The sequence below is a fragment of the Aedes aegypti genome, chromosome 2 (assembly GCF_002204515.2).
Source record: "Aedes aegypti strain LVP_AGWG chromosome 2, AaegL5.0 Primary Assembly, whole genome shotgun sequence".
Classification (NCBI taxonomy): Eukaryota; Metazoa; Arthropoda; class Insecta; order Diptera; family Culicidae; genus Aedes; species Aedes aegypti.
Genome location: NC_035108.1, coordinates 376,732,970 through 377,021,327, shown reverse-complemented (window position 1 = coordinate 377,021,327; position 288,358 = coordinate 376,732,970). Strand labels below are relative to the sequence as shown.

At 37.2% G+C, this 288,358-nt stretch overlaps 2 protein-coding genes across 2 annotated transcripts; one reads left to right on the top strand and one right to left on the bottom strand.

Annotated features, from left to right (window-relative positions):
- The first annotated feature begins 37,877 nt into the window (after positions 1–37,877).
- On the top strand, positions 37,878–54,582 carry LOC5572468. The gene is made up of 2 exons (XM_001660364.2): positions 37,878–38,778; positions 54,113–54,582. The coding sequence occupies exons 1-2, from the start codon at positions 37,975–37,977 to the stop codon at positions 54,371–54,373; spliced, it is 1,065 nt and encodes a 354-aa protein (XP_001660414.2). The 5' UTR covers positions 37,878–37,974; the 3' UTR covers positions 54,374–54,582.
- A 14,832-nt stretch (positions 54,583–69,414) lies between these two features.
- Positions 69,415–190,561, bottom strand: LOC5572466. The gene is made up of 5 exons (XM_001660362.2): positions 188,497–190,561; positions 106,629–106,802; positions 78,158–78,267; positions 77,588–77,734; positions 69,415–71,799 (listed from the first exon to the last, which is right to left on the bottom strand). Exons 2-5 carry the CDS (start codon positions 106,800–106,802, stop codon positions 70,752–70,754), a joined length of 1,479 nt encoding a protein of 492 aa, XP_001660412.2. The 5' UTR covers positions 188,497–190,561; the 3' UTR covers positions 69,415–70,751.
- Positions 190,562–288,358: the final 97,797 nt, after the last annotated feature.

Sequence of the window (288,358 nt, the reverse complement as noted above, 5' to 3'; positions counted from 1 at the left end):
AATAGATTGTTTATGATTATCAGGAATTACTGATGTTTTCCTGAGAAATACTAGGAGCTTCACTACAATTATCTTAAAGATCACCAAGCAAGGGTGCATTCAACAAACTCTTCAGAGAGTTCAGCAATAGTTGTTCTAACTTTTCTTTGAGATTCTTTCTATATTTTCTCTACAGATTCCATCAACAAATATTTCATCTCTCGGAAGTTCTTCAAGGATTACTTGAAAAATTCGCAACAAAAATTATACAAAACTTCTTACAAGAATAAAATTATTCTTTCAGGTGTTACTCTAAGGATTCCTCTCAATATCCCACAAGGTTTTCATAAGCAATTAAACAGGAATCATTTGGGAAAATGTTCTTAGAGATTTCCCAAAGAAGTTCCCGTATTATTACAATATTAAGCAGAAAATTCTCCAAGTGTTTCTTTAGATTTCTTTTGGAATCAATATGCTGTTGCTTCTAGCATAGCTTCAAAACTCTCTTAAAAATCAAATTTTAAAACTCCTTGACCTGATGATGTAAATTCTATCAAACATACCTATATAGTTCCCAGCGGAAAACGTTCGGCTGTTTTTTTTTTTTTTCAAAAACTCTTCCACGGAAATACTCAAGGGTTACCCGAGCAATTTGTTCAGGGATTTTTTCAAAGAACTATATTGAAAAACACACAGAGATGTCGTCCTAGGTTTCTTCCGACAATTTTACCATTCATCTTAATAATTTCCAAAGATTTCTACCTTTAAGCAACACTAGTGATTCTTCGGGAGATATTTTAAAGATACTTTTCAACAGATTTACTAAAGGATTTTGCAATTTATTTTTGAATTTCTAAAATAAAAATCTCCAGAAATTCCATCAGGTATTCTTTTAGGTTCTATAAATCACACTGTATTTTTTTCGAATGTTTGTCTCAGGATTCTCCTATACATTACAACAAGAAATCCATCCACTCTCCATTACTGGACTCAAACTACTCCAGGAATACCTCAATATATTTTAGGAATATCTTTACTAGTACTAGAGTAATGAAATTAAAACAAATTTGATGGATTTTTGTTCTCTAATTCGTATTTTTGTATATATTTATTTTTCATACCAGTAAACTTCAATGGTTCTTTATCTCTATGTGAGTAATTTATTCATGTTTATAAAAAAATCTGCTGACTTCGTTTTGAATTCTAGGCTTTAGAACAAGAACAATTATGACATTAAGAAAAAGTCCATATGGACTTGACAAATCGTATGATGTTCAAATAATATGTACCAACATTGAAACAATCCTTTCAAGCACTAGAAAAAAAAATCAACTAGAGTCTTACGATGAGTTACAATTATGAAAACGTGTACTCAAGTCATGAAAGATCCCTGAATAAAGCCTTTATCTTATATAGCATATAATCTTTTTAGAAACACATATCGTCAAAGATATATCCATTTTGTCAACAACTATTTTATTACAAAAAAAAACAACAAATCAACATCGAAATATGCCTAGTGTAATTCTTTTTTTAATAGAACTACCCGGGAAATACGGAAATCCCGGGAAATACGGAAACCCCCGGGAAATACGAGAATCCCCGGAGACAGAAAATCATTTCCAGGGAAATGAGAATCCCGGTAATTACCATTTCCCGAGAAATGTTCCCGGGATTGGAAACTCTAAGTAACATAAACAAAAAAAGTTAAGGAAGGATTTGTAAAGACATGTGTAAGATAATTTTTGCTTAAATTGAATACAAAAAAATATATTCCTGCCGGGAAATTTCCAAATACAATGTAGAATTTCTGAAAATTATGACGAAATCCCTGATTATGTACCTCACAGAAAACTAAGTGTTTTTCGGTTCAACTACAAAAAATCTTGTTTCATTTTATATCTTTTTTTATAATGGTCAATGATTGGCGTTATGACGGATGGAATTTTCACTGAAGGTGTTTGTATCAAACACCTTAGAAAATATTTTGAATGAATTCCGAATTTCATGATACTGTGGCGAACAGATTGAACTATACAGAAAAAAAATATTTAAATTTGAATGTAGTGTAAACTGTAATCTACTGTAATAATCAATCAAATTCATGTGTTGTTACAGCATCATGTAAACTTAAATGAATATACATTTAATTTTTAACTAAAGATGCTTGAATATTACATGATCGTGTAAATTTAAAGTGAAATCGATTTAAAAATAATGGATTGGTCGTTGAAATTTAGGTTGATTTTGATGCTCCAAACATGTGCATGAAAATAAACTTAAATTTACAACATTTTTTTAGCTGTGTAGGAACCATTTTTTTTTTCTTACTTGCGGAAATTCAAAGCAACTCTTTGGAGGGACTTTTTTTATTATTGTGGTAGAACTGTAGAAGTTTCACGCGAAAATATTGGCGGTATTATTTAAGAACATTACAAAAGATGTTCTTTGGTAGAAGTCGATATATAAAATTTTATTGAAGTTAAATTTTGGAGGAAAACATGCATGGCTTTGAAAGTTTGTAGAGGAATTCCCGACGGACCTTCGTCAGGACATGATGAACTTTCGGGAATCATAAGTATAAAAATTGTGTAATTTTTGAGCAGCTTTTTGGATCACGAAAAGATTTTTACCAGTAAAATGTTTAAGCAGGAAGAAACAACAGATGAACAACGAAAGATAAGTGATTATTTATCATCTTTTCTCTAGAGATGAATGATTACAGGATAAATTGAAACCTCTCAAATGAATTCCAAAAAAGAAGAACAATATCCCAAGAAGTTCCCAACTTCTTCAGAAATTATTCCTGAAATCTAGCAGATATTCTTTATTCCCAGACTTTTGCTATTGAGCTTCTAGGAATTCCGCACTGGAATTGCACAAGATTTCAATCCCAGAATATTTTGCCAATCCCTTTTCAGTTTCCAGTTATTTTGCCCAGTGTTTTCCCACAGATTCTTTTATCGCTTTGCTGATTCGACAAGCAAAAGTTTAACTGGGGATTCCTCTAAATATTTGAAGGCAGAAAGAAAACTTTTTGCAAAAAATTCTTGTGTAATCCGAGGATTTAAAGTACATTTGAAAAAAGAAGGATTTTTGGCGAAATTTGGGACGTATTTTGGAAAATATCTCAACGACTTTTGATGATCTTCGTGAAAGAATTTTTGATAAAATTTGAAGAAATTCACAAGTGAAATTTATAGAACAACTTTCGGTGAAATTTCTCAGTATAAGGCTTAACATAATCAATGAAATTTTGTAAGAAATGCGAGGGAGAACTTTTGACGTTTGAAATAATAAGTATGACTCTTTTTAATGTATTCAAATCCTCTGAGCAAAATCACAATAGAGAAACAAAAAAGTAGAATGGAGTAGAAAGATGGCGTCTTCGCTAAAGTTGTTCAGTAGCTCAAGGACTATCATTATATAAGCTTACAGATTCAAAATTTTGCCACCAGGCGGCACTAGTGAGGATGAAGCTTTTGTTTTGCGGTTACCTTAGGATCATGGCCACTTAGAAAGATGGCGTCTTCGGCAAAGTTGTTCAGTAGCTCAAGGACTATCTAGCTGCGCCTGATGGCAAAATTTCGAATCTCATAACTTTTATAATGATAGCGCTTGAGCTACTGAACAATTTTGCCGAAGACGCCATCTTTCTAAGTGGCCAGGATCCTGAGCTATCCGCAAAACAAAAGTTTCATGCTCACTAGCGCCGCCTGGTGGTGAAATCTTTGAACCTCATAACGTTTATAATGATAGCGCTTGAGCTACTGAACAACTTTGCCGAAGACGCCATCTCTCTAAGTGGCCAGGATCCTGAGCTATTCGCAAAACGAAAAATCTATGCTCACTAGCGCCGTCTGGTGGCAAAATTTTGAATCTCAAAGCTTTTATGATGATAGTCCTTGAGCTAGTGAACAACTTTGCCGAAGACGCCATCTTTCTATGTGGTCAGGATCCTGAGCTACCCGCAAAACAAAAATTCTATGCTCACTAGCGCCGCCTAGTGGCAGAATTCCGCAACTCAATGACCACCATATGTTAGCCCTTGAACTACTGAACAATTTTGCTGAACATCATGATCTTCTATTTTGAATACTTTTTGAGATAATGATCATTTATAAAAACGGACGTTAATCTGAATTTCGGTCGTAAAAAAGTGGTCGGAAAAAAAACCGTCGGTTAAAAACGGTCGTAAAAAGAGGTTTGAGTGTATAACATATTTCATATGTTTGTTTTTATATGACGCCTTATAATATTACAAAGCCAATAGAAATTCCAAATTGATATCTGATATCATCCATTTTCTTCTTCCTTTACAGAAGCCACTCCGTTTCATCCATCCTCAAACAACCAGTGCGTGTTGGCCGAAATCAGTTCATGATTCCACTGCTTAAACCCCACAAAGCTCCTTCCTGTGGTCCCGTTCCTCTTTTGTCCAGTCACCCCAAGGGACGTGATTATTGGCACCTGTGCTTTGTCATCGTTGAGGACATCCGATCCGGTCGTTGCTTTCATTCCCAGGCAACTGGGTCTGCTGTCCTCTCCAACGCACAGACCCAGATCAACCAGGTATCGAACACAGTAGTGGGAACAAAAATCAAAGTCAAAACCCCGAACTGGCTTCGTGTAGTCCGGCGTGCGGATTGAAACGATTTTGCTGGCGTTGGCGTTTTGTGTCGAAAGCACGTTCAGCTTTGCGATGAATTGAACAACAAGAACGACACGGCGACATAAATATCGACAACCTAGCCAAGTTACACACGGACACAAGGAACAAACTTTCCAAAGGGGTTCTTCATCCTTCGGATAGTTCGCTGGAAGCGATATCGTTTACATATTAAATTACCAGTTGGGCAGCCTAGCAAGTCGGTGGGGTCCAGAGCAGGTATGCTGGAAAGGGGGGTGGGGTTTGATTTGAGCAATGTCATGACAACCGACGGCGTGTCCTTTTCAAATAGCTCTTATGGATAGCTACCTACCTACCAGAGGATTTGTTGGTTACGGTTACTACTAAGGAGAAACAGGAAAAGAGGACCCAAAAATTGCGGGGCTTCTGGGAAGAATGTCTCGATGTGGTTGCTGAAGAGGTGCCCATCCTTTGGCTTTTGCGGTTCATTGAGGGTCTCGATGTCGAAGGGGAGCTGTTGTTGATGTTTGTCGCTTTAAATTCAAATGAGGGATTTGGGTCTCCCATTGAGTATAAGTAAACAAATTAGTTTGATTTGTTTGGCCTTTGGCAAGGGAAAGCGACACAAACTGCTATTCAAGAGTTGATTTATTTGCCGATCCGGAATGTGTGTAGAACATTTATAAAGATATTTGTCAAGATACATTGATGGTCATTGCAACATGTGGAGAAGCTTATAAATAAGCATAAAATACAAACATCTTCTAAAGAAAACACACACATAAATTTCTCACCAACGACAAACAAAATAAATACCCTGAGAAATCGAGAAAATTTTCTTCACGAAAAGATCCTTGTCCGACGGGATTTGAACCAACGACCCTCAGCTTGGTCTTGTTCAATAGTTACGCGTTTAACGCTACGGCTATCTGGGCCCCATATGATAATACTGCAATGTTACTAATAGCTTAATTTGTTTTTGCCAGCTCAGAACACTTAAATTTAGGAAATGAATGTGATATTTATAATGATATCAACGATGAATTTATAAAACAATCAATTCTAATAGTTTACTTGAGGTTTTCTTCATTTAAACACAGAGAGTCAGTGGCAGTTGAAAAAAAAATTGTAGTTCTTTCCTTTACAATTCCTTACCACATCAATATGACACCTGTTGCATAACTTCTATTGAATGAAAGAAGTCTGTCACCTCAATATGAATCCATGTCAACCGAGACCAGAACAGCTGTTGCTTCCTCCAATGTGGCATGCAAAGAAAAGTTATTCATTTAATCTTCATTCATGGTCTCTTACTCAACGTCTTTATTTACTGCGTCTTCCAAAGCCATAACTAAGCCACTCATTACTCACATACATCAGCAATGACTGAGTCAAGTGTCTCAATAGGTTCCTCCCCATTTTCACCCCTTCAGTACATCCATACGACGTCGTCTACAGTCTCCCAACTATGTTTCCCGGCAGATCAACAAGAAAACTTCCAAACAATTAAGATTAAAACTGTATGTTGTTTAACTTGCTAATAGACTGCATGCAGCACCCATCGACAACGAGTATTACCTTGCGGCGGTCTCGAAGCGAATTTGTGCCACATAAGACAACCGTAGCAAACACCCACTTGAAAACTTGACGAGCATCTTCGTTTCTGCATAGATAGGTTGGGTTATGCTACTGGGACGATGATGAGCTGGATGGAAGTCGTACTCTCTTTTCATTTTCTGTCCTTGTGTCGGCGTCGACTGTTGTGGTTGCAATTCCAGTTCAATACGTCATACCACAAAATCCTGTGCCAACTTTAACTTATATGTGAGCTGAAGAAGAAATGCTATGCATGAATCGGTTGAACGAAAATGGATTTAAGTTAATTGGCTGCAGATGTTGGTTTTATTAGGCGGCATCCATTTATTACGTAACGCTAAAATTGAAAATGGTTGACCGTAACGCTTTTTGTATGTAAATTTCCGAATTTTTTTTGAGCCGTAACGCTTGAGCCAACTCCCCCTCCGTCTAGAGCGTTACGTAATTTGTGGACGGCGCCTCTTCCTTATTTTAATTCTTTATTAGTATAATTCCAAACATTACATTCATTTCTTATATCTAGGTGTTAGACAACACTATCATCCTAATTTGGTAAAACAAAATTAAGATTATGCTAACATTTTGTTAACAACATATTTCATTTAATTTGCCGTAGCAGTTCAGATTTTTTACAGGAGAGTTGATTTCAGAAGCTCATAAGAGAAAAAAAAACCTTTTTACTTGACCTACCTTAACCTAAATATATAACGCATTAATCGTGGCAATAGAAGATTGCAACGATTTTTGCCTGAAATTATTAATTATTTTATTTGACATTTGTTCCAATGTTTCAACATTGGATATTCTATGTAATTCATTGGTACTATACCAGAGAGGAAGCTTCAGAATCATTTTCAAATTTTTATTTTGAATCCTTTACAGATGTTTATGCTACGCATACAGCATGGCTGGCCTGAAAATTTGTTTGATGATCAATATCTTGTTCTTAAGACAAAGTTTTGATTTTCTATTGATGGAGGGATAAAACCATTTTACATGTTTGTTACATTTGGCTTGAATGCGCTCAATGTGATTTTTGAAAGTTATCTAGCATGAACCCTCTATACTAAACTTCATCTGACCAATTTATTGGAACCCCTCTCATCGTGACAACATGTCTACTTGAAGGTTTCAAACAAAGAGCTATTGGTTTATGTGGGAATTTTATAAGTTGAATTTTGGAAGCAAACTCTTTTGCAGTCTACTACAGATGACACGCAGGCTTTGTCCTTTAGCGGAGAAGCCTGTTTCATACGCAAACAACGATTTTTGACATCCTTGAAGTAATTCAGGTAAGTCAGATGTGAAAATATTGTATTATATTGGTCCCACAATGCTACACAGCTAAAAATATGTTGTAAATTTAAGTTTATTTTCATGCACATATTAGGAGCATCAAAATATACCTAATTTTCAATGACCAATCCATTATTTTCCAATCGAATTCACTTTTAATTTACACGATCATGTAATATTCAACCATTTTTAGTTGAAAATTGAATGTATATTCATTTAAAATTACATGATGCTGTAACAACACACGAATTTGATTTATTTTTACAGTAGACTTCAGTTTACATCACATTGAAAATTAATTGTTTTTTCTGTGTACTTTCAGGAACACCAGCTCTTACAGGAAGTCTTTCAGACTTGGAGTTCTGATAATTAACCTGAAGTGTACGATTTGACAGATAACTTTGGATTATTCTAACAATGTAGTCTCCCAGGAATTTTCGAAAAAGTTTCGAATAATTTCGAAGTCCTGAGTAACTTGATATTTAATTGGTCTAGTCAGTCCTAAGTTGAAATTGTGCGCGCTTTCAAACTGCATGGCAAGTTTTTGAGATTTTTCGCAATTAGTTAGTTATAATTTGTTTTCCTCTTTCAATGCCGGTATTGGCTTCTGAGGTTTTTTCAAAATTTTAGATAATTTCCAAAAGGGCTTAAAGTCAGGATTCAACTGAGAAGTTTATTTTCAAAATTTTGTTTCCTAATTGTGCAAAACGTTTTTCGTGATTTCTTTCTGCAAATCCTGCCATATAATTTTCATAGCAAGATCGAGAATGCGTTGCAATTGCCTTCTCCTCGCGTTTTTAAGACGAATCAAGAGTTTAAGATCATCGTCTATAATCACGGTTTCAAATTTTACTTCAAATTTTAGAATTGCAATGGTCCTGGCCTGAACAATGGAATTTGTTAAAGTTTCAATAGCATTGTCAATATCAAGTTTTGTTTGTAAAGAAATGTTAACATCAAGATTAGAGTCAATATATGTTTCATATATATTCCAGTCGGCTCGAAAATAATTGAAAGTGGAACTGACAGGATTGAGAATCGCTTCAAAGGATATTTGAAATGTAACAGGGACATGATCATAATCAAAATCAGCATGAGTAACTAATTGGCTACAAAGATGACTAGAGTCGGTTAAGACTAAATCAATCGTAGATGAATTTCTAGAAGAGGAAAAACATGTAGGGCTATCAGGGTATTGAATTGAGAAATATCCTGAAGAGAACTCATCCAATAAAATTCTGCCGTTGGAATTACTTTGAGAATTATTCCATGACCGATGTTTGGCATTAAAGTCACCAATGACAAAAAATTTTGACTTATTGCGAGTGAATTTTCGCAAGTCAGTTTGGAGCAAATTAACTTGCTGTCCAGAGCATTAAAAAGGCAAATAGGCACCTATGAAAGTATATTTACCAAGCTGTGTTCCAACAGAAACACCTATAGTTTCAAAAAATTTAGTTTCAAATGACGAACAAAGTTGATGTTTTATACGCCTATGAATGATAATTCCGACTCCCCCACATGTCCCATCAAGTCGATCATTACGATAAACAAAAAAGTTAGGATCTTTTTTAAGTTTGGATCCAGGTTTTAAATATGTTTCAGTAATAACATTTGATTCCATTTGATTTGAATCCATTAAAATGGCTATTCGTAGTATGAAAAGAGGAGGAGTTTAAATTACCTGCTACGATATCGGCATCGGATTTTCCTTGGGTAGATCCATTTGAAATTAAAAGATTCGAACGTCTATCTGACGAATCAAAATTAGTTTGTGAATAAGCATGATTATAATCCACCTAATGGGTATGATTCTTAATCAAGCGATCGTTAACTGAAAAATGAGCATTGTTCGAAACAATACCAGGGAAATTCTAATAGGGACCGTTATCGTAACGGAAATTATCGTTGATCTGCCTAGCACGAGCCTTAACGACTTTCTTACGCAAAGGGCAAGCCCAATTTGACTTATGATTGCCCCCGCGATTTGTGCATATAAACTTATCGGTATCTTCCTTCACTGGACAGACGTCCTTATCGTGAGAAGAACCTCCGCAAATCATGCATTTAGCATCCAAGAAGCAGAATGGGTACTGAAAAGTTGAGACGTTCGGCTTGGTTAAAGAAATGGCTTTCTTGCTCCCGACTGTTCGTGGAGCGTTTCCCATGCTTGCTAAAAGTACTGTTTTATTGCGTTAGGTAGCTTAAAAAACTTTCCAAGAGCAGGAGAATTTGTGTAAGCACAGCATGAAGGAACCGTTATGACTCTAAATGCGGACACTTAAGCACCGGACTAACTTCAACATAATTTATATAATTAATGATATCTGTTTTCATAAGGTACTGTGATGTTCCACGACGGTAAATGTTTGTTATTTAGGATGGTGTAATAAAAATGACGATTAATTATGTAAAAATGCATATTTGCATATTTAAAGCAAAACCAAGAGATGTGTCTTGCTTCGAATTCCGGACACTTCTTTTTGACGAAATATTTGCATTTTTCGTATAAAATTCAACTCACCATCTCTAAATTTCAGGATTTTGAACAGTTTACTATACTGCCCATAACTGCAAAACAGTCACATTCGACATTTTTGACAAAATGGAGTTAATACCATGTAGAGTCATCAAATGATAAAAACTTTCGATCAACTTACTGAAATCTGTGAGATTGTTCTAGAAAATTCGAAAAAAAATATCAAATTGTTTTGTCACATTGGTAATTATAACCGCATAACAGTCACATTGAGATTATAAATGAGCCTCGTAATGTGAAAACAATGAAATTTCTGTCAGAATTATTTTCTGACAATTCACCTAGTATGCGATATGAGTTGTACAAAATATCAGCCTCAAATAAGCATTTTTGAGTTCTTGGTAATTTTTAGAAATTTTAGTTTCCTCCCATACTGCTATAAAATGCACACTTAGTATTCCATTTACTCAATGCCTACTTTTGTCGAATGTTACAAATATGCAGTTATGGGCAGTATACGTAATCACAAAATTATCGAGTCTTGACAAACTCAGAAGCTACCAGAAATGTGAAAGAAGTTTGGGCTAAATCGATTCTCTCACTTCATGTCAACCGTGAGATGCAGTCCAACACGCAATGCTATGTGTAGAGTATCGGTACGCATTTTGTTCTTATATATTTGTTAATAATATCTTGATGCCTACAGCGATATCTTAACATACAACTAAAGTTGAAGAATAGTTTTATGCATAAGTAAAATTCAAATTTAATGTATGAAAAATGTAAAAAATAATCATAGTGTCCGGCTTTCGAAGCGTCCGGCAATTCGAAGCAAAACGGAACGATGCGCACTGATTGAAGTTATTTTCCGAATTACAGCAGTTCTATAGCATGTTGGGTATACAAGTAGACGAACCATAACAGCTTTCACAAAATAACTCTTGAAAAATTAATCCATATTGTGGTAAGTTCAAGTATCCTACGTTCAGTGCGCATCGTACCTTCGTGCTGTGCGTACACGAATTGTCTCTGCTCTTGGAAGTTTTCTTAAAAACTACCTAAAGCAATAAAACAGTACTTTTCAGTGCTACAAAAACAGTACTTTTCATTGCTAAAATTAAAAAACGGTACTTTTCAGTGCTACTAAAACAGTACTTTTCAGTACTATTTTTTCTACTATTGATCCCTTTACGATCCTTGTTTGGACCCGTGCCTTCGATTTTTCGTTGGACCCGTTGGCGAAAGCTAGCGGTGGTAATCCTTCTTGGACACCGTCTTGGGAAAAAACCTTTCGAAGGTCACGTCTTCTTTCGTTTATTAATTAAACATGGTATCAACAACAAACAAAAGGAAGGGTGAATCTCTGAATTCACTACTTCCTTCCAAAAAAGTGGGTTTTAAAACTGTCACTACACGTGGCAAGAATGGAAGAAAGGACGCTTCCCCGGAATGCGAAGTTTCTTCCAAGGGTGAAATGAATAATTGTATCGAAATGAGCAATCAGTTCGATGCTCTAGACAAATTTTCCGAACACCAAATCGAAGCAGCCTCTAGCCCAGGCTCTTTGATTCAAGTGAGGAAGCAAAGAGTGCCGCCAATCGTGGTCAGTTGTTCCGAATTTGCGGGATTTAGGCAGGAGATCTTGAACTCCATTAGGGGAATCAAGGTTTCCTTCCAAATCGCAAAGAAAGGAGACTGTCGCGTTTTGCCGGAAACTCTTAAAGATCGCGAACTTCTTCTCAGATATCTTGAAGAGAAGAAGCACAAATTTTTTACTTATGACGACAAAACTGAACGTTTGTTCAAAGTCGTCTTGAAAGGTCTCTCAAGTGATTATAAATCACCTGAAGAGATCAAAAATGGAATAAATGATTTACTTGGATTTCCCCCAGTCCAAGTAATCATTATGAAAAAGAGAACCCAATCTGCCATTGTTCGGAAAGGGCTTTCTCAAGATTTTTATTTAGTTCACTTTAACAAAAAAGAACTAAATAATATTAAAGCTTTAGAAAAAGCAAAACTTTTGTTTGATGTCCGTGTGACATGGGAACATTTCCAGAAACCTGGAGGAAATTACCAGAACCCCACTCAGTGCCGTCGGTGCCAAAAGTGGGGTCATGGTACAAAAAATTGTCGCATGGATGCTAAATGCATGATTTGCGGAGGTTCTTCTCACGCCAAAGACGTCTGTCCAGTGAAGGAAGATACCACCAAATTCATATGCTGTAATTGCGGGGGCTAACCATAAGTCCAATTTTTGGAATTGTCCTTCTCGCAAAAGGGTCATTGAGGCTCGTGCCAGGCAGATGAAAGATAATATCCGTTACGATAACGGTCGTTTCCGGAATTTGCCTGGTAGAGTATCGAACAATGCTCATTTTTCAGTTAACGATCGCTTGATCATGAATCATACCCATCAGGAAGATCATAATCATGCTCATTCACAAACTAATTTTAATCCGTCGGGTAGCCGTTCGAATCTTTCTATTTCGAATGTATCTACCCACGGTAAATCCTTTGCCGATATCGTAGCAGGAAATTCGAAATCCTCCCCTGTTCGATCCATGGGTACCCATTCTACTTGTTTCAAATCAAATGGAAAAAACCCTACTGCCACAGGTAACTCCGCTTCTTCGTCTACCGGAAATTCCAATGGGAAATCACATGACATGTCTGCCTCTGATTTTAATTTTCTAACTGAACAATTGAATCTAATGATTGATGCAATGTTCAAAGCCACCACTATGACTGAAGCAGTCCAAGTAGGTGTAAAATTTACAAATCAAATTGTTATTGGATTACGTTTTTCTAATGGATCCAAATAATAATTTAAATATTTTAAATTGGAATGCTCGTTCTCTGAATGGTAAAGAGGACGAGCTGTTTAATTTTCTTACGGTTAATAACGTGCATATAGCAGTTATTACCGAAACGTATTTAAAACCTGGATCTAAACTCAAAAGAGATCCTAACTTTTTTGTTTATCGTAATGATCGACTTGATGGGGCATGTGGGGGAGTTGCAATCGTCATTCATAGGCGTATAAAACATCAACTGTTTTCATCATTTGAAACTAAAGTTTTTGAAACTTTAGGTGTTTCTGTTGAAACACAGTTTGGTAAATATACTTTCATAGCTGCCTATTTGCCTTTTCAATGCTCTGGGCAGCAAACTCCAAACTGACTTGCGTAAATTGACTCGCAATAAGTCAAATTTTTTTGTCATTGGTGACTTTAATGCCAAACATCGGTCATGGAATAATTCTCAAAGTAATTCCAACGGCAGAATTTTATTTGATGAGTGCTCTTCAGGATATTTCTCAATTCAATACCCTGATAACCCCACATGTTTTTCCTCTTCTAGAAATCCATCTACGATTGATTTGGTCTTAACCGACTCTAGTCATCTTTGTAGCCAACTGATTACTCATGCTGATTTTGATTCTGATCATGTCCCTGTTACATTTCAAATATCGCAAGAAGCGATTCTCAATCCTATCAGCTCCACTTTCAATTATTTACGAGCCGACTGGAATATATATAAAACGTATGTTGATTCCAATCTTGATGTTAACATTTCTTTAGAAACTAAACTTGATATTGACAATGCTCTTGAAACTTTAACAAATTCCATTGTTGAAGCCCGGAGCATTGCAATTCCAAAATGTGAAGTAAAATTTGAATCCGTGATTATAGACGATGATCTTAAACTCTTGATCCGTCTTAAAAACGTGAGGAGAAGGCAATTTCAACGCACTCGCGATCCTGCTATGAAAATTATATGGCAGGATTTGCAGAAAGAAATCAAGAAACGTTTTGCTCATTAAGAAACAAAAATTTTGAAAATAAAATTTCTCAATTGGACCCTGGCTCTAAGCCCTTTTGGAAATTATCTAAAATCTTGAAAAAAACCTCAGAAGCCAATACCGGCATTGAAAGAGGAAAACAAATTATTACTAATAACTACAAATGAACTTTAACACTTCACTTTTTGCAAAAAAAAAAAAAAATACTAAAATCACTAAGGTGAGCAAATACCTTTAAACTCTAATATGTGTTGCTTATCTTGACAGATAGGCCTATTTCGTCTGCGACTTACAGACTTCTTCAGTGTCGAGTGCTCGACTTGAAGAGAACATCGCATGGATCTATTATTTATACTAGAAAAAGTGTGTGGGTATGTTAGAACTAGATTCTACCTGTAATCGTATACAGGAGGTCATTTTTTAATTGTGTACCTAATCAAATGAAAGGATTGTCAAAATTACAAATTCCTGCTTGTTTGGCAGGTGGTCATCAATGTGTTTATGTATTGTGTGTGTGAAGGTTAGGTATAAGTCTAAACAGCCAAGAGTACCCATTTCCTTGATCTTTGTCTAGTAATTTATTGTGGTTTTGTTTGAAAATTTCTATGCTTTCCGCTACGTCAAGCTTCCAAGGATTTGAAATATGTCGTAAGAGTTTGATATTTTTTGTGTTAAGGAAATGTTGTTCATTGTAAATATGTTCTGCAACTTTTGATTTGAAATGGTGTACATGTCCTTTTTCTGTGTCTTTGTGTGCTTTAGTAACTTCTGCTACGTGTTCTTTAAAACGCGTATTGAGAGTCCGTTTTGTTTGTCCTATGTAAATTTTATTGCAGTGGTCGCATGTAATTTGGTAAACGCCTGATTTATACAAACTGTCAATTGGGTCTTTTGTTGAACCTAAGAGAGTTTGGAGTTGGTTGTTTCTACTGGTAAAAACTAACTCGAAACCAAACTTTCGTAGGATTGGGCGTAGCTTTTTTGTTTCATCGTTGTAATTGACGGCTATATGTTTGAGTGTTGGTTGTTCTTGTGTCAGAGTAGTAAGTGAACGTGTGTATTGTTCTCGTGTTCTTTTGTCGATGAGTTGTTGTATTGTTTGTCTTGTGTAACCGTTTAATTGTCCTGTTTCAAAAATGTAGTTAAGTACCTTTCTTCTACCAGTTTCACTGAGAGGGATTGTTAGCATTCGATGTATCATGTGATTGAAGGAAGACATTTTTTGTTGGTGTGAGTGATTTGATGTGTTTGGAATAATACGTTGAGTGTTAGTTGGTTTTCTATAGATTTCAAATGTAAGTGATGAGTGTTCCTTTACAATAAGTAAGTCCAAGAAAGGCAATTTGTTATCCTGTTCCACTTCGTAAGTAAATTCAATGTTTTTGTGAGCCTTATTAATTGTTTCTAAAGTTTGGGGTAAGATGTGTTTTTTAACTATGCTGAAAACATCATCAACGTAACGCCACCAGATTTCAGGGAGCTGGTTTTTATCTTCTAATCGTTTCTCTAAATTTGCCATAAAAATCTCACTTAAAAATGGAGAAAGAGGGTTTCCCATTGGGGCTCCATTTAACTGTTTATATGTTTCATCTCTAAAGGAAAAATAGTTTTCTTCCATGCAAAGTTTAGTTAATTTAATGTATGTACGTACTTGTTTTATCCAATCTGTGCCTTCATATTGACTAAGTAGCCAATCTTCTAATAGGCTTATGGCTTCTTTAACAGGAATGCTAGGGAATAAAGATTTGACATCGAAAGAAACCAAAACTTCATCATCGGCTATTTTTAAATTTTCAATTACTTCTGTAAAATGTTTGGAATTTTTAACTGTTTTACTATGAAACTGTTTTGGAAAATTTTGGAATTTCTGGACTAAATACTTTGCAATCTTGTGGGTGGGTGATCCAATAGCTGAAACAATCTCACGCATTTCATTACCAGGTTTATGAACTTTAGGAAGTCCTTTAATTCTTGGTAATGAAGGGTTAGATTCTTTCAGAGAGTTTACAACATTACCCAAAACCGGTTTTGCTTCTTTTAACGCTTTGTCAACACGTCTTATCATTCCTGGAAGAGGATCTGTTCTTTGAATACGGTAAGGTCCATGTTAAATTTTGTTCTGCATTATTTCTTCGTATTTAGATTTATCAAAAATTACAGTAGAATTACCTTTATCTGCTCTTAAATAGAAAACCGGTTTTGTGTTGAGTTGTTTGATTATGTTGTGTTCTTTGTTTTGGGGTGTAGTGTTCGTGTTGCGGATGATGTTGGCGGTGTGTGTTCTGATTTCCTGTATTTGTGAGGTCTGTAAATTATTATTGTTGATCGCTGTTTCAATGTCTATGACTGTTTGTGTCGTGTCAGGTTTTTTTGGTATAGCGTAGGTCAGTCCTTTGTTGAGTAGGGTCAATTGTTCATCTGTGAATTGTTCAGATGAACGATTAACCACTATTCCATCTATGTTATGTATGTTAGGTCTTTGAGAAGGACGTGAAAACTTTGGATTTTGATACTTTAATTTATTAAATTTTTCTGATAAAGATTTACGTTTTCTTTCTGATTCACAAAATTCTGCTATTTTTACTTTAGTTAGGAAAATTTGAAAATTATCTTGGAATTCTTTTGCTAATTTTAGATGTAGAGAATAGCATTTCAAAGTTTTCACGTTAATTCTACCGTAGAGTGCCTTTATTGATCGTCTCAATAATTGCATCTCTATGTCTTTAAATCAAACAAAACCACAATAAATTACTAAACAAAGATCAAGGAAATGGGTACTCTTGGCTGTTTAGACTTATACCTAACCTTCACACACACAATACATAAACACATTGATTGACCACCTGCCAAACAAGCAGGAATTTGTAATTTTGACAATCCTTTCATTTGATTAGGTACACAATTAAAAAATGACCTCCTGTATACGATTACAGGTAGAATCTAGTTCTAACATACCCACACACTTTTTCTAGTATAAATAATAGATCCATGCGATGTTCTCTTCAAGTCGAGCACTCGACACTGAAGAAGTCTGTAAGTCGCAGACGAAATAGGCCTATCTGTCAAGATAAGCAACACATATTAGAGTTTAAAGGTTTGCTCACCTTAGTGATTTTAGTATTTTATTTTTTTTGCAAAAAGTGAAGTGTTAAAGTTCATTTGTAGTTATTAAACATACTCTAATAATCCCTCCCAAAGTTTAATATAAAAAAAATATTACTAACTAATTGCGAAAAAGCTCAAAAACTTGCTATGCAGTTTGAAAGTGCGCACAATTTTAATTTAGGACTTACTAGTCCAATTGAAAATGAAGTTACTCAGGAGTTCGAAAATATTCTCAATCAAGAGAACGTTTTCGAAAATGCCTGGGAGACTGATTTGGAAGAAGTGAGAACTATTATTAAAAATTCAAAAACATGAAAGCTTCTGGCGATGATGGAATTTTCTATATCCTCATCAAGAAACTTCCAGAAAGTAGCTTATCATTTTTAGTTGATATATTTAACAAATGTTTTCAATTAGCATATTTTCCTGACAAATGGAAAAATGCTAAGGTTGTTCCAATTTTAAAACCAGACAAAAATCCTGCAGAAGCTTCTAGCTATCGTCCAATCAGTTTGCTTTCCTCCATCAGTAAACTTTTTGAAAAGGTTATTTTGAACAGAATGATGGCCCACATCAACGAAAATTCAATTTTTGCCAATGAACAGTTCGGTTTCCGCCATGGACATTCGACCACTCATCAACTTTTACGTGTAACAAATTTGATCCGTTCCAACAGATCTGAAGGCTATTCTACTGGTCTTGCTCTTCTAGACATAGAAAAAGCATTCGACAGTGAAGGTTTGATTGTAAAATTAAAAAACTTCAATTTTCCAACATACATTGTTAGAATTATTCAAAGTTATCTGTCAAATCGTACACTTCAGGTTAATTATCAGAACTCCAGATCTGAAAGACTTCCTGTAAGAGCTGGTATTCCTCAAGGCAGCATTTTGGGACCAATATTATACAATATTTTCACATCTGACTTACCTGAGCTACCTCAGGGATGTCAAAAATCTTTGTTTGCGGATGACACAGGCCTCTCCGCCAAAGGACGAAGCCTGCGTGTCATCTGTAGTCGATTGCAAAAAAGTTTGGATATTTTTTCTTCATACTTGCAAAAATGGAAGATTTCTCCTAATGCTTCCAAAACTCAACTAATAATATTCCCACATAAACCAAAAGCTCTTTATTTGAAACCTTCAAGTAGACATGTTGTCACGATGAGAGGGGTTCCAATAAATTGGTCAGATAAAGTTAAGTATCTAGGGCTCATGCTAGATAAGAATTTAACTTTCAAAAATCACATTGAGGGCATTCAAGCCAAATGTAATAAATATGTAAAATGTCTCTATCCCCTTATTAATAGAAAATCAAAACTTTGTCTTAAGAACAAGCTGTTGATATTCAAACAAATTTTCAGGCCAGCCATGTTGTATGCTGTACCAATATGGACTAGCTGTTGTAATACCAGGAAGAAAGCTCTGCAGAGAATTCAAAATAAAATTTTGAAAATGATTCTGAGGCTTCCTCCCTGGTATAGTACCAATGAGTTACATAGAATATCCAATGTTGAAACATTGGAACAAATGTCAAATACAATCATTAATAATTTCAGGCAAAAATCGTTACAATCTTCTTTTGCCACGATTAATGCGTTATATGTTTAGGATAAGTTAGGTTAAGTATATTAAAAACGTTTTTTTTTCTCTTATAAGCAGGTGAAATCAACTCACCTGTAAAAAAAAACTGAACTGCTACGGCAAATGAAATGTAATATGTTGTTAACAAAATGTTAATTAAATCTTAAATTTGTTTTACCAAATTAGGATGATAGTGTTGTCAAATAACACAGAACACCTAGATATAAGAAATGAATGTAATGTTTGGAATGATACTAATAAAGAAATTAAAAAAAAAAAAAAAGAAAGAAGAAAAAAAAAAAAAAGTATCCTACGTATGTTTCACGTTTTTGCGACAAAGTAGATCGAAACCGGATGGTGTGCAAAAGTACATTAGTTAGCATGTTAGCATGAGAAGGAATGCACGTCATTGAAGCAGAGCGACGATAGACGGGGAAAGCTTGGAGGCGTACGATGATTTTGTCTACCTTGGTCCTTGCTGATAATGTCGAGCAACTTTGTTTGTTTCAATTTTGGTTGAATAAGAAGGGAACATTACACACATGATAATAAAAATTTAAACTTTTCGTATCATGAGAATATCATTCAAAACAGTTTGAGGACAAGTTATGTAATACAATCACGTTCTCCCAAGGATAATTCATTATGTTATCAATTAGTTATAAGATTGAATAATGATCATAAACATTTGATGTTGTTCACTCGCCGATGACATCCTTGATCTGAAAGCTCGAAATTCATTGAAAACGAATGTTTTTCCATTGCAATGCATTTATAACAAAAATGAACAAAATGTATTCATGATAATTAAGCTTGTTGTTGCTTTATTTACGCGATTGTTGATCGACTTTACTTGGGATGCAGGCATTGCAGAATTTGCACTCATTTGAGTAGGAAGCACGATCAAAGCAATCAAAGAAAAACATCCCATCTGTTGCGGTCCACGATCGTCAATGTATCACAAGTTGTAACAAGTCTGATAAATGGAAGCAGCGAACGAAAGCCCCAAAGAGAGAGCGATGATTAAATCCCTTTTCCCGCTTGTTTACCGTATGGAGTAGGTGTTTTTCTTTACTGGCACGATAAACAATCCACGAACTTCCAATAGCAATAGTGTCGTCCCCCAGGTTTGGAGCATGTTTAGAGGAGTTTTATCATGCACTACTATCCCCCCAATCTGATCAAAGTTGTAGCAGTATACGATAAACAGTCTCTCATAAGACCAGTAGTTTTCTGGATGAGCTTCGACTGAGGTTATGTTATTGGAAACGATGTTGGCTAGGCAGTCTTTAGGGAATTAAAAACGCTAGTTTATTTTTTTTCACGACGTTTCGGTCCGTTTCCCTTCAAAAAGGTCCCAAACGAACCGAAACGTCGGGAAAAATCAAAAACTAGCGTTTTAAATTCCCTAAAAACTGCTAAGTCAACATTGTTTCCAATACTGGTAGTTTTCTGAAACGTGAACTATTATCGAGGAAGACCTACATGCTTTTGAGGCTTCGTGTATAAAAACGGTGAGTGGGGGAAAACTATGAATCTCGAGCTCGCCCAAATCTATGAAGAACCCAACATTCAGAAGATGGCCTGACAGCGTCCACTATCCATGGACGTTACAATGCAGCTATCTGAGCTGATCGGGAGATGAAAGTTACATTGCTCCCTTAAAGCTCAAGTTGTTACTTGGGATATGTTCCAAGAGATTGAAATTTAGAGTAAGAACTATCATCCTTCATTGCGTATTGAGGCATTTCAGCAATATTCCCTACAAGCTCAGAGGCTTCTCTTCTCTTTCATTGATAATGCACAACCCATTTTAGGCTGAGCCATAACCATGACAATCAATACAGACAATCCATATTTAGTAACAAAATTAAGATGCCCTTCACCCCTTCTCAAAAGTAGAACAAAATCCGCTTTTGTCTTCGTAAGGATTCAAATTAGCATTCCTTTGTGAAGCCCCATCGGAAGTTGCTGCCTTATGGTTGGCACACACAACATAAATGGAACCTGATTTCCATTCATCCTTTCCATCCTTATCCTCGTTGAAGGCAATCTCAAATGTCCCAAGAGCGCTGTATGTGCCACGAAGCAAAGTGAATCACATATTGTGTTATGAAGGAATAAAATCAACAGAGAAAAGACAGAGAAAAAAAAGTTTCATCCTGGACAGGAAGTCGGACAGATTGTTCAGCACGTGCTCGCTAGGATTCAACGCAAAATGCACCGACACATGGCTGGCTTCCCTGATCTAATAAAAAACAAGGATCGTAAGAAGCACACAGCCACACACACATACGTAACAGATTTCCGCTTAAATTGTGTGGAATAATCGAAGCGCGTTCTCTTGGCTGACTGGCTGAAGGCGGCAACTGGAAGCAATGTATGGCCGAACGAAAAAAAAAAGGCATTAAACGTCGTTTAAGAAGCATTTTATTTTTTGTCGTAAATTGCTCATCCCCGTCGGCAAAGGAAGTGCGATATGCATGAGGGATATTGATGAAGATGGCGGAGAACAAAACGTTGAGTGGGAGAGATTTAGGCGAAGATTCAGAAACATCGTATGGATTCATCCATCACACTTGTGAATGCTAGAGCATCACCTGCTGACGCTTAAAATTTCACCGTTTTTCTTCAGTGGCGGATGTCCAGATTCGTCCATATGATTTACAGTTTGAGGTAAAGTTGGCAAATTCTAGCATGCTTATCAAGCTCATTCATTTCTAGAATTTAAAGAAATCATTCCTGAAAAAAGACACAGGAACCAAAATAGTATCAAAAAGAGACCTAAATGATACCAGAAAGGAACCGAAAAGCGATCGAAAAAGTCCAATCAGGAACCAAGGGAACAAAAAAGAAACCAAACCGAATCAGGAGATAAGTTCAAATGAGGAATCATCAAAGAATTCAATCTGGTATTTCACTAGGGATACTTCTAAAAATTTTTTGAACTCCTTGTGACATTGTATTTTCATTTTTATTTTTTATATTATCAAAAATTATTTCAGGTGTTAGTCAAAATTTTCTTCAGATGTTATTTCGTAGATTTATTCAGAAATTTACTTTGCGATAAGTTTACATATTTTTCATATTAGAAGGAATTCCTTATCCTACTAAAATTCAGTGGTCACAGATATTCCCCGAAGGGTTTTGTCAGAAATTTTTCAAAAACGACATGAGTCCTTCAGGAATACATTTTTCTTCCAACGATTTCCCAAATTTAAACATCTTCAAGAATTCACAAAGTAGATTCTCCAGTCATGTCAACCTCAATATTACAAAACCTTATAACAGCTAAATTCGTTAAACTGGAATTTCCTAGAACTTGACAATTAACTGTGCAAGTGACTTTAGTGTCCATTTTGATTGAAAAAGAGGCTTTAGACACCGTCCATTTATAAACATACTTTTTAGAGACTTTAATTAAAATATTGATCCTAAAAAGAGACCTCCTAAGGGAAGATTCAAAATGACGTCCATCGTTTTTCTGAATTTCTAGACCACTGTCACACCTTCTAATACCTCAAACATGTAGTGTCACCTTTTCGTAGACCCCCTCCCCCAAATGATGGACGTCATTTTTGGTTGACCCCCTGCTAGCCAAGAGAATCGTTTGCAGACAATTGTACTATCTTGAGTAATAAAATAATGACTGCTTGGGCTATGATCTTACAACCGAATTACCGAAGGCTTAGTTTGTGGAACTGTTCTTCTAAAGAGCTATTTTTAAGAGATCAATCAGCAATTTGCATTATTAAAACAAAACTATATGAATGCTTTTACGTTGAACAAACAATGGCAAATTCCAATTCAACAAGCGATTTACCGCTCGCAAGCAATATCCTTCCTTGTCATTTCAACACACAAATGCCCGAATTCGGTCGGAGCCGTAATGCTCAAGAAAATAAACATCACAAGAGAAAATACGCACAATAACAGATCCTTTTGGAAATTGTCTTGCCATCCGGATAGACACGAATCCTCGATTTTACCAGCACCCGCCATATGTTCCGTCGTGTGTTTCTGCACAAGATCAGCGGCGTGTCGAAAGCGACTCCAAATATTTACATCTATGTAATTGGGACATAATTTACAGTGTCTAAACGAAAGCCAATGCGCACAGATCGACATCCTTTTGCGGTATGGAGATTACTGCCATCAGTCGGTTGGTGTCTGCCTGCCATCCTTTAGCTGTAATCCTTTTTCACCCCTTCCGTGGTTGAAATTGCAATGACAATGCTGGCGACAATGAGGATGCGCTCAGTTTGTGGTTTCCGGCCGAAGCTGGGCTGGCGTTGTCAAATAATTGCTGATCCCAGGCACTAAGATGGCTAGACATGTTTTCTGCGAAGCATAAGGGGAAAGTCGTGGTCTAAATGGATGGACGAAAACCGCTCTTATCGGTATCTTCTGTGAAGCAGGTCTCTGGGAGTGGTCGATTAGAAGATTGTGGTGATTGCTTCGTTTCTAGATGATGAAATCATTACAGAAACGGTCAGTATTGTGCTTTACTCTAATTTTAGGATTAACATGGATAATATCGAAACATCACTTGAGCGGGTTCGAAGCGAAGGAATGTAAGTGAAAAAAACCATGTTTTAAGAAAATCGACTTTGAAGTTTTTTCAGCAAATTATCATTCCATTCAAAGTGTCTTCTTCTTCCTCTTTCTGGCGTTACGTCCCTACAGGGAGAGATCGTAATCATCAGCTTAGTGTTCTCTAAAATGTGATGTAAAATTCAAATCCTTGATTATAGACGATGATCTTAAACTCTTGACCCGTCTTGAAAACGTGAGGAGAAGGCAGTTTCAACGCACTCACGATCCTGTTCTGGGGCTGGAAAAAGAAATAGGAAACAACAATTTTAAAAATATTTTCCTTCAATTGGCCCTTGGCTCTGAGCGCTTTCAAAATTATCTAAAATTTTGATAAAACCTCAGAAGCCAATACCGGTATTGAAAGAGGAAAACTAATTATTACTAACTAATCGCGAAAGAGCTCAAAAACTTGCTATGCAGTTTGACAGCGCGCACAATTTCAATTTAAGACTCACTAGTTTATTTAAAAATCAAGTTACTCAGGATTTCGAAAGCATTCTCAATCAAGAGAACGTTTTCGAGAATTCCTGGGGTATTGATCAGTAAACTTTCAGAAGTGGTAATTTTGAACAGAATGATGGTCCACAACAACAAAAATTCAATTTTTACCGATGAACTGTTCAGATTCCAGCATGGACAGTCGACCACGCATCAACTTTTACGTTTAACGATTCGATTAATATTTGGTTTAAAGGCTTGATGGTAAAATTAAATAAACATTAATTTCCCAACATACATTGTTAGAATAATCCAAAGTTATCTGTTCAGATTCAGATTGATTATCAGAACTTCAAGTCCAAAAAACTTCCTGTAATAGCCGGTGTTACTCAAGGCAGTATTTTGGGGCATATATTATACAAGATTTTAAAATCTGACTTATCTAGGTTACCCCAGAGATGTCAAAAATCTTTGTTTGCGGATGACACAGGTCTCTCCGCCAAAGGACGAAGCCTGCGTAGTGGATCTGTAGTAGATTGCAAAAAAGTTTGGATATTTTTTCTTCATTCTATCAAAAATGGAAGATTTCTCCTAATTAAACTTAACTCATCACATATTACACTTATAACATAAAATATCAACAGAAATTTAAAGATGAGAAAAAAGATCAATTCTTAAAAATTGAAGGTAAAACTGGCCATAAAGCTGATAAAAACTCTTCTTGGAAATTCACCGGGATGAGGAAGATAAATAACTTCTGAGATTCATAATGAATTTTTAGATATTCTGTCAAAAAATATCAACCTCCGAATTTCTTACTGACTGACTGCCAGTCAAACGAACAAATGGCAATATATTATGCAGATATCGGTAGGAAATCCACAAAAAATTGCGTATCAGAGATTACTCAAGGATTTTAATAAACATCCGTCTAGAAAAAAAAAATGATGGAGGTCTACCTAGGATATTTATTGACGTTTTCCAGGAAATTGTTTATACATTTTCTCAGGTACAGCATTAGTTTTGAGCTAGAAAATATTTTACAAGTTTGCCAAGAACCTTTCCGAAAAATTCTGATAACATGTTGTAAGGAGGATCCTGCTAGGTGACCTAAAATCCTTGGCTTTAGCGCCAGACAACGGAGTGGTCTACCAAGAATTCCGATCACGAGTGCCCGGCAAGCTATGCTTCTACCCAACAACAGTATCTTTCTTTGTTTTTCCAAAACTCCAAATCACTCCCAAATCCAAAATCCTATTATTTCCCAAATTCCGATTATAAAATTCCTACAATTTCCTAAATTGTTTAGATCAGTTAATGAATTAAGTTGCATAGAGAAATTCAAAAATTTATTTCAACTCTCGTTGAAAACAAAACTAGAGAAAATATGGTTTTGTTGTTAAAATTCTTTTTTTCATAGCTTCGATCATACAGTCCCTTCATCTACCTCCTGTAAGAGACAGCTACTTACTGGCTAACCATCGAAAGTTCTCCCAGAGCAAAAGCTAGCCTACGGTACCGAACTTCTCGATGGTCACTTAGTCCCTGCTCGTGACGTCACTCCTCTTCGTGTTGTTTGTTCTACGTGAGTCTTCCTATCCCTCTAACCCTGGTCTTTCCCCTACTAATCACAAAAATATTCCCTACTTTGGTGTGGTGTAATGGTGTGTGCCAGCGGGTCTCTACTTACAGTTGATGTCGATTCGGTCCTACCTCAACCGTGATGTTGCTTCGTTACCGATGGAGATCGTGCTGGTTCAACCCCGATAGTACACTGAGGCAAAAATACTTTGGTTTTCCATAAATCAAGACTTATGAACCAGCCAAATTATGGTTTCATTGCACGCTTAAACATTTCGAAAATGGAATCATAAGTTTCATAAGTGAGAGCTTTGAATTCTTTAACAACAATTACTTGAAATAATTATCATAGCAATCGCTAGAAGAACTACTCCGCTTTCGATGTTGGCTACAAGTTAATCGAGAATCGATCATATGTTATCAAAACATGTCAATTTTTGAGCACGCCTGAATTAAAGGCGAATAATATTATCGATTGATAATTCAAAATAAGATTTTGTCATTGCGTTTATTACCGAATTTCATTGATTGACTTATGAAATTCATTACTGAAATTCTTCACCAATATCATAAGTAAAACTTAAAAATTTCAACAATAATCGTTGTGGCGCCAAATCATAATTATTCCTTAAGAAATTATTAAGTTTTTTTGCCTCAGTGTAGCACATCGACTTGGCGTCTCACAGTGGGTGATATGAATAAAAAACATTGAACTTTACTACATGTAGCATCTACTCAAAAACAAAATCCACAAAGTTTACTACACTTTTGGAATGGATAAAAAACTTTTCGAACATGTAGTACTTACTACTTTCGAACATGAGCGGTGACTGAAGCTGCACGTTAAGAAATTTCCATTCAGAATGCAGAGTGATTCTGCACGTAAAGAACAATCTATTCAGAGTGACGCTTATGAAGGAAATGCATGGAATCTTATCGATTAAGCGAAAATTTGCACACAATCATGAAGGTGCTGTAATTTGACAATATTTGTAGTGTAATTTTGCGATTAGTCTGGTATTCTCTTTATGTCTATGATTTTATGATGATGGTACATCAAATAATTTTCTGGGTGGTTTTCGGTCTTCGCCAACGCCAATTTTTATTTATTTTTTTTTTTTTTTTGTGATATTAGCTTAACATCTATGAGGAGATCTTGAGATTACAGCTATCAAATTAGGAACCACATATTTTCTAGCAACAGTACTAAGATTCTGGTGAGATTGCGGTAGAATTTTGATACTCCCCGTTTGTGTTCTTAACAGCATGTTGAATTTCGGAAGTTCTAAGTGTTTCTGTAATATTCTCGTTATTTTGGTGGGGTTTCTGATAGTATCCTTGGAATTTCTAGAACTTGGAATGTAGAGATTTTTATGGGAATTGTAGTGATTCCATTGGTAGTCGTTAGAATTCAATGAGGATCTCCCCTAAAACACCTGGGTTACCTTTGAAATAATTAAAATTCTTATCGATTCCACAAAAAAATCACATTGAAATCTTTAAAATATTTACCGACATTCAAAAGGTTTATATTAAAGCTTTGCTTTGAAATTCCAACGAAACTGGAAATCCGACATCCCTATCGGAATCCCAAAGTTCCTACAGGAATTCCGGAATTCCAAAGGAAAACTGAGAATCTGAGATGTCAGTATTTACACGTAAAATTCAGATTTACATTATAAATATATGAATTCCTACCAACATCCTAAAATTCCTAGAAATTAACATAATTATCGTAATGTCAGAATTCACACGGATATTACAAATTGCTACTGCCGGTAATCATACCGGAATCTCAGCATTGGCGGGGCGAATGTTTTCGTAACCTCAAAATTCCTAAGCAAAACTCAAAATACCTTCCGAAATATCAAAACTTATATAGTTTTCCCATGATTTTTAATCAAAAGTAAATTATTCCATTCAATTCTGCAATCTCAAAGCAACCTCTAAAGCTAACTACCAGTAGCTTTGTAGTAAATGCTACCTTTATTCATAGCAATGCGTTGTTTGTAGTATGTTCGAAAGGTGTAGAAAGGAAAATGACACAAACATGTTCCACTCGTGTTCCACATATAGCGTTTACTACCGAGAATGTAGTAAACTCAACTTTACTACATTTTATTCATACGGCCCAGTGCGTTGAATGTATGGAGATGCGGGACAAAAATCAAAACTGAAAGATCAAGCTATTTGAGCGCCTTGATATGGAAGATAAAGTTGTTTCTGGTTAAAAGAGTTACAATTTGCATAAATGACGTATAATATACGCATAATCGCAAAACTGTCCCAAGCGCCAATTTCATTATTTTCCAAGAAAAACCTTGCAATTTGTACTTTTATTGCTCATAATGATGTAAGAAGTTATTTGCAAATATGTCTCTTCTCATTCGTAGCTGCAAAAGTGACTTATACGCCTTAACGCAAAAGAAAAGATTTTTTTTGCAGTTCTTCAGTTTTTTCATATAAATTTCAATAAAATCTTGGAAACCACATGTAATATATATTATTTTAACCATATACTTACTCTGGTGTAATGTCTGGTTTAGCCAAGACCATATAGTGTTGCAAGATTTTTGGATTTATTATCACAAACAACTCATTTTCATACGTGTGCTGGTTAAGGAGTATACCGAAAAATAGTCGAAAATCTCGAAGAGTTGCAGGGAGTTGCAGCTGTATCTTTCAGACCTCAGAGGACACTCTTAGAAACATGTCTATGCGTGATTTAGAGCGGAACTCGTTCGAACTTTTTTTGAATCGATAATCAAAGTTACATGTTAGTATTCCATAAGTTTGATTTCATAGGCAACTCAACGTGCCGATTTCTCATATTCAAAGTAAAAATTGATGTTCTTGTCACATCAAATATACTTTACAAACCTTCAGCTATGTTTTCTTTTAGATTTTAATTGAATAGATTGGTTTCAACACTCTCCGTGCTAGTTGAAAGGATAGCTGAAAACCCGCGGAAAAATTCAGTTTTTCTGCCACTCCGACAATCGTCACTTTCGCCGCTTGTTGTAGTAGTTGTAGTGCTTTGTATAGCTTTAATTACTTGTTTCAATAACGGATGCTATCTATAAACACTTGTGGATACTTATTATCGCCGGATAAAATAACTTGAAATTTGTTTTTTGTCTATGGAGCAACGCACTGTGCGTCTGCGGAATCTCGTGGAGTATCAGCGTGCTGATAACTCGGTTATGCAGGCGTCGGGTTTGGAAGTGGGTGAGGTGAGGCACATGTGGTAGCGGCGACGCTGGCGGGATCGCGACAGCACGCTCGATTCCGATCGAGCGTCGAGAAGGAGCGCTGTAGAGGAGACGCTGGGAAGGCTCCAATACCGTTTTGATTCATATTACGGATAGCTTCAAATTCCGGACACTCTACTTTGTATTGGAAACATTACACGCGAAATGTTTCAATTTTTGCTGTTCAAAAGTTCTCAATTTCAAGGCTCATTTTAGTCAACTTTTTCCATGAATATCTTTGAAAATTTATAATGCCCAACTACCTTAGATGTCTCTTTGGTTTAACGATTTCGATTGATGATTTGACTGTTCCATTAATGATTATCATGAGCTGTCCGGAATTCGATTCAAAGTGTCCGGAATATGAGGCAAAAGTGAGAAAGCGTCCGGAATAAGAATCATGAAAAGGCCACACATTTTGATTTATTTAAAATTATTGAAGTTGCTGAAGCGTATTCTTCACCCACCGTTCGAAAGTAAAGGGCTTTCGACGCTCGATAGCGCTAAGGAATCATACAGAATGATTTATTTTGTATGTCCTATGCTGGGTTATATTTCCCTGAGTCCTTAAGTGTCCGTAATATGAATCAAAACGGTACTACTCTCTCAGATCGTGTCGGCGTGGTTTCTCGTTCTGGCATCGGCAGGTGGTATTGTTTCGGAGGGCCTCCGACCTTGGGACGCGGACGTGAGTCGGGCTGATCACGCTGGCGTTGGGAAAACTATTCCCCTAAGGATCCTTCCAAGATTCAGCGTTCAATTGTAGCGTGTGACGCACGTGGGCCGAGTAATCTCTGCCGATGACCAACGCTCTCCGAATGTGCTTAGAGTGGTATACGAGACGATAAGCACACCCAGGGTAATCACGCCTGATACCATCACCGATTGATCCGATTCTTCATGGTTCTGATGCCACACTCACACCTTTCTCCAGCTACCTTCGGATTCCGATTCCGTGGCAAAAACCCCAAGGTGGATTCGCCACCGAGTTGCGGCTACACCAAGAAAAAATTCCATAAGGACCGAACACACAATTCCAATCATTTTCACTATATTACCTGTTCTTCGATTTCTCTTCTCGCACTTATTCATATTTTTCGACTCACGATCTAACTTGCCTTTTCTAGAATAATATAGTTCAATATAATTAATCACTTTACTTTAGTTCCTAAATTTAGCTTACATTTATTTACACTTTCAATTGCGTGACTTACGATTTGGTTAATAATTTTAATTTACTTGCAATCTTTAAAACTCTGTAATAATACGATTTAGTAGTTTAGTTAGTAATTCACAGAACAAGTTGCAGAATAGGGGTATCAGAAATAAGATCGGAATGCATTCACCATTATTTTACAATTTGTGAAAAATGTTTGTGTATTGATTCATTACGCAACTCAAAACAGATGCGTAATGAGAAAGCATTGCGTAATGAATCATTACAGCAAAGGTTTCAGTTTCGTAATGACTATTCTCGCACTGTATACTTCAGTGCAGGAAAGTATGTCATATCATGACAGATTGGCGTGATGGAAAACAGCCTATTACGATGAGAAATTACAAAAAAAAACAGTTCTTTCTCGGACTTCAAATTCGTGGGTTCACTCAAGGATCGGCTATAGTTTACTAGTAGACGGCACACAGTGCGTTGAATGTATGGAGATGTGGGACAAAAATCAAAACTGGAAGATCAAGCTATTTAAGCACCTTGGTATGAAAGGAAGAAAAAAATTATGGTCGAAAGAGCTGCAATTTGCATAAATGACATATAGTAAACCCATAATCGCTAAACTGTCCTAAGCGTCAATTCCATTATTTTCCAAGAACAACCTTGTAATTTGTTCTATTGTCGCCTATAATGATGTAAGAATTTATTTGTAAATATGTCTCTTCACATTCGTACTTGCAAAAGTGACTTAAACGCCTTTATGCAAAAAAATGCGCATATTTTTAAATTTTTCAAGTTTTGAACATAAAATTTTTATTAAATCTTGGACACTTCATTTAAAATACATTATTTTAAACATAAACTTGCTCTGGTGTAATGCCTGGTTCAGCTTTGACCACATAGCGTTGCGAGATTTTCGGATTTTTTATCACAAACAACTCATTTTCATGCTTGTGCTGGTTAAGGAGTATACCGAAAAATAGTCGAAAATCTCGAAGAGTTGCAGGAAGTTGCAGCTGTATCTTTCAGACCTTTTAGAGGACACTATGAGAAACATGTCTGTGAGTGATTTAGGGTGGAACTCGGTGGAACTTTTTTTGAATCGATTACCAAAGTTACATGTTAGTATTTCATAAGTTTGATTTCATAGCCAACTCACCGAGCCGATTTCTCATATTCAAAGTTAAAACTGATGTGCTTATCCCATCAAATATACTTTACCAACCTTCATTCATGTTCTCTTTCAAATGTTGATTGAATGGATTGGTTCCAACACCTTCCGTACTTGTTGAAAGCAATGTTGAAAACATGCGACAAAATTAAGTTTTTCTGCTACTCCGACAACTATCACTTTCGACGCTTGTTGTAGTCGTTTTAGTGCTTTATAAATCTTATAAATACACGTTTCAATAGGCGATGTTATCTATAAACACTTGTGGATACTTATTATCGTCGAATAAAAAAACTTGAAATTTGATTTTTGTCTATGGAGCAAAAAAAAACTATTTGTAGGGTCACAAAATATTATTGTTTTTAAGAAAAAACTTATCAGTTCTGAATAACTAACCTCAAATTACGCCAGTAAACACCAGCACCAGCGGACGTCTCAAGATCATCAAGATGGAAAGATACAATCTTTTCAATGCGCTCTTGGATGGAGGATAATATCTTTTAATCCATACGAAGATGATCTCTTTGATCAGATGGGATTGTAATGCCTGCTTCGAGGAAAAATTTCAGGAAAGATTTCCACAAAGATCTCTTCAGGTATACTTCTGGGATCTCCTTCCGAAATTTCTCTATTGATTCCAGCACCAAGTCTCTCAAAAAATCTTCCAGTGGTGTTCCAAAACATGGTAAGAGAAATTTCTTCGTAATTTGATCCAAGAAATACATGAGCACTACAACGATTTTCTTCACTATTTGTAAATATAAGAGATCTTCCAAAGTATCCTATTACAGGAGTGCTTTTAAGAATCATTCTACAGTTCTTAAAGAAATTGATTTGGGGATTCATTTTTAGTAAGACGAGAATTCCAATATCAGTTTCTTCAGTTTGCCTTTCAAAAGTTTATATATGTATTTTTTAAGGATTTCTCCACATTTGCCCTAGGAATTGCTCCAAAAATCCTCCAGGAATCATCCGAGGAAATATATTTAATACTCTTCCAGGAATTCTTCTTCAGATTTGATCTGGGATTCCTTATGAAGCTTCATTAAAAATCTCTCTAAAGATTTCTTTGACATTTCATGCGAAACTAGTTCTGTAGTTCTTTCAAACAATTTCTCGTGTGTGTTTCAAATAAAATCTTCATGGCTTCTTCAAAAGTTCATCTGAGATCCCACACCAGCCAATACTACAGTAAATATTCTAGTAATTCCAATCATTTAAGCAATTTATCCATGAAATCCTGCAAGGCTACTTTAAGAGACCAGGAGTTCTTTCAAAAAACTTTATGGGTGTTTATCATGGGTTACTTTCAAACTTTATCAAGTTTCATAAGATGTTACTTTGGGATATGCTTCTGAAATATTTCAAGCTTTTTTGAAAATTTTTACCGATGATTTTTTAGATAAATCCTTTTCTGGAGATATTCCTGGGAAATGGCTGTGGAACATCTTTGAGAAATTTCTCTAAATTCTCTGATGGAATCTTAGGAAAAATCTTTGGAGTAATTCTTAAATAAATTCTCTTATTGAAATGAGTAGTGTTTGGTCCTTCGACCTGGTTGCTTGCTCCTGCGGGGGCGGGCGACGAGGGCAGGATCAAACATGTCACGCGTCGTTCACGTACCACGGTGGAATAGTATCTCGGATCGCGTTAGTAGTGTTTGATCCTTTGATCTTGTTGAGAGGCGAATGGCCGCTTTTGCGGTTAAAGCCTCGTTAAACCAACTTTGATCTTGTCGCTTGCTCCTGTGGGCGAGTGACGAACACTTGTTCGGCGTTCAATGCTTTTATCTAGTAATGTCGCGAAACCGGTTAAGCGCATTCATTTCAAATTATATATTTATCGTTTACCAAAACGAATCCTTTACCCAAACCTTTCCCAAATCCAAACTCCCAGGTGGAAGTGCAGAGGACTTCGCGGCTTCCATAAACCAAATAACGCGTCAACATTTCCCTCCCATTCCCAAATTGACCTGCATTCGGACGCAGCCGGCGCCGTTATTGTTTGTTATAATAATGAGAGCACCAGTATTTACACATTGAGGATGCTACTGATCCTGAGTAGTGTCTGTTGGTTCCCTGTATAAGTACAGCTGTTCTTGCAATAACAGAGTAGCAACTGCGGGTGGTCAATCAAGCTCATGCTCAATAAATTCTCTTGTTGAAATCTGAACGATAATTTTGCAGGAAAATCTAGAAAAACGTTTGAGAAAATACTATTTGAAACCTTAAATATGTTGTAAACATGAATCTTGATGGAAGTTTGGAGAAAACGATGGCAAAATCATTGAATACATTAATGGAGTACTTATGATTTTCTTGAAAAAAATCTGAAAAGATCTTTGAAGAAATTCGTGCCGGTGGTGAGGTATCCACTATGGTTATCTTAAAATAATTCTGAATTTTTGGAGGTACTTCAAACGAAATCCTTAGGAAGCTCGCAAAAATTACAAAATAAACATCTGAAGAAATCTTCGGAGTTAATTTTGTAATTTATTTGAACCGAACTTTGGGAGAATTTATTGATTTTTAAGGTTTTTCTTCATCAAGAATTTCAAAATAAATTTCCACTCAAAAACACAAAAGTTGGGAAATGTCCAAATTTTCCTAGCAAAATCACTTAAAGCTGGATCTTATCTCGTCAATTTTCAGTAAACTACTGTATTTCTGAACAAGAATAAAAAAACAAGGACTGTGGCTCATTAATTGACATTTTTGCCATTAAACGACTACAAAACATATCAAATTAATTTCCATCATTTAAGTCTTAATTTTACAAAAGCTATTTGGTCATCGTTTATTTCAACAATCAAGTTCACATTAGCGACTTGGATTTAGACTGCGTTCACTTTATTTTTTAAATTTTGAATGGAACTCCGAACCGGGCCCCAAAAACTCTAGCTACGCCACTGGACCTGTACCTCTTTTTCGAGAATGTATGCAAAAGTCCAAGGGCTTAGTTTTGAAGGAAAACCTTGAAGAATGTTTGAAATATTACTTGAAGAAATAACTATTTAAAATCCATGGGAAATTGCATGGAGATACCATTGAAAAAAGTGTATGGCAAATACTTCAAAAGATTCCTGTACTAGGGAGTCGATGCCGATTATGGACACTTTGCGTATTATGGACCCTCTACAGAAAAACATAAAATTAACACTCAAAGCAACCTTATTCCTATGAAAATCCACCGGGGGAACTTCGATTGCATTGTTAGTCAGCAGTTTCAGGCAAAATATTTGGCTTGAGATGCATAAATACAGATATTTGAACAGTTTTGTAAATGAAACCACACAAGAGGGTCCATAATACGTATTTCCAAGTGGGTCCATAATAGGCACGTCGGCAGCGCGCCGGATTACATGGGAATCAAATGGAGGGTCCATAATTGGGTCCTAAAATGTTTAATGAATTCTTGTTTTTATTTAATAATACGAAAGAGCATGTTCTTGCAACTACTTTAGCATTTTTTTCTAACTCAAATAACGGCTATAACATTTTTAAACTTAAATTTTAAAAATGATTCCAAATATGAACCTTGACACTTGTGATCATGTTTGACATTCACAGTTTCGACAAAAATGCCACAGGGCATATATTTTTAACACTGGGGTTGTTCCTATCTGACATTTCAGCAGGGACACGCAAAACAAAATATACCCAAAATTAGAGTTTAAACCAAAGGGTGGGACAAAATCTCGAAAATCATAAAAACAATGTTTTTTGGACTTAAACAAATGAAAATCATTTAAAAATTGAGTAAACATGTGTTTTTGCCCTAAACTTAAGCGTTTGATACTAAAATTGGGACTGGGCTTTAGGACCCAATTGACTTCCTTGACCCGATAAAAATGTTAAAGCTGGTTATCGTAAGATTAATAAATACAATTACAATTACAATAGGAAACGTCAAATTTGTAAACATTCCTATTATGGACCCCGGGAGGGTCCATAATAGGCATTCGGACAACAGTTTTCCAAATGCATATTTCGCTGGAAAAATCGAATGATTTTGTATGTTTCATATGCGTACTATGAAGAAAAAACAATGAACTTGTTGTTGGACTCTGAGATATCATTGTGGTAAACAGAGGCGCGTCCACGTTCAGAACCATGGGTAGGACGAACGTTGTAGAATTTTTGGTGCACAGTGAGGCTAAAATAAAATTTATCCCTGTACTGAAAATTTAAAGTTACTATATTTGAGGGGTTCAAACGGTATAAGTGACATTTTGGCCGGTTTTTAGATGAGTGGAAGCAATTCTACAATGCATATAAATTACTGAATAAACGTAGAATAAAGTAGATTTTCATGACTAGGTTTATGTCCATGACACCCCTTTGCTTCTACCCCCCTCATTTTCATCTCGAAGATCTAAGGTTTAGTTGAGAATTCCTCATTATATAACGACAAGCATTACTGTATGATTTTTTCTAGGAATCAGAAATTCTTTCAGATATTTGCCCAAATGTACAGATATTGCTCAGGAAATTTCTAAAGGAGTTCATTTAGTGATTATTCTCCGAAGAATTTCTCCACGATTTTTTGTAAGAAATTTCTTCAAGTATTTTTTTTTAGGATAGCTTTCCTTTTACCTAGAGAATTCAACCTGGATTTTCCTAAAGAGAACTACAATAATGGAATTTTTCCAAAGATTGTTTCAGAAATCATCCGAATTTCTCCAAAAATTCTTTGAGTAATTTTTCAGTAAAGTCCTAACTCCTCCAAGTTTTTATCTAGTGATTCATCCATCGACTTTCTTGGGACATCCTCCAAAATTTCCGGTCAATACGTCTTCTGAAGTTAAATCAATAACTTCTTCAGCAATTTTTAGGAATTTCCTTTAAAATTGTCTTTTAGAATTTATATAAGATTTCAACTAAGATACCTTCTGCAATTTCTTCAGAAAACCGAATTTCCTTCAAAAATTCTTTGAGTTTTTCTCAAGTCGCCTTGATTTTTTTTTTCAGGAATTCTTCCAAGAAATGCCTAGGATTTGTTTTCTGAAAAATAAATCCGTGAGATATTGCTAAATAAAATCCTAGAGTAATCTCTGATAAAACTTGAGTAAGTATTGAAATCACCCTTAATGAAAGAAGATGTCTGAAAACTCCTGGACTCTTGAGAAAATTTCATAACATTTTCTAGATAATTTTCTGAGGTAATCGTAAAAAAATCAGCCGTATCTCGAGATAGCATTCCGCAGGATTTTCTAAAGAAATTTCTCGAAATATATTGAATAGAATATCTATTAAAATTTGTGTAGGAATAATCGGAGGAATTACTGAAAAATTGCTGTAGTAAATTGGAAACATTAAATAAACTTTTGAAGATCGCTTGGATTTTTTTTTTGAAAACCTTCTTAAAACCTTGGATGAAATGCTGGAAAAAAATACTAGAAAAAATAAAAGAAGATATGTTACACGAACTCCACAAGGAATTTCCGATTTCTGGAAGGGAACGTAAATGAATTCTTGAAAAAAAAATCCACATGAATAGGCGGAGGAACACTTGCAGGGTTTCTTAAAAAAGATATCTTCCAAGGAATATTCTTCATTTTTATATCCTTGATAAATCAATTTTATAGAACAAATTTGACAAAAATAAGACGAATTGCTTGTCTTTACAGCAAATGAAGTTGTTTTAATTTCCTCATATTTCTAGATAACAAATGGGTAAACAGCAAAAAAAAATGGATCTTTTATTTGCAAAGAAGTGACCCAGCTATTCTCAATTTTTTAGGAGTAACTGAAGATGCTTGAAAAATGTTTTAATGCGCTGAAAATCAATCAACTACTGCGATGGAATTTCTTCAACAATAAAATAAAAAAAAATAAAAAAAAATAGTCATAACCTGCTTTAAATATTTTCATGACTGATGTTACAGCAACATCACACTCGTGATGTGTATAATACGATGAGACTGGTATTAAATTAATACATTACTTCATCCAAAGATTTTTCAATAATCTTTTGATAATTCTCTTTAGATGTTCCAGAAACATCCCTAGAATTGCTTCGCGGAATTTCCACGGCAATTTGTCCCAGAACATATACAGGGTTGACTGTATATATTTTTAAGGAGTCATCTATTGAATCATTCAGAAAAGTCATAGAGGATTGCTGCATTTGTTTTTTTTAATTGTTTGAAGAAATTTATTGTTATTACAGTAAGCTGGCCAGGATTTTCTCTATAAATATTCTCACTCGTTCTTCTCACCATCCAGAAATTTTGGAGGTCATGTACCGACCATGTCACGCTTTACTAGGCATAATAATATTGTTGAAAACCTTATCGTGTATTCAATCCTCAACAGAGTTCCTTAGTGTTTTTTAAGCTTTCTGCTGATCTTATTTTATTTTTTGTTTTTGTTGAATCGTGGGTAGGACAATCCTTTGACTGTCCTACCCAGGTATTTTTATGCGTAGTACATGTCCTACCTGTCCTACCCACTTCCCGCGCCACTGGTGGTAAAGCGTCGAGAATGAATTTCAGCTACTAAGGGGTCCATTACTAGCATTGAAACCCTCCTAATTAGCTAGATGAATAAACAAACTCCGAGCTCGGAATGGAAGCAAAGAAAGAAAGAAAATCATCAAGACAAGTTTAGTTTTGGGAAACCTTACACATGTATTCAGTACCAGTACTAAAAAGCAGAAAAAAGATACCGATAAACAATCAATTACACAACTTATTAATTGTTGGTTGGGCAACGTCGTGAAATTTACGCAATTTCACAAATTATATCCACTAGAAAATTTCATAATTATAACTCTCATTATGAAATGTTTAAAAATATCTTAGAGAACGCTATCTTTCAATATCTTTATACCTACTTTTTTCTTCTCAATCGGAATACGGTATTGATTGAGCCACAACGCATTATCATTCCAGACTGCATCCTTCTTCACACTTGCTATTTGTCCCACGCTCCCTGCCCCTTCTCACTGTCGTATCGTGCAGGCTGATTGACCTCCTGATTGATATTTTGAAAATTAATATTTCACAACCGGTCGCAGTTTGGTATTCGTGAACGCTCCGTAGTAAACAAAGCTGATCGTACAACTACACAGTTCGCTTCAGCCGGCTGGAATAAAATCAACCAAACCGCTGATTAGATACCGTCAACATCTCACGCAAACCAACACCCAGCACGCGAGTAGCGGTTTTATCAGTTTAACGCCCCGGCTATTTAAATCAATACACATCCCCCCATTCGCCAGTCAGTAAGCATTCCAGCAAGTTGTCCAGCTTCGTTCTGTTTTTTCCAAGTGCTCACTAGCTAATTGAGAACGATGATGTCGTCGCGGAAGAAGATCACCCCCATGTTCAACGACTATCTGTATGAAGCCATTCGACGGATCGCCATCGAGCAGGGATTCACCCCAGATCTGTTTTCGGTTGACTTCGATGAAGAGACCTGTATCGAGTGTGACGGATTTGTGAACTTTGTGTTCAAAGCAATCATCAACGGGGACGATCGTGAATTTGTGCTGTGGTGTAAAGTGCCGCCTAATGATGATCAGCGATCGTTGGCTCTGTTCAAGCGAGAGGTGTTCTTCTATCGTGAGATTTTGCCAGCTTTCTACAAGTTTCAAGCGGAAAAGGGTATCTCCCGGGAAAAGGGAGAAGGATTCTACAGTGTGCCGAAGTGTTATCTGGCCCATTGTGATACGGAAAAGGAGGAACCGGAAGCAGCCATAATTCTGGAGTACGACGAAAACTATGAAAAGTGGGACTGGGATAAACTGGAACCCATCAATCTGGAGCACACGAAGCTCTTGATGGAACAGCTAGGTCGTCTGCATGCCATTTCCTTTGCCATGAAAGCCCAGAAGCCGGAGCTGTTCGAAAATTTCATATTGAAAGATGTCCTCGTCGCGAACAACGATCTGATAACGCTGATGAAGGAATCGTTTGATCGGGCGTTGACGACAATGAAAACGCGTTTCGCTGCAGAACAGGATAAGATTCAGCGGATAAAGGAGGACGTGTTTCGGGAGTTGACGGCGTGTTCGGATCCGGAAAAAGCGGAGCCGTACTGCGTTGTCAGTCATGGCGATTGCTGGATCAATAATCTTATCTATTCGCACGACGAGGTGAGTGATTGGCGCTTGACATGGGCCTTGAGCTTAATATGATTTGCTTTATTGGACATTTGGGAGATGGTACAAATCATTTCTAGTCTACATGTTCAGCTCATTTGCACGTAACTCAATACTGAAGAAACTATAAAAACTGGTGATAACACTGTGTAAACTGCCCAACAATTGTCCCATATGGATTTTCCAACCAACTCCTTGGTTCATCGCAACATACATGCTTCAATACATACTTAGCATGCTTATAAAAATTTTGAATGAAAGAGTTGTGGAAAAATATAAAGGTAGGTACTGTAGTCCCATATAGGGTGACCATTAGGGCGGTTCAAAATTTAAAAATGTTTGAAAATCCAATCTCCCATATGTTCCTTACCAGCCTTCATTGGCGTAGGAACGGGGGGGGGGGGGCTGGCCCCCTCCACAATCATCCAGGCCCCCCCAGAATTATTGATGATAATAAAAAAAAAATTAACATGAAGCAAAATCTTCTGAATCAATGTAGATGATTCTTGTTATTGACAAAAATCTCTTCAGAAGTTACATTATTTTATGCTGTACTCCTATAGTGAGAAAACCTCGCTTGTCTTACACAGCATCAGCGTGGTGGTTCTGTCTTCGGTGAATCGCGCTACAACCGAAAGCTGAACCGTCCGTTGGTTACTGTTAGAAATGGCTTCTTGTTGTGTGCAATTAGCGCAACTTTTTGACATCTCCGTTACAAATAAGTGCCAATATCCAGGAAGTTTGATTCCCAAAATTCTTTTTTTTTTTTTGATAATTCAAATAATGCTGTTTCAGCATAAAACAGCATATTCACAGCATTCTGATTAATCATGTTTTTGAAGGAAACCCTGCTCGAAGTGTCCGGTGATGATGATTTCCCTTATGGGAATTCACTTGTGAAATCCATACATTAACTTAAACTCGTATAACATAAAAAAAAATAATTGAAAAAAAAACAGACAAAACTACTAAAGGAGTTTCTTAGATAATACATAGCGGAAATTTTTGTCGAAATATCAGGTTTAACATTCAACTTTGGCATGGCCAAGTCTTTTGTTAAGATGAATGTCAGAAATGAAAAAATGTATCAAAATCGACCGTAGTGCTTTATTTCAGCAATAAATTCTCGCTTTAATTTTGATTCATTTTTTAAAGTATTTTTGTATGAATAAATTTATTGCTTAAGCTTTATTTTTACAATGAAATTTATTATTTCATAAATTATTTGAGTAATATCCTACAGATTTGTAGCAGATTTTTCAAAAAACGTTTCCATATTCTAGTATTTTAAAATTCTAGTTTAATCAAATTCTTCAAGGAATATTGAAGGGTAGCTTCAGAAGTTTTGCAAATCTCTTGGAAATAAGGAAATAATATTGTGGGACTTGCTCATACTTTCGCAGCGATTCCTCCTGGTGGACATAAATTCCTTCTATGTCTACTTTTTATTAGCTTATTGATTCCGGAAGATGTTCCCGGATTTACCAAAAATATGTTACTTACATGCATCAAAAGTTCAGTTTTCACACGCAATTCCTCCAAAAAATAATTGATTCAGCCAAATCTAATACTGAGATCTGGGATATTTTGCTAAAGTTCTATTGGAAATTCTTACGTGAATTTATAAAAATAGTTTTTTTCCAAAAATGTTACTAATTTTTTTCCGCAAAGTTTAACAAAAGACCTTAATAAATATTTCCAAAACACTTCACAAATTGTATCAAAAACTCTTCTATGTTTTGTTTATTTTTTTCTAGAAATTTTTCTTCAAATCCCCGGATTATTCAAGAATTGGAAAGAATATTGTTTTTGAAATATCTTTTGCCTTCGAATCTTCAGAGGAAATTTGTTGAAACTCACGGGACAAAAAGAAATAGGCATAGCGGTAAAGGAATCTGTAGAGGAACATATAGCTGAATAACTGAGAAGGGGGAACGATTTAATGAGGTATTCATAAAGCAATTTATATTGATCTTCCTTAAACACTTCTGTAGAAACAATTTTACCAGTTATTGGCAGAATCCAAACTCTTGGTTTGAACATTTGTGTGATATGAGGGCGAAATTTTTAGAGGTATTCTGGCTGAATGCTAGAAAACTGGAAGTCAAGGAAAGATAAATTTGAAGCATAATTTCTAAAGAAGATTCTGATGGACCTTCTTGAGAGATCTGTTTTATTTGTAATTTCATTAGGGAGGTTTTAACTATCTTGTAATTTATGGCTAGAGAAAAGATTATAAATTATCTTTTATTGTACCGTTGCCTATCTATTTTTCTACCTGCTTCAACATTTTGTTGTTTCTCCTTCCTTCGCATGACGTTTTGAGGAACTTCGTACAAAAATCTTTTCATACACCAAAAAGCAACATTTCCATGATTCTAAATAAAGGTGAATTGAAAGAATTTTGAAAAATTGCAGAATTCTTATACGTATGGATCTAGATTCTTAAAAGTCTATCAAGAATTCCTTAACAAATTTTCAGAGTAATGCAAAAGTTTCCCATACGATTCAAATTCATTAAAATTTTGATCACGAATTTTACCACAATAGATCTTCGATAACGTTCTTAAAAATACCGGCAATATTTTTACGTTCAACTCCTACAATAATACAAAATAATCGATGATCTACAAATTTGAAATTTCTAACGGTAGGAAAAAATGAGTTCTGCATCAATATGTTCAACATAGTATTATGAAACTTCGGAGTTCATATTATTTAAGATTTTAGTTACAAATACTAGATACATGGTCAACAAGCTTCAGAAATTCTATGATTTGTTTCTTGAATTTGACGACAGGAATACAGTATTTTTTTTTTTGAATTATATTTACGCTGCAATTAAAAAAAAATACCAACAAGGTTCTTTCTTATGTATGTGTTTAAATTTTCAAAAGAGTCAATCAATTTTTCAAATCTGATATGGGGTGATTCGTAGAGGAATTGGGGACGGGCCTGGTGTAGGGGTTAGAACACTCGCTTCTCACGCCGAGGGCCTGGGATCAAATCCCATCCCCGACATAGTCACTTATGACGTAAAAAGTTATAGTGACGACTTCCTTCGGAAGGGAAGTAAAGCCGTTGGTCCCGAGATGAACTAGCCCAGGGCTAAAAATCTCGTTAATAAAGTCAAACCAACCAACCATCGTAGAGGAATTGGTGAAGCAATCTCCTTAATAATATTGAGATATTCCAGGAGTAGTTTTGAGCCTAAAACTGTAGAGTGGATAATTTTTTGAATTTTATTTATGGAAGAATCCTGAGATTACCATTCGCAAAAAAGTGGGATTATTTTTAAAACCTTAAACAATACTTGATGTAACTCCTAAAGAAAGTTTAGGAATGAATTGCAAAATCTTAGTAAATCTGGTGAAAATTTTCTTCAAATAGATCCTAAAAGGAACGTTAGTGCGGTTCAAAGAAAAAAATCTCTGGAAAATAATCAGATGAATCTCCGGTAAATTTTTCGGAAGAAAATGAGGGAAACAATCATATAATTCTCTAAGAAACCCCATAACGAATTACTCGAGTTTTTAAAAGAACAGTTGAATGTATTATGCTTGGAACTTTATAGACATATTCTTTGAACATTTATCATGAATGAGAAATAATGAATGACATTTTTTTAATTGAATTATTTTTAATTGCTCATGAAATTCTTGTGGAATATTACGAGGAATTCTTACAGTAACACATGGAACAGCCAATAATTTTTTTTAATTTGGATAATTTTTGCTGCGGCTTTTTCAAACAATCCTGTAGATATACTTTGGGATGAACTTCACAAGCAAAGTTGGAAAAAATATTGGCGAACTCTCTGAAGAATTCGTGGAATGAATCCTTGCTTGGTGATCTTGAAGAAATTTTTGGTGAGACTCCTAGATTTTTTTGTACTATAAAAAATATCCTCAGCAATTCCAGAAAATCTCAAACAAATTGTTAATGAACACAGGTGGATTCTTAAAACTAACAATTGGAATTATATAATAACTACGTAGAAGACCTTTCAGGATAAACGATTGTAAGAATTTCTAATGCATTATCTAGCGGAATCCTTCAAACGATTTTTTTTAGCAGTTCGTTAGAGATTCTTCGAGAAATTTTTTGGTGAAATCAGAATGTCTGGGAATGATTTTGCGTGGCAAATCCAGGGTGAACTCAGTGAAAACTGGTACAGAAGATCACTGAAAGGTACGAATATGATTCATGAAGAAATTCCCGTATGAATTCTCAGAGGAGAGAAGAGGAGAGGAATCTCTTCATATCACATGGTTGAATACCTTAAAAATTTCGTGGAAGAATCACAAAGGATATTGTGAGTTTTTTCGATACCATTTTTGACAGAATTACAGAAAAAAATGCATTTTTTTTTTCGTAACGAAAATTAAAATTGGGTCCTTAAATTTTTAATGAAATCTTGTTTTTAATTAATAACACGAAAGAGCATGTTACTGCAACTACTTTAGCAATTTTTCCCGATCTAAGAAGGGCTGTATCATGTTTAAACTTTAATTTAATAAAATGGGTCCATGAATGAACCTTGACACTTTTGATCATGTTTGACGTACGCTTAGTCGACAAAAACACCACAGGGCTTTAAGTTTTAACACTGGAGTTGTTCCTATCTGACATTTCTGAACGGACACGGAAAACAAAATATACCCAAAAATTTGAGATTAAGCCAATGGGTGTGACAAAATCTAAAGAAACATAACAAAATGTTTTTCGAACTTAAACCAACGGAAAACATAAACAAATTGAGTAAACATGTGTTTTTTGCCTAAACATAAGCGCTTAGCACTAAAATTGAGACATGGCTTTAGGGCCCTATTTACAAATATCACGGATGTGCCGCGAAATAAGGCTAGATAACAAGTTAATAAAATCTGATAAAACTACGAAATTTGTAAAACAAGTATTTCGTAGGCCCCCCCTAGGCCCCCTCCAGCAAAAAATCCTAGCTACGCCAATGCCAGCCTTACCATAAAAATAGTGTTCTGTGATATTTTCAGCTCTCTAGGTGGTGATTTAAAGGTGGCCCAAAGACAATGTAGGTTTATATGGAAATTACTATGGAGAAATATTGAGATATATTCCAAACACGCTTGTACTGTAATATAAGAACAAACTTATTATCCCATAGTAAAAACTCATTCTTCAAACCATAATAAAGAAATTTGCTGAAGAGAGAATTTATTTCTTCAACAACATTGTTCATTAGAATTCGAAGAATAAGTTTTCAATATGGGATGATAAGTTTCTGCTTACATTACAGTACTAGCGTGTTTGGAACATTTCTCAAAACTTCTCAATAGTAATTTCCATTTTTAAAATTTGAATCTCCCTAGTGACCATCCCCTAGAGATCCAAAATCAGGACATTTTACAATTTCACAACTTCTTTGTACGTTTTTTTTCAATTTTTTTTTGTTGGGGACTTGTAGTGTAAAAGGATATAAGGTGATAAATTGAATAAAGCCCAACCTCAAATTTTCAAGAGCACCGTTGGTCACCACCAGCAAGCAAGTAATTTGATTGATTTTCAACGCAAACGGTTGTCAGATTCTCCAGTCTTGTGCACTTGAAAATTCAAAGTTTGGTTTCGTTTTATAATCACCTTAAATGTGTTTCTTGGAAAAGCTCTGTTCAAAGATGAGTATTCGGAATATTTAGAATTAGAGACAATATGTTTTTTACTGTCAAACCTCCATCAGTCGATATTTTAAAAAAACCATCGACTCATGGAAACATCGAGTAATGGAACAGAATTGTTTTTTAAGCTATTTGAAGGGACCATCATAGTCACCATGGAATTTTGTTTTTAATATACAGACACATAAAATGCACCATATTTTATGTGACGAACCACAAATTTCCCCAATTTTCAAAAACTATTGATTTAAAAGTTAAAGATAAGTAGAATTTTGACATAAATGCACCACCAGGACACAAAGTGATGTAGCAGAGAAACTACGCGTATTAGCATCTCGGTGTCTTCAGCGCATTTATTCATTGAGTGGTAAGGGCTAAATGCGCTGAAGACACCAAAATGATACAACGCATAGTTTGTCTGATACATCACTTTTCGTCTTGGTGCATTTTTTGTGTCAAAATTTAACCTATCTGCAACTTTCAAACCAACAGTTTTCACACAAAGTTTTCGAAAATTGAGAAAATTTGTATTTCGTCACAGAAAAAATGAAAAGAATCGGTTGAGAAACGGCGGAAATATAGCTCTCCGAATTTGGAAATTGTGTATGGGAAAACGGCTTTGGTGCATTTTATATGTACAATACTGTAGTAGGTTTCACTGTTTATTTATTATGTTTCTACCGGGATTTCGCCATGAGTTTCCCGGTCGGTCCAGTATCTTTTCGTTATGAAAATTTCCTTGACTTCCCAGGGCATGAAGTATCATCGTAGCTGCCACGCGATATACGAATGCAGAAATGGCAGCTTTGACGACTTATTATTATTATTATTATTATTATTATTATTATTATTATTATTATTATTATTATTATTATTATTATCTTTATTAACAAGATTTGCAGCCCGAGGCTAGTTCATCTCGGCGACTTCGGCAAAGAAAGCTCTCAGTTGATAAGTGTGGAAGTGCTCATAAGAACACTAAGCTGAGAAGCAGGCTCTGTCCCAGTGAGAATGTAATGCCAAGAAGAAGGTTTCTGTAATAAAATCTTCACTAGGATTTCTCCAGGAACTGCTCCAAGGACTCCTCAGGGAATTTTTTCCAGAGATTACTTCTGGGACTCTTCCTGATATTCTCCTTCAAAATTTTTTTCAGAGACCAGACCAAAGTCTGCTATATTTTTGACATTGCATTTGAGTTGGTTGTAAATAACATCTAAAGTTATGAACAGTTATCAACTTTGCAATAATTTTGTTATGTTGTGGTATGTCTGAAACACTTTCTGTAATAATTTTGCTATAATTTTAATAGGTTTTGTTATATTCTATATTCGTTTGGTGTTAATGTTGTTAGAATATTGGTTATTTTAAGTACTAACGTAATATGGTTTATAACAACTGGTGATATAATAAAATCATATTAGAGACTTAAGCAGACATGTCTTCAAAGCTTTCTCCAAGTTACGGTACGACGATTTCTTCAAGGATTACTGCAAATATTTCTCCAGTTATACATATCTCCAGAATTTCCTCAGGTAGTCTACTCGATATTCTTCTAGGAATTATTCCTGAGATTTCCTCCGGGTTCACTCCAGAAATTTTCCTGTAGAAATTTATTTTTAGTGGGGAACCGAAATCCGTACAAGGACGGATTTCAATCAATTTCTCAAGTGTACAGATTTTGATCCCACACGGTAGGGATTCTATTAGAAATAACTTCATGAATACCTATAGACACTCCTCAAGTAATGTATTTAGGAATTCTCTCAGGCATGTGGTCATGAAAATCACTACATGAATTATTCCAAGGATTTTTTTCATTTTCCAGAGTTTTCCTTTAAAATTTCTCCAGAGATTCGTTCTAGGCCTACAAAAACTTCTTCGGGAAATTCCTAGAGATTCGTCCATGAAATCCTCAAGGGATTTCATCAAAATTATTAAGAATTCGTCTAGAATTTAATTTACATTTTTTTTAGAGATTCCTCTAGGAACTCCTCTCTTAAAGAAATGTTTTTAAAACACCCTTGTTTCTCTCCTGAAGGGATTCCTGGAGCAATCCCTAGAGAAACCTTTAAAAAAAGACACCTTCACGTAAATGCTTCTAGTGGACGATTTGTCCTTTGAAGGAAACACCATACCAGATAACGGACTAGTAACCAACGCCCAATTGCACAGTCGAAACACGTTCTTGACGAAAAGATTTCCGGACTGAAGCGGGAATTGAACCCGCACTCCTTGGTCGATGCAGCTTAATGCTTTGTAACTTAAATTGGTGAATCCCCGATTGAATTCATTCCTAGAAGAATCTCTGGAGAAATTCTTGCAGGAGCCTGTCGAAGGATTCCCGAGGAAAACTCTGGGGGAATTCCTGAAAAAAAAAACACCCTGGGATATCAAATATGCTTTTTGGCTAGGCAGTTCTTATTTATTCAATGACTTTTTTTATAATCAATATTGCGCAGACGAAAAGTATATTTCATTGAAATATGCAGTTGATTGTCTACCAGCTCATCCCTGGAACAATTTCTAGAGGAAATACTTCGTGAAATTCCTAAAGAAAAAAACTGCAGAAATTTCTGCAGGAATCGCTGTAGAGGTTTATTAGAGAAATCCCTGGATGAGTCTCTGGAGAAACTACTGTAGGAATCTCTGAAGGGTTTCTGAAATAATTTCTGGAAGAATTCCTGGACAATCCTTGGGGGTATACCACGATGAATCACTGTTAAGATTTTGCTGGTGGAATTTGTAGAGAAATCCGTGGAAAAATCTTGTAGAGATTTTTTTCTGGATAATTCTTGGAGATATCCCAGGATATATCTCTGAAGGATTAAATGAAGAGATTTTCCAAAAGGAATGAATGTAGAACATTTACTGGAAAAATTTTCTTAGAGATTTTCCTAAAATCATCCCTGAAGTAATTCTTTGGGTAATTTCTGATAAAATTCCTGCATTAATTAATAGGAGAATCTCTGAAGGATTTTCAAGAATTTAAACTCTTGGAGGAGTCCCGAAAGATTTTTTGGAGGCCCAGAATTAAATAAGTTAATCCCTGGCAGGTTATCTGGAGACCTGATTAGAATAATTCATGTCGCGATTTTCTCCGGGGTAAATCTCCTGCAAGAAATTCTTGAGGGATTTGTGAGTTGTTGAACACCTTCAGGATATTCTGGTAGGATCCTTGGAGCGATCTAGAGAGGAATCCCTGAAGATACCTCCGGAATAATTCCTGGAAGAATCTTGAGAGGACTACTTTAGGATATCTTTGTATGTTTCCGTGCACAGTTAAAAATAATAAAGATTACACGTCATGTAAACTTCATTTATGCGATGTAAATATAACGTCATGTAAATTTAAGTCTGAAATCATGTAAAAATGTGTTATATTTCATGTAACCACACAGAATCCTGTTGGATTACATGATATATAATTGAAGTTTACATGACATGTCATGTAAATATCCATGATATTCCACGCTCCAATAAGATAAGAAAAATAGAATCTGATTGTTATTTTTTAACGGAAACCTCATAATTCAACATGATGAGCACTGAGATGGTAAAACATAATTTAACTGCTAAAAACCTAGATGGCCGCCAGATTTTCCAACCTCGAAATATATACCTGCGTTTCGGCATTACGTCCACATTAGAACAAAACCTGCTTCTCATCTTTTAATTTCGTTATTTTTCACATGCATGTTGGGTGGTAGTAAAAACGATACTTTATGGTTCAGAAAATCAAGGATGTTTTTTTGCTTCAAAATGTAAGATTTCCATTCTAAATTAATGCACTTTTGTCAATGTTTTACGTTAAAACTACAAATATAACAACAAGACTTACTAATGTCCCGTTGCCCAATCTACACACTTCATTCAATGAATGGTACAAAAATGTTTGTTTAATACAATCAATGTTTTTGGCTTGTTTTCATTTATTTAGTTTATTTATTCATTAATATTCAAAGATATGTCGTAGAATTATTCTGTTGTCAGAAATCGCATTATAAAAGAAAACTCCTGTCTAATAACCTGGATTTATTACTAATAAAGCTGAGTATAAGGCTCGGTTCCAGTAGGGACGTAACGTCAGGAAAATGAAGAATAATAAGAACAAGGGTATACGTAACCTTTTTTTTATTGGTGGTCACTAAATTCGACATGCTGAGTGCTATGAAGGTGACAAATTCATTCTTCTACTTAAAATCAAAATGGCGTCAAAATCCAAGATGGCCGCCAGATTTTTTCACTTAAAATTATATTCTTATTCTTTACTCGACTCGAATAAAACAACAAAGGTTGAAAACTTGTTTCTTTCTAGTACAAAAAAGATTTTTGTATTGATTGCACTCGTCATATGCGTCAAAATCGTAGAACATGATTTAGAAAACCGTTCATTTGATAGGGTAAATACCACTGCTCACCTAGTTTCTGTAGCCTATCTTACGCAATTTTTCCTCAGCTTTCTGATGGTGATCTCAGAATTCAAAACTAGCGGTGCGCTAATGGTGAAAAAACGATTTTTGTATCAAAATTGAAGATGGCGGCCAAATTCAAAATGGCCGCTAAAATTTTTTCGATTTCAAATGAAAGCTATACCCTTTCTCTATACGATGCCACTAAGTTTGCTTTGTGTTCCAAGCGAAATATGAGACATACCACGTGACAAAATACCCAAGATTTATCAAAAAATGGGCTTTTTCGCAAACTGTTCCGCTAGCTGGCGTACGAGGGGTCCACCAATTTGAGAAAACAGAATGGACCACCCTTAAGTTTTATCGAAAACTAGCGATCAATGACATAAAATTGGAATTCTAACGATGGGTGCCGATGGCGGCCTGGTTTCAGCGAGAATTGCTCACTAACGGAATTATATTTGTATAGAAGAGAGCTGAATCGGGAGTTTTATTCTGATTCTTAGGTGTGAATTTCACTTTTCATGGTCGTTTTATGAAAAAATATTATACTTTTAAAATTATTTGCGCATATTTATCGATCTACCGCAAATTGTAAGCGTGTTCCTCCGAATATTTTGATAGGTGATCTCAGAATAACACGTTATAAAAATAATGCAGGGCAAATAAATTCGATTTCATTACAGCAGTGTTCCCAATTTTGGTGATTGTCATTGTGCTTTAAGAGGTCTTCCCAATATAAAGCATTTTTTTCTATTGTGTTTCAAATATGACGTGGGGACTAAATTAGTAACTCTATGAACGCGTAGATTATTTTTCATATTATTACTGTATAAGTACTTCTGTCATGACGTACTTTAAACCTATAAATACTCTTTTTTCTCTTTTTAATGTATTCGAATCCTATGAGCAGAATCTCAATAGAGAAACATATAGGGCGGAAATGAAAGGACCAAGGTACTACCTACTTTTAAGTTTCTCTAAAAATTCTACTCATAGCAGTTCTATTTAAATTTAAAATGTTTTGTTCTAAAAAATCGGTGAAAAATGATTTTATGATATCTAGAACATTTTTGCTCCAAAAAAAATTGATATTTTTCAGCACAGAAGCCTGCTGACAATGCTTTCAAAGAACAAGTTTAATTTGAAAAAAATCGAATTTTCCAGCCATTTTCTAAAAATAATTGATTTTGACAATCTCCAACTATCAACCTTTCTAAACGTTGTGTCTTATTATTGTGAAATTCAATTATTTTGGAGGCTGTTTTAATTATTTATTTATTTTATTTATTTATTTATTTATTTGCTACATTCATCTAACATTATTGTCTACATGAATAAAACTTGAACTAAACAAACGCATTGGAAACAAGTAGTCGATATCTAAAAGTATGAGTACTAATAGAGAAGTCAAACAGATTGTACACACGATTGAACAAAGAACACATTACACGAATTGGCTCATTTTGACCATAATCAGTACGTCTTAAATCTAATCTAAGAAAGTCAGTGTGTCTTAAGCTACGAGAAACTACATTGATATTGATTTGCGAAAGAATATTAGGTGCATCAATACTACCTATTAGCAGTTTTTGCACAAACAATACCCTCTCAAGTTGTCGCCGCCTCTGTAATGTGTCCATTCCAAGGAGTCGACATCGGTTCTGATACGGCGGAAGAGTAGCGGGATCACGCCATGGAAGAAACCTCAACGCATAACGGATGAATCGAGATTGAACGGCTTCTATCCTAGATGTCCAAATACCGGTGTACGGGCTCCAAACCACAGAAGCGTACTCGAGCACAGAGCGCACTAGAGAATAATACAGTGCACGGAGACAGTGTGGGTCTCTGAATTCACTGGAGATTCTGAATATAAAACCCAGATTTCGGTTTGCCTTGGCAATTGTGATGGAGTAATGCTCTCTAAAAGACAGTTTCGTGTCCAAATGTACACCAAGGTCCTTGATAACAGCCACTCGATCTATTTGCTCTCCGCGAATATTGTAGTTCCAGATAATTGGATTTTTTCTGCGAGTGAAAGATATTATCGAACACTTATTCGTGCTGATTGTAAGTTCGTTGACTTCACACCAATCTGAAAAACTATCAACGTAATTTTGAAGCTCCTGGCAGTTTTTAGATGATCTAACGACGAGATATATCTTCAAATCATCGGCATACATGAGCCGGCATCCACGCGGTAGAACTGCACAAACGTCGTTGAAAAACATAGAAAATAGCAGTGGACCGAGGTTGCTCCCCTGGGGAACACCAGAACTGTTGGAAAAATAGCTGGATTGAGATGTTCCTATTTTAACAGACAGACGACGGTTCGTTAAATATGAATGCAGCCAGTTGACGAAGTTTGATGCGGCACCCATCCGTTGTATCTTTGCGAGCAGCAACGAGTGGTCTACACGGTCAAATGCAGCTTTCAAGTCTGTGTAGATGGTATCAATCTGAGCTCCACTCTCCATGTTTTGTATGCAAAATGAAGTAAATTCAGTTAGGTTTGTGACCGTTGACCTGCCAGCATAAAATCCATGCTGATCACACGAGATGTGATTTTTAATTTCGTGGAATAGCATATCGCTCACAAGAATTTCTAGCAATTTAGAGCCTGTGCATAATGAAGTAATGCCACGGTAATTAGATACGTTTCCACGGTCCCCCTTTTTGTACACAGGAAACAGAGTCGATTCTTTCCATTCATCTGGGAAAGCTGATTGTGCCATTGATAAATTACAAATTGCTGTCAATGGACCAGCAAGTGCAGTTCCACACATTTTGAATACAATTGGCGGGATACCATCCGGGCCTGGCTGATACGAAGACTTAAGTTTATTAATGGCGCTACCGATATCTTCTTCAGAAAACGTAATGTTTTGCATATTGAGTATACCCTCCGGAACATTCCGCAAAGCGGCAGTAATGTGTTGCGACGATGTCACGCCTGGTTTGAAAACGCTTGAAAAATGACATGCAAAGAGTCTGCATATCTCAGCCGGAGAAGCTCCTGAGTCAGTACCGTAGGACATAATGGCCGGAATTTTTCAACCAATTCCGAACATTTTTGCTGCAGTTTGTTGAGGCATATTTGTGCTTTCCTGCAGTCAAAGCACATGTACTTTAGACCTACGTTGTCTTTCAGTGCATTGGCACCAGCTCTAGTCAGATCAGAACATCGTACATGCAGAATTTTGTTGCATCCACCAAAGCAGTAAACACGATCGGTCTCGGCAACAATGCTCTGTACACACACATCACACAGCACCGACGTCATCTCGAACGGTCTTCGGTCGCCCTGTAGCGGGCTGGATGATGAATTCAATAGACTGTCTGTTGTTTGCTTTGCAATCTCCGTCGACAAGAAATTATATTTTTGGATAAAATCGTATCTTCTTAGGTTTATCGGTTTCGATTAATATCTCGATAGAGACAATGTCAAACACTGAATACACAGATATCACTTTACAGTTTATACGACAAAAATAACATGATTAAAAGTGCGTTCACATTCCGTAACTTTACGATACACACGAATCGCCGACGCCGACCATTACATACCATTATCACAACATTGTACAATGTAAGACAAACAATATACAGAAAACCGATTGCGATTTCATTGATAAATTAAAAAGATATTGCATGTACAAGGTGTCCACTTTATAAAATGAACAGTCCTTACTTATAAATCGAAGCATCACATACCATTATAAACAACTTGTAATTGTAATGATCGATTGTTTTTGATTGGAATCCTATGAAAAAATCAGTTTGGTGACGTTTGATTAAACGTGTCAGTATTGAACTAATCAATACATAGAAGGACTTAGAGAAGTTGTTACTGAAAAATGAACAGCATTCGAAAGCATTCGCCTGCCAGTTATAAACATCAGTTATAAGCAACAGAAAATCGATGAAGAGAAATCGATCATTGCGAAAATTGATTATTAGTATTAGTGTACAAGAAAAAATAAGTATTGAAAACAAAAGTTGATGCAAACTTCATCTTTTATTGGAATTTTCGCAATTTTGGAAACTGATATTACAATTCAATAGGAAACATAGGCCTGTTATGACTTTTAGGAATGCTGAGAATCTATGACAAAAGGTCGAAAGACAAAAGGTCGAAGGGACAAAAGGTCGAAAGACAAAAGGTCGAAAGGACAAAAGGTCGAAGAACAAAAAAGAAGGGACAAAAGGTCGAAAATGTATTTTCAAAGAAGGAAAAATTCCCCACCAAGCAAATCATTTTCGACCTTTTGTCCTTTCGACCTTTTGTCTTTCGACCTTTTGTCCCTTCGACCTTTTGTCTTTCGACCTTTTGTCCATAAACCACCCTCTAATACCCAACCCCGCCTTTAGACGGGGTACACTTTGGAATTTTGTGTATTTTTGCGTAGCTCGGAAATTAAAATGATTTTATTTTTGGCTTAAACCTTGACTCATAACACGCATATAAGAAAAGTTTTTTTTTATGATTTTTGAAACTTATTTGTATTATTGAAAATTGTTTGAAAAATTGTATTCTTATATAACCTACAAATGCCTGGGATTCATTCAACGTGTATTATAAAAAATCGTAACTTTTATATTTTTCTACGATCAACCTATCACAGAAGAAGAGCCTGATGTTATTGAAATAATTTCAAATCTGTTTTTCCGTTAGTTACACGGAAAATAAAAAATGTTCCAGAAAAAAATTAAAAAATTCACATTTTTAAAAGTATAGTAAAAACTCAAATTTTTATTATTGTCAAAAATCAGTAACCAGAAGAGGCTTCAAGAAAAAAATTAAAACGATAGGGATGTTCAAAAATAAAAATAATAAAAATCAAAAATCAAAACTCATAAATTTGCGAAGAAAAATAATTCATTGCCCAAACTGTGTTTAGAATGATTTAAGATAACGAAAAATAATATTTAGATCGAAAACAAAAATTTGGGTATTAGAGGGTTAAACTTCCATCCACGTTTTGAGCTAGCATTCATCTAGGCAATCGAAACCGAATAGTATTTTTGAAATATTACAGTTTGGAATCGAGAACGCATTTCAATGCGCAAAAACGCACGTTCAAGCACTTCCATACATTTAAGCTGCAATCCCATAATCGAATTGTCAGCCAATCGATTCCGTGGCGCAAACACCATTTCGATAAAACACCGTTCATCAGAAAACGGCACCATTTCTCTGTTTCACTCCACCAAACACAATAACAAGCATTCCAATAATGGTTTGTTCCTTTCCCCCCTTCACAGCACAACGCCGCCACCAGTGTCATCCTCACGGACTGGCAATCGTCCCGCTATGCGAGCCCCTTCCTGGACCTGGGTTACTTTTTCTTCATTTGTGCCGGTGCCCAGTTTCGCAAGGACCACATGGACGCCATGCTGCAGCACTACCACAACGCACTCAAGGACCTGCTGGATCGCCTGGGAGGTGACACCACCACGCAGTTCCCCTTCACTGCGCTGCTGCGGATAGTGAAACCCTATCGGGAGTTGCTGCTGGACGGATGATGGCGAAAAAAAATAGATATGGGTCATTCCATACCAAGTGTGCACCAGCACAACGTGTAATCGACCGTCACTGATTTCAACAAAATGTTGGTTGAATGTTGATTCGCTTGATAGATAGAAAAATCCACATTTTTTATGTCTATTGGACCAACCCTCGTAATTGGGAATTTGTCAAAAACCTATGATATAAATATATTTTGAAATAACAATTGCTTTTCATTTATTTCAACCTTCCAATTTCATGGTTTCCTGACATCCACTCAGGCCTGGATTATAAGAAGGAGGGCAACCAGGAAGCCCTCGAGGGTCTTAAATAATTAAAAGTTTTGAACACTATCCAATACACACATACAGTTAAACCTCCATGAGTCGATGTTCCATTACTCGATATCGACTCATGGAATTATATTAAAAATCAAATTTCATGGTTACTATGATGATCCCCTCAAATGGCTTTCCATAGCAATGCTGTTCCATGACTCGATATTTCCATGAGTCGATGATCCCTTCAATATCGACTCATGGAGGGTTGACTGTATGGGGCCCATATAGCCGTAGCGGTAAACGCGCAGTTATTCAGCATGACTAAGCTGAGGGTCGTGGGTTCGAATCCCACTGGTCGAGGATCTTTTCGGGTTGGAAATTTTCTCGACTTCCCAGGGCATAGAGTATCTTCGTACCTGCCACACGATATACGCATGCAAAAATGGTCATTGGCACAGTAAGTTCTCAGTTAAGAACTGTGGAAGTGCTTATAAGAATACTAAGCTGAGAAGCAGGCTCTGTCCCAGTGTCCCCGTAACGCCAGAAAGAAGAAGAAGGGTTGACTGTATTAAGTTTTCCCCGTCGACTTAGCCGCTACGGACTACTCAGAATAGTCAACGACGGTGGATCTATCCTACTCCGACGAAGATTTCCCCGACGGCGGAAGATCTCCCGATCCGATGCATTCCGGGCAGATGCCGAGGTCAGTCCTACAATTCCGGTAGAGGGGAACTTTCGATTCACAGGCGCCCCAATGACAATTTGCCGGTGCTGTTTCGCGATCTACTCGGCTAGTGCCCGGCGGAAGGACATAGCCTACTCCGACGCGATGTTGGTCGATAAGTGAAGAGGTCGGTCCTGCAATTCCGGTTGGAGGATAACTTCCGGTTTGCAGGCACCTCGACGACTTATTACCGATACTACGCTACGCCCGCTTTACTCGGTCTAATCCCCGGCGGAGGATCTAGCCTACTCCGGTCGCGCCCGTTGGTCTACTTCATATGCTCCCTTCAACAGACTGACTCGTCGAATGCCGAGGTCAATCCGACGAGTCTGGCTGCCCCAAACGATTCACTGTGCGGCCATAGTAACGCGTCTACATGCGTGAACGCGTTGCCATCAAAGGATTACCTATGGACCGATGCACGAGTTCATCAATTTGACGTTTGAGCGGTGCCGAATTCACTCGTTGCCATGGTCACATAAATAACACGGCACCGCTGAAACGTCAGATAATGAACTCGTGCATCGGTCCATTGTTGATATTCTGCTTTGCGGGCTCGCACACAGGGGTTTTCATCGCCGCTCCTGGTGCATAAGGGCTATCTTGCGTGTCCAAACCTATGCAGGTATTTCTTAAAGGAGCCATGACCAGATAGAAACTGCGTCAAGTGGAAATTGTTTTCTGTTCACCCACATCAACACATGCAATCACATAGACTGTCTTCGATGATATCGTACGATACGCACTCGACGAACGCATGACCATTAGGGCGGTTCAAAATCATCACTCGATCACACATGTTCCTTGGCTCCTTGCAATTGCCTTCCTTGCAATCGACCGCAGGTCAGTGGAGTAGGCCTTCGTGCCTCTGAAGATGGAGACAGTGAGGATATGCTTTACCATTAATTCTTCCAAAACGAAGTACATGGTTGCAGGTAGCGATAGAGATAGGCTTGGTGGTTATGATGCTGAGGTAGTGTTTGAAGTTTTTGAAGAGTTTGTTTACCTTGGAACACTTGTGACATGTGACAGTGACGTTACCTGCGAAGTGATAAGACGAATTGCTGCTGCAAATAGGGCTTTTTTTTCGACCAGAATAAAACATTGATTGCGGTGGCTCCCTTTGGGCACGAAGCTTGGACCTTGAAGGAGGAAGACTGGAGAGCCTACGGTGTTTTTGAGCGTTATGTGCTGCGGACAATACTCGGATGGAAACTAGAAAATGATATGTGGCGCAGACGCATGAATCACAAGTATTATCAATATGTAAACATTATTAAGCGTATATAATGCGGCAGACTTCAGTGGGCTGGTGCAAGAGTCGAAGGAAAGAAAATAATATTCAGCAGGGAATCAGGTAGAGGTCGGCGATTTCGTGAAAGACTACTCATACGCGGGCTGTACGCAGTGGAAGAGGACCTGGCAACCCTAAACGTTCGGAAAAGTATTGCCCTAGGACAGGACGTGACAGCTGAACTAAGACTTTGCCCCGTTGATTTTCAGTCGATGCTAAATTCAGTGTTACCGGTATCTTTTTTAAGCAAATCTTGTGAACAAATTTAAATATCAAGGCTCATAATTTGATTGTTTTTTGCACGATTCATTCATTTAGTACTATAGAGGAACCTATATTTCTAAAGAACCATGTTGAAATTCAAAACTGGCTATCTTATTTTTTTTAGAGAAAATTGACGTAGTTTCCATTATTTTGTTTACAATTAGGTATTTCTTATTCATTTTTGGATTGGAGGAACACATGCTTTGACTTAATATCGAATATAAATAGATTTCATGAAAATTTTCCAAACTTTTGATAAAAACTCTAATCTATGAACTGGCAACCAAGGTCGGTCTAGCAACAAAGTACCCTGTTGCAATCCAACTCAACGATGTGAATGAAAGTAGGCCTTTGTCAAAACGACCAATGAGAAGTGGTATTTTTTGGCAGGCAATTGGTTTCATGTTTGTACTTTGACCTGTTACGTCTTGTCTTAGGTATCGCCCAAGACCGACGTAGAAGGAGCTACAATACGACAGGCAATAACGTGACGCTACGTAGTAGTCATCAAATTACAAGGTGGGTAAATATTGCAATATCTTGATTCGGTCAGAGAGGTATCTGAAACATTTGCTTCAATTTTTTCAACACACTCACATAAATAAATAAATCCAAATAGCAAACAACCAATCATTAGATAAAAAAGTTTGAGATTGTGATTAACAATAGTTCTTCTGCTAGTAACGTCTAGCGATGAGCAAATTTGGATCGATGTTCCGAAAATCGATTTTTTTGTTCCGATTAATCGATTTTTTGAATCGATGTTAGGAGCACTCAAAATCGAGTGAATCGATTTTCTTCATTCGATTTTTTGTTTCGTTTCGAAAGTATTAGAATTTCATTATAGTTTTTTAATTAGATGACATAGTCTTGAATCAGCTTGAAGTGATTAATATATAATTTTTAATTTCAAACGTTATTCAATCAGAAGAATTTAACAATCATATACAATTTCTTTTGGTCTTATTTTGAAAGCTAGTTTTTGTAAATTTCCATATAAGCTTGACATTCGAATCGATTCAAATACATCGATTCAAATGTTTCGATTTAATCGGTGAATCGATTCGACATATTGAATTAGAATCGATTCAGTAACATCGATGTTCTGGTCAAAATTTGCCCAACGCTAGAAACGTCACTTTCACCTTACTGCCGGAGCAAGGGAAGATCATTCGTGACGGCTCGCTAGGTGGCGGTCATCCGAAGAACATTGGAATATATTTGGAATCAGATGATCATTAATCAAAATCGACACAGATTCTGAATATAGAAAAGCTTTTTTGAGAACTTGTGAAACAATGAATCAAAAAGCATCTGAAAACAACAAACAAATTGTCTTTTTACATATATCAAGTTAATCAACATTTCATCAAAATTTGGTTGCAATCGGTGAATCTATGACAAAAGGTCGAAAGACAAAAGGTCGAAAGGACAAAAGGTCGAAAGACAAATGGTCGAAAGGACAAAGGTCGAAGAACAAAAATGAGGGGACAAAAGGTCGAAAATCTTTTTTCGAAGAAGGAAAAATTTCCCACCATACAAATCGTTTTCGACCTTTTGTCCTTTCGACCTTTTGTCTTTCGACCTTTTGTCCATAAACCCTAATAGGTACAGCACAGGATGAAAAATGTTCGAACAAATAAATCATCGAAACCGAAAGTGGTCGTATATTAGTTATTTTTGTGCTTGTGTGGTGTTGGTTTCCGGTGGTGACACTGGTGGAGTCCAATTTGCTGGAAAATTATCTTTGTTTGTTTGGCCAGCATCATTTCGGGTTGGAATGAAACCAATTTGGACGGGCGGGGGAGATTGTCTTCCACATTTGAGATAAGTACCACTGTGGGGCCTTGCAGGGTTTTTCTTTCACTGGCGACGATAACATGGCGGGCGTGAAATTGTCCGAGGAACGTTAACGTCACAAACAGTAGAAGTTCAAGATATTGTAACAACTTTGGGATTCAGATAATGATTGGTCATTGAGTTCGATTTCTACGATGATATAATCCTGTTTCTTGTCATTACATCCCCACCGAGACAGAGCCTCCTTCTTAGGGGCGATCCATTAATTACGTAAGACAATTTTCGGGGGTTTTCAACCCCCCCTCTCCCCATGGTAAGATTTTTTGTATGAAAATTAAAAATAAATTGTATGGCGCGTAAGAAATTTCAAACACCCCCTCCCCCCATAAACTCTTACATAATTAATGGACAGCCCCTTAGCTGGGAACTTTTTTTTGCCTTAAAATTAAAATCGCTTATCTGTTTGGCGATAATTAAAATATGATTATCGCATGCAGAAATTTTCTTTAAAATTATGTGTATTTGTAGGAGGAGAAATATATTGACCGCTATTTTATCGATGGCTTTTTCCATATAAGCAGCTTAAGAGGATCGTTAAAATTAGGATTTAAATGTTTTTGAAAAATCCAAAGTGTAAATGTGAAAACACCAATCCAAAATATGCGGCAAAGTTGAGAGTTCTTTTCTTCTAACCACCTCAATTATTTCTCAAAACAGAGAATTCCTGTCGTAAAAATGTGGTCGTAAACGAACTGTCGAAAAAAAGAAAGATTGTTAAAGGAGATTGAAGTGTGGATTTTGTTATATTTGTGTATTTAAATTGATAATTGATGGCATCATAGACTTATATGGCAACAATTTGAATAAAATTTACTAGTAACATAAATATTAATCACTTTGTCCCTAAATAAACTTTCCATTTAAACACAAAACGCAAATATTTCCCAGGAGATGAAAACAGTTAATCGGGTGAATAATGGAGGGTCAGCCATTACCGAAAAGAAGATAATGGACTTCAAGCCCCCCAAACAAGCAAACCAGAATCCGTTTCCGCTTCCGCTCGAGTGGGCTTAGTCAATCTCTCCCAGGCAACATTAGTCAGTGGACTACCGAATTGTTATAACTCCCGTGGAAGCAATCGTACGGAACGAGTCCCGAGAAAAGAAGGCAAAAAATAGGGTGGCAATGAAATGAAAATGGGCAGCATTCCACACATATACGCGTGCCAACAGAAGATTTGGTAAAAAAATGCTTCAGTTGGCGCAATAAAAAAATGAGTTTGTCTCTACCGGGTCATGATTTGGTTTTTAATAAAGTCCGCCGAGTACAACACTGGTCGCTCCATTAGCGACAAATGAATGGATTTTCTTTTCCCCCAGGATTTTGTTTGTCAGTGCAATGTTTTGGAAGTGAGGAATTTATTTGGTGGGATCATTTATTCTTGAATTTGTTGGAGTGTGCAATGATTGTGCCTCGTATGCAAAGCGGCAACAATGAATGTGTAGAATTTGGAGAATGAGGCTGCGACGCATGCGCCAGTAGGACAAGCGGCGAGCGCGCCAAATATGACGAAGAGAGGGAGAATGAAAAAGCTTACCATTCATCCGTAATGTGATGTTCAATCCGATCAGACGTGTTTATAGTAAAGTTCTCTTGCGTACAGTAGTTGATTTGTAGTTGTGTTCTTTCCTACCGAAATCCTGGTTCCGCGTTCCGCTTCGGTGACCCTGCTCTGCGTTGTGGTGTGTCCACCTCTGCCCAACAGAATTAAGTATTTCACTTAGGGGTATGCTCTTCTTATGACATTAGTGACTGCTTCAAATAAATGAATTGAGAATTGTTTCAATCTTATTGATTTATTTGAATAATTCTTGCTGAGACCGACCCACTGTTTACACTTGGTACTTGTTCAAAATCTCCTGTCGAGTAAGTAAAGAAACTGCATTCGGTTTGTCAAATTGATGGACCCTTTGGTAGTTATAACACTGCGGAACACGTTTTTGTCTCGAGCACCAAAATACCGCTATTTACTCAATTAAGGGTTTGCTGAATCCATTGCCGTTTTCAAAAACATCATAGCACGTCTAGTTTTTGAGATATTGACTGTTGAAAAAGTAAAATTTTACAATTTCAGCTAACTTGCATGCAAGTTTGCCAGCTTGTACGGCAATTTATTCGCTTAATTTTCCACAGAATTCAAACTTCACGTGTATACAAATTATTATCAACAAAGTTTATAATACTATGCTCAAAAGTTATTTTTTGATGGTTTCGAGAAGTATTATATTTTGTCATATAAGAGAAACGAAGTATTTTGTATGGAGACTCAAAGCATGTTGGAAATATTGATTTAATCAATATTCAATCCTGCTATTTCAACCAAATTATATCAGAAATGAAAATGGTTTTATCGTTATGCACATTTTAAATAGAAATCATATTTAACAACCGAAAATTCACCAATTATAATCGTACTTACGCTTTAAGGTTTTAAAGCCTGAACACTAAAGGGCTCTTGTATATTTTTATACTGAACTGAATAGTTGAACTGAAAAAAAGAAAGGACATGTTTTATTGAACCTACATGGATGCAAACTATTGTCAAAAGCATTCAAGAGACTACTTGTTGCTTTGAAAGAACGATTGTAGATACGAGGTTCTACGGTTATTTTTTTTTTCTTGTAAATCAGTGCGCAAAATCAGGAGATTTCCAACTCAATGCATCTGTATTGCATGATTTGGCGAAAGTTAACAATGCGTCACATATTACACATATTGCAAAAAATAGCAGTGTTCGAGCCCTAAAAACCAAAACCCTGGAAGGGTAAAATGTCCTTTTTCTGCGATAATACATTGTAGTAACTGAGAAATGAATTGTTTTCGCTCCACACCAAGTTTTCCACCCATTTTTGTCTGCTAAAAAATGAAATTTACAAACCTTGCTGTCTTATGAGTTTTATCCTTAGTGCTATTGTCTAAAATGTCGAATCGAATGCTTAAAATGGCAGAAATCTACATTCTTTGGAATTGATCCATAAACGTGGAAAACAATCATTTCCTGGTCCATATTATGGATCACTAGTTCATTTCATCATCATTTATTCAGTTAACATCTACACAGATAACACTGAATCAACAATATCACGCCACAATACTCGGTTCGTGGCCGCATCTCTCCATCCTCGGTTCTGCCCACGCTCGCCAAATCGATACGCACTTGATCCGCCCACCTAGCTCGCTGCGCTTCCCACCTTCTGGATACTGGGTTCGCCGTAGAGTTGGGCGAGCTCGTGGTTCATCCTTCGCCGCCACACACCGTTCTCCTGCACACCGCCGAAGATCGTCCTAAGCACCCGACGTTCGAAGACTCCAAGTGCTTGCAGGTCCTCCTCGAGCATCGTCCACGTTTCATGCCCGTAGAGGACTACCGGCCTTATGAGCGTTTTGTACATGGTACATTTGGTGCGGGCGTGAATCTTTTTTGACCGCAGCTTCTTCTGGAGGCCATAGTAGGCCCGACTTCCACTGATGATGCACCTCCGTATTTCGCGGCTAACGTTATTGTCAGCCGTCAGCAAGGATCCAAGGTAGACAAACTCGTCGACCACCTCGAAAGTATCCCCGTCTATCGTAACACTGCTACCTAGGCGAGCCCTGTCGCGCCCGGCCCCACCAGCTAGCATGTACTTTGTCTTGGCCGCATTCACCACTAGTCCAACTTTTGCTGCCTCGCGTTTCAGGCGGGTGTACAGGTCTGCCACCTTTTCAAATGTTCGGCCGACGATGTCCATATCATCCGCGAAGCAAACAAATTGGCTGGATCTCATAAAAATCGTACCCCGGCTGTTAAGCTCGTCTCTCCGCATTGAACAACAGGCACGAAAGTCCATCACCTTGTCGTAGTCCCCGGTGGGATCCAAACGAACTGGAGTGTTCGCCTGAAACCTTCACACAATTTTGCACACCTTCCATCGTCGCTCTTATCAGTCTCGTGAGCTTCTCGGGAAAGCTGTTCTCGTCCATGATTTTCCATAGCTCTACGCGGTCGATACTGTCGTATGCCACCTTGAAATCGATGAAAAGATGATGCGTTGGGACCTGGTATTCACGACATTTTTGGAGGATTTGCCGTACAGTAAAGATCTGGTCCGTTGTCGATCGGCCGTCAACGAAGCCGGCTTGATAACTTCCCACGAACTCGTTTACTACAGGTGAGAGACGACGGAAGATGATCTGGGATAATACTTTGTAGGCCGCATTTAGAATGGTGATCGCTCGAAAGTTTCCACAATCTAACTTGTCGCCTTTCTTGTAGATGGGGCATATTACCCCTTCCTTCCACTCCTCCGGTAGCTGTTCTGTTTCCCAGATTGTGCCTATCAGCAGGTGCAGACAAATGGCCAGCCTCTCCGGACCCATCTTTATGAGTTCAGCTCTGATACCATCCTTACCAGCAGCTTTATTGTCCTTGAGCTGATGAATGGCATCCTTAACCTCCCTCGAAGTGGGGGCTTGTTGGTTTCTATCTTTCGCAGTACTGACGAAGGCATTTCCTCCGTTGTCCCGTCCATCATTGCCTGTGCTCTCAGCGCCATTCAGGTGCTCACATCTCGGCTCGCGGCCCGAAGCCGTTGCGGGATGCGTTGAGCTTCTGATAGAACTTACGCGTTTCTTGAGACGGGCACAGCTGTTTCATCTCCTCGCACTCCATATCCTCCAGGTGGCGTTTTTTTTCTCCCCAAAGAGGCGGGTCTGCTGTTGCCGTTTCCGTTTATAGCGTTCCACGTTCTGCCGGGTCCCTTGCTGCAGCATGACCGCCCGCACTGCATTCTTCTCCTCCAAAACCTCCTGGCATTCCTCGTCGAACCAATCGTTCCGTCGACTCCGTCCCACGTACCCGATGTTGCTCTCAGCTGCATCGTTGATGGCTGCTTTTACTGTTCTCCAGCAGTCCTCAAGAGGGGCTTCGTCCAACTCATCCTCTTCCGGTAATGCAGCCTCGAGGTGCTGCGCGTATGCCGCTGCGACATCCGGTTGCTTGAGCCGCTCTAGGTCATACCGAGGCGGCCGTCGGTACCGTACGTTGTTAACGACGAAGAGTTTTGGGCGCAGTTTGACCATCACCAGATAGTGGTCAGAGTCGATGTAAGCGCCACGATAGGTCCTGACGTCGATAATGTCGGAGAAGTGCCGACCATCAATCAGAACGTGGTCGATTTGCGATTCTGCCTGCTGTGGTGATCTCCAGGTGTATCGGTATGGAAGGCTGTGCTGGAAGTAGGTGCTACGAATGGCCATATTCTTGGAGGCGGAAAAATCAATTAGTCGTAGGCCGTTTTCGTTCGTCAGCCGGTGGGCGCTGAACTTTCCAATCGTATCAGGTATCAGAATTCCTCCTCCCGGCCAACCTGAGCGTTTAGGTCTCCTATGATGATTTTAACCAACCAACGAACGCCATCACCTAATTGATTGTATTGGCAAATGAACCCGTCCTCCTCATGATTCTATATTGCGGTGCTCATTTTAAATCCACATCCAGCGGCGGCGGTAACGCGCAGATAATATGCACGCAATTCAAACGCAACGTCAAAATTCAAGTTGGCTTGGATTTTTTCGTTCTTCAAGAACGCAAATTTTCCAAATTTGATAAATCAGAAACATTTGGTGGTTTTTATTATCACCGCGACGGTATGTCGATATTTTCACATAAACGCATTCCGTGGTGTTTTCTAGCAGAGCACAATTTTAGCTCTGTTGGTAAGCGCGTGGAGTTGACGATTCAGAGATCGTTTGTTCGATTCCAGATGTGTTTTGTTGTTTCGTTTTTGTTTTATTTAAAAAAAAAATGCTCTTCATCTGTCGAAGACACGATTCATATTTTTAGTCGGCTCAGTGCTCTCGAACGAAGATTTGCCCGTAACGAAGGAAACGTATTTGTTCGTCATGACGCCGAGCCTATGTGATCGGATCTCTGCGGCAAATCGTTATACGACGCTGCCCAGACAACCAGAAATCGCATGAACGTTCACGTTATAACTCGTTTATTCATACTAATCACATCAAACCCGCAAAACACCGTAGATAAACTCGTCAAATGGACGAGTTTCCTCGCATAAAACACTTTTTTTCTGAGTTCGTTTGTACATTTTGTTTCGTCCCGTACACTCGTACAAAGTAAGTCGAATCAATCCGTAGCAGCTGTCAAATCAACATTTGTTATCATAAGTTAAGTTGCATAAGATAACAGGTTAGTTCGCGAGAAAATTTATACACTCGTATTGTATGTTGTTAATCATCACATAATATATGCACGCATATCGCCTCCACTTTTGTACGTAGAAGGCCTTTTCGCGATATCTTAAAAGTGAAATTTTGCACATACAAAACCTCCAGGTGATTTCGTTATGCGTACATTTTGGTTGTCTGGGTGGTTGAGTGACGATGACATTTCATTTGACGGTGACGATTGTCTAGCCTGTTTACAAACGCGTGCTGTCCATACAATGGTCCGAAGTGAAAAGAGGCAGAGTCAACTTCGTGAAATGGTCGAACCAAAGATCATAAAGAGGAGAGAGAATAGGGGAAAGTCATGGATTGCTCTCTCGTGCAAATATCGATTATGGACCAAAGCTCGAGTTCACTATCTGACGTTTGAGCGGTGTCGTGTTATTTACGTAACCATGGAAACCCGTGAACTTGGCACCGCTCAAACGTCAAATTAGTGAACTCGTGCATTGATCCATGGACCGATGCACGAGTTCACTAATTTGACGTTTTAGCGGTGCCGAATTCACTCGTTGCTATGGTCACGTAAATAACACGGCACCGCTCAAACGTCATATAGTGAACTCGTGCATCGGTCCATAGCAGCAATGAACGTTAACAGAGCAAGCGATTATAGCACGAATGAACGCTCAGTCATTTTGGCTATTTCGATTGGGTGACCAGTATATAAGCGGGCTAGTGGCTTCTCCAGTGATGCTACCGTAAATTTCCTCAGCATTGGATCGACCAAAATTTTAAATCAAAATGTCATTAGAATCGTAATCTTATATTCTTTGAAGAGACCCAACGAAATTTTGGCGGAAAAATCTGAAAAGTATTCAAAATCAGTGAAACAATCAGTCAAATCATCGTGCCGCAAGCACATTTTTGTCAATATCTCTGCCATTTTTGAACCGATTTCAATAGTTACAAGCTTTTTTGAGCGCAAATAATGGCACGTACATGATTGATTTGAGATTTCATAGATTTAAGTAAGTTCAGGTGAACCCAAACTTTGGCACGATACACCATACTGAGGGGTGAACCAAAACTTTTGCACGATGACTTGAATGACTGTTTCATTGATTTTTAATACTTTCCAGATTTTTCCGCAAAAAAATCGTGAGCGTCCTGCAAAGAATATGAGATTACGATTCTAATGTGACCTTGCTTTAAAATTTTGGTCGATCCAATGCTGAGGAAATTAGATATGATTTTTCAGTGTGTTTTTTGAAAAATGGCACAACTTTAAGTACAAATTTTGTATACAAAGTTCAAAGAATGTTTTTGGAAAAATACATACGAAGTAAGAATAACTCTTTGCCTTACGAATGCGGCTTAGAGAGTTTCAATTGGACGTGTAATCACAGAGATATGGACTGATCACTTTATCATATTTTTTAGGGGGTGAACCCAAACTTATGCACGGGAGTGTATATTGCTTCGAGAATCTTTCAAGAACGGCTCCATATGTTTCAGCTGTGGTTATTTAAGGAACACTTTCTTCATGGTTTCCATTCGAAATTTGCCTAAGAATTATTCGGGAGAATTTTCTCGGTATTCCTTGATTGATTTCTAGGAGAAGAACTCTCTTTACCATAATATGCACTAAATAATTCTTCATTAATTATATAAAGATTCTTCCAAACTTTTCCATAAATACGTTCGAAAAAATGTCTTGGGATTTCTCGGAAGATTTGTGAAGCTTTCCAACAATCGATTCCTCTAAGGATTCTTCTATGAAACTCTTCAAGAAAAACACCATAACTCTTCCACATATTCCTCCGTGTGTACCGCCAAAATTTGTCACAAAAATTGCAAGTTTAATTATTCAATGATTTTGCCAAGAACTACTTTGTGAATTTTTCAAGAGATTCCTTTAACATTTGAATTAGGATTTTTGCATTATTTTTTTTTTTCAGAATGTCCCCCAAGGATTTGTTAAGGGACTTTTTATGGAAATTTGTTATGGATTTTCCTTCCAATTTTTTGGAGAAATCGCCGGAAGAATTATTGGAGTTATTCCTGAAGAAATTTATGATTAAACAGCTGAATGAACCTAATGAGGAAATTCTGAGCGAATCCCTCGAAGAGCAAATTATTTAAGGAATTACAGGAGATATAACACTTAGATAAATTTTAATTGAAAAATTTAGAATTTTTGATGGAATTTCGTAAGTTATTTTAAAATAACTTTTAGGATACATAATTGAATACAATCCTGCAGGAATTTATGGAGAAAATTTTAGAAGATTTTCTGAAGAAAAGCAGTAACTGGAGCCTGGGGAAATTTATTACAAAGCTCCTGATGAAATGTCTAGAGAAATTCATGTGGAAATCCCTGGAGGAATCCCTGAAGGAACCTTTGAAGAAATCTGAGGAGGAAATTACAAGGAAATTCTTTGAGAAATTTAGCGCAAATTAGATTTTTTTGAGAATTTTGAACGAATTTCTTGGAAAAAGTTTATGATGGTTGCCTGGAAAAATCTCAATTAGAGAACCTGCACCCGCCCCTGCGATAATTTAAGGGAATAATTTCAGGAACCTCTTCAGAAGTTTATGGAGAAATACTTAAAGAAATCGTGGGAGAAGCTGAAGATTTCCCAGCATAATCCTTTTACTGAGGGGCAAAGTATCATTTCGACCACCGAACCACCCACCCCAGTCTAATTTTGGAGCACCTAAACATAGGCAAACAACTAAAATATATCTTTCTTCTATAAAAATTACAAAAGCTGAACACTATCCAGCAGAAATCAGATGTCTAACAAATGAATCTCGTTAAAACTTGGTCCTGCTCATTGGTAAGGATGCGTGTTAGAATAGACTAGACTATAGTAGGTGTGGCCTGCGATACTGTTTTGTATTTTTTTTTTTTTGCGATGTGGCCCATATATTTCGATTCCATGAGACACGGTTTATGAACTCACCTCATGACCACATTCTTTGAGATTTCTGATGATGAATAAGATATTTTGAAAGCGTAATTGATAGAAGTTTTGAACAGCTCTGTGAACGCTTCTTGACAAGCTCCGGAGTTCTGGGAAATTACTGATTAGGTTTCAAAGTGTATCCTAAATTTTGCCAAAGATTTTAGATTTTGAAGAACATTAGAAGTTTCTTCGAGTTTATGCAATTTGTTTGATAGCATTGCTAAAGATGGAGAGATATCTCAACTTCAAAAAATAGTTCAATGTCTCGAAGAAGAATAGATAGATATTTCTCCAAGATAATGTTAATAAGCTTCTAGATTTTACAAATAATTTACCAAAAAAGGGATATGATTTTTCAGGATAATGAAGACGACCATGGGTAGTTTTTTCATTAAAGATATCATGGATTGTTCTCTAAAAAAATGAGCCATCCTCGAACTGAAAATCCGCTTTGATATGTTGAGGATGTTTCCCAAACTTCGTTCCCAATTTGTTTATGAATTTGGCGCTTTTGCTTGGGGGAACCTCCGAAAAAAATTCTGAAGAAAAGCCCGAACGATTATCTTGGAAGCCGAAACCTAGAGCAATTCTCTGCAGGAATTTCTGGAGAATTCCGTGGTCGAGTCTCTGGATTAGTTCCTGGAAGAATCCCTGGTTGAAATCTTGAAATAATTCTCTTTTATCATTAATATTACAAATTAAATTCACAATTCTTGTTTGCGGTTTGCTGACTGAAATAACGGTTACTAACCAACATAAATACCGTGATTCAAAAGCCAAAAATAGAATCCTCCCTCGGAATGAAAGTGAATGATTGATAGGCAAACAGTCGAAACTTTTTAAGAGCTCTCAAGCGAGCAATCGCCAACTCGTAAACAAAAATATCCTTTTTGACGGCACCAAAGCATCCCCTTCGGAATCCACTTTACCCTGGCAAAGAATCGAAACTTTTGGAAGCATGGTTCTTTCGGTCCAAGTGCGACTGACACCCACCTCTCGTCCAAAAGCCATCAGTTTCGAAATGTTCATCCATCATGCCTTTAACCTTTATCGCCTCGCTGCCCGTTCATCAGGCAGGGAATTGGAAAAGCGTTTGGCAGCACCCATCAACAAGTTCGCAAATTTTCACCGCAAGTGGACAACCCTTCGGGGAAAAGTTTTTCTCTCCCGATTGACACAGTGGTTCAGTAAGCAGATTAAATTAAAAATTCATAAAAAGCGATCTTGCTAGCAAATGTTTTGGTGTTTCTTCCGAATGAAGCAGACCTAGAATTCCACGGATATCTTACTTTATGGTCAGATTACATTCAACTTGATAGAATATAGTTTTAAGTTCTTCAAACATCTTTCCATGTAAATTTGTTTTCTGGACCACTGTGCATTAGCAGAGAAGATTGACCCGAACAGGGAGGAATCTTTGACATTCCATCGAACACGCGCCGCAAAAAGTGGGAAGCAGGGAATTTCGGACTTGTGAAATGGCAGACTCGCGGGTTGATTAAATTTTCACTCAAATCATTTTCGTATATTTTTCGATAATAATGGATACAGAGAGATGTTGCAGAGACTGTTCGACCACATCCTTGCCGATTGGAATCAACTGATCGCAACGGGATTTGGCGAACTCCTCTCGAGTGTATCGATGGACGTGCTCGTTTTTTGGGAGAAACACATCCATCTCGGGGGGTCAATATTAATATCTTCTTCGAGTCGTTTCTGTATACATTGTTTTTAATAATTCGGTTGAAGAATGGAACTGACTATTCGTGTATAATAATAACTGTATGCTGTTTGATTGACTATCCTTTCCTTTCCTACTCAGTGGGATGCAAGCGAAGTCTGTGAATATGATTTTTGGTACAACTGATGCATTCGATTCTCGTTCGATGATGCACGTGCTCATCATAGCCTTAAGAATAACAATGAGTTTATGGGGAGTGAAGGGATATTGGAGTTCTGTTCGGTTGCCGGAGATGTTATCTTACAAGCTACTATACGATTCTTTGGCATGGAGCGCTCGTTTCCAAATATAGACTTTAAGTATAGCTTAAATTACTTTACAGTATTGGCTATGCTGTTCGCACAACCGCTTCACGTTCAGTGTGAGATTTATATACCTAGCTAGGGAGCAGGTGAATGCAAATACACTGATTGGGGAAAAATAATAAAACATCTTCTTTGTCGATTGTCTGAGGAGTTTTCTGATTCAGTTTTTGGCTTCAATTACTCGCTTTGTTCTGTTTATTTTACACTTGGGTTGCTCGTTTTTTGGATGAGTTCTGATTCGGTATCAGCTTGTTTGGTTGGATCTCGTTCAAATATTCAAATTACGTTATTGGAATTAAATCTGAGCTTCAGTCGATATTGTAGGAAACTATACTGAAGTATCATTTGATGCACAAAATTATCATTTCACTTAACACATAAGAGATATCATTCGATAATTGTGAATCTCATTCGACATTCTCTATGACATTACAGGCTTCGAAATTAAACTGTGAATTTTGGACAGTTTTTTGTTATTTTTTCAAACTATCTAAACGAGATTGTTACTCAAACATCTCATACCTAGGAGGGAATAATCGCACATTGTATGTAAATATTGCTGCGGAAATTTTTTCTCGACTTGTGAAAACTATCACTCTTTGATTGATCGCTATTATTAAGAAGCAGCACAAGAAAAAAATATGAGAAACATCAAATAAAATCGATTTAATAACATTAATAACTGTGACTAGTGGACGAAACAAAACATATTCGCAAACTCTGTTGCCTTCGGTGCCGTTCGAATTCACTATAACTCTATATCTCGTGCAGATGGCTCGTTGTTCGCACTTAAATGTAGATGAAGTTCCCCACCCCCTTCATGGGATCGGTATTAACGGCTTCCTTCACCACGGTGCTTCTCGTCACGTTACCGGTCATGCTGGCACTGCTCGTTCGGTTGTCGATCCTTTCGATGTCCACCAGTTTCTTGTCGATTCCGAGCGACGAAAACGAATTACAGACGGTTCGAATTTCTCGGATGTTGTAGACCGGATTGTAGGAAGGTACACTTGGGGCGATCAGGAGGGAGGATGGTAGGAGCGAAGCTTTTGAAGGTCGAGGCGGAGCCTGTTGACATCGATCTACGTTGCGGGCTTTGACAGCGGGGCCGTCAACTACGTCTACCGATCTCCGTTGACACTGGTCACAATCCTGATCAACGCTTCCACTTCCGCCAGACTTGCACTGAAGACAACAACTTCGCTCATCGTTGTTGTTGTCTTCGCTAGCTCGACTGCTGGAACTACTGGAGCTGCTCGAACTCGAGCAGGACGAAGATGATGAGGAGCAGGATGAGGACGAAGAAGACGAAGACAAACACGATTCCCGCAGTGCCAAGCTCTTCGCCTCCTTCAAGTTGTTCAGCGAGGAAACTCCGTCCACAATGTCCGAAATGAGCGTATTGGTCGGGGTGGTTACGGCGCTAAGCGGGAAGGTAGTCGAATGTAGTGAAAGCCTGTGGTGTGTCAACGAGCCGGGTCCGATGATGAAGTGTTTGGCTTCGGAAATCGGCGCCAACATTTGGCGTCTTCGCGGATAGTTCGGGTTTCGGCGCACCAGAAAGTGCATGATTTCGTTCTTTTGCTGGCGTTGGAGCTGAGTTTTGAGCGGAAGGTCGTCCGGGTGGAGCTTTCGTTGGTATTCCTGGCCGGGGCAAACTTCGTACAGGCTGAACTGTTCGACCGGTTCAATGGAGTTGTAGCAGGACAGGAGAAGGGAAAGTAGCTCATCGGAGGTGGTTTCTTCTGAAATGAGCAGCGATTTGTACTGGGAGTTGGGCTGCAGAGCCGAGGTGTGCACTCGGATCAGACCGCCAGGTTTTTGCTGGAGACAAAATCTGGAAGGGAGACAATGAGGGGAAAATGGATTAACATAACGATTGCATAAAATTTGCAATTTAGCATTTACTACATTGGCCAAGTTTAGAATGATTTTTTTTTGTTTTCACTTTAAAATTGCACAGAGATCCAAATCTGTCTTTAGTATATGAAGTATTCGCAATATTTCATCGGAATTTCACACCAAATTCAAATCATTCGCCAAATTTTTATGTTTGCTCAAAGTAATTTGATTTGGACTCATTTATATATTTCTATTAAAATTTTTAATCAAATTCCTGTAGAAACTTCTGAATAAACTTCTAAATTAGATTTTTGTGGAGACTTCTAAGTAGTTTCGAGTGAAATATAAAAAAAATCTTGAAAATATCCGAATGAATTCCTGACGTAACCCGCCCTAGGGAAACTTCTGAAGGGACCCTAGTAGGAATTCCCAGGAGTATTCTCTCAAGGAACTTCTTATGGAATCCCTGGAAAAACTTGTGATGTAGTCCCTAGGAGAACTTCTGATGTAATCTCAGTAGGAACTCATAATTGAATCTCTACAGGAACTTCCGATGTAATCCCCAGAAGAACTCCTGATGTAATCTCTAGAAGAACTTCTGATGCATTTCCTTGAGGAGCTACTGATATAATCTTTGAGGAATTCCAGTTGGAATCTCTTGAAGAACTCCTAATGGAATCCCTATAGGAACTTCTGATAAAATCCTTGGATGAATTCCTGATAAAATTCTAGATAGAACTCCTGATAGAATCCTTAGAAGAAATCCTTATGATATCCCTAGAATAAATCCTGATGGAATTCCTCGAGCAACTGCTGATATAATCTCTGGATGAAATCCTGATCGAATATCTGGAGGAAATTCAGATGGAATCACTGAAGAAACTCTTGATGGAATCCCTCGAGGAGCTCCTGATAGAAACTCCAGAACTCCCTAAACCCTAAAGGTACTCCTAAAACATCTCTATAGAAACTCCTGATGAAATCTCCTGATGGAATCCTTGGAGCAATTCCTAAAAGGTTAACCTGAAGGAACTGCTGATGGTATCATTGGAGGAACTCCCTATAATATCCTTAGAAGAACTTCTGATGGAATCCCTATAGGAACTATTTCGATGCGACCGGTTAGTGTTTATAATGATCCCTCTTTTTTGGATTTTTTGGTCTTGACTGAATGAAAGGCTTCAACGACAAGTCAAGTCGTTGGAAGTAATATAATAATTCCGCTTTAATTTAGTCTAGCCCGGAAAATCCAAAAAAGAGGGATCCCTATAGGAATTACTGATGAAATCCCTGGAAGAATTTCTGATAAGATTCCTGGGGGATCTCCTGATAGAAACCCTAGAGCCCTCCTTATGATATCCCTAGAAAAAAAAACCCTGATGGAATTCCACGAGGAACTTCTGAGATAATTTCTGAAGTAACTCCTATTATAATCGCTGGGGAAATTCAAGGTGGAATCTCTGAAGGAACACTTGGTGGAATCTCTAGAGGAACTCTTTATAGAATACCTGGAGAAATTCCAGGTGAAATCTCTGAAAGAACTCCTGATGGAATCCCTGTAGAAACTTCCGATGGAATTGCTAGAGGCACTCCTGATGAAAACCCCAGAAGAGTTCCAGATGAAATCCATAAAGCAGTTTCTGATAATATCCCTAGAACTTCTAATCAAATCCCCAGAAGAACTCTTGAAAGAATCCCTAAAGAAACTTCCGATAGAATCCCTGAAGAAACTCCGGATGAAATCCTTCGTGTAATTCATGATTTAATCCTTAGAAGCCCTTCTGATGGAATTCCTGAATGAACTCGTGTTCAAATCCTTAGAATAACTTCGTAACCCTAAAGGAAATACTGATAAACTCCTGGAGGAAATCGTTAATGAAGTTCCTGGTGAAATACTTGCAATATATTCTGATGAATACTCCATCAGTGTTATTTTCCGTTACTGAATTATAACATAAATTGTAATTTTCATGTAAATAAAAGCGCTCTCAGATTTTTTTTTAATAACAAATTGTGTTATAATTATTTTTTGAATTGAAACAAAATTAAAGCCGCCTTTGTTATAATAACTGATTTTGTTTTAATTATGTTATAATTTCTTCCATCAACTCAAAGTGCTTCTAACAAAAATGAAACAAAAACTGTTATTTGTAACAAATCTTGATATAATTGTGATACAATTTTGCTGTAATCCACTGATCGGGTAACTTTTGAAATTCTCCTGATGGAAGAACTTTTAAAGGAATCCCTAGAGAAACTCCTGATGGAATCCCGTATGGAATTGTTGGTGAACTTTCGGAAGTAATTTCTAAAGGAATCCTTACAGAAATTTCTAATTAAATTACACTTTATTAAATTTCTGGAGCAACAACTGGTGGAATCATTAAGGAATTACCGATGAAATCTATGAAGGGATTTTGGTAGAATCCCTAATAAATTCCTGTAGCATAACCTGATGGAATTATTGTACGAATTCCTGGTACAATCCCTGGAGAAACTCGGTTTTGAGTTTTTGATGAAATCACAGGTAGAACTGCTGCTAAATAAATAGGTTAAATATTGTGGGGAAACTTCAGTGGAATTTATAGAAACAACTCAAGGGCGTACATTTGTTAGATGATCTTGGCGCCAACGATGCGTTAGTTTACGCATTTTGATCGTCGAAGCTTCAATTTCACTTGCTGACATCCCTACAGACAGTACGATCAGTTCGTCAAATATTTTTTTTTAATTCCGCCCACCGGTGGTTTGAGCTAAATTAAACTCGTTTGATTTTGGCTGACTGATTCGCCAATCGTCAAATCGGTTTCACAAACTGTCAAATTGGTTCGTCAAGCACTATCACATTCAGTCAAACATAGCACCAACATGAGCATCAACCTTAGAGCGGAGTCAATGTTGGTCAAATAGTCTGAGTTCTCTGTGGGCTACATAATGCAGCCCACAGACGTTCAGACGGTTTGACCAACATTGACTCCGCTTAAAGGTTGATGCTCATGATGGTGCCATGTTTGACCGCGTGTGATGCTACTTGACGAACCAGTTTGACAGGTTCTGAAACCGATTTCCACCTGAACTCCTTCAGGGGTTACATCAGAAGTTCTTCTCGGGGAGACATCAGGAATTCTTCTGGGGATTTCATCAGGAGTTTTCTTAGGGATATCATGATCAGTTCTTTCAGGGATTTCATAAGATTTTTTTTTTTTTTCAGATATTCCACCTAGAATTGCTCCAGGGCTTCTATCGAAAGATTCTGTACGGATTCTATCAGGAGTTCCCATGATACTTTCAAAAGGAGTTATTTTTGGGATTTCAGCAGGTGCTCCCAAGGGATTTCATCAGAAGTTCCTAGAGGGTTCAATTAGGAATTCCAACAGGGATAACAACAGAAGTTCTTGTTAGGATTTCAACTGGAGTTCCCAAGGGATTCTATCGGGAGTTCCTTCAGAGATTTCACCTGAAATTTCTACAGAGGTTCTTTCAGAAGTTTCTCTAGGAATTTCACCAAGGGTTCCTTCGAAGATTGCACCTGGAATTTATCTAGAGATTATGTCAGGGGTTCTTCAAGTAATTCCATCAGGATTTCTTCTTGGGATTTATAAGGAGCACCGCCAGGCATATTATCAGGAGTTCCTATAGAGACTCCGTCAGGATTTCTTCCAGGAATTTCATTAGAAGATTATCTAGGTATCACATCAGAAGATCTTATAGGGATTACAGCAAGAGTTCCTCCATGGATTCCATCAGAAGTTTTTTTTAAGAATTTGATTAGGAGTTCTTCCAAAGTTCCCATTAGAAGTTCCTTCAGAGATTTCTACAGGAATTCTTTCAAGAGTTTCTCTAATGATTCCATCTGGAATTCCTCCAGGAATAACATTGAAAGTTTTTCCAAGGATTGCATCAGAAGTTTCTCTATGGTTTTTATCATGAGTTCTTCAATAGACTTCATTGGAGTTTCTGCAGGGCTTCCATCAGAAGTTCTTTCAAGGATTTCATTAGAGAACTCCAAAGACTGCATTTTTAATGCAGCAAATTTTAATGCGATTCCATCATGAACAACTTCTGGGATTCTATCAGAAGGAGTTCTCTTAAAAGGTTCCTGCAGAAATCCCTCTAAGATTGTTCTGGGTTTCATCAGCCTATTCATTACGGATTCTTGTCGGAATTTAATAAAGGAATTCTACCAGAATTGTCTTCCAGGGGTTCCTCTGGGAAATTCTTCAAGAGATTCATCCAGGAACTCTTCAAGGTAGTTTTCCCTAAAGGGATTTTTCGCGATATTAGTCAAGGAATGCCTCCCGGATTTCCTGAAGGAATTGATCCTTAAGGAGTTCCTCCCGAGGGTTATCAGGAATTCCTTTCAAGGATTTTGTCAGAAACTTCTTATAACGATTTCATCAGCGGAATTACTCAAGAGATTATTTACGTAATATCTCAAAGGATTCCTAGTGGTATTCATCAAGGGATTCTTTCCGGAATTCCTTAGGAATCCTTAGGAAATCCATGAAGGATTTCCCTGGTTTTTTCAAGGAATTTGCAGAAGAACTTCAGGGAATTTTGGGAATTAAGTGATATTTACTCAGAGAATAAAAAAACATTTCTCTGAATGTCTTCAGGTTGGATCCCTAAAGTGGGCCTGGAAGAATAACTGGAGAAATTCTAATCCATGGTGAAATTCTTTAATATATTTCTGGAACAACTTTCAAAGCATTCCCTGAAGGAGTTCGAAAGGATTATCAAAGGCAATTACTTGCGGATTCCCTGGTACAAATCCTTCAAGAAATACTGGAAGGAATTGATGGATAAATTAATTGAGAAATCCTCGGAGAAATTGCTGGTAGATTCTTGAAGTAATTCTTCCAGGAAGAATGCTTTGTACGATCCCTTCAGAGATACAGGGAGGAATTTCTGTTTGAATCTGTGAATAAATTCCTAGAGAAATTATTGACAAAATTCCTGGTATAATCCCAGGAAGAATTTTTGGTGGAATCCTTAGTATAACCCATGGATTCCTGGAAAAACTTCCAAGTAGATTAACTAGAGGAAACCACTTAAAAAGTCTGAATAGAATGTTTGAAAAAAATCCCATAGCTATTCCCATATCGATGACTGCTAAGAATATTCCCCGACAGAAACCCCTCATAATTTTAGAGTCCCCGACAGAGAACCCCTTCCAAGGGGTTCCTAGAAATACTCTTGAAACACTCTTTTGTATTCATTGGAGACTAGAGCTACGCAAATTTTAGAATTTTGGCTCTCCTATGCTTAAAAGATTTTAATGATAGTAAATAGCATTCTCCCAAAATGAACTAAATGCATTTGGTTTATATTAACCTTTCTGAACATGTATTGCATTCGTATTTCATCAAGAGATAATTGATCACGGTTTAAAATTTGAAGATCTGCATTTCAGGTAAGTTTTTGGGTGACCTAGAGTGTTTTTCATCAATTCTGTTTGGGGGCTGTCGTGGCTCATAACGTGATCATTTTTTTTTTATTTCCGAACTCCCTTTTTTGCCCATTCAAAAATGTTGAGTTTTGTGTGGACCGTGGCATTTAGGCAAAACGAAACCCACCAAAGAGTTTGGTTAGCAAAATTCATAGAATAAGTTAAAATATGAGTGCAGATAGAGAGAGAACTTCACACAACGAGATTCTAGTGTAAATATACTAAATTTCAAAATCATTTGGCAAAAATATAGCTGTTGAGACGCAGTTCGGCATCCACCAAGAAAGAACGTGATTCTAAAAATTGCCTACAAATATAGCTAATCAATCCTCACCTGGAGTCCCCCTTCGGGTGGCAAGCCTGTAGCAGGGCCGGCCTTGCTTCGTCGTCCAACTCCAGCAGCGATTTGACGCCCGGCCTCCGCACGGTCACCTCCATCGTCAGATAAAACAGCCGCGGATCGCGATGTCGCATTTTACATCTGAAATGGAGAATTGAGAGTGAAGAAGAGCACAAATTTAACCAACCATTTCGCTTCATCATGACAGAGCTCTGTCATATCACATGTACAGTATTTGGCAGGAAATTTGCAACTTTTTCGATTTTCTATACAAAATGGTAAATTTTTGAGAATTAGATCTTAGTTCTTCGAACATAGCATGAAGTTCAACGATTATTTTGAAGTGATTTTTTTCACTACTTAACAATGATTTTTTTTTGAAGAATATGTACAAATAACTCAATTAAAATAAGTGAAAGAATAACTTCATTCTGTATCGAAAATCAAAAAAGTTACAAATTCTTGTCCTAAACTTTACATTAGATGGGGGGAACGCCAGAACGTTTCGGTTCAAGTGGAGATTCGAGATTAAGATTGAATTACTCCGCTACGACGGCCCCTTACCTTCGGAGCAGCTGCTGAACGACGCTCTTGCTGGTGGCGTCGTACGAAATGCCGAGCGTTTTGTACTCGATGTCCTGGCGCAGGCACGCCGTATAGATTTTGATGGTGGTCTGGAAAGAGGGGAGCAGAGATGTAAAGTAAAAGATTAATTTTCAAGTTATTACACTTTCTGGTTGGATGGCCGGAAGAGAGGGGGGTAGGCAGAGTTATGCCCCCGAGAGCACGTTCGGTAAGTATAATCTAAGAGGGTTTTAATTTTGGGCGCCACATGGGGGCCCGTCGTCAATGGAATAGACATTTACACCTGCTGCTACCGACTGACCGAATTCTTTATTGCTTGGATTTTCGGTAAACTTGAGCTAATCCCCTGTTAGATGAAGTTCGTGGTATGAATTTGAAGTTGTAAGAGCCGAAGGAGAGATATTATGCATATGTTCAAAAGTTTTAAAAGCAGTACTGGTAGCGACTTTGTGTCTTAAAAGTGCCAACCGTTTTGTCTCAAATTCCGAACAGACTTATATTCCGAACACTCGATTTTTGTATAGCGATTTGGTTGATATGTTTCGCTGAAATATGTCATCAATAACAAGGAAATGGTAGTAAATTACAATTCAGTTCTAACGACTTCTAATCTATTTTATACCTCGGGAGTAGTGATGACTCTCTAGTCCGTGACCAGCAGAATTACTTGAGATGAATTTATTTATGAAATTATTCATTTGAATATGATTTATTCGTGCTGTTCGGAATTTGAATCAAGGTGTTCGGCATTTGAATCAAAATGTTGTCCATACTTTTACGTAAAAACAATGCTAAACAGGTTTAAATAAACAATTTTATCAGGAACCCCAACAGCTAACAGTTAGACTTTGTGATGAAATTAAAATCTTCACAAATTTATGCCTATAAGATGCATTTGAAGTCACTGTTGGCCCTAAGTGTTCGGAATATGAGTCAAAACGAAATAGAGACATCATTACTGTTCGTAATACCGCGCACATCGAAAAAATCGTGTAAATTTTCGTCATAGGAAAAAAAGTGACTCAAAATAGAAACTTTTTAGAGATTTGCATCAAAATAGTAACCAATTCTAAGAAGCGATCTGTTACCAGCTCGTCAAGAGGCACTGACACTAATAGTTTCCAATAAAAGATATGGCTTAAAGTAATTTCCATGTCCTCCAAGATCCAATCTTCAATCTCATCATCCATAGCAAAGCGCATCGTCGTAAAACATCTGGCTGGCTGATGAATGTGTCTCGTCTACCAGAATCATCCTTCAAGCAACCATCCCTCGTCGACAAAAAGTAGCAGCAAGCAGGAAGAGTTCCTCCCGCCGCCTTCACAGTTATATTGCAAGCGGATCTTCTCGCAGAACATCTGCCTCGCATCAGCTTACCATTTTCCGCATTGCGAAACGTTGCATGAGTCTTCTTCCTTGGGATTTTTTCCCTTTCTGTACAAACAACAAATGTATATGGGACGAACTTCCTCCCCCGCCATTGGTTCGTCCTATTTGGCCAACCAACCGGATTCGAAACCCAAGGCCAAGAAACCAAACACATTACACCATCGGTCCGGGGTCCGGTCCTTTCGGTTGGTCAGCCCGTGCTAAAAAGGACGAGTAATGATGAAAAATAAATCAACACCACTTCCCGGAATCTCGCATCTCGCTCGCTCGCAACCGACAATCGGACCTTTTCCGGTGTCCTTTTTGTCGCGCGACCGAACGAGACGAAAGGAAGTGCGAGTACAGTGATATCTCCATTTAGGTCGTAGGACGGGGGTACGTGAATGGAAATCTCGCTCGAAACTCAGATTGTTCAAAGTTTTGTAGATTGACAAAAATGAGACTTGTGTGACAAAACTTGTGATTACTTGGAACTAAAAGGCGCGTCAGATATTGAATTGAAACGAGTGACCTGTCAGAGTAATTCGGGAAAGGATAATACTCATACAGGCTAATACTTGAGCTTCAACGATTATTCTAGGTTATTCAATAAATCCTACGAGTACAAATCTTCCAATCTACAAACGAAGCCAGTGGTATCTCAAAGGTTTATGATCATTATTTATGCCAACATAGGCTTATGAAAAGATATTCTTTCATAGGTTCTAAGACCGTTTAAGCATACACATGAGCCCCCTTGACAGTAGCCCTTCAAATCTACAGGAATAACTAGTGATTTTACGAAAAATTACAACAAATTTTCAGTTCGGATTCCGTAAAAAGACTTCGACGGTGGATGCTGTTCGGACGGTAATCGTGTACGCGGAGAAAGCGTCCAAACAGAAGAGGACTGCGCAGTGGTAACGATAGACGTTAAGAACGCGTTCAACAGTGCCAGTTGGGAGGCTATCGCTGCAGCCCATGCGGGTCTCCGAATATTTGTGTAGAGTTTCCGCAAAGCAAATTTCAGAAACTAGGAAAGGATGTCAATTGAGGTAACGGCGGGAGTTCCCCACAGGGATCCATACTTGGTCCAACACTGTGGAATATCATGTACGATGGAGTGCTATCCTTGATACTGCCGAAAGGAGTCGAGATTGTCGGGTTCTTGCAATAACTGGTGAGACTGCGGAGGGGGTGCAGATGCTGACGACGGAATCGCTAGACACCATTGAATCGTGGATGTCTGGTGTCAAGCCGCAGTTGGTTCACCACAAAACGGAGGTTCAAGCAGCAGTTCGAGATCAACGTCGGAGGACATGCAATCTCATCGAAGCGCTCTCTAAAGCACCTCGGAGTAATGGTCGACGACAGGCTAATCTTCAACACTTCAACAGCCACGTAGACTATACCTGCTAAAAGGCAGCGGAAGCAGCTAACTCTGTAGCTAGGATCATACCCAACATTGGTGGACCAAGAAGCCGTACGAGGCATCTTCTGGCGTCCGTATCATCGTCCATACTGAGATATGGAGTCTCGGCTTGGGATGCAGCGTTGACAACCAAACGCAACCGAGAGAAGCTGAGTGTCTGCCGCACTATATCGTCAGAGGCAGTGTGCGTTATCGCCGTAATGATCCCTATCTGCATCACTCTGACTGAGAACATGGCATGCTACCAGCAAAGGGACACTAGGAATGTGAGGAATACCATCAGATTGGATACAATGGCCAAGTAGCATCAGAAGTGGAATAACTCGGAGAAAGAAAGGTCGACCCATAGGCTCATTCCTAACGTGTCGGTGTGGACGACCAGAGAACAAGGATAAGTTAACCTTTTCCTGACCCAGTATTTGTCAGACCATGGATGCTTCCGGAAATATCTGCACAGATTAGGGCACGCAGAGTCTCCACATTGTCCGGGCTGTCCAAATGTCGAGGAGACACCGGAGAATGTTCTATTCGACTGCCCTCGATTCAGCGATAAACGAAGCGGGATGCCGTGATAAACCGTAAGCGTCATGAATCCGGACAACATCGTGCAGAACAGCATGGAAGCACTTGGAATGCGGTGAACAGAGGGATAACGCAGATTGTGCCATCACTGCAAATGAGATGTCGTGAAGACCAGAGAGCTCCGGGCTGCGATCGGAGTAGGCTAGATCCTCCGTCGGGGACTAGATCGAGTAGAGCGAGCGTAGCGTAATATCGTTAATAAGTCGTCGGGGCGCCTCCAAACCGGAAATCGTCCTCCGACAGGAATTGCAGGCCGACCAACGTCGAGTCAGAGTAGGCTTAGTCCACCACCATCTAGCAGGTCTAGCTGAGTAAGTCGCGAAAAAAAAGCGGCAAATGGTCGCCCCGATGAACCGGAAGTTTACCTCCACCGGAATCGAAGCACCGATCTCGGCATCTACTCGACCAGCTTCGTAGTAGGCTAAGTCCACCGTCGGGGACTAGTTGAGTAGACCGCGTTGTTGCACCGGCAAATGGTCGTCGGGGCGCCTGCATTCCTCATCCGGAATCGCAGGACCAAACTCGGCATTCGCTAGAACGCTAGAACGAGTAGCATCAGTCGTCACAATCCAGTTCTAGGTCGTCGGAGCGCCAGTGATCCGGAGGTCATCTCACCAACCGAAATCGCTGGACCGACCTCGGCATCCAACTGATCAACCACGAGAGCTCGAAAAGCAACAGCGGAGAACGAGTCGTCGTAGAGTAGCGAAGTGTTCATGAGCGACCAGTAGAAGTTCAACAGAGCTCTGACGAGAGGCCAGCCCAAGAGTAGAAGGCGTCTTCGCACAGAAAGCTGTGCAAAGCTACGGCGAGATTTGATCAATCGCCAATTGGGCAAAACTAGTAGTCGCAGATATACCGTAGAAATGACATAGTTAGCAGCGTTTTTGACGACATTTAGCTCCAACAGCAAACTAGCAGAAACTGACGAAGTGCATAAGCTGGTTGACCATTTTTGCATGTGTATATCGTGTGACAGGTACTAATATACTCTATGCTCGAGTAAGTCGAGAACATTTCTAATCCAAAAAGATCTTCTACCTGTGGGATTCGAATTCATTCCCCTCAGTCTTGCTGAAAAGCAGCACGTTTACCGCTGCTTCATAGATTCTCCAGTCACATCTTTACTAGAATTTCTCCAGGATTTTCTCTAAGGACTTATCAGGGAACTTTTCCATGAACAATTGAAGAGATTTTCAATTTATTGAAGAACTGATTCAGATAATCTTCCAGTGATTTCTGGAAAATTTCCTCTGGTAGTCCCCTAGAGATTCCTTTAGGAATTATTCCTGAGAATTCCTCTAAGAATCGCTCCATGAATTCAATCAGAAATTTATTCGGAGATTCCGCCAGAAATTCATCTAGGGATTCTACAAGAATTCCAGGCAAATTGCTACATGAATTATTCTAAGAATTCTTCTAAAAATTCCTACAGTGTTCACCCATGAATTCTTCTGAGGATTTTATTAATATAAATAAGAGTTCATCCAGCGTTTCCGCCGCGATTTTTTCAAAAAAATTGCAAGAAAACTTTTTTGAAGAAGTTTTTTGAAAATAATCCTGGAGGAACCACTAGAAATAAATCTAGAGTAATCCCTGGTGAAATTCCTGTATGAACTCCTAGAGAAATTCTTGCGGGAGCCTATGGAGGGATTCCCGAGATAATATATGGAGGAATTCCTGAAGCAATCCCTAGAACATCAAATATACTTTTCGGCTACACAGTCTTTATTTTTTCAACGCACAAAAGCACGAAGAGAAGAACGCGGTGCAGCATTTAGAGAGGCAGAGTTAGCTCTCAAAAATCAAATCAAGAGTGGAGAACGGACATGCTTTGATAGTCTATTCCAGAGTGCCTCGATTCCTTGGGGTGATGCATTCAGAGTGGTAATGGTTAAGACCAAAGATGCCACAGCGCTCCAAGAAAAGTCACCCGAGCTGCAGTGATTGATAATCGATGTACTCTTCTCTCATCACCTCACAAGTCCATGGCCTCCAGTGGTTCATGCGGTTGATGAAGGCGAAGTGGCGAGGGTGACGAACGGGGAGCCGGCAGAAGTCGTGAAATCATTCGCGTCAAATAAGACACCTACATCCGATGGTATCCCGAAAGTTACCTTGAGAGCGTTCACTGCCGCGGATCTGGACATGTTTAGAACCAGAATGCAACGCTGCATAGATCAAGGAATCTTCCCGGATGTATGGAAGCGACAGAAATTGGTGCTACTACCAAAAGCGGGGAAACCATTAGGTGACCCGTCGGCGTATAGATTTATCTGTCTACTGGATACTGGACGGCTAAGTAGTTGGAGAGGTTGATCCTCAACAGGCTAGTACCGTATACGGAAGGCGCGGACAACCAGTTTGGGATTCAGGGAAGGTAAATCTACTCTGGACGCTATTCAGTCAATCGTTCAGGCAGCTGAGGTGGCAATCGAGCATGAAAGGAGCGGCATCCGTTAACTGGTTAGCACTCTGGATGTGAAGAATGCGTTCAACAGCGCAAGCTAGGAAGCGATAGCTTACTGATTTCATCACCTCCGTATATTATTTTCATGGTAGGATACTACTGTATGATGCAGAGGCGGGGTAGAAAAGCGTTCGAATTACCGCGGGAGTACCTCAAGGTTCAATCTTGGGCCCGATTTTATGGAACGAGTAGTACGATTACGTAATGAGGCTGCCCCTTCCGATGGGTGTCCGAAGATTGTTGGCTTCGCCGACGACATAACCCTAGCGGTCTATGACGAATCGATGTGGGAATTAGAATTGACGGCAGCGCACTATATCCATAGTTGAGGAATGGATGGAGTCTAGGGAACTAGAACTGGCCCGTCACAAGACTGAGGTGGTGGTGGTCAACAACCGCAAGTCTGAGCAACGGGCGCTTACCTCGGTAGGTGATTGTATCATAGAGTCCAAGCGATTCCTTGGGCATATTGAGGTAATGATCGATGACAGCTCAGCTTCGCTAGCCACGTTGAATATGCCAGTAAAAGGGCATCTACGGCTATAGCGGCGCTTTTGAGGACGATGTCTAACAGCTCTGCTGCAATTGGCGACAAACGCAAGCTCCTGGCAGGCGTAGCACTATCCATACTGGAGTATGGAGGACCAATCTGGTCAAAAGCGCTTAGAACGAACATAAATCTAAAATGTGTGCTAAACGAATGCCGTGTAGCCTCAAATGTACATCAATACTGTTTACGTAATACATCATTGATGGATTTTACGTAAATAGAAATTACTTAAATGGGGGATTCAGTGTACCCAACTCGAATGGGACGAACTTCGTGGAATTGGCACGTTGTTTGTTCACGGTAAACAACGCTATCTATCCCGGGTGTTGATTGAGGACTGGGTCATCCTTCCGTCTTCGGTCGGGGTAGTAAGCCAGAGGTCTACGACCCTTCGTCCCTTTATGGTTGCGAAAGTCATCCGTCCGAATGCGCAGCAATTGATTGCGTTCATTGAATCCCATCAATCGATTGTGGACTAACAGCTTTGGGTTCGGAGGGTACGAATTGGGGGAACCAACCAGCAGCGTCGAGACACATTAAAATCGGATCACACTCTCAAACACCCCGCTGTTGTTGACCAGTGCCATCGGAGTGGGAAGCAAGCGAGCAGCTTTTGTGGTTTTCGCTGTTGGTCATTCGCCGCAAGCCGGCACGCGGTTTCCGAGCAGAACAATGCGCGCCGAAGCAGCTGTTGTGTGCTCTCGCTGCGGCTTGTGGGAGGCGATTCTTTGTCCGTTCTGCCGAGTGGCGGCGGCGGATGAGTGAGTGAGGGCCATATGCAAATGTTGTTTTCCTTCGGACTGGTTGGAAAGTATAGAATATCTTCGTGCTCTTTCGAGGCGCGTCTCCATACCCAGGCTGGATGGTGCAAGTGTTGAGTTTTTGAGTTTATGCCGCGGCGGCGGCGTTTACAGCAGCGGCAACCAACCGGAAGGATTGAGTTTCACTATACTGTGCCTGCCTTCGTTCAATAGAAGGTTTCATGGCTGTCTTCGCAGTAGGTCGGTCGGCCTCGGTGGCTAGGCGCAGATGTGTGCAGTGTTTCGAAGCCGTTTCAGACGCAAACATTCTGGTGAAAACAATGATAGTGAAAAACCTATAAAGAACGGTATTTCCCAGGTTTTGAAACGAAAACTTAAGGCAATTTAAAGTCACATAGTCTCAAGGAATCCGTTAAGGTTTCTGAATACTTTGGACGCAAATAATTATTCTAACCAAATCTCAAATTCCATTCGCAGAAAATAATTCCGCATAATTCAATCACATTATCGAAACAAATCAACGTGACCCGATGGGAAACAAACCATCCTCAAACCCGATCCACTAATCCACGAAATCCCAAAGCGCATTCCGCTGGCAGTGTTTTAATTATTATTCCCATCTCGTGGAACATTGAAGCAGCTTCCGTCATCTGTCGACATTAGTTTATTGAATTAAAACAGTTGGTTGACATCATGATCTCAGCGCACACCCCTTCAAGCTCATCTCCCGTAAGCCATTCGACCGGGAGCTAGCAGTGTTGCCATCAGCGCCGAAGCACGTTTGCCAAAAACCAACGTCCGGCTCATGAATATGCATCAGATTAGTTCGGGCATCGCCTCTGGTGGCTTGTTTTTCCCCCCGGGAGGAAGGACGGGTACTAATGGCACGGGGCTCGCTAGGTCACCAGCGTCATCGCCATTCCTCACGATGATCTGTGCCATTGTTTTTTCACGGTGGACAGGCACCACCAGATAATTTGGACACGCTTTAATGGTCAGCACGGATTCGGGCATGGCACACGCTAACCGGGAGGGAGGAAAGGGGTAGAGGTAAATGGCTCTGTTCAGTGTCCATTATTCGGTCGCCTAGCAAATCATCCACCGAAAACATCGCAATGACATTTTGAATGGCACGCGAAGCCAAGCTTTGACAATGGCACGGTCCAAACCAAAACCCATACTTACAGCTCCACCGCCGCCACCGGCGACGGAATCAGAATCGGAACACGTGCGCTTAGTCCTCTGCCACATGGGTTCTTAAACTTTTCGGATGTGCGACCCACCGAGCCGTCCGGCTTATTTCTCGCAACGGTCAGAAATGATTTTCACAGGCTTTAAAATGTTTCAAGTAATTTGATGGGAGGGCATTTTTTTTTTCAACATAGACGCTTACTATAAAAAAAGTTACACTGCGGAGCACGTTTTTGACTCAATACCGCTATTGCTGTTTTCATAAATATCATAGCACATCTAGTTTTTGAGATATTGGCTGTAGTGAAAATGCAAAATATGACTATTTCAGCCAACTTGCATGCAAGTTTACCAGCTTGTATGATAAATCATTTATTTTATTTGCCTCTGAAATCAAACTTCATTATCACTAAAGTTCATAATACTTTCGATGGTCGAAAGACATTTTTTGGTGATTCAGAAAAGTATTGTATTAAGCCATATAAGAGAAACGAAAAGTTTTGTACGGAGATTGCAAGCATAACGAAAAAATCAATTGATTGTCATTTTTTTGTTGCAGTTTGATTTAAATTATATCTAAATCAATTGTTTAAAGAATGTACAGAATCAAATTGCACCACTTTGAAATGGCTGTATGTTTTTACCCGTTGGGTATTTTCTACTGAAATTTTGGGTGTAATTTGTTTACGCTGTGTAAGTTTCACTAGCAGATGTGTAATTGCAGTGAAGATGAAGTCAGAAGAACAGCAGCAGCGCAAAGAAATGTTGCGCCCGTACCTCGGAAATCCGGATCTATCTAATCGTGCCATTTGCAGAAAGCTGGGAATGGTACATTCTACGGTGTCTCGTGTTTTGAATCGGTACCACGAACCATTGATCGAAAAGAAAAAAGTTTCAAAAAATAGATCCCGTATAGTGTTAAGCATCACAAACGGGTAGTTCAAGCTTTTAAGAGGTATCCCAACAGTTCAGTTTGAGATGTGGCGAAGAAACTGAATCTATGCAAAACTTTCGTACAATATGCGGAAAACGTAAAGCACTTCATACGTACAAATGTCGATAAATCCAGATTAAAATCTATCATTGCAGTAGAGACAGCAAGTGCAATGCAATAATAGATTTTCTTGAACAATGCCTCAAAATTGAGCAAAAAAAACTGGTTTTGAAAATTTGTAAAACGATGATGGTTATTTCCCTCACTCCGATTTGAAAACGGTATTCGGCAAAATTGCAGCTGATGAATGTATCTTACATTACCAACGAAGCTCCAATCTCCAAGAGCACATGGGCAAACACTATGACCGATTGAACGATTATCTTACTTTTCCCATAGTAATTCCCATATAAACTTTGAAAGGCTTGTGCAGTCTCAGTTTTCATCCGAATGAGCTCATTTTTTTTTTATTTGTTTATGATTATGTCCCACATCACTACCCGTCAGTGATTCTTGTAAATTTCAATTTTCACTACGGAATTCATTTTTTGTCTAATCCAGTAAAAAAATCCTTCAGGAACTCTTCCAAAGAACTCAAGCGGAATATCCCTTTGTAAATCGCCCACGATTTTTTCAGCTATCGAGGATTGATTCCGTACTATTTCAGGGCACTATGTTAGAATTATATTATCAGTTTTCACTGAGTTCTTCCTGAGATTTACACGAAAAAACCATTCACGGGATTAGTAGCTATTATTCAACCGATTTTTTCCTGGAGCTTCTTAAAATTTCCTGATCTTTCCAGAAAGTTTTTTGAAGAATACACAAAAATTGATAAACGAATCTCTGGCTATTTCTCCATGAAGAAGCTCTATGTACTTATTACACATGAATTCTAATTGTTAGTTTAAAATATCATCCAGTTGCTCATTAAAGATTAAATAATTACCAAAATCGTATTCAAGATCACCCAGCAAGGAATCCTTCCATATTGTTTTCAGAGAACGCACAATTTTTCGATTTTTTTTCCTAAAGCTTCTTTTCAGATTCCTTCAACAAATTTTCCAACAAAAAAATTCAGAAATTCTTGAAGGATTGCTCGAGAGATCCATAGCAAAATTATTCATGACTTCCAGCAAAAAAAAAGATTCCTCCAGGTTTCTCTAACGGTTCCTTCTAATATTCCACAAAATTTTCATGAAAATTTAAACAAGATTCAATTGGGAACTTGTTCTTAGCGATTAGTTCTCAGCGTTATTCGTTATTACTCCCCACATTCCTTCAACGTTCTTTCTCGAAAAAAATACTTACATTTTTAAAAATTCAAACATTCTCATAAAGTTTCTAGGGGAAATCCATCCAAGTATTTTCCAGATTTTTTTTATTATAAACACAATTAGTGATTTTTCTGGGTATTTTTTTATAATAATTTCAATCAGAGAATTCATTCTCGAACTTCTCGAAAATATATACAGAAATTCCATCAAATATTCTTTCAGCTTCTAAAAATTACTCCATGTTTTTCCGTAATTAAAAGATATCTATCCACCATTCATTTTTGGTTCAAAAGCTACTCTAGGAATAGTACAATATTTTTTAAGGATTTCTTCATCAATATCAGATTTATAGAGTATTGGAAGAACTTTCATTTATTTTTTTTTTGATAATTTAAGCTTGAATTGAATCTGGAAAAGATTACTGCATTCTTGTAGGAAAATTCAAAAAAAATTACCGTCGAATTTCTAAAAATTTTCACGAAGTTTGTGACTATGCACCTCACAGAAAAGCTTTGGGGGCTTTTGTAGGATTTATTACAAAAAAAACTTGTTTTTCTACTCGTCTCTTATAATTATTATTATTATTATAATGGAAAATGATTTACATTTAAACGTATGGATTTTTACTGAAGGTGTTTGTATCTTACATATAAGAAAATGAACTCCGAAGCATCATGATACTATGGTGAACAGATGAATGTAAAAAAAAAATTATTCCTACTTGAAAAAATTTTGAACAATTTATTTTGGAGAAACTTTTTTTAACTTTTGCTGTAAAACTGCAAAAGATTAACGTGAAGATATTGGCAATATTTTTGAAGAACATTGCTAGAGATGGCTTATAATAAAATTCGCAATGTAAGATTTTTCCGGAAGGAGATTTTTGCATTACTTTGGAAATTTGTTCAAGAATTCCTGATGGACTTTCAGAAATCAACAACCATATGTATAAAAATCCTGAAATTAAAAAAAAAACCTCAAAACTTCGGATTGTTTAAAATGTAGCTTTTTGGAGATATTTTGTACGAAGTTACTCAACAAAGCGCCATATGAAGGAAGGAGAAACAACAAAATGTTGAAGCAGGTAGAAATAACAGATGGACAATGGGACAACTAAAAATAAGTAATAATTTATAATCTTCTTTATAGAGGTGGATAGCTAGAGGATAATTGAAACCTTTCTGATGAATTAAAAATAAATCTTTAGTAGCTCTATCAGAATATTCTTTACAAATTATCTTTGAAATTTAAAATAACCTCTATTTATGGTTTCCCCAGAACTCAACCAGAAATTCCGTCTTCGAATTGCACAAGAATCGGATTATCAACAGAATTGATAATTCTATATTGATGATTCTATTTTTCTTCTTTATGAATTTCTTAATGAATCCGTTCCCAGTTATTATGCTTAAGGCTTCAGATTCCTTTACCGCTATGCTAGTTATGCGGAAGCAAAATTTCTCTGAAGATTTGAAGGCAAGACACATTCCAAAATTCCTTTTTGTAGATAATTCCTGTCCAATCCGGGATTTTAAAGTTGAATTTACCGAAAAAATAGGAGCATTTTTTGAAAACATTTCTGAAGGACTTTTGATGAATTTCGTGAAAGAGTTTGTACTTTTTTTGCGAAACTATATGAAAGAATTTGACAGAGTCAATGAGTTTTTTGAAGAACTGTGAAGAAAAAATATGAACTTTTGGAAGAATGAGAAAGTTGTTTAGGTAAATTGTTTAAAATATTGTGGAATCACTTTATGGATAGAAAGTAGACATACAGTAATGTCCCGATTTTGTCAGCCCCATGCTGCATTTAGGGTTGACAAAATCGGGAAAAAGCTTAAATCTAGAAAAAATTTCGACTGGTTTCAAGTTTTATTTTAACTTAAGGACTTAGTTTCATGATTTTATAAATATAAACAATGAGTTTTACTTCGATTTTATATGTACCTTAATCCAAGGTAACATTGATAAGTTTCTTAGATAATTATTAGGAATTACATAATTTCAAATATTTGGTCTTGAGATGATTGTATAGTCGTGGCCTAGGCCATAATTGACTTCATGCACCCAATATTGCCAGTATAGACGTGTTTAGTCTCATTAAAATAAATATAAATTTTAGGCTGACAAAATCGGGCAAGAAAGGATGCTAGAAACGGGGGTAGATAAAATCGGGGGCTGACAAAATCGGGTTATTACTGTATAGCGAAAGGTATGAGGCCACGCTTCGATATTTCTTGAGGAATTTGATAATACTAAAATTTTTGAGGATATAAAGCATTTTCGTGAAAATACGTAGTTCGGAGTTTAAGCAAAAACTCAATATTCAAACGAAGTTATTAAAAAAATTGAAGTGAAATCAAAGAGAGAATTAAGTACTGGAACTAAAACTATTGCTTAGAAACTTTAAGCTGAAATTACTTGAAAAGATCTGTTATGAATTAGGTCTGATTTTTCGCAAAAAAAATCCAGCTCTTTTTTTGTCTGAGAAGTTTCTTTAGTAATTTTTTATATTTTTTTTCAATTATTTTGTTGGACATTATACGATTTATACTTAATGTATGGATTTATTTATAGATTTTTTATAAGGGCAATCATCATCATCGGACACCTCGCGCAGGACAGACTCCAAAATCATGGAAAATCATAATGCAGTGAATATGCTGCTTTCTTCATGCTAAAACATTTGAAACAGTATTGTTTGCATTATTCAGAAAATAAGAATCTAAGTCAGAACCACCACACTGATGCTGTGGAAGACAAGCGAACTTTTTCCACTGTTGTTGTACAAAATAAAAGTACGTAACTACCGAAAAAAAAAAACAAATGTCAATTGGTTCTGAAGATTTTTCTTCAGGTAAGAATAAAAAAAATATCGTTATCATTATTTTAAATATTATCATACAAAATTTCGGCTTGGTGATATCTGTGAAGCTATTCAAAAAGGATGCATGGAATGATAATGGTTGATATATACAATTTTTACTTGGAAAACCATTTGCATATCACATTTAGCTATTGTGAGATCTAACCCTATCATGCTATTAAGCTGTTCGTTCGATCTGCAAATATCCTGTTTTGCTATGGTTAAGTAGTTCCAAGAGTAAATTTTAATGTCTTGAGATCATTATTTCTTATGGCAATTAATTATCACGTTTTAATTATCAAAACTATACTTCTGCCCGAGCAGATTTTATATCACGACTACCCAAAAATTGGCTCAGAAAACACCTGAGGGTCGCAGCCCACCAGTTTGGGAAACCATGCCCTACCAGATCGCGTGAGCTTCGGGTTTCTTTCCGGTCCGATTGTTCCCCGACGGGACGGGATGGAAGGGGCGAGGTAACCTCCCGCGCACCATCCCGTCATAATCAGATTTTAAAACAAACACCACCATTAGTTAGAACCCCAACCCGAAACTGCTGATTCAAGCCTTCTTCTCGTCGGGTCGTAAAATTTTCCTAGCATAACATATAAATGAAAGTAATGAAAAAGAACCGTCCTTCCGGTGTTGGTCGGATGGTTGGTTGACGAGCAGCGCGCCACGTGCAGTTGTTCAGCAAGCAGCGCGCTTCGCCCGGAATGGACTCAAAGTACGAACTCGGAACCGCGCTATTCAAGGCACAGCTGTGCTCAAATGCATGGCAGGAGAAAAGTGCATTCACAGGCAAAGTTGCCACATAGTAGGTTGGGTGGGTGTACCAATGTTCACCATCCTAAGAGAAACTTTTTATTTATAAATCAATCTTCTTCTTCTTCGCATTACGTCTTCACTGGGACAGAGCCTGCTGCTCAGCGTAGTGTTCAATGAGCATTTCCACAGTTATTAACTGAGAGCATTCTTTGCCAAAGTTGCAGGTACGATTATACTCTACGCCCAAGGAAGTCATGGAAATTCACATTACGAAAAGATCCTGGACCGACCAGGAATCGAACCCAGACACCTTCAGCATGGCTTTGCTTTGTAGCCGCGGACTCTAACCACTCGGCTAAGGAAGGCCCCGTCAATCAATCATAAGCCTTCTGAATACTGTCAATATGTTAAACGAAAGCTTCCAATTCAGCAAATATTGGCGCTATGACGAATACCAGAACATCAACCCTACCCTACCTCTGATTTGAAGCAACTCTCGAGCGGCGCTGATGGCTGCGGTGGCGGCAGAAATATGAGCCGGGGGTTTGGAAAATTAAAACACCAGGCCCGGGAAGCTACATAGAACACTCCGGTTATGGTGAATGAATGCTGCCATATTTGGATCAGATCGCGATGTGTGAGCTGAGCACTCGTGCGCTTCCACAGATGATGATGATTATTGTGACGATAGTGTGTTGATGAATTCTTTCCACCAAGAGGAGTGAATGGAACACGTGCTAAAGGTTTGCCCCGGTGTGGCAGACACATGTGGCCGGATGTAGTTTTGTGGAACTTGACTGCAAATGAACAGCACAGAAGGGGAAAATAAGAGAGTTCTATTCTTATGCTTCATGGCCTGATGCATACTTAGTGGAAGTGATTTACAGAAGGTTGGTGGCATAAGCAATGCATTGTTGAATTTGTAATTTAACTGTGAATAAATGGAATTGTTTTGAACATTTCCAGCGAACTATCAAGTACTTCCAATTTATTTTCGGAACCTCCATTTCCACTAAATTTGCAGAAAACTATTCAGTATGGAATCTCTGGAGAGGTTTTCCAAGAACTATGCCAAAAATCTTCTAAAGATCTTGTTGTATCAAATTCTCCAAGAAGGGTGACTATTAACGGGTAAGTCTATTCAACGTTTTGTATTTTCAAAGTTTTGTTTTTCGATATGTTGTTCCTGAAAAAATTTGGAAAGCATTACATAACATAGGTGGCAATCAAAGAGCGAACATTTTAACAAACGTTTCGCCAACATTTCCGCTTTAGGTTCCAAATATCAATTTCTTCAAATTACTACCTTTCATTATTTGAAATTCCCGAGAAAGGTCAGCCCCGGAAATTGACTCCCATATTAGGCGACATCTATTCCGCGTCAAAAGCCCCTGCTTCGCAATCCAATAGCGCACATAACATCCGGTCCAATCACACTAATTTGGGCCTTTTGTCAAATCGCACCCGCCCCGAACCACATCCAATATCAATTAATTATTCACTAATGGCGCAAAAATTGAACGACAAATTTGTCCCCCGAAGGTATCGATCGATCGTTTGAACTAATTTGAGAAGAGCCACAGTTTTCACTTTCGACGCGGATGCATTCCTTTCCTTGTGTCGGGGCAGCTGACTTGGTCACTTGATAACGGCTTTTGAGTAGGCAGGTAGCGTGAACCTTCTGTACGGTTTTGGAAGAAAGTAAACCGCATCGGTCGCTACTAGTGGACCCCAACAACGCACTATGGGTGGTTTCCAAGTAATCTGGCGGACAAACATGTTTTTGCCCTCATATGTTATATTTATGTGTTAAGTTGGATTGAAAAAAGACCTAGAGACAAACTCCACAAAATCACAAATTATTTAACTATGGTATTCCAGGAATATCTTACCAGGAATATGGGGCCTTCATTAGCCGAGTGGTTAGAGCCCGCGGCTACAAAGCAAAGCCATGCTGAAGGTGTCTGGGTTCGATTCCCGGTCGGTCCAGGATCTTTTCATAATGGAAATATCTTTGACTTCCCTGGGCATAGAGTATAATCGTACCTGCCACACGATATACGAATGCGAAAAAAAATGGCAACATTGGCAAAGAAAGCTCTTAGTTAATAACTGTGGAAGTGCTCATAAGAACACTAAGCTGGGAAGCAGGCTCTGTTCCAGTGAGGACGTGAATGTTAAGAAGAAGAGAAAAAGGATTATTTAAATAACTACTAATCAGATTTTAACTTTTAAATAACAAACTGGATAAGCCTATCAGAACAAGCCATTATTGCGATTTTTAGCCAACTGATCGCCCATAGTGCAACGTCGCCTTAACCACTCGGCTATAAGTGAGCATAGAGCCACCCCGATTGCTGTTGTTGGCGGCGTGCAAGGCTTGTGATAGGGGGACCCATATTTAAGATAATTTCGAGCGAACTTGAAGAATGCGGCTCCGACGCGGACATCATCGTAAACTGAACACGGTAATTAGTGAGAAGACGAAGTCGCCGCTTCGGCGGCTGCCTTGTCACGCAGAGAACCTCAAAGGTCCCGGAGTCTCCGAACTTCTGAGGCACGCAAAAGGGTTTAATTGAGATTTATGGCAGAAACTTTCTAGACTTGTAGATGCGATGCAGTTGTGTTGGTGTTTCGAGTGAGAGTGATTCTCGTGGACGATTTTCGTAAAATGCAGCTGCGTGAAATTGTAAATATATTTAAACTTCAATTTACGAACTGAATCGGGAGTCAGATCATAAAACGATCATTTCGAGATCATAAACGATGATTTCAGTTCGTAAAACAATGTTTTGCCTATTTGAGTGTGTTTCTGTGAAATACATCCTTAATATTGGCATAAACTATTTTTTTAAATCTAAATATATATATGCTGAACATATGATTGATTTTTGTGAATCTTCCAATAATTCTTCCAAAAATACCCTGGAGTTCGGGCATATGATTCTAAATGCGCAAATAGGAATTTGTTTCATAGTAATTCTCTTAAATTATACATTTAAGGCGACGTCGTTTTGATGATCAGTTCCAATATACTACACAAGGATATAAAAAATCTGTGAGAGCTCTGCATGATGGGCTGTATTAATTGATTCTAATATTATATGTATTTTGAGTAAGGTGAGATCATCAGGGCATCCAATTGAAATGCGTTTATAACTACTACATCAGTACAGTACTAAAGATTTCTTTTGTTTTACAATTCATCGAACTATTATGTTTAGGTCGTTTATATTTACACTAACACCATCGTACAGTCGATCACACTATTTGTATCATCAATACAGTGCACTGCCACTGGTAAAGTTTTATTTTATTTCTGAGACTGGGAACCTGTTAAGCAGTATTGCAGTCACTCACAGCGGGAAGATGTGGGGAAGCCGATGTATCAGATGTATAACACTAGTACATTGTTGCTTGATTTCAATACATTCTCTTAGCGTCTCTTTTTTGACAACGATCCATTGTGATCGCTTCTCTGGCCATCTAAACGCGTGTCGAGTACTATCATGCCTGTCATTGTTTCCGAGGTATCCAACGAAACCAAAAGCCTATCCGCGTGTCTTTCTTTTTGCAAGTATCATACAGTGATTGTGACAATCTATAACATTGAAAATTTTCAATTCTTCAAAAAAGGTTTGTATAACTACTTTTATTTATCGAAAGATGAATCATCTTTTTATCGACAGTTTTAGTTGTTTCAGCGATGTACTTTGACGAAGATACCCTTTTATCAAGCCCGCAGACAAGTGCAACTCAACATGCTGGAGCCTCCTCTGGCACGTCTCCTAAAATTGGAGACACTTTTTTTGGGAAACATCCCTCTACTAGCGACTATCTCAAGCTAGTTTTGAAGCGACCAAATGGAAATCTGGACGATTATTATTTCGACAAATTGCTCACTGACCTGGTGGGATTGCAACGTTCAATACCATCAGATGATCCCCAACCAAGATTTTATGGATCTTGTCACACGTGTGGTATAGCGTGGTTTCATGCAGTTGATGATGCCAGTCTAAACTGGCTGAAGTCATCTCTGACGATGGTAAAAGAGAACGGGGTTGTGAGTGACTTTATTATGCTACCATATAACCGATTCCTCAATTGAGACGTGTGTCGCTTTCCATTCCATATGTGTCCCGGCTGAAAAGAACTGATCCGTCCTTTGTTTTACAAACAATCGGTAAGTTGAACAAAAACTTGAACACTGGGTTTTGGAAAGTGTTAAATATGTGTGCTCCGGAAAACAGCAAGCAGCTTGTCATTATGGCAATCGATGAACAATCGATCAATGTAATTGAACAACAATCAAATTTTCTTCTTGCTCTCAAAAACCTATGTTAAAATTTATCCTTAAACTAAGCAAGCATAAACTAGTATAAATATAATATATGATCATGATGATAAATATTTCATCGGTGAAATTATGATTTTTTCACTTTTTAGCCATTTGTCATACTAAAGCCTATGGAAATCAAGTTTTCACCGATAGAATATTTTAAAACCTTCTGATTATGAAAATATAGACCACATACTGATCTCTAGCGAGAAAAAATCCGATGTACATTCGATTTTTATAATCGTCTGGTTCAGACGTAGCGTGCCCCACTCCTATTTCCTCCCATCTTTCCCTTCCCTTTCCTTTCCCATCGGGTAGATGATGAAATAGGCTCAAATATGACGATGGCATAAATCTCCCAAATGGCGGGGAACGTGCCTCTGGAGCCAGCCTTCTGATACCTGCATTCAATTTTCGTTCCCATACTCACCACTCAAGAAGATTCATCCCAGTTGCGAGAAAGCTGCACTAAGCTACGTGTATGACAGCTAGAAGTTTGTTTGTTTCAATCCAGTTGCAATACGGTTGGGTTACACCTTACGTATCTTCTAACAACGAAAACATGATCTAGCAACAGTTTGTTTGTTTAAAAGGTGTTTCTCATGTGTTGCGCGGAAGTTTTTGCGAAAAGTTTAGATTATTTCAGGCGTGGCCTAATCTCGCCCGTAATGAATTTGCATTCCGAAGGATGCAGTAAAGTTATAAACAACAAACTTTGATTAATGGGCCAAGTGGTCGCTTTTAAAGTGTATTAACGAAGCAATTGTTTGTAAAGCTGGTGGAGTAGTGAGTAGAGGAGAAGATTGATGATCTTGAGGTCGGAAGTTCGATTCTCGTTCATATTTTTGTGTTCATTTTTTTTTGTTTTTAGTGTTTTGCAAAAATAAGCAATTTCGATATAACTTAAATATTTTGCAAACATAATCCGCCTCTTGCGCTTTTTGCGTTGCTATTCAGTGCAATTGTAAGTCATATATTCAACAATTGGCAACTCTGATTAGTTTCAAGAGATAATTTTATTTTTGAGTTGAAACAAACTGTGCTGCTTGGGTGATCAGCAGTCATTTCATTGTCCTGCATTCATCCACTACCGTCACCTCTCACACACAGCACGAGCGATCGAGAAATATAGAACACTGTCAAATTAATGTCGTCTGACACGATGACATTTGCATAAACCTCAACTTTTGCATAGAATTTAGACACATCGGATCATGAACAACATGAATAGTTTGATCTTGCTTGTTATGTCGAATGTGACACACAGACAGTGAAAGCAGCGTCTATTACAGAAAATGACAGAAACAAACAAAACCGTAACGTTTCCTAGCGAAGCTTTCGTGGTCAGAGGATTTGACATTTTTCTTGCCGACATTCGTTCGATCGCTCGTGTGTGAATGTTTAATGGAAGCGCTGCCGAATGTCAGCGAAAACGAGTCGACTATCGTGAATGCTTACAACACTGGTTCTACAACATTCTCCAATAGATAACACAATTATGCTCGTAGACTTCAAAACCTATATTTCAGGAAGTTCTTGGATGACCCTGATTGTCCACGAACATTTTTTTCCCATAAGATTATCAGGGTAGCTTATTTCATTAAATTATATTGAGTATATACTGCAACAATAACATCCTAGAACATCACTTATTGCGTATTTAGAACTAAAGACGCATAATTCAGGAAGTTCTTGCATATCACAAACCATCTAATAAAAAAACACAACAATAAAAGGACACCTTGATCTGAACTTCTTTGCTTATGAAAACATTTTCAAAGGTTAGTAGATCACACTTGTAGATCTGAAGACGATACTCCAAAGCATTCTGGAGTTTTCGGTAGATTTTACCAAGAATATGAACTGTCATTTCATAGTTCACCCATGTCTGAACCGAGTTACTGGAAAAAGGTAACATTATTCCCGCAAAAAAATTCATTCCAATACGAATTTCATTGAAAAACGTAAGTTAAATTGAATTTACGTAAAGAAAATTTTCGCAAAACCAGTTTTTAGTATCGGCTAACTCAAGTCGCAAAAAGCCTAGCAAACCATAGTTATCCAATCGACGCGCCGCGAAGATGATTCAATCGGAAGAGCTCACTTTCGTTCGCTCAAGCAATTAATTACAGCACGGCTAAGCATCCAAGCAAAAAAGAAAAATCTTACACAAACCTTAGTCTTTCTCTGGGCAAATCTTTGCAATCGAGCTTCAGTTCGCCGTAAGGGCACTGCACTCCGCCGACTATCAGCCTTATCAGCATCCAATCTATTAGCGAAACGCGCAAAGCGCAGCAATCGCGCATAGGTAACTATGCTAGAGTCACCTCTCGAGACTTCACAGGTTCAAAACCCTTTCGATCGACTGCTGGGGGTAGGGCCCGACTCGCGGAGCTGAATGGCAGAGATGGTGAAAGCGCGAGAAAATCGCTCGCGATCGCTTTTAATTTATTTCATCTGGCGTGGACCCGGAGGTTCGGCGTGCCAACTCATTGTTTCAATAGTTAAGATAGTAAAGAGCGCACCTCGCTCGGTGAATCTCACCGTAACGTGTCTTTGTGTAAGCATAACAGAATAACACGCACCACCCACCCCCGAGTCCCACGAAGAAGAAAAGGATGGGGTTGGCGGGTGGATCCGTGGGAAATTCGAGCAATTTTGCGCGCGGTGTCTAACCGCGAAGCGACTGTGGTTTTTGGAGTGAAATAATTTATTGCGGTTGGCAGCTTCGTTCAAAACCAGAGATAGCTGAGCTTTGCGAAGGTGGATCGGGGTATTATGGGAAGCTGACGTTGCGTTAGTTCGCTGGCTAATGGATCTGGGAAAACCGCGTAGAAGGTTTTTCGTGGTGTTAGACGGTAACAATGAAGGACGACCGCAGCTGGACGGATTACGGGGGTGGTGATTGCGGATTACTACTATCTGGACAAGTGTATGCGGTGGCAAAAATGACGGTAGCTGAGTGAAATATTTGCTCGATTTGAATGCATTCCACTTGGTTAAGGATGACGAACAGCGGTCCGACAGATGAATAATGCTTAAAGAAGAGAGGCTTTGTACTGATGAGGAAAAATATTCCATACTAAGAAGAGATCCAATCCACCAGTAAACTTTTCGAAAAGGTTTCAACGAAAATTCAATTTTTGCCAATGAATAGTTCGGACCACTCATTAAATTTTACAAGTAGCAAATTTGATATGTTCCAACAAATCCGAAGGCTTTTTAACTGGCCTTGCTCTTCTAGACATAGAAAAAGCATTCGAAGCGTTTGGCATGAAGGTTTGATTGAAAAATAATAATAAACTTCAATTTTTCAACATACGTTTGTTAGAATAATCTGAAATTTTCTGTTAAATCGTTACCTTTTGGTTAATTAGCAGAACTCCAAGACTGAAAGACTTCCTGTAAGAGCTGGTGTATCTCAAGGCAGCATTCTGGAACCAATAGTTTATAATATTTATACATCTGACTTACCTGAGTTACCTCAGGGAAGTCAGAAAACTTTGTTTGCGGATAACACAGGCCTTTTCACCAAAGGACAAAGATTGCAAAAAAGTTTGGTTATTTTTTTTCATACTTGCAATAGTGGAAGATTTTTCTTAACGCTTCCAAAACTCAACTAATAATATTCTCACATAAACCAAAAGCTCTTTATTTGAAACCTTCAAGTAGACATGTTGTCACGATGAGAGGGGTTTCAATGAATTGGTCAGATGAATTTAAATATCTAGGGCTCATACTATGGACAAAAATAACTTTCCAAATTAAAAACAGTATAAACCGAGCTCACCAATAATCTCGGATTCTTAAGTCCGTTTCACGAAATATATTGTCTCTCACCTGGTGTGGAACATAATCTACTCGTAGAATCATGAAGTTTGATTTCCACTTTCGCATACTTATTTACAATTTGATATAGGGAATAGAAGGTGTGAACCAAGAATAAAATTATTATTAGTAATATCAGCATGCCGAAGTTGTCGACGATGATGTTATGTCTGCTAAGCTGCCAAGATTTCTTTAGCCTACGTGTAGTAACCACCAGCTGACAAAATTAACCCGATAACCAGTCATCGTTCACCACCTTGAAATGTAAAAGGTATGACAAATATGAGTGCTAAACACTTTTCAAAGAGCTGGGCTATTCGGGGAAACGAGGTATTCCGTAAACTGTCATTCGGGGAGCTGGAGATCGAGGAAACAACCTTTCGGGAACCGACAGCCGTGGAAAAGTATCACAACCTAGTACTAGAGGTTTTGGTCGTCAAAAACAGCGACCGGCCCCAGTGTGCGGTGGACAGTTATCAAATAATGGTGATGATAATATTTTATATCAATTTGTTTGTATAATTTTTTTACAGTAGTAACTGCTTCGCATTAGAAAACACAATAATTGCCAACATTCTGTATTTTTTGCGAAATAATTTTTAAAATTTAGATTTTTATCAAAATACATTATTTTATGATTAACTCAGGAATTAGTATTTTCAATCCACAACATGTATCCTTTTATTTACAGTCTTTGAGATTAATGTGTAGAAGGCTGGTTCAAACTGATCATAACTAATAATTATTTGGAAAAAAGAAATAATGAAAATTTGTTATTTTTCGGATCTTTCCATTCATTCAGAAAAGACGAAGCTCCAAAACGTTAGTAATGTTATATGGTTAACAAAATCAAGAATAAAAATGAATAGATCAAAAACTTTGAACCTGTTAGCCACAAAAACCATGTCCAAAACCTGTCAATTGGCATCATAATTTAGAAAATTCTTCTTTCTTCTTTTCTGGCGTTACGTCCTAACTGGGACAAAGCCTGCTTCTCAGCTTAGTGTTCGATTGAGCACTTCCACAGTTATTAACTGAGAGCTTTCTATGCCAATTGGCCATTTTTGCATGTGTATATCGTGTGGCAGGTACGAAGATACTCTATGCCCTGGGAATCGAGAAAATTTCCTTTACGAAAAGATCCTCGACCAGCGGGATTTGAACCCACGACCCTCAGCATGGTCATGCTGAATAGCTGCGCGTTTACCGCTACGGCTATCTGGGCCCCGGAATTTAGAAAATTATCCGATTTAAAAAAAATGATAATTTGGGCTTCATAACATATTGTAAGCTTGAACCACCATTTTCGAACCACCCAATTTTGAAATCAATCGCTTAACTGGCTTTCTAAACGAGTCTAATAGTTTTCGGTAACGATAAATCTTTTCATATAGTACGAAATAGTGAGAAACCGTGTATCTCTTTCCTTATGTTAAATAACTGAATTAAAAAATGTATAATAAACACATAACATATTTGACAAGGATTTTATTTCAAGCTTTTAAGCTAATGAAAAATATAGGTGACAATTCTAAATAGAACAATATTGCAAGAACAAAGAGTCAAGAAGTTTTCGATCGAACTGAGATTTAAACTCTTATCATGGGTTTGCTATAAAGCTACAAAATCATCAAGATGTCAACGAAAGCATACGAAAAGATCGAGCTCATGACGAGCTCATCCTATTTTGAAGTGTAGCTGTGCGAGTCTATCCACAGAGCGGTGAGCACAGCAGCGCGAAAAGCGAGGCGGCCTAGGAACGGTTGGTTTGATAAGGAGTGCCAAAAGGAGACGCATTTGAATAATGCTGTCAGAAGCCGGTTGTTAGTGTCTGGTACCCAGCAGAATAGGGAGCGGTACAACGAAGCTAAGAAAATAATTCACCACAGAAAGGAAAAGCAGTATGAAGAAGATATCATTACTGAAGTGCAGTACAGCATGGAACAAAATGATATGCGGAGATTCTACGAAACTAGGTGGAAAAATCGCTTTGAGCATTTGTTTAACGGACAGAACATTAGCGCGTCTAACAGAACAGATAAACCATCAGCGACGATGAATAAGCTGTGGAGTCCCCTACCCTAGATGAGGTTAAAAAGACAATCATAGTGTTGAAGAACAGTAAGGCTGGTGGGAAACACGAGCTCCCGGTCGAACTTTTTCAACAAGGTAGTGAACAGCTTTACGAAATACTGCACCGTGTTCTGTTAAGAAGAGCTCATGAATTATTTGGCTTTACATCAATTATCTTGATAAAGCCTCGCCAACAATATTTTGCCAATTCACTCGGTTCATGGCCGCTTCTCTCCATCCTCGACTGTGACCCACGCTCTCCAGGTCCTGGTGCACTTGGTCAATCCACCTAGCTCGCTGCGCCCCACGCCTTCTTGTTCCGACCGGATTCGTAGCGAACACCATCTTTACAGGGTTGTTGTCCGGCATTCTTACAACATGCCCTGCCCAGCGTATCCTTCCAGCTTTAGCTACCTTCACGATACTGGGTACGCCGTAGAGTTGAGCGAGCTCGTGGTTCAAATTTTCTCCCAATAATATCCATGTCGTCCGCGAAGCAAACAAATTGTCCGGATCTCGTGAAAATCGTGCCTCAACTGTTAAGTCCAGCTCTCCGCATGACACCTTCTAGCGCAATATTGAACAACAGGCACGAAAGTCCGTCGCCCTGTCGTAGTCGCCACCGAGACTCGAACGAACTGGAGTGTTCGCCTGATCTGGATCTTCACGCAGTTTTGCACACCGTCCATCGTTGCTCTGATAAATCTTGTGAGCTTCCCGGGAAAGCTGTTCTCATCTGCCCTCTGTTTAAGAAGAGACGCAGACTGGATTGCGTCAATTACCGATTAATGCTCCTCAATTCGGCGTACAAAATAATGTAACGTATTCTGTTCAACAGATTGAGGCCTTTTGTTCAACATTGCCCTCGAAGGAGCTATTAGGAAAGCATGCGTGCAAAGAAGCGATACTATCGTCATGCGGTCGCATATGCTCCTAGGTTTTGCGGACGATATCGATACAATAGGAATCGATAGTCGAGCCGTGGAAGGTATTCATGCCTTTCAAAAGGGAGACTGCTATGATTGGACTTACCAGCAAAACATAGTACTTGATCGCTGATAGACAGCGTAGTTCCAATCGTGATGTTGGTAGTGAAATTTTGCAATTTGAAGAAGTGCAATAATTTGTTTACCTTAATACTCTAGTAACGTGCGATAATGATGTTGGCGTCTTGCAGCTGCAAGTAGGGCTTTTTAAGGGCTTCGTAATCAGCTAAGGCAGACAGCCGGTACCGGGTACCAGCATATCCCATAGTACAGTAACCGGTGGGTATGGATAAAGCATGCAGATAATCTCTGCATGTGGTTTTCCGGCAAAATAGATAAGGCTGATTTGGAAACCTCTGCTTCTTCATGGTTGTCAAGGGAAGGAGTTTTTATTAGTGGGAAGGATTCAGAAGCTACACAATCTGGATGTATGTAACTGCATTTAAAAAGTTTTCTATTTACATTAACACTTCTTCTTATGTATTCTTCTAAACACATTTCTAAACATATGCTTTTACACAAACGCAACAGTCATATCGTTTTCATGATGAAGAAGTGTGCAGATATATTTCACTCGTTTGAAACAGAAGCATGAAACGGGCTCACCAATTGATTATCCATTATCGACAGGGTAGCAAACAGGTTTGCTCGCCCACAGTAGCATGCAATAGAATCGAAAAATCACACACTATTCAGTCGCATGCCTAATATTTGGTATGGATACTAAGATAGTGCTTGATAGGAAAGTGGTATTGTAGAATTTGGAAGTACATATAGTAATTTTATAACTTGTGGCAATAATGTAAGACTTATTGCAGGAGTTGAGCTCTTCTGTACTGGGAAGCATCGCTTAAGAAGTCGAAAATGGTTAGCTTAAAACTGTTCTTCAGTTAATTTGATACAAGTATCTACCATTCACATCAACAACTGGTAACATTCTAAATTGAAGCTAAACTCCGTCGTCAGTAGATCATCAGTTCTCAATTTTGTCCCACCTTGAATCCACACAAAGCACAATGGAGTGCCTGATTGTGAAGGATGCCTTCGCAAGGACACTTGATTTTAATGAGGCCATAATTATTGTCATTACCAAGAACTTTGGCAGGGCAAGACCAAACTGAAAAGTTCTTCCCCTCGAATCGTCCGTCCGGAAAAACCACCCATCACACTTTTCGCTCATCGTTCCGGGGTGAACAATTTGGAGCGAGGACTTAAGTCCAAAAGCTCCCCCGTCGTAATTATCTATTGTCACCCGATGACGTCGACGACGTCGTCGGTTGGCAATCAAGAATTTCCCTCCGTGCCCGGGGTGGAGGTCCAATAGCAGCACAAATTTAATTATGATGCAGCTTCTCTGCCTCTCGATCCAACAGAATTGTGTAAAAAAACAACCATCAACCACAATGCAGTTTCTTAGTTTCTCACACGGGTACGCAACTTCCATATCTACGGTTGGGTTGATGGGTAAATTACCAGAGTCAATAAGCTGTGTGGCGCTGTCTGCTACTCTGCGGGAGCGGTTCAAGCTTATGAGTCTTTTGTTTTCGTACCATATCTCAAGCCCGCAGAAGCAAAAACTCTGACTGATCCACCTAGAGTCGTTTCCAAAGCGTTCTCTCATGCACGATGGACCGAATTGTTATAGCTATTCAGCGCAGCCAACGCGAAAAGTAAAACCACCTCCAAGCCGCGCAAACTGCCTTGGTTGCATTCTGCAACCCCCCGTCATAATTGCGAAATATTACTAATTAAAAATCTCGCTGCAAGTTTGCATGGTGCTGCTGGTTTTTGTGAGTTAGTGATGCCCCACTTCTGCCGTTCACAGATTCTTCGCCGGAGTCTTATCTCCCGAGTCATCAACGCAGCGCAGATTTCCCATCAGAGATCCGGCGTGCGCGTATGAACCACCAAGAATCTACGGAATTCATGGCGGCACGCTAATCTGCTCCGCTGATGGTCCAAATGGATTAAATGCCAGCACAAGTGAAGGTAAACCGGAGGATAGTGACGTGTTTTTTTCTATTTCGCCAATGGAAATCGAAAGTTTTGCTTCCGGTCGAAGTGGTTGGTGGCGCTGCTTCAATGGGAATTCCGTAGAAAGGTGCAGGGGAGGGCGGCTATGACTGTGACAGTTTTGAAATGCGATCGATGTTGGTCGATGAACTGGTTTTATTGGAACTACTGGTGCAGTCGATGCAGCCAGCCGAGGGTAATAAACCTTGAACTTGTGTGGGAATCTGCATAAGACGAGGGATTGCTTCGAGGAAATGATGTCTAATTCACCGGAAATGAATCTCGATGAATAGAGCGAGTGGAAAATTTCTTTAGAAACGATTTTCATTGTAAGGGATGTATCTCTCTTATGAAGCGGATTCAAGCATGTAGAAAATCCTATTCGATATACTTGAGGCTCACTTTTTATGATTTCTGAAGAGACTGTAGAAATTCTGTGGAAGTTCAGTAGAGACTTATCTGAAAACTTATCTTTGAAATCTTTGTAGTCCTTTGGAAGATTTTTATGGGGAACTATGTAAGAGCACTGCTGAGACCTCTATGGAGAATCCTGTGCTCGTTGTGAAGACCATTGTGGAGAATCCTTTAAAGCGCTGGCGGAGACCATTATTAGGAATTCTATAGACAGCACTCTGGAAACCTCTGTAGAAACATATGTAAAGATGTTTGTGATCTTTGGAGTTCTATGTGAAAACTTTTGCAATGAACTTTGCGTAGATCTCTTTGGAGATTCCTGCAAAAAGCAGGGCTGAGACCTCTGTAGAAAACCCTGTGAAGACTCCTATAGAAATCTCTGTCGAAAAAAAAATGTGGAAGTGCTAATAAGAACAGTAAGCTAAGAAGCAGACTGTGGCCCAGTTGGAACGTTACGCCATGAAAAGAATGTCTTCAAACTTAATTCTAGTGTAACGTTGAATTCATAAAAAAGTTTAATTCCATGATTATTTCTCCATTCCAATTTAGTATGAACGTACCCATAAATCACCCACCACAACAATCCTAACTAACTCACCTGTGGAATGGTTTCGTTCAGGCTAGAATAGCTGGACGCCCGCGAGTGACTTCGCAGCTGATCGTTCGGCGGTTCAGGACTTCCGCACAGGGACGAGGCACACGAGGTCGACGACCGCATCGAGAGCGAATCGGCCCGGCTGCGCATCGGCGAGATCTGCACGTGTTTCAGCATCTGTAAAAAGAAGAAAAGAAAATACCAATTGTCAGCCGGTTTTTTAAAAAGTTGGTTGAAAGATGTTTGGACGGACGGAGGTGGTGGCCAAATTCCCGGGAGGGTCGCTGGCAATCAGCTACTGTTGCAAGTGTTTAGTAGGTACTACCGTCGTATTGCCAAGGGTTACCGGTAGCCGACTACACGGTAATAACGGATAATTTATTGCGAGCGGTTTATGTATCTGCCCCCTCAGGGGGCTACTTCACGGTGGTGATTTAAGCTTAAGTTGAGGTTTGAGCTTTGAATAAAACACTTTGTAGAGGTAATGCCTTTCTCGGGACGGATCCTCACAGCTAGATTCCTGATGTAGACGATTGTGTTTTCGCCAAATTCAGTAACAGACCTAAATTAATCCCAATGAAGTATGATCAAATTATTATTATTTAGTATCTTTATTAAAGTAGCTTATCGCTCATGGCGAGTTTACTACTACTTGAGAGTAGTCAAATTGAAAACAAAACTTAAAACTCAACTAAATTAAACAGTTTTTGAGAACGAAAACCATTTTTTTCATGGAATATTATTTCATAGTGAAATAATAACCATTCAGTTCATCTTAGCTATTTAAGGAAAACAAATAAACTGCAAAAGAAAAGATAAGAGTACGCATCTCGACTCCAACACAACCACCGATCGGTAGATGGTTAGTGACGTCTTCTAAGTAAGCTGCGCCTTGTTACAGTCGGTGTATTTGAATGCAAATTGACCAATTACATCGTTGCAAACCGGATCAATTCCCTGCTCTGACGTTCATTCACCGTAGCCTAATTTTTTCTTCTTTTTTATGTTAAACAACTATAACTATGTACTAGTGGACAGTGAATCCATAGGGCTGACTACGCCCAAGTGTTCAAAAAAATAAGAACTTTAGAGACCTTATGCCTGCAAGAGTTCGACTAGAAACCAAACTGGAAACAAAAATAGATCAAAAGACCAAACAGGAACTAAGGAAACAAAAACAATCCAAACGGAATCAGTATATAACAGTTTTCTTAAAGATTCATTAGAGAATCCAACAAAGCACTTAATAAAATATATTTCTTATAGTGATGGCAATATCAAATGGATCTTGAATACTACTTTAAGATGGCTTTCATAGTCTGGTAGTCGAAAAACGATGTTTTTTACGTTCCCGACTTTTCGGCCGATGGGTTTTGGTCCTCTTCAAGGGGCCTAAGGTCTACTGTCTAGAGTTATAAACAGATTGTCATTTGATTGGTGACGGAGAACACTTAATCATGCCTGCGTTTGAGTTGTTAGGTTCAACAATAAACTTTCTGTATACCACACAACACAACACTGTAACGTCGTTTTCAAAATCCATTTTCTCCATTTTTGAAAAAGACTTTACCGTGTTGTGTTGTGTAGCACATAGAAAATCCGTTGTTGAACCTAAAAACTAGAATTTAATTCGAAGTTGTGTCTTTTTGATGATTTGACAAGATTGGTGACAATCGCAGATATTAGACAAATCTAGTGATTTACCCAAATATGGCAAAATTTTTAGAGATCCCAGTCTTTTAAGCTCAGCAAAAATATTATTCAAAAAAGGAGTGTGAAATTTGCTTAAAAAGATGAAAAAGTTATAATCGTGAGTTTTAATTGCATGCTAAATTGAGAAAAAACACCCATTATGGTTTCGTTTAATTTAAAATCCATTGCATCTTAATTCACTTTTCAATTCAAAATATTTTTCAGTTCAACTAGTTCTCTAGGTATTGTTTGGACTATTGCACGATCAAACTTATAGTTTGTTCAGGATTTTTCCAACTAATGATACAAGTACTCTAACAAAAAAATGTCAAGTTTTTCAGCCAGTCAACAATGGTCCGAATCGACAATTTAGCAGGAAAAAAGTATTTTCTCTGTTCTCGTTGATTTTTAGGCGTTCGATGTCTTCAGAGACTTTATTCGTAATTGAGTTTTACATCTTCTAAGAAAAAAGTTGAAAAGGGTGGTCTTTGCTAAAGTTCCAGTTGTGACTGAAACATTTTTATTTAATGAAATTTGTGGCTGCACTTCTCTGGAAATTTTTATGAAATGTTACTGTGAACAACTTTGTCGAAGACACTTCCGATCTTACTCTTCATTTGGACTAAGTATATTGATCCTGAAAGTTTTGATTTGGTGGGCTTCGTAGCCGTGCGGTTAGTGTCACCAGGCATTTAGCCGCATCGTGCTAGGGAGTGTGGGTTCGATTCCCGCCTCAGGCCGGTATACTTTTCGTGAGGAATGTTTTCCGACTGTGCCACTGGGCGTTGCATGCTAGTCCGTTGTCTAGTGTGGTGCTTCCTTCAAAGGGCATAAATGCCCACTGGAAGCATTAACGTGTCAGTGTCTTTTTTTTTTTTTTATTTAGGGTGCACCCGAAAAATTAGTTATTTTGGTCGATTTTTTTTTTTTTTTTCAGTTTTACGTTAATGTGGTCTTCAGAAGAGGAAGTATTTGTACACACTTTTGCCGAACATTGCAAGTTTGTAATTCTTGTGATTTTGAAGTATTATGCAAATTTAAGTGATGAACTGTGATAAATTTTTTGATTATTTTAACTCTTGGAGTTGGTTCGATAAAAATTTTTTTAGCGGCATTCGAAAAATCATATATTTGGCAATTTTTGCTGCAAAAACTGTGAAAACGTCATTTTTGAGAAGAAATCTAAATTCACCTGTAGCTCACATGTTTTTAAAGATAAAGGTGTGCTGCCTTCAGCAAAGTTGTAGGTTTTAGCTAGATCTGGACACATATGGAAAACAAATGTGAAACCTTTTTTTATTACTTTAAAACTATGCTGAGGGCATCACGCAGATAAATTCAAAATGTTGTGAGTTACAGGGGAATTTCGAGTTTTTACGTCTTTTTTCAAGTGAATTTTCTCACAGTTTTGACAGCAGAAGTTGTCTAATGTATGGCCTTTCAAATGCTGGTAAAAGAGTAATTTTATCGAAACAACTCCATGAGTTATGGATATCTACAAATTTCATAGTTTTTCACTTAAATTTGCTTTAAATTTCAAAATTACAAAAATTACAAATTTGCAATATTCAGCAAAAATGAGTATCCTCACTTCCTACGCAACTTTTCTGAAGACTACATTCACGTAAAACTGAAAAAAAAACAAAACAAAAAAGTTTTACCAAAACTACTGATTTTTTGGGTCCACCTTAAGTTAAAATTTTAAGAATCAATTTACTTAGTTCAAATGAAGAGTTAGACTAAATGTGTCATCGACAAAGTTGTTCACAATCACATTTTCTTAAAGTTACAGCTACAAATTTTATCAAACAAAAAAGTTTGAGTCAAAATTGAAACTTAAATAAGGACCACCATCTTCAACTTTTTTCTTAGAAGATGCAAAACTCAATTACGAATGACTTCACTGAAGACAATGAACGTCTAAAATCGACGAGAACAGAGAAAATACCTTTTCTCAGCTAAATTATCGATTCGGATCATTGTGCAGGCTTTGATAATCATTGACTTTTAAGCCGACGATTATAAGCATTTTTTTTATTATTCCTTTGAAATTTCAATTATTTTAGTGGCTAATGTTTTCTCAAAAAATCGAACAGCTTTAGCCAAACGCTAAACAGGTTGTGATTTCATAAAAAGTTCAGAGCTCTTTACTCCAAATGTTTCATCAGGATTTCTCCCAAAGTTTTTGATTAGAATAAAAAAAGTCCGAGGTTTTGCGAGAATTCTTCTATAGATTTCGCACGGATTTTGTATCAAATTTTCGTTTAGCACATTTTCTAGAATTCGATCAGTAACTTTTCCAAAGATTTCTTCAAAAAATTCTCAGGATTCCCTACAAAAATGTCATTCAGTATATCAACCAAAAATGTCGTTAGGATTCCGGAATCACTCCGGACTCAAGAATCACTCTGGATTCAGGAACCCTTCAGATATTCTTTTCGAATTTTCCCAAGTAACACCTTGAAATAATTCATCCAGATTCATTCATGTCCCGGCAAACTTCATATTGCCTTCAAGTAGGCTGTAACAAAACGTCAGGTAGTCTCCTGTGAAAAATGACACATTTGTTTTCCCTATTATTTTAACTTTTTCTTCACACAAACACGTCGGAACCTTGGACGAATACATCAGTAAAATAATCATGTAAGCCCATTGAGAACGGGTCATGCCAATTCGTGACATACAAACACCATTCCATTTTTATTTGAATAGATAGATATGTCCAGGAAATTATTAAGGAAATTTTGTAGAAATTATTGGAAAAATTCCTAAAACAAATCAGTGTTGTGTTTCTAAACAAGATCCTAAAGTAGTTTATGATAAAACTTTTGTACAATTTCATGAGTTTCTGAAAGGATCTCAATGAAAACTTCTGGATTAATCTGCTAGTTTTGAAGCTTTTTCTAGATAAATTGCTAAGATAGTTATTGAAAAAATAGCAGATAGAATCCCTGAATGGCAGCTTACTGGAGGATGGCTTGGAGCTGGAGAAACATCTAGAGATATTTTTGAAGTAAATTTTATGGAGGATTTTGTGATCGAATTTATAAAAAAAAACTCCTGGAACAGTTCTAATAGATTTTTTTTTTAAATCCCTCGAGCAACTTTTTTAGTAACTCTTGGTGTTAACTGTGGTTGAATTCTTTAGGAAATCCTCACAAAAATTTGTGATAAAATTACTGGAACAACCTACGTGAGAATTCTTCACGGGTAAACATGTACAAGTTGTGAAGTTCATAAACTGATTAGGTCATGATATCATGGCGACAAATCATGATTTCAGCAGTCATAATAATAATTCTTCATCATTTCATCGTGTGTTTAACGACAAAAGCAATGTATTTGATTTAATTTTATCCAAAAGTGTATTTCGTGGTAGAATTATAGATAATATTAATAAAAAGTATTCGTAAAAGCATTCGTATTGATCACCAGATAGAAAAATTGCAAAATGACTCAGACGAAAGAACAGAGTTTAGAGATGACTGAAAAGTACAAGCTAGACAGTGACTATAGTGGCACCAGCACTAAATTGAGGTCGTTGGTCAAATAATTTACTTCCACTGTGGTAGTAGCCGTTGAACAAAATATCTGAAGTAGTGCGCTGCATTAACCATCAGATAAAGTATACAGCGCACTACTTCCGATGCTATGTTTAACGTATAGAAACAACAGCAGAAGTCAACGATCGGAAATCGGAATGCAATTTAGTGCTAGATCCACAATATTATACGAAGAATTCTGGGCGAAAGCTTAGACAAATGAAGGTATACAGTTAACAGCACTGAATTACCGAATTGACATCCCATTTTTCATAATACTATTTAGGCTAAATTTTTATGGACAGTCACGAATGATTCTTTGTAAGTTTTTTGTTGAATGTAAGATCCCTGAAGAAGATCCAAACTAGGATCGAAACATTGGAGCCAAAACAATAAACTCGTGAGCCCTTAATCATGATTTTGGTAATTTGATTTCAACCCGCACTGGGGAAATTCTTGCAGGGTATCCTGAGAAAATCCCCAAACCAAACTTGTGCTAGATTAAGGGCCTAAGTAACATGATAGATTTTCCTTCTTCGATTTCATCTTCAGAGAATTAAGGTGACAAGATGCAAGTTTAAAAGCAGTTTTTCACTTTAGGACGTTTGGTAGCGATACAATTTTGCGTCTTGAGCTGAAAAAGCTCCATCAAATTTGCATCTTGCATTTGCATCTGGCCTTCATTTACGGAAGAGAAGATCGAAGAAGAGAAATCGATCATGTTTCTTTCGCCCTTATTCCAGCGTATGCTTGAAACGAATTTCTTCGAAAACCCTGGTTATTTTGTGGATTTTTTTTTAGAATTACAGAGGCAGAATAAAACTGCAATTGATGAGATATATTGAAAAAAACCCTTTAGAGAAAAATCTGGAATATTATAGCGTTAGAGTGGTTCAGGATTTCCTATGACAAATCCCCAAAACATCTTGTGGTTTCTAAGAAAAATCGCTAAAGAAGTTTTTTTTGACGAATTGTCCAAGGCATCTTTGCAGGAATTTCGGAAGCGACCCAAAGAGGGAACCCCTGGAAGTATGTCAGAGGAAATTTATGAAGAAACAACTTGAATCGCTTGAATCGCTTGAAACAACTTGAATTCCTTCTATCGGATAGAAAATTCCGAAAGTATACCATAAGAGTCATCGAAGGAAGGTTTCTATGAAGCCTCTAGAATGCTGTATCAGGATTCACTGCAATCAGGAAAAGAATAAAATGTGACTATGGATACCATTTTTGTTAAAAAGACTTGAGATAAAATAGTGGCCAAGTCTTAAATAAGGTACCTGCTACCAGCCTTGCCATCCGCATTGTATTGGTGATTGATCAATATGACCCACGACGAAAGCGACATTCTTCAATCAATTCACACATTGCACCAGTAGGTACTACACTGATGGAAATTCAATCAACTTCCAACCGAAATGCTAAAGTCCCACCGTTTGTCCGCCACCCAATTACCATCGTTGCGACGGCGGCAGTTTTGTAAGAGGGGGATCGACAAGAAACGAGCGCCAGCCGTTCAACTCTTCGAGAACCCTTCATCCGCTCTTGTCCGGAACACAAGTGCTAACAACTTTACCACTCAATCTGAACAGGCCCTCCGCTTCTCTATGATGGCAGGCGACCGTCGTCGTCGCACAGTTGCAGTTAAACGTACAAAACCTAAATAAACTTTTTAAAATTACTGCTGAACACCAATTTTTCAGCATGAGCATAGATGACCGTACAATTCGTAGTTGCTACTCCGTGATTGACCAGAACAATCGATGTTGCACAGAGATTTGTTGAATGGGGCTTGGGATTAGCCAATGTGCACAAATCGAGAGCTTAAATTTTAAACGCCAATAACGGCACCAGCCACGTCCTTACGGTCATCAAAGAAGGGAAGGAATGTTAGTTAAACAACCTTTGTTATTAGAGACCGAGTATACCTCTGAATCTCCACAGTTGTCATGAAAAGTATAAAGGGTTAGTGGGAAAAAGTAAGGATCTGGGAGTTATTTCCATGAAGATTACTTTGAGCTCCAAGTACCATAGGTAAATTATAATTTGCAATGATTCGGGTCACTTTTAAGGTTTTGTCCAAATTCTGCACAAAACCACGCCACTGCACATTGGATGAAGACTCTCGAGCGCGCGCGTTGGAGTGTGATTAGAAAGACAAACCTAAAGTTGAGATCGACAGAAAAAAAAAGTACCATGAACGAACGAACAAACGCCGATGAATGAATAATTACGCCGTGTGTTTTTTTCTCTTCCCCGGGCAGAAGATCCACTTGCTACTGTTGGAGGTTGTACAACTGGCTGCTGTTGGAATTCCATTCTAGTTCCCGGGAATTCCGGTGGCGGTGGCGATGCAGAGGCAACGGGAGCGCACTTCCCGGTAAATTAATTAAACCAGCGCTGTACGGGAAAGGGAACTTGTCCCTTCGAGACTCGGAATTGGATTCCCACGGATTTGACCGATGGCGATCGTTGCCCCGTTTTCGGGTGGGGGGATTTCTGTTCTGTGCGTTCGCTAGGTTGGATAACATTCCGCTGCATGTCGGATTCTTCCGGAATCGATTCGTTTGGATGTGATTTATTCGGAATGGATAGAGAGACGGTGCGCGCGAAGCGGTTCCGTAAACAAGCGCTTCCGGTGACAAAGGGGGCTTACGGGAGATTCTGGTGTTCAGGAAGTGGCGATTGTTCGGAGTAAGTTAGTTTTTTGAAGATGTTAATCAGCGGTGAGCCTTAGTTCAGCAAACTCACGTAGTTGAGATATTTATTTAAGAGCAATAGGGTCCTAAAGCCCTACCCCAATTTTAGTGCCAAACGCTTTAGTTTAGGCCAAAACCACATGTTTACTCATTTTTTTTAATGTTTTTCGCTTGCTTGAGTCCAAAAACTTTTTTTCATGTTTTTTTTAGATTTTGTCACACCCCTTGGCTTAAACTCAAATTTTTGGGTGTATTTTGTTTTCCGTGTCCCTTCCGAAATGTCAGATAGGAACAACCCCAGTGAAAAAACTATAACCCCTGTGGTGTTTTTGTCGACTAAGCGAACGTCAAACATGATCTTAAGTGTCAAGGTTCATTTATGGACCCAATTTTCAAATTGAAGTTTAAATATGATATTGCCGTTATTTGAGCGGGAAAAATTGCTAAAGTAGTTGCAGTAACATGCTTTTCCGTGTTATTAAATAAAAACAAGATTTCATTAAACATTTTAGGACCCTATTCAGTAGTTTCAAATCAATCAAATGATGACCCTTTTTTTTTTTTTTTTTAAAAAAAGACACCGACACGTTAATGCTTCCAGTGGACGATTTGCCCTTTGAAGGAAGCACCACACTAGACAACGGACTAGCATGCAACGCCCAGTGGCACAGTCGAAAAACTTTCCTGACGAAAAATTTTCCGGACTGAAGCGGGAATCGAACCCACACCCCTTGACTCGATGCGGCTAAATGCTTGGTAACACTAACCGCACGGCCACGAAGCCCACCCTTGAAAGGCCCATAACATATTTTAATAAAGCCTTTTCATTTAATTCTCAGTTTTTTGAGAGAAAGTCGTGTAAAATTTTAATCGTGTTTAATCCAAATCACATACACCATTGGGGATTGTTTTAAATATTATCTAATTCAACAATTTTTTTTTTCAATAGTATAATTTACTAGAAAGAACTAAAATGTTCAATAATTCATTGTACGCATTCATTCAAGATCATGGAAGAAAATCATGTCATTCCATCCCTAGTCTGACTAAGATTTGCGGAATTCTACGTTTCCTCGTAACTCCCAGACATTACCTTATCCCACTAATTCAATATCCTTTCCATGACAACAGTGAAGTAACAGAGGTTATAACAAGGAAACAATTTGCGCCTCTCTATGAAGAGTTCAATATCTACTGCCTGAATACAGCGTATTCGGATACACTGACTCCGATGTGCGGAATTCTTTGCTTCGCCACTTAAACCAAAGAATCTTGCTCCAGGCTGAACTGGTTATTATTTTTCGGAAATTTTGTCTAACGCTTCGAACTGTTTGTTTATTGTGACTGCATTTATATTATTTTTCCTAGAACTACTACCACCGGTATCGAATCCGCTAAAATCGAGGTATTGTTCCATTGCTTTAGCTAGTTTCAAAACTTAGGTCAAATAAATTATTTTTTGTCCACTCAGTAGAAGATAACGATGCAGAATAAGAATGTTGCGAACAGTGATACTTTTTCCAACAGTGTAACTTGGTCGTTTCCCAAACTGTTCCGAATTTCCTCGTCGTAAAATCTCGATCAGTAACGGTAATTAATTTTACCTGAGCAATTGTGAAAATTTCCATACAAACGAGCATTAGCGTCGCTTTGTTCCCCTATTCCGTCGTTATTTCAATGCCAAAGGTTTATAGAATTAGCAATAAAAATGACAGCTTTTGTTATCGCAAACAACGTGGTGATGCACTGTAATTACAGCTCGGGTATCCTAAAATATGCTTCAAATGTTTATTACGCTTCTCTTACCCTTCGCTTTCTTTCATAGAACAGCCATTCATATTTCTTTCCAGTGATACGTAGAGTTAGAACGGAGGATATTTGTTTGATTGGCAGCAGTTTGGTTAGTGAAGACTCAATATTTTCTTTGAGACATTGGAGGAAATCTTGACCGCAATTAGAATTCAAGACCTATATGGAAATGTCTTGATTAATTTAAAATTACTGTAGTAAACTTCAGAAGCCTGCTAAATAACCGGCATTTCTGCAGAAAATTTTGAGAAACTCAAAAGAAGGCAGGATGGGAATCGATCTCTGGTTCTCGGCCTGAGAGGCGTTGTTCTACTAATCACTACAGCAGGTCTGTTTCCTTCTTCATGAGTTCATTTTGTATTTTTTTTTACAAACTTCCTAAGGAACCCTTCCAAGAGCTTCGTTTAAATACCTCCAAGAATTTAACCTGCAGTTTTATAGTGGATAACCACTAAAGTTAACTTAGAGATTCCATCAGGAGTTTCGCCAAAGACTCTTTCAGATTTTTTTTTTTTTTTTTTGAAGAAAGTCCCAAGTCCTCTAAGATTTTTTACAATATCTCTACCATCGAATTCTCAAGGCTTGCATATATCCACATCTGCAATTCATTTATCTCAACATCTATCAACATTCTAATGTTATATTAGAACATCTCCAGACTTCCATTTAGAACATCATCAAGAATTCAACAAGTATTTCTCCAGTGATTTTTTAGAATTTCCTGCTAAATTGTGGATCTGGATTTGTTTATAATTACAACAATAAATTTCTCTGAGTAGAGAAATTATTCCAGAATTTTTCAAAAAAAATCCCGAGGACGACTGCAAAGACTTTTTTCTCACACATATCTGTAGGGCAGTCTCCAGAAAAATGTCAAGGTTTTTTTCAGATATGACAGGTGAAATAAAAAAAAGTAAAACCCTAAAGTACAATTTGAAGAAACATGATTGATTTCTGAATTAACACGAATTCCATGTCAAATCGGTCAGTCACAAAACTCGATCATCTCCAGTTTGCAGTAAATTTAGCACACGTTTTCAGTATGGTAGAATAAGCGGTTTTCCATAGAAAAATCGATTATTTTTATTCGAGAATAACTTTTGAAAATGGCGTATGAGTTTTTGCATGCAGTTTATTTGAAAAATTCAAGCTCCGAAACTTTTGTTTTTGAGAAAAATGTTCTATGGGAAAGTTGTAGTATACCGTTTGGGCTAAAAGAAAAAAATATACACTGATATTTTTTTCATGATGGAAAATAAATAAAATTAATGTTTTATATTACAAGAAAATCTCATTTTTAATATTTTTCCTTTTTACCCTTCTTACAACCATAAAAAGGGTATAAAGATCGCTTGAAAAACCGACTTTTGATCCGAGGCCCGGAGGGCCAAGTCTCATATACCAATCGATAGAGCTCGACGAACTGAGCACATGTCCGTGTGTGTGTGTATGTATGTGTGTGCGTATGTGTGTGTGTGTATGTGTGTGTGTATGTGTGTGTGTGTGTGTGTTACAAAAAATGTCACTCAATTATCTCAGCCGTTTGTCAACCGATTTAAACACTTTTAGCTCTTAAAGAAAGCTACAACATTCCCATAGAACGCTATTGAATTTCATTGCGATCGGACATTTCGTCACAGAGTTATGATTCAAACAGTATCGTGAAGTACTAGAAAAAGCATATTCTAATATTTTCAACTGTCTGCATTTTGATCGATATCTCAGCCATTTTTGAACCGATTTAAGTTCTTTTATCGGCTAATGAAAGCTCTAACATTCAATCATAAGCCTTAAAATTTTCATTGAAATCGGATTACTAGTTTCAGAGATATCATTGGAAGAATTTTCTAAAGTACTGGAAAAAAAAAATTCTCTGAAATATTCATTTTTTTACATTTTGATCAATTTCTCAGCTATTTTTAATCCAATTTAAGCTCTTTTTTCGTCGATTGAAAGCTCGGATATCATTCACAACCATATTGCAATCGAATTATAAATTACAGAGATAAAAATCATTATTTTCAAAAATCTCTAAAATTCCCCTTTTTTTAATTTAAACCTGCACATTAATCTTAAAAAAATCGCTGGCAAAATCATTTTAGGACATCAATTTTTCATTTCTCGATATTATTTTACAGGATGGCAACATGGGTTTATAGACCCTCTTAAACTATGATAATAAGCGTATGAAAACTAATAAAGTTCGATATCCGCCTTTTGACGTGCAGTTTCCTGGATTTTTTCGCAAACCATTAAACTATTAGGGCAGATAGAACATAGTCACAACATCCTAAAGTTTAGTTATACACCGGGGATTCGCTGGTTGGAACACGACTGCCTTCCATCTAGCGAATCCGACCCGTTAGTAGGAAAGACTGACAGCTGGTGGAAATGCTCCACACGAACGCATCTGGACAGCAAATCGCCACAAAACGCACATATACATACGCATTTTTTCTATATATGGAGACTTCAAAGCGACGAAACTCAGACGTCAAAGTCAGTTTGACATTTTCTGTTGACATTTGAGTGCTTTTAGTTAAAATATTTTCCAACCAGCGAACATCCAACCATCGAGGCATTCCATGTAGCGGACCTCCAACGAGCGAATCCCCACTGTACTGGTACAAGGTTCCAAATGAATGATGAATAATAATTATCTCAAACCTGTATGGAAATGTAAGAAGGGTTCAGTCTCACCATCGGTGGATTAAGTCAGGTTTTTACCATAGAATCTTGATGGGAAACAGATGTTTTGGAGAGAGTTCACGATAGACAAATTTTAAATATAAAAGATTTTCAAAGAACAACTTCTGGTAGAATATCATTATTTGATCATTTTTTTTTTTTTTTGTCAAATTAAATACGCTTTGGTGATAAAATAAAAATCTCAAAATTTGTTTGAACCATAATGATTATCATTAACACCTCTCTAGAAGTAGCCATTTTCGAATTATGACGAATTCCATGTCAAATCGGTCAGTCATAGAACTCGACCATCTGCCATTTTCAGTAAATATTGCACATGTTTTTGGTATCGTACAATAAGTGTTCCATAGATAAATCGATCATTTTGACTCGAGAATAACTTTTGAAAATGGCTTTTAAATTTTTGCCTGCGACTTATTTTAAAATTCGAAACTGTTGATTTTAGGGAAAAAATGTACTATGAAAAAGTTGTAGTGAACCGTTTAGGCTACAAGAAAACAAAAACACTGAAAAAATATTTTATGTTTTTTTCATGAAAAATTCAAATATTAAACTTAAACTTTAAAATAAAAAAAAACTCAATTTTTAATTTTTTTTTTCCAAAGAATCTTGATAGTAAACATGTGTTTGGAACAAAGTTTCACGATGGAGAAATTTTTAATAAAAAGTTTTTCTAAGAACAACTTTTGGTCGATTTTCAAAATTCAAAATTCAAATTTTCAAACAAAAAAAATCTTGAAATGATTTTATATCACAATGGTTATCTGGATAACTTCTCCAGAAGTAGCCATTTTCGAATTATATCAAGAATAATGCAATAAAATATTATTTCAATATTGAAAAAGGTTATTTTCGTTAGTTTTTCGCGATAAAAATAATACGTTTTTCGCGACAAAAATAATACGTTTTCGAGAGTAAAGACCATATTTCGTTCGACTGACTTATTTTTCTTGATGGAGAATCTCGAATAGTTAATGAGAATGGCCTATTTTACTTATATTTGTTTTATTTTTCTTTATACTTTATTCGGAAATGGCTACTTCTAGAGAAGTGATGGAGATAAGTGTTATGGTTCAGAATAATTTCAAGATTCTTATTGTATCACCAAAACGTATTTATTTCGGCAAAATATAAATTTTTTGAAAATCGATCAAAAGTTGTTCTAAGAAAAACTTTTTATTTAAAAATTTCTTTATTATGAAACTTTGTTCCAAATATCTGTTCATTATCAACATTCTGTGGTAAAAATTAAAAAAAAAAAAATGAATGGGGTTTTCGTGTAATTTAAAATTTGTGTTTTATTTTTGAATGTTTAATGAAAATAAATTGTATAAAGTGTATATTTTTTTCTTATAGTGCATACGGTTCATTACAACTCCTTCATAGAACATTTTTCTCTAAAATCAACAGTTTCGGAGTTACAATTTTGCAAAAATGTCGCATGCCAAAATTTATATAACATTTAAAAAAGTTATTGTTGAGTCAAAATGATCATTTTTTCTACGGAAAACACTTATTCTACCATAACAAACACATGTACAAAATTTAATCCAAATCGAAGATTGTCGAGCACGATTTTAATTTTTTTTTCAGCTAACTCTGGATGTAATTTGTCATATTTCAAGTTAAATGCAAAAAAGTATTGATCAACCAATAAAATAGGCCTTTTTAATTGATTATACGCAATTCTTCATTATTAGAGTAATAAATTATTGTCAAAATATCTCGAAAATGGCTTTTCCAGAGAATTGATTCCCAAAATCATTATGATTGAAAAAAATTTCAATTTATTCAATGTATCATCAAAACGTTTTCAAACTGACAAAAACCAAATTTTTCAAAATCAATCAAAAGTGTTTGTATTGAAAATGTCTTCATCATGAAACTTTGTCCCAAAAATCTGTGGTGAAAGTTGAAAAAAAAATATCAAAAATAAAATTTCGTGTAATTAAAATTTAGTTTGATTTTTAAATTTTTCATGATAAAAAATATTTTATCAATATAAATTTTTACTTGTAGCCCAAACGGTTCACAACATTTTCTCCATTAAACATGTTTCCCTAAAATCGACAGTTTCGGAACGAGAATTTTGCAAATAAATTGGGCTTGGTGGAAACGTTTCTTTTATTTTTTTTATTTGATATCAAAACATGCAACGTTGAATTCAAGTGCTGTTGCCTTGATATTATCAAGATTTAACAGTTGTGCAAATCCAGGTGCAAAACTATTGATAGTATCGTGCTTATTTTTTACCGCGTTGAAAATTAAATCCAAGATTATCGAGCACAAATTCTATTATTTTTGACTCATTCTGGATAAAGTTTTCTCTCTTTCTTAACTCCCACAAGGTTCTCTGTAAGAACTGCCGGATTTTTAGGAAGCTTTGGAAGATTTTGTTAATACATTGCTAAGATAGTTGGAAAAAAATCGGTAAAATCTCTGGATAATATTCTGCAGAAATTCTTTGAAAATTATCTATCGGAATATTTGAAGAAATTTGCGAAGGAATGATCGAATGTGTGCCTGCAATGATTACTGTATTATTTTATGCTTGCATGAATTGCATGAGTAATCTTTGGATGCAATATTGGAGAAATCCCTAGAGAGTTCTGTGAGAACGTCATAAAGAATCCCAGGTCAAAATTATTAAAAAAATTCCTGGTATTGAAGTTTTACATGCATTTCCTTAGAGAATCCTTAAAAGAATTTCGGTAGCAATTCTTGGGGAACATGTGGATGAATTCCAGAAAGAAGCCATATAAAAATACCAGGAAGGATAACAGAGGAATACTGATTTCTTTAAAATCTTTGAAGAAGTTCTGTAAGAACTTTGGAAGATCTCGTGTAGTAACTAAAGATAAAATCAGTGATAAAAATAGTCAAAAACTATCTGGAGAAAACCCTGAAATAGTCTCTGGAATAATTTTCACACCAATCCTTGTGCGTTGGAATGGTCAAGGATTTCCTAGGAAAAATGCTGAAGAAGTTTTTTTAAGCATTGCTTGAAACATCGCTGGAAAAACTTCTGGGACGCTTTCTGGAGTAATCACTAGAAGAGTTTCTGGGAGAATCCTTAAAATTATGCCAGAAGAAATCTTTAGAGAAATCATTAGAATATTTTTTAAGCTTTTCCTCGAATCTGAGAGAAATTCTAAAAAGAACCTGTGGAACAGTCGCGTATTACTCTCTGAAAGTTTCTCTGTAACATTTAGAATTTCGCAGCAAAATTCACTGTAAGCAGAATAAGAAAAAAAAGACTTTAGAGTCCACTTTGGCTAAAACAGAGACTAAAGAGAGCTTCTGTAAAAATAGACACTTTTTAGACGAAGTCTTTAAAAAGCGACCATCTACCAGCCCTGCTGTTAAGACCTAGCGTCAAAAATGAGAAGAAGTTTCACAAGACATATTGCAATATCCTCAAAAAAAATCCATCAGCCACATTATAAATCCCATAAGACGTATAAGACTGTGCCAAAATCCCTAACTGATCCGATAAAAGCTCCCGATGTTTGGACTCCCGTTGTTACTTAAAGAACGGAATATTTCAATCGAAGGACCAAAATTTCTACGAAATTTTGTTTCCGTTAAGGTGAAGATAAATCGAAGCCAAACCTCAAATTTTTAAGAGCACGAATCTGGAGAACCAAACATCCGTTTGAGCTGAAAACTTCATCGATTGGTCACAAGCTGGTGGTGACCAATCGATTAAGTTTTCAGCTCAAACGGGTGTTCGGTTCTCCAGATTTGTGCTCTTGAAAATTTGAGGTTTGGCTTCGATTCATCTTCACCTTAAAGACTTCAGGCTTTTTTTTTATGGTTCCAAACTCAGCACTTCAAACACAGTCTCGTCCTTTTATCTGTGCCACATTTGCAGTCTCTCACAATAATCCACCGAAAGCTATGCGACCTGTGCGCTATAAAAATACGCTTTCACCAGGGACAATGGGTCCATGCGAGAATATTCAAATCTCATTAAGTCACTGGCAGCCAACGGACGGAACGGATCCTCTCCCCATACATTGACAATCTACTATTCCAGGTCACAGCCGGTAGCGGCGGCGGTAGATTCAACCCTTCGGGAGATGGTCAACCATCAGATTACGTTTCCTTGCTCCATTTCTGCATACAACCGGTTGACATCCTGTCCTATAAGCGCTCTCCGTTCGGTGAAGGTTTTGTGCAAATTTATATCTCCATGACTCCGGAGTCAGCGGGAAGCCCGCGCGGCGACAGATCAGAAGTCAGCGATAACACACAGAGAGTTAATCGGCCCCGGTAAAGTTGCGCGACACGAATCCAGAAGAGGCAGAAAAAGGTTACGCTGCTGGACTGGACTGGAAGATGCATAACAACCAGATCCCGTTGCTGCTGGCCATTGGCCTTGCAAAGTCGTTCGGGGTGTGCTGTGCGTGCTCGGGGAGCATACCTTTGGCGGACACGTTCTTTTGCTCTATTGAGATGTTACATATCTTATAACCAGTTTCTTCGGGCGCACGCCGAGCTGGCGGTGCTGCTGGCTGGATTGATTCTCCGGTTGGGGATATGTGGCGCACGCCATCCGGTTAGATTGAACGAGAATTTTGCCTTCCTCCTCCTCATCTCGTAAGAGAAACGAGTGGAATCGAAGAATATTTATGCTTGTTTCGTTTGTTCGTGCCCTCCGGCATCCTGTTGTCAGTCATTTTTTGTTTCGCCAGAAGAACTCCATCTGTTCCTGTTCAATGCGGACGAGCGAGTGCTAGATAGAGGTGTGCGCCGCTGATGTCGGCGAAGTAGTGACTGAGTGCATTAATCATAGAAATTTAGAAGATTTAGAACTTCAGGTAATCACACATTTCTGCAAGGATATCTTTGAGAGTTATTTTTGGAAGTTATGACAAGTTTTTTTACAAGAATTTCTCTATAGATTTTTCACAAATTTCTCATGAAAGTCCTGAGTTGTCAATGAAATTCACCAGAATCGCCTAATTTCTTCACTCGATTACGCTAGGATTTCATCCAAAATCTTCATTTAGGACATCTCCAGGAATTCAAACAGTAGTTTCTCCATCGATTTTATAAGATTCCCTACAATATTGTACAGGATAGAAGCACCAGAAGAAGGCCAGCAGAACTAGTTTCAGCTACATTCTCAACATTGAGTATCCAAAATAGTACCCTGGCCAAATTAGGAGTATAGGAGTTGCAACTATAAGGAAGAACGAAGTTTCCTTTGGATGACTAAATGAATGTAGCTCTCCCATGTGAATTGGATCTACTAAGAATGAAATGTTTCATGCTAATTTTCTGTGTAAAATCGACTTTGGCTACAATTGACATTACACTTTTTAATTGAATTTAGGGGAGTGATTATTAGAATATGTTTAAAACTGCTAATTGAACTTTAACACTTAATTTTTTTCAAAAAATAAAATACTACAATCACTAGTAAGGCGAGCAAATACCTTTAAACTCTAATATGTGTTGCTTATCTTGAGCAACAAGTCGAGCACTCGAGACTGGAGAAATCTGTAAGTCGCAGACGAAATAAAAATCTGTCAAGATAAGCAACACATATTAGAGTTTAAAGGTATTTGCTCGCCTTACTAGTGATTTTAGTATTTTATTTTTTGCAACAAGTAAAGTGTTAGAGTTCAATTAGTAGTTACAATTGGCATGGTCAAAACCAGTGCTTCTATAATGATTTCTCAAAGATATGTCTTAAAACTTTTCCATATCTACTTAAATCACTCCAAAGATTCCTCCTAAGATTCATTCAGTAAGTCCACACAAAAAGTTTATCCAGGAATTCCTCTAGGGAATTGTCAATGGTATTTCTTTGAAATCATAAAAAATACGAGGGCGTTTTAAAAAACAAATTCTGCAGGAACATATGATACAAATTCGGTAAGTATGTTTGATGCTATCCTGCAACGATCTATGGTAGAACTCCTGAAATCCTAATAGATAAAATCCATCGAATCTGTTAACTATTTAAAAGCATTTTCTGGAGGAATTCTTGAAACACCGAACCTGATCTCTGAAGAGATTCGTGTATCGATACGGATAATTTTAATAGTCCAAAACATTTTTACAGGAGTTGGTTAAGGAATGTATCAAGACAGATCGTGCCAGAAGTTTGACAAAAAATAAACACATAATCATTCAAATTTTAGGTCTGGGGGGACTGCTCTAGTGTCAATAGTCAGACAATACACGAAGGTTGCGATTCTTTTAAGATTTTGGAAGCCTTCCGTCAAAATATCTTACCAGAAAATAATGATTTTTCCAGAGATTATTCAAAAATTTTGCCAAAATTTATTTAGGAATCTGACAATCAATCAATGATATCCCAAATCTTGCAAGAAAATTCCTTTAGGTATCAAAACCACATTTTGTCCATTAAACACGTCACGTTTCTAGGGAAAGATGATTTTTTTTTTTACAATGTACACTTGTATAGGAAATAGCGTGCAGGTTTTACAATTCATAAAATTCGATGGCGTGACTTACTTTAAAATCACCTTGCATTTGAAAATTTTCTATCAAACGAAAGCTAATAACCCTCTAATACCCAACCCCGTCTTTAGACGGGGTACACTTTGGAATTTTGTGTATTTTTCCGTAGCTCGGAAATCAAAATGATTTTATTTTTGGCTCATACCTTGACTCATAACACGCATATAAAAAAGTTTTTTATGACTTTTGAAACTTTTTTGTATTTTTAGAAATTGTTTGAAAAATTGCATTCTTATATAACCTACAAATGCCTGGGCTTCATTTAACGTGTAATATAAAACATCGTACCTTTTATATTTTTATACGATTAACCTATCACAAAAGAAGAGCCTGGTGGTATTAAAATCATGTCAAACCTGTTTTTCCGTTAGTTACACGGAAAATAAAATACGTTCCGAAAAAATATTATAAATTTAATATTTTTCAAAATACAGTTACAATTTAAATTTTTATTATTGCCAAAAATCAACAACAAGAAAAGGCTTCAAGAAAAAATGAAAAAAGCTAGGGATGTTCAAAAATAAAAATTATAAAAATCAAAAACCAAAATTCAAAAATTTGCGAATAAAAATAAATAAATGCTCAAAACGTGTTTAGAACGATTTTAGATAACTAAAAATAATACTTAAATCGAAAATAAAAATTTGGGTATTAGAGGGATAATTGAAATAAATTAATCAAATATTTCTTTTATCTGCCATATCCTTTTTAAAGTCTGATAATCTTTCCAATTATTTACTAATGGTATTGAGCAGGATCTTAAGTAAACTTCAAATCGTCCTTAAAATCGCCGTAAAAAAATTGGTAGCAGTTATTTTTTTGGAGACTGGCCACTATTCAAATTCCACCAAAGATTTTTCTTGGGATGTTCAAAAAAATGTCTCCAGGATCCACAAATTTCAATGGAACATTTACACAAGGAAGATTTTCCCTTATATTATATTAACGATGTTAACACTAATTCCTCCTGTAGTTGCTCTAACCCCAGGGCCCAGATAGCCGTAGCGGTAAACGCGTAGCTATTCAGCAAGACCAAGCTGAGGGTCGTGGGTTCGAATCCCACCGGTCGAGGATCTTTTCGGGTTGGAAATTTTCTCGACTTCCCAGGGCATAGAGTATATTCGTACCTGCCACACGATATACGCATGCAAAAATGGTCATTGGCATAGTAAGCTCTCAGTTAATAACTGTGGAAGTGCTCATAAGAACACTAAGCTGAGAAGCAGGCTCTGTCCCAGTAGGGACGTAACGCCAGAAAGAAGAAGAAGAAGTTGCTCTAACAGATCTTTTAAGAAATGTTTATTCCAGAGTTTTTCAGGGATTTCTCCAGAAAACCATGTAAAGTTGTTAGGTGTTGTAATGCCGATTTTTACAGTTATTTATTCATTCATGTTCCTTTATTGATTCGTCTATGATTTCTCCCAGGAATTGCTTTATATTCTGCTACTTGGGCAGACGGGAACTTCAAAATCATACATCGAAACGGACAAATTTTGATCTCATATCTCAATCTGATATCGAGAAGATGTTTGAAAATTTTATAAAACTCAACGCGATAGCTTGACATCTGAAACAATGTTCAAAGGACCAAAATTAGTTTTTTGAAATCAAACAAAATACATTAATAATCGAAATGGGCATTAGGGCAATCTTTAAGAGCAACAAGTAGCCTTGGACAGCGAAGAGCATGATGCTCTTATTTCCTTTGGATTCCGGTTGTGAGGCATAGCCGAATGGCTACCCGAGCAAAGTGATGACAAGATACAACTCGCGAATTCATTTTGTTATTTTTAGGAAGACTCTTGTTATCAACCAATTTTAAGGTGTCAAATCGAGGATGCCATCTACTGGTGAAACTTATTATCATAATTCGAACTATACAACTTATTGATATAATAAAGAGTTATCTATTAAGAAAATTAAATGTTTAACAGAACTTGTTATCAACTTGTTTCCAGAGATAACACTATGAGATATTTATATGATAGCTTTAGTATGACCTTTTGTCACCACGTTTGTTATGTTGCTTGATTATTTAACCAAAATGAAAACAAATTTAGTTATCAAATGCTTGTTACCTTTTTGTCACTCAACTTTGCTCGGGTAGCATCTCTGTGTAAAAATCTGAAGGTCTAGGATTCGATGCTGGTTGTTGACTTTTTGTTTATTCTGTGTCTCTGTCAGATCATATTTCGATATTGATTTGTTGGTCAATCAATAAACTTGCCAGATATTGTTTTGATCTTATAATAGCTTAACAATATATTCATACTTATTTCTGATATTAATTTTGATCTTTTGTTTTTTATCTCCAACAAACCAATAGCTGATTATGATCGAAGAAAAATAAATTATGTTCTTCTTCATCTTTTGCCACCTGCTCGGTTATAGGGTTATCATCTCTTAAAGATTCAAAATCAGAATATTTTGCGATTTTCGCAACTTACAAGTAAATTGTGTTCTATCTCAAATACCGTAAATGACTCATTCCGAATAGCAGCGATTTCGATTTTTTTTATATGGTAAATGTAATGTAAAAGAAATGATCGTCCTGTGGAAAAATTTAAGTGTTGTTTAGTTTGTTCTGTTGTAAGAAGCAAATGAAAGGGACATTTTTTGTATTTTTTCCTTGAAATAAAGTAAATATGCTAGTATTTTGAATTCAATTCTAGTTCTTAAAATTTATGGTCGTTTGACTCAGCTGATCTCGAGAAACCTCTAATTAGTAATATGAGTATAGATTCTTAAATATAACTAGCCATCTACTATGACAATAATCTATCAGTTTTTCGAAAACTTAGAGCTTATTGTTTGAAGTCAAAAACCACTGTAGGAATCTTCGCTCCTGCACTCCTGCATGATATTTAATCATCGATGATTAAAAAAAAATCTGCTTAGTATCAGTTCAAAATCTCGCTGATAAGTATAGTAAGAATATACAAAAATCCAAGTATGTTTCATAGTCTAAAAATATCAGAAGCCTCCTAACCCCTTTTGGAGATTATTGAAGATCATGCACAGAAATGCTGCTAGGATTCCTCAAATAATGGGTTTAAGAAGAATCTTCTGGAAAGCTCGTGATAAAGATCATCCCTGTAAATCAACTTTTTTTTCTACAGGATTATAAGAAGCATTAGTTTGAGATCTCTATGGGAATTAATGTTAAGCCATGATGTGTCCTGCAGTTCTTCCAAACAATTCTCGAATAATTTAAAAAAAAAACGACAATACTACAACAATTAAAGCACATTCATTGGGAGATATGTAAGCATTTTTCCATGAACTCAGATTTAGATCTGTTACAAGTTACTTTTATGATTCTTGGGCCTTGGCACATTTCATGTGATGTTATTGTCGAATCTTCTATAATCTCTATCAAAAACTTTCAAGTACTACAGTAGAAACCATCCAAGGCATTCATTAGGATTGTTTGAGATAGCTTATTAAAAATCGCTCAAGGCTTTTGTGAGGAATCTTTCGAAAATTTCGCCATAGGTTGTATAAAACTCAGTTGTAGCTTACGTTAGAATATGCTTCGGCGCACACCTCTAGCACGAGATATGAGTGACGGCTATTAAAAGACTTTCTGCTGCAGCAGCCGAGTTTTTTTTTTCTTTAATGCAGAGGAAACGACATTACGACGCGAGATGACAATAAAATGTGAACCACTTTAAATTGGCTGCTTCTGCTGCTGCGGCATCCCCTCGCCGAAGATTCTCATTCTCGGAAAACTACCGGAAAGGGTTATCAGCGATCGTCCGCAATTAAGACCGGAGACTTGCCCGCCGAGGCGGAATGACGTTACGTTTGAGTTCCATTACGCGTTTTATTGATATTTATGACATTTTGTTTCATTTGCTTGGTTGCGTGTCGCGTCGTCATCGACAGAACGCGGATTCTCGTTCTGATGGACAGACCGACGACGATGCGTGCCATTATACCGTGAAGAAAAAAAGAACGTCCGCCCTTCCGACATCCGGAGTTGCCGGAGAGCTGACAGTTCGACGTGGAACCGCTTGCTCTGTGGTTGCCGCTCGGGAACCATGGACCCCACTCCGGAACTCTTCAACGCTCTGTTCGGTAGATGTATATGAGTACCGCTTGCTTCTGATTGTTTACAATGAAATTAACATAAAAGAGCGGGATTCCCCCGAAAACATTGAACCGCACCGGAAGCTACAATGGAACCACGCATGTTCTATCTATATGCAGGCATACACGCCGTAGCGTAGAATATTAACAGCACTATCCAGCTCGGGTCGGTTCGGCGTAATCAAATCAAAATCACACACACTCGGGGCTTGGGCTGCTAAACTTGTTCGCTGGATGAGTTTGATTGAATTTAGGAAAGTTACCGCCTCCCACCTAATACAGTTGTTTCCCTTCCTGCTGGGTGCCAGTTTTCCATGCTTTTCATTCATAGAACAGTAGGGGGAGATACATTCGATGTCGAGTATGAATAGCGGGAACCCAACACCTCTCGAGTTGGTGGCGGAGGATTCGGGGAAGACAACGAGTGGTGTTTTGTTTATGTTTACATTCCGCTACATGCGTTCAGTTTGTTTGTGTGCGGGAATTTTGTGGACGGAAGAACGTAGCTACGAGAGGTGGTTCCGCTGCGCTGCACGTCCTGTCATCTGGGAACGGAAGTTTCACTCCAAAAATGCATTCAAATGAGAACGGTGCAGGGCGGAATCGGTAGTGGAAAGGGTTTCATGAGCGTGAACTATGGAAAATAGCGATTATGATTGAAGTTCCCGGGAACGGAAGTATTTTGGAGAACTATTATGTTCAATGTGGTGTGCATTATGTAAAGTAGGAAGAGATTGGGAGAACATTCATTCGTGACATTCGTTAACTATGTATGCTAAATCGAATTCACTCAGAACACTTTAGGTATAACTTTTCGACAAACTCTTTGATAATATTTCCGTCCCTCAGGTTTCTTCTTCTTCTTGGCATTATGTCCTCATGAGGACAAAGCCTGCTTCTCAGCTTAATGTTCTTATGAGCACTTCCACAGTTATTAACTGAGAGCTTTCTTTGCCAATGTTGCCGTTTTCGCATTCGTATATCGTGTGGCAGGTACGATGATACTTTATGTCCAGGGAAGTCAAGGAAATTTCCGTTACGGAAAGATCCTGGACCGACCGGGAATCAAACCCAGACACCTTCAGCATGGCTTTGCTTTGTAGCCGCGGACTCTTACCACTCGGCTAAGGAAGGCCCCTATTAAAGTAGTTTAAATGTGTTTTATTTTTAATAACTCTTATAATTTTCATCAAGTTTTATAAAATCGACTGAATGGTTAAAAAATTACCTTTTTTATAAAAATGCTGATCAAATACAAGCTTGAATAAATACTGATTCGGTTGATTATTGTCCTTCACGTGAATAGAATGAATGTGTTGTACACAAAATTGCATCGGCTGTTGTTGAAAGACAGTGTGAAATGTGGGTCCTAAATTTCATACAGTACCGTTCTCCTCATATTGCAACGCACCCACGCCATCTGTTGCTATCACGGTCCCTTACCCGAACGCAATTTCCTATACCTGCCAAGTGGCTTCCCTTGATGGGAACCAAACTTCTCATTCAGCATATCCTTTTCATCGACACGGTACACCCCCGGTGAGCGAAGCAAGTGCCAACTCTTAAAGTTTCTCACACATATTATTGTGGGCATTGCATTTCAGCACCAGCAGCTTTCCCACACTCCCTCCTTCGAGAGCTCCGACGAAGCGTGGTTCTTCCAGTTGTCAGTCAGTTTGCATTATTTTGCACCATTTTGGGACTCTTTTGCTTCCTCCTGCTTCTACTGGCTTCCATCGAAGCTGCCGGTAGTTTCGAATTGCATCGACTATGACGACGACGACGACAACAAACTGGACTGGGTGCATTAGCCTAAGAAGAACAGGACGATCATCACTGAACCGAGAACTGGAGCACGGCGTTCCTCTTTGGGCCGGTTTACTTGGGTGCTTTTGTGAGCCTGGATGTTCTTGTCCTGTGTGTTTGCACTTCCTTCCTTCGGGGATGTGTACCCGGAATCTCCAGGAGTATAAGTGGCTTTATTTCAATATTTAAATATTTGCTTCCGGATTTCTTTGTGGTAGAAGTTGTGGGAAAGTAGCTTGAATAACAATTAGTTCAGTTTATGAGTTGAAACTATTTTGATCCTCAAAATTCTTAAGTATTTAGCGACAGGATGTCGATAGATAAATCGTCGAAACTCAAAACGACGAAAAAGCAAAACGTCGAAATTTTCAACAGTGATTTGGAATTGTGTTTTGAATTCCTTTTATAACATTATTTTGGATTAAATATGCTATAAATAACATTTGACACATACATTATTTATTCTTTCAGAAGAGAATTATTGAAAGTTGTGTTTCTTTCGACATTTAATTCCTTCTACGTTTTGAACTTTTGACCTTTTTTGCATTCGACGTTTTGGAATTCGACTAATTTTCATTCATTCTCCCTCACTAAATAATCTAAGAACCCTATCACCTCACCTCTATCCACCAAATCGCCCAAACTATGACGTCTCAATTTCGATGATTCCCTCTTGATAAATCCCCCGCAGTGATACTTTCCTATTCTCCCTTTGGAAATCGGGCCATCAAATAACAAATTTATTGACTGACTGAGCCGTGAGTTCATCAACACCGACCGGCTGCCACCTCGCCTCCCTCCTTCACGTTTAGCGCAGTCCGAGTATGATAAGAAGACTCCCCAATTTCCTGCTGTTTACACCCATCTGTCAAAATTGAGCCTCAATCAAATGCCGATCGCGTGGTCGGTGATCGGTTTGCGCGTGCGCCTTCTTGCCTCCAAACATTCATCGGATAGTTCCAAAACCACCGATCATCATGTGGTTGGATCTAAATTTTTACAGCTCAATTTCCGCGCCCTTTCCTTATGTTATGACGGATGATTGATCCAAAACAGCTCGGACGCGACTTCGAGCTTCGGTCAGACGTCGTCTCCAGTGATGCCAGATGTTCAGAGCATTGTGTCCGTATATTAACGTTACTTGATTAAACTCTATTTCTTGACCAAATTTGGGCCATTTAGAATTAGTTCAAGCGAACATATATCAAACTGTTTGTGTTCGTACCGATTTCAAAACATTTGGAGCCGTTTAAAATATATGGTTGTAATGAAATAGCGAAATCTAATAATTATCTGTTGCAGTCAAGGTTATTTTTCAACCGGAATCAGTGATAGCAGAAGCCAACTTCAAACATTTTCTAAGAATTACTTGAGAATCCTTTGTGAATTTCCCAGAAATTCATGCCAGAATACCTTCAAAGAGTTTTCTACTAAACCACTAAACAACTTGAAGATTTATTATATTTTTTCTAGCTATCTATCCTAAACATTATCCGTGCATAACTCCAGAGATTCCTGTATGAATTTGTAATATTTAGTTTTGAAATTCCTCTAAGAATTATTTCGGGAATTCATTGAGAATGTTCTATACAGATAAATTCAGGATTTTTTCCCGAAATTTATAATATCTTATAAGGGGATCTCTCAAAGTATCCAAGGATATCACCTGAAATTTTTTACAAGAACTTATCAAACTTTTTTTTGATTTCCTTCGGATTCCTTTTAAAACTTGTCTAACGAATTCCTAATGATTTTTTGCTGTTGTAAGTACCTACATCCTGGAATAACTTCCACCAAAAGTTCTTAGGAATTCATTGTTGGGATTTTTCAAACGGAAGTTTTCAAGTATTCATCCTCTTCATGAACTATTCAAGAAAATACTTCATTTCTTTTTTCAGTGAGCTTAAACATTCCTAGAATAATTTCTAGAAAAATGAAAGCAACAGTAGGATACGGCTTATTTTTCAAAAGTTTTCAAATCCAAAAATTCGTGTGATCGTCTGAATTTAAATCATATAAAAAAAATATTCAAATTTAAAGAGGGGTGACCCATTTTTCATAAATACGATTCGCATAAGGCCGTTTCGCATACTAACTTTTGGCATAATGGACGTTTAACACAACGCATTATGCCAAACGTCCTAATGCGAAACGTCTTTAAGCGAAATGTCCCACCCGATTTAAAGGTGGCGCAAGCGACTTGAAGGTGAATTTTCATGTTATGAATTATGGCCTTCAGTGTGGTCTTCATAACTTTGATGTTTTCTAACCAAGTTTGTAGCTCTTTGCATCATTCTCTTCAAAATTAAATTTATGAAAAGTTCGTAGAAAACAAAATTTGCTAGTTTTAGTCAAAAGTAGTTTTTTTTTTCTAAATGTTTCCATTTTTCGCTAAAAAATCATTTTTGTTTGACCATAACTCATCCGAATTCAGATCTTTTTGCGTGTTTTGAAGCAAATATGGTTGATTTTAAACGATGCACAAGAAAGTTAATAATAGAATATTTGAGTTAGCTAACAGAAACTACCCAAAAGTATAGTTTTTTGATAAAAAAAAGTCGAATTTATTTGAATCGTTGTTTTTTTTTAGCCGAAACTCACTTTCTATTCAGCTGAAATTGCTGAAGCATCTCAAAAACATTTTTGTTATAAATTTATGCAAAATTACCTACAAGACCTTTTTGAAGGTTTGACAAACGAGAAAAACTAGTATTAGCCTAAGGATTAACGTTAAACGTTAAAAAAATTGAAAAATATTGTACAATTCGTTAAAAAGCTTGTTTTTGGGCAGATCTTGCTAAATAACTAAGTAAAAACTATGTTTAAATGAATTTGTAGTAGCCGCAGTTTAAACTACTAAAATATGGGTAGTTACAAAGATGTTTTTTTTTTTAATAAAAACAGGAGAAAATTTAAAAGAATAACTACTTTTAACTAAGAGTAGTTTTGATTTAGATAAATTTGATATTCATTATTTAATTTTAAAAAGAAAAAATGGTTAGAAAATAACTAAGTCATGAAGATTTGAAACTTGCACCACCATCAAATTCTAATATGTTCGGCTCAAAATTTAAGGTTTCATAAAAGAATTCGTATAGATATTTAATTAACACTCAATAAGTCCCTGGGTACAACTCTAAATTAGTCTTGTTAAAGGAGTCCTCGGATTTATCTCTAATTACAAAACAAAAAAATAGGATGATCTACATTTAAATGGGAGTTCAGAGTAAAATTCTGTAGAAATTTGGAAAGAAACTCTTGATGAATTTCGTGGAAGATTACTGCATAAGCTCTTGGAAGAAATCACAATTATATATTTGCAAACATTATTTAGTAAAAAAATCTTCAAAATTTGCAATGAAAATTCTCAAGAAATTGTTAGTGAAATGCCTTGGCAAATCCCTAGAAAATTTCGGGAAAATCCTTGAACAAGTACATAAAAAAATGTTTGGGGGAATCCTAAAAGGCGTCCTTCTAAAGCGGGGCGACGAATTTTAAGAGAAACCTCTGCTGGTACTTTCGCTATATTCTGCTGGTACTTTCAGAACGAATCCTTAGATTACCTCATAATTTAACAAGCTTTTAACTTTCAGAGAATTTTGTTAATCAAATCCTTTCCTAAATTACACAAAATAAACCTCAAGTTTGCTTGCAGAAATTCTCGGGGGAACATCTTGAAGAACTCTTGAAGCCAGCTGCGTAGAAACTCTTTAAGCAGTTTTTGGAGCCTCTTCTCAGAATTTCTGAAGAAATCTGAGAAGAAATCTCTGGAATAATTTAAGGTGAATTCTTTTACATATTTCTGTAAAAGTCTCTCAGATACTTACAAATCTTTCAGTAATTATTGAGAGCTTTTGATGAAGTTTAAAACTAATACCAAAATGTATTCTTTGAAGAAATTAGAGAAAATACATGTAATAATTGTTACAGAATACTGGAAGATGTTAAGTAAAATTTGCTGAATACAAAAAAGAAAAATTCTATAAAAATCATCAAAGAAATCCGTCAAAGTATTCCTGGAGAATCCATCTATATAATTAAATGGAATGGTGTTTGTATGTCACGAAATGGTTTGAGAGCGAATCAACGGATTTATTCAAATTCTTCCAATGTTGCATTCGCCAAGAGTTGCACATCGTGTAACAAAGAATTAAAAATTGTTCTCCGCACAGTTAAAAATAATGAAGATTACACGTTATGTAAACTTCATTTATGCGATGTAAACATGACGTCATATAAATTTAAGTCTGAAATCATGTAAAAATGTGTTATATGTCATGTAATCACACAGAATCCTCCTGGATTACTTGATATAAGAAGTTTACATTACATATCATGTAAATATCCATGATATTCCACGCTCCAATTATGTGCATTATAAGTCTCAGAAATTTACACGTTTCGTTCGAATTGTGCGGGAACGTTGAAAAAAAAACAGAATAAAACTAACCTGTCACTTTGTATGACAGTTTTCAACAACCTGCTTGGTGGCAAGACTAGGACCACTAATTTCTGATAGAGGTGCTGAAAATTTGAACACAGTTAAAAAAAATGTGTAACTTATTCAAAACTTTTAAGATTATTATACAATTCGTTTCATATTCAAAAGTTTCTTTTATAATTAGCATACTTTCCATATTATTTCTTTCTCTATATCTTTGGCTTTCCCGTAATTATTCAATATTTATGTTTCTCTTACATAGAGGTTTCAGTTTATTGCTGAAACCCTCAAATTTCAAATATGAAATTAAATGCTTTTTAGTGACTTAATGACCAAGGACGGAAGCCACCATGAATCTTCACGTCTTCTAGCCAAAACACAAGACGGCTTTTGCTTGAAAAAAAAAAACAAAATAGCGCAGTGTTGCTTAGAACTCTGTGAAATTATTTAATTTATTGAGTGTTTTGCTAAATTTTTAGTTTAATGCTTATTTTTAAATGGATTTCACAACATGAGTAATTCCAGATTTTCTCAGAGTGGCTCTGCACAATGTTACCCTCTAAAACTCAATCATTTTTTTGCATTGTTAGACTTACAATTTTGATCTGCAATCGACTGATTTTCTCTTTCCACCTGAATCACATTCGAGAATTTCCGTATTCTAGGCAGTTTTTTTTCTCGGACATCAACAGACACATTACATGTTTGCCTGTTTACATTTATGCGTTGCTCAATCTTCTATCGGTTCACACAGACATACTTATTAAAAACTTTTTTGGAAATGGCTTTACAACTCTTCGAATATCTCTTGTCAGTATGGCTTTTTCCGGCAGCATCATTCTCTTCGACATCTTTCCCATAAGAGCTGTTGGTGAATTTGCTCGGCAGCTTCAAATCAGTCGCATTGTTTGTTCAGTCTCGGAAATCTCATCAGCGAAAGCTGACAAAACAAAGAAGTATCTGAATGGTTTTTATTGATGTGTTTTGCTAGAAAAATACAGTGTATTTGGCGTTTGAAATTTGATTGCCAGTAATAGTCGAATGGTGCCGAAGCCCCAAATTTCCCAATTATTCACAGAACTCCCTTTGCAACTCTCAACAACTTTTCTACGCTGTAAGATTTTTAGATTATGCAGAAAAAACTGTTAAAATCGTAGACCACAAATTTAGTTGAAGTTAGGTTTTCATTAGATTCAAGAAGATATCTAGAAAGATTCGCGAATTAGGCGAAACTGACAATATGTACACAATTTAAGAAACTATAACGTTGAAATTGTAGCTGGATTGTCTATTCACTGCACTTGAACTTTTCCCCTTTCGATAATTTAACGCAAAAAACGCAAATTTGTAGAAGACGAAACGTCACCTCATGCAAAACCACACACTGTATTGATTACGCCTGTGTTCTACAACTTTTCTACGCTGTAAGATTTTTAGATTTTGCAGAAAAAACTGTTGAAATCGTAGACCACAAATTTAGTTTAAGTTTTCATTAGATTCAAGAAGATTATTAATATAAATTGTTCTGTTTTCCAATGTTTGTTAGAAATAAAATCCGTACATAGCCGTTTAAAAAGTCAACTACCGTAAATGTTATCTACGAAATCCGTAGATCCGTACGAAGTCTTGAAACAGAAATTTCCGTAGATCTGGCAACGCTGATCGTCGTGCGTCGTCGTTCTACCGATTCGTCACGAACGATCGAAGATCAAACAATCGATTGCAGGCGAGATAGATAGCTAGATAGATGGCGCACCCAACACAACGCCGTGACTGGAATGTCGATGAGGGTATCAAATCAATGAGTTGCTTCTTCCTTCCTTTTTGAGCGCATTCCTTCCACCAGATTGAAGGCCAGCGAAAGTTAGAACGACTCCAGCGTCCATCTCGCATGACCATCGTAGAATTTTAATAAAAACCTAAAATGATGACCACAACCGAGATGATGATGAAGCTGATTATGATGATGGCAATAATGATAAAACCATGAAGACTTTTATGGCGACGACGATGACTATATTAACATTGGAACTGCTTGGAGATGGATAGTGACCGGGAACTGCGTAGGGTTGTTGTGCGCTGGAAACTATGGGAACTGTGCTAAATTATGACAAACTGTGCGTGGGTGGACGCTGATTTCTGAGGAAATTTTCCTGTCCTTGTCACGCGATACCGATTGCTGAAGTGGGCAGACCTTTGCTGCAAGTAGTTGGAACTGTTTATCGTAAACATATTTTTGGGTTGAGAGTGCAAAGGTTGGCGTCACGTGTAGGACGAATGCCAGGGATCATTCGCTCTCTATTTGCGTTTGATTTGTTGACAAAATTAAGTAAAACGGTAATTCGTAGAATCAGAGACAAACAGATTCAGTACTCGGAACATCTGTTCATCATTCGATGAACTTACATCGAGAAATATAGTTACGTTTATATATTCGCCAACAGGTGGCGTTATTGAGAAATGTCAAACAGTACAAACACAATAACAAAACTCTACTCAGAGACTTCCTTAGGGATACTGCAAGAATCAGATATCATTTGTTTATGAAATTGCGTAAAACGGTGAGTTGTAGAATCAGAGACAAACGGATTCAGTACTCGAAACATCAGTTCATCATTTGATAAACTTACATCAAGAAATTTGGTTACGTTCATATTTTGGCCAACAGATGACGGTATTGAGAAATGTCAAACAGTACACATACGCTAAGAAAACTCTACTCAAAGACTTTCTTTGAGATTTCATAAGAATCAGATATTCAAAAAATCTTAGCTACGTGGTTAATGGACAGCCTCTAAAGAAATTTGTTAAAATGTTACAGTTGACACATAGACCTTCCAATAACGGAATTGATTGATTGCCGCAGCAATCACAGCCAAGTGACAGCTAATCGCCCTTCGGGAACAGATGCACCGAATAGTATTCGTAAACCGTCCATGACCGTGTAACGCTGGTTCTGGTAGGCACTAAAAAGGCTTTAGGGAAAAGTTGGAAGCTATAGGGCAATCAACCAATCGATTGGGATTGTTGTCGCGCTGTTTTGTTATCATCAATCATCTAATTTTGGACTGTCGTCCTGGTCGCTGTTGGAACGATTATATGCACTGAGTAAGAGGGCTGATAGCGTGCTTCCTCAAGGGGAGCTCGGAAATCACAGCTGATGACGACTTGCGGCTATCAATTTGGGTTACAGTTGATAAAATATTGTTTCGGTGGTTGGTTTAGGCTTGTTTTGTTATCGGATTCTATGTGTTTTGATTGAACTTCGTTATACCAAGTATCGTAAAGTAGGGCAATTTTGGATAATAAGAGGTTGGATTACAAATGTAACGTAATATTCAGCTTCTTTACACAACTTATTTGTTGTTCAACCCCAATCGAGATCCTTGTAGAGTTGATTATTAATTTTCAGTTTCAATTCCTGCCGGATGTTCTAAACGGATATTTAGCAAGATAATTGAAAGAAACACAAAACCTTTGAGTGAGTTCTGAGCAAAATTTTTGGAAAACTCGCAAGGAAAATCTTTGGTGCTTCCCTAGGATAATAATACCAGGACTCCAGAATCCTAATGAATCGATTCTTGGTGTGAAATTGCTCAACTGATTCGTTTTGAAATTTTGGGTCATAGTTCCAGAGATATCCTTGTAGGATTACCCATCATCATCTCTATAGGACTACTTGTTAGATGCTGGACGCATGGCTGGCAAGACGTTACTGCAGTGATTAATTTCTCTTCGTCGATGTTCTCTTTGGATTACTATATGAAATTCAACAAATGTTCATACATTTTACGATGAAACATGACGAAAGACGATGAGTAGTTTTTATTGAATTAAATATAATAGTCAAAAACGCCTGGCCAAGTTGTAGGCTAAAAAGAAAATGGAAGAAGAGAAATCGATCATTGTAGTTACGCCCTTCTGAACTGAACGCGCGATATGCCAATAAAAATAATGTGAAGAAAAAAATTACAAATACTCAGTCTTAGATTTTTTTATCAAAAATCATAATTCAACAATGTCCAAAATAACCATCTCTGAAAAAATAGCTTTGAAGATTGGCTTTGATTAGAGTTACAAGGTAGAAATATTGGAAATAAAGATAGATACAAGTTTTTTTTTCATCACCATTCGGAAGAATCTTCACATCAGACACCTCGCCCACCATCAGCATGGCGGCGATGTATTCCGGGAAGCGGGCGTAGGTTGTTTTGGATTTCCATTCATCTATTCTTTCGGGAAACCGATCCAACAGGGCAATGGAATGTTGAGCCGTAAAAATGGGAGATGTGTTCTTTGTTGGCGTGTCGTCTGTTTTCGTCGCCGTCGTCTGGCCTGGATGACCATCAAAGTGTTTCCCGAAGACGGCGCATAATGGTGTAATGGTGCTGTCAACGAAATTTGGTGTCCATATGAACCGAGTGACCAAATGGAGGAGCCACACATCCCACCACAACGACAAAGTATTTTAATTAATTTTAATGTCGCGTAATATGGCTCCGATGAATGCATTCGTGGTAATACCAGATTTATGGACAGCTTGGGTGTTTTGTGTCGTTTTTTCTTTGTTTCGAACCTATTTAAAACGAAACACGCAATTTCGCATTCGATACGGCTCTGGGCGAGGGGTTCTCATGTTCACCGACTGGAATTTGGTCGTTTCGAATGACTTCCTCTCTGTCAGCAAGCTCTTACGTTACGTTACCGGCAAAACTGCTCGATTATCTAATATGCTCGTTCTTTCACTTTTTTGACAAACTGCGCGAATCATTACCGCGCGAAAAGATGTCGCAACGCGACATTTGCGAAAGTTTGCGCAATTGGTCTATTCGCTTACTCCGCAACAGCACCGAATGCTTGTACAGAACAACTTTTTCAATTCTGATGCTAATTTATGTGCGAAAAATTCCTGACCCGTACAACCTGTCAGTCGTGTGAGCCCCGTTTTTCGGAATTCAAAGTTTCGTTATGAACAGCAGTTTTTGGCACCTGCTACACGAAGGTGCTTACTGCCATATCGCCACCACCACCACCAGCTCGAATTTTAATAATTCAGCAAGCCTCGCTGTCAGTTACAGCAGCAGCGCAAAGTGCAACACACGTCTCCAGGGTCGTTCGCCCATTGTTCATATTGCATATCGGACTCGGCCCCTCGTCGTCTGATTAGGGGGGCGCTGTGGGAAAATTCTGCTCCCACCCACCGTCAGACAACGGCTAATTTTTTGGGGAGACGACTTGGAGGAACAAAGATGACGGAAGCTGTTTGAGTTTTTTGTTTATTCACTGTTGATGAAATACAGTGGGGCGCATGGATATAAAAGTCGGAGAAAACCTTAGAAGTGCTCGAAATCGTTTAAAATGGATCGAAAATGATAATCTACCATTCCTCAAAGTATTCTTCATAAACAAAACCAAAAATATTGATTTTCCATTGTCTTTAGTCGGATTTTATTCTGAGTAACAATCTAAGTTTTATTAGCCTCTATAATGTATTTTTTTTTTGCTCAAAGATTTATTATCATTCTATATTTTATTACTCTCTTTGAGAGATTTTCATGACCAATTAATAGTAAAACCGATAGTTTCATCAAATTCCCTTGATAACCTATAGACAGTCTAATGACCAAAACGCTCATTCTTAAAAAGATTTTTGAATTTGTTTTAAAAGCAGCAGTACAATTGATTTGATACCTTTTCGGAACATTGTCCAGTAGGAGTGTAATTGAAACGCTTATTCGTCTTTTTAGCTTTATAGGGCTATTGTACTGCTAGTATAGGACATGTCAGTTGTATAATAGCAGTATATTAGCACGCAAGGCCAATTAAAGTGCTATTTGGTTACTTGAGACTTTTGAAATTGTTTTTTTCTTGTTTGTTGTTCGAAAATAAGAGAGAAAACACCAACAATAGTGTCAACACCACGATGGAATCGATTTCTCGCGTTTAGTATCATATAAACGAATCTGCAGTGATCGATTCATTTTCGTCGATTTAATCTTTCGATTAGTATATGGAGATTTAACGATTTTCGGTACATTTTGTGATCTTGCATGACGAAGAACAATGAGTTCTTTCTAGTGAAACAAAAATAGTTTTCGAAAACAGTCATCCGGCCTAGTAATCAGCAAATAAGAAAATCGACGAAAAGAAGTCGACCATTGTAGATACGCCCTTATGATACTGTACGCGATATTTAAACATGATTACTGATTTCGCGATTACTTTTTCAAATCGACGTATGAACCTTTCATACGGTTTTGAGAAAATTAATTAAGAAGAAGCACAAACTTCGTAAACTGTTTTAAAATGAATCTCCTTTTTAACATTTTTTCGCCGTGTACATCGCTTAAATTTTGCATGCAATCAGCTCGCGTTAAAAAACAAGGTATTTTTTATAGTTTCCTACAAAAATTGTATGATAAAATGGTAAGCCGTTTCATTCAGTTGCTTACGACGTTGTGGTATCAGTGTAAAATCGACTTAAGTAGTGTTTTTTTTTATTTGAAGTTATGTAACTTTGTCCCTCCATATAACGAAGCGGTGAAAGTAATGGTTAGGTTGCAAAAGTTGAAAATCTTACTTACGCCGTTTTGTAAATCCTGAAATTGAATGTTCCTAAAGTGAAAAATCAAGTAGGTTTAGAGTGGAACGTGTGGAATTTCGTCTGCAAAACACGTAGGATTTATAACGTAAGTTTGTTTACTATTCTTACTTGAGTCTGTTTGAATAAGTTTTCGAGAATTCTGTTTCATTCTTACACTGAAACAAGCGTTGAAGTAATGAGAACCATGAACAAGTTTTTAAATTTACTATTCCAATCTCGATTGAGCTACCAAGAACGCTTTTTATTTGCGTTTCGGTCCCTCTCGATCCAACCGCATCGATAGCCGAGCGGTAAGCGTTCGCGCTTGACAATCGCAAGATCCTCGGTTCGATTCTGGCTTGCTGCAAGTTTTTAACCATGATATAGTAATTTTTACTATCGAAATGGTACCATGGTAAAATTGAATGCACAAAATGTTTGGAATAAATACAAATTTAGTCTGCACAAATCAAGTGGCGTTGTGTATTTAATTTAACCCTCTAATATAGTATTTTCAACTGCAACGCTGTTCTCAGTGTACACTTATCGCTAACTGTCGAAATAAGAATCAGATCGAAAGAAACTCTTTTTTTGTAGTGGTCATTGAAGCTATGCATTTGATTCAATATGACGGAAAACAATTTTGTGATTAGTGAAATAAAATGCAATGTAGTCGTCATGATGACTGTAATTGCAGGTGACATCGAGCATATATTTTCAATAGAAACACTGTATTACGGAACCTGCTCAGTAATACAAACGTAAAATACTTACTTAAAATGTTGTTATGTTTAATTTAAGTAACTCTTGTTAATTCTACTGGAAATTTGTTTCAAAAACATGTTTATCTCAGAAACTGGAGTATTTTAAGCTGCATCAATCAGGTTATCAATTTGCATGAAATACTAGTTTCTAAACAACATTATTTTTTTCCTCTTTGTGGTAAGATATAATACTTTTTGTAGCAATGAAAAATAACTTTTGAACAGCGCAAGTATTATCAATTTTGTTGAAAATTATTGTTTAGCGCATAAAGTTCGTCTTCTGTGGCAACTTGAGTCTTAAAGTCCCAATTTTAGTACCAACGACTATGTTTAGGTCAGAAAAACATGTTTACTCAATTTTTGAATGATTTTCGTTGGTTTAGGACTAAAAAACATTTTTTCAGATTTTAAAGATCACACACACCCTTTGGTTTAAACTCAAATTTTGGGAGTATTGAGTTTTCCGTATTCCTTTCGAAATGTCAGATAGGAACAACCCCAGTGTTAAAATGTTGGGCCTTTTTGGCGTTTTTGTCGACTAAGTGAACGTCAAACATGGTCAAAAGCGTCAAGATTCAAATTTGGACCCATTTTTGCCCCTCAATTCGAGGGGTTCGTGCGTTAACCTAATTTTGAGCTGATAGGGTAGAAGTTGTTTTTATTTGCAGCCATGCAAAAAAATACCTACTGGCTAAGTTCTTTTCACTCAACCAGCAGATCAAACAACTCAGATTCCAGTACTATGCAACTTACTCAAATTTGAGGTAACGCACAAAAGTTTCCCAAGTAACCACAAGCATTATAACATTGCACGTATTCTACTGCATTTCAACAATACTGATGTGACATTGCTTTTATTCGACACATTTCAAGAGCTGTCAGGCAATAGAGCATTAACGCTACATTACAAATGAATCAATGCACTAAAATTACTTTATGAATTGCTTGGTTGCTTTATAAACATTATTGCATTAGTTTGACTATTTAAGGGCCATTCTCCACTTTAAAACTACGTTAATGGTAGGCTTACGGCAACGCAACTGCTTTATATACGCAATGCTATAATGCTCCATGGTTACTTGGGTTGGTTTTTGGATTGTTTTGCTCTTCGCTCTCTGACAACAATAGAAAGAGCGAATGAGATAGGGAGAGAAAAATAACTCAAAAATAAGTTAAATTATACTCAAATATGAGTTTTTCGTTTTCTCCGTGCAGTTTTGAAACAAAAACAAGATCAAAAGTGTCAATATTCATTTATGGGTCCAATTTTTGAATTTCAGTTTAAATATGGTATAGTCGTTATTTAAGCGGGACGAATTGCTTAAGTTAATGCAGTAACATGCTCTTTCGCGTTATTAAATAAAAACAAGATTTCATGAAACAATAGGGTTTTTATATTGTCAAAAATTCAACACACATTCGTAAAGAATCGGAATGATAATAGTAATAAATAATCCCTAAACAAATTTCGTCAGGACCTCGCCGGCATTATCAACATCGTTCATTTTTCAGCAGGATTAAAATACACACGCCGCTTCAAAATTTTCTTTTTTATAAACGATGTTAACATACATTATCAATTAGAAATCGGACAAGAGCAGTTTGAGCCTGGATCATGCCGCAAAAATAAAAAAAAAATACAAAGGGAGCTTGAAAGGAACGAAGAAAAAACGAATTGTATTTTTATCTTCTATATAAATAAAAATGGAATGGTGTTTGTATGTCACGAAATGGCTTACGGACGGATCAACGGATTTCAATGATTCTTTCTCTGTTTAGTTAGTCAAGGGTTTCGACGTGTTTGTGTGTATAAAAATCCCAGAATATTCACTGGGAACGTCTGAAAATCGAGCGTGAACTGTCATTTTGTATGGGACGATCCATAGCGTTTTTCAGCAGCCTACTTGATGGCAAGACGAAGTTTGCCGGGACCAGTAGTATGCTATAAAATTTTGACATCTTCCATATCAGAGATTCAGTACGAGTGGCTTAATAACAAACCTTAAATACGATTTAGTTCTTTCAAGGATGGAAAAAAATCAGCTCTTACGACAAACCACACGGTATTTGAATGGTCCAAGAGGGCCATCGCTCTTGCAGCAACATGATTTCAGCACCTCACTACGCGCGCTAATCATAGATATATCGAGCATCCGATAAACTGTTTGTCGTAGGACAAAGGGTTTGTCGGATATTTTAACAAGTTGCGATTAATGCGAATCAATTTGAAATTCACGAATAAACTTTCTCACATACCATGCACGATTGACTTTCAGATTAAAAACGACAAACTAGGAGACAAATCGTGGAGTGCAATCAGAAAAATGCTCTAAAATTGTGACTTTGATTCGCGAAAAATTGATTGTCAGCTCACAGGCCGAGCGATTTATTTTTCGCGGAGCGAAGTTTGTTATGATGGCTTGACGACTAAGGGTTTATCGTCGTTGCTATGATCGCATGATAAAGAACAACCACGATGCATCATTTGTCTTATCATGATCACTAGATTTCCATCCTTGGTTCTTATTAGCCCTGTTCGCTATGCCTTTTCATCGACTAGAGAATCGATTTGGTGTCAATTTTTATGGCTTACTGATAACTTGGGTAGCATTTTTCGAGCGTGCTTCATGATTATCTAAGCGTGCATGAGAGACCGTTCAAAACCATGCACGGTTGTTTGAAAATACCCTTTGATGGGTGAAAATTTACCCATTTCCGCTAGAAGTGCCTCTCCACATTTAAAGAGTAAACACGGTTTACTCTTTAACGGGTAAAAGCGGTTTCTGTCACATAATGGGAATTTTTTAACCCTTTTTGTAAATTTCGTTTGCGGCATAAAAAGGGTAAAAATTTACCCATTTTTCGAAGGGGAATGCAAATTATCATAACCACAACTTTAATCATATGTTTTAAAATAAAATTGCCATACAAATACTGTTTTATTACAAACAATACACATTAGGGGTATTCACTTAAAGTAGCGTAAACTGAGGTATGGGTAATGAAACATTTCAAATGAAATATTCCTTTTCTGGCTCCAGACGTTAAAAAATAAGAAGTTGATAATCCAATTATCCAACAAAATGTTCATGCTTGTCGAAAGTTTGTTTATTTGAATCACAAAATTTTAATCGATTCGATTCAGCCAAGGTTCATTATGGACCAAAGCACGAGTTCACTTATTTGACGTTTGAGCGGTGCCGAAGCAAACTTTTCGAATGACCTTCTATGAGGGTTTCTGTAACAATCGTTAGAAGATGAAGCCTATCGTTGAGAAATGATGGCTTGTCTATGTATCAGGAACAATTTTCATTGTGCAAGTAAATCGTTTTCAGAAGCTACGTGTAACATCAGAATACGATTACGGGTTTTGAAACAGTTGCGTAAGTTGGTTTCATGATGCAACAATAAAACTTTTTATAAAATAAACCGGTTGACAATTCTTGTAATAAAAAATGGGTTTATAGATAACTTCCTATGTGCTGTCAAACATACGTACAACATTGTTATAAAATCATAGGTTATTTCTGCAATAAAACAATATTACAGATCAAATAAAACCAAATCGCAATTCGCAAACACAATTATTACTAGTAATTTTTCACCAAGTCAGAAGAAAGTTATAAGGATAAGTTTTTATTTGAAATTTCATGAAAACATAACAAATTGGTCAGAAAATGCAAGCAGATATACAAATTCAACTTCGAACTTGATCGAAAGTATACTCGAAAATTATTAAATATTTGGGACACATTACACAATAGTACAGAAATCTTTAAACATTATTATTAAGCAGTTTTAAGAATTTTGTTTTTTTTTTAATTTTGTTCCGCCAAGCGCCACTGTGCGCCGGCTACAATGATGAGGTGATGTAAACCTAAAACAAAGGTAAATCTCGATTCACAATCTACCAACCAAACAACAACGAAGCGCAACCGAAAGGGCATTCGGACGCAGAAATTTATGCTCAACTGTAGCTAAGCTCACATCTCTTCCAAAAATCGCGATTGAATACCTCAGCCGCTAGGTGCGTTTATTCCGCGAGTAAACAAACACACAGCTCAAAGGTAAATTGAAAATTCGGAGCCAATCTCATCAGAGCTAAGCTTCCCCATTTCGTGGTCTCCATCCAACCAACAATGGCTGGCTGCCCGAATTTTGACTGCCTTTGGGACCCGCGTTGAAAGTGAAATTACGGTCGGATTAGTTCGGACTAATTACTTTCACCCGTTGGTTGCATTGTTGGAGTGAGCGTGGTTACGTCGTTAAAGTTGTTACCGCTTCTCATTATGGATGGTGCCTTGAAAGGGTAATCCGTGTTTTTCTCTGGCGGATTCCGAAGTTTGACCTTAAGCGATGGACTAGAGCGCTTTTCGTATGAGATCTGAACGTTCGATGGGGATTGGAGTTCTTCGGAACGTTTTGGACAGCTGACTGAGCTGCATTATAGGTACTCAATCTTACTTATAGATATAAAGGTAAGTTTTACGAAATAGGGTGTTTTGATCATGACATAAGCCCAACATGTAGACGTAACCAATCATACAAAATAAACATGCTAATACCGAAGGTATGTTGTGAAAGGTTTCGCTTATTACAACATGAGCTACATGTCTTCTACTCAAAATGACTTCAATATGTAAATCTTATTGAAAATTCACTGGAATTGTTTGATTGTTGCTGCCTCAATTTGATGTGAGCTTTTTAGTACACACGCACGATTCTACCCCATTGCCATTTTCCCGAATTCCATCACCCCGAATGCTATTTCCCTGAATTGACATGATGACATTGATAACATTTCCCCATGATATTGGAAGTCGGGGTAATGTCATCCGGGAATGTGGGTCGTTCGGAAATATGGAATTCGGAATCCAGTCATCATTGTTTAAAAGTAGCAAGTACTCTGTTAAGGATAACAACATAAATTCTTCAATAAAAACATTAGGAAAACCCCTAAGGAATGTCTCTATGAATAAATTCGCTGCTTATGACTGAATTGTATTCACACAAATTCCAACTTTTAAACAAAACTGTAAGCCTTTTCAAGCTATTCAAAAAAGCTATGGAAATGACGAAAGTCAAGCGATTTGAAAATTGTAAGGCTTTTTGACTCTCGCCATATTGTTAGCATTGTTGCTCTAAAAATGCTTAGTTTGAACGAAAAATTATTTTTCAATGTGATACTACTCAGGTGAAATGCATCATAAAAACTAATATGTTTTGAAAGACCTATAATGTTCCATACCCACGTTCACAGATAATCGGTTGACAAAGACTGAGTTATTAATGGAAATATAAGCTTACCTTTGCCTCTGCATTTTTCGGTTTTCATACAAAATAATCAAAATTAGGTAGGCTACCGATCAAAATGGATAATATTTTGGCAAATATTTCCTGTGAAAAAAAAAACTGTGAATCAACATGAAATTTGATAATCACTCAAAATAAAATCCGAAGGAAACAAAAGCCTCAGTCATCAGCATTATCTAGGTAACAAAAAACTGGGTCAACTCAGTTCAGCAAAATATCATACGAACATGAGCCCTAAACCGAACCCAATCGTTACCAAATTCATCCGTTATGAGTTCAAATTCTATGCAAATTAGCGCCCGACGCTACTATTTTCCAACTCGCCGCTACTTGATCCCAAAAATGTCCAAACTACATCATCACGTGAATAAGAGCAAAGCTCGTCCACGAAAATCAGACTATACCTACCCACTTGGGTTGGTACGAACCAACGGAAGCCTACATCCGCTCGATTTGGGTCCTCACTATGGGCGATTAGGTGGGCAAAACTTATAAAATTTCCTGTACTGATAGATTTTTCTCGTTCATCATTCCATAGTCAATGCTTCTATCAAGATATTTCTGGAATACCAGAGAAAGAACTTTTGTAGGTTTATTGACACGGTATGGCGTATTTAGAGTTCTTAAGAGAAATTGAGAATTAAATGCAAACAGAAGGTTTTTGTTGAATAAAACCATTTCTCTTGAACATTATTCGCACTAGTGACCTATATGCATCATTAGTATTAAGACTCATTATTTCACTTTAAGCTCACTTCAAAAGTCTGTCTCGAAAATTTGTTTTTTGAATACAAAACATCGAATTTGTATTACAAATGTGAAATATGGGACACAGGACAACAACAATATTTTCGGTCACCACACTATTCGGAAACAGCCCATAGTGCTCCATCGCCGTCTCAAGCGGTCCGTTACGCAAAATTCTTTCAAACTTTTTTTTTCCTAACTCTGGCTTCAACAGATACACGAAAGCCCCGAAAAAAAGTGACTTGACGTTGTCACATGAGTCACGTCATTCCCGCCGCCGCACCGCCAGTCCTATGAGCCCATTCTGAATGGGAGGCGGTCCAGTTTGGGTTGTTGTTGGTGTAGGTGCACAGCGCATACCTAAGACCCAGGAAAAAAGTTATGAATGAAGGAAACATTCGAGATAGCCCAAAACGGGAGAAAAATCTCCGAAAGAATGCGGTCCAATCTGGAGCTGGACGGAATGGGTCAACGAAAGGAGGAAGCTATTTGGAATTGTTACGACGATTTTTATGCATCTATCTACGCGTTTTTCGGGGGAGTGACACGAAGCGGGGTATGCTCTGACTCTGGCGGTATTTCGGGTTTTTATGACCTACGCGGCACGGCCTTATAGCGCAGGGGTCCATCATTCTGTGTCGTTTCGTGTTTCACACAGGCCCGCGTGCACCGGGGTCGTTTTGTCGTTGACTAATGAAGCTCGGCTGGATGTACGTACCTAAAGGCTGGGACCTAGGTGGGTAAGGTGCGTGTGATTTGGATAAGGGAAGCTGCGAGGTGGGAACAAACGACGGAGATTAAAGTTGTACGATGAGTAGCGATGAGTCGACGACGATACGATAGGCGAAGGTGGACTGTTTGGGTGTTGGAATTCCTTTAAAGGTCGTTTGGGAAAGCTTTATCTACTCTGGGAGATGTTTTTGAGGGAGTCTATCATGAATGGTCCGTAGCTGTGGGCGATGCCGGATGGGAAATCAAGTTGGTTGCGAGGTTTGGGGTCATTGTCCACATTACGATTCTAGTGCGATGAAAATTTGCTCGTAATTTTGATATCTAAAAATTTTGTCGTTATTTGTAATTTTTGTTGTACTTTTTCAATGTCTAATTATGCTAATAATTACCAATTTTGCTCACAGAATCTGTTCGAAATTGCGAGTAAATTAAATCTGAAATGCAGGCTGGCCTTCTTCTAAACCAATCTCAAAACGGAAGACATATTGTTTCGAATTATTAGCTGCAAAAAAATGGAATTTCCCTCCAAACATTGATGAAAACTAACGGTTTTAAATTATGAGCAAGTTATGCTCAGAATAAAGTGCGGTCTCTCTCAAAACCAAAAAGAAACTCATAATCATACCGCTCAGAATATTAATAAGAATAATTGATGACGATTTTGTGAATAGTCAGTGGTTATCAGTTTTATTGGCATATTTTTAAATCTAAAATTAATCTGTAAATTCTACTGTTCAGATGTCAGAATGAAGAACAAAATACTTACAAGATTTTTACAAAATCATTCCTATTGATGTTTCTGCTCAAACCAAAGATTTCCTAATAAAGTCAATCCTCTTTTTACGCCCCCTTTGTTTTACGCCCCTTCGTTTTAAACCCCTTTTTTACGCCCCATATTTTTACGCTCGAAATTCCTAGTTACGCTCTATCCTTCTACGCTCCAAAAATTCCAACTTACGCTCCAGGCTGATGACGACCCACGCGAATCATGGGTATTTCTGGAACGGGACTGATGTGGACATGTCGGAAATCGATGTCTGAAGCAATTTTAGATACCAAAATGACGACTTCCGGTTTGTGAATATCACTTGAGACCCATGCAATATGGATATTTACAAGAAGGCATGGATGAGTAGATGTCAGAAATCGATGCCTGACGCCATTTTGAAATCCAAGATGAGAAAATTCCAAAAATCGATGTCCACCTTGAATTCCAAAATAGCGTCAGGTATCCACACTCAGTTGAGCTCGGCTAATTTTCATTCTTTTGCCGAGATCCGCACAGCCGAGCGATCAGCAACTGAGTTTTAGCTGATATCTCAGCAAAAAATCAAGTTTGTTTATAGCAGAACCTGTGGGTGCCGCTGACATCAAACGTTTCGTTTGCTGATATGTCAGCAAAACGAACTTTAACCGAGATTTGCACAGCTGAGATCGGCATTCTGATTTAAGTGTGTCGGTCTACTCATCGGTCCCGTTCGAAATATACCCAGATTGCATTTGTTGCAAGTTATTTTTACAAACTGGAAGTCGCTATCCTGAATTCTAAAATGGTGTCAGACATCGATTATCGGCATCTACTCATCGGGCCCGTCTCGTAAATATCCGTATTGCACGGGTTTCAAGTGATTTCCCCAAACCGAAAACCACCATCTTGAATTTCAAAATGGCGTCCAATCATCTGTCCCGTTCCAAAACTACCTATCTTGTATGGGTTTCTAGTTATTTTTACAAACCGAAAGTCGCCATCTTGGATTCTAAAACGGCGTCAGACGTAGCGTCTTTTACTCATCGATCCCGTTCCGTAAATACCAATATTACATGGGTTTCTAGTTATTTTCACAAACCGGAAGTCACCATCTTGGACTCCAAAATGGCGCCAGATATAGACTATCACTTTCTACTCATCGATCTCGCTTAAAAAAATATATTACCTGGTATTCAAGTTATTTTCTCAAACCGAGAGTTGCCATATGGGATTCTTAAACGGCGTCAGATCCCGTTCCAAAAACACCCATAATTCATGGGATCGAAGTGGTTTTTACCTGGGAGGGAGGCACAGATACCCTTCTGGGCATTTCATTTTCATATTTGTTTGAAAAGTGTAAAAAGATGCGTGTTTCAATACTTTCTATTCAATCAAATTAAAAGGAGCTATCATGACATTGCTTTTGGGTGTACAGGAATTGATTTTCAATCGATCGTTGTCAACTATGATAAAACTTTTACTCTTTAAGATCTGGGCTCACAGTGATAGTTCGTGACAGCAAAATCTCGGCTCACCTTGATGTGCAGAAATTTTGTATCGGTTTCTCCCTCCCAGGATTTTACAGCCGCCAGCATGGATTTCAAGGCGTCAGACATCCATTATCTACTCATCGTTTCCGTTCCAAAAATCGAATATTGCATGGGTTCGAAGTAATTTTCACAAACCGGAAGTCGCCAACTTGGAATCCAAAATGGCGCCAGACTAGGGTTTCTGTCAACCTTATTGATACCCTTGAGAAGAACCACGGATAAACCTCACCTCTTCACAAAACTCCTTGAGAGAAAACAAAAAGTTTTTTCACGCTTCTTAAATCAAAAATTTGTGTTCTCTGATGAAATCAAATCATTAAAAGAGAAACTTCAAAGTTCAAGCTCTAAATATTAAGATTTAATGGTGGCACCGCCAGCGTCTCAAAAGGTGAATAATCAAGTTATAGCAAATGGCCTTGTATTAAGTCACCATAACTTCGTTTTTTTGTAACCAATTTTGAAACTTTTAGCGCTATTAACTTTAAAATTAAATTTATAAAAACTTTGTAGAACATTAATTTTTTTCTTAAATCGAAACTAGTCTTGGTTAAACACAGTTTTCTCTTAAAAATTTTCCTCGTTTTACTGAAAAAAAAACATATCTGTTTGTCCATAACTTCGTAAAAACTCAACCGATTTAAAATCTTTTTACATGTTTTTGAAGAAAATTTGTTCATACATGTTTCTTGAATATGATTTTGACTTAGTAATTTAACAACAACTACCCAAAAACATGATTTTTTAATGAGAAAAAAAAACTTGTTTTGGATTATTTAAGGTTTTATTTTCCGCCGGAATGTATTTTTTCTATAAAACATTACTTTAGAAAGCATGTCGTTTTAATTGCATATGCACCATACTCAATCGAGTTCAAATATTTGCCATGATTTTGAAGCAAATTTATTTGTTTTAAAATTGTTCATACGAGAGATTTCACAAAAAAATGTTTTGACCAAGTTATTCGACAAAAACTGCACAAAAGCAAGTTTTTTCTTTAACGGAAAATGCCAGTTTATTATCTCCAAAGCAGAAACTGGTTTTCCTCATTTGTTAAACCTTTAAAAAAACTTTGCAACAATTGTTGGATAGTTATTAAACAAAAGGATTTTTGCATATGCAAAAAATATATGCACTATTCGACTCGTTTCTTTTTTTTTGTTTTTGCACATGTGCAAAAATCCTTTTGTTTCAAAATTATCTAACAGTTGTTGCGAAGTCTCTTTCAAAGGTTTAATAAATGAGGAAAGAGTTCATTCACAAATTTCATAACGCCAAAAATGGGCATTTTTGATACCCACCCACCCCCTCGTAATGCTTTTTGTATGAATATTTTATAAATTATGTATAAGCTGTAACATTTTAAGGACACCCACCCACCCCCTTCAGCGTTATGAAATTTGTGAACAGGTCCAAAAACGGTTTCAGCTTATAGGGATAATGTTTAACTGGCAAAAATTTGAAAAGAAACTGGAATTTTTTGTTTAAAAATCTTGTTTTTGTACAATTTTTGTTGAATAACTTGGTCAAAACTATTTTTTATTGAAATCTACCGTATGAACAGATTGAAAACAACTAAATTTGCTTTAAAATCATGTAAAAATATTTGCAAACGGTTGAGCATTCTTGAAGTTATGATCAAACAAAATAAAATTTTTAGTAAAAATAAGGAAAAAAATGGAGTAGACTACTTTTTACTAAAACTAGTTTTGATTTTAGACAAATTTGGTGTTCTACAATGTTCACATAAATTTAATTTTAAACGAAAAGGTTTTGCAAGATTCAAAATTAATTTAAAAATGAAAAGTTATGCAAACTTCACTGAAGGTCTTTTTCTATAACTTGAAAATTCACATTCAAGTCGCATGCGCCATCTCTAAATGTTATTTTTTTTGGCTCAAATATTGAAGTTTCTGTTTTTATGTGATTTGAATTCAGAAGAGTACACGTTCTTTTGGGGTTTGAGAACTTTTGAAGAATAAACCGCACCACCCTACTGTATATGGAATAAGTTACCAAATTAGATTCTTCAAATTAAAATAGATCTTCTCTGGTTTCGCTCACAATTATCGAATGACAAACCATCCAACTCCCAGTAAACTCCTTTGATTACTTGGAGTAAATCAGACTTTATAGCCACTTAATCCTTGGATCTGCTTTGAATTTAGTAATTTCATCACAAAATATGCTATAGACGCCACTTAGGATTGTAAGCACATGCCATTATAAGAGCCAATTATGCTCATGCATTCTATATTAGGGACAGTTAAAATTTCTGAGCAAAACCTGCTTATTTTGTCTTAGATTTAAAAGTATTTCAACAACTTAAAAATCGATTTAATGTTTCCCTGTCATCAAACTACCATAGTTTGTAATTTGTTAGTTGATTATATTAATATTTACGAGCTATTTCGGCTCAAATATCAATAGATAATGGAAATAATATTAAAGTAACAATTAGCACCTAAATTATTGACTGAAGAAAACCCATTCTACTGAAACATTTTTCCTGTAGATGCTGCTCAAGATTGTGATCACATATAGTTTCATTAGATGCTCGCAGAATGCATAATTTGGAATTGTTAAACATTATGAGCTGAACTTACTCATTTTCTTCGGAAAATTTAAGTATTTCAACAATTCTGAAATTAAAGTTAAGTTTTTTTTTCAAGAAGAAGAAGTAGAAGGAGCTTTCCCAGCTCATATATCGATGGATTCAGAATTGTTGACTGAAGTGAACCCGCTCTATTAAGATAGTCTTGCTATAATTGCTGAAGACTATCTGTGTTGGAACTGATGTCTCACCTGAAAAGAAACAAGAGAAAAAAGAACGCATTAAAACTTTGAGCATTTTCAAATATCAAGCCTAGGTAGAAGTTAAACTAAGCCGCTAAACCCCCCATACTAAATCCCAATTTCCGTCAAGTAACCGATCCTGCTCTCGCCATTAAAATCCATTTTGCCCGACAAATTAGGTTCGGTGTCCCAGATGCAAACATGTAATTAAAATCACTTCCTGAGCAGGCACACAACGCGCCAATCGTTTCATATTACATTACTGCACGGCCCCCCTTCCTTCAGGGGCCTCTCCCATTTCCTCTACCCATCATCGGGAGAGGATCCTGTTATTCACATAATAAATTCAAAACATCATTTACATGGACTGTAGCGGCAAGCAAGCAAGCGCGCTGCAGTAATGCAAAGCTGGCGGGCGCGGTGCTGTGCGGCGCGCGGTTTGAGCTGTCAATTCTCCCGGGTGCCATCTTCATCATATAATAATAGGCAAATCACTCACTCGCGCTTTGGAACCCTTTTCGTCTTGGATCACTGTGGGCTGTTTCTATATGATTTGGTGGTAAAAATGTGTTTGCTATCTAATCTCATATTTATGACTTTTGAATTACAATTTTTTTGTTTAGTTTTCAAAAAAAGTTGTCTAAACAAACTTTTGAATAGGGTCTATAGTGAAATAATGGCAATATTCCAATAAAGCATATAGGCCACTTGTGCGAATAACGTTGCAAAAACTATTATACATGTTTGAACTTACATCTTCCTTTTTTATTCTTCTTGGCATTACCTTCTCACGGGGACAGCGTCTGCTTCTCTGCTGATCGATGCGCACTTTCACAGTTATTAACCGGGAGCTTTCTTCGCCAAACTTGCCATATTTGCATTCGTATATCGTGTGGCAGGTACGATGATACTCTATGCCCAGGGAAGTCAAGGAAATTTCTATTACGAAAAGATCCTGGACCGACCGGGAATCGAACCCAGACGCCTTCAGCTTGGCTTTGCTTTGTAGCCGCAGACTCTAACCACTCGGCTAAAGAAGGCCCTAACAAGGGAAGGTCACGATGGTGTTACACGGGGTTTTCAACCGGAGTATTTTTGTTAGATTCTACATGTCGAAAGATGAAAAACCCCAAAGCCTTTCGGGTGATGGACCAGTGGTGTAGTCAAGAGGGGCGCTGAAAGGGACAATTTTGCACGTATACTATATTATTAAGCTAATTGGAAATTTGACAAAAATATTTTTTTAGTATCTATTGTGAAGGTAGAGAACAGAATTGACATTAGTGTATGTTTAAAATGTATTTTCCATACCATTGGCGTAACTAACATGTAATATGGACACCAAAACAAATTTGGTTTTATTATAATAGTATACCAATACTAAACCCATCCCGATTGCGCCTATGGCATGGAAAATACATTTTAAACATACATTAGTGTCAATTCTGTTCTCTACCATCACAATAGACACCAAAAAAATATTTTTGTCAAATTTCCAATTAGCTTAATAATATAGTATACGTACAAAATTGCCCCTTTCAGAGCCCCTCCTGGCTACACCACTGGTCCATCACCCGAAAGGCTTTGGAGTTTTTCATATTTCGACATGTAGAATCTAACAAAAATAGTCCGGTTGAAAACCCCGTGTAACACCATCGTGACCTTCCCTTGTAAGATTTTTTTTTTCAAAGCTTCACACATACCAGGTTTTTTGTCCTAAATTGTCCCTAGGGCATATCGCAAAATGATTCGTATTAACATCGTTATGTAAGTTCTACGATATATGGGCCCAGATAGCCGTAGCGGTAAACGCGCAGCTATTCAGCAAGACCAAGCTGAGGGTCGTGGGTTCGAATCCCACCGGTCGAGGATCTTTTCGGGTTGGAAATTTTCTCGACTTCCCAGGGCATAGAGTACCTTCGTAACTGCCACACGATATACACATGCAAAAATGGTCAATTGGCATAGAAAGCTCTCAGTTAATAACTGTGGAAGTGCTCATAAGAACACTAAGCTGAGAAGCAGACTTTGTCCCAGTTGGGAGGTAACGCCAGAAAGAAGAAGAAGAATGTAAGTTCTACATACATACAACTTACAATACGAATCATTTTGCGATATGCCGTCGGGACAACTTATGACAAAAAAGTATGGTATGTGTAAAGTTTTGAAAAATGTGTAAAGAACGAATTTTAATTTCATTTATTTTCATATAACCCCTTTGTTTGCATTGACTTCTTTATTTTTATGTTGAAACTAGTTGTCCCGGCAAACTTCGTCTTGCCATCAAGTAGGCTGTTGAAATACGCTACTATTCGTCCCATACAAAATGACAGTTCCGTTCACGCTCGTTTTTTCAATTTTCTTGGTGAAAATCCTTGGATTTTTAAACACACAAACAAGTCGGAACCCTTGATGAAAGAATCATTCAAATCCGGTGACCCGTACGTAAGCCATTTCGTGACATACAAACACCATTCCATTTTTATTTATATAGATAGATAGACTATTTTTTTACAAACTGTGTGAATAGAACTACAAAAAATCTTGCTCTAATATTCTAGGAATATCTTAATAAAAGTGTTTTCTATGGAATGATGAACAAGAACCTGCCAGAACAAGTTAATTTTTCGATTTTTTTTCACCGGATCGCCCATAGTTGCGCCTTGGCGAGAAGCTTTAATGCGGCATCGCGTGGAGACCAGGAGAGTGCTTACTTATTCCCGAACGCACCCGACGGCTGACTATGACGACAACATTGCCGCCGATAGATGGCATGACGGCCACGGGTAAGACGACGAATTAATTATTCATATTCATGGAGGAGAAGCGTTTACGCTTTAATATGCACATAATTTCATCGTCAGCAGCAGCAGCGGCAGCGGCTGAGGCAATCGTCTGAGTGGATTAATTCTACAAATCTTGTAATGCCTTTTCGAGCTTCGGGAAGGGTATAATTATCGCTGGCGAAAGTGGGTTACGCATTGAAGTTCTATGATCTGAGCCCTTAGCTGGAAGGTAATAACTTAAGGGTACATTAGTGGTGAACATCAAGGTGAATGCCAAATGGTTTTATGGTGGCTGCTAAAATGAAATCTCGTGGATATTGATGCAAGTTAACTCATTGGTTTTAATGTGCTCTTGAGAACCGTTTCAAAACCAAGCTGTCAATGCTAACAAGGTTTATTAAAATGCTTTAGGTGGTGAATAAGCCATTAAATACCATATGATTTTATTGTGACTCAGAGACGCGGTACTAGGAGTTTCAATTAAGGTTCATGACAACATTTTGAATTGGTTTTATGGTGCTCTTCAGAACCGTTATAAAACCATCATAGATGTATCAGAGTTTTATAGCATACTTAAGGTGATGAACATAAATTTCTGCAAACGGCATTCCATGTGATCGTTATAAAACTACAAGATTTGCTTAAGCTGCGATAAAACCCTCATAAAACCTAATAAAATTCATTTCTTGACTCAAACCTGACCGAAGTGGGATTTGTCTGTTCGCTCCAACGACCCATTGTCTGATTGTCTGTTCAACGACGATGACCTGGAGTTTGCAACAAACAAACTCCGATGGAATAGAGACTTTTCTAAGCTACATGCGATTTCATTGGGTGCAATAATTCTTTGTGAATGTTTCGAGATTTGCATAACTCTTGAGCAGCATTTTTTCCCCCAAACCAACAATCGCACTTTCCTCGGATGGCAGAACAGCTCTCCATAAAGCGTGCTTTTTTATGCATTTTACCATTGGAGGCACGTAAAACGCTGCTTGCTTGGGACCATAAATCAAATCCATCATCAGCAATATATTCCGAAGAGCGAAGTGTGCATCAAAAAGTAGTTTCCCGATGGATCGAACCCAAAATTGAAGATTTTTACGACTGTTTCCGAAGTATCCGTCTGTGATTACGATATCATTCGGATTGAATGGGGAGTTCTGTGCTCGATAGAGGAGAAAGATCCGAAAGCAATTACCAGCATTAGACCTCGGCTTGGGAGGAATTATGCTTGGATGGGTTTCAATAAAACAATAATAACTCACCGGAAGTGAGGGCGAAGAGGGAATTGGGAGGTGAAATAAGCGCCAAACTCTACGGGCACGAAGCGACCTGTAGCCTCACAATGGATGAATTTCGGAAATTTATGGTAGAGTAACTCGGTGAAAAATTTTGGACTATAAATCGCTCGGCGTTTGTTCGAATCAGAGACATGAGAATGCAGCGAACCCGCAGCATTTAGCTTTCACTTCGTCATTCGATGGTGTCACCTGTCTAGTTGCCACAAACTGAATCTGAAGAGGTATTCCGTGAAAACAACCAGAACAAATTGACAAAAGGGTTTCGGAGAATTACGCAAACCATCAATCACCTACCACTCACCTGCTGCGCGCGAAGCTGATTTTCTGCGGAATCACTATGAGTGTTACTAAGTAAGTGCTGTCAGTGTTCTGGTAGCATCAGATTCGATTCCGTTCAGCTGGCAAATGCTTTACGTAAGAACTGTGTGATTGACAAAGTAGCATTTTTGCACGTTTTTCGCTTCTTAAAGACGGAAATGGATCGTTGGTTGCTACTGATGAAATCTCACGTACAGGAATTTTCAGAAATTATTTCTGTATGTAACGGATTTAAAAAAAATGTGGAAAACCACCACTATGACTGAAACCAAAAGGGTGTAAAGTTAGCAAATAAAATTGTAATTTGACTACGTTTTGTCAATAGACCCTCATATATTTTTGATTATTCTAAATTAACTAATCAAATTGCTCTTGAATTACGATTCTCTAAAGGATCCAAATAATTTTTGAAAATTTTAAATAGAAAAGCTCGTTCTTTGAATGGTAAAGAGGACGAGCTGTTTAATTTTCTTACAGCTTATAACATACATAACATATATCAGTTATTAATGAAACATATTTGAAGCTCAAAAGAGATACACACATTTTTGTTTATAGTAATGTTCGACAGACGGAGTTGCTGTCATCATTCATAGGCTATAAAATATTTGTTGTCATTTGAAACCATTTTTGGCTATAAAACAACTTTTTTTTGTCATTTTAAACCAAATTTTTTGAAACTTCGGGTGATTCTCTTGAAACACAGCTTGATGAATATACTTTAATAGCTGCCTATTTGCCTTCTCAATGCAATGGGCAGCACGTAAATTTGCGTAAATATAAGTAAAATATTTTTGTCAATTATGACTTTAATGCAAAACATTACTCATGGAATAATTCGCTTTGTAATTCCAGCGGCAGAATATTATTTTATAAGTGTTTATTTTTCAATTCCATACCCAAATAGCCCTACTTGTTTTTCCTCCTCTAGAAACTCTTCTACAATTCGATTAGAATGCATATGAAATCATCGATTGAGATACAAAAAAAAATGGAAACCGAATTTTTTGGTTGCTGCCTTTTTCACTCAAAGATACAGTTCTGAACCGATTCAACAGAGCCTAGTCTTCAGCCAAAAATCAATCAACCAATAGACCCCTTAACCCAGATAGCAAATCGAATTTTCATGTTCCTCACATTAGCAAATCCACGTTTAGTCACTCCCAAAAAACCGCGAAGGAATCCGTCACGTGCAACCGTTCATCACATACTTCAACGATTTCCCGGTAGACAGAATCCACCTTCTTCGTCGAACCAATATCGCAAACAACTTGTCAACTGGGAGTCGATTTTTGTTGGAGCAAGGGATATGAATCCTAAAACCTGTCGATGGCAGCAGAAGGGTTTTGGTTGGCAAATTTCGCCAATTTCCAATCTGTTGATGACGGCTGACTCACTCTTGTGCGTAGGCAGGACACATGTCAGTTGATGATCCCCCTCCTCAGGAAAGGACTCTCCAAGTTGGAACCGATATTTTCTTCGAAGGGAAACATCACATATCCTGTCTCGGATGTGATAGAATCCTTCCAATATGGTGAGATTTATCGATTTTTGTCTAGCCAAGGAGTAGGTCAGATCCGAAGGAATGGGATTCCTTCTACCTGAGGATGCAAGGAAGCAAGGAGAATCAAAGGTGTCGGAAAGGAGAATCGAAGCAGTTTAGTGGGTGTGCAGAATGATGATTGAATAGGACAATACATCATTTGTCGGTCGGAGCGGAAATCCACAGAGGAAGATGATAAATGACTCTTAAATTTTGATTTTTTTTCTACAAATGGATCGATTTTGTCGGAAGGGCACTTACATTAGCAACGTGAAATGCGGTTTTGATGTACCCCTTGGATCGGATTTGAAGCAATTTTGGAAACGATTTGAGAGAATTTGAAACAAATTTGCAATGGATTTGCAACGGATTTGGACCGGATGTAAAACGAATTGAAAACCAATTTGAAATGGATTTTGTAAGGATATAAGGCAGATTTGATTTGAATAAGAACGGATTTAAAACTGATTTGGATGCATTTTAAAACGTTTAAATTAATTTTCTCATTTCACGTAGTAGAGATGGATAAATTATGAGCGAAACTATGAAAAAAAATGTAATCAGGAGGGATTCGAACCCACGACTCTTGTATGCTAGACAGGGGCTTTGCCAATTAAGCTACCGAGCCGCTTGGTGACCCAATAACTCAGAAGGTTACAAATATCGAATTCAAATCTCAACAGTTCACGCAATCCAAAACTTGTGGCTTTCTGAGTTATTGGGTCACCAAGTGGCTAAGTTGGTAACGAGTGCCTTACCAACTTAGCCATACAAGAGTCGTGGGTTCGAATCCCACCTGATTACATCTTTGTTTCAAAGTTTCGCTCATAATTTATCTATCTCTACCACGTGTAATGAGCAAATGTTTTAAAATTGGTCCAAACCAGTTTTAAATCCCCCCAAATCCGTTCTTATCCAAATCAAATCTGTCTTATATCCTTACAAAATGCAAAGTGGTTTTTAATTCGTTTAACATCCGGTCCAAATCCGTTGCAAATCCCACCTGAGCACGTGGATATATTTTTCTTTCATAATTTCACTTATAGTTTATTTCTCTCTTCCACGCGTTAAAAAGTTAATCAATTTAAAAACCATACGAATATGAAGCTGATTTTAGATGCATTTGCAAAAAAAAAAAACATCAGAACACTCGAGCAGAATTAGAAACTAATATCAAACGAATTTGCAACGGAATTTGAAACGAATGTGAAACACATCTCAAACAGACTTGAAGAGACTTGAGACGACCCTTATGATTCCAAAAAAGGTCAATGTGATCAATGATCATTTTTAAATACTTTGATAGTCTTCTTATGAAAAATCACGAAGAAAAAGCTGTCTCATGACCTGTCTTAGAACGAAAACAAAAATGTCCCCTATCACAGATTCCCTGAGGGCACCCTAGTAGTTCTTAAAACGGCCAATGTGGCCAATGATCCATTTCGAATAATCTAGAAGTCTTCCCATGAAAAAAACATGAAGAAAAAACTGTCGCATGACCTGTTTCAGAATGAAAACAAAAATGTCTCCTGTCACAGATTTCTTGAGGGCACCCTAGTAGTTCCAGAAACGGTCAATGATCCTTTTCGAGAAAATTTAGAAGTCTTCTTATGAAAAATCATGAAGAAAAAGCTATCGCGTGACCTGTTTTAAAGTGAAAACGAAAATGTCCCCTGTCACAGGTAGTTCCAGAAACGGCCAATCTGACCAATGATCCTTTTTGAATATTTTAGAAGTCTTCTTATGAAAAAAAGCAGTCGCATGACCTGTTTTGGTGAGAAAATTCAATTTTCTCCTCTAATCAGTTCCCTGAGGGCATCCTGGTGGTTCCAGAAACGGCCAATGGAGCCCAATAATTTCTCCATGACCCATTTCAAATGATTCCAAAGAATTGTCATGAAAAACCATGAAGAAAAAACTGTTGCATGACCTGTTTTGGTGAGCAAATGCAATTGTCCCCTCTAAGATGTTCCCTAAGGGCATTCCGGCGGTTCCAGAAACGGCCAATGTAGTCCAATGATGAATCAATGACCCACTTAAAATAATTTCAAAGAGTTTTCATGGCAAATCATGAAAATAAAGCTGTTGCATGACCTGTTTTAGATTGAAAACGAAAACGTCCCCTGTCACAGGTTCCCTGAGGGCACCCTAGTAGTTCCAGAAACGGCCAATTTGACCAATGATCCTTTTTAAATACATTGAAGGCTTGGAAACGGATATGAGAAAGATTTTAAACGGATTTGAAACAGATTTTGAACCAAATTTTTATAGATGTAAGATTGAATTGAAACAGATTTTGGACCGAATCAGGATGATTTTGAAACGGATTTGAAGAAGATTTTGAACGAATCCAACCGATATTGAAAAGAAATTTAAAACTAACTTGGAATTGATTTGAGAGGGACTTGAAATGGATTTTATAAGGATTTGGAATCAATATCTAACAGGCTGAGAAAGAACTTTGAATGGTTTTGAAATGGATTTTAAGTAGGCTTCGAACTGATTTGAAAAGAAGTTTGACAGAAGAACACATTTTGAACAGATGAAACTGATTTTGAACAATTTTGAAACAAATATTAAATGGATATCAATTTTATTGGAAATAGTTTTGAATCTGATTTAAGACAGATTTCAACGAATTGTGAATGGTTTTGAGGTGATTTGTAAACATATTTTGAACGAATTGAATTTTTTTTAGGATTTATATTAATTTGAAACGGATTTCTAATTGATTTACAGTGGATTATAAAATGATTTAAAAAAATTGAACCGATTTAGAATGGATTGGATGATTGAATGAATTGGATTCAAAGCGAGTTCGAACCGAAATTTGAACAAAAAATCGGATTTGGAATGGTTTTGAAACAAATTTGAAGCGGATATGAAACCAATCCGAAATCCAAATCGGATGTGAGGCATTAGAAAGTGCTTGAAACACTGTTGCTTAGTGTGGTTCTAGTTTCATAAAGCTTTGAGTTTGTGGTTAGTGTGAATCTAGTTTCATAATGGTTTTAAGAAACTAATAATGAATTCCATCCAGAATGAGTCGAAAAAAAACAAACATCGTGCTCGATAGTCTTTGATTTGGATTGAATTTTGCACATGTTTTTGGTATGATACAATAAGTGTTTTCCACAGAAATACCAATCATGTTGACTCAAGAATAACTTTTGAAAATGGCCTATAAATATTTGCATGCAACTTATTTGAAAAATTCTTACTCCAAAACTATTGATTTTAGAGAAAATTGTTCTATAAAAAAGGTGTAGTAAACTGTTTGGACCATAAGAAAAAATATACACTGAAAAAATATTTCATTTATTTTCAGAAAAAAATCAAAAATAAAACTTAAATTTGAAATTACACGAAAACTCATTTTTTTTTTAATTTTCGCATAGAATCTTGATAGTCAAGATTGGGATAAAGTTTCACGATGGAGTAATTTTTAATAAAACAGTTTTTCTAAGAACAACTTTTTGCCGATTTTCACTTTTTTTTAGTCAAAATAAATCTGTCCCGGTGATACAATAAGAATTTTGAAATTATTCTGAACCATAATGATCATATGGATAATTTCTCTAGAAGTAGCCATTCTCGAAATACAACGAGTTTAATGCAAAAAAATAATATTTATATATTAAAATAGGTAATTTTCATTAGTTATTAGCAATTCTCCATCAAATAAAATAAGAAAGTGGAAATAAATATGGTGTTTACTCTCGAAAACGTATTGATATTGATGGAGAAACGCAAATAACTAATAAAAATGGTCTATTTTAATATTCAAATAATATTTTTTGCATTAAACACGATATAATTTGAAAATGAATGCTTCTAGAGAAATTGCTCATGTAATCATTATGGTTTAAATGATTTCAAGATTCTTATTGTACCATCAGAACGAATTTATTATGACAATAAACAAAAATTTTGAAAATTGTCCAAAAGTTGTTCCTAGAACAACTTTTTTATTAAAAACTTCTCCATCATGAAACTTTTTCCTCAATATTTTTTTTTCTAAGAATTTTTTGTAAAAAATTAAAAAATATTAAAATGCGATATTTTAAGTTATTTAGTTATTTTGCATGTTAATTAAAATTTAAGTTTCATTTTTGAATTCTTTATAAGAAAACATAAAATATTTTTTTGTTTGTATTTTTTTTTTTTTTTTTGTAGGGCAAACGGTTCACTACAACATCTTCATAAAACATTTTTCTCTTAAATCAACAGTTTCGGAGTTAGCATTTTTCAAATAAGATACATGCAAAAGTTTATAGACCATTTTCAAAAGTTATCGATTTTTCTATGGAAAACATTTATTGTTCGACGATTTGACATGGAATTCGTCCAATCCAAAATTAGTTTAAACATGTATGGAACGCATTAGTGAGTGCTTTAAACACTGATGCCTAGTGTTATCCTAGTTTCATAAAGGTTTGTGTTCGTGGTTAGTGTAATTCTAGTTTCATACAAGTTTCATGAAACAAATACAAAATTGGTTTTAACATGTATGGAACACATTTTAAGTGCTTGGAACACTGTTACCGAGTGTAATTCTACCTTCATAAATATTTGTGTTTGTGGTTATTTTAATTAAAGCTTCATAAAGGTTTCAAGAAACCAGTCCGAAATTAATTTAAACATGCATGGAACGCATTAGTGTGTGCTTAAAACATTGCTGCCTAGAATAATTCTATTTTCATAAAGATTTGTGCTTGTGATTGATGTAATTCTAGTTTCATAAAGGTTTCAAGAAATCCATCCGAAAATAATTTAAACATTGTTGCTTGAAACACTGTAGCCTAGCGCAATTCTAGTTTCAAAATGGTTTGTGTTTGTGCTTAGTATAATTCTAGTTAAATAAAAGTTTCAAGAAACTAATCGAAATTAGCTTGAAAATTCAATTTATATACTGTTCATCTAGGTCGCACTTATCAAAGTGTCTCTTTTTTGGGTCTAAAATAGACTTCCTGTCGACAACTAAATCTGTCACCGATGACCTATTGTACAACCTCAAGTCATCGTTAACCACGCACCGAGCTTCCATCCAATCCAACAAACCTCTCTTGGATTCGATGTCATCCCATTAATTGGCGCCTACCATGGTGGTTTCATGGAAAATCTAACGAAATTTAAGTCTCTGAGTCGAAATACGCAACTTACGCTTAAATTTCATCGCTTGGTTCCAACCACTTCTCGATTCGTCTCAATTTACCATCGCTACGACTGCCCATTCACTTCGGCCAGTTTAATTCGACTAACTGCAGTACGAGTCAATCCTAAAACACACGTAACAGCGAGTCGCTCAGCAGTTATGTTACGACAACGATCGGATCGATGTGACTTACGCTGAGCCCCATTTAGGGGGACACTACCGACTCATCTTCAGGCAAATACTACTTAAAGTGTAGTATAAACTATAAATTGGAACTTCCTGTCCGCTTGCGAGAGAGATCAGCTCTTGAAATCTATCCACCAACGACGATGACGACGAGAACAAAATCGTCACAAACGCAACGACCGAACTCGGAATTCATCGACCGACCCATTTTTATGGGACCATTTCGGGCAACACTTTAACGGTCGCGAGCGCGCGAGAAGTAATCAGATCCGCATCTTCATTGGCTCCTAAGATGATCTTCGGAGTCGAAATTCGGCGACCTCGGTCTCATTCCCGTGCGTAAATCTTTCACTCTGCGGTCGAATTCTTGGCTCCACCACAGCGCAGTGGCCCAAAGCTGGCGAAAAGTAACAAGAAAATGAAGTTTGGAAATGTTCACATCATGTGAACTATAAAGATCCCCGTTGAAATCAACTTTTTTTGTAGTTCCATATTTTCTTGTTTCTGTGCTAATTATCAACCAAATATAGCTCAACTGGTCTCATACGAAACAATATACCTTATCTTAAATTTTGAAGATATTTCGATTCTAATTTTACATGTTTACGATTTTATTTCATTAAATTATGATTGATACGGTTTTATCAAGTAAAATTACAAAATATTCTACTTGGAATATTTTTTAAGGGTTTTTTTCATAAAACTGCATTTAAAATAAGGTTAAGTAATGAATTTTGAACGATCTGAGTGAGATTTGTACGTTTGCTCAACATTTTTCTAGAGGGCAACCACTGTGTATCTCGGGCACCACACCGTAGAAAGAAGGAAGCGAATTATTGATGATGATCATCGCCGCTTGAAGAAGAAACGAAACGATGCTGATGATAATAATTACCACCGGGCTGCCGTTTCCCTCCCGGTAGGATGCTTGGAGAGAGATTCGATTGGATTCGTAGGGGTCAAACCGACCACCACCGCACGCAGGAATGCCCGAATTTGACCACACCAACACCGCCCGAAATTCGAATCGAGTTTTGGATCTGATGAACGTTTTGCGTTTGAGGTTGTGTGAGTCGTAAGGAAACGATTGGAGTGGCTTCCCAAGAACTTCTTGTAGTAGATGAAAAAAAAAACTGAAAATGTTACTTTGGTTCGGAAAATAAAATCTCACATTTAAAAAAAAAAATAAATTTCCAAAATCTTTGGTTTAACCAATTTATGATTTTAAAAATCTTTGATTTCAAAAAGCTTTGGTTTTTAAAGATCTTTGCTTTCAAAAATCTTCGAAATCAAAAATTTTTGATTTGAAAAAAATTTGATTCAATCTTATATTTCGATTTATTTGGATTACAAGAAAAAAGTGATCGCAATCAAATCCATACCAGCAAAAGTGAAATGCTAGAAAGCATCCACCTGTTTGAAAGCGCATTGCAATTCCGTCAAACCGTTGACGCCGGATACCTACCGATCCAGTCGTTGGGATAGCGATGATGAATTCCATCCGAGTGGGACTGTCTCATTATTCTCACATTAATTATTACACAACTGGCCGCCATGCCATAATCTGGCCATTTCTGTCTCCCCGCCTTTGCGGTTGTACTAGAACTGTAAGCTAGCTCGGTCATATGATTTATCCCCGTCCTGAAGTCGAGCAGATAATGCCCTGTGGTTCGGAAAAAGCTTAGCCAAACGTAGTGGAAGCTAACATCCGGAAGGGGCACGGTGAATGTTCGTTGGGCCGAGCGAAAACCATTCCAATTCTGCGCCCATTCGAAAGGGAACACTCCCCGCTTTAAGTGAAATGTTTTCCGAAAACATCAAGCGAAATGTTTGCAGCAGTGAAAACATGGCTGCCCGATAGGTGCCCGATTGTTAGAATACGCGAAAAATTTGCATTTAGAGTTCGGTGTTTATGCGGACAACGATGGTCGGTGAGCGGTGCTGATTCAGCAGCAAGCAAGACACGGAAGATTTCGGAAAACATTCACCGTGTAGAAGTGTGGAAAAGCAACGGATGTCGTTTCCGCAAAACTTTTTAATAGCTGTTGCTGGGGCTTCATGATTGTTCGTGTTTACCCTTTGGAGTTTTAAGTTGGCAGAATTGGGCGTTGTGAGTTAAGTTCATCTGTATCTGTTCATGTTATTTCTGCCTACAAGCAGAAAAGTTCGATTTTGGAAAATGTGTACTTCAGTCTTGTCAGGCCTAAATGTATATTTGAAAAATTTAAATGGTAAGACACGGTATCGCTGCCGTGAAACTTTTGGTCGTTTTCTGTTCGAAGAGACATTTGAGAATATGTTGGTTCTGATTGAAGTTATATAACTTCAGTTTCTGTATCTAGATGCTCTGAAACACAAAATGGTTTAAATATTCTTCCAATCTCCAATAATTCAAAAGAACGAAGAACGAAATGCACAAAACCGGACGTAGTAGACCAACTTTGGTACAAACATATTGCATTAAAGAAGTGGACTACGAGGAAACGGAATCGAGCTTATTGAAAGGTGGAACCAGCACTTTATGAACACTTCAATTTAATTGAGAATCCAGGCAATCAGGGTAAAGGCTGTGAAGGACTTGTCTCCATCCATTGAAATAAACTAATTGAAGTTCAACCAGAACCTCAAATAGTAAATTTGCTTGAAAATTCACAAGAAACCAACAGACGGATTCAGGGTTGTTAGAAAAACTTCTAATGTTTACTAAGATTTCACCGTTGACCCGTTAATGTCCATGGTATCTTACAATTGGAATTCAGCTTCATATTTGTTATGCATAGTTGTATTCCCATAAATTAACCCTGATTTCACCAAAAAAAAATCATGTCTATGGTGTGGATCCAGAAAAAAATATTGAAAATGTGTCGTCTATATCTACCTAGTTGTTCTATAAGCATATTTTCTATTTTTTTAATATATTTCTATGCTATTCAATCCATAACAACGTGAAGAAGTTGACAAAAACGTACGTACAAAGTTGAAGCCTGAAGTAAAAAATCATTTATCACTATTTACAACTTTACAACTCGATTAGAGCAAATATAGGAAGAATATTTTTACACTGCACTGGTAGATGGATAGATCATGAATATTTTATATGAAAATGCAGCTTATAAAATACCATTCAACTCCTCAGAAGTCACCATCCTTCTAAAACCACGTTAAGACATTGAAAACTAAAAAACGAACGTTTTTCAGGCTCCAAACCAGTGAGCGCGGACTGATTTATAAGCGAGTCAAATGTTTCCCAACGTGCGCCATCTTAGGAGTGTGTTCCGTACTAATAAGTTTTTAGGCAAATTGATCTCGTTTGGTTAAATAACCTTGTCGAAGACGCCAATTTTGTTTTTCATCACCGGACTGAGTAATGGGCGAATGAAACATTTACCACTTGCGCCATCTTGGGAGTGTTTTTTGAACTAGAAAGGTTTTAGGTGAATAGGGCTCATCAAGAAGATCAACTTTGTCGAAGAAAGCAGCTTGTGAGTATTTTCCGCACTAAGAAGTTTAAGGCAAATAGATCTCATGTAGCTGAATACTTTTGTCGAAAACACCAATTTTATATCTCTTCACTGGACTGAGATGTAAGCAAATACAATGTTTGACCACTAGCATTTTGGGAAATGGCGTTCGCAGAAACGACATTCGGGGAACCGAAACTCGAGGAAAGGCAACACAACCGTTGGGCGGATAGGTCTCATCACGTTGATCGGCTTGGTCGAAGACGCCATGTTTGTATCTTATCGATTCTATACCATTACCCGGAATACCATTACCCGGAATGCCATTTACCGGAATACCACTTACCGGAAAGTACCATTACCCGGAAAAACCATTTACCGGAATGTACCATTTACCGGAATGCACCATTACCCGGAAAGCCAAGTCTTCCATTTTCGATGACCTTTTTCAGTACATTTGTATACAATATTTATACTCTTTCAATGATGCCCAGCACAAATTATGTCACGCTAACCATGGACATTTTTGACTCCCTCGGTTTCCATAAACACTATTTCAAAAAACATCTTTAAAAAGCTATGGACCAAATATGTTTTTCTTCTTGCCGGCGTTACGACTCGACTGGGACAAAGCTATTCTAGTAGCATTTCTACAGTTAATAGCTGGGAGCCTATGTCAATCGATTATTCGTTCATAGTTTGACAAGTATGTAAGTACTCTAGCTCTGAAACGTCGTCAAATTTGCCAACCAGAATAAATTTTGAACCGGCGATATTCAATTCTACCAACCTGATCTTTATGAATAGCTTCACTTTGCCGCAACGAATATGACGATACCAAAATTTAATTGCACATGTCATTTATTTGCGATTTAATTTTAAAAGAATTGCCTGATAGGGCGCTTCCATGATTCACTTTGACATGGGAGGTTTTTCTCGGTAGAATTATCTGAAATTTTGCAAAAAAAGGCACTACAGTACGACGCACATTGTGGCCAAATATGAACTAAGTAGCTTTCGAAAAACCCCACTGCCGAAGTGAATCAAAAGTGTCAAGAATAGGATCCGGCTCCCTATAGATCGGAAAATTATGTCTTCAAATTTAGGCTATACAGGGTGATTACTATATCCTGTCAGTAAAATAAGTAATCATAGAAAAAATATGGTTGTATGAATTTTAATTACCAGTGCATATCCAGTTTTGGACATCTAGAACATTTATCTTCGCTATACATAGATAACATATTAATTTTTTTACCTCAATTTCCAGCCACATGCGTGGTTTCAGAAGCATTACAGTTAACACGAACGTTATTCAAAAGCATATATTTTAACCAAAAAAGACATATTTTTTTCGCTAAAATTTTCCATAATCAGTCTTATGCTATTTCCTAGTTAATCTTAAAAATTGTGGTAACATGCTGTTTCAATCAGGCAATTTTTCCAGCGGAGTTTAGTCAAAAATACAAATCTGTGGAAAACGTGCGTGCCAGGTGTAATGCCTTATGGCTTATGGCATATGGCTAAAAACTAAGTTAAATGAAAAAAGATTTAATCTTTACTTTGTCAAAACAAACTTTATAGATATGCAAAACAGGATGTACACTGGAAATTAAAATTCATACATACATCTTTTATCTACGATCATTTACTTTACTGACATGAATTAGTAATCACCCTGTACAACTAAACATTACAGGCTAGGATAAAAATAATGAAAAGAATTATTTTTGTTATGTATATTCGATGTCAAATATTAACGAGATATATTGAACCCAGATAGCCGTAGCGGTAAACGCGCAGCTATTCAGCAAGACCAAGCTGAGGGTCGTGGGTTCGAATCCCACCGGTCGAGGATCTTTTCGGTTGGAAATTTTCTCGACTTCCCAGGGCATAGAGTATCTTCGTACCTGCCACACGATATACGCATGAAAAAATGGTCATTGGCACAGTAAGCTTTCAGTTAATAACTGTGGAAGTGCTCATAAGAACACTAAGCTGAGAAGCAGGCTCTGTCCCAGTAGGGACGTAATGCCAGAAAGAAGAAGAAGAAGCTTGATCTCGAAAAAATCGCCTATCAAATAGCATTGGAGTAAATGGAACATCCCAGCAATTGAAAATGTTTAGATATATGATGGTTTCCTTAGTCCCTTCAGTTAAAACAGTTTAGAATATAATTTAAATATTGTATCAAAAAATTAAAAATAAAAAAACACTAATCTTGCAAGGGAAGGGACATACAACAGCGCAATTTTCATTTAAGCTTTGAGGCTCCCTCGTGATTTCGTTGTTCAGTCGAAGCAAACACTCTTATATGGGACCATCTAGACCGACACGACGAAAATCGCTGCGAAATTCATCAAACTGTGCATGCAGCGCATGTGCATGTCGCTGTCGCCGTTAAAAAAGGACTTGATTTAGGGGAGCCTTAATGGTTTGAGGAAATCAAAAAAATCAAGACGAAACTAAGAGTGCCTTTGTGATCGAGAGTAGGGACACTATACGCCATTGTGACGCCATTGTGGATTCCGAAATATTAAACCTCAATAGATCTACTTTTCCTTTGAATTTCCTTGATTGTGCTATTTTGCTACGAATGTCATAACTCTGAATGTTTGTTCCCCGAATCCAGGATAATATACTAGAAAGGATAGTAAGCAATCAAAAGAAGAAGATATTTGGTCATTTTCGACTAAACACATTTTGCCAAAAATGCCGAGATCGGTGGAACTCGAAAGAACCGCCAACCAAATAAAGAAGGGTGAATATCAGATGACCCGAAATGAGTCATTCTAGAAAAAAAGGATATACGGAGGATTTGCATTCGGTGAATTGACACTCGGCGAAAAGTTGCACAACCAATCGTGTTAAAAATTCTAACCATTGCTTATTAATTAACATTTGGATACTTGGAGAACCGACAGTCGAATGTCAAAAGTAGAGTTACATAACTGTAGCCAAATTTAGGACAAAAAAGACAAGCTTCAAAGACAAGTTGCAAGAACAGCCTATTTTTAAAAGAAGGGGGAATCATCTATGTAATGCAAATATATGAAGATGGTACATATTGGCATGATGACAAGTACGAAGATATCCTCACCTCTCGAAGACTCCTCTTCGATGCTCACGTATTTTGAAGGAAGAACATCCCCTGTCCTGTCAAAATACTGACCTGAAGGACCGTAAAACGGTTAAAAGAACGTTAATAAAAAAGGCGAGAAATAGAGAAATAATTTTCCGGTAAATGGTCCTTCCGGGTAATGGATTTCCGGTAAATGGTTCATTCCAGTAAATGGCTTTCCGGGTAATGGTCTTCCGGTAAATTGCATTCCGGGTAATGGTTTTTCGGGTAATGTCGGAGAACCATCTTATCACTTGACTGAAATATAAGCAAATAAAATTGTTGCCCACTAGCACCATCTTGCTAACGTTTTCCGAACTAATATACAACCTTGTGAATAGGTTTCATTTAGTTGTTCAACTTTGTACCAATGTTGTATCTCATAACTGGACTATGATACAAGCGAATAAAATGCTTGCCCACTATTGCCATCTTTTGGGTGTTTTCCGAACTAATAGGACTTTAGGCGAAGAGGTCTCATTTCGTTGTCCAAGTTTGTCGAAGACACCGAATATTTTTTTTTTTTCTATCTTTATTAACGAGATTTTTAGCCCTGGGCTAGTTCTTCTCGGGACCAACGGCTTTACTTCCCTTCCGAAGGAAGTCGTCACTGAAATTTTTAGTGACTATCTCGGGGATGGGATTCGATCCCAGGTCCTCGGCGTGAGAGGCGTGTGTTCTAACCACTACACCAGGTCCGCCCCCAAGACACCGAATTTGTATCTCGTAACTAGACTGAGATATAAGCAAAATAAATGATTGTCCACTAGCGCCATCTTTTGAGTGTTTTCCGAACTAATAAGTTTTTAGACGAATAGATGTCGTTTAGTAGAACAACTTTGTCGAAGAAACTAATTTTGTATCTCATCATTGGACTGAGGAATAAATGGATATAATGTTTGACCTCTATCGCCATCTTTTGGGTGTTTTCCAAACTAATAAGGTTGTAGGCGGATAGATTTCATTCAGTTAATCAACTTTGTCGAAGACACCATCTTTGTATCTAACTACTGGGCTGAGATATATGCAAAATGTTTGACCAGTAGAGCCATCTTTTAATTGTTTTTCGAGCTATTATGGTTTTGGCCGAATTGATCTCACTTGGTTGATCAAGTTTAATGAAGAAACAATTTTTGTTTCTCATAGCTGGACTGAGATATAAGCGAAACAAATACTTGTACGCCGAAAAGTTATCACATATAATGCTTCTACATGCGACCTTGTGAGTAAATTCTTACCAAGTGGAAGAGAGCAGTCTTGTGATCAACTTTGCAGAAGACAGCTTCCGTCTAAACCTCTTTATTTTCAAGATATTTGCACAACATTTACTGTCCTATTGATACACAGATAAAAATATTTAATTTTCAATGTGATGTAAACTGAAGTCTACTGTAAAAATAAATCAAATTCGTGTGTTGTTACAGCATCATGTAAATTTAAATGAATAAACATTTAATTTACAACTAATAATTGTTGAATATTACATGATCGTGTAAATTTAAAGTGAATTCGATTAAAAAATAATGGATTGGTCGTTGAAATTTAGGTTTATTTTGATGCTCCAAATATGTTTGGACATTTTTTTTAGCTGTGTAGGACGCTGGGCGTTCGGGGCTTTTGTCCTACTTTTAGGCCGCTAGGCAGGTATGGGTTTATGAAACGATCTGTCAAAGAGATCCCGTCATGAAAGTACTGTGAAGATTTTTGTGAACATTGCTTCGGAGCCGTTTGTAAAAAAAATTGTGGAGACATGCTGTAGAAGCCTCCTTGCAGACCTCTGGAAAAAATATGTGGAGATCTCTGTGAAGAATTCTGTAGAGACCTCATTGCTGTCAGTGGAACCTGTGAAAATATCTCAGTGGAGACTTTTGCAAATGCTTTTGTGAAGCCATCTGTCAATATTTCTGCGGAGACCTTTATAAAACCTTTGGAGACCTCCGTGTAGATCTATGTGAAGATCTTTAAGGGCATTTCTATGGTGAGCTTTAAAGAAACCCATGCTAACCATAGGAGGGTCAAGAGCCTTGATTTGCGAGATTGAAGTTACAGCGGTCGAGGACCTTTACATGGAGCAATCATGGGAATTTCTGGATGCCTGATATTTCCGGAGCCTGATAAGCACCATCCACAGAAACATTTCGAGATTAGCTGTTGTCAGATGTCGAGAATTACAATTTTATAAATCAAAATTGAGTAGGAAGTATTTAGAATATTACAGCATTTTGTGCTTGAGGCTTTTTCGGTAGCCTGATAAGCTACACCCAAAGAAGCATTTCGAAATTAGTTGTTGTCAGATGTCGTGAGCTATAACTTGTAAATCCACATTCAATGAAAAGTGTTTGGCATAATTCCTTCCTGGAGCTTGATACGCTCCATCCAAGTATCATTACGAAATCAGCTGTTGTTAGATGTCGATAAACTTGTAAATACACATGGTGTGAATGATGTTTGGAATATTTCATGATAAGAAGAAAATAATATTTCTGGAGCCTGATTAGCTCCATCTAACGAAGCATTTCGAAATCAGTTGTTGTCAAATGTCGAGAATTAGAACTTTGTGTAAGAAGTTGCTTTAAAACGATACTGCAGCTCCCTAAGTACAATACAAGAAAGCATTTTGAAATCAGATGTTGAGGGTGAGAGTAAATTCATATTGTGTGGAAAATGTTTGAAATATTGCTTTTGTTACTTGAGGAGTTTCTTGTTTTTGGAGCTTGTTTAGCTCCATATAAGATATCATTTCGAAGAAATGTCAGAACTAGTAAATCCACATTGATTCAAAAGGGTTTGGAGTATTTCCTGATTTTGTTGCTTGTGAATATTTCTGGAGCTTGATGAGTTCCATACAAGAAAGCATTTTAAATCAATTGAACGTGGAGTGTCGTTAAACGTCAAAATTTTGGAAAATTTAAAATGCTTATAGCACCCTTCCATGCGGAATATCGCATAAGCAAGTTTTGCTAACCGATAGTAAATTGGAAAAGGTCACCAGGAAAAACATTTTCCGATGACTTTTTCCACGGGGAAGCATGATACTAGCAATATTCAATTGTCAAAGTCACGTGATATTCAGTATATTTAACAGCACTGGTTGCAATACGCGATTCTATACTTATGATGGGTAGTGTACATGCAATATCATTTTTCCTTTTTTCTGGTTTTCTGTACATCGTCCGAATGATATTGTACAATATTATGATAGTAAAAAATTCACCTGAATAATGAAATTTCACACTAATAAGGCACAACGTTTAGAAAATTTAAGGAGGTTTAAGGAGGTTTTCAAAAACAATGATTATTAGAAATTGTCTGGAACATTTGACAATCCATATTTCTTATTTATAAAAAGGCATAATCATTTTTATAAAAAAAGCATAATCAATCGGAAGCCTGCTGAAAAATATCAAATTATTTTTGGAGCAACAATTTTCCAGAAATCATAAAATAATTTTTCATCGATTTTTTTTATATTAAAATATTTTAGATTAAAATCGAACTGATTTGAGTGGAACTTTGAGGTTTAAAGTACGTCCTGATGGAAGTCCTAATTTAGTATTAATATGAAAAATAACATACGCTTCATAGAGTTGCTAATTTAGTCCTCACGTCACATTTAAAGCACAATTGAAAAAGAAATGCTTTATTTTCAGAAGACCTCCCAAAGCACAATGACAATCATCAAAGTTAGGAACACTGCTGTAATGAAATCGAATTTATTTTCCATGTATAATTTTCATAATATGTTATTCTGAGATTACCTATCAGAATAATCGGTGAAAAACGCATACGATGTAGACCGATAAATATGCGTACATGTTTTCAAAGGTATGTGATTTTTTTCATAGAACAACCATAAAGAGTAAAATTTATACCTAAGAATCCAGTTGAAACTCACGATTTAGCTCTTTTTTATCCTAATATAGTTTCTTTAGTAACCTAAACCAATTTTTAACACGCTTTTTATTTTATTTTTTTTTTTGCTGGGAATAAAAGGATGGTGTATCAGCAATCTTGGTCATAAATTGATAAATCACTAAAGTGACCTAGTGCCATAGAATGGGGGAACATAATTGATTTTTCATAAGCTCTACCTTTAGTAGAAAAGTAAGAGATACCAACATACATTTTGTTCATAAAAATGAGGAGTTTTGATATGCCAAAAATAGTGCTTAACTTTGACGAACAGTTTTTCTTAGGAGTTTTTGGAAAAACTATTTAGTTCTTCAAGCAAAAGCATTTTGCAACATTTTATATTTTCATAATATAGTTGTACGATGCGCAGAAAACTGATTAATATCACTGCGGAACACGTTTTTGTCTCCAGCACCAAATTAACAATTCCACTGAAGATGTTCTTTAAATGCTTAGTTTTTTTCTATCTTTTTCCAGAATATCAGTTTTCAACACTCAATCCTTTCTTTAAAAAAAGGCAGGTACATTTCCTCATCTTGAAACCATATCTCAAATTTATTGTCGAATGCAATATATAGCTAAGACCCTTCTTCCCGTTCAAAATCGATAGGCAACCGATCCCGATCGATTGAATTTCGAAAGGTTTGCAAAATTTCGAGGGGCGGAGAACGGAAAACTCCATCCGAACCCTATCCTACCCATCAGCCTGGCGGAGTCCAACACTCTCTGACACCAAGTGTTGATGATAGCTGCTCTAGCGCTGTCGCTCCTGCGGCGATCGAGATAATTGGTGGTGACGATGATGATTACGACGACGACGACGACCTACTGGCTATGGTATAGGGCCGGGCCGGGATGACGATGATGATGATGATGGTGCCATTGGCGACGGTGGTGGTCTTTTGTGTCGTTCTGCCGGAGATGTGCACGAAGCAGGCGAGAAGAGAGGGAGAGAACGAAGTGGAGTGGTGAGCCCGTTTTATGATGTGAGATGAGCACTGACAGAAAGGAAGTCCGAACGGAACGGATGCTGGTTGTGCCTAAGCCGATTAGCGACTCTGGAATATAAATGGTTCCCGTCCGCTTGCTTTGGGCCGGGATGTTGGTTTCTTTTTGGACGGGGAAAGCTGGTATAAATTTCGATGAAAATTCTTTGCACAAGAGTGAGGACGCTTTTTATTATCTTGACGATTAGACTTTGAAAAGCAAACAAATTTCAATGATCAACTCAGATATTAGTGGTACATCCTTAGGGTACATCATCAAACTCACATTATACCTAATATGATTTACAAATTAGCCCTTTAAACACTCTGTTGCGTAATCATTATAAATTTACATCTAATCACAGATCGCTGACCTTTTCCCGCCCTTTCAAAATGCTCATAATCCTCTGTAGTAGCTAGTTAAAAGGTTTTCGAATTGTGCCTTTATCTAATTGCGTCAGTTTTACACACAAAGACGAATCATCGCTTCAGTCCCAGACTCGTTAGACCAACTAATTGCCATAATAGCGCTGCTAAGCGATGTTCAACGCTCCTCAAGAGTCATCGTCTTTAAGCACCCTCCCAATCGTTGATGGTGCCATCGATCCATCTCCGACTCAAAGCTTCCATTTTACGCTACTATGTAAAACCAATTTTGAGCAAAAATATCCAAAAGCTAGTTGCACTTTCGCCCCCGATCCGACACGCAACTATTCGAAAGAAAATCCTCACGAGAGTCATTCAATTGCCCAAAAATAGGAACTCCCCGTGTCGATGGATTGTTCAACTCGGGCACCAACACAGCTATGTAGGAATCGGAATCTCAGCCGCCCGAAACCGGCAGAGGAATTTTTTAATAATCACCTTTGTTTTTCCTCTATTTTCTTAGATAATTGATCTCCACGGCCAGCAGTCCGCCCCGATGCCGAAGAAACACATAGATGTCTGACTGAATTGGTGGGAGTCCGAATCGTTCGGCTGCGGGATTAGAACCTCTTGGCGGGAAGTCGAGAATGGAATGGAAATCGGGAGATTTTACGTTCCCTATTCGAGAAACCCGACGAGATGATTCGGATAATTGCCCTTCCGAGCGCCGCCGGTTGAACTCTCGAACTCGAAGTCGGGGTAATTTGGAAATTCTTTCACTAATCGATCGTTGGAATGGAGCGGAGATTATGGACTCTTCTTCGGTATCTTGGCTAGGGGTTCGGATTTTGCGCGTGCGGATTTTGGCGGTGATTTGCTTGAAATGAGGAACTGGAATGGACCTTGCGGCCTCGCGTGGGCCTTGAAATTACACATTTTAGGCGAATCGTGCATCGGATATGATGGAGGCTTGGAATGTGCTGAGTGCAGAAACAAAGTGTAGATGGCAATTGATGCTGTGCGGTATCTCATTAGAATCGTACTTGATAGTCGATCGTAACGAGCCGTAAACTGATTCGAGAGGCTTGTTAGAGGGTCGATTCAGGTGCGCAAAAAGCTTATAGGCAATTTGGCATACACGAGAGAGGGCGCTAATCGGGTTGACGCCGTTCAAGAATGGGCAATAATGAGCAGCCATGGCTTTGAGATTTGAACGGGCTTATTAGGTTGGTTGGTAATCGCGACAGGAGATCGATTTGAACGTTGTTGACTGATAGTCTGTTTCTGCAGACTATTTTAGAAAAATCCTTGACAGATGCCAATTGAAATTCTTCAGTGCATTAGTTTCGAAGACGGTCTAACAACTCTACGGTAGTTGAGTGTCTTAAAAATAAGAACTTTAGAGATGACATGGCAAAAAATAGTATAAAAATATTAAACAGGAGCCAGGCAATAATTTAGGAGCTTCTTTAGGCATTCCACTAAATAAAACTACAAAAAATCCGTGCTCACTAGCGCCGCCTAGTGGCAAAATTTCGAAATTTTCGGCTCAAATAATGTTAGCCCTTGTGCTACTGAACAACTTTGCCAAAGACGCCATCCTTCTACGTGGTCAGGCTACTGAATTATCCGCAAAAACAAATCCATGCTCACTAGCGCCGCCTGGTTGCGTAATTCCGTATCAGAATGACCACCGCATGTCAGCCCTTGAGCTACTGAACAACTCTTCCTAAGACACCAACCTTCCAAAACATCAGGATCTAGAGATATCATATGCTACAAATTTTGCATTCTTATTCCTCGTGGTTCATTTAGTGCAAATCAGAAAAAGCGCCCCTAGCGGCCAAGTTCTCTACTAAACGGATGATCCTCAACTCCTAAAGGTAGATCGTACTCAGCACTAAAACTTCGCCGAAGACAGTACTGTGCTATCTCTTTTGGCATACGATATATTCAACAACACCCCAAAGTGATGAAATCCCATAAGCTCTGAGTCTCCTATAACGCCCTAGTGTGTTTAATAGGAGACCCGACTGTTATAGACATTTCTATATGGATGCTTCCAAGAACAAATATGTATTGACATTTAGTTAACATTGCGCTATGAATCACTGTAAGAGTTTTATCATGATTACCTTCAGGAATTTCATTAGAAATCAATTCAGGCACTCGCTCAACCATTTCTTGGTAAGCTAACGAAATTTCCAGAGAATTTCTCTCAGGTCTTCGTTCAGAATACTTTCAAAAATTTGGACAGGAATTATTCTAAGCATGTTTCTAAAATCATCTTAGAGATTCATGCAGAAGTTCTCCAGGAAATTTTCTAGGCAAGTATTCAATCCTCCAGGACTGGATTCCACCTAATTTTTTTTTCAGTAAAAATTCACCCAGATATCTCTAGGAATTTTGCCAGTTTTTTTTTTTTTCAAAGATTCCTCTTGCAGAGTTGAAGATGTTGAAGGGTCCTTCTGGAGGAATATCTTCTGGTATACCTTGAGAAATCGCCGAAGAACTTCCTGAACCTGCAAGAACTGCTGTTGAAATTTTTCGAAAAAAAATGGATGGACTTTCCAGACTTTATTGATGTAATCGTAAAGTTATCTCTTGGAGAATTCCTGAAGCTCTTACTCGAGGTATCGATGAATAAATTCCTAATAAACATGTGGAGGTCAGGAGTCATAGCAGAAACTCTAAAACTGTAAAACAGGCTTTTTGTAACAGCTATCTCAAAAAAACTTGCGGAATCTTAATTGTTGAGTGTAGGTTTCTCTGAAATTTGCACTGAGTTCTTTCAGAATTCCTACAATATTTCATATAACAGTTTCTGTTGTAATATTCCGAAATATTTTTTAGAAAAAAAATGCTGCAATCTATAGCAGAAAAGCAGTGTGAAACACGTCTTTAGCCATTTAGCTGCACAGACTGTAACTCAACACTAGACAACGGACAAGCATGCTCCATTGCCAAAAAAAATAGGAACTTTTGAAACGGCCTTGTATCTCTATAGAGTAAAGTGGGGCAAAAGTTCGAGTGAGGCAAAAGTTTCTTTTTAAGATTTGTAGCTCAATTCAAAACAAAACTTATAAATGTCATGGTGGTTCGAATGCTATTCAAGTAAGAGAGTTTCACTCCAAATATCATAAAAATCGATTGAGATTTGGAAAATTTATAGCTATTTGTTGTTTTTCGATGTGAATATTGTAATTTTTGGTCAAACTTTCGTTGCATGGAACCAATTGAAGATAAAATCTTTTTCAATATTTTATGTAAAGGCGTTTCTAGGCCTATCATAACGATGCTTTGAGGTGCATTTGTTTTTTGCATAAATGCATGGAAACAATTTTTAGCCCATAGGGGCAAAAGTTCGAATCAGCGGGGCAAAAGTTCGACCCATGTATAAAATCGCGGAAAAATTTGAAAATTGCCTTAAAACCACATATTATCTTCAAATTTACAAAAAATTGTCTGATCGTGCGAAAAATTTTAACAAAATTTTACATTTCCGCTGAGTTTTGCGGAAAACAGGGTTATTACAATTAACCCTGTTTTGGACAATGTTTTGATGGAAATTTAGTGTGTATTTTTCGGCAAACTTAAGTTTACGGCTGGTGTAAAGTATGCCTGTCATAAAAGTATCGATATTTTGAGTTTTAGCCAGCGAACTTTTGCCCCACACTAGATTCGAACTCTTGCCCCACCAGGTGGGCAAAAGTTCGTTTAAGACAATCTATTTTTAAGCTGTAAATATGTTGATAAAGGTTCGTTCAGCAACATTATAGCCAATTTGTTGAAGATTCTTTGTATGGTATTTGTTTTGTTTCAACTGCTTAGGTTTTCCTGAAAACTTTGGTTATACCACTAAGGTCGAACTTTTGCCCCATCTTACTCTAGCCGATTTTTTTTGTTCTACGATTTCACTCAAGTTGCCTCTTCTTCGCTTAGTTTCATATCTTACCCAGAATATACCCACTATAAGTTGTTTCAAAAATACTGAAAGAAATACGCAGACAAACAGTTTCTAATGATATCTCATTGAATTTTTTCTGAATGACCTATGTAACATTAAGAAATTCTCTTCTCTCGCGCTCTTTTTCGATTATAGCAGTGCAATACAATTTTTTTTTTGAGCTTTTCACAATAGAGCAAAAGACAATATTTTTGGCTAGCGTTTCATACCAAAAAACGAAGTAGAAGAGGTTGATGAGGCTCAGTTATGATTGAAGAGAATATAAACGAAGAGATCATCTCAATGTAAGATAGGTCAATTTAAAAAGTCTTACGAAGATTATTCTATGGATCATCCTAAAAATATCCCATAAATTCTTGCACAGTTTAAACAGGAAATTCTTATGCAAGTACCCAGTCATCCAGGCATCTCTAGGAATTACACCTGAAATTTCCTTAGGGATTCTAATGTGATTTTTTTTTCAGAAATTTACCCACCATCTTTTTGGCAAAATTTTTGAATAAGCCATTGAGAATTCGTTCAGTATACTTTCAGAATTTCCTTTAAAATTCTTGTTGAGGTTTTTTTGCCAATTGAAAAATGAATATTCCAATGATTATTATTTAAACAATTCATCCAAGCATCTGCCTTTGAATTTCTCAATGTAATCAATAAGCCAATTGTCTTCACTCTCGCTCTCTTTCGATTTTTACAGTGCAATACTAAATCTTTAGGGTAGTTTTCCACTGTAGATCGGAAGACAATGTTCTTAGCTGGCGATACTCACAAAAAACGCAGTAGAAGAGGTTGATAGGGCTCAGTTTTTGATTAACGAGAAAGTTAACAAAGATAGCACCTCCATTTAAGATAGGTCCTTTTGAAAAGCTATGCAGGAATTGTTGTATGGATACTTCTGAAATATATTTCAAAAATTCTTAGGTTTTTTCATTTTTTGTTCGGTAAAAATTCAACCAGATAACTAGGATAGGAATTACGCCAGTGGTTTCTTCATGATGTTTTTTTTTGGAAATTTACCTAAATTTTTTTGGTAAAGTTTTTACACTTTTGCCGCCAAATTCTCGTTTAAGTTATATTGACATTCAAAAATGAATATCCCAAAGATTATTTCTCAAGCAGTTTAATGATTTTTAATGACCTGTCCTTGAATTTCTCAATATGATTGACAAGCCAAATTTTTCAAAAATTGTTGGGAGAAATCTTTAAAAACCCGAGATTTTTTTTTAGAACTTTGGAAGATCTCTTGAAGTGGCAACTTTAAAAATCAGTGAAAACTTGCCAAAAAAAATCTGACTGAAATGTTAAAAGAGTCCCTGGGGTATTTTTTTTTTTTATCCTTACAGTGATGATGTCAAGAATTTTCCAGCGGAAGTTTCCTTCGAGAACTTTTACGGGGATTTCTACGGAAATCCTCGCTTGATTTTTACACATTCTATCATAACTGTTTTCAACCTTTTCATATGGAAGGATATCTATCTGGATGATTTCTCTCCACATAAAATGTTTGAAGAAAATTGTAGTAGAATTTGGAAAAATCTATCATGAATATTTCGAAAAAAATCCCATGGAAACCGCTTGAAAACTTTTGGCAGAATTACTTTAAGGATCTCTGAAAGAAACCCGGGATGAATTCATAAAGGATTTTTTTTAGAGAAATTAGTAGAACAATGTTTCTGAAAAACGTTTGGTGTTAGGAATTTGAACAACGAAAAATATTTTATTAAGTCTTCCAGGAACTTTGACCGGAATGTTAAACAAAAACTATGGAGGGATTTCTTCAATAAATTTCCCAAGTATTCGCCCAGATATGTTTGTAAGAATTCCGTCAGGCCAGGAACTTTTCAAAGGTGTATTCTACAAGCATTCAACCAGGATCTATTCATGAATTTCTGAAGCGATTTATTCTTAAACTTCCCTGAAAGATGTTTTGAGGATTCCTCTGGGATTTTCTTTAGCAATTCTTTAGAGAAATTCCTTATTGATTTCTTCAAAATTATACTATGAATTTATCGAACTTCGTCCTAGTGCTAGTGAAATATTATTCCATAAATTATGATACAATGAAGAATCACACGGCTTTTCCAGGCATATTATTAAACACTTCCTTAAGGGGTCATTATAAATTTATTTATTTATTTATTTATTTGACGTCAAGCATTTTGTAGACCATTCTAAATTACATTGTGTTCTTAATATCTATTTGATTATATACTATAAATTTGTTGAGTATACTCGATTCATAATACATTCCTCAGTTACTATTGTTTTGTATATCAAAAAAGTATTTTTTCAGTTTTGTTCGAGACATGTTAACATCAATCATTTCACAATGCTGATTATATATAGTCATCATCTGATTCAACGGACTAAATTTAGCGTAGTTCGTGCGATGATGACCTACTGTGAACAAGTAACGATTGCGCAAGTGACAAGTTGGAGTATAAAAATTCAGTTTTGAAAGTATATCAGCAGAATCAATGCGCTGTGAAACAATATCGTTAACAAAAGAAACCATAGCATAATCACGACGCACTTTCAGTGATTTCATATTGATAAGCATGCATCGTGATTCATATGATGGTAGAGGAAGTACTGACCAGCCTAAATTACGTAGTGCGTATAATAAAAACTGCTTTTGTATCGATTCTATACGTTCTTCATGTTTTTTTGTGTAAGGTGACCAAACAATACTACAATATTCTAATATTGATCTTACATATGCAACATAAAGTATTTTTAATGTGTAAGGATCACGGAAGTGGTGGCCAAATCGTTTTATGAAATTGAGCATATTTCCTGCTCTATGAATTATTGCATTATAGTGATCTACAAATGATAGTTTTGAGTCTAAGATAACTCCTAAGTCTCTTATTTTATCACATTTTTTTACATGTTCGTTTCCTAAAACAATAGACATATTTGGTGTGGTTCGTTTTCTGCTATAACTTATGAGGTTACATTTTTTTATATTCAATTCCAATAAACTTTTGCAGCACCACGTGTAGAAAATCTGTATCTCATTCTTAAAAACATTATGATCGTCATCATTCTTTATTTCTAAAAATAGCTTCAAGTCGTCAGCATATATAAGGACCCTCAGTTTGTTTAGAATATAAGAAACGTCATTAACATATAAAATAAAAAGAAGAGGGCCTAAGTGTGAGCCTTGAGGTACTCCAGATGTAACATGTATTGGATTTGATCTTTTCCCATTGAATTTTACTATTTGCTGACGGTCGTTCAAATAGGACTTGATCCACTTTAGGAGACTCATTTCGATTCCCATTTTTTCAAGCTTGAAAGTCAACATTGGAATGTCAAGTTTATCAAATGCTTTACTAAAGTCAGTGTAAAGAGCTTCTACGAAGTAACCTTTATCCATTGCACTCAGTGAGTAACATAAATTGGTGTCCAACATTTGGGGGAGGGGAATTCTTTTAAGATTTTTCTTGTGGTACCGCTAAGAGTTTTTCTAAGATATGTTTCTGGATGTAATTCTGGAACTTTTCATTGGTACTTCATGTGATAACAAACCTAACAAACTTCCAGGCCTTTGGTGTAAACTTTATAGTCCTGTAAAAATATCTCGCAAAATCTTGGAAGATTTCTACAGTTAATTCTCCATTTCCAAGAATTCCTCAGAAAATTCTACCATGAATATTTTTTGGAATTATTACTCCCAGGATTCCCGTATGATTTTTTCATATAATTCTGAATTTCATTGTGTTTTTTTATAGTGCTTGTCTTCGATTTTTCCAGTTGATTCCCTCTCTTAGACTATATAACAGGATTTTTTGTAAGGATTATCTAAAAAAAATCTTGCAGAGATTCCATATTGATTGTTTAATGTCATATGTAGGTTTCTCTGAAATTTTCTTTGAATTCTTTAAGAATTCCTACAAGATCTTACACAACAATTTATGTTGTTATATTATAATATTTTTTTTACAAAAAAAAAAATACTTAAACTTTTTGTTTTAGACAGCTTTTTTCCATGAATTACGAAAAAAACTACCTTAAAGATATGAGCAAAACTTTTAGCATTATTTTCTTTTCAGAAATTTATCGGAAATTTTTCAATATTTTCACCGGAAACTCTCAGGGATATCCTTTTTTTGGCGAAATATGAAAAATAGGAAATTTATGTATTATAAGAATTATATGAATTGAGTGGCATCGAAGGAGCTTCAGAATGTAAGTTAAATAAGGACTTGTTGTTGGATTTATCTAAGAAAAATATTGCCCATGTTGAAAGTTTTCCTCGGTCAGCATAAGTATTGTTATTGCATTGAATGCAATAGCTGGATATGATTGTATATTTGAAGTTAGGGAAATGAGCTCGTGTTAAATCATGAATCTAGTGGTTGCTATGAACTTACTTGAAGATTCTAAAAATAAAGTCAGATTAGGAAACAACTACAAAGTAGGATGACAGAGATACACAACGCCTTTTGTCTACAAATCAATTTTTTTCCCTAAAACATCTCAAGAGATTTGACATAATTCAATCAATTGACAATTGTATCTCTTGCACCTCTTTGTCCTCTTCGAACAATTTTTATGAAAATAACCTATTGAGACCCTTAATAACAAAATTTGAAGACAAAGATATGATCATTTTTATAGTTCTAAACTAAGAGTCATTAAAAAGATCTTTCAGAAAATTTTTAAAAAATCAATATGAATAATAAACAATATCTGTTTCAAAATATATTTTCAATTTGAAAATGATGATAATAACTTGGAATTCAAAAATATCTAAAATAATACTGCACTTCTTAAAAGACTCCGTGAAATCAATTTAAAAAAGCATGGCTTCGTTCAATTACTTCAAATGGTATTGATATCTTATCTTCTATCAACTCTCTTCCCTCGATTTCACCAAAATCGAATTTCTTCATCAAAAAAGAGAAAATTTCTCACAAACTCATTCAAATCGAACCAGCATTCTTCCCGTTTCCCATCCAATCCCGAACCAATCGGCCACTGAACTCGGCCAACCACTTCTCTGAACCAAATCAACGCGCGATTGCCCTTCAATCCTGTTAGCAGCAAATCGCAAGCAAGTTCACGCTCAATCAACCTGTACAAAGAACGATCCGAGGCTGGTCAAACATCTGGTGGACTCCGAATCCCCTTCGAAGACGGGAGCTGTCAGCGAAAGAAAAGAAACCTTGATGATTGAAAGAGCAAACCAAACTTCGAAGATCGAAATGGAGTCACTCCGAGCGAACTTCGGTAGAACACTAACTCCCAAATATTTCGGGTGCACCAATCAATTAGGGCGATCTTGCTCTTTCCACCTTTGCTTTCTGTGCTTCCCTTAAAGCGTAGAGGAGGGGGCAGGTTTGAAGTGGCTTCTCTTTGATTGAGGCCTTGTTCTTGCTGATGTATTTATCTGTTTTGCTTCCATTTTCCACGCTTTGATGAGCTTCTTCTTGGGCAGGTCTCGATCTGCCAATGGAACATCACTCCCACAAGCCAGATGGTAACCCTAAACAGCTCCACTAGAAGTGGATCTACACCACTACTGCTCACACAGCAGTGAGGGCACGCGAGGTCGAAGATTAAGAGCGAATTCTTGATCCCGTGTAGATGATGGTAGGCAGCAGCAGGCCAAAGGCCGATGGGAGCTAGAGCGTAACATCCGCTGACGCTGCTTGGAGGTTCTATCTAGCTCGGGTTCACCTACAAAGCTATCCATGCGTAACGCGATAGTCTCGTGAGACGGCGATGGCTCTAAAACCGCGAGAATCTTAACTCGTTTCTCTCTCATCGTGATGTCTCCCTCTCTCAAAAACGAATAAATTAGACATAAATTACGCGGTTGAATACATTTCTCGCGCAGAGAACACAGTTTGGGGTTAAGAATTTCGAATAATTAAAAATGAGAATTCCACTGGATAGGAAATGAAGTTCTCGGAAGGATGATCGGACTAGGCTGCAGCACAGCCCTAATGTCATCGTTAACTCTTCCCGTTCGTTTGACACGCTACGTTAAAAATGTCACGTTCTAGCTCCTTCTTATGCATCGAATCCGATTCTTGGAAAGGCGACAAGTGTTAATCATTATCTTGAAGCGACTACCAAACGGCAGCAACTAAGATCCGGGAAAATAGTGCTTGAGGTGAGTAGGTTTGTACATCTATCTGTCAATCCGTCAATCTGTCAATGTCAATCCACTGTTCTAGCGCTCTCCGACTAGAATATTTATGAGCTCCACCCTCATCAGCAATTCTCATTCAATTACTCACCTTTGGGTGCTGTCGATCAATTCAATCCGATTGCAAATGTATTTAATCCAAAAGGTCGCTCCTGCCTTAACCACTGCTTCGCTGTGTCTCTTTTCTATAATTGTTCGATGCTTTCGTCTCCTTTCGTCAGCAATCAGCAACCAATTTGTTCATTGAATCATTTTCTGACCGGCTTCCGAAATTAGCCCACTATTCATAACACCAAGCACAACTTCTTCCGAAAAAATTGCCCAACTTTTTTCACTTTGTTTTGCTTTCAGTCGTCGGTTTGCTGTTTGGTTTCGCTCAATTTACGCTTTGATTGCACTCTCGCTCTTCGACTGTCAAAGAAGACTGTTTTCGCGACTTTTCTCGGATCTCTTCTGGGGAACACCAATTTTTATTTTCACAGGCCAATTATTTCTGGTGCATTATCTCATTCACTTTCTTGCTGGCCTCAACAATTTTTCTTCAAAGAAACTTCGTTTCCAACTCACTCTCCCAATCATCAGAGCCCGCCAACGGCTCCACGCTTGTCTCACTTATCAAGCAATTATGCTCTGCTTCATTTCAAACAGACATGGCATTCCACCAATTACAATACCACTCACTGTTTTAATCCAAAAATAGTGCTTCAGAGCCACTTTTCCTCCTTGCTTATTTACGCAAAAAAAAATCACAATACCACAACTGCTGATAACGATGCCGCCATTCATCCGCCAGAACCGAGACGACCAAGTTCTGTTTCCAATAATACAACAGTTGTACTCAGTCACTAGCTAATCGAAACAGTGACCAAACACTATCAGCTCGCTTCTTCGTTGTCTTCTTGCTGTCTGCCCCCCGTAATAGTTATACAAAATACCGAACAATGCTGACGCTGTTCAACAACAACCGACCGGACGTCGTCATCGTAAGGTAGCCCCTATACACTTCTGTCAACAATATCGGTCCCCGTAACCACAATACAAAATCACCGACTAATCTGAATCTCTACGCCGCAAAAATCACTTCCACTCACGAGCACGGTTTAAGCTGGACTGACTTAAAGTCCCCAAGCGATAGACTTAAGCGCACCGACGCCTCCGACCTTATTCTCTCGTGCATTCCCTTCGACTGACTGCCACATGCTCTCTGTTGATCGATTTCCGCTCTTGATCGACTGATACGAACAGCGACACAAAGCGGAGCGCGTCAAACGACGTCGACGACGCCCATACGAAACGAGAGAGAGAAAATCACTGAGCTCGATCACCACATTCTCTCTCGCGATTGAAGTCCCCTGTCTTGTCTGGACTGACGCTAACTATTTCCACCCCTGCCTATTTCACCTCTTGGGGACGAAGTTGACAGAGGGCAGACAGTTATGGGCGCATAACTCCAGTGCAAATGAGTCTACACTGCTGCCTACCAACTCGGTACCTGGACGTATTTTGCTGGACAGGTCTGTCTCTGCTGATGCCGCCAAAACACGAGATTGCACAGGGATGGCACGCACCGCTGAGCATCGGTGGAAGCACTCACTGGAACCGGACAGACAGTGTTTCTGTTTACCAGCCTGCAACAAACTGAGCCGAGCCGAGTCATCCATCGTCGTTGCGTCTCGGACAAGATTGGCATTAGCAAGCAAATATGGGAGCAGCTACCTACCTTTGGACGAAAGCAGGAAGATTGATGTTTGCCAGCAACCTACGTGCCACTTCTCCTATAGGGTCGGCTTAAGGGGTGCGGGTGGCGATGGATGAAGCGATGGAATATGCCAGCAGAACGAAATGCGATGCGCGATTACCGTGGTCGTCGTCGGTGTGCCATATGGATAAAATGTAAGGTGTCCCAAGAAGCAATTCCGGTTGCATCCAAATAATCATACCTGCGTAAATTGATGCCAAAGCGGATAATAGTCAAAAAATTAACATGCACTATTAATTTAAAAAGTTTTTTTTTTCTACATTATTCGTAAAACATTTATTAAGGCTATCATAAAGATCGCAGAAAACATAAATTCTTAACAGTACTTTTAAAACCGTGAACAACATTATTGAATTTTAAACTTCTTGTATAAACAAAATAAACAACTTGGGAAAACAAAATAAATTTCAAATAAATATTCATTTTGGCTCCCATACAATTCGTATGGAATAAAAAATTGCTGCAAAAACTTTCAAATCGATTTTCTTAAAACTAGGTTTTTGCCACTTACATTCCTCTCTTACAAAGCCCCTCATATGTTTTCGGACGGTTCATGAGGGGTTTTAATGCTCCAATTATGATTATGGAAAATGTTTGTATGAAAATAATGGCAAGTGTTTGAATAAGTAATAAATAAATGAAAATCATTTCAACGGATGGTAATACAAACAAGTTCAAGGTTTTCTTATTCAAATTGTTTTTGGCTCAGGCTCCATATAGCTGGACAGAGTCAATATCATAAGTTGTTCTTATAAAATATCGATATAGAAAAAAGTTTTGCAAAGGAGTGTTAATCATGCGATTAAAATAAATAGTTTCAGCCGGGCCAAAATCTGGTCAATCAGAATGAGGGATCTTCATTTGAACATGAAAAATCAATTTCATGCCTTTTTCCATCATTTGTATGGAGATGAATAATTGTTTTACGATTTGTTCTGAACATTATACTAGATTTTTTGTTGGTATCTCCGGTTATGCAATCTACGATAAGCCCATAATGAAGATTTGAAATTCGTCCCTATGTTTTGGGACGGTTAAAAACCGTCAAAAGGGGAAAACATAATTTTATTTATGAGTTTGCAACCACAGTAGAAAATCTGGTTTTACATATTATTGCACATTAGATGGAATCCTTATAAGATTTTAAGCGAAAAACGACCTAAGAATTTTACAAAACTCACTAAGATCTTAACAGAAATCTATAAATGGTTTTGTTAGAATTCGTGTGAGAGGTGTTCGCCGGTATCGTTGATCGAGGATATATCATTTAACCAAATGAACCAATGATTCATGGCAACCTTGTCATTCGTTTTTAATTTATTGATTTGTTAATGGTTTTAAGAAGCTTTACGTGCATTGGCGTAGCTAGAATTTTTTTTTCTGGAGGAAGCCTTAGGGGACCTACTAAGTTTTAGTGTCGTAGATATGATTTTTACCACAATAATGACATTCTTTGCGAGTTTTATAGTCCTTATGAATTTTGTTATTGTGCTTTTTTTGTAATAACAGTGGATTTATCACTAGGACGATTCAAATTTTAAAAATATTTGAAAATTCAACCTCCCTTATCTTTCTTACAATCCTCACCATAAAAAGCGTTCTATGAAATTTTCAGCTTTCTAGGTGGTGATTTAAAAATGGTCCGAAGACGATATAGGCAAATGTTCCAAACACGTTAGTACAGTATTGTAAGTACAAACTTAGCAACTATAGTGAAAACTCGTTCTTCAAGTCTCAATGAACGAAGTTGCTAAAGAAACATATCCCTTTTGAGCTAATTTTGTTTGTAATTTTTGTAGATGTTTGCAGGGCTATAATTCCATATGAAGCTAAATAATAGCTAAGAAACTCATGAATATCTCTACTCCTATCCTTAGGATTGAATGGCTCTCTTCAGCAAATTTCTTTATTATGGTTTGAAGAATGCGTTTTTACTATGGGATGAAAAATTTGTACTTAAATTTCATCAATAAAGTGTTAGGAAAATTTTTCAAAATTTCTCCATAGTAATTTCCATATAAACCCACTTCGTCTTTGGACCACCTTTGAACCACCACCTAGAAAGTTGAAAATTTCAAAGAACACTATTTTTATGGTAAGGATAGTAAAGAAGATATGGGATATTGGATTTTAAAACTTTTTTAAATTTTGAACAGCCCTAATCTATCACAAAACAATATCGTAAGCGTATAAAAATTCGAAAGTTTTATTATTGATTCTTTCAGGATAACCTTCAGAAACGCCTTCATGTTATTTCGAAAAAGTCTTTTGAAAATTTCTCAATAAGGAAGCTGCACGAGTTTTCCTGAAAATGTAAAAAAAAAATCAAGGATTAATTCCAGAGCATGGCTTTCTCTGCAGGGTTTTCGCTAAAATTCTTCCTCAGGTTTTTCTAGATTTGTTATCTAGAATGTCTCTTACTTGAATTACTTGAATTACTCTTACTTGAATTTGAAATTTTTCAGGAATAACCTATATTTTTCCTCTGAGATTTTTCTGCACTCTCCCAAAACTGTTTCAGGACATTAATCAATGAATTTCTTCAGAGAAGCCTCCAATACTTCCATAAATAGAAGAAAAAAAAAACACAAAGTATACTAGTAGCGATTCTTTTCAACATAACACCAGAAAGTATTTGAGAGTTGTTGCTAGGAGAGTATTTAAACATCCACAAACTCAATCAGAGATTTGTAAAATAGGGTCAGGCGGGGCAAGATGAGCACGCTATGGATAAACGCGAATAAAGCCTACTTAAACGTTCTTATTTTGGTACAATTGATAACCACCCTTATCTTCTACATTATAACTTTGACCACCAACCCGTAAGATCTAATGGTTATATGGTCTGAAATAATAAACTAATAAACTTAATATTGACCTCCAATCATTGAAAGTTTTGAAAAGTGATAAATAAGTTTCCAAATAACACGCTAAAAATAGCTTTTTTTTATCATCGGTAAAAAATACTGGGGCAAGTTGGGCACCCTCATATAAAGATGAAATTTGCTTGAAAGAACTATTATTTATCAATGCGAAGATATTATCTTCAATTTTGGATGGTATTTCTTCAACCACCTTTTTTTTAAGCTTTTATCAAAAAATGAATAACTTTTTATAAATTGCTCAGGTTTTACTTAAAAAAAAAGATTGCATTTTTTGCTTGTTAATATATTTTATAAAAAAAAAATAGTTGTGTACGAAGCGGATACGGTAAGTAAGTGATGTCACACTTTTACTTAAGTTTTAGATGCACTTATTTTTAAATATTCTCAAATAATTCGCATGGGAAAATTTGTAAGGGTGCATTTGACTTATCTCTGCCAATAATAAATTGTGGTGGAATTTTAATGCAGTTTTGCATAATTTTGAAGGAAATGCGTTTAGAAATTTCAGATGAAGTTTTTTTAAATTGAGGAACACTTCTGAACTACCTAGATTTATCGTTTAAACTGAAATATTTCTAGCGTTTGCTTGAAGTATTTCTCCAAGTATTCATTCGTATATTAAACTTACATCATACAATGTGGAATAAAAGTTTCATTAGAGACAGAACTTCAGAAGGAGGAAGGTCTGCAAAATTTAAACCAAAAATTTCATCTGTCAACAACTACAAGAAATTTGCATAGAATAACCCCATGAAATTAGATGAGACCTCACTAGATTATCCAGAATTCTCACACATTCTCACAAATCACAAACTGCTGTGAGATTTCCGTAAAACATTTGCACTAGAATTCTATCTCAGAAAGTTGACAAAAATTCTATGAAACTCTTTCTTAGAATAACTTAAAAATACTTGGCACCCAAACTGCCCATAACTGCATATTTGTCACATTCGACATTTTTGACAATTTCGAGTGAATACCGGGGAGAGTCATCAAATGATAAATACTTTCGATCAACTTATTGAAATCTGTGAGACTGTTCTAGAAAATTCGAAAAAATACCAAGTTGTTTTGTCACATTGGTACTTGTAACCGCATAACAGTCACATTGAGATTATACATGAGTCTCGTAATGAAATTTCTATCAGAATTATTTTCTGACTATTTATTGCTTTATTATTTGAGTTGTACAAAATTTCAGCCTCAAATATCGACTTCTTGGTAATTTATTGAAATTTTAGTTTCCTCCAATACTGTCATAAAATGCACACTTGGTACTCCATTTACCCAGTGCCTACTTGTATCTAATGTTACAAATATGCAGTTATGGGCAGTAAAATGCTGAGATAAATTCACCAAATTGACGTTAAGAAAACCTTTTTAATTGTAAACATAAATATGTTTATAAATTCAATTGGGAATTGTAGCAAAAATTCATTCAATTTTAAAATCTGAAAAAAAACATTAGAGCGCTATGTATTGCATCCTGGTACCACTAGGACTTACTTGTCATACGGAAAAAATGAATATATTTTTTGGTGCATTTGGTAATTAATTTAAAAAAGTTTTTCTTATTTAGTTTATCGTGTATATTTAACAAAAAACATAATGAAATTTTCAACAGTATTTTTGCATGTCATTGCAAGTGGTGCCAAACAGGCAAAGTTTTGCGACACGGATCGTTTTTACGGATTCTGTGCTTGTTTTAGGTATCAGAATGGGCAAAACCTCGTATGTTGATGCTGCATATGATGTTAACAAAAAAACGGAACACAATTAATTCTTTGAGAAAGGCACAATAAATATGTCCGAATTCGGTTTTTGAGCATAATAGACTGAAAGCCATAACCTAGTCTTATCTCCGGGAAAGGAACTGATTGAATCTGTTAAAAAAAGGATTTTTTATTCCTTGCACTTTGATCTACACAACGTGTAATTGATCTAGATCAGGTTTATCTTGTTATAGGAGCGTCTAAGCAAAAAACATTCTTCTGCAGAGTTGATGCACATGTTCAAGTTTTTCACACACTATATAGATACAGTCGAAGCTTGTTATAGCGACATCGCAAAAGACCGTTGTAATAGAGAAATGTCACTATAGAGAATAGCTCTAGAATCTAGAATCAATATATTTTTCAAGGGACCGAAAAATGTCGCTATAGGGAACTTTTGTCGCTATAAAAGTTGTCGTTATAACGAGCTTTGACTGTAACAAATAACGTTATGTCGCGTAGTTGGTTAACGCGCCATGTTCAGAGTAATGAAATTCGTTGAATCGAAGCCCACTAGAACGATACCATTAAACTTCCATCTTCTTCCTTCTGCATTTCAAGTTGTCCTAATTCACTCATGTATCTTCAAACTTCAGGGTTTTCTAAGCATCACCGGCACCTTTTTTCAATAGAATTTTCGTATTTCTAGCAGAGTTAGAAACATTCACCTACCCCGGCTATCCAGGATACTAATGGGTTGGCTGTGTGGTTCTCACTCAACGGTCTGTTACGGATGCACGTTTCGAGAGTGGATCAGAGAAAAACATGGGGAAACGAGTCTGTACCACGCCACCTTTATTTGGCTTGAGCTTGTAGCTTAGCTTGTCCAATGTCCCCCTGGAACTACCTCATGGTATTACCTCTCACGCCGAGGACCTGGGATCGAATCCCATCCCGAGATAGTCACTAAAAATCTCAGTGACGACTTCCTTCGGAAGGGAAGTAAAGCCGTTGGTCCCGAGATAAACTAGCCCAGGGCTAAAAATCTCGTTAATAAAGATAAAAAAAAATGGTATTACTTCAGGGGCTAAGGGCTTGTTCATGTCTCTAAGCCTTTTCGTCACCTCTTGCTCTATGGGGGGGTGGGGGGTCGAAAAAATAATGAAAATTTCTCATAGCAGTATGAATAGTTTCTTGGATTCAAAATTCAATTGTTTTGTTAATCATCGAATATCCGGCGGCCTGAGAAAGTTAGGAAAATATTTGGAAACCTTTTAGTATGTAATATGCAATCCGAAATGAATGTTTGAAGTCAATATTGTATACTAGAGTGGTTCAAAAAATCGGTTTTGTTCCACACTGCTCATTGGATTCAAGATCAAATTCTGAGTGTCCTCCCAAAATTTGAGCTCATTCAGATGAAAACTGAGACTACACAAGCCCTTTGAAGTTTGTATAAGAATTACTATGGGAAAAGCAAGCAATTCATTTAACTAGTCATAGTGTTCGCCCATGTGCTCTTGGGAATTAGAGCTACGTTGATACTATGAGATACAGTAATCAGCTACAACTTTGTCGAAGACCGTTTTTAAATCGGACGCCTCAATAATTAGTTATTGATTTATATCCAGTCACAAATTCTTCAACAGTGCTCAGTAGATGAAATCGACAGTAGATTAATCCAAGGTTTTTTTTTTATTTTCAATCACAAAATCTGGTGTTTTAAAGCGTCTCAAACTAACTCCGCATCGGGCCCCGAAAACGCTAGCTACGCCACTGTTCTGACGTTTCTTCGTTGGTTGCTCTCGATATCCTCCGCCAAAGTGATGCAGATGGGGTTTATACCAGCTATAACGCATACAGCATCTGATGATATCGTTCTATACGCGCTCGCAACTCATACTGTCATCAGCCGAAATGCTCTTTTCAACTTTCCGTGGTTCAACTTTGTTTCCAGTGTCATGCCCCAAGCAGGAACTCCATACTTCAAAATCATCGGCACCTTCACAACCCTAGTTGTGTAACAAAAATCGCCTATTGACGATAAGAAGTCCTCAGGTAATGATTTTGGAAGAAATTTATTTAGTACTAAGCAGAGAAACCGGCTCTGTCACAGTCAAAACAAAAGTATTTTGTTCCAAATTTAAACATTTATGAAGTTATTTTTTTCATTAATCCAAAGTGAGACTTATCGAACAATTTGAATATTTCACGCATCAATTCACCACACTTCGATTCAGTTCTGCCAATCCGGTGTTTTATAAAGCGTAGCATCAGCAATGCAATTAGGCAAATTGAAAAACGAGCACCGACCGACAGCAGCAAGAACAACAATATGAAAATAAAAGAAAAAAAAAACGAATCAAATAGCGAAAAATAAGAACTCCCTACCGTATGAAGGTAAACTCCAACAGGGATAGTTTATGTAGAGAAGGTATAGTTCCCTGTTTGCAGGAGCCGCTCCCCTGACATACCCATCGAACAACACTATTCCCTAATTTCGCGTGCAACCACGGAATTGATCGCAGTGATAGTTCTCCTGAGTGGTGGAATGATGCGTGTATTTAACACCGGTGACTAGCCAAAAACAAAGCTTCGGCTCCAGATACAGATCCGTGGGCACGGTGCTCTCCAGATCATTATTATCAGAAAAAAAAAATGTCCAACAAATATGAGCTCACTCGCCGCTTTATGTAGCTATACCGCAGGTCTGGTGGAAATTTGAAAAATAGTAGGGCCCTTTTTGAACTTACGGAATTAGTGCCTTTGACAGTATTTTGACCTCAACAGTTGAGGTTGAAATACGCGTATCTGTCAAAAGATGCAGACTCTAGTGGAATTAATTGGTGTAGTACTAAACTCGTGTTTTCATTTATTTAAATAAATGAAATATATCAAGTTAGTTGACATATTTCTTCTTATGATTATGGTAAATGGAAAACCGGTTAAATATTTCCAATTTTCTTGTTTTTTTTAAATTTATTCCATCAAAAGAGCGTTACTTCAAAACGAATCAAAATTTATATTTTATAGTTTTGCTCAGACTTTCAAATTAGTCATAGAAAACGACTGGTGAGCACAGACTTGATAGAGGTTTTTCTATTCTGTTGATAACGTTCGTAGGACCACCGTGATAATAAAGTGGATCTTATTTTTCGCTTCTGCCTGGCCTAGGAGGGTTGCGGTAATTCTATCCCTGTTGTCTGTTATTCCATTTTTTTTCTGCCATTGCCACTCCTACACTACACTGCACTGGTGCTAATGGAACACACGAGGGATTCGTCTAATTTCGTAATGTGATTGCTCGAATTTGCTTCGTTTTGCTGGTGTGCCTTGGTTTAGGTAGAGTAATTTGAGCCCTCGGCGGCATTCTGATGACGTTGATGGCCCCCGGTTTGTATAATTTCCTGGAGAGTGTGTGTATAGAGAAGGGTTATTCATTATGTTTAAAGTCAGTCTTTTTCCCGTTATATTTTCTGTTGGTGATGAGTGTGAGATGCAGCAAAACAAGTTTAAATTTTTTTGTAGGTTTAGGGATAAAAACTGCAATTAAAATCAGTTGTGCAATAATCTTTTGTAACATATGTATATAACACTGCGGAACACGCTATTTACAAACTTTAGGGTTGCTGAATCCATTGCCGTTTTGAAAAATATCGTAACACGTCTAGTTTTTGAGATATTCACTGTTGAAAATTCAAAATTTGACTATTTAAACCAATTTGCATGCATGTTTGCCAGCTGTATGGCAATTTATTTGCTTGATTTGCCTCAGAATTTCAAACTTCATTAGTAAAACAATTATTATCGATATAGTTCATAATACTTTCGATGCTCAAAAGTTATTTTTAATAGTTTCGAAAAGTATTGTATTGTAAATAAGTAAATTGTAATAGTCTTCATTGGTAATAGTTCATAACGAAGTTGATTTCAGTTGCTTATGAAAATTAAGTCATATATTTTACTGAAATGTTCGAGTCACACGCTCTAGTACCTCAATAAAGTTTAATTGCTTACAAAAAAACTAAATTATGAAATTGTTTTTTATAAGTAAACCCTTCCAATTTGAAATAGAGTTGAAATATTCAAAATAAGGACAGTCAGAAAAAATAAAGCATTACCTGAGTTTTATACAAAACTATCAAGTTTGGATGATTGGATCTAGGCACATAGTGTTTCGTTTGACGTTTTGGAAATCAAGGTTTTGAATTTCAATTGTATTTTTATCCCCCACTTTGAGGAAAGTCAACAGCTCAAGATCAATAAAGCAATTGAAAATGATGTTATCGGAGCTAAACTCATCAAGATGACCCCGGAGAAACTGACTGTTGATAGGCAGAAAATGAGAAACAGAATAACTTCAGAAGGAAGTGAATTAATATGCTTTATGAACAAGAAATGCGATAAGTTGAAGTGTAAGAAGTTCCGAGTGACCATCATCCTGAATTCGGTCTTCAACTAATCATTTGTTGTCGTCCAGTGGCGTGGGAAATGGGTAGGACAAGTAGGGCATGTTCTACGCACAGAAATTCCTGAGTAGAACAGTCCAAGGATTGCCTACCCATGATTAAATAAGAACTGACATCATTTCTACAAAGTTTTCACAGCCAGCTCTGTAGATGTTTTTGAAAAAAAAAATGCTATGAACATTCCCGGAAAAATTTGTAGACAAATTTCTGAAATATTCATGGAGATTTTTTGAAAAATCGTCGGAATAATTACTAGAAAGGATCGGTCGTATCATGTACTGACAAGGGAAGGTCACGATGGTGTTACTCGGGGTTTTCAACTGGAATATTTTTGTTAGATTCTACATGTCGAAATATGAAAAACCCCAAAGCCTTTCGGGTGATGGACCAGTGGTGTAGCCACTCTGAAATGGTCGATTTTGTACGAATATTATATTATGGAGTCAATTGAAAATTTGTCAAAAAGATTTTTTCAGTATTTATTACGATAGTAATGAACAGAATTGACATTAATGTATGTTAATAATGTTTTTATGCCATTGGCGTAACTAACATGGAATTTGGGCACCAAAACGAATTTAGTTTTATTAGAATAGTATACCAACAAGAGATTCATCCCGATTGCGCCTATGGCATGGAAAAAATACATTTTAAACATCATCAATGTCTATTCTGTTCTCCACCATCACAATAAATAACAAAAAAATATTTTTGTCAAATTTATAATTAGCTTAATAATATTATATTCGTACAAAATTGCCCCTTCTAGAGCCCCTCCTGGCTACACCGCTGGTCCATCACCCGAAAGGCTTTGGGGTTTTTCATATTTCGACATGTAGAATCTAACAAAAATAGTCCGGTTTAAAACCCCGTGTAACACCATCGTGACCACATTTTGAACAAAGCTCAATTGTTATAAACAGCACGAACGTTGTGCTGATGGTGATAGACGAGAACGCTTTTTTGTACAATTCTTAGAGAATTCCCACAGCACAGTCTTTAGATATTTTTGGTTGAATTTTCATGCGAATTCCAGGAAGCAATTTTCGATTAATTATCTGAAAATCATTGACACTCATAATTGTCACTACTTAATACGTTTCAGGGTGGTGAATGAGCCGGTCATCTAATATGCACGATTTTTTATTCGATTGGCGGTTCTATGTGATTACTTTCTATGTGATTACTTACTACTTTTCTATGTGATTACTTTCTACTGTCACTGAAGACTATTCTTACACATTTAGAATCGCATAACTTTTCGGGGAAACAGGTCATTTGGGGAACTGGCTTTCGGGGAGATAGCATTCGGGGAAACGACATTCGGGAAAATAAGCACAATCGAAGAATTTATAAAAGAATTTGAGAATCACTCAAATGCTAGCAAAATAGTTGAAAAAGTTCCAGCGAAATAAGTTCTTGCACGTTAATTCAGCATTCGTCAAAAGATTGCAACTTTTTAAGAAATAAAAAAAGAAAGATTTTAGATTTTGGATTATTTAGTTTTCTTCGCTCCTATAAACGCAAGTCACTCTTATTATTTTTTTCTTTGAAAACTTGTTGTTTTCATTTCAGCATATATTTCAATAGTCTTTAAGGTGCACTAATGAGCCAATACATTTTTTCAGTTAAATTAGAATAAAATCAAATAGATTCGTAATCAAAAGTCTAACCACACGTTTCTGCACCTTGTAATGAAGAAAAGCTACTTGCTTTTGAAATATGGGATTGACTTGTGATTTACGACAGTTAAGGAATTATTAGTTTCTTTATGTAAGCTCTGTTAAGCTACCTTTGGAGCCTTATGTCATAATTCTACAAAAAGCCCAAAGCAAAATAAAAATATAGATTCACAGATTCACAGAATTTAAACTGCTAATCCGTTTTCATTATCACTTCAACAACTTTCAAATTTCCAGTTTTTTTCCTATTTTTCAACTAATCTGTCATCTAATTGAACTGACCGAAAAAGAATGTACATTTCAACCAAATAATTACTAATAATCTAATAGTTTTGTGGTAATAAACTGCATTAAAAACAATCACTTTAAATTTGCGACACAGGATTCCTTAGGTTTGGAAAAAATCTTGGCTCCACTAGACTTATAATTTTTGTCAACATTTGTCTTACCCATGGTTTTAAATGTGGACACACATCTGCGTCGTCTGTCACCTGTAGTGAATGAGATCATGGCAAACTTTCGTTGAGAGACGATCGACAACGAGATAGACCTATACTAACGATCAATCTTTCGAACATATCGTGAATGCTAGTTCCCAATTCCAACGAATCACCTGTTTATTAGAGTGATTCAAAAAATCGTTTTTGCTCTACACCACTCATTCGATTCTTAATCAAATCCTGAGTGTCCTCCCAAAATTTGAGGCTATTTGGATGAAAACTGAGACAGCACAAGCTCTTTAAAGTTTATATGGGAATTACTATGGGAAAAGCAAGCAATTCATTCAATCGGTCATAGTGTTTGCCCATGTGCTCTAGGGGATTAGAACTGTATTGATGTTGTGATATACAATAATCAGCTACAACTTTGCTGAAGACTGTTCTTAAATCGGACGCCCCAGTAATTAGTTATTGATTTTTGAGTGAGTTGTAAAACTTTGGCTATAATAGTTGGGCTGTTCTGCTGGCATCACTGGATATATGCAGCATAGTAGCCATGATTTGTGCATGCTATCTTTCGCGCTAGATGCAGTAATGTTGCCTGTTCAGAAGATAAATGAGCACTGTTGAAAATTTGTGACTGGATATAAATCAATAACTAATTACTGAGGCGTCCGATTTGAAAGCAGTCTTCGGCAAAGTTGTAGCTAATGAATGTATCTCACAGTATCAACGTAGCTCTAATCCTCAAGAGCACATGGGCAAACACTATGACCGATTGAATGAATTGGTTGCTTTTCCAATAGTAATTCCCATATAAACTTTAAAGGGCTTGTGCAGTCTCAGTTTTCATCCAAATAGCCTCAAATTTTGGGAGGACACTCAGGATTTGATCTAGAATCGGATGAGCGGTGTGGAGCAAAAACGATTTTTTGAACCACTCTACTGTTTATAGGTTTCAAGGCAACATACGATAGTACTAATAGAGTTGGGTCATGAAAAATCAGGGATGACAACATCTTTCTCGAGAAATTTACAAGATTGATACAAGCGACGATCAAAGCTGTGCAAAATTATGCGAAAATCTCAGGCGAACATTTAAATTCGTTTGTAATTTTAGGTATTACAGGAACGGGACCGAATTTCGAGACAATCACGCTAGAATACGTTATAAGGAGTAGTAAATGTAGCCAAGGAATGGTTTTCAACGAATCCAGTCATTTTGTTTGCTTCGTGGATGATATGGATATTGTCTATCGATCATTTAGAGCTGGTGTAGAATGCGTTATTGAAACATATCAAAGAAGGCGGGACGAGTGCGTCCGGGATCAGAGTTTTACGATTCATGGGAATGCTTCCAAAGAGGTAGATGAGTTCGTGCGCTTCGAATCATCTCCATCTGTCATGTAAAAAGAATTTCAACTGAATATTAAACGATTAATCACATAAACTGCCTCATCTTATTCAAATATGCATGCAATATTAGATGAAACTTCAAGATTTCATGATCCTACATCCCACAATCGCCAATACTCCACGGTTTCTTACACATTGAAAGTGAAATTTCACACAAGAATGTTTTTTCAAACGATTTTGCGCTGAAATTTCTAGCAAAACTGATGCACATAAATGGATCAGCGGCTTGATCATTTTATGTGCATCATTAATGACAAATTTATTTTGTAGGATTTATCATCAAATAATTAGTAAGAAGTGCTTAACTTGATGGACGCTTTTGTTACATGACGTATTAATCCAATATTTTGTTGGAATGTAGTGAAGTATTTTTTTTTCTATTATAGACGTTTTAACCGCAAGGGTCATTCACGTCTTTAGTGAAGTATGGAAATGCATCATCAGTGAAAGTTTAAACCAGTAGGAGCTTCAAAAGAAATTAATCGAAAATGGTACACCCCGGACTTAATGTAAGCACTCGGACTTTTTTTTTATTATCTTGAAAAATTTCTAGAAGTATGCTAACCCTACGTACCGTATTTAACAAGACAGTATCGTTTTAAAAACATCGTCGGACTGTTCCGTCTTGTTTAAGAAATATACTATTTTTTCCCGTATTTTCGAGAACTATGGTTATAATTGTAATAACCTCAAATATATTTTACCACTCTGAACATTTATTTAAAGGCTACCTTACTTATTTCTTCAGCAATTTAAGTTTAAGTTCGGCTTTACAAAAGTTAAACTTCATCTGTAGATACCTTCTAAAATATAACTTCAAGAGATTCTCTCAGTGTAATAAAATAATGACATGAGTTCAATCCATTTCTTGTATAAAATATGTCATAACATTTAATTTTCCCTGTTGTCTTTTAGAATGTTAAGAAATATACGCAACTCCCTCTTCCAGCAACTTTTTTTTTTCTTCCTGCTCTCCAGCTGTCTCAAGCTACAGACGGATACAGTTCTCGATTCTCGAATGTTCAAAAATGCATCAGTTTTGTCTAAAAGCTGGCTCGGTAGCTCAGTTGGTAAAACACTCGTCTAGCATACAAGAGTCTTGCGTTCAAATCCCACTTGAGCACGTGGAGTTTTGCATTAATTCCATTTATAATTTGTTCATCTTTAACAAGCGTAATGAGTTAAATAATTTTCAGAAGTTAGTGAAGGGAAAAAGCGATACGATACTTTATACTTCAGTGCAGGAGAGTAGATCATTTCATCATTCATTGACGTGATGAAAAACAGCTTATTACGATGAGAAATAACGAAATGTTTCCACAATTCCGCTGTATATGAGTTTTGTTTTAATTTAAAAAATGAACAATATGCTAGTCTACACTTCCTTCCAGTCAAATTAGTGCTGAGAGGTTCTAATTTTCAAAACTGTTAAGAGTGCTGAACGTTACCCGAGTAACACACATGTTATAACTGATGCATATTAACTCTTATATGACAAAATCTAGTCATATAAGAGTTGATATGCATCAATTTCAACATATGTGTTCCTTGGGTATTCCTCTAATTATTCTTGATTATTCAAAAACTTGTACAACTGGTTTATGATTCTACATCCGTTGGGCGACTCAGGCGAGCGATTCTGATTAGGAACCTGTTCGTCTAGCGGACGTAGAATTGCAGTAAAGTCAACAAGTTAATTCACAAAAAACCCAAACCTTTCTGCGGTGGTTCGTTAGACCTCATCACAGCAATTGTTTATAAAATATGGCAGAAAATTGCAAATGAAGCCAGCGTCTTATTTGTTCCGTAAGTTTGTAGTTTAGAAAAAAAAAATAGTGACAGTCCTTGTTGTTGGACGATAAACCAATCTTGATTTTTGTTAATTTATGTTGGCAAGCGCTGTTAAACTACAAAACATCCTGTGGAGATTTTAAATAACTTATTAGTTGAACGAGATTTTGCCTTTTGAAGTCAACTTGTATGAAATTAATTTCTATTATTTAAAGAAATTATACTCATTTAGCATCATTAACATATTCTTAATCAGGCTAGAATGTGTACAACTTAAGGTCTTCCAAGAACTCTTTGAAGTTTGGGTATATGATTCTACATGAGTTAACGGAGATCAATTTATCATTTCTATGTAGAAGAACGTCTCACAATACTAGACCCTAGAAGGTTGTTATATTTTGAAAAAGAGTTTGTATTCTTGGATCCGAGTTTGGCAAATAAATGAGTACAACAGGAGTTCTAGTTCGTCCAAAAACTTCCTGGAGTATATACCTGCAATGTTCTGGCTAAATACAATCCTTTGATGGTTTTTATTTGTTATGGCCTTATTTATTCATAAAAGTAAAATGAGCTGTTAAAATCTGTACCGATATCCTAGGTCCTCTAAGGACTTCATTTAAGTCATCGGAATATTTTATTTGTTTGTACGGATGTTTTTGGTCCTCCAAGGACTCCATAGAATATAGGCCTTGGGATCTACGACCGTAATAAGTGATTAGAGGTTAGTTTTCAAATACTCCAAAGGTCCCCAACCATTCCTGTGAGTAAACGGTGTAATGTATTAATTAGTGCGGATGTTCTAGGTCTTCCAAGATCTATATTGAGTATAGGCCTTGGGATCTACAAGCGTAACCAATTATCAATGGATGCTTTTCTGATATGACACAGGCCCTATCTATTCATAGCAGTTAAATAAGTATTGTAATTATTTGTGGCGATGTCCCAAGTCCTCCAAAGACTTCATCGAATACAGGCCTTTGACTCTACAAACGTGATCAATGGTCCATCGATAGTTTTTATTTTTAATATGGCACAGTTTCCATTTATTTAAGTCATCGGAATATTTTATTGGTTTGTAAGGATGTTTTCGCTTCTTCAAGGACTCCATTCAATATAGGCCTTGTGATCCACGACCGTATTGAGTGATTAGAAGTTAGTTTTTTAAATACTCCAAAGGCCCCCAACCATACCTCTGAGTGAACGGTGTATTGTATTAATGTGTGCGGATGTTCTTGTTCCTCCAAGATCTCTATCGAATATAGGCATTAAGATCTACAAGCGTAACCAATGATCAATAGATAGTTCATCAATATTTCAAAGGCCCCTTACTTACCATATTAGCAAACGAAGTATTGTATTGAGTTGTGTCGATGTTTTTGGACTTCCAAGGACTCTACGAAATATTGGCCTGAGTATCTACAAACGCAAGTACAGTAATGTCCCGATTTTATCAGCCCCATGCTGCATTTAGGGTTGACAAAATTGGGAAAGAGCTAAAATCGAGATAACGTTATTCGACTGGTTTCAAGTTTTATTTTAACTTACGGACTTAGTTTTATGAATTTGTCAATATAAACATTATTTTTTTACTCCCATTTTCTATACCCTAATTTAAGGTAACATTGATAAGTTTCTTGGATAATTATTAGGAATTTCAAATTTCAAAAATCGATCGATCCATAGATGATTGTATAGACGTGACCAAGGTCATAATTGACTTTATGCCCCTAATATTCCCAGTATAGATGTGTTTAGTCTAGACGAATTCCATACAGATGGAAACGAAAAAAAAATAAAATAAAAACGGGCTCGATAGTCTTCGATTTGGATTAAATTTTGTACATGTTTTTGGTATGATAGAATAAGTGTTTTCTATGGAAAAATTGATCTTTTTGACTCAAGAACAACTTTTGAAATGGCCTTCCAATTTTTGCATGCAACTTACTTAAAAAAATCTATCTCCGAAAGTATTGATTTTAGAGAAAAATGTGCTATGAAGAAGTTGTATTGAACCGTTTGGACTATAAGAAAAAAAATATATACTGAAAAAATATTTTATGTTTTGTCGTGAAAAATTCAAAAATTAAATTTAAATTTTAAATTACACAAAAACCCCATTTTTAAAATCTTTTAAATTTTCAAAATAGAATCTTGATAGTAAACAGATAATTGGGAAAAAGTTTCATGATGGAGAAATTTTTTATATTTTTTTTTCTAAGAACAACTTTTGACCGATTTTCAAAATTTTGATTTTTGTCAAAATAAATACGTTCTGATGATACAATAAGAATCTTGAAATTATTCTGAACCATAATGATTAAATGGATAATTTCTCTAGAAGTAGTCATTTTCGAATTATATCGAGTTTAATTCAAAAAATATCATTTTACAAAAAAACAACATTTTGAAAATCGACCAAAAGTTGTTCTTAGAAAAACTTTTTTTATTAAAAATTTCTCCATAATGAAACTTTGTCCTAAACATCTGTTTACTATCAAGAATCTATGGTGAAGATTTGAAAAATATTAAAAATGAGGTGTTTGTATAATTTTAAATTTAAATTTTATTTTTGAATTTTTCATGAAAAAACACAAAATATTTTTTCAGTGTGTATTTTGTGTTTGTAGGCCAAAAGATTCACTACAATTTCTTCATAGAACATTTTTCTCTAAAATCAACAGTTTCGGAGTAAGAATTTTTCAAATAAGTTACATACAAACATTTATAAGACATTTTCAAAAGTTATTCTCGATGAGTTAATGATAGATTTTTCTATGGAAAACACTTATTGTACCATACCAAAAACATGTGCAAAATTTGCTGCAAATCGAAGATGGTCGAGTTCTGCGACTGATCGATTTGACATGGAATTCGTCTCTAATTAAAATAAATATAAATTTTAGGCTGACAAAATCGGGAAAAAAGATGCTAAAATCGGGGGTAGATAACATCGGGTCAAAAAGGGTGCTAAAATCGGGTCATTACTGTAGTTGTTTATTGATGATACTTTTATATTGCATAGAATCTTCATAAGAGCAAATGGATCAATGCACTAATCTGTACTTATCTCAAGAACGTTTACTTCGTAAAAAAGTGACGTCAAATAAATTTGCGTAAAAATAGACTTCGTTAATAGAGGTTTTAGTCAATCGCTGGTCGTGTCCTTTTCGAAAATACCCATATTTTCGTCATCCCCTTGTCGTGTCCTTTCCGAAAATACCCATATTGCATGGGTTACCAACGATTTTCCCCAAACGGAGGTTAATCCATTACATCATTTACCACATAATTGTCTTAACTCAATTTACGCACTGCGTAAAAAAAGTGACGTAAATTAAGTTCACTTCGTAAAAAAAGTGACTTAAATTGAGGTAGCGTAAAAAAAAGACTTTGTAAATTGAGGTTTTAGTGTAACGAATCTTACTTTTGATGATCGTTTTCGCATTTGAGAGTACAACTAAAGTATTGGATGAAACTTCAAATTTTACGCTTTACATCTATAACTAGAATAAAGTTTTATTGAATTCAGTTTATGTTAAATCCGATTGCATATCCTCATTTTAAAGCATAACTAGATTGATAATAATGAAGATCATAATAAAACTTAACCACAAAAATCCAATTAAGCAACTAGATTAAGAAAAAAAATGAGCTTTTTTATAAGTAGAAAAAGTCACTTAAGCTCGCCTTAGCAGAAGATACATTCAGGTAATAATCGATGATATTTTTGTTATAGTAATATAGATGAAAATTCAATTTTTATTGTGAGTATTACTCTACAACAATCTTACTGCACGAATTAGCTTCCATAAGGTATGAACTATTCTGGAATGAACTGGTACACCACTTTTAGATATAAATTGTAAATATACGATAAGATAGATTTGGGATGCAATATAAGCTCAATCCAACAGAATAATATTTCGCTGCACAGCGCTTCTGATCAGTATTGAATGTTTGTATTCTTTGTCTTTCATTCGAGCCCTACTACTGGTGATACCCGAAAGACTTAATGGTTAAATGGCCTGAAATAATAAACTAAACTACTGGTTATGCATAACAATCTCTGTTGCCGGTATATGGGTATGGTAATGCTTGGCTACCGGGGTTCAAAGCAGTGGGATCGTACAGCTAGACGGGTTTGTTGGCGTGGATGTTGTGTCCTTGTGAGTTGTATCCTTTTTCTAACAATGATCCAACTAGAACGAAATTTACTACATTTATCGTTATTGCAAAAAATGTTGTATGGAACGTGTTGCAGAACTAGATTTTTTAACACTCGTTGGATAAATGTACTACTCATGCTGAAAAAATCATCATTTTGCAACTTGTTGCATAAATAACTATTTGCAGTTTTTTATCGCAATAGGTTGTTTTTCATTACGTCAATCTTTCATGTAACGGCCTACTTTCCTGCACTGAATCATGCAGTGTCGTGTCGCATCTGATCAGTTTAGTGATGATTATTACACAACGCTTTTCCATTACGCAACTTTTTTGAGTTGCGTTATGAATCATTATACAACAATTTTCAGAAATTGTGTAATAATAAGGAATGTATCCCGATAATATTACTGCACCATGATAACCAGGCATTGTAGAATTTGTTTTCCATTGATTTCGAAGTACGTTCAAAGCAAGCGAAGAAAAACATCGCAACTCTATCGGTCCATGATCGGCAATGTTTCGCAAATTGTAACAAGTTTGATAAATAGCAGCAGAGGGATTCCACGGAGGCATGCAAGTCGATTCTGATCGACCATTTCAAAAATATCTGAAACTTTGCACAGTTTTTCAGTTCCATCTAAATCGTCATTTTCCGATATCAAATCTTCAAGTTGAGTCACGACTAACTTTTCAAAAGGGTGTATGTGAAAATGGTTCAAAAATATTCAAAAAGCTGCACAGCAAAAACGGTTCGTTCGATTGTTAGACAACTAAAGAAACAAAGTTAGACAACTAAATAAAGATTCCATAAAAAATACACACAGTAAAAAAAAATTTTTTTTGCATTAAAAAACATCATTTATGTCACAAAAACTCAAATATCTCAAAACCCTATCGGAATACCAACGTAATTTTTTGAGGGAAAACGGACTATTATATTAGCTATCTACCATAAAAATTTGGTGATGGTAAGCCAATAAACAAAAAAGTTATGACATTTCAAATATTTCACAAATTTGACACTTAGTGAAAAACAATTTTTTTTTTCATTGTTCATATTTTTTAAGACCGCAGTTTGTTGCTGAATTTTATGTTAAGGGTACCACATGAGGTTAACAAGTTGTTTTCATGATATTTTATTTAATTATTCATAACTATTATAGCATCTATTAGAAAGTTAGACGCGATCCAGTGTTGTGATCTAAAGTCTTGATAGTGTCATATTTTTTTATTGTACGTAACTGAAGAAAAATTCTCTCAATAGTGTTGAAACCTTTTGATAAAAGAAACCTATAAGAAATCTAATATTGAAGACAAAAGCTACAAAAAAGTTTTCTATACAGGTATACGACTAGTTTACCTGCAAAAAGTTTACCTCGTAGAGAACAAGGCGGGTCTATACCCAGGTGATCTAGTATACGTAAAGCAGGTCGGTTTTCTCGGCGCTGGTTTTCTCCACAAAGTTAAAATCTGATTACACCTGGGTATAGACCCGCCTTGGTAGAGAATAGACTTTGTTAATCATATTTGGGAGAAAGCGAGTAACTTCAACAACATCAAAAACATGATAGGTACATACCATGAACATACTCACGAAAAAGCTGAAAATATACTACCACTATGGTTATAAAAGATTTAATTGTAAAATTTTTCTTCAGTCAAGCAAACGACACCAAACTAGTCAGTAAAAACTTAAAAGTGATTTTGTTTATTAAAATCTAACGAGCAACATGAGTAGTCGCTTTCTCAACTGTTGCAGGCCGTTTGCAGAAAAAAAGTGTTCGAAAGAGCTACGAAATCTCACCAAAAGCACCATAGATAAACTGAAAGCGGCTGGTTATGCTCCAATGTCTACATTGAATACAAATTTACGCATTTGTACGTCCTGCCGTTTAAACGTTGACAAACGGGCAATCTGTACATCATCGGTGGATCAGGTTGCAGGATGTTCGAAAACAACAACAATTGAGGAATTACTAGATGCACCGACAACAACTGAGGAGTTACCAGAAGTACCAAGTGCAGATAGTCTTGCCACGGTACCATCAGCGACATCTGTTTCAACAAATCAATCAGAAGATGAGTGCATCCAGAAGGTCAACATCGAACGCTTCAACGAAGGGATAGCTGGAACAAAAGTGACTCCGATTAAATGGACGAAGATGGGTTCAGTTATCATTTGAGCAATGGGTGACCACGGATAGGTGTGACCTAGAAACTATTGTAAAACCTGTAGATGAGTTTGTGTCATTTTTTTGCTTGAAATTAGAAAGTTTAATTCCTCACGACTTTATTAAAACAGAGCAATCCCGCTTTTTGAAAAATACGAAAAATACATTACAAGATGGTGAATTTTTAGTCATTTGTGATTTTTCTGAAAACTATAGCTTTGTATTGCAAGATGAAATGCAGTCCCATCACTGGAACGTACAACAAGCTACAATTCATCCATTCGTTATTTATTTCAATGGAAGTACGCAAATTGAACATTTTAGTTTTATTGTAATTTCCGAAGATTTAAGACACGACTCAGTATCTGTAAATTTGTTCATTGCCAAAATGATTAACTTTTTACGCGTTGATAAGGATAAAGAAATCAGAAAAATATATTTCATGTCTGATGGAGCAGCATCGCAGTACAAAAACCGTAAGATTTTTTCGAGCCTATGTCAATTCAAATCAAAGTACGGAATTGATGCAGAATGGCATTTCTTTGCTACGTCACATGGCAAAGGTCCTTGTGATGCTATTGGAGGAACCATAAAGTGCATGGCCACAAGGCAAGTTTAGCCAAAGAACGTGAGCATCCAATTAAAACTGCAAAAGAACTATTTGATTGGGCGAATCGCAGAAAAGAAGAAGATTTAACAAAATTATCATTTTGTTTTACTACTACTGAAGAGTACGAATTAACGGCATCAGAGCTCAGCGAGCAATATAATAACGCGAAAACGATCCAAGGACCCAAAAATTTTACTGTTTCATTCCATTGTCAGAAAATAAAATTAAAGCAAAACTATACTCGAACTGTACTGATAATGATGCAAAAGTGTTCGATATTGTAAAAAAATTGAATAACAATAAATAAATAAATAAGTATTAATAAAATGTTTTCATGATCTCATAACGCATATTTGGGTAAGTTTAAAGTTTAAAGTTTATATATAACATTTAGAAACTCATCGATCATACTCTAAAAAAAAACAACCTGGTAAAAAAAAAATATTTTTGTGTAATCTGTTAATTCATTTTAATTTATACATATATACATATACATATAATATTTATACATATACATAATATTTATACATATAATATACATAATACTAATGAATACATGAAAACGACTTGTTTAATTCACGCAAGGCCCTTAACAATAAAATCAGCAACAAACTGCGGTTCCCGTAATAATTTACACCGAGAAAAAAAAATTTTTTTCTACTAAATGTGAAAATTGTGACATGTTTGAAATGTCATAACTTTTTTGTTTATTGGTTTACCATCACCAAATTTTTATGGTAGATAGCTAATATAATGGACCGTTTTCCCTCAAAAAATTACGTTGGTATTCCGATAGGGTTTTGAGATATTTGAGTTTTTGTGTCAAAAATTATGTTTTTTAATGCTTTTTGAATATTTTTGAACCATTTTCACATACACCCTTTTGAAAAGTTAGTCGTGACTCAACTTGAAGATTTGATATCGGAAAATGACGATTTAGATGGAACTGGAAAACTGTGCAAAGTTTCAGCTCAATAGAAAAAAATGAATTAAAAAATTTACCAAATTTTGGTGCTGTTGCTTGGAATCACTCAGCAGCAAACGAGAGCCCCAAAGAGAGAACGATGATAAAACCCATTTTTCTCGCTTGGTTACCCTTGGGGGGAAGGTGTTTTATTTTATTGGCACGATAAACAATCCCCGAACGTCCTATAGCAATAATGTACCCAAGTTTGGAGCATGTTTAGATGGGATTTAACTTGCACTGTTATCCCCCCAATATAATCAGAAATGTAGCAGTAGACGATAAACATATCTTAATTGTTCAAGAGGGCCATAAGTGAGAGATACTTTCATTTTTTTTAGAATTCAACCCCTGCTGCTTGTACGTTACTCGTTGCAGAACTCCATTTTACAGCACTTGTCGTACTAATGTACAACTCATGCTGTAAGAATTATTATTCTGAAACTTGTTGCGTAAATACTATTATGTTTGCTGGCTTTGTTGAATTTCTAACAATAAGAAGATTATAGAGGGGGTCCTTCCTTAGCCGAGTGGTTAGAGTCCGCGGCTACAAATAAAAGCCATGCTGAAGGTGTCTGGGTTCGATTCCCGGTCGGTCCAGGATCTTTTCGTAATGGAAACTTCCTAGACTTCCCTGGGCATAGAGTATCATCGTACCTGCCACACGATATACGAATGCGAAAATGGCAACCTTGGTAAAGCAAGCTACAGTTAATTACTGTAGAAGTAATCATAAGAATACTAAGCTGAGGAGCAGGCTCTGTCCCAGTGAGAAAGGTTATCGAACAGTAAGAACAATCATCATTGTAGAAATATAAAAATAATTTCAGAAAATACATCATACATCGTTACACGTTAACAAGAATATACCATTTTCAGTCTAGATTTGTTTCATTTTTGTCCCAATAAGTTATGGATAGCCTATCTAGACAACTTCTTCTTAATAATTTGTATCCTGTACAAATACTTTAATTAAAGTCATTCGCTGAGCAGTTACTGTGTTTTGTATCTATTACTATTTGGGATCTATTACTATTTTTCGTCTAATATTTTACATATAAATTTATTTCATCAATGTAAAGATTTAAAATCTTTAACATCAATATCAAGAATCAAGGACACAGCCACCGGAAATTTGCGGGCGTTACAAGAAGACGTTCAAAATCTGTAATTTGCATTCAAGCCCACACACTCTGCCCATTCAACTTCTATCATAGTAGAATCTCAATTCAATTTGCATACTACGCGTAAGGTAGGCCTCGTACCAATTTGGTTCATTCATTCATAAAGTGGTTTGTACGCGGGCGCCACTCATAGTTTCATTCATTCATCTATGATCGTGAGTGGGATTAAGACCACGCAAGACGCCTTCTTAATCGGTTTAGTGGAGGCGAGCCCCCGAAAAAGAAACCTACGGGTAATTAATAAAGCTGTCTGGTTTTAAGTGGACTTGCGTGGTTACATCTCGTCTTTGGCCCTTCTAAGCTCAAGGTCGATCGCTCGCCTACTAGGCATTGATGTTACCATAGATCATTACGAACGAGAATCGATCAGTGTAATAACTCCACATCGCCGCTTGGAGAGATGGATCACTCCTCCGCTCGGAAAGATCTTACGTAGGTCGACTGGCGAGGCGGCGGCACTTTTTGTACGGCTTCTCACTGCTTCCAAGGTAAGTTTGTTTCACATCGACTGCCGCCTGTTTTTTTTCCTCCCAGAGGTGTCGACATTTCCGATTCAATGAGTTCTACGCAATTATGCTTGCGGTTGGCGGTGTGGACTTCTAAAGAGATTCTGCTGGTGGATTCAATTTCTATCACAATGTAGCCTTCACGTGCGGATGTTGTCGGTCAAATGGCATTCTTCACACTCAGTAGTAATCAGTGATACCTCTAAGGCTCCCACGAATTAGGTTCCAAGCTTTATGCGACACTTTTCGTCAACGATCGCATTCGTCTTCTACGCAGTCGACAGTATTTTATTACCCTCTTATTTATGGCACGATAAAAAGTCACTTTTATTATTAATATTGAATAGACCCACTGGAGCTAAGACAGAAAACTCTTCCTCTTGTAGCGGTGCCTTTATGGAAAAGCAACTTCACAACTTCACGCCATAGATCCGCAAAAGCCATAAACAGACAGATCACCATCTCTAAGTGTTCGGCAAACGATCAAGCTCGAACCTTCCGCAACTCGTAACACATTTCAGCGCAACAGGCATCAGCAACAGCCAGCAGCGTGGGGGGAAGCTATATGTTCAGCTCTAGAGATGGACTCTCGATAGGGTCGCACTTTTTTGCGGGGGATCGCGTGCCCGCATGTGTGGAGTATAATTATGTTGTCGCCAGCTTTGTAACTTAGTGTAGGTTCGCGTGCGCGAGTTGGTTGATTGTCGCAAAATTTGCAGCCAATGCAGACGACGACGACGACGACAATGACGGAAAAGACAAAGATTACGATTGGTGATGGCATCCCGATCAGAAAGGCATTACAATACAGTGGGATTCCGTTTTTGGCATGCTCCGTTTTTGGCATGCTCCGATTTTGGCACCCCCCGATTTTGGCAACAAAATGGATCCGTTTTTGGCAACATTTTTCAATTCCATTAAAATTTGCAAATTTTTGTAAATATTGTCGTGTCTGTTGCTTTAGTCACTTGAATAGAATGTCAACTCCATACCGATTGCATTCCAGATCTCCTTTTTCGTCGATGTTTCCCCAAATCTCACCTACTACTAAGGACTCGCGTACGCGCTTATTTACTTCAGAATGGTCATTGGTCATACATAGGCAACGTTTCATGACACCAATAATCTCGACCAGTATCTCAACTTAAGACCAATCTCTTTTCATAGGCATTCATATTGAGTGACCAGCCCACTTGAGTCTGCCAGTAGGTGATACAATAACACCTACTTGTTCGAACAAAGCACCAGCACCGACATAAGAGCAACGAAAAATCTATGACTTACACAGAGTTACAATCATGAAATTTGTCTCGCTGTCTTTATTATTATGGATTTATATACATTGCGTATGTAAAAACACACCGCAATAATAGATACAAATATGTACAGCAAAATGTCGTGTATCAGAACTTTTTTTTAAATTTCATTTAGTAAAATGACAAATGCGAATGCAGTCCAAATTACAATTTATTTTCAATAATACAATTGAAGCTGCGATAAATACGACTGAGAGTGTTTTTGCTTTTTGTCTGTGGTATTGGTGTGTATATTGATCTTTCTGCGTCTACTATTTAAAGCTACGTTCTCTCTTTTGTATAGACTCTATAAGGCGTTAGATTTGTTAAGAGACGATCCAGAATTCTGTACAAGATTGTTAATCAAGGATACGAGTCTCAACATCATCAAAATGTTCCTTACGAGCTGAGTCTATGAGTTTCCTAACTGTAACCTGGAGAACCCTTAAGGGATTCTTCGTTCTTGTGGGGCTTTTCAGAAATTTTAATGAATTCATGAGGATATCTGCAGATTCCAAGTGGACACTGAGAGCTTCTTGAGGGATCTTTAGAGTGTATAACTGGTTATGGAGTATTATGTCCAAAAGCTGGTGATTCCTAATAAACTCTAGGGCGTCCTGTAAATTTTAAGCGGGATAATGTGAATTTCTAGCAGTATTTGCAATATTTCCGGCGAAGGCTTGAGGATTTTGAAAAGGTTCCCAGCGGAATTTAAGGTGTGCTAGTGGTAGCCTAATAATAATAAACATTTAAATTTTTTCATCGGAGACTTGAGAATTTTCGGCAACATCGCAGCGGGATTCCAAGATGTTAACTCATAGCAAAATCCTTGGCAAGATCCTGAGAACTCTATGCGAGATCCTAGGGATGCTTGGCATGATGCTTGGCAAGATGCTTCAGAGCTCAAGCGTTTTTTCTGTAGATTTCTTATGAGAACCTGAAGATTCCTATAAGGTTCTTGAGGTTTCATAACAGGTGTAAAACATATATCAAGCTGAATTAAAAATTATTTCAAGTAAAAATTAAATTCTACACAATTACAAGACATTTATGCATCTTCTCATGCTCATGTTTGCCCTTTTGATACAGTTAATCAATCATTATAAAATGCTTTACTTTATCAGAAACATAAATTGAAGGAGCAATTCCAAACTTACCGAATTTTTCAAATTTCAAAGTCCAAAAGTTAAACTGATTTTAAATGTTCATTTAATTAGAAAAAAAGGTCATGCCGTTTTGCAATGCCCAGCGCTTTTGATTCGCAAATACGTCTTTAGAAGAAAACATTTTTTTTTCGTTTTCTCTCATAGTTTTAAGAAAATGTCCAGTTCTTCAATAAAATTCACTTATGCGATTATTGGTTTTACATGGCCCTTTTATACAAAAATTATGCACAAAAATTGTTGACGTTGAAGCGTAAAAACGCGACTAGAAAATCGTTTGCCAGATTAAATATTACGGAGCTATAGATTCATAGCATAGTATAACCCTTCGGGAAAATGCTTCGAAGTGAACCTTTTCGAAGTCTCAACGCCTTATGATTCCATAAAAATGATGTATTGACATTGTAATGATGCTTTCAAAACCAGTAGTTGAAAAATAAAATTTGAAATATGGGTTCCGATTTTGGCACGGTTCCGTTTTTGGCAACTGAAAATTTCAACTTTGTTGCCAAAAACGGAATCCCACTGTATTATAACACAATTATAATAGGGCCCAGAGTTATTATAGTATCTTCGTACCTGCCACACGATAAACGCATGCATAAATGGTCATTGGCATAGTAAGCTCTCAGTGAATAACTGTGGAAGTGCTCATAAGAACACTAAGCTGAGAAGCAGGCTCTGTTCTAGTGGGGACGTAACGCCAGAAAGAAGAAGAATTATTGTAATTTTCTATGAAAACACTGGCGACGAACCAGCCTCGGGCTGAAAGTCTCCCTTATGAAGAAAAATAATAATAACAATTATATCAACTGTTGATATTTATACTAGCATTTGATTTATTCAGACATGTTTATGAAACATTCTCTGCAAATTTGTCATCATAATATCATAATACAGTTAACTCTCCCTTACTCGATATTCCGTATTACGTATTGATTTAGAGAACCATTATGATAGTCAAAAGTTGGTTTTCATGGCTAACTCGATCGCAGTGTACTGGTTATCATTATGATAGTCAGAAGTTGGTTTTCATGGCCTAGAATCGCAGTGTACTGGTTTTGTGTTCTGCAACTTGATACCTCCCTAACTCGATGGTCGCTTCAATATCAAGTTATAGAGAGTTGACTGTACTTAGGGATTCCGTTTTTGGCAACAAAGTCGAAATTTTAAGTTTCCAATAACGAAACCGTGCCTAAATCGGAACTCATTTATTTAATTTTATTTTTAAATTATTGGTTTTAAAAACATCATTAGAATATTGTTACATCTTCCTTATGAAATGCATAATGTGAAATTGAGACTTCGGAACGGCCTGCTTTTTAACAGATTTTTGTAGGTTTAGACTATGCTATATGAATCTTAGATTTTCATATGCTTTAGGCACACTATTTGTATGTGTGGGCCATGCAAAATTAATAATCGTATAAGTGACCTTTATTTCAAGAAATTCCTTTAAAAATGTGTAAGAATACTGTACTATGATCGATACAATATCAATACATGTGTATTCAATTTTAAAAGACTTCACACACATATATTTCGGTTGTTTTAGCAAATATCTCTCTCATCGCTTTCTTTACCATATAAATTTTGGTTTATGATGAATACATCTTAAAGCGTTGATTTGTTATGAATACTTTGTATGAAACTTTCAGAACTTTCAATTTTGCACATTTTTGATGAAGACACCAAAGAGGTATCTCAATTATTTTTCAAGTTATGGACAATTTTCGTTTAAAAACATATTATTTTCAAAATTTTGTCAATCTTTTCAACAAAAAATGTCCTCACAGTTCTTCACCATAAACAGAGAAAGAGATAATATTTCTAATGGCGACAAAAGATTGAAAATCCGTTAACGCCTTTCGGAGATATAGGCATTTGAAAACAACAATTTTTTCGAAGAAAATCTCTGACCAAAAGTTCTAAAAGTGCTCGGAAAAATTTTTTTGCGAGAAATTATCGTATAAAAAGTTCTCAAGAAAAAACTGATTTTTCAGTACCACCATAACTTATTTGTTTAAAAAAAAATCATAACTCGCGAACCATAAGACATAGAAATTTGGGTTATTCGGCAAAGTTGCTCCAAATCAGTTGTTCCAAAACATTGTTAAACATTGTATAGGCCTAAATGCGTCAGCAAAAAAGTTTATATTCTAATCTCGGAAACCATGCGGGCCACCCTAATTTCACATAACTAACCCAAGTAGCACTGGTAACAAATGCAATATTTTAGAAAAATAAAACAAATTACATTGCCGTTGAATTTCAGATAATTTGTAGCATATCTTATTGATGATTTTCAATTTTGGTTACTTAACTATTACATTGTAACTTACGCTTTGTTTACATTACATAGGTGTTGCATTTTTACTTGCATGTAACTTAACCTAGAGCTGTCAAAATGAACAAGTTACATTGAAATTGAATCTGTGGTTGCAAAAAAAAACAATAACACACTATGTTACATACAGATTGCTAAGTCACATGTGCGTAACAACATGAAGTTTGTTTACCATTTGTCATAGGGGAAGGGGTGAAAAAATGAACAGGATGGTAAAATGAACACCAAACTTGTTACACATGAACAACAAATTTCAATGATTTAGAGCATAAATAAGAGTTTTTTTGTTGATACGGAGATAAATTGAAGTCAGAACCACGTTCAGAAATTAAAACTGATGTTATTTTAGGCACGGAGATGTTGAGGTTTTTCAATGAGGTGAATATCGTAATGATATGACGTCGAAGCACAAACCTTTAGAACTGTTTTCGAAGGGATTATAATCATTCATAGATGTTTTTTAGGACTGTGATCAAAAAATTGAAAACTGTTTGTTTTGCTCGTGTGTTTTACCACCAACATAAAATGAACATTTCCATAATATTTTAATGACGATGAAAGTATGTGAAAATTTAGCTGTCTTAGTCTTAATTCGTGCCGCTGCGTTAACATCTCTATTTTTGATGTTGTGCGATAGAACTAGTTATAATTAATAAACAAATTAATAAATGAAGGACAATTTCTGCGAGTAGACATATCACAGAACATCGAGTTACATTTGTAATGTTCTCTTTACTACTTTTGTGGGGAACGCCAATCTTTGAGCCGATGACACGGAATGAGTAGAATTCGTTTAAGGGGGCAGGATCCGTCATCAACTCGATAATTTTCAAAAGCAGTTTTTCGTTCAAAATCAAGTATATATATATATATATACATGTGTTCACTGCATTTTATTCTCCAACCGACACAGTGAACACATTTTCGACGAGTAAATTTCAGTTTTGAACAGAAAAATTGCTGTTGAAGTTTCGATGATTACGATGACAAATCTTTGAACGTTAAAGTGTTTGGGTCCTCTAGACAATTCGTAATCAAACGTCAACATTCCACCGCAAAATCGTTAGTGTTTGGAGGTCATGTTTAATTCAAAATTTCGAAATCAACATCTTCAACTTAGTTCTTATACCCTCCGTCCCCGAATTATTGTGGCGCGTCGATTGTCGCCAGTTTCTCGTTAAACAGTCAATCCCGTAAATGATTGTGTTTTGTTAAGCTTAATTACTTTTAGACGACATCAGTCAGTGGCTGTCTTCTTTGTTGAAATTTGTTCTGGGATTCCAACTTCCACAGGGTCCACTTATGCACTGTCTCAGTTAGTATTACGTGCAATAAATATGTTAAATTTGTCTTTGAAAAACTTATCGAAGGACCTAAACTTTAATCAACTCGTGGGGGCAAAACCCCCACCCCCTTATTGACTGTTCAACGATAAACTTGCGACGATCGACGCGCCACCATATTTCATATAACGGAGTGTATTAGAACTAACTTGGAGGTGATTATTTGGAGGTTATTTGGCAATTTGGAGGTTAAAATCCCCTTCAAACACTAGCGATTTTGCGGTGGGATGTTGACGTTTGATGACGAATTTCATTACACCAAAACAGCTGTTGAATTCAAATTCTACCAAACTTCATGCCACGCTGAAGTAACGCGCAAATTAGAACCTTACAAATGTAAATTTTTCGCATCAGTATGTATCTATTATTGAATAATATTTAACATCAGAACAAACGCCTGTAGGTATGCATTATATATGCAGAATCGATGAAGAGAAATCACTCATGTTAGTTAGGCCCTATTGAAGTGATAGCACAGAAATGCACATGGGGCTATCATTAACAACGCGGTTATTTTTTCCCAATTTTAGACCCACCTTCCCCCTAGTAGTCATTTGTCCATACACAAAATTTACAATTTGTATGGACCGTGGTCATTGGGCAGAATCTCTCCCCTCCCCCAATAAATGACTACGTGGTTTATGGATGACCCATAAGCACGCATTTTTAATTGATTTATTGACCCTAGAAATACTCAAATGGATGGATGTTGTTTCTACTATTTGATACAGAACATATTTGTATATCCGATTAGAATAAAAAAAGCATGTTTTCACATCTAAATCACTATTTTCCTTAGCATGGGCATATTACCCTCAGTCCCAAATATTGGCACAAATTGATCAATTTCTAAATTCAATTCGTTGTTTCACCTCAGGACGCAAGATTGCATTACTTCCTAGCGTCTTGTAGTGAAAAAATATTAACAAACCCGCATATCTTGTCACCTTTATTTACAGAAGAGAGGATCGATGAAGAGAAATCGATCAGGCCACTTGCGCCCTTATTATAGCACACGCTTGAATTTGTCTTCTTTCGAGCTATTTGAGCACGTCACAAACCATGTGCTTTCTTGGACGGAGCATTTAATTTTCATGCTTTTGTAAGGTTCCAATCAATTGGCTTAGGGGATTTTTGCTCATTATTTGATGATTTATCGCAAATTCATCGTTTTTCCCATTAAAAGCAAGACGATATCGTTTAAATGTTCATTTTAATACCCCTTCCCCTATTGACAGCAGTGTAATTTATAGGCAGTTTCAGTATAGTTACACATCAGTTTCAAAATAACATAAGATTTCTGGGTAACTAATGTGTAACAAACGAGTAACTTGCTGACAGTGGTCAACACTACATGTCAAAAATTTTCATACGTATTGTGAATTTCGATATAAGAACTTAACTATTTTACGACTAGTTATTGTTTTCATAGATATTTTCCAGTGATTAATTAAAATTGTTGAATTTACAATTTGCAGCCTCTCTAACAGCTTTTTAATAGTTTTCATAATTTTAGATTGGCTGTCCTCAAACAGTTATTCGGAAGTGTTACTGCAGCAAGATGAAATTAAATGGCGATTTATGATAGGCAACCCAGAAAATCTAACTGCGGGACACGAAACAACGTGATTTTGGAATCACAATCTTCACAAACAATTAAATTAAATCAAAAACCTGCTGATTTGAGAAACAGTGTCAATTTCCATTTTTTTTTGTGTCAGTTCTAATGTAATAATATCTCAACAATCCAGGTATCATGTGTTATTCAATATAAATTTATTATCTATTTTATGAGCGCGTCAATTTTGAGCAAGTAAAATGATTGATTTCACCACAAATTCAAATCGGCATGTTAAATCTATTATGTACTTGTGAATAATTACGCGTTCGAAAATCATACGTATTACTTTTATCAACATTCGATTCTAAAATGGTTGTTCGGTTCCAAAACTGTCAGAAAGTAACAACAACTTCAACGCCGTTTCATTTATTTTGTCGCAGGGAAACCCATACGTAATCAACAAATTACATAGCAGTCGCTTGTAAACTTCTTATGTAACAAACAAGTTACATAAGGCTCGACTTTTTGCGCTTTTTCGGTTACATAGCAGTATTTTTCCATGTTGCATATGTATCATATTGTAACTATTGAATATGTTAAGCAGCCGTTGCTGTAAGTTACTTGTAACAATATGTGCTGCTTGGGAAAAAAAATGTCTGAAAAATATGGAGAAACTTTGTCGCAGACACCATATATCTTAAATTGACGGTTTAGGCGCAATCATTTTTGTCTTCCTAGATATGGCTTTGGGACCAATGTGCAGTGTCTGCTAGGAATCTTCAGATATCCTCAAGAATTATTTAAAAGTTCTGAGAAATCATCTTTAAACCAAGAATTCCCTAAGGAACATTTTGTTAATTTTATGGGACCCAGAAGGTGGCGAAAGCTGGAAATCTGGTTGTTACAAGAAGGCGGGGAGCGCAGCGAGCTAGTTTACTTGACTAGGTGCAACAGGATCTAGAGAGCTTAGGCCAAAATCGAAGTTAGAGGGACCCAGCCATTGACCACGTTAATTGGCGCATTGCCGTTAACGAGGTTTTATCAAATTAATTGATGTTAAAATAAATAAATAAATCTGGTATGGAATACCTTAATTTGGTATTCTGCAGAAATGTTCTTCTGCTCGGGATGTACCTGGCTCGAGTTTGTGAGTTGGCGGTGGATAACAGCTTTGCGTAGGATCGGCGTAAAGTTTTCGAAAGCCCTTACGACGAATCGAGCCGCCAGATACCTAGATATTGCGACGGAGTTAATGTGCTTTCCGCCGATTTCGAGCATTATTTCACCGTGGTCTTAAAAGGGAAACAGTAATTGCGCGGAAATATGCCTACATGCCTCGGTCGTTTGAGCTTGATCGGTTTTATGAACCTACACGATATGACAACGGTTGACGTGGATCGCGTTTTCGGTTTCGGAGTGAATGACAAGTTTCTTTGTCAAGTTGATTGCACCGTGGGTTTGATTTGCAGGGTCTCGGTGATCGCTGCAGTCGAGGTGTGATTTCAAACCATTGTTGTGAAATAAGTGTACAGTTTAATTGCTTGAGCGATCATTTTACCTGATATCACAGTGTAAATATATTTTCTAAAAAATCCCATAAAATTAATCTTATATTTCTTGGAGGTACGACTGTTATGTTGATGTTTGAGGTTATGGCTTTCAGTCTTAAATAAAACTCAAAAACGGATTTTTGCTTACATCCGACGTTTCGGACACATACATGTGTCCACATGTATGTGTCCGAAACGTCGGATGTAAGCAAAAATCCGTTTTTGAGTTTTATTTAAGACTGAAAGCCATAACCTCAAACATTAATCTTATAACTTGGATGGAATGCATTTCTTTTTATTATTTTTTCTATATAAAGCTTTTTTTTGTTATAAAGTTAGTAAAAGTAATAAATCTTCGAGCTGTTTATTGGAATGCCTATAAATGAATGAAAAACCAAATTTAATACTATACCATTTAATTTCACTAGAGTATGGTGTATCGTGAAAAGATTTCAGAAACATTTTAATAGTGACCATTTGCCTGAAGATGCTGGTCCGGGCCTCTCTACCAGATATTCAAGGCTAGTGGAAGTTATTTAGAGCTACCAAGAAATTCAAGTAGGAAAAAATAGTCAAACGTACACTATTTTTTTATCGATTTTAACAAACAATTCAAAACACAGCAAAGATACCACTGTAAAATAACGAAAGGGGGAATATTACTCAGAAAAAAAAAGAACTTTTAGGCTAAAACAGACTTCCCAGATCTCGAACTTCCAATGCAAAACCACAACATTCCACAATAAAAATAGAATTACTCCAAACAAAACCAATATCCGTTCCAAAACACAATCCAAGAGTCACCGACTAGCAGCACGTATCGGATGGCAAGCATAAAAAATTTAAATGCCAAAAAATATCCCACCGAAGTGGGTTTCGCTGCTCACGCTGGACTGTCTCCACGCAAAAACCAACCCGAACCAGTTGCTTTTTGCGACCTTCACGCTGTTTACTCTCCTCCGGCCATATCCTTCAAAAGATCCCAACTGCACACAGTCGAATCAACCAACCAACGAACCTGCAAAAACATCGAGTTCCATTCCAACGCAGACCGGACCACGTGTATGCAAACGACTAGGTACCTAGTTACATTAGCGAACCATATCGCAGCAAAATAGCCCTCCGCAAAGCTCTCTCCACATTTGGGATACCGCCGGGTCAAATTTCGTCTGATCCCGGTCATTTGCGAGGAACAAAACCAAATATCCGAAGGTGAAGCTGTGGTTGTCCACCGCAAAAAAGGGTCCGAATCAGGTGCAACCGACGAGAATCTGTTGCGCTCCAGCCGACCGAAGGCAGTGCTCTCTGGGGATTTGTTTTACGATCCACATCGCGCGAATGGAGCCGAGCAAAGCTATTTTTGATCCCCGCGCCTCTTGCTCGAAGACCGTTGGGTAGAGGAAGTGGTTTGGTCCTTTCGTCTGATAACGAGAAGAGCCGAACCGGTTATTGGCATTTTGCGGTGAAGGGCTGCTACGTTGTTCGTCACGTTACCGAGAGTACAGTCGGTGGTGGCCCGAGGTGGCATTCCAGTGTGCTTGTCGTCGAAAATTCCCATCAACGAACGATGACAACGCCACTCAGCGGAGGAAGCTCGCTAATTTCTTCCCCCGGCCTAGGTAACTGGCGTGAATGCATCTTGGTCACAGCCTTCGAAGGAATTTCTCATGCTCTCATGTGTGTGCGCTGTGTATGTCATGTGGGATCGGATAGTGCAGCCTCGGTCGTATCGCAGGTTCGGATATTTTCCACAGAAGCTCCAACCGCAAGAAAAACGAACGAACGAACGGAATCGACCAATTTAATTCGCTTTTGATTAGGTTTTTTCGTACCCACCTTGACCCAATGATGCGTGGCTCATCTATGGGTATGAAGGTACTTTGGTGGAGAGCACACGTGATGGCATTGAGCAGTTCGGCAGAATAGGTCGTATCTTTCACATATAGGTACCAACACGAACGAGGAAGACGATGACAAAGTGGTGTGACCAACGGCTGCTGGTGACAATGAGTTCGCGGCACGTCTTCTTTGAATACGCGTGGCGTGGGATAAATGAATAATTTTTCATCAAATTCGGCTGCCATTGTTGTCTCCGGTATGCAGCGCTGAAGTGTGGTGCTGGTGAAGATGAGGGCCTTCTTTTGTAGTTGAGCTTCTTACAGTCGTGCCAAACAATTTTTTGGATTTCGTTCCGTACGGCCAATAGAGGCTGAGAACTGTTCTGTCGTGGTCGTTTTGTCCTTGTCGGCTTTGGCTAACTTTCCAAAGTAAGTCTACCTATATATTAAAAGAATATGAGTATTCTGTAGGACAATATAGCAAGTTGAGCAATGGCTTTTAAGGAGTGGCTGGCCATTTCGCCGAATGCCATTTGGCCGAATGCCATTTGGCTGAATGTAATTTGGCCGAAAATGTTGTTTGGCCAAATATCATTTGGCCGAATAACGAACAAAAAATTGCTCCTACTCATCAGAAGGATTCATAAGTGTGGCCCAATAACTGATCAGCTAATTAATTTGTTGATTTTTGTGACGTGGCCGAACGTTATGTTTGACGCTATATTAGTGCTCCTAGAGAATAATTAGAACGACCCTTAATTTAGAACAAAGTTGTGAATTCGCATCAAGACTCTTAGCTGGTTCGTTATAAATTAGATTACCATCGGTGTGCTAGGGTTTAGAGTGATTTTCATCAGAAATTGTTCCTTCTTTTAATCATAAGATATTCTTTCGATTTTTACTGGTTCCATAACTGTTGGACATAATAGAGCCTATATTACTTGAAATGTTTTCGGCACTGCAGTCTTAATAATAAACTAACTCGTATGTTGCTCCTTCGTCCGACGTTTCGGTTATTTCGGACGTAGGAGCAACACACGAATTAGTTTATTATTAAGACTGCGGTGCCGAAAACATTTCAAGCAAGTTAAACCATCCAGTCGTAACAATAACCGGAAAGCTTATATTTTAATTGGAAATTATACCTTCTTTAAATCATCGGCAGTTTTTTATAGTCATACTGATATGATAATTATTTGCATTACACTTGCTTGATTTGTTATATGAGGTTTTTCCTTCTTTTTATCATAGGCTGTTCTTTTATTTTCGAACATCTTTTATAGTTTAAGTTTTATCTTTTAGGTTAACTCAGATGAGTTATCATTCCCTCCAAGATTAGCTCTGGTCGTTGCTTGAGTATATCAGTAAATCGAACGACTCGGAACACTTACGTTTAATAGGCTCACTGGTTCTACGTTGTGTACACAGATAAAAATATGTAAATTCCAGTGTAGTGTAAACTGAGGCATAGATTAAAAATAATCCAAATTCATCTAGTTTTACGGCATCTCGTTTAATTTTCAACTAAAGTTGCTTGAATGCTACATGAGCGTGTAAATTTAAGGTGCATTTGATTGAAAAACAAGCGATTTATCGTTGATATTTCAGTTTATTTCGATGCTCCAAATATGTACATGAAAAGAAACTTAAATTCACAACATATTTTTACCTGTGTAAAGAAGAAGCCAAAACTCGTGCACTCAGAAACACGAGTAGTCACAGAATGACAAAATTTTAGTAATTTATGACTATTTTCTATCTGCCTCTCTTTCATCCTGCAGGGAATTTTATTCCTATTATGGTCGGCGTTAAGACAGAGGGGACCAAGTACAAAACTTGTGAAAATTTGATTATTCTTTCATTACATGCGAAATTACATTACCTCTATTCCTTTTTTATCAGATTTGATGAAAGATGTAAACTGCAAACGATATGTAATAAATTTACTTTGGATGATCAATCAAAATCGATAAAAGTGTGCAGTCAAAGTGGACCAAGTGCTTATTACCATAACAGCGAAAATGATCAGCGCGCTGAGGAATGCGAGGAAATGAAAAACATTTCAAGAGATTTGTCAGATTTTTCGACACTGAATGATTCTTCTATCTATTCATCAATAGAAATTTATAAAAATTACTTAATTCGATGCAACAATTTCTGTGCAGACAGAGCGGACCAAGTGTCAAAAAGCACTAAGCTGATTGATTATTGCATTTTTTGAGTCAATTTCAGAGTCCGATAGAAGCTAATGGTAGTTCTATGGTGTAAGTATGGAAGGTGCTAGAACCCGCTTATTGGAACAGTATATTTTGGTCTGTATGCAAGATTTTCACTTGGTCCACTCTGACTGAACACATTTCTAGTCTTAATGCCCTGACCCTGCAAAACCTTTATTTTCAAGCTATCGTAATGCCACTGATTTCGTTATGGATATACTACTTGGGGCCCAGATAGCCGTAGCGGTAAACGCGCAGCTTTTCAGCATGACCATGCTGAGGGTCGTGGGTTCAAATCCCGCCGGTCGAGGATCTTTTCGTAAAGGAAACTTTCTCGATTCCCAGGGCATAGAGTATCTTCGTACCTGGCACACGATATACACATGCAAAAATGGTCCATCGGCAAAGAAAGCTCTCGGTTAATAACTGTGGAAGTGCTAATAAGAACACTTATCTGAGAAGCAGGCTTTGTCCCAGTTGGGACGTAACGCCATAAAGAAGAAGACGATACTAGTGTCGAAGGGTCTTGATAATCTGCATACCTTAGAGATATGCACCCAGTTTGATAATGCAAGCATTAAATGATTGTTATTTCCTAGAAATTGTTCAGTCATAGTAAACCAATTCACTGAACGGTGGTCTATAGTTCAGTCAGAGTGGACCAAGTATACACATAGTCCATCAAAAATCGTTCTATCAGAGGTTTGTATTATGATTTTCCATGATTATCACATTTAATTGTTTGAAAGTAACACAAAGATTTGTAGAAATATTGAACCAAAATTTAAACGAGTTCAAAAATTACAGAGCGTTACACTTCAAACCCATTTTTCTCAAAATATGAAAAATGTCACTTGGTCCACTCTGACTTAACGCCGACCAATTGTCAATTCACCAGGGTCGAAGCATCGCTAAGCTTCAACCCAGTCGAAATGACAGTTAATGTGAAAGTTCAAAGCAGAATGAAAGAGAGGCAAATAGAAAATAGTCATTAATGCATAAACTTTAGTAATTCTGTGACCATTTTTATTTCTGAGTGTTGTTGCTAGAATCATGAATTAATTTACTTAGGGCCGATTTCTTCACCCCCGCTTAGGCCTTAATCCTAGTTTAACTATATGGGAAAGCGTGGTTTACGGCTTAAGCCATCGTGAAGAAATCGTACGATTCGAAGCATTGAAGCAAACCAATGCTTCAAAAGGACGAACAAATCGTATACCATACTGACTGTTTCTAGAACTAATACTAAGGAGCTGTATATCAATAATAAATTATCCTTCTTTAAGCATAAACTGTTCTTTGAAATTAATTACAAATGCATGCTAACTCTAGTTAATTATTGTTTTCAATTTCGGCCTAACGGCATTTGGCCAAACGGCATTCAGCGAAATGACCCGGAACCCTTTATTAGAGGTTATAAACTAATTATAATGCAACTTATAGACAACCTGAGAACGGAAGACATTGGTCAAAACATTTTTTACTTTCTAAGTTATTAGAAACAGGCACATTTCACTTAAAAATCATATTTAAAATCGTTACTCAATTACATATACTTACAAGACAGTGTTTTCACATTATGTTAGTAAAAAACTGCCAAATGATATATTGAATTTAATACTTTGTCGATAATGAAGGTCTTACATATCATAATCTTCTGTATTGAATTGGTGTTTAAAATTTACCCAACTTTATAGTCGTATACCGATCAACATGCAACTTATGTTGATATATTGTTGTAGTCGTTTAATGGCAAAAATGTCAATGAATGAGCCGTTTATTTTTACAGTTTTCCTGTACTCAATTCTTGTCCAGAAATACATTAGTATACTGAAACTTATTGAGAGAACTTTCAGTGAATTACTATGGTTATGGAAATATTAACTGGTAAAGTAGCTCTGGTAAGCAATGATTTATATACAGTTTTAATTGGATATTTCAGGAAAATTTGAGCATTTCCTTAATTTTGTGTTTTTGAGTGAGGATTGGTTTTGAAGAATTTGATTAGAGAAACACTTTATAAACAATAAATTTTCTCAAAGTTTGCTTCAAATACAAATGTAAATACAAATATAAATGAAATTTTCACGAACTTCCAAAATATTCCGTCTTAGGTACTTTCAAAAATTCAACATAGATTTTCCAAAGGCTAAACATAGAAGTTATCTTAAAGATTCCTTTGAGAATTCCTTCAAAGATAGTCTTAGATTTTTTTAAAGAAAAACATGATTGTCCAGCAATGTATCCAATAATGTGACTATCGTTTTATTGAAACTTTCCTTTACAACATCTTTAAGAAAGTCCTGTATCTTTTTTATAAGCTTTAGTTCCACTCTTCGAATGCTATTGAAGTTTGAGTATTAAATCACAAATATTTGGAAAAAAATCACACGTTCAACCAATCATCTTTTAAGAGTAAAATAAAACATGTTAAGAAAATTTTTCCATGTTTGACAGATTTCACGCCAACTCGACACGCGATTGGCAGCACCCCTTCAGAATTCAATGAAACTTTCTGGATGTCAAAAGTATGTGAAACTAAGCTACTTTGCATATTTTGTATTTTCAAAATCGATCTAGACTAACATTTGAAAAGGGTCAAAGTTTTTTTTTTTACTTTTTTTATAAACCCTTATAACTCGAAAACGGTAAGACTTACAAAAAATTGTTGTATGGGGGACTGTCGTGAAATTTCCTGAAACTTTAGAAAAAATATTGAAAAAATAAAAAAAAACATTTTCTACACCGAAAAAACAATGATTCAAAACTTTAAAGTTGATTTAAAAAAAACGGCCATTTCAGATTTTGATCATCCTTAAGCAAAAAGTTTCGTAATTAAATTTACTAAAAGTCGTCCATACATTGCAAATTGGGCATATTTTAGGGAAAAAAGTTTTTCTAACAACAAACTTTTTAAGTCCAAATTTTTTTTTTTTTCGCTTTAAATAGTCTAGTAAGCTCATATTTTGAAGTGATAAATGAGTTTTAATCACAAAATAGATTATATTTGTTTTATTGGGAGTAGTTAAAAGAAATAAAACGGAATTAGAGTTTATTTTTTAATTAAATACAATTGATCTCGCACCAAACCGCTTATGAGAAAATGAACTCCGTCTAACAATCCAATGAGTTTTTAATGGTTGGAAAGATATCACAATAATATTTTATTTCTTATTTGGTCAAAGCCAATCTTAACAGGTGTCTGGAAAGGGTCAATATTATGCTTATAAAAAAAGTCGTGGTTTTTTTTTTATCATGCATCATTGTTTTTATTATTGCTATATATCCTAAAACGTAGTATCTGCACATGAATATTTACATTATTTTTGGGCTTTACTGAATAAATTGAATATTTTTGGTTCATCCTCTGAATTGGTATACCGTTTGGCTGCAATTTGTGTATCACTAATAGGCATAAAACAATGATATTTTTGGGTACCAGGGACAGTTTTAACCTTATCAAACAATTCCATCAATTCCTCTGACATTTTAACATACTGGTCATTATATATATAACAGAAATTTAATTTGGTGATACATGTATCAGTTTGTTTCACTGCCCAGTCGAATAGTTCTCGCGGAGTTGCGATTGTGTTTCCATAGTCTTTTGCAAGACTTGCTCTTTTTGCCATTCGCTTGAGAGTGCCACCAATAGCGTCGCAGGGGCCTTTGCCGTGGGATGTGGCAAAAAAGTGCCATTCTGCTTTCAATCCATATATTTTCTTGAAATTACATAAGCTGGCAAATTTTTTTTTAATTTTTATAATGAGCTGCAGCTCCATCTGACATAAAAAATAACTTTTTAGAAATTTATTTTTTGATTAACAAAATTTATCAATTTTGAAATGAATAGCTGAACTGCTACTGTATCATGGGTCAACACTTCTGATATTATAATAAAACTAACGTTTTCCAATTTATTATTACGCCTGCACTTAGGATTGTTTATACCGGCGCAACATCGCGAAATTTTAATGCGCGATAAATCTTGTTGATCCATCTTTAACTTCTTTTCACAAATGACTTACTACACTTTTTTATATTAAACTTTGGGAGGGATTATTAGAGTATGTTTAAAACTACAAATGAACTTTAACACTTCACTTTTTGCAAAAAAAAATAAAATACTAAAATCACTAAGGTGAGCAAATACCTTTAAACTCTAATATGTGTTGCTTATCTTGACAGATAGGCCTATTTCGTCTGCGACTTACAGACTTCTTCAGTGTCGAGCACTCGGTCTGGTCTGGTCTTACCATTTTGAAAAAACAAAGTATGTAAAGTATCTTAGTTTCACATAGTCTTCACACCCAGAAAGTTTCATTGAATTCCGAAGGGGTGCTGCCAATCGCGTGTCGAGTTGGCGTGAAATCCGTCCCATGTAAGTGTTAGAAAGTAAAATAAATAGCATGGTTCATGCTAGCTGGTAAGGCCGAGCGCGACAGGGCTCGCCTGTATATCACCGTACCATCTACATATTTAGTTTGGTGTCTTAGAATTATAAGTTTCTTACAAGATAATTCGAATTTTATTTCTGTGATAAATCCTTACCGCGATTTGGGGGCCCTGAAGAGTTGTTTTGATTGTGAACTGTGATAAATTTCGACTTTCATCCAATTGAAGAATACACAAAAAAAGATAAACACAGGAGAAGATCTACTCAATATTGAAAGCATCTATCAAAAAAAAAACAACAATTGCATACAAATTAACATTTCTAGGATAGACAAGTGAGACTATGTTTGGGAAAATAATTAAAAAATAAACATATGATAAGAAAAAAAATAACCTGGCAGGGAACCTATGCTGAGTACGCAGAAGCAAAAGACAACAAGTAATTTTGGGCAATCTTCTAGAGTGTTTTGCAATTGCTTCCAAAATTTATAATCCAAAATTTGCATGCTTCAGACATCATCCATTAGCCTGTGAGAGTACATTATGTTTGCCTACAAGAAGTGTCCTATGTGGAAAACACGCAAACCTGCTATCAACCAGTGTCAAAATATAAACAAAGTTTGCCCGAGAAGCACATCCAAAAACGACAAAGCGAAAAAACACACAACTCGTAAGACAACATAAACCACACAATGGCTGGGAAACGGCACACAAGCAGATTGTCCTGCCGGGCGATGAGGACGGAACCGTAGAATATAATAAACCATCCGGCAGCTCTAATGGCAGAGCACGACATTTGTTGACCACCTGTTGCCTCAGCCACTGCTCTGCTCGCTACCACCTCTAACCGATGTGATTAACCAACTGTGTCTCTGTGCTGCTGAAGAATCCGGCGCAAATATTAGCCAAAGTCATGCGGCATCAAGGAACAGTGAGTGACGACGGACGCCTTGTCTTTTGGTGTGCTGGGCGAACAAAAACTCCATAAGAATCGCCCCATCTTCAAGTGTTTCCATCGGGGAATGCTGTGCATCACTTCGCCATGGCTTGCGGTTTCCAGTATGAGATTAAAGTTATACATCACCGTCGCGTCGTCATTCCGTTTGTTTTGTTTGGCGTCATCTGACATCATTAGATGATGTTTCTAACTGAAATAATGGTACCAAGTGGGAATACAACATTGGGATGGAAAATTTAAGTATTCAGAAGACATCTAGTTAACAAACAAATTTAAACTATATTTTATTTTGTCTGGCAAATATGCTATTAGCTGCATGGTTTCCAGGAGAAGAGAGCAAACGGAACAAAACAAAAATATGTACTTATGTAGAAACACAAAAATGCTAGTTTTCAGCAAGAAATACCGAAAAGGCGAAAAAACTTATCAACTGCAAATTTCGATATGGATAACTCAAAAGATATTAACACAATAGATACGATCAACGCTTCCTTACTTGATATTCTGTAACTCGATATTTCCCTAATTCGATGAAATGCGCGGTCCCTTCAATCTAGCACGCTTCGATGCATCTGTAAGTCGATACCTCTCTAACTCGATGCTATCTGTTTCAGTTTCCTATGCGAGTTTACCTCTCTAACTTGATGTTTTCATAAAGTTTGATATACACTCCAAACGTTAATAAATTTCATGAATTTGAATATTTTGATTAGATTGGTAGTGGAATTTAAGTTTACTACCCATTTCAGGGTGATGGGATTTTCAATTTTTGCAGATCACTTAAAAGTGTCACAAAGGTAAATGTGTTAAAATATTATTATTTCTCGTGTTAAAATTACTACAGTCATCTCTCCCTTACTCGATATTGAAGGGACCATCGAGTTAGGGAGGTATCGAGTTACAGAACACAAAAGCAGTGCAACTGCGTTCCAACGGACCATCGAGTTAGCCATGAAAACCAACTTTCACTATGGTTCTCCAACTCGACATCGAGATACGGAATATCGAGTAAGGGAGAGTTATTTGTATTTTGAATGTGTATTGTCAAATTATTGAAAATGTTAAAATTTAGAAGTAAAAATATGAACATAAAAAAATGATCATAACTGTGGAAGTGCTCATAAGGGGCTGTCCATTAATTACGTAAGACAATTTTGGTGGTTTTTCAACCCTCCCTCCCCCCATGGTAAGATTTTTTGTATGAAAACCAAAAATAATTTGTATGGCGCGTAAGAAATCTTCAACCCCCCCCCTCACCCCATAAACCCTTACGTAATTAATGGACCACCCCTAAGAACACTACGCTGAGAAGCAGGCTCTGTCCCAGTAAGGACGTTAATGCCAAACATAAAAAGAAGAAAGTTTATTCACCAAGGAATCTATGACAAAAGTCGAAGGACAAAAGGCCGAATGGACAAAATTCCACCTCTGCTAAGTTTAAAAGGGTCTATTAGCAGTCGTCTTCCGGTAAAAGTTTTTGTAATAAATGCAATAGTAAAGGATGGGCTTCATTTACAATGAAGCTTCCCTATCGGACCCAAAATTTTACGCCAAAAAGCTGATTTAAGATATTTTGGTATTTATATGGATTGTTCATAATTCTCAAAGATCTTATATGCGCCACATCAGTTTTTCGCAAATATTTAAGGTATGTAATCATATTTACGTGTCAAACAAGCCTTAATCCCCTGAAAATAAAGTGGGACGTATTGCCCGGTTGGGGCGCATTATACCATTACCGCATTATATAACCAAGCGATGAAAAAAAAACGATGATAGCGTCGGGAGCAACAGCGATCCGAAAATGAAACACAAACGATTTTTTTTTTAATTTCTTTATTAGTATTATTCCAAACATTACATTCATTTCTTATATCTAGGTGTTCTGTGTAATTAGGCAACACTATCATCCTAACTTGGTAAAACAAATTTAAGATTTTATTAACATTTTGTTAACAACATATAACATTTCATTTGCCGTAGCAGTTCAGATTTTTTACAGGTGAGTTGATTTCACCTGCTTATAAGAGGAAAAAATTAAAAAAACGCTTTAAATATACTTAACCTAACTTAACCTAAACATATAACACATTAATCGTGGCAATAGAAGATTGTAACGATTTTTGCCTGAAATTATTTATTATTTTATTTGACATTTGTTCCAATGTTTTAACATTGGATATTCTATGTAACTCATTGGTACTATACCAGGGAGGAAACCTCAGAATCATTTTCAAAATTTTATTTTGAATTCTCTGCAGAGCTTTCTTCCTGGTACTACAACAGCTAGTCCATATTGGTACAGCATACAACATGGCTGGCCTGAAAATTTGTTTGAATATCAAAAGCTTGTTCTTAAGACAAAGTTTTGATTTTCTATTAATAAGGGGATAGACATTTTACATATTTGTTAGATTTGGCTTGAATGCCCTCAATGTGATTTTTGAAAGTTAAATTCTTATCAAGCATGAGCCCTAGATACTTAACTTCATCTGACCAATTTATTGGAACCCCTCTCATCGTGACAACATGTCTACTTGAAGGTTTCAAATAAAGAGCTTTTGGTTTATGTGGGAATATTATTAGTTGAGTTTTGGAAGCATTAGGAGAAATCTTCCATTTTTGCAAGCATGAAGAAAAAATATCCAAACTTTTTTGCAATCGACTACAGATGACACGCAGGTTTCGACCTTTGGCGGAGAGGCCTGTGTCATCCGCAAACAAAGATTTTTGACATCCCTGAGGTAACTCAGGTAAGTCAGATGTGAAAATATTGTATAATATTGGTCCCAAAATGCTGCCTTGAGGAACACCAGCTCTTACAGGAAGTCTTTCAGATCTGGAGTTCTGATAATTAACCTGAAGTGTACGATTTGACAGATAACTTTGAATTATTCTAACAATGTATGTTGGAAAATTAAAGTTTTTTAATTTTACGATCAAACCTTCATGCCAAACACTGTCGAATGCTTTTTCTATGTCTAGAAGAGCAAGACCAGTAGAATAGCCTTCAGATTTGTTGGAACGGATCAAATTTGTTACACGTAAAAGTTGATGAGTGGTCGAATGTCCATGGCGGAATCCGAACTGTTCATTGGCAAAAATTGAATTTTCGTTGATGTGGGCCATCATTCTGTTCAAAATAACCTTTTCAAAAAGTTTACTGATGGAGGAAAGCAAACTGATTGGACGATAGCTAGAAGCTTCGGCAGGATTTTGGTCTGGTTTTAAAATTGGAACAACCTTAGCATTTTTCCATTTGTCAGGAAAATATGCTAATTGAAAACATTTGTTAAATATATCAACTAGAAATGATAAACTACTTTCTGGAAGTTTCTTGATGAGGATGTAGAAAATTCCATTATTGCCAGGAGCTTTCATATTTTTGAATAATAGTTCTCACTTCTTCCAAATCAGTCTCCCAGGCATTTTCGAAAACGTTCTCTTGATTGAGAATATTTTCGAACTCCTGAGTAACTTCATTTTCATTTGGACTAGTAAGTCCTAAATTAAAATTGTGCGCACTTTCAAACTGCATAACAAGTTTTTGAGCTTTTTCGCAATTAGTTAGTAATAATTTGTTTTCCTCGTTCAATGCCGGTATAGGCTTCTGAGGTTTTTTCAAGATTTTAGATAATTTCCAAAAGGGCTTAGAGCCAGGGCCCAATTGAGAAATTTTATTTTCAAAATTTTTGTTTCTTAATTGAGCAAAACGCTTTTTGATTTCTTTCTGCAAATCTTGCCATATAATTTTTATAGCAGGATCGCGAGTGCGTTGAAATTGCCTTCTCCTCACGTTTTTAAGACGGATCAAGAGTTTAAGATCATCGTCTATAATCACGGATTCAAATGTTACTTCACATTTTGGAATTGCAATGCTTCTGGCTTCAACAATGGAATTTGTTAAAGTTCAAGAGCATTGTCAATATCAAGTTTAGTTTCTAAAGAAATGTTAACATCAAGATTAGAGTCAACATACGTTTTATATATATTTCAGTCGGCTCGTAAATAATTGAAAGTGGAGCTGATAGGATTGAGAATCGCTTCTTGGGATATTTGAAATGTAACAGGGACATGATCAGAATCAAAATCAGCATGAGTAATCAGTTGACTACAAAGATGACTGGAGTCGGTTAAGACCAAATCAATCGTAGATGGATTTCTAGAAGAGGAAAAACATGTGGGGCTATCAGGGTATTGAATTGAGAAATATCCTGAAGAGCACTCATCAAATAAAATTCTGCCGTTGGAATTACTTTGAGAATTATTCCATGACCGATGTTTGGCATTAAAGTCACCAATGACGAAAAATTTTGACTTGTTGCGAGTCAATTTTCGCAAGTCAGTTTGGAGCAAATTAACTTGCTGTCCAGAGCATTGAAAAGGCAAATAGGCAGCTATGAAAGTATATTTACCAAACTGTGTTTCAACAGAAACACCTAAAGTTTCAAAAACTTTAGTTTCAAATGATGAAAACAGTTGATGTTTTATACGCTTATGAATGATGATTGCAACTCCCCCACATGCCCCATCAAGTCGATCATTACGATAAACAAAAAAGTTAGGATCTCTTTTGAGTTTAGATCCAGGTTTTAAATACGTTTCGGTAATAACTGCTATATGCACGTTATTAACATTAACCTTCCAGTCGTCGCGCGGTTTGCCACCGTGCAAACCACCACGCTGCTGCTGTGTGCGGAAAGCGAGGTTTTTTCACCAGTGTTGTACAAAATACAACAGCGCGACGACTGAAGTGTTAAGAAAATTAAACAGCTCGTCCTCTTTACCATTCAGAGAACGAGCATTCCAATTTAAAATATTTAAATTATTATTTGGATCCATTAGAAAAACGTAATCCAATAACAATTTGATTTGTAAATTTTACACCTACTTGGACTGCTTCAGTCATAGTGGTGGCTTTGAACATTGCATCAATCATTAGATTCAATTGTTCAGTTAGAAAATTAAAATCAGAGGCAGACATGTCATGTGATTTCCCATTAGAATTTCCGGTAGACGAAGAAGCGGAGTTACCTGTGGCGGTAGGGTTTTTTCCATTTGATTTGAAACAAGTAGAATGGGTACCCATGGATCGAACAGGGGAAGAGTTCGAATTTCCTGCTACGACATCGGCAAAGGATTTACCGTGGGTAGATACATTCGAAATTGAAAGATTCGAACGGCTACCCGACGGATTAAAATTAGTTTGTGAATGAACATGATTATGATCTTCCTGATGGGTATGATTCATGATCAAGCGATCGTTAACTGAAAAATGAGCATTGTTCGATACTCTACCAGGCAAATTCCGGAAACGACCGTTATCGTAACGGATATTATCTTTCATCTGCCTGGCACGAGCCTCAATGACCCTTTTGCGTGAAGGGCATTCCCAAAAGTTAGCTTTATGAGGGCCCTTGCAATTGGCGCATTCAAACTTTCTGGTATCTTCTTTCACAGGACAGACGTCCTTAGCGTGAGAAGAACCTCCGCAAATCATGCATTTAGCATCCATGCGACAATTTTTTGTACCATGACCCCACTTTTGGCACCGACGGCATTGAGTGGGGTTCTGGTAATTTCCTCCAGGTTTCTGGAAATGTTCCCATGTCACACGGACATCGAACATAAGTTTTGCTTTTTCTAAAGCTTTAATATTATTTAGTTTTTTTTTGTTAAAGTGAACTGAATAATATTCTCGAGAAATCCCTTTCCGAACAATGCCAGATTGGGTTCTCTTTTTCATAATGATTACTTGGACTGGGGAAAATCCAAGTAAATCATTTTTTCCATTTTTGATCTCTTCAGGTGACTTATAGTCACTTGAGAGACCTTTCAAGACAACTTTGAACAAACGTTCAGTTTTGTCGTCATAAGTAAAAAATTTGTGCTTCTTCTCTTCAAGATGTCTGAGAAGAAGTTCACGATCTTTAAGAGTTTCCGGCAAAACGCGACAGTCTCCTTTCTTTGCGATTTGGAAGGAAACCTTGATTCCCCTAATGGAGTTCAAGATCTCCTGCCTAAATCCCCCAAATTCGGAACAACTGACCACGATAGGCGGCACTCTTTGCTTCCTCACTTGAATCAAAGAGCCTGGGCTAGAGGCTGCTTCGATTTGGTGTTCGGAAAATTTGTCTAGAGCATCGAACTGATTGCTCATTTTAATACAGTTATTCATTTCACCCTTGGAAGAAACTTCGCATTCCGGGGAGCGTCCTTTCTTCCCTTCTTGCCACGTGTAGTGACAGTTTTAAAACCCACTTTTTTGGAAGGAAGTAGTGAATTCAGAGATTCACCCTTCCTTTTGTTAGTTGTTGATACCATGTTTAGTTAATAAACGAGAAAGACGTGACCTTCGAGAGATTTTTTCCCAAGACGGTGTCCAAGAAGGATTACCACCGCTAGCTTTCGCCAACAGGTCCAACAAATAATCGAAGGCACGGGCCCAAACAAGGATCGTAAAGGGATCAATAGTAGAAAAAATAGTACTGAAAAGTACTGTTTTAGTAGCACTGAAAAGTACCGTTTTTAATTTTAGCACTGAAAAGTACTGTTTATGTAGCACTGAAAAGTACTGATTTATTTCTTTAGGTAGTTTTTAAGAAAACTTCCAAGAGCAGAGAGAATTCGTGTACGCACAGCACGAACGAATTACACACGAACGTTTGGTGGGGTCATTCGCAGATTCTGTTTTGATGGCTAGGAAAATTCATCGTGCCTCGTGTTTCCGATCGCTGTTCAGCAACTCCACACACTTTGTATAGACGTACAATAGAAAAATAATACACTTTAGTAGCTATATCGTTAGTCGAGAGTGACTTACGTTCTTGTCGACTACAATAATGTCCCGATTTTGTCAGCCCCATGCTTCATTTAGCTAAAATCTGGAAAAAATTTCGACTGGTTTTAAATTTTATTTTAGTTTAAGGACTTAGTTGTATGATTTTGTTAATATAAACATTGTTTTTTACTTCCATTTTCTACATACCGTAATCCAAGGTAACATTGATAAGTTTCTGGGATAATTATTAAAAATTTAAAATTTCAACATTTCGGTCTTTAGATGATGGTATTGACGTGGCCAAGATCATACTTGATTTTAATCACCCAATAATGCCAGTATAGAGGTGTTTAGTTTAATAAGAATAAAAAAAATTAGGCTGACAAAATCGGAAAAAAGGGATTCTATACCATTACCCGGAAGACCATTACCCGGAATGCAATTTACCGGAAGACCATTTACCGGAATGAACCATTACCCGGAAAAACCATTTACCGGAATATACCATTTACCGGAATACACCACTACCCGGAAAGCCAAATCTTCCATTTTCGACGGCGCATATTATGTCACGCTAACCATGGACATTCTCTACTCCCTCGGTTTCCATAAACACTATTTCAAAAGACATCTCCAAACAGCTATGGACCAAATATGTTGTTCTTCTTGCCGGTGTTACTGCTCAACTTGGACAAAACCTGATTCTCAGCTGTTCTATGAGCATTTCTACAGTTAATACAGTTTTGGGCTTCGTGGCCGTGAGGTTAGTGCTACCAGGCATTTAGCCGCATCGTGTCAAGGAGTGTGGGTTCGATTCCCGCTTCAGTCCAAAGAACTTTTCGTCAGGAAAGTATTTCGACTGTGCCACTGGGCGTTGCATGTTAGTCCGTTGTCTAGTGTGGTGCTTCCTTCTAAGGGCAAATCGTCCACTGGAAGCATTAACGTGTCGGTGTCTTAACGTGTCGGTGTCTTTTAATAATTGAGAGCCTATGTCAAACGACCATTTTTGCATTCGTTCATAGTTTGACAAGTATGTAAGTACTCTAGCTCTGAAACGTTGTCAAAATTGTCATCCAGAAATAATTTTGAGCCGGCGGTATTTAATTCTACCAACCTCAGCTTGATCTTTCTGAATAACTTCACTTTGCTGCAACGTAAGATTTAAACTGTGAACGAATATCACGATACCAATAATTGATTGAACATGTCATTTAATTGGCGACCTAATTAGAAAAGAATCGCCTGATATAGATCGGAAAACTATATCTTCAAATTTAGGCTATAAAACTCAATATTACAGGCAAGGATAGAAAGAATGAAAAGAATTATTAATTTTCTTTTATATCCGAGACCACTTGGAAGGTTCCATAATTATAAATCGAAAAAAGCATAACAAATAAGGTAGGTTGCATTTGAGTACATGGAACATCTCAGCATTTAAAAATGTTTGAAGTCATCTTGGTTTTCTTATTCTTTTACGTTAAAACATATCAGAATCCAATATTAATATTGTATCAAAATATATAAAAAAACACTTATCTTGTGAGGGAAGCAACATACAGCAGTTCAAATCTCATGTCAGCTTTATGGTTTGAGAAAGCAAAAAAAAATCAAGTCGAAAACTAAGAGTGCCTTGGTGATTGAGAGTTGGGACACTATTCGCCATTGTAACGTCCATCTTTAGAAACTCAAAAGATCTACTTTTCCTTTGAATTTGATTGATTGTGCTATTTTTCTCCGAATGTCATAACGGTGAATGTCGGTCCCCGAATTCAATGCCAGTGTAATAATCAAGAAAGAACAATAAGCAATCAAAATAATAAGATATTTGGCCATTTTCGACTAAACACATTTTGCCAAAAATGCCGAGATCGGTGGAACTCGAAAGAACCGCCAACCAAAAAACGGAGGGTCAATACCGGATGATCCGAAATGGGTCATTCTAGAAAAAGGGGGATTTAAAATCGGTTGATTGACGATTGTGGAAACGGCATTCGGCGAATTGACACTCGACGAAAAGTATTAAAAATTCTAATTATTGCTTATTTATTTTTTTTTTTTATTTTGGACGCTTAGAGAATCGACGGTCGAATATTAAACGTAAAGTTACATAGTTGTAGCCAAATTAAGACAAGCTGCAAAGATAAGTTGAAAGAACAGCTTATTTTTAAAAGAAGGGTGAATCATTTATGAAATGCAAATATATGAAGATGGTGCATATTGACATGATCAAGTATAAAGATATCTTAGACTCCTATCTGGTGCTTATGTATTTTGAACTAAGAATCTTATACTTGGTGGTCATTTTAAATATGTTTAAGTCAACATACTGACATGAATGACAGTTTTAAGGACGTTAATGAAAAAAGTCGAGAAATGGAGATATAATTTTCCGGTAAATGGTCTTTCCGGGTAGTGGTTTTCCGGTAAATGGTTCATTCCGGTAAATGGTTTTCCGGGTAATGGTCTTCCGGTTAATTGCATTCCGGGTAATGGTTTTCCGGGTAATGTCGGAGAACCGAAAAAAGGATGCTAAAATCGGGGGTAGACAAAATCGGTGGCTGACAAAATCGGGTCATTACTGTACTTCACTATTGGATTTGGTCCTTTGGAGAAACGACGTTTAACTGGTGCTGCCGATGTTTTTATTTTTTTACATTTTATTGCAAAGGATTACTAGCAGTGCTGGTTCATGTGTTAAAGTGCTATATGAAATAGCCTCTCCTCGAAGTAATACCATCAGGTGGTTCCGAAAAGAAATTAGTCTGAGTTCAAGAGTAATGTATGTGTTTTCTGTAAATCTCAATTCTGAGCATGGGTAGATTGGCCCGACAACACATCTGCATTCCTTGAATTATGTTCTTACGGTTCGGGTTGCAGATCATCTTATAATAAAAAGCATGATGCACAAATGCAAGCATGATCAAATTATCAGAAAAGCTCTCAGTAAATGCTTGAGTAGCTGAGAAGCAGACCCTACCCAGAAATTCCAGAAAAAAACATGATTATTAGTCCCTGATACTTATTGAAATCAGTCGATACCAACAGTCAGATAAAACTCTAATGCATAGCCTTAAAACAGCAAAACATCTAAAGAAGGCAATTCCTTTGTTAAAATTGCAATTGAAATGCCCATAAATATTCTGAAGCATGAAAAATAGCCGAACATTATAAAAAGGCAACATTTCATTTGTTCACATTCACATCTATGAAGAACAGTTGATGTTTGAAAGAAGAAATAATCGTTGATACAAGTGTCTACAACAGTATAAAATCACCATAATGTATAACTCCAAAAGAACAGCTAATGTTTAAAAGAAGAACAAATCTCTATTGAAAATGTATTAAAATAAGAGCTAAAAATAATTACTCTTTGTTTTGAAGTATCAAAATGATAACAATTGACGTTCAGAAAATGAATCTTTTGATTCGAAAATAATAGCCTGAACACAAAAATATTGCTTCAAACTCTAAAGAACAGCTATTTTGAAGAAATTTGTGGTCAACATGTTAGCAACTGATTGTACGGTAATCTTTTCAACGGTGCATTTTGGACCTTTCATCCATTCGACTTTTTGTCCATCCGACCCTTTGTCCATTCGACCTTTTGTCCATTCGATCTTTTGTCATTCGACCTTTTGTCATTCGACCTTCTCTCCTTCGACCTTTTGTCTTACAACCTTATAAAGCTGTGTTTTAACAGAAACAGCTGGAGTTTCGAAAACTTTGGTTTAAAAATGGCTAAAATATTTGTTGTTTAAAGGCCTATGAATGATAATAGAAACTCCACCACATGCTCAATTCAATCAATCATTACGATAAACAAAAAAAAAAACAATTGGATCTCTTTTGTGTTTGGATCCAGGTTTCTGAAAAGTTTCATTTATAATTACAGGTCGTACTCGATTATCCGGAGTATCGATTTTTTTTTCATTCCGGATAATCGAATCACTAAGAAAAATAATAAAATCTTCGATAAAACAACTTAAGCATTATCTATTTTTGTTGTTTTATTTATACGATGCGGTGGTGTAGCCAGATAGTATTTCTAGGAACAGTAGAGGTCTTTACAAGAAAAAAAAAAATTGACAAGCATACACAAGAAAAAACCTTTTTAAGACCCCCTTTTCTTAAATACGTTCAAAACTGCAAAACCATTAATATTGTTTATTGCAATACCAAATTATCTCAGCTTTATGCATATTGAAAAACAAGAACATCAAAAAACAAATTCCGGATCGAGTCTCCGGATAATTGAATCCGACCTGTATATGTATGTTATTAGCTGTTAGAAAATTAATCAGCTCTTCTTCTTTACCATTTTAAGAACGAGCATTCAAATTCCTGTCTGTTTCACGGTTTCTGACCGCGCTGAACATCTTATAAGCAAACGCCTGGAACATAAGGCTTCAGAAGTTTTAAATGGATGGTGCAAACAATGTATGTGTCTAGAAACACCTGGTTGTATATCTCAAACCATGACAAATTCATCTTTCCGGAGCTTATTCAATTTTTTGCTCACTGGAATATATGGGTTCGAGCAGAACGCAAGCTTCTGACTGTTTTGATTGCAGACATTGTTGACCAACTTGCAAGCTACCGCAAATCTTCGCTGGATCTCTGCTTCCTCGCAACAACTGGCATGGAATTTCTTCTTCTTCCTCTCTACATTACATCTCCACTGGAACAAAGCCTACTTATGACCCCACGTCTCTTGAAGAACTACCGGAGTTATTTACGTTGCTTTATAGCCTCGGACCTCACCACAAATCCATGGAAGACCCCCTGGCTAATATGAATCTACTGCCTACTATTCACAACACCGCCACCCGTTAGTTCTACCCTAATGAATTTCGTTCCATTTCGCCACGGCCACATCATTTGGTGATGCTCATCGTCAGTCGGGCAGTGGTCCGTGCATTTTTGGGTTCATTGTTCGAGTGTCAGCCGCGCGAATTGCTAATTTGGCTCCACGCTTTTTGATCCATTTCTTCAACCCTGCCTTACCTTTCCTCGCGCCAACTTGCGTGTCTTCATGAAGATCTGGGCGCTGATACATAGTGGTTCAGATAAGTAAAATCCTGGCCAAAAGGGTTCAATCCTAATAATTCACAGGTTTTCATCAATGTGGAATATGTTTTGGAGTTACAAATCCTTTTTTGAACATATGGTGACATTTTTGGTTTTCACAGAACAAAGCTATAAAGAATGAGTTGCACAAGTTTTGATGAAGATATTTTTTTTTCCTGCAGTAAACATTAAATGTTTGAGTAAGTTCACCTATTTAGAGTTCAAACTTAAAGAAAAACATTCTTCTTTTTGGAATTACATCCTTATTGGGACAGATCCTGCTTCTCAGCTTAGTGTTCAATGAGCATACATTTGTATTCACATTTGTATCTCGTATGGCAGGTACGATGATACTCTATGCCCAAGGAAGTCAAAGAAATTTCAATTACGAAAAGATCCTGGACCGACCGGAAATCGAAGGAAAGCATCTCTCTTTTAAAATTTTCGTATTCATTCATAACTATCTGATCTGATTCAACTGGAACATGTTTGAAGGTTAAGTTTTTGCCAGCATTTTAGAAAACCGGACCTTTGTGCGACACCCGGACTGAATCATCCCTTCGCGCGAATGCTGACCAGGTACCGCGAGATTAAAACAAACAACAACCGCCACACCATTAGCGGGATAAATGGCTCGGAGATGAGATATATGTACAAATTGCTTTGCAGTCAAACTCTGAACCGTCGAGTAATCGCGAATTCTGGCTGGTTGTTGATGGTTGCTAGAAATGGCACCTAGGGGAGTCATATCCGGAAAGCAATCGAAATCAGTGCTAATGAGTCGTAAATGTGAGCACACCTCGCCACTGATGATAATACACAGGTACACGTGAGTAAGCGCTTTAGAATGCTTTGCGGTAAACCATAATCATCAATATTTATTATCACGGTGGCAATAGGAATCGTTGCGGAGAGTTGTTGCCTTAGTCATTCTGTTTGGAATCAGTTCGAGGGGCAATTCGGTCAATGGTACAATAGTTAATCGAATTTCAAATGAATATGTAGAATTTTGGGGCCCACATAATCGTAGCGGTTGATGCGCAGTAGGGTGCCAATGGAATGTATGGGAAAAATTTTGCCATCGAATTTCAAAAAATGGTAGTGCTCAAAAGTTTAGTCTCCTCGAAAAAAGTCCCCATGCAAAATTTGAGCTCAATCGGACTTCATTAAGTGGACCCCCAAAGCGATCAAAGTTTGGCTTTTTTGACCCATGAAAAATCTACATGAAATTTCCGAAATCGAATTTTTGTTTTGATGCCAGATGTCTTAGAAATGCATGAAACGTCGAGATCTGGTGTTATTTGGAATTTTTTTTTTGAAAAAATCGACCTTTTGGTAAATTTTTGAGTTGGGGGAGTGAATTGAATTTGAAATGAACGATTTGAATTCAATTGCTGAGAAATTCAAGGCAATAGTATTGAAACATATCCTTTATCATTGTTGGCCACTGAAAGCATATTATATGTGATATTTCATTAGGGTGGTTCGTTTACTTTCCATTAGGGTGGTCCTTTTTGTTAAAAAAAATAAAAATTAGAATTTTAATTGAATATTGAAGACAATAGTATTGGAACATCTCTCACATTATCGTAAGCCGTTTTCTATTTTTAATATGTGGTATTTTATTATGGTGGTTTACTTATTTTCCATTACGGTGGGCCTTTCTGTCGAAAAATCATAATTTGAATGGGATATTTAAAACAATAGTATTTTATCACCTCTTTCATCATCGTAGGCCATTTCCTTTATTAGATTCGTAATATTTCATTGGGAAGGCTCATTTATATTCCATTACGGTGGCCCTTAAAAAAAATTGAGAATTTGAATGGAATAATAAATACAAGAGTAATTAAACATCTCCTATGTCATCGTTAACATATAATAAGTGATATTTCATTGGGGCTATTGTCCTCAGTTTTGCATAAGGGTGATCATTTAATTTGTAAATTAAAAAAAAATATTCTCAACAGATCTAACAAATCTACTTTGTTTGTATAGTTTTGAATCATGATTCTTCATTGGCATGCAACTCTTCGTTAAGATATTTTCATTCAGGTTTTCTTTTGAATAGTTAAAATAAAACGTTCCAATAACAATAATCAGTGAATTCAGTGAAGCACAACTCTAACTGCCATAATCAAAATACAGATAAAAAGGAATGAAATAATTTTTGACGTATTCAAATTATGACAATAGCTTGATGGGCGACGATGAAGAGCAACAAAAGTGTTTAGTTTATATTTTCAAAAGAGATTCTCAGCCTTGGGCTCCTTCATTCCGAAACAAAAGTACGTTGCCTTCTGCTTGCTATAGTACACGCGATTCGGTTGTGACAACGTAGGCAATTCCAGTTTTAACAATCAGTTCTCGTTTATTCTTCAAAGATGTAACAAAGTTCCTTATAGAAATTTCGTCGGAATTTCATATGGATTTTTTCGTTGGAGCTTTCAACGAAATTTTCTTTGGAGTTTCCTTCAAAATTTTTATCGGAATTTCCATGGAAATTCCTTTTAAAATTTTTTATTGGACTTTTCTACGAAATTTCCTTTGAAATTTTCTACGGAATTTTCATCAAACTTGGAAATTTATCCTGAATTTGCTTCGGAATTTTCTTCGGTATCTTTAGAAGTGCCCTTTTGAATTTTCTGTGGTATTTCCTTCGAAATTTCCTATTTAGGGTTCTTTCGGAATTTCATTCTGAACTTTCTTTGTATTTTCTTCGAAATTTACATCGGAGTTTCTTTTTGAGTTTCCTTCGCTTGCTTTGGAATTTTCTTTGGAGTTTCCTTCCGAATTTCTTCTAGAGTTTGTTTCGAAATTTCCTGTGTAATTATCTTTGGAGCTTCCTTCAGAATTGTATTCGAAGTATTATTTGGAATTTCTTTCGAAGCATTGGAATTTACTTTGGAATTTCCTTCAAAATTTTTCTTGGAGTTTTCTTCGGAATTTCATTTGGGATTTCTTTTGGACCTTTGAAATTTAGTGCGGAATATTCTTAGAAATTTCCTTTGGAATTTCTACAGTTTTCTTGAGAATTTCCTTACAAATATGCTTTGGATATTCCATAGAAATTTTCTACGAAATTTCCTTTTAACTTCCTTTTTTCATTGCAATTTGCTTCGGGATTTGCTTTGGAATTTTCTTTGGAATTTCCTTAGAAATTCCCTTTTGAATATGCTTTTGATATTTTTCAGAATTGTCGTCGGAATGTCCTTTGGAATGTGCTTCAGAATTTCTTTTAGAATTTTATTCATTTTTTTTTTAATTTTTTTTTTTTGGGATATCCCTTATATTTTGAAAGTTTCCATCGAAGTTTCCTTTGGAATTTCTTTTGGAGCTGTGATTTTTTCTTCGAAATTTCCTTAGAAATTCCTTTTTGAATTTCATTCGGAATTTGCTTTGAATTTTTTTATGGAATTTCCTATGGAGTTTTTGGAAATTCCTTTGGAATTTTCCACGAAATTTTCTTCGGAATTTCCTTTGGATTTTTTTTTGGAATTTCCTTTAGAATTTTCTACGCAATTTTCGTCAGAATTTCCTCTGAAATTTGCTTCGGAAATTCCGTTGGATTTTTTTTAGTTTCCTTCGGAATTAACTTTGGAATTTCCGTCGAAATTTCCTTAGGAGTATCCTTTAAAATGCCTTTGCAGTTTTCTTTGAGGCTACTTATCAAATTTTCTTCAGAACTTCCTCTGGAATTCCTTTATTACTCCCTTCAAAATTCTCTTTGAAATTTCTTTCGGAATTTCGTTTGAAGTTTACTTCTAAATTTGTTATACAGTTTCCTCGGAATTTCCTTTGGAATAACCTTTGGAATTTTCTATGGAGATTTCGGAATTTTTTTTAGAAGTTTTGATTGAAATTTTTTACGGAATTTTCATTTGGACTGTTTAACGTAATTTTCATCAGAATTTCCGTTGAAATTTCTCGAAATTTACTTTGGAATTTCCTACGAATTGTTTTTTTCGGAATTTTCTTAGGGGTATTCTTTAAAGTTCCTTTGTATTCTTCGGAACTTCATATCTCATTTACTTCAGAATTTCCTTTGGAATTTCTTCATGAATTTCTTTCAGTAAGTTGCTTCAGGAAGTTATTTTGGATTTCTTTGGAATTACTTTCGGAATTTCCTGCTTCAGTTCTTCAAAATTTTTCTCGGCGTTTCCTATGGAATTTCTTCCGGAATTTCTTCTGGAATTGCCTTCGGAATTTCCTTTGGAATTCGCTTCGGGAGTTCCTTTGAAATTTCTTATGGAATTTCCTTTGCAATTTCTTTTAGAGCTGGCTTCGGAATTTCATTTGGAATTTTCTGCGCAATTTTCGTTCGAGTTTTGCTTCGGAACATCCTTTAAAAATCCAATCGAATTTATTTTTATGAAATTTCTTTTTGAATTTGCTTTGGAATTTCGTTTGGAATTTCTTTTGGAGCTACCTTCGGGATTTGATTTGGAATTTTCTACGTTATTTTCATCGAAATTTACTTTGCGATTTGCTTCGGAATTTCTTCTGGAGTTTCCTTCGGAATTCCTTTTGGAGCTAAATTTGATTCGGAATTTCATTTGGAATTTCTTTTGAAGCTTTGAAATTATTTCGGAACTTTCTTCGGAAGTACCTCTATAATTTTCGTTTCCTCTGGAATTTCCTTCGGTATTTCCTTCGGAATTTTCTCTGGAATTTCCTTCCAAATTTTGTCTGGAATTTCCTTCAGAATTTTCTCTAGAATTTCCTTCGGAATTTTGTATGAGACGAGGACTCCGAACTGGTTAAGCTTAGTGAAGTGTTGCATTCCGAATGAAAATCACGCAAAACTTTTCAAAAGGACCTTTCTAACAATGAGAGGCTTTCTAGAAAACTCTTTTGTTGTTAAATATGTTACCTTTACATTTTTCGTCGAACATTACGCAAATATTATGTAGTAGTCCACACCATAATCTTTCGGTCTGTAGATAATAAGGTTGAATTTTTTACAATGACACCATAATTCAGGAAAGTGGACGAGACTTTTGCGAGAAATCATGGTTTCAAACTGTACGAAGAATGATGCACCCTAATGGAAAATGAGAGAAACTCCCTAATGAAATATGTTAACAGTGTCCTACGATGATGTCGCATATCAAATGGAACTAGAGGCGCATGAATTCAGAGGAATTTAAAGCCTCTCTAAACAAAAATGAAGACAATGGCCTACGATTATAAAAGAGGTGTTAAAATACTAAAAGGATTAAATTCTAAATTTCTTGATTTTTTTTTTTTAATTTTCGGCAAACACCAATGGAAAATAAGTGAGCCACGCTAATAAAATATCACGAATCTAATGAAGGAAATGCCCTACGATGATGAAAGAGGTGATAAAATACTATTGTATTTAATATCCCATTCAAATTATGATTTTTAGACAGAAAGGCCCACCCTAATGGAAAATAAGTGAACCCCGCCTTTGGAGATTTCTCATGGGCCAAAAAGCCAAACTTTGACCGCTTTGGGGGTCCACTTAATGAAGTCCGATTGAGCTCAAATTTTGCATGGGGACGTTTTTCGCTGGGACTTTTGACCACTACCATTTTTTGAAATTCGAAAAATCGATTTTCATTGGCATCCTAATGCGCAGTTATTCAGCAAGACCAAGCTGAGGGTCGTGGGTTTGAATCCCACTTGCCGAGGGTCGAATTTTTTTCTAGACTTTCCAGGGCATAGACATGATATGACATACGATATGATATACACATGCAAAAATGGTCAAATGGCAAAGGAAGCTATCAGTTAATAGCTGTGGAAGTGCTAATAGGTAAGCTGAGAAGCAGGCTCTTTCCCAGTTGATACCTGGCAGGTCCTGAGATTCCACCAATAAATCATCTAGGAATTGCACAAAAAATAACTTCATAAATTTCTATAGTGATTCCTTAAGAGTTTCCATCAGTTGTTCCACTATATGTATCATTCTAATAACTTTTCAGAGATTCCGTTTTAAATTTCTCCAAAGATTCGTTCTGTAGAGATTTTTTCTAGGGATTTTCCTAGAATTATTGTTGGAGCAATCCATGGAGAAATCCCAAGTGAAATCTCTGGAGGAATCCATGAAGAGATTTTCTCAAAGGAATTCATGTAGAGATTTTACTGTAGGAATCCTTGTAGACTATTTCCTAAAGTAATCAAAAGAGAAATTGTTAGGATAATTTCTGCTGAAATTCCTGCAGGAAACTTAAGGGAGAATCTCTGGAAGAGGAACTCTTGGAGGAAACCCTGGAGGATTTTTGGGTGGCCCAAAACGAATCTCTAGAGAAATCTCTGAAGGAAGTATTTTTTTTAACGCAAGCTCAATTTACGTAACTTTGTAAATTGAGTTTAGCCAATTATGTTATTGAATGACCTCCAGTTGGGGCAAATCGTAGGAAACCCATGCATTATGGGCATTTTCGGAACGGACATGACGAGAGGATGACGAAAATCGATGTCCGACGCCATTTTGAAATCCCATTCACTGAAACCTCAATTAACAAAGTCTTTTTTACCCAAATTAAATTGACGACACTTTGTTTACGTCGTAAATTCTAGAACATCAATACAGATCAGGACATTGATCCATTTTCTTATACAGTCAACTCTCCCTAACTCGATATTGAAGGGACCATCGAGTTAGGGAGGTATCGAATTACAGAACATAAAACCAGTGCAACTGCGATCCAAGGGACCATCAAGTTAGCCGTGAAAACCAAATTTTACTATGGTTCTCTAAATCGATATCGAGATACTGAATATCGAGTAAGGGAGAGTTAACTGTATGAAGATTTTATGCCGTAACTAAGTATCATCAATATACAACTACTTACGTTTGTTGATACTCAGGCCTATATAGGCCAAGGACATCCACACAAGTTGATATAATTTACTGTCTACTCACATGAATGCCTAAGGACCTTTGGACTATTTGAAAACTAACCTTAAATTACTTTTTACGGTCGTAAATACCAAGGCCTAAATTCAATGTAGCCCTTGGAGGACCAAAAACATCCATACAAACCAACAAGGCTGTGCCATATAAAATACTAAGGCCTAAGGCTTCAGTTAGTCCTAAGGCCTATATTCGATGAAGTTCTTGGAGGACCTAGTATATCGGTACAATTTTTAGATAAAGGCCTGTGCCATATCAAAAAGAAAAAAAACATCAAAGGATCACTTAATACGCCAGTACATTGCAGTTTAACATTCCAGGAAGTTTTTGGATTAACTAGAACACCTGTTGTACTCACTTAGTTACCAAAACTCAGATCAGCCCGAGGCTTTTTCGTCCCCGTTAGAAATGGTAAATTGATCTCCATTCACTCATGTGGAATTATATGCCCAAACTCAAAAGAGTTCTTGGAAGACCTTAACTTGCACACATTATAGCCTGATTAAGAATCAAATATATCAATAATATGTTTAGCATAATTTCTCTAAATAATAAAAATTAATTTCAACCTCGTTTTACGAACTAAGTTTTACTACCTCGTTTTACGCACTGATTTAATTATGAACTAATTCAATTTACGCACTCCCGAGCCAATTCGTAAATTTAGGTTACAGTGTATCTGGAGATATCATTGAAGTAAATCATGAAACGATTTTCCTGGTGCTAGCTCTGGGAGAATTGCTGGAAGCGAGACGTAGAGGAATCCTCTAAAAAATCTTCGTCATAATTTTTGAACAAATTTCGAGAGTATAGTAATTCTTAAAGAGATTGCCCTAGTGTAACTCCGGGAACAATTCCTAAACAATACCTTTAAGATTTATATATAGGAATCTTTGTAGAGATTTTCATGGAGGAGAAGTCTCTAAAAGATTTACTAGAGGAATCTTTGGAAAATACCAGGAGAAATCACTAGAAAAATCTCTGAGGAAGTCTACATAAAAATTCCAAAGAATTCCTGAAACAGATCCAAGAATCCAAGTTTCTACTGAACGAATTTATGACGAAATAACTGGAGATATTCCTGCAGGAATTACTTGCAATATCTCTAGAAAAAGGAATCCCTGTAGAAATATCCTGGATGAATCCCTGGAGGAACAACTGGAGAAATTCCTGGAGGAACTCTTGGACGAACTCCTAGAAGAATAGCTGAAGGTGTTCCTGAAGCACTATCCAGAACTGGTCTAAAATGATTGTACCCCGTTTGGCATAAAGTCGTTTGGCATAAGGTCGTTTGGCATAAAGCCGTTTGGCATAAAGTCGTTTGGCATAATGGTTGTTTGGCATAATGGCCGTTTGGCATAATGGTCATTTGGCATAATGGCCGTTTGGCATAATGATTGACTTAGAATGAATGTAGGCATTTTTGAAGCTTTTACCGAGATCAACACCACCGAGCCCATAGCAAAAACTTTTGGTAGGTTCTCAACGAGCGTGGTGTTTGTCCAGAGATTTTTAAAAAATGGTTGGAGAGCATTTCTAAATAAAACTCGTGTCGGTCTGGTGGAAGATGTTTTAGGAGTAATAATTTTATCTATATCCCAGAACATAGAGTATATTTGAGCTTGTTGCGATATACATATTTGAAAATAGTAACTTGGCAAAGAAAGTGCGCAGTTATTATTAAAAGAAACGCTCATTGAATATTTTGCTGGAGATCAAGCTTTGTCCCAGTTTGAACGTAACAATAGATGAAATTTACTTGATGAAAGAAGGGAAATTTATTTGCAAAATATGAAAAGCTCTACGATAGCAGATTTTTTTTGGTTTAAAATGTTTAAGGCTCTAACGCAAAAAATCTTCTCGCATCATAACTAAAAGGAACAACACATATTTAAAAGAAAATATTTGTGGCAAAACATTTCAACGATTCAACATTTTAATTTTAATTTCGGAAGTGTACTTGATGTCACCGTCTATTATCAAAAGAAGGGAAAATTTGTGATTGAAATAATATTTTTCCAGCATATCTCGAAAGGAGATCATCACCCTGCAAAAAAATGTTGATTATTGGCAGGTTCTAAAGTAATTATCATTATAACAGCACGTCTTGTACGTATTGATAAAACAGCATGATATAAAAATGGTTAAAATTTAGCTTTACTTAATTAATAAACAGTATAAATATAAAGAACAACCTATTTCTAAAAGAAGGCAAAATTTATGGTTAAACCAAAAGAAGATTGGACGTTGAAAACTATTTCGACATAATAAAATTAAAAGACATTAACAATTGCGTTCAGAATCATCGAAGTGATTGTGATACTTTTCCTCGAATGTCGTTTCTCGGAACGTCGGTTCCCCGAATGCCAGTCCTCGAATGACCGGTTCCCCCGAAAAGTGGTGCAGTTTAAATAGGTGCTATAATAATCTTCATTGGCTGGATAGTGAACGAGAAAGAACGATAAGTAATCAAAAGAAGGAGTTATTCTGTCATTCTCGGCTATACACATGGTGGCAAAAAAGCTGAGGACGGTAAGATTTGAAAGAATAGCCAATTAAATAAAGAAGGGTGCATATTTGATGACCAGTTCGTTTGCAACCATGAAATGTATAAAGTTACGACAGTTATGAGTGCTAAAAACTATTCGGGGAAATTGGCTAATCGGGGAAATTGGCTAATCGGGGAAATGGCATATTCGGGGAACTGGCATTCAGGGAATTGGCGTTCGGGGAAACGACATTCGGGAAACCGACATTCGGTGAAAAGTAGGACAACCCATCGAAGTAACTGCAGTAATCGAAGTCTCTTTTCGCTGATAACTTGAGCAGATCAATGTTATCGAATGCCGCCCTTTTGTCAGTTGGGAACAATAAAATATTTCAAAAATACTCCAAAGAACAGCCTATGTATAAAAGAAGGTGAAATTTATTTAAATTTCAAATCAACAGTTTCTATACCTGTAAATTTGTACTAAATATATCAAAATCTTCAGTGCAAAAATTTATTCCAATAGCGAAAGTTAAAAAAAGAATTAATATTTGAAAGAAGGGTAATTTCAGGATAAATAATAAAATACTATTGGAAATAACTTTCCTAATATGCTTTAGTTTATTCAAGAGCATATGATTGTTGAACAAAATGTCATTTTATGTCAACTGACTCCAAAACAAGCCTGATGTAATCAGAAAGTTTCAAAAGAAACGTAAAAACGAATGTCATCTTAAGAAATTCTTGGTTTCAGACTCATTATGCCAAACGGCTATTATGCCAAACGACCATTATGCCAAACGACCGTTATGCCAAACGACTTTATGCCAAATGACCATTATGCCAAACGACTTTATGCCAAACGGCTTTATGCCAAACGACTTTATGCCAAATGACCTACCACCGTCTAAAATGTCTCATGTCGAACTATAGTGGGCTTCGTGGACGAGCGGTTAGTGTCGTTAGGCAGTGAGCGCATCGTGCCATAGAGTGTGGGTTCGATTTCCGTTTCAGCCATCGAAACTGTTCGTCAAAAATGTTTCACGGCTGTGCCACTGGAACATGCTTGTCCGTTGTCTAGTGTTAAGTTACAGTCTGTGCAGTAAAATGGGCTGAAGACGGTGTCCGTGTCTTTTTTTTATTGTTCTTCTCTGACAAAAGCCCTATTAGGATTCTATAATGCTCTTGACGTTTTCCCGCTCTGTGCTCTTGCACTCTGCGCAGTCTGCCAGTGGTTTGCTCTTGCTGCCTGTTCATCTTCTTCTGCTTTTCTGTCTCCTTCCGTCGTTCACCCTCTTCGCCCCTTCTCACTGCCTTTTCCTCCTGATTGTCCACGGCGTCGGAAGATGTTACCAATACCGGTTGGAAGACGTCCGCATTGATGGTGCCCCGACTACCAGCGGTTATCGCAGTGAAGATCTTCGTCTTTTTTTTCGTCAGGCTGACTAGAGTGCTGAGGTCAGTCAAACGATTGGGGGGGTTGACTTCCGGTTCATTAGCGCCCTGACAACCCGATGCCAGGCACTGCCACTCTGCACTGCTCTCTGCCACTCGTTTCATTGCTTTTCACTTCTCTGCAAGATAGATGTTATCTCTACCACCATATTGTCTGCCAGATTTCTAAGGTTAGGGTTCCTCACCATTCGTGCTGCATTGAAGTCCTGTCCAAAAACAGCCACCGCCGTGTTTCGTCCCATGTTGAACCTCGAGCAATCGAAGACCACGTGTTCGGGCGTTTCCTCTCTCTCACTACACAATGAAGACAGCGCGTGGCCAAACCGATGCAAATACTTTTTGAAGCAACCGTGACCTGACAGGAGCTGTGTCAGGTGGAAGTTCACTTCGCCATGCTCCCTGTTCACCCAGGTCGTCACATTTGGGATGAGCCTGTGGGTACACTTACTTTTCTCCCATCCTTACTGCCACTTGACCAGCGAGCCGATCCTCGCCAATTTCCTCACCTGTCTAGTGCCTTTCCGCTGATAACACTCGATGTCTTCTCCCAGGGTGATGCAAATCGGATTCATCCCGGTGATCGCACATACTGCCTTGTTCTGTATGCGCTTGCTACTCGCATGGCCATGATTGCTCTTGGTTTGCAGTGCTTCACCCCAGGTCGGAACTCCGTATCTCAGTATCTCAGATGATACGCTAGCCAGAAGACGCCTTCTACTGCTTCTCGGACCATGAGCGTTCGGCATGATCCTTGTAAGTGCGTGGGTCACCTTTGCCGCCTTCTCACATGCATAGTCGACGTGGCTGTTGAAGTTTAGCCGAACGTCTACCATTACGCTCAGATGTCGGAGCGACCGCTGTGATGGTATGACATGTCCCCCGACGGTTATCTCAGCATGTTGAACCGCTTTGCGATTGCTGACTAGCAGCACCTTTTTTTGGTGGGCTATCTTCAGCTTGACTCCATTCATTCAGTTCTCAACCGTGCCAATTCCCTCCGTGGCTAGTACTTCCACTACCTACAACGTTTTGCCTATTACTGTCATGACGACGACATCAACAAAGCCGATGAGTAACGCCAATGATAGGACCCCGTCGTACATCCTATACCACAGCGTCGGACCCAGTATGGACCCTTGCAGAACTCCCGCCGTTACTCTTAATTTATTTCGGCCGGTGTCGATTGCATACACCAAAATCCGATTCTCGAAGTAGCTCTGCAGACTCCGGCACAGTTAATCAAGAACCCGCATTCCATGCAGCGCAACTGGCGCTATTGAACGCGTTCTTAACGTCAATCGTTGGGCTGCGATCGCCTCTTGGTACGCACGACAATTGAACAGAGCAAGCACCTTGGTCGATTCTTGCAGTTTTTCCCAAAGTGACAGTTCGGTTCTGTCCGGACCTTTACAGTTCACCACCGTCCGAAGTCCATGTACTTGAAGCATCGCATTGGTAGACTATCTGCTCGTGTGACGAGTATCAGTGGGCTTATCGACCAGCTAGTTCTCATCTTGCCTTTCTCCACCAGTTTGTTCGCCGTCTCAATGCTGACAGTGTGCCGTCGTACGACTTCCTCAGACGGATTGCCATGGCCTCCTCTCCAAGGCTGCATTGCTTGTGGAGCTCCTCACTCACCTCGTCCACATTTGTTATCGCGTCCAGATATCAGCACTCAATAACTGCTTCCTGAGTAAGTGCTCTTAAGTCCACCTCGTTGGCCAAAGATTTCGCGACTAGCTCCTGATAGGCCAAGCTCTTGATCGCTGGGTAGTTCTTCATCTCAAACAGCATCTCCTTTTTGTGGGTACATCGCGTTCCAACCATGTTTTCTGCGCGGTCCTTCAGGTTCTTAACTTTTCGAAGGATATCTGCTTACGTTGTTTGGTCGTTTGCTTTAACAAGTATGGCATCCCCTTTCGACAACTTGAGGTGCGGGCATCTCTTCGCTTTCTCCTTCTCGTCCTTTTTCTTCTCCATATTCTCTTTCTTTTTTATCTTTTATGTGTGTCATCCATCCTTACTAAGGGTGTAGAATATCACGGCTGTCAGCTCTGTAGCGTGGTTTCTATGCGTGGTCCTTAGTCGTGTCCATGTTCTAATGCTGCCAGTCTTCCATAATCAGGTTTTCGCTGGCATGGATTCTAATGCGTCGAGTGGCGTTCTTGGTGATGGACTTTGGAAGCGGTACGGATCGCTTGTACGGAGATGTGCTCAAAAGCTCCCTCCACTGCTATTCGATCGATTCAATTGTGCACGAGATGGTCCGCCAATTCAATGAGTATATGTGACAGTATAAGGATAATGCCGTTTCTCTTCATGCTTTCGAAAAGTGTATCTTTGCTCGAATCCACATAACATAACATTTTCAACATCTTTTCTGCAATGTCTCAAGCTGTGAACATGTCAGTCTAATTAGTTTAGCCGGAAAATCATGCAGTTCTGTCAGAGTATCTGCCGCAACGTAAAGATTTAGTCGAACGCCCAATCTCAAAAAAATACTTGTTATCGAACGGTGAAAGACGACTTAAGAAAACAATTTGTAGGCCGTGTTGAGGATACTAACCGCACAGCTGTTTAATTATATTATATCATGTCATCGTGGTATTTTACTCCCTTGACCTGTACGGTTTTATAGGAGCTCTGCATTGAACCCCCGCCACGTTCTCAGTAACCTTCCTGGGGCTGACTGGACACCGTTAAACCGGATCCAGGGCCCGGTCAAGCCAACTGGTGGCGCTAGTGAACAAGCCCCTAGCACCCACCGCGATTCGTATATCGTGTAACAGGTGCGATTATACTCTATGTCTAGGGAAGTCAAGGAAGTTTCCATTACGAAAAGATCCCGGACCGACCGGGAATCGATCCCAGACACCTTCAGCACGGTTTGGTTTGGTAGCCGCGGACTCTTACCACGAACGTCTCGAATCTTGATGCAATAGGAAGGTTAAATATGCTACTCAACAGCTCATGAGCAATAAAGAAGCTGGGAATGGTAATATCGGAGTTGAACTCCATGAAGGCTGGTCATTTATCTGCATCGAGGAACGAGGACTACGACAATAAGAAATTTCATACTAGTAGCCGAGGCAGAGACAGAGTTCGTGCACATGAAGCGAGTCAAATTTGGTAGGTAATACGAATTGGCGAGTTAATTGGAGATGCAGCCACGAACCGAGCATTGTGGTGTGAAATATTTGATTCAGTGTTATATGTTTGAATGTTAGCTAAATCAATTAATCAATTCATGGAAATTCATATAAATACATTCATAAACATCATGAATCGATGTTTTACTGACTCTATGTCTTCTGTGTATCAATTTTTCAAAGAAACATTTAAAAAACACCAATATCAGTATGAGAAAGATCCGCCTTCAATTTTGCTTCTCTTCTTTAAAATAAAATTAGCATATGAAAAACACTTCCTTCAAATGGTCAATATTCAGATGATTAATATGACATTATCCCCCGCACATCAACGTGCGGGTTTGGAAAATTGTCTCAATAAATAGTCGATGACAATGACTTGTCTCGCTTATGGGAGAATCCGAAAAGAAAAACAGCGACTTACGCCCGAGATCACGATACGATGATATCACATTCCCAAGTGATTGCGGCGATACACTTACATATGTTAGATGGCCAGCAATGTCGAACGCGGTTCAAACAGTTCCCGGCAAACCATACATAGTACAAAGTACCCGGAAGAGCATGGCGTCTCACAGCAGCCGACCTCCGTTCATATGGCAAGCAAAGAAGCGTGAATTTAAAATTGCGATATGATGGTGGTCATAAATCATCGCTTTTACGCTGTTGCGGCTTCTCTCTCTATAGACAGAGGCACAGTACGAGAAGAAGATAGACCTAGCGTTCGTGAATTGGAAACCGAACTCCATTATTACCCATCTTGCACCAACGGGTAGATAAGAGATCAAAACTGCAGGGTATTTTCATCTTATAAAAATACACCATGATTTGGACTCATCATGAGTCGGATTGCCGTAACGCAACACACGCGTTGTGTTTTTGTTACTGATTGCTTAGAATCATGAATCGAATGACTACAATCATGACTCGCGCATCCGTTCATGATTAACAAAATATAAAATAAACGTTTCGATCCCAATTTGGATCTTTCGCGAATAATTCTTTATCCCTGAAGAAGATCCAAATTGGGATCGAAACGTTGGAGCCAAGAAAAAAATTCGTGAGCCCTTTATAAGACAGCAAGCCAGAATCGAATTCGTTAAAAGCAAAAGCTCAGTCGAATATCATTAGACATAATGCACATGACATGACAAGCCGTCGATCTATCCACGTACATTATTTTTGACAAAATATTCAGCGAAGAATCATGTAAACCGCGCATTCTTGTTTGCAATTTCACTTTCAACATGCAAGAAAGCATGTAATATTGGCGAATGTTGGATGTAAGATCATGAAATGTTACAGTTTCACTTAAGATTGCTAGCATTTTCGAATGCAATGAGACAGTTTACATTAATTATCGTTGAATGTTCAGTTGCAACTCCTTTTACATGATTATCATAAAAAAATACGTGCCATGTAAATTTGAGATTTTTTTGCTATGAAACATGGGTAGAAAACAGAATCCAAAAATTGATTTCAGATTGTTTTCAGCTTATGAAAAAACACCTTGATTTGAACTCATAATATCATGAGTCAGATTGCCGTAACGCAACACACGCGTTATGTTTTTGTTGCGGATTGCTTGAAATCATTAATAACATGCCTAAAATCATGAGTCGTGCAACCGCTCATTATCGATATGAAAAAATAAATTTTCAAAAAAAAAAAAGCTAGAGTGAGATTCGAACCAAGAATCTTTTGATTGAGAGTCCCGTACATATATCACACTACCACCTAATAATTGAAACGAATGAAATGATGCAATTCATCCCGTTTAGTGTTGCAACTTTGGATGTGACGCTTTTGAAGAATCATAATTATAACTTCAGAAACCATGATTTAAAGTCTTGATATAATGATCTAACCAATTTATGAATTTCATATTGAAGTGGTTCATATAGTAGTATTGTAAATATCAATTAATCAATTAATAGTACCTTATTGAATTTAATAATTATTTTGCAGCATTTTCTTCTACTCGGGTAACTCGATAGACGTTCTACAGTCTAGTTTCGGATTTATTCCTCGAGTGCAAACACCCGCCGGCAATTCACCGTGTTCCGCTCTTGGTACCTACCTAATATCGTATACGGCGATAGTAGTGAAGTTGTAAAGCAAACGCTCTGGAAGAGATTTATGCGATTCGCGGGAAGTAAATATGTGGAGAGGAGCTTTGATTAGCATGATAGGGAATCGATGCAAGGCGAAGCCGAACGAAGGCCGGTGCCGGATGATGGATTCGGTGATTCATCCACACTTGAAATGAAGCCGACTTACGGAGGAGAGAGGGACTGTAAGGGGGCTCATAAATAGAAGAGCACTTATGGAATGATAAATGGGCTTCATATTTGGAAGGGAGTCATCATTTTAAGCAGATATTGTAACATATTGAAATTGCGCTCATGTGACCCAGTTTAAACCGATATGCCGAGTAATTTTAAATTACTCACAATGCATCATTCGGAAACTTTTGGGATCCGTATCTTCTGCGTCAATGTCTTTTATAGAAAATATAGATTTTATTTGCACAATTCACAATGTACAATGGAATCAATGCCAATCTAAAGAAGCAAAACTGTTTGTGTCAATCAGAACAACTCTCGGCATATGGAGTCCACGGTATTCATAATTTTGGCATTCTTCTTCTTTCTGGCCCCCTAAATATCTGACATGATTTAAATTGATTTCAATATGATATTATCGTTTTTTATTTCACATTTTTGGAACCATTACACCACTTCTCTACCTGACGCAAGATATTCTCTTTGAGTTTCTCTTCAGAAGCTCAAAAGCTCTCTCCACTGCTATGCGATCGATTCAATTGTGCACGAGATGGTCCGCAAATTCAATGAGTATATGTGACAGTATAAGGATAATGCCGTTTCTCTGCATGCTTTCGAAAAGTGTATCTTTGCTCGAATCCACATAACATAACATTTTCGACATTTTGTCTGAAATGTCTCAAGATGTGAACATGTCAGCCTAATTAGTTTGGCCGGAAAATCATGCAGTTCTGTCAGAGTATCTGCTGCAACGTAAAGATTTAGTCGAACGCCCATTCACAAAGCCCAATCCCAAAAAAACACTTGCTATCGAACGGTGAAAGACGACTTAAGAAAACAATTTCTAGCCCGTGTTGAGGATACTAACCGCACGGCTGTTTGATTATATTATATCATGTCATCGTGGTATTTTACTCCCTTGACGTTCCGGTGTTCATATTAGTGCTGCTTCCACCTTCCGAAAAATGCCTTCTATCAACTAAAACTCCATTTTAGATTTTGTATCTGTGGGAATTTCAATTGTACAAATAAATGGTGTCCACGATGAAATTGCCACACACAAAATTGATTCGCAAAATTCGAGTTTTCATCCGATTGTCATCAAATTTTCAGGGATTGAAAAATAACTTTTAAACTTCAAAACTCGTATGTTATTCACAGTCCATACGCAAATGCCCGCACCTTGACCTTAACTCCGGCCATAAGATTCTGCACAACCTGTAAATCAACCGTTATTAGGGCCCAACTAGTCATAGTAGTAGCTATTCAGCAAGTCAATGCTGAGGATAATGGGTTCGGATTCTACTGATCGAAAGTTTGATTTCGTCGAAAAAATAGTCAATTAGCTAAGAAAACTCTTAGTTATTGACTGTTACAATGCTCATTGAAGCTGTAGCACAGGCTCTGTCCTTGTTGGGGTGTAATGCCTGAAAGAAAACGTAAAAGCAGAATATTACCATATTATAGTTGGTGGCGTGATCACTGTGTTGTGGGGAATTATGAGTACTGGGAAACTCGCATTACTGAATTGGGTGAGTAGATGTAGAAATTAATTGAAAAGAGGAAAGAAGTCAGTTGGAATGTGAATGCTTTGCAAATTCTTGAATTTGTTTTCTTTTTGATCACTTGAAAAAATCATGCGATCATGGATTAAAAGCTGCACAGTGAGGAAAAAAATAATTATAGGTTTTTTAGACCAGACATACATTATCGTACAAAAGTTTTGAGTCAAAAAAAGCAAAGGTTGTTGTCCATATCTTTGTGATTGCGCGTCTAATAGAAACTCTCCATGGAACATACTTCGTAGGTATTTTTATCAAAACATGATTTGACTTTGGTTTAATGAATACTCACCTCAAATTGCGATATATTATAAAAATTTTAGCTTAAAATATTTTTAGCTAATTTATTCAGCATTTTCATTCAATCCGGCATAAGAATTCTAATCTTATGTTCTTTGAAGGCCACTTGCAAAATTTTGGCGAGAAATACTCAATACTTTTGTAAGATGACTTGAATGACTGTTTCATACATATTAGAACTAAATGTTTCTAATATGTATGAAACAGTCATTCAAGTCATCTTACAAAAGTATTGAGTAACCTGTGACGCTAAACATTTTTGTTTTTGGTCTATTTTTTTTCGACTAATATCTATTGTCTATAACTTATTTGACAGTTAATCAATTTAACATGCATGCTTGATTATTTATGACATAATTTACATATATTAACCAAAAGAAGAATGTCAGAGATACTTGTGTTGCTGCCAACACTGTTCCGCAACGTCACCGGATTTCAAATGATTGAATCTGCAAAACAATATGTCAAGTGACATGTCAGCCGGGTGTTAAATTTGAAATGAAATTCAGAATAGTGCAGTGTAATAATAATAGCGTGCAAGTTTCAAGAATTTTAGTTTAATATTTGAACTCTACTTAAACTCTAAATTTATTTACAGCCAAATATTTTACCAGCGACATGCTATTCAAGTACTGCTATCAGCAGCTATCAGTTGAGTGGAGATCACATAAACATTATTTTCGGCTAAACTAATATCATGAAAAATGATGATACACGGTAAAAAAATCAACACGTTCGACTGAATGGATTGATCACTTGACTCAATTCAAAGCACCACTCTCCATGACTTAAAGAGTTCTAACTTTGGATTTGTTCTACAGTCTCTAGCACCAGACTCTGAAGTGAAAAGTCGCTGATTTTGAACATCATGTACTTTCTAGTTGTAGAAAGTGGTTGAGGTTGAATTGGCCTTTCAATAGCTGCGAATTGGTGTAGAGGTAAAATACAAGACTTGCACTCCGAAGATTGAAGGTTAAAATCTGGGTCAGGCGGAAACGATTATTTTTAATTAATTTTTAATTCCAAATCGAAATATGCAATGTTAAATTCAAGTGCTGTTACCTTGATATTGTCAAGATATATCAGTAGTGTAAATCCAAGTACAGAACTATTGATAGCATCGTGCATCGTGCCTTCCAACCATCTTTGCTTCCACGAAATTTAAAGAGCATGAGCATGATCATACAATTCGTAGCTGCTACTCCGTGATTGACCAGAATAATCAAAATTGCACAAGGAAACAACAGACGGTGCTTGGGAGTAACTAACAGTCTTCAGTGTACAATTTCGACATATACAGTGCTGTTCTGAATAATAGCAGCGCATGTCGATTTTCATACAAAATGCTCAACTTTGACATGCTGTAGTTTTTTTCCCTTTCAAGCAATCGAGTTGAAATTTTCTCCACAGAACTACAAATATGCCCAATTTTGTAAACACAAAATTTCAAAATTTTCTAAGCCCCTGCCGGAAAGTGAGATACTAGGTGAAATTATTCGAAAAAATAGCAGTTTTAAAAATTTGAATTTCGGCTTGACATTATAGTTTTAAATTGTATGTAACTTACCATTGGAACATTCTCCTCCTACTTATCAAACCTACACATAAACCGAAAATGTTTAAAATATTTGTAGAAGAAAAATTTTAAAATGAAAAACTGCTATTTTTTCGAAAAATTTCACCTAGTGTCTCACTTTTCAGCAGGGACTCAGAAAAAACTGAAATTTTGTAGTTACAAAATTGATCATATTTGTAGTTCTTTGGAGAAAATTTCAGCTCGATTGCTTGAAAAGGAACAAAACTACAGCATGTCAAAGTTGATCATTTTGTATGAAAATCGACATGCGCTGCTATTATTCAGAACAGCACTGTATGAAGACTGGATTTAAAATCTGTCAACACCACTGGTGACGAACGGTTCAAAGAATTTGTAAATATATAAAAGGTCATATTTGTTGTGTTCTCATGTCACGGCATGTGTTACGGTCTTTCAGCAATGAAAGAATGACATCCGTTATTATTGGAGTTCGCATCCACCTCTGCATCTCCATAATTTTCGCTGGGAAAGACTTTGTTAGTGTGGAGGATTTAAGAGATACAACATATGAATTCAATTAGTAAAATAATTTGATTCATGGAACATGAATCCAAATAGATCTTTATTAGTCTGTGGAGAAAAGTCTACACTTTTTATGCCAAACCATTAATTTTTTTTTAAATTACAAAAATAGGGGAACAGGTATGTGCCTTCTAATATGTATTATGTAAATGATGAATTAGAGTATGCCGACACTTGAAGTGACGAACCAACCATTGTTTTTTTTTGTATCGTAACATTCATACCATTCTCACGTATAATTTGAAATAGAATCATGAAACGACCTCACCAATTTATAATCCATGGTCGATAGGGCTACTACAGATCAATTTTAGTTTCACCAGCAACACACCTAACGCACACGGGCTAAACTACCAACTTTAGGAAAGAAACATAAAAAACGCGCCTAAACCGAAAGAATCCACACTTTCAAAAGCTCGATAATCGAATTGAACTGTAGAACGACCAATGCAACGGAAACTTACTTGCTCGCTTCTTTCTTCTCGAGCTACTGAGAACGACAAAGAAGCAAACTTTCCACACGCGAAAATCGAACCGAACTCACTTTCATGAAATTTGAAGATTATCCTAGAAACTATTCCGCAAATCCTAGTCGTCGATTGTGCATTTGTTAAAATCTAGATTAAATTACTTTCAAGTGCACCCTCAAGCGAAGCACGAACTTACGAAAAGTAAAACCCGCTAGTAAAGCCTCTCCTTTTGACCAAAGTAATTTTGACAGCTGATCCAGTATGAGCGATATTGCACTTTTGACAGCTCCATTTGATTTGCTTGGCAGCCTTTACCGACATCATGGAATCAGCGCTACTTCTCAGCAGCGAACAGCTCAAATAATTTCGTTAGTGGAATCATTCTTTGACCGTTTCTTGTCGTATCCTTTTGCACAGTACTTATGAACAGCGACCAGTCATTGACAAAATGGTAGAGAAACACACCAATACTTAGATACGCTGGCCCCGTGTGGGTGACAGTATGAGCCATTTTACGAAGCAGGTCAAATGACAGGAGACCTGGGACTTTTCAATCATCGTCGTCAGTTTTCGTGATGATGTTGGTTGATGACTGTGCGCATTTCTAGCGTAAGTTTTCATACAGGCAAAAACTTAAATGGAGAAAAAATATTAAAATATTTCTGATCACAAAAATGCCTTTTTATGTGAAATATAGGTGAATAAGAGGTAGCTGATACAATAACTAGGTGTAATGTTGCAGTAACGAACATTTTTGGATCTCTTTTTTGTCATTTTCTCCATGTTCTCGTTTGGTAAGATGAGGCGTTGTTAAAAATCACGCTGGATTTAATCCCAGGTCTCCTGTCAATTGACGCCGTTGCGGCGATCAGCTGTTCCGAAACGTCTCGTAAAATGGCTTATGAGCCATTTTACGAAGCAGGTCAAATGACAGGAGACCTGTGATTTTTCAATCATCGTCGTCAGTTTTCGCGATGATGATGGTTGATGCCTGTCCGCATTTCTAGCGTAGCTTTTCATACAGGCGAAAACTTAAATTAAGAAAAAATATTAAAATATTTCTGATCACAAAAGTGCCTTTTTATTTGCAATATGGGTAACAAAGAGGTAGCTGATACAATGACTAGGTGTAATGTTGCAGTAACGAACATTTTTGGATCTCTTTTTTGTCATTTTCTCCATGTCACCGTTTGGTAAGATGAGGCGTTGTTGAAAATCACGCTGGATTTAATCCCAGGTCTCCTGTCAGTTGACGCCGTTACGGCGATCAGCTGTTCCGAAGCGTCTCATTGCAAACGAAGAAAAACCGCTCCCGGCTGAACACACTGAAAAAAATCCACACGTTTGAACCGTATATTTAAAATTATGGATCGATTCATGGACGTCTATGTCGATTTGTTGTGATTTTCTTACAAACTTCGTGTGTATTACACATTCAATTCTTTTGTTTTGCTTCATGGACTGATGCATCTACCGACAGGATGAATTCCATAGTTTTCCACATAAGTTCCTGAAGCTTTCCATTCCAAATTCGTATGCGTCAACCTATGGATGCATAGATCATCACCTAACACGGATTCAGTATGTTTAACTTATGGTTATCTTGTGTCATGATCATCATGTTCAAGTTGGTCGATTTGAAATCGATGAGCTTGCTGTCGATTTCCGTGTTCCAAATTTCTAAATTATTAGTGATCAATTTCATGTTCTATCATATATGGCTATCTAAAGCCACTACATTTCGAATTCAATAAGTAATCAGTTGGTTTTGATGATTTAATATTTAGATATTCATGTTTGTTTCTTATGACTGTTGGAGAGCAGGTACATCACACACCCTGCAGTGGCGATGTCTATGGGTAAGAATTGAAGAGGTAGTATTTAAGTGAATGTGTACGAAAACGACACTTTCCGCACGCGAAGAAGACACTAGGCAAGGTTACTTTCAAAAACACTTCACTTTATTGCACTACTTTAAACTTACACTTTACACTTTTCACTTTACTTATCACTTGCACTTCACTTTTCGAATTTGAAAATATAACTGATTTTCAGCCGCGCACATCACGCGTATTTATATCCCGCACCACATGTTCTAGAAACGCGTAGAACATTTCCGCTGTTTCCAGGCGCAAATGATGACGACGATGACGGCGATGATGATTGATGATGCATGTGTATGCTGGACTGGCGACGGTCACTCACTGCGATGCGCTTGGTCACTCACTGGAAGGCGCTCAGTGAGTGTAGAGCTTGACAGACGTGCGATGCTGCTGCTGTTGTTGTTATTGCTGCCAACCGTGTGTGAGGGGGACTTTATACCCTTTGCGCAGTCTATCCGTGTGTTATGTGGGGTGATGGTGATTTGTAGGGAAATGCCGTTCAAATTGCTTCTGCTTTCTAAACATACCGCCGGCCTTGAAGGCTCGCCTTCAACAATGTGAGTCTGGATCGAGCAGGAGGCATATCTTCGAAACTGATCGTGTATATTCTTCATTTTCGTCATGGAAGAGTACTTCTCGAAGAATATCGGTTCTGTTATGACAACACCACATACCTTACGCGCCTCTGGAATATCCTCATTTCGAAGCTCGGGCTGTTCAGGCCAAAGTGATCGGTTCACAAGCCATGCTGGGCCATTCCACCAGAGCGTTGATTCCATAAGTTCTTCTGCTGCAAGTCCGCGTGATACTATGTCGGCTGGGTTGTCTTTTCCACTGATGTATCTCCAGTGACATCCAATAGTGGAGTTCTGAATTCCCTTGACTCTATTCGCCTCAAACTGTTTCCAGCGGTTTGAAGGTGCGGTAATCCATTGAAGCGTTAGCATGGAGTCCGTCCACAAAAAACAGCTGTCGACGCTCAATTCCACAGAATCTGGAACCTTTGTCAAGAGTTCAGACAATAAAACTGCTGCGCATAATTCCAACCGTGGCAGTGTAACCTTCTTCAATGGTGCTACGCGTGATTTGGCACACAGCAGACGAACGTATGCATTTCCAGAAACGTCGACGGTTTTGACATAAATGCAGGCTCCATATGCGACCATGGAAGCGTCTGAGAACCCATGTATTTCCACGGCGATTGGCTGTAGACATCCAAACGTCCATCGGTCGATTCGAAGATTTTGAAGATGCCGCAGACTATCATAGAATTGCTGCCACTTCTGCACGATATGGTCTGGGAGTGGGTCATCCCAGGAGACATTTAAGAGCCAAAGTTGCTGCATCAAAGTTTTAGCTGATACGATGATCGGTGCTATCAATCCCACGGGATCATACAGAGATGCAATCGCAGAAAAAATGGTACGTTGAGAGTAAACCTGGAACTGTTTTAGATGGATACGGTATGTCAACTGATCATTCCTGGTGTCCCAGCTCAATCCCAGAGACTTGACGATTTCGTCGTCGTCAATCTCACACATTGTGCCTTTCTCCACCAAGCCTTCCGGTAAATCCTTCAGCAATTCTGGATCATTACTACTCCACTTCCTCAGCTCGAAACTGCCCTTATGCAGCACTGCGAGCAACTCATCTCTCGTTTTCAGTAAAGCCTGTTTGCTGTTTGATCCATGTAACAAGTCGTCCACGTAGAATCGTTTGCAATGAGAACGACAGGCATTCGGATAGGTGTCCTTCTCGTCTGCGGCTAGCTGATGCAGCGTACGAACAGCAAGAAATGGAGCAGCGCGTGTACCGTATGTCACTGTGTTCAGCTGATACACCTTCAGTGGTTGTGATGGTGTTTCTCTCCACAGTATTCGCTGTAAATTCGATGATTGCTGGTCTACTCGAATCTGCCGATACATCTTGGCAATGTCATCTGTGACAACATATCTCCAACATCTGAATCCCAACAAAAGCGAGAACTGATCTGCTTGGATGTTCGGCCCAGTCATCATAATATCGTTGAGTGAAAAACCTGATGATGTTTTGCTGGATGCGTCGAAAACAGTCCTTAGCTTAGTTGTAGTACTCGTTGGCTTAAGGACTGCATGATGAGGGAGGTAATTTACTAACAAACCCACCTCTTCCAAGCCGTCAGGAACAACACTCATGTGCCCGGAAGATTCGTACTCTCTCATGAAATCTGTATACATTTCTCGAAGTTGGTCGTTTCCATGTAGCCTGCGCTCTAAAGCATGGAATCTTCGTAAGGCTTGTTCCTTAGAATCACCAAGCATTGAAGGAGGCTGAAACAATGGGATCTTCACCTCGTACCTTCCGTCTGATAAGCGTCTGACGTGTTCGAGATAGTGTTTTTCCGCTGGATCCAATTTGGCCTCACCATTTACTCCAACTTGCAGCTCCTCTACTTTCCAGAACTTTTCCAATTGTTGCAGCAGATCAGCATCAGTCATCGAAGTAACCACATTCGATTGCACGTGATCCCGCGAATACTGCTTGCAGCTTCCGGAAACTACCCAGCCTAGCTCAGAGCTCCACAGAATGAAGTCACCAACTTCAATCTTTTCCGGAAGCAAAAGCTTGAAGAAAAGCTTGGCTCCCAGTAGAACATCGATTCTTCCTGGTCTGCTGAATGTCGGATCTGCCAACTCTTCTCTTCTAGTGGAAAAATCATCGCATTGAATGTTTTCAGATGGTACCGCATTCGTGATCTTGTTCATCACCAGCAGTGGAACGTTAAACTGCTTTCCGTTCACACGAGACTCGATGGTAGCCGTCACCTGCCTTCCAACTTGCGCTTCTACTCCACTTACTCCGTGGACGGTGGTCGATGTATTGTATTCCTTCAACCGAAGTTTCCGAGCAAAGGCTTGCGTTATGAAATTCGGTTGTGATCCGGAATCCAACAGCACGCGACACGGTAGTTTGCTCCCAGCTCGATCGTAGATGCAGACCATAGCAGTAGCCAAAATATCACTCGATGATTGCATGCTGTGATTTGCCTGACTCGCCATACTCGCATTAACGATGCGCTGATCCTGAGGGACAGATTCTGACGACGATGACACGTGGCTAGATGGCCGATGTTCCTGCTGATGATGTTGCTGTCCATGTAGTAAGGTGTTGTGCCTTTCACTGCAGGACTTACAACCTCTGGATTCGCATTTACTTACTACATGCTTGGACGAGAAACAGTTGTAGCACAGCTTCCACTTTCTCACCTCGTCGAATCTAGCTTCTGGACTCATGGCTATGAACTTCTTGCAATTCCACAGTGGATGGTTTTGACCACTCTCACAGATTTTACAGCCAGTAGAACTCGTAGAAGCATGAGATAGCTGTGGCTTAAAACGACTGGATTTGCGAAGCTCTTCTTTGTCCGTTGCCAACGCCTCTAGTGTGTGACATCTACCGTTGATGAATTTGACGATGTCTTCGTATTTTGGTGACTCCTCTTGTTGGGTTTGGGTTTCCCAATCCCGACGTGATGTTCCATCGAGTTTGCTGGAGATCAGGTACACCAAAATCGTGCTCCATTGATCAGTTGGCTCACCTAGTTGCTTCAGTGCATTGATGTTTCGCTGGCACTCAGTCAACAAGCGACGCAACTCCTTCGGCGAATCTTGTGACACTTGCTTCGTGGTGAACAATGCCTTCAGATGTTTCTGCTTGATTATCCGACGATTCTCGAACCTCTCAATCAGCAAATCCCAGGCCACTCGGTAATTGGCATCGGTGATATCCATCGCATCCAACATGCACGCTGCTTCCTCTTTGAGGCTCGACTTTAAGTATAACAACTTCTGAACGTCAGACAGTTGCGTGTTTCTGTCGATAAGCGCCTCAAAAGCATCACGAAACGCTGGCCAACCGAGATAATCACCGCTGAACGTTGGCAATTCCAATGTAGGCAGCCGTACAGCTACTGGTTGTTGCACCATGGGGAATTGCTGGTGGTGAATAGGTATCAAGGCCTGGCCTCTGTGCACGTTTGCAGCCGCTATTGCTGGACCCTGCATCCTCTCGATGATGGAACGCATTGCAGCTCTTGCATTCATGCACCTTTCTTCAAAGGTGGCACGCTTTTCTTCTTCCTCTTCAACGTTTACTCCTTCCTCCGCGTCGATGGCAGTTTGTACGGTGTCGTACTCATCCCAGCACTGATTGACGACATCCAGTCGTGCCTGAACCAACTCTGCTGTGATTCCGGGCTTGGATTCGATGTCTCGGATGAACACTTCGATCCGTGTCAGGCGTCCGAGAATAACTCCACGCTGTCGTTTAAGCTCTGCCATGCCGAAAGCTGTTGCGATACGTCGTTCCAAACTAAATGCAAATGTACCGCCGGCCGGTGACGCCGTTGAAATCCTCAGCTGCTTGTGTCTGACTGGATTAACAACCGACGACTGACGCGCGCCGAAGCACTAAATCGGGCACTGTAGCTGTCTTGCTACCAAGTAAACCGACTAACGACGAACTAGTCGACTGGTCGAGACCCACAGTTCCGCTGACTGCGACGGACACTGTCACGACGGTCCCGCGACTATCACACTTTCGCGCACACTAAAACGACTCGCGACGCGACTACTTACACTACGACCGAACGCGAAACTTGCCTTGCCTTCTGACTTGCTAGATCCGCGCGATCCGGTTCGAAGGACCAAATGTACGAAAACGACACTTTCCGCACGCGAAGAAGACACTAGGCAAGGTTACTTTCAAAAACACTTCACTTTATTGCACTACTTTAAACTTACACTTTACACTTTTCACTTTACTTATCACTTGCACTTCACTTTTCGAATTTGAAAATATAACTGATTTTCAGCCGCGCACATCACGCGTATTTATATCCCGCACCACATGTTCTAGAAACGCGTAGAACATTTCCGCTGTTTCCAGGCGCAAATGATGACGACGATGACGGCGATGATGATTGATGATGCATGTGTATGCTGGACTGGCGACGGTCACTCACTGCGATGCGCTTGGTCACTCACTGGAAGGCGCTCAGTGAGTGTAGAGCTTGACAGACGTGCGATGCTGCTGCTGTTGTTGTTATTGCTGCCAACCGTGTGTGAGGGGGACTTTATACCCTTTGCGCAGTCTATCCGTGTGTTATGTGGGGTGATGGTGATTTGTAGGGAAATGCCGTTCAAATTGCTTCTGCTTTCTAAACAGAATGAATTATAGATATCTTTACCCAGGCATGAAATAAAGGAGAGGAGCTGGCTGGTGGCGATATCAGTTAGTAGCCTGCGGTGTGGAGCGAATAGCCTTGTTTTGTTTAGTCGTTTTATTTTCAACAATGACAACCTAATGTTGATACACATGTTATTATACCGTGAAGTCAATGACGAAATCCATATGGCTACCACACTCAAGTCATGTGGTTTTCCTCATTGCGCAAATCTATAAGTAAAACACATGACCTTGGCGTGTAGATTTTTCTCAGTGCAGTACGTTCAAACTGATGGCCATGCGTGAGTCGAGTGCGTATCGTACGATACCATCGGAGGCAGTCTGAGTGATAGCAGGAGTGATCCCTTTAAGCCTTCAGCACGAAAAGGACAGCGACCGAGGCACGCGAGGAATTCGGAAAAGAACCAGAGCTGAAACTTTCCCATAAGAACTGCAGGGAAATCTGTTCGACAAGCCTAAATCATCCGCATTTTGAAGTGTATTCATTTGAAATGATGACATTTCTGAAAAGATTGTTTGTTCAGTCTCGGAAATCTCGTCAGGGAGAAATTGACTGTATAATGAATCTTCTGTGATAGAAAATTACTGTGAATTTGGCGTTTTCATTTTGATTCCTGATAGTAGTCGAATGGTGCCTACACTAAGTTATGCAATTATAGAGAAATATAAGAATTCACACATACATGCATGAACATAAACTCCCCCATATTTACAGACAAAGAAGACAGACACATTTTTGCTAGTGATCCTTTATTTTTTTTTGCTAGTGATCCTTTATAAGATCATATAAAGGATCACTAATTTTTGCGATATATTTTTAAAAATCTGGATAAGTAAGCATTTTAGATTCGTATTCTTATATCCCTCATTCTACAAGCAATGTTTTCATGACAAAAGATAGTCCCTTTGATGTATTCTCCGAGGCCACATAAATTTTAGGTATACCAATATCCATTCGGTTTTTATAACCAAATATCAAAACTATGCAAAACCATTGGACCTCTCCGCTACTAATAATATGAAAACTATGTCCATTAACATACTTAGCATTTAAGCCTCATTAATTCACTTTCGACTAATCACTTACATTATGTGTCATTCAGTCGTAAGTAGAATCATGCTTGCAGAAAATGTTATGTTTATTATGAGTGTGAGCATTTTACTGACATTTTTCATACATATTTATTTTAATGATTAGAATTTCTACATTTTGTTCCTTCAAAGGTTACTGACTCTACGGTGTCTAAAGCTATATCCAAAATTGAATTCAAACAAATAACAACACTGTACTTCATACTCCAAACCAGGAAATGATTCCACATAAGAAACAAGCTGATTAGTCAGTCGAATGTTTCCTCGATGCAGCATCAAACTAAAACCATATGCCATACCATCTTCAGGGAATCCTTTTCTCACTTCTGGTTCCAGCTCCCGGATCCGTCCTGGGTTGGGATCTGTTTAGTCTCATCCAACAGTGTGCCTTTATTAATGTTCATTTTGCGCCTTCTGTGTAATCCTTGTTTCGCCGAATACACAGCAGAACTGAACGATGGGAAAAGAAGACCACAAGCAATCGTTTCGTCGTCGTTCATCGTCGATGATTGTGAGAAAAACAGAGTCATGGGAAAAAAGGCACCGTCTCCGTCTGAGGAGGGATGGAAATGCAAGGTGCAAATGCGTTTTATGAAACCTTATGCCATCTGGTTGGGATGGAGATGAAAGTCATGCTCTGATTTTATGATAAATGAAATTTCTGAGATTCTATGTGATGGGAAAATTTAGAGTCCTGTTAGTAAAAGCGGAGAAGGCAAGGATGAACCTTGAATTTGCATATATTTTCGTTTAGGGCCAACGAAAATTGAGACAAACCTCTCTGGCATCCTTTCGTATATATGTGTGGTTTCCAAGCACACAATATTCATGAGCATGTCGGTTGATGCCAAAGGGAAAGTACTTCGTCAGTTCTCGGCACTCTCTTTCATCGGGTCAAGATGCACTTGCCAAAATATCATCAGTGCCCTCATAAAACAAAATAAGGGAAAAAGTCGTCCTTCCACTTGCAATGGTAGAGAACAGCGTAACCAGGGCGGTTTTCCATGATTCGCCTCAAAGGAGAGATCAACAATCTTTCAGTGCGAGTCAACCGTGAAACCAAACCTAATGTTACCGAAGACGACACCTCCTTCTGCCTTCGTCATTGCATTTAGAAATCACACTCGACATCTAAACTCACAATGGAAAGGCCTTCAACTCTAGGACTAGGGTGCGGATTATTTTTCAAAAGTTGCCAAAACCAAAAGTTATGTATGTTCTGATGGAAACTCAATTATTTAAAACAGCCATTTTTTTTTAAGAATTAGAGGTGGTGCGAGCGACTTGAAGGTGAACTCTCAATTATACACACATACAAAAAATATTGAAATTCACATCATATGTGCCCGGCATATCTAAGCAAGTAAAATTACGTAAGAGACGTAATTCCCCGTCACATTGAACTGAATATTTTAATTTCCAAAGAATGAAGTATTTTTAAGTTTAAATACTATCAAATATATTATATTCTGTTTTTACATAGGTTATTTTTCTTTTTATGAAATTTACATCATTTGTAATATTAGTTCTTTCTTAGTATGTAAGATATTACTTGCAATAAAGATAATATAACTTGACCATTTTTGAATGTTTACGCCATTTTCTTTAAAACTACGAACTTGAAACCTGAAATATCGCTATTACCTTCTTTAAAATCTTTACATTTGTGGATAGAACTGAGTTCCCTTTTTTTATGTGATTTAAATTCAGCAAAGCACATGTAATTTTTGTTTTAAGGACTTTCTAAAATAAAGCCACACCCTACACTCTGGACCCATCCGAAGCGCTTTTCGGTGCGGGCCATCCGTTGTCCTTCAAAAACTTTTTCAATCATCCGTTTCATTTTCGTTTCCATGCGCAACGGCATTGTGTGGAATACTAAAAATACTCCTCCGAAAAAAAATCTCATATAACAGCACCCTGTGCCATCCTTGATTTGGAGAGGAAGCTGTGAAACATATGGACGTTTTACATGGGTTTTCTCAACTTTGCCTCGCCGTGTCGGTCCGAGTCCATCCTTCCTGCATCGAGATAAAAAAAAATAATTGTTTCATATGTTATGACTTTTCAACCGCTTTTTTCCGCTGGTGTTTCATAGGATTTTTTCTCTTGCTTCATCTCGCTCATATTTTTATGGGAACTTTCTGTTCCGATGCGACCTTATGGCTGTCGCTCAAGCAGTAGGTAGTCGTGGACCATGGAAGTGAAGGGATGGATGGCACTGACGTTGTTCCGAGAAACACATCCACCGGCGGAAAGTTTCTTCGGGTAAGATGAGCAACGGGAACGCCAAATGTTACGTCATATGTGAGTCCTGCTGTGTTTATTTTGTTCCATTTAGTATTTTGGGGAGATTTCGTTACAGGTCCTTGAGCGTTTTTTCGCAAATTGGAATCAATGGTGCTGAGTTGTTTAGTGACCTCTATTCAATTAGTCTCTGTAGATATAGAGTTATGCGTCATTTATCGAATTATTCAAATCTCGCCAACCGCTATCATATGGAAAGCAAAGATATTTGTCGAGTAATTCGATGCTGCGTAAATGTAGTTCCGAAAACCACAATTTCAACACACTGAGACATTTTGACCGTGTTTTCAACATTTGAGCTTTCGCCAAAAAATTCTATTCTCATAAATCAATTAGCATTGGTCAAAAGACATTAACTCATTATAGTCAAACCACGAACAAAAGGATATGTTTATCTTTGAATTCACAATTTCCTTTCAAAAAAGTGGATATTAAAACTGTCACTAAACGAATCGTGGACAGTTGTCCTGAATTTGGAAGATTTAGAAATGATATCTTGAACTCCATTAGGGAAATCAAGGTTTCTTTTCAAATAGCAAAGAAAGGGGACTGCCGCGTTTTGCCGGATACTTTTGAAGATCGCAAATTTCCTTAAACATCCTGAAGAGAAAAAGCAAAAAAAAAAAAAAAATTATGACAACTAAACTGAACGTTTGTTCAAAGTCGCTTTGAAAGGTCTCTCAAGTGACTATAAGTCACTCGAAGAGATCAAAAATGGAATAATTGATTTACTTGGATTTTCCTCAGTCCAAGTAATCATTATGAAAAATATAACCCAATCTGGCATTGTTCGGAAAGGGCTTTCTCAAGAATATTATTTAGTTCATTATAATAAAAGTGATCTAAATAATATTAAAGCTTAAGAAAAAGCAAGACTTATGTTTGATGTCCGTTTGACATTGACGTTTACAGAAACCTGGAGGAAATTTCCAAAACACCACTCAGTACCGTCGGTGCCAAAAGTGGGGTCATGGAACAAAACATTGCCGCATGGATGCTAAAAGCATGATTTGTGGAGGTGCTTCTCACGCTAAGGACATCTGTCCTGTGAAGGATGATACCACAAAATTAGTATACGCGAATTGCGGGGGCCATCATAAGTCATTCTTTTGGGATTGCTCTTCGCGTAGGCGAGTCGTCGAAACTCGTGCCAGGCAGATGAACGGTCATGTTTTTCATTTCCGGAATTACTCTGGTAGAGTATCGAACAATGCTCATTTTTCAGTTAACGATCGCTTGATTGAGAATCATACCCATCAGGAAGATTATAATCATGCTCATTCACAACTAATTTTATTCTGTCGGGTAGCCGTTCGAATCTTTATTTTCGAATGGATCTGCCCAAGAAAAATCCTAACAATATCGGTTGTAGCAGGTAATTCAAACTCCTTCCCTTTTCATACTGACCAATTCTCGCTGAGACCGGCCTACTATTTACACTTGCTCTTTCAAAATGTTGAAAATTATGCTCATTCTTAAGCTCTTGTCGAGTAAGTAAAGAAACTACTTTGGTCAAATTGACGGACCCCTCGGTAGTTATAATTTATTTATTTATTTATTTATTTAATCAAAAGAGTTATTGATTCTCGCCTCGCTCAAATGGCCATAACATGAAAATTTATTCAACAACGCCTACAAAATAACATGGTTTGGGATACACAGAAAAAAATCCGTTCTCGTATGCGTGAACAACAGACGTGAACTCGTCAACAAGCAAAAATACACCGTGAACTAGATCATGTATCTGTGACCAATCATGGTAGTTCACGGTGTATTTTTGACAGTTCACGTTTTCCAGAACGCTTTTTTGAGCGTGTAGAGAAAACATAGGAGCATCATTTGGGAAAATCAAAATGTTTGGCGCCCATATTGAATTTGAGCGCCATATTGGATTTTATCAGGAAAATTGAAATTTAATGGTGTTCGCAACCACCAATTCTAAAAGCTTTTGCATCACTGGAAAGCTGAGCAAGGGCTGATAGCTCTACTTATTTTTCCTCTTCTAGAAGCCCTTCTACGATTGATTTGGTCTTAACCCTCTCTTGTCACCTCTGTAGCAAACTGATTACTCATGCCAATTTTGTTTTTTTTTTCCTGTTTCGGAGCGTCTTGCTGGGTAGTGCTTCGTGAAGCCCAAGCAGGACGGTTCGGTTTTGCGACGTCCGATAGATTTTGCTCACGGTTTCGCGCGTGTTCTCGTCTCCGAAGATTTTTTTTTCTGTTTTGGAGCGTCTTGCTGGGTAGGTATTTGGGAAGGCACAAGCAGGACGGTTTGTTTTCGGGAAGCCAAGAAGTTTTGCTGTCAGTGTCAGTTTTGTGTTCAGTCGAGGATGGATTACCAACTGGTGAGTTCGTTTCATGCTTATGATAATACATATTTTCTTGAGAGCGTAGCTTTTAAGTAATATTTAAACAAACTTTGTATGGTTCGTCACTATAAGTGTCTGCATTATTCTTTTTTCTCATACAATTTCAATATACATATATTTTTCTCTTTTTGACATTATTAAAAATTATCTTTTGAATTGTTCGACATTGTGAATGTTGACGTATTTTTTTAAAACTTCTACCATATCGAGACAAAATGCACAGTAATATTCATATGTAATTTTCAAACAAACTATGTATAGTTCGTCACTACAAGTGTCGGCATTATTTCTGTTTCATATAATTTAAAATATATACCGTAAAATGGGGTGTTCGTGGGGTTTTAAGGGATTGAACTTCTCAATCAAGTTCGACAAATCACAGAAACGTGGAAAGTCGATATATAAGTCATCTGAAATGCTCGATTTGTTCGGAGGATTGTGAGCTGCATTATGTAATAGGAGCTATCTATTAATATGAAATATTGTGGTTGCTAGATATTGTAAACTTTTCAAAACATTTTTGTTCGAATTTTATGGGCTAAATACATTCATCTACAAAACCATGAAATATATTTAAAAGAAATTCGCGATTAACGGAGAAGAAAAGTAAATTTAATTGAGATCATAGTGCAGACAAAAACTTCTTGAAATTATATCTGGGTTTCGATTTTTAGAAACTTTCATGAAAAAAGTCTCGTTTTGAAAATAAATGGGGTGTTAAGGGATTATCTATTTTAACTTTTCTAAGTTACTAAACTCATTTGTTTTATGCTGTTATGTATTTCAATATAGCTTTGGGTTGTTCCGTGAAGTTAACCTGCATGGAAAGTTAAGGGATCTATTTCGTATGTCGCTGAATATCACCAGAAAAGACTTATCTCAAAATTTGGTAAAATTGTTAGGAAAATGTATATTAAAACTGAATTGGGGATACGACTGTGATAATTATGTTCTAGGTTATGGCTTTCAGTCTATTATGCTCAAAAACGGATTTTAAGTTTTCATGTCCGAAACGTCGGATAAAAACTTAAAATCTGTTTTGAGCATAATAAACTGAAGGCCATAACATAAAAGATAAAAACTGATTAATGTGAATATGGGGTTTTCATAATAGTATTTTCAAAAGCTTTCCCATCGCATTGGTGAAAAGTTTGGAAATAGGAATGGTTATCTTATATGAGATAGTTTGGAGCTATTGATTTTTTAAGCGTAGTCGTCCTAGATAAACAATTACACTCCCGTGCATAAGTTTGGGTTCACCCTCTTTAAAACATGCAAAAGTGTTCAGTCCATATCTCTGTGATTACACATCGAATTGAAACTCTCTAAGCCGCATTAGAAAGGCAAAGAGTTATTCTTACTTCGTATGTATTTTTCCAAAAACAGTTTTTGAACTTTGTTTACTAAATTTTTACTTAAAGTTGTTACATTTTTCAAAAAACACACTGAAAAACCATATCTAATTTCCTCAGCATTGGATCGACAAAAATTTTAAATCAACGTGTCATTAGAATCGTAATCTTATATTCTTTGAAGAGACCCCACGAAATTTTGGCGGAAAAATCTGGAAAGTATTCAAAATCAATGAAACAGTCAGTCAAGTCATCGTGCAAAAGTTTGGATTCACTCCTCAGTATGGTGTTACGTGCAAAAGTTTGGGTACACCTGAGCTTACCTAAATCTGTGAAATCTCAAACCAATCATGTAAGCGCTATTATTTGCGCTCGAAAAAGCTTTAAACTATTAAAATCGGTTGAAAAATGGCAGAGATATTGACAAAAATGATGTGCGTGCGGCTCAGGTGAACCCAAACTTTTGCACGATTTGCATCATACTGAGGGGTGAACCCAAACTTTTGCACGATGACTTGACTGACTGTTTCATTGATTTTGAATACTTTCCAGATGATTCTACCCCATTACCCCGGATGCCATTTCCCAGAATGCCACCACCCCGAATTCCATTACCCCCAATGTACCATTACCCCGAATTCCATCACCCCGAATGCTTTTTCCCCGAATTTACAATTATCTTCACATGATGATATTGATGACATTTCCCCATGATATTGGAATTCGGGGTAATGTCATTCGGGGTGATGGATCATTCGGAGTTTTGGAATTCGGGGTAATGGCGTTCGGGTTAATGGCATTCGGGGTAATGGGATTCGGGGTAATGGGGTAGAATCTTCCAGATTCCTCCACCAAAATTTCGTGGGGTCTCTTCAAAGAATATAAGATTACGATTCTAATGACACTTTGATTTAAAATTTTGGTCGATCCAATGCTGAGGAAATTAGATATGATTTTTCAGTGTGTTTCTCGAAAAATGTAACAACTTTAAGTAAAAATTTAGTATGCAAAATTCAAAAATGGTTTTGGAAAAATACATACGAAATAAGAATAACTCTTTGCCTTTCGAATGCGGCTCAGAGCGTTTCAATTGGACGTGTAATCACTGAGATATGGACAGAACACTTTTGTATGTTTTTTGTTTTGCACGGGAGTGTATAATATTAGGTTATTTCCAATCTCTTTTTGGAAAACTTTTAAGGCTTCGTGGTCATGTGTTAAGTGTTGTCGAGCATTGAGTACATTGTAGTATAGTGTGTGCGATTCCCGCTTTATATTGGAAACTTTTCGTTAGGATTTTTTTTTTCGATTATGCTATTGGGTGTTACTTGCAAATCCGTTATTTGGTGTGGTGCTTTATTTAAAAGGCAAATTGGACACTTACTCTGTTCAAACTGAAAGCTTGTTGAAATTATCCTTCTTTTGACAAGTCAGGACAAGGTTGTTCTGCACTATTCTAGGATACGAATACTGCATTTAAGTCAAATCCTTTCAAGACAATTGTGCGATGCACTTATAGCTTGGTTAAAAAAAGAATCAATATGTATGAGAGATTCAGCAGGTAAAATAAAAGGTTAACGTTTGCAGGAGTTCCAACTTGAATTATATTGAAGTAATATCATCTTTAGATTGAAGAGCGTCTTGCTGGGTAGTGCTTCGTGAAGCCCAAGCAGGACAGTTCGGTTTTGCGTCGTCCGATTGATTTTTCTGACGGATTCGCGCGTATTTTCGTTGCCGGAGAATTTTTCCCCTGTTTTGGAGCGCCTTGCTGGGTAGTGCTTCGTGAAGCCCAAGCAGGACAGTTCGGTTTTGCGTCGTCCGATTGATTTTTCTGACGGATTCGCGCGTATTTTCGTTGCCGGAGAATTTTTTTCCCCTGTTTTGGAGCGTCTTGCTGGGTAGTGCTTCGTGAAGCCCAAGCAGGACAGTTCGGTTTTGCGTCGTCCGATTGATTTTTCTGACGGATTCGCGCGTATTTTCGTTGCCGGAGAATTTTTTTCCCCTGTTTTGGAGCGTCTTGCTGGGTAGTGCTTCGTGAAGCCCAAGCAGGACAGTTCGGTTTTGCGTCGTCCGATTGATTTTGCTGACGGATTCGCGCGTATTTTCGTTGCCGGAGAATTTTTTCCCCTGTTTTGGAGCGCCTTGCTGGGTAGTGCTTCGTGAAGCCCAAGCAGGACAGTTCGGTTTTGCGTCGTCCGATTGATTTTTCTGACGGATTCGCGCGTATTTTCGTTGCCGGAGAATTTTTTTTCCCCTGTTTTGGAGCGTCTTGCTGGGTAGTGCTTCGTGAAGCCCAAGCAGGACAGTTCGGTTTTGCGTCGTCCGATTGATTTTTCTGACGGATTCGCGCGTATTTTCGTTGCCGGAGAATTTTTTTCCCCTGTTTTGGAGCGTCTTGCTGGGTAGTGCTTCGTGAAGCCCAAGCAGGACAGTTCGGTTTTGCGTCGTCCGATTGATTTTTCTGACGGATTCGCGCGTATTTTCGTTGCCGGAGAATTTTTCCCCTGTTTTGGAGCGCCTTGCTGGGTAGTGCTTCGTGAAGCCCAAGCAGGACAGTTCGGTTTTGCGTCGTCCGATTGATTTTTCTGACGGATTCGCGCGTATTTTCGTTGCCGGAGAATTTTTTCCCCTGTTTTGGAGCGCCTTGCTGGGTAGTGCTTCGTGAAGCCCAAGCAGGACAGTTCGGTTTTGCGTCGTCCGATTGATTTTTCTGACGGATTCGCGCGTATTTTCGTTGCTGGATTTTTTTTTTCCCTGTTTTGGAGCGCCTTGCTGGGTAGTGCTTCGTGAAGCCCAAGCAGGACAGTTCGGTTTTGCGTCGTCCGATTGATTTTTCTGACGGATTCGCGCGTATTTTCGTTGCCGGAGAATTTTTTCCCCTGTTTTGCAGTAGTGTGTGTTCCTTTGACTGCGACGCTTGCTCCTGCGGGGCGGGTGATGCGGTCAGGATCGAACGTGTTACGCGTGGAGTGCAGTGAAAATGTGTATAGTGTTTTACGGAAACCCCAGTGCAGCGACGGAGAAAAACTGCTTCACATCCTGGTAAAATCGTTCTTTATTATTGTTTACTTTACTCACTTATTACCAATTCAAACTAAATACGTGCCAGGGTCGAAAATATAATTTTCGATTCGGGAAGTGTAAAAACATTGCATATATCCATTTGATATCTGGATGTTTTTATGCGGGGCTTACTGTAAATAAAAATGACCTCAGAATGTGTGTGTATTTACTGCCATTCTTGAAATGGGTCGTTGGAATTTCAGTAGAGCTATCACCTTTCATCTCCTGGGCTAAAATTGTCTGCAGATATAAAGATATCGAAGGGTATCATTAAATACATGCATACAATTTTCTTCCATAAAAGCACTGCCGGCCAGTGGGAGGTGGATTGTATCACACACACACACACACACACAATATCATCTTTAGATTGAACACATCATCGATATTGACCAAAATAATATTTGTTTTGCTGTTAGCAAAATATAGTTTTATTTACAAAGCTCAAATTCCTTAACACCCCATTTTGCATTTTCATCAATAATCACACATTTTTATGATTATATCAGAAAGCTGCCATAGGATCATCTTCATTGTAATTGGCTTTTGATATACACGCCGGGAGAATGGTAGGACTGTATTTTGTTCAATTATTGTCATACTAGAAGTTGCTCGAAATCAAGGTAGAATATTTTTTTCATCCCTTAACACCCCATTTTACGGTACATGTAATTTTCAGTTTTCGTCATTAATAAAAACATCTTTTGAATTGTTCGACATTATAGACGTATTTTTTAAAGCTTCTACCAAAAACTTCTCGAGACAAAAATTCAAAACTAGCTTTAAATATAAGTCGTATATTTCCCCCCTTGTCCATGGATCGCATCATCGACCAGAGGTGACTCCCAGATCTTTTCCTCCCTCACTAATAAACACCCTTTCCGTGGTGATTGTGGAGATGCAGAGGTATTCTCGGTCTCTAGAAGCAACAATCATTACACCCTAACATTCCTTCCCCATCCCAACTGACTGTAAGGACTTGGCCGGCAATAATATTAGATCTGCTAAAATTGCACTTCGAGAGTAAGCGGAAACTCCCATCCCTTATTCATTTGGATCGTAGTGCAATTCTTACCAGTTCCGATCAATCACGGAGTAGCAACCATTGACATGTACAGTCAGTCTATGCTATGCTATGCTATGCTAACTGATTACTCATGCTGATTTTGATTCTGATCATGTCCCTGTTACATTTCAAATATCCAGTGAAGCGATTGTCAATCCTATCAGCTCCACATTCAATTATTTTCGAAACGGTTGGAATACATTTGAAACATACGTTGATAGTTATCTTAAAGTTAGCATTTTTTTGCGAACAAAACTTGATATTGACAATGCTCTCGAAACTTTAACTAATCTCATTGTTGAAGCAAGGGGCACTGCAATACCAAGATGTGAAGTTAAACTCGAATCCGAGATGAAACACGATGATCCTAAACTCCTGATCCGTCTTAAAAACGTGAGGAGAAGGCAATTTCAACGCACTCGCGATCCTGCTATGAAAACTATATGGCAGGAACCGCAGAAAGAAATTATAGGGTAGATATACCAATAGTGGAGGTACTAATCACGATTGAACTTCATTTAAACGCCCAAAATCAAGACGTGCAATTAATGTACATTAGACCTATTCATATTTTCAAAAATGTCTGAAAACTCCCCAGTCAACCAATACTTTGATTTTTCATTGCGAAATGAACTTCTGGCCAAAATTTCACTCAATTTAGAGTAAATTTAGTTGTGCTTCAAATCAATTATGTGTTTTTGGGCTATTTTCAAGCTTTAAAAAATCATAACTACCGAACGAAACATCAAAATTTATCGGAAATACTTCTACATAGTAGTTTATCCAATTCTACGAACTTTTGCCGAACACAATTTTATGATTGGAGCAAGTTTTAACATAGTTTGGTTGAGGTTTGTATCTCGAGGTTCTTTAAAATCTCTTTTTTCGGGAATTGTTTTCACTGAACAGCATGCCTGCATGAAAATTTCGGATTTTTAATTTCCAGACATGATGACAATGCATATCTAAAAGTCAATCCCGTGCAAAGTAACCATTTATCTTAAGAAAATAAATTGTAAAAAATAGGTAATTATGAAGCACATTTGTAAATCCACTGTGGGTGAGCCAAGAGCACCACCGTGAGCTTCAATGAATACAAAAAATGAACACGTTAGCACTGCTTTTCTCAGTCGATGATGATGATTGTTTTCAAATCGTTCTAAATGATTAGTGAAATGCGATCAAAACAATCATCACTCGGAAAGAAAAAGCAATGCTAACTTGTTCAATTCATTCGTTTCCGGTACATGCGTCATGCATGATTTAACTATCATCAGGTTGCGATGCGGTGCTCGATCTTTGGGCATTTATTGTAATTTATTGCCTTTAGCAACATGTAATCTGTTGATGGTCAATGAATTCATAAATGTATTATGTTTGATTCCCGTTGACTAGGGCCTGAAAAAATAATACCAATGCATGTTTTATATACCATGTATATTGAGAAAACTGTAATTTCTGGGTACAGCGGAGTACAAATTTGGATCAAACAATTTTAAAACTCAATTTAATCTTGTTAGCGTGTTCGACAAACTTTAACAGAATAGAATTAGCTTTCAAATAGTGGTAATAGCAAGTGGTTTTGATTTTCCACATGCTAGTTATGATTTTTCAAACCTTGAAATAAGCCCAAAAACACATTTTCGACTTGAAGCATACTGAAATCTTTATCAAATGAGCTGAAAATTTGACCAGACATTGTTCTTAGCATGAGAATTCCGAATACTGCTTGACCAGTAGATTTCCAGACATTTTCTTAAATATGAACAGGTCTAATGTACATGTTAATGTTGTAACGGGAAGTAACGACCATTGACTTAATGAGAAAAAATATTTCATCGCAGTAATCTACGGCATGTCAGTGAAAAATTATACCTCCACTATTGGTACTCTGTTCCTTTAGTTGCGGTATATTTTTAATTTGTGTTCCTATAGTTGCGGTATCCATTGTTTTCTTATGGGATCCTCCACTATAGGAACACCTTACCGCAACTATTGGTACAAGCAAGTAAAGTTTTAGCAATTTTAGGGATATTTCATCATTATAAAGCAATTTGAACGCTCTTTTCCACTATTCCGTGTATCAACAAGCCAGTACGTCGGTTGACAGTGTCGGTTATGTGGTTAATGTAATAAAATCAGTGAAAACGGCACTACCGCAACTACAGTATGGCCCATAAAAAAAATGCGAAAATTGATTGAACGTGAATATAGCATCCACAGGCGTTATTTTCATTATTTTTTATAGTGAATGTAATTTCTGATTATTGTAGTATATTCTGACACAACTTCGCTATCCAGGACAATTTTTGTCATATTTTTCTTATTGTCCTATATAATGTAATAAAGCAAATAAGTTCAAAGAGTTTTCCGCCCAAAACCAGAAACAGCGTCTGATCTGAAGTCTCCAATTACCCAGGTATGAACCGATTCTATCATTTGATATGAGCGTATGCTGGAGACAAGGCCTGTGAAGAATCTCACGCCATCGTTAATATTTTAGAAGCTTTCATCACACAGATATTGAACTCGACGTCCGCATGATAAAATTTGAAGGTATGCATCCAACTCCTCTCTGGTAAGGTGAAAGTAACTGATAAAAATCATGTCCAAAGCGAAAAACTGAGTCTAAATAGATAAAACAATACAAGTAATAAATAATATTTATGTTTCATTCACATTTTCTATGTAAAAACTACCATAAAACATGATCTGACGATTTTCGCATTTTTTATGGGCCATACTGTATAGGAACACCCACAACTGAGGGAACACTTACCCTAAAACTTTCTCAAAATTAAAAATTTTCTCAATTAAGAAACAAACATTTTGAAATATAATATGTCAATTGGACCCTGGCTCTTAGGCCTTTTGAAAATATCTAAAATTAAAAAAAAAAACCTCAGATGCCAATTTCGGCTTTGAAAGTGGAAAACAAACTATTCCTAATTAATGGCGAAAAAGCTCAAAAACCTGCTGTGCTGTTTGAAAGCGCGCCTAATTTAAATTTAGGACTTGCTAGTCCAATAGAAAATCAAGTTACTCAGGACTTCGAAAATATTCTCAATCAAGAGAACGTTTTCGAAAATACCTGGGAGACTGATTTGGGAGAAGTGAGAACTATTATTAAAAAATTCAAAAATATGAAAGCTCCTGGCGATGATGGAATTTTCTACATCCTCATAAAGAAACTCACAGAAAGTAGCTTACCATTCTTAGTTGATATGTTTAAGAAATGTTTTCAGTTGGCATATTTTTCTGACAAATGTAAAAATGCCAAGGTTGTATCAATTTCCTAATCGGACAAAAATCCTGCCGAATAGTCTACATCAACGAAAATTCAATTTTTGCAAATGAACAGTTTGAATTCCGACATGGACATTCGACCGCTCATCAAGTTTTACGTGTAACAAATTTGATTCGTTACAATCTTTTTCATGGATTAATCTTTCAACATTGATGTTTACATTAAAGAGCCACACCACGTTTCTTATTATAGAGATTCAAAGTATGTATGCTCTTTAAAAATGGCAGCTCCTGAACAGCTTCCTATCTCACTTATCTGTTACGATGACGAGTCGGTTGCTCACATTTCGCTGGTTAAAATTAACTTCCTTTCCCACCCACCATTGTGAGCGTTGCCGCTGCAATCGAAAGTGATGCTCCCATTGAAATAGGCGACAGCGACACAATATCATTTTGGGGGCCATCGTTTCGAGTATAATTGTGGGCGCAATCGTGTAGGGGGAAGTCAACAACGAAAGGGCGCGTTTGACTTCAATACATTCATTTTCAGCTCATTTCTTTAGTAATTTTTCAATTGGCCTAGATGCACGCTCTCACACTACATTACAAGTTTTCGAACTTTTTAATTATTAGTTGTTTTCCGCTTTTAATGACGGGATTGACTTATGAGGCTTCTACATTTTAAATAGTTTTCCAAATTCGATTGAGAAATTATATATTGAAAATTTTCGTTACTAATTCCAGAAAAAAATAAATAAATTAAATTGGTACCTCATTCAATTTTAAGCAACTTTAAAAACGAATTGTAAAAAACATTAAGCAGCTGTCTCACTATAGTCTCCATCCCCCTACAGCATCTCTCAGCGTCGTGAGAATACGATGCCAAACCAACTCCATTGGATAATAGGCTCATCCAGCGATCCAGCGATGCAATGGATCTCGAAGATGGAGACGACAAAGCCAAAGATGATGCCCTCAAGGGAAAGGAAAAAATGGATCACACGAACGAAATGAAAAGTGCTCAAAAATACGATTGTCACAGCCACATACCGAAAGCGATTGGAACGCTGAAATCACATACAGTGTTGGGCGTATAGAATGTACCAAAGCCTCCTTATAAAATGGTCATTTTTCATGCGATTAACTAAGTACAAATTACTTACATTTTTGTGAGTATTGAGAAAGATGTGTCGATTAAAAATTAACAGAAAGGTTGAGTTTTGACAAAACAAATACACCAAAAGTGATCTCAGAAAAACTATGAGTCGAATATCTTGATGTCTTCGCCACATTTGTACAAGGAATACTCAATGAACAAACGTGCTGCAGACACCAAGTTGAGTTGACGCATTATTTTTTGCT

Bases quoted from the DNA above. Each gene is read 5' to 3' on its own strand.
- LOC5572468 (XM_001660364.2), top strand. From the start codon at position 37,975: ATGATGTCGTCGCGGAAGAAGATCACCCCCATGTTCAACGACTATCTG. The intron at 38,779-54,112 runs GTGAGTGATTGG...CCCCCTTCACAG, and splicing joins TTATCTATTCGCACGACGAG to CACAACGCCGCCACCAGTGT.
- LOC5572466 (XM_001660362.2), bottom strand. From the start codon at position 106,802: ATGCTGAAACACGTGCAGATCTCGCCGATGCGCAGCCGGGCCGATTCG. The intron at 78,268-106,628 runs GTGAGTTAGTTA...CCCTCTTTCCAG, and splicing joins TGAACGAAACCATTCCACAG to ACCACCATCAAAATCTATAC. The intron at 77,735-78,157 runs GTAAGGGGCCGT...TCTCCATTTCAG, and splicing joins GTTCAGCAGCTGCTCCGAAG to ATGTAAAATGCGACATCGCG.